At 32.2% G+C, this 271,984-nt stretch overlaps 7 protein-coding genes and 6 long non-coding RNA genes across 50 annotated transcripts; 7 read left to right on the top strand and 6 right to left on the bottom strand.

The window, feature by feature from the left end:
- Nucleotides 1-2,102: 2,102 nt before the first annotated feature.
- Nucleotides 2,103-8,059, bottom strand: LOC127725804 (uncharacterized). Its single transcript, XM_052233090.1, has 3 exons — nt 7,945-8,059; nt 6,436-6,552; nt 2,103-5,825 (listed from the first exon to the last, which is right to left on the bottom strand). The coding sequence occupies exons 1-3, from the start codon at nt 8,003-8,005 to the stop codon at nt 4,177-4,179; spliced, it is 1,827 nt and encodes a 608-aa protein (XP_052089050.1). The 5' UTR covers nt 8,006-8,059; the 3' UTR covers nt 2,103-4,176.
- Nucleotides 8,060-27,695: 19,636 nt separating this feature from the next.
- LOC127725803 (GTPase IMAP family member 9-like) lies at nt 27,696-32,599 on the bottom strand. Its single transcript, XM_052233089.1, has 3 exons — nt 32,147-32,599; nt 31,187-31,303; nt 27,696-28,820 (listed from the first exon to the last, which is right to left on the bottom strand). The coding sequence occupies exons 1-3, from the start codon at nt 32,298-32,300 to the stop codon at nt 27,757-27,759; spliced, it is 1,335 nt and encodes a 444-aa protein (XP_052089049.1). The 5' UTR covers nt 32,301-32,599; the 3' UTR covers nt 27,696-27,756.
- Nucleotides 32,600-45,741: 13,142 nt separating this feature from the next.
- Nucleotides 45,742-49,704, top strand: LOC127725802 (uncharacterized). The gene is made up of 3 exons (XR_007993198.1): nt 45,742-46,707; nt 48,386-49,123; nt 49,271-49,704. It is a non-coding gene; the product is annotated as an uncharacterized LOC127725802 (long non-coding RNA).
- Nucleotides 49,705-50,475: 771 nt separating this feature from the next.
- Nucleotides 50,476-51,601, top strand: LOC127725927 (uncharacterized). Its single transcript, XR_007993281.1, has 3 exons — nt 50,476-50,709; nt 51,229-51,310; nt 51,568-51,601. It is a non-coding gene; the product is annotated as an uncharacterized LOC127725927 (long non-coding RNA).
- A 20,360-nt stretch (nt 51,602-71,961) lies between these two features.
- Nucleotides 71,962-79,752, top strand: LOC127725801 (uncharacterized). 13 transcript variants are annotated; one of them, XR_007993196.1, is made up of 8 exons: nt 71,962-72,051; nt 77,698-77,912; nt 77,981-78,099; nt 78,168-78,235; nt 78,304-78,371; nt 78,576-78,643; nt 78,712-78,932; nt 79,069-79,317. It is a non-coding gene; the product is annotated as an uncharacterized LOC127725801 (long non-coding RNA). The 13 variants fall into 13 exon arrangements; XR_007993197.1 differs by adding an exon at nt 79,392-79,451 and having other exon boundaries at nt 71,964-72,051; nt 78,168-78,371; nt 79,069-79,119; XR_007993189.1 differs by adding an exon at nt 79,460-79,752 and having other exon boundaries at nt 71,966-72,051; nt 78,168-78,371; nt 79,069-79,187.
- A 1,239-nt stretch (nt 79,753-80,991) lies between these two features.
- Nucleotides 80,992-135,874, top strand: LOC127725800 (arrestin domain-containing protein 17-like). Of its 6 annotated transcripts, none has more exons than XM_052233087.1 (9): nt 80,992-81,111; nt 81,367-81,449; nt 103,121-103,253; nt 108,087-108,197; nt 112,352-112,578; nt 115,143-115,325; nt 131,231-131,413; nt 132,055-132,317; nt 132,754-135,874. In XM_052233087.1, the coding sequence occupies exons 3-8, from the start codon at nt 103,136-103,138 to the stop codon at nt 132,307-132,309; spliced, it is 1,077 nt and encodes a 358-aa protein (XP_052089047.1). In that variant the 5' UTR covers nt 80,992-81,111; nt 81,367-81,449; nt 103,121-103,135; the 3' UTR covers nt 132,310-132,317; nt 132,754-135,874. The 6 variants fall into 6 exon arrangements, 5 of the variants coding, with proteins under 5 accessions (XP_052089047.1, XP_052089048.1, XP_052089046.1 ...); XM_052233088.1 differs by lacking the exon at nt 80,992-81,111 and adding an exon at nt 81,122-81,181; XR_007993181.1 differs by lacking the exons at nt 80,992-81,111; nt 81,367-81,449 and adding an exon at nt 100,890-101,020 and having other exon boundaries at nt 132,754-134,908; nt 134,992-135,874.
- Nucleotides 135,875-136,800: 926 nt separating this feature from the next.
- On the bottom strand, nt 136,801-173,021 carry LOC127725799 (coiled-coil alpha-helical rod protein 1-like). 20 transcript variants are annotated; one of them, XR_007993170.1, is made up of 24 exons: nt 172,965-173,021; nt 165,785-165,932; nt 164,971-165,010; nt 164,343-164,591; nt 163,373-163,560; nt 162,001-162,136; nt 161,143-161,250; nt 160,585-160,637; nt 154,206-154,293; nt 152,943-153,053; nt 152,039-152,145; nt 151,215-151,327; nt 147,456-147,543; nt 146,645-146,763; nt 146,128-146,198; nt 145,828-145,945; nt 142,767-142,868; nt 139,787-139,949; nt 139,520-139,608; nt 139,253-139,341; nt 139,075-139,163; nt 138,808-138,985; nt 138,641-138,718; nt 137,874-138,012 (listed from the first exon to the last, which is right to left on the bottom strand). XR_007993170.1 is itself a non-coding variant. In XM_052233083.1 (20 exons), the coding sequence occupies exons 1-20, from the start codon at nt 173,014-173,016 to the stop codon at nt 137,240-137,242; spliced, it is 2,277 nt and encodes a 758-aa protein (XP_052089043.1). In that variant the 5' UTR covers nt 173,017-173,021; the 3' UTR covers nt 136,801-137,239. The 20 variants fall into 20 exon arrangements, 1 of the variants encoding a protein (XP_052089043.1); XR_007993171.1 differs by lacking the exon at nt 138,641-138,718 and adding an exon at nt 138,552-138,629; XR_007993160.1 differs by lacking the exon at nt 138,641-138,718 and having other exon boundaries at nt 138,730-138,896; nt 138,986-139,163.
- Nucleotides 173,022-174,491: 1,470 nt separating this feature from the next.
- On the top strand, nt 174,492-189,189 carry LOC127725797 (kynurenine formamidase-like). The gene is made up of 11 exons (XM_052233082.1): nt 174,492-174,522; nt 174,755-174,845; nt 175,696-175,800; nt 179,859-179,907; nt 180,837-180,922; nt 182,468-182,546; nt 183,061-183,164; nt 183,967-184,045; nt 185,917-186,052; nt 186,315-186,419; nt 186,936-189,189. Exons 1-11 carry the CDS (start codon nt 174,511-174,513, stop codon nt 187,005-187,007), a joined length of 918 nt encoding a protein of 305 aa, XP_052089042.1. The 5' UTR covers nt 174,492-174,510; the 3' UTR covers nt 187,008-189,189.
- On the bottom strand, nt 176,764-177,775 carry LOC127725798 (uncharacterized). Of its 2 annotated transcripts, none has more exons than XR_007993159.1 (3): nt 177,747-177,775; nt 176,910-177,029; nt 176,764-176,849 (listed from the first exon to the last, which is right to left on the bottom strand). It is a non-coding gene; the product is annotated as an uncharacterized LOC127725798 (long non-coding RNA). The 2 variants fall into 2 exon arrangements; XR_007993158.1 differs by lacking the exon at nt 177,747-177,775 and adding an exon at nt 177,210-177,280.
- Nucleotides 189,190-192,320: 3,131 nt separating the features above from the next.
- Nucleotides 192,321-205,740, bottom strand: LOC127725796 (uncharacterized). Its single transcript, XM_052233081.1, has 6 exons — nt 205,626-205,740; nt 203,909-204,202; nt 202,847-203,086; nt 202,127-202,348; nt 200,050-200,121; nt 192,321-195,886 (listed from the first exon to the last, which is right to left on the bottom strand). Exons 1-6 carry the CDS (start codon nt 205,681-205,683, stop codon nt 195,654-195,656), a joined length of 1,119 nt encoding a protein of 372 aa, XP_052089041.1. The 5' UTR covers nt 205,684-205,740; the 3' UTR covers nt 192,321-195,653.
- A 9,311-nt stretch (nt 205,741-215,051) lies between these two features.
- On the top strand, nt 215,052-216,060 carry LOC127725926 (uncharacterized). Its single transcript, XR_007993280.1, has 3 exons — nt 215,052-215,125; nt 215,334-215,600; nt 215,951-216,060. It is a non-coding gene; the product is annotated as an uncharacterized LOC127725926 (long non-coding RNA).
- A 10,220-nt stretch (nt 216,061-226,280) lies between these two features.
- Nucleotides 226,281-232,553, top strand: LOC127725925 (uncharacterized). The gene is made up of 3 exons (XR_007993279.1): nt 226,281-226,350; nt 229,144-229,431; nt 231,029-232,553. It is a non-coding gene; the product is annotated as an uncharacterized LOC127725925 (long non-coding RNA).
- A 6,009-nt stretch (nt 232,554-238,562) lies between these two features.
- Nucleotides 238,563-249,524, bottom strand: LOC127725795 (blood vessel epicardial substance-like). The gene is made up of 3 exons (XM_052233080.1): nt 249,473-249,524; nt 239,988-240,282; nt 238,563-238,735 (listed from the first exon to the last, which is right to left on the bottom strand). Exons 1-3 carry the CDS (start codon nt 249,506-249,508, stop codon nt 238,656-238,658), a joined length of 411 nt encoding a protein of 136 aa, XP_052089040.1. The 5' UTR covers nt 249,509-249,524; the 3' UTR covers nt 238,563-238,655.
- Nucleotides 249,525-271,984: the final 22,460 nt, after the last annotated feature.

Raw genomic sequence — 271,984 nt, 5'->3', positions numbered from 1 at the left:
TATATTAATCTTAAGATCTGTATACTTTTTGGTGATGATTCAAAATTTTGTTTAAGAGATATTGAGTATTTTGTTAAAAAAGGGGGAGGGATTTTTCACATGTCACGCCGTATCTCAAAAACAGTTTATGATTATTGCTTAAAACTTTACACACTTCTTAGTTATATTAACCTTAAGATCTGTATACTTTTTGGTGATGATTCAAATTTTTATTTTTGAGTTATTGAGTATTTTGTAAAAAAAGGGGGAGGGGTTTTTCACATGTCGCGCCGTATCTCAAAAACGATTTATGATTATTGCTTAAAATTTTACACACTTCTTAGTTATATTAATCTAAAGATCTGTATACTTTTTGGTTTTGATTCAAAATTTTATTTTTGAGTTATTGAGTTTTTTGTAAAAAAAAAAGGGGGGGGGGGTTTTCGCATGTCACGCCGTATGTCAGAAACTATTTATGCTTATTGCATAAAAATTCACACACAAGACGACGGGCGTATCATGCTCTCATGGCGCAGCTGTTTATTGGCCTTGGCGTTGTCACTTTCTCTTCGACTTAAGTGTTTCGGATGTGCTCTGGTGATATCTTCCGCTTCTCTCTTAACAAAACATGTTTCTACGCTCAAGAATGGGAATAAGACCATAAGCATTAATTTGAATAAGCTATATCTGGATTTTGTCTCTGTATTATTCTTAACTTCAAGTTTACGTATTTATATGAAATGTTGGTATGAACAAACTGAAAGAAATCATCTAACTACCAAGTCAAGAATAGAACAGAGTTTTTACGATATGATTTTCGAAAAAAGAAATGGAAGTCAAAAGAAGATGACACTGTGCGCATTTTTTAATATACTTTTTGATAATTTTGATCATAATTTTCATTAAATGTTTTTTTGAGGATATTATTATTTCCTTCTAGATTATAGCTAATAGTCAAAATGAAGATTATAGACACAATAGACAATATTTCATTAGCACGAACGCAATTATAACAATTGGTAAAGGTTCAATTTAGTACATTGTATAGAAATATATAATCAAAGTTCTGACGTGCTGTTTACTCGGATGAACACAAGAGCTGATGGTTGGCAAATAAATAAAAAAAAATGTTAAACCTCCACGTAGAGTACTAGCAGTTGCTTTTTCAAGTCAAATATCAAACATTTCATCCACATTTAAGACGTTAACATACTAGTATTTAACATGTAATCAATTGTCTAGGTCCTGTGGGCATAGAAAGTCGAAAGGGATAACAAAAAAAGTTAAATGTGTTTTGCACTGTCGGAAGACTGGATATTACATCTAACGAATGCATTTCAAACAAATGTGATTGATTGCGTTTAAAACAGGCGCCCTTCCCCAATACAAGACTGGAGAAGTTTATGTGACTATAATTCTAGACTCATGTGACTCTTACTTGTGTAAACAGTATGCGTTGGTTGCCCTTTTCCTTAAAACTTCACAGCGTAGATCGTTTTTGTTCTTTGATTAGTGTTTAATATGTCTAATTTACTCACTTTGTCATAATTAAGCCATGACCCCACCAATGCATAACGTATTAGATTCATGTAATTTCTACCGTGTATATAGTAGCAATTGTTTTATTTGTCTTTATGAATTGACTAAACGGAAGACGTTATCACAGAAGCATATTTGGTTTGCTTAGTTTAATCAGTAGTGGATCAAGGAACTATTTAAAAGGGGTTGTGGTTATATGTCAACGAGGGGAGGAGGAAGGAGCCAACACTTCTATTATGACAATAACCATTTCCGAGAATGTGAACGTTTAAATAGTGAGATCATGTTCCTGAAAATGGATTAGCACTGACGAACGTGTATTATATATTTACACTTATATCTTGATATGATAGTTTACACTTCTCAGGCATCATAATAATGTGACATGATCAGAGTATAAACCCTGCTTTGTACTGAACCGACACACTAAGCCTGATTCTTAACGTGCTTTTCAACAAAGAAACAGTCCACAGGTAGACATGTCAGCCTACGCGGACAAATTATTCTGACTCCGCGTCGCCCAGTCTATGCTCTTACTCCTAAATGTCGCGTGGATTTAAATTTAACAACACATAGCCTTATAATTCAAATTTGAATTCAAATTTTTATTGCCATATAAACTTTAAACAATAAGTTTGTGACAAATACAAAATAAGTATACAATACACGTATAGCTGAAATTCACAATCATTTAATTACTGTAAATAGAATCCCTTGTCCTCAGTTCTACTGACTTTTTAATGTAGGACCCCAATTTATTTACATATGATGGTGTTGATGGATTGAGCATTAAAATCACCTTTTCTTCATCAGTCAAATCTTGAACAGAAATTATCAAAAAAGCTGTTTCTCAGCTCCCTTTCTAATTCACAATCTAATAAAACATGTTTTTCATATTCTAATATGTTACATTTATGGCATAATCTCTGCTCTCTAGGAATATTATAATGTCTTCCTTTTTCTATATCTAAGTTATGATGATCACTTATTCTTAGTTTTGTTATTAATTTTCTATATGTAAAGTTTGGTGTTCTTAAATAGTCTTCAAAAAATAATTTTTGTTTAAGGTTCTTATATGAATAAAGTTTTATTACTTCTTTCATACATTTTTTTTTGCATCTTATTATGAATCAATTTTCAAAGTAGTTTTTAGAACTTGTTTTTATATAAGTTAAACTTTTAAATGAATTATTTATTTTTAGGTCTGAACTAGTCATGATCTTGTAGGATTTGTGTAATATCTTTATTAAGTTCACATAGGAATATTTTTACATAGGTAAACCTCACAATGATTACTTAAAAATACGGACGCACACATGTTAATGTCTTTGAAACAATTATTCTATCAGAACTATTGTACAAAACAAATACATTCAGTTCCATGTATTAATCCCATGTTAACCATAAAGATTTAGCGTTACCAGTTATCATGATCGGGCATATGTATACAATTCTTAAAATTCATCCGCGTACAATATGGGTACTTTGGTGACCCATGTATCTAGGTACCTGTTCGTTATTATGATCTTTATGATTTTTTACTTATGTATATTTCTCAAAACATAACATGTTGATTACAAATAAATGTTCTTAAAAAAATATTTTCATAAAATTTCATTGATAATATTAATATACATGAAGCGATAAAGAATTCCATTTTGCACTCGATAACGTCAGCGTATTTATATGTATACGTAGTAAGGCGTGTGTAAAGGAACACTCAGAAACTGCCATAGAATTACTTCGGATTCCCTCACGGTAATCCGAGTAAAAAATAACAATTGAAAATTACAACAACTAATAACCAATACTTTCTAATATTTACAATTATTAAAGGTTTTGTAAAACCTTATTTCTTACTCTCAACAATTCAAAAATGTTATGTGAACATATCTTTGATATTTTTAATGTGCCACTATTTAACAATCGTTTTGACTTATACTACCATTATGTATATTTCTAAAATTTGGGTAAAATTTAGACAATTTTGTCAAAAGGATTTCTCTTTCCTTAAGCCATTGTAATAGCTTATTGTATATTTTCCCCCTCAAAATGAAAAAAACCGCTATAAATTGCATGCGTCTGAAGCGCTTTTTCTGGATTACTTTCATCAGGAACACTCAAACCCCCAAAAATTTAAAAGCCAGGTCATCGTTTCATAAATACGTAGAATCTGACGGAGCTATTTGACCAAAAGCCAAATTCATCGAAGATCAACTTTGCTTGATGGAGTCAAACCATGACCTCCTTTCAAACTGTAACTTCACTTATATATATGTGCAAATCAGTCTGTGTAGACTAAATATCCTACACTTTTGAATGTCAAAATATTATAGAAAAACCTTAAAATACCATAGTAAAGTTTCTGTTAAAACTCATTTATGAAGTTTGCCTTTAAAATTTTCACTACTAAAATCAAGTATCATGTATAATCATTAAACAAATTAAATACTAGTAATTGCGACAAAAATTACGGAAACTCTACTGATCACATATGACTAGAAAAAGCTTAATATCAGGGTTTTGAAGTAAAATTAGTACATTTTTTAGTACCAAAGCATCATTAAAATTTACAATTTTATACAAGTCGTTCAATTTGGCTTTTTGTATTTTACTGTTTTAAAGAACGTTTATTTGTCGAAAACGGTTTTACATGTTTCACCAATTGATTTTGAATATTTTAGCGCAACCAGTTACTATTTTTTTTAATCCGCCAAGTAAATCAGAAAACGAATCTCCGCTTTCCTTTTCTACGTTATTTCTTTCGTTTGATCTTAATGCATCCGAAGACATCTTTTCATTGAATTTATCCTCCTTCTTTTTCATTTCTTCCTGTAATTCTTTTTCTTTCTTGTCTAGTTTTCTTTTCATTTTCTTCTTCGATTCATCGAGCTCCTTCTGCAGTTCGGCTTTTTCCAGGTCGGTAGCCATTTTTCGAGATATCAAGGCATCTTCAAGTTCACTTTTTTCATTCAGTTCTTGTTCAAGCGTTTCCAGGTATTTACATTCTACTTCATTTCTGACATCTTCAATCTCTTGTTTCTTCTGCATTTTCAACTTTTCCCTTTCAATCTGCATCCTTCTCTGCAATGTGATTTCAGCTTCTTGATACATTTCATTCGTATAACAGGAGCGGCCATTCTCACTACACATCGTTTCGACCATTTCAAAAAAATCATTAACCTGATCTTTCTTTGGTTGTCCAGTTGCGTCATTGTTGAAAGAAATATACCTATTACCGCATTGCTGAAGGATAGCTTTCAGTTCTTTTGGGACTGTTTCCACGTATCGATGAATTGACTGTTTCATCTTTGTGAGGTCATCCTTTCGAGTGAAAAGTACGATCATATATTTGAAAACGCCATTCCCAAAATGATTAACAAAATGCTTGACAGTATCTTGTTCTTCTTTTGTAAATCGACCGACACTGACAACAAGAACAACAGCATGCGGTCCTGGTGACGTCATTCCGATACATTTAATTATCTCCTTGGTAACATCTTCATTCGTCGCTTCCGTATCGAATAAACCAGGTGTATCAACTACTACAACTTTCTTTTCATTTCTAATAGATTCTCCTCGTTTACATTTTTCGGTTACCGAAGAACCCGAGGGCAGTGATCGAAACTGATCAACCCCTAAGATAGTGTTTCCAGTTGCACTTTTACCAGTCCCTGTTCGACCAATGAGTACAATACGAATTTCCCCATCTTCTTCAAATATATTGGCTTCTTCTTTTACTGCACTGGTCACTCTGTCAACAATACTGGCATCTTTATCACTTCTTATGGTTACTCCATTGGCTACATCTGTAGTTTCAACAACTCGACTGGCAACTTCATCTACTGCTTCATAAACTGTATCGGCTTTTTTATTCCTTGTGGTATGTGTTTCATAATTTGTATGTTTTAAAGATGCCTCAACGTCAATAGCACTAGTAAATTTTTCAACCACACTATCTATGTTATCCGTTTTAAAGGCTGTCTCATGTTTATATGTTTTTCCTGTTAATTCACTGGCTGCTTCGTCAACTGAACTGACTAGTTTATCGGTAACATCTTTAAACGTATTGGCTGTTTTATCAACTGTACTGACTAATATATCGGTAACACCTGTAAACATGTTCGCTGCTTCGTCAACTGTACTGACTACTTTATTGGTAACCTCTTTAAATGTATTTGCTGTTTTGTCAACTCTATCGACTACTTTATCGGTAACATCTTTGAAAGTATTGGCTGCTATGTCCACTGGACTGACTATGTCTAATACCTTCGTAGATGCATCATCAGCTTTACTAGATGAAGAATCTGAAAAAATTGTAACGCAAAGTATATCAGTATTGTACAATTTTCATATGTACTGGTACTTCTGCATTTATTCATCTATGTCTTTATTTTGTTTATCATTCGCAACGAAAGGGCAAGAGAAATGTTAAGAACGCATTTTACATCCTCCATTTTGAACATTTACACGTTTAGGTCATTCAAGATGATCAGTATAAATAGGGCTATCGTTTAAGACAATGTTGTGTTAAATATAAAATACAGGATTTTCAAAGGACTATTTTCCCATAGTTTAGGGTAAACATGGTTCATTCTTTTATAAGATGTTAACATGGTAATACTTGGATACTGCTACTGATGGATTGATTTTTTAATAATTGGATGAAAGCTGTTTCAGACTCTTCATTCGACGTCACAGGCTGTAATTTTACACACCAGAAGGGCGTTTCATCTACAAAAAATTCATCAGTGATGCTCGAATCAAAAAATTAAAAGGATACATTAAGTACGAAGTTGAAGAGCATTGAAGACTTAAAATATCTCTTATATGATGCTAGTTTTTCCCGAACCGCTGAATCTCTTTTCGTGTTCTATCACAACTGTTTAGACTGTCCTAGGGTTGGAAAACACTTACCATGACTTTTCAATGATGATTTTTCCACTTCTTCTTCACATTGAGAAGAAAATCGACATGACCGACATTTCTTCGAATTAGAATGGTTTGACGATGCACACCTAGTACACGACCAGTCTGTAATATTTAATATTGCTTCAGATTATTTATTTGTTTGTGAATAAAGATAAGATAAGACAAATTATTTTATTTCCAATAGAGGACTCATTATGGTAAAAACCAGTAAAATATGGTCAGCATATTAAACCAATATATATTCTATAGCACGACAATCTTTTAACAAACTTGATCAAAACAATAATCATAAAGAAAGACAAAAGATGCTGACAGATTTGTAATTTGTATGAATAATGAGATCTATGCCGCATTTTTGCGCCTGTCCCAAGTCAGGAACCTCTGGCCTTTGTTAGTCTTGTATGTTTTTTCTAATTTTGGTTCATTTATATGTTTCGGAGTTTAGTTTCACGTCCATTAGCTGAACTAGTATACATTATTGTTTAGGGGCCAGCTGAAGCCCGCCTCCGTGTGCGGGATTTTCTCGCTGTGTTGGTCGAGTTTTTGTCTCTTTGACGCATTCCCCGTTTTCATTCTCAATCTTATGGTATAAATCAAATACACAGAACAGTAACCCTAACGCAACGTTAAACCAGACAATGTCATCAGAGGTCAACAGATGGTCTTCATCCATCGTTCTGAGTCTATCTAAGTTCTGAACGAGTTAAACCGGGACTTCCAAAGACTTTTCAACCACAACATTCTTTTTAAAAGACACAAAATGTCCAGATTAAACAAATCACCTGACAAACGTTTTTTGTTATAAGTGTTCTAAGTCTAGGCAAAGATCACAATTGTTTGGCTTTTCAATTGTTTTGATTTGAACTCCGTTAATAAGTCTTTGTTATGCGATGGAGTTTTAAGGCTTACAAAACGGTATATGGGTTTTGCTCATTGTTGAAGTCTGTACGGAGACCCATAGTTGTTTACATCCTCGTCCTTTTGTCTCTGGCGAATAGTCGTCTTATTGACAATCATACCACATCTCCTCGTTTTATTTATGTAGATGACACTCGCCTCTGGCTTACCAAAAGCCTGGCAACATTTATGACTTTTGTAAACAAGCATATATATAAAAATGTGGTGTGCTTAAACTTGAACCTATATCGTAAGCCAATGATGTAACATTTATATTTTATTCTTTAACATTTACCTATCTTTGTGAAAGCAAGTAGGTTGTCAAAAGGAAGCTATGTTTAAGATATCTTATTTTAGAGACACGTGACAATATCACTTGAAATGTATGAATTTGGAAATCTAATCCTAACATCTTTTACTTTACCTTTATTTTTCATGGTAGTTGTGTGTTTATTTATGTACATATATCACTTTACGTGGGATTCTGATCCTCGTATGTTTTTTTGTGCATTTATTGTTAGATATACATTGTATCCAAAAACACTTGTCCACAAAGCACTGTTACGGTACAGAAAGCTAAAGATAAAGCAATAATACCTTTTATCAAAGGCGTAGAATGTCTTACTGCTGTACTTGATACATTTTTATAATTGCACATTTGACATCGCTTATGGCAAGGCTGATTGAAGAATGTGCATTGATGACAAGACCACTCTGTAGAAAAAACGGGTGAAATATAAATAAAATATATTCTTAATTTTCATAACAGATTGTAAGTTCTGACGTACTGTTTACTCGGATAAACCCCAAAATCTGATGGCTGGCAAATAAATAAAAAATGTTCTACCTGTATGTAGACTACTAGCAGTTACTTTTTCAAGCCAAATATCAAACATTTCAGTCCCATTTAAGACGTTTACATTCTATTATTTAAAATGTTATCAATTGTCTATGTTCCGTGGGCATACAGGGTCGAAAGGGATAACAAAAAAAGTTAGTTGTGTTTTGCACTGTCTGAAGACTTGATAATACATTTAATGAATGCATTTCGAGCAGATGTGACTGTGTTTAAAACAGGGACCCTTCCCCAATACAGGACTGGAGAAGTTTATGTGACTATTGCTTGTGTAAACAGTATGCGTTGGTTGCCCTTTTCCATAAAACTTCACAGCGTAGACCTTTTTTTGTTCTTTGATTAGTTTTAAATATTTCTAACTTACTCACTGTTTCTTAATTATGCCATGACCCCACCAATGCATAACATTTTAAATTCATGTAATGTCTACCATGTATATAGTAATATTTGTTTTATTTGTCTTTATGAAATGTTTAAACGGAAGAGGTAAATCACAGAAGCATATTTTGGTTTCCTTAGTTTAATCAGTAGTGGATCAAGGAACTATTAAAAAGGTGGTGTGGTTACATGTTAATTAGTGGAGGAGGAAGGAGCCAAACCTTTCTTTTATACTAGATATTAATATTTAAGATATGAGTAAGGAGATAATGAGTTAAAAATCAGCGGGTCAGCAACATAACATAAATGACTGACATACATAGACATCTATTGACTATTTGCGATATTGAAAATTCGAAGTCTATCGGAAATATCGTTTGATATGCTTGAAATCAGAAATTGAATTAAGTGCCTGCTAAATTTCAAGGGCGTTGGAGCAAGGGGCAGATTGAATATTACTTCAAGACTATTTGACTATAGAAAAGTTTTTTGCTTTCCACTTTTAGAGTCAATCCCCCCCCCCCCCCCCCAATACACAAATACATTTTCAGTCTAATCCATATAATGAAGCAGAAAACAGTTACCCACTACAGCGATCCCTAACACTTATTATATAGAAAATGCCCCCTCCCCAGAGTATAGACCTAGCATGTTATGACTCGAAAACCTAAAACTGTTTTTGGTGTTTAGCAAAGTGGGCTTTCTTTCTGGCAATATACAAAAGAAATATTGCCCAATGTCAGCAAATGAAAGCATTAAGAAATGCATCTAGTTTGACCATCCAAATGCATCGTTGTCATTCTTAAATTGTCTGCATGATAGTAACCATTTCCGAATGTGAGCGTTTAAATAGTGAGATCATGTACCTGGAAATGGATTAGCACTGATGAACGTGTATTAAATATTTACACTTATACCTTGATATAATAGTTTTCACTTTTCGGGCAACATAATAATGTGATATGATCAGAGTATAAACCCTGCTTTGCACTGAACCGACACACTAAGTCTGATTCTTAACGTGCTTTTCAACAAGGAAACAGTCCACAGGTAGACATGTCAGCCTTCGTGGACAAATAATTCTGACTCCGAGTCGACCAGTCTATGCTCTTACTCCTAAATCCCGCGTGTCTAGCGGTGAAGCAGCAAATACGTATTTCCAAGTCTTTGGTTTTACCCGGCCCGGGTTCGAACCCACAACTTTCCGCACTCGAGGGTAGCACGCTACAAAAAGACCACGAGGCGGTCAAAGAAAAATAAAATTAGAATCAAATTTGTAAACCTTGTGTTACCATTTGTTTTGTTACTAACTATAATGACCTTAATATCAACTAAAAACATTGAAATATTTTGAAAGTTTGTTTTGTTGACACCCCCTAAAAATTTATGGATCTGTCCCTGTTGATCCTTACCAGCATTTGACAAAAACAAAATAAGGAAAGGGATAGTATTTTACTTCTGTTTTCTTAACGTTTACTTGAAATTATTTTATTTATCTTATCAAACATTTCTTCTATAAAATGATAAGCAAGCTGTGTATTGGGCTCTGTGTATTGTGTATATCATACGCTAACAAATAGATATGTTTTTCAAATTATGTACAATCATGAGATGAGAGTATATATTGTTTCCGTAGTGTTATGTTGATAAACTAAGAGTAATCTCAGTGATAAATATCATTGAAACTAGTTGTGATATAATACAACTCTTGGAAACTGCATTTAGATTTAAAAACATATAGGCTTATAATTCAAATTCAAATTCAAATAAGTTTGTGACAAATACAAAATGTAAACTGAAATTCACATATATATACATAATAATTCAATTACAGTAAATAGTCCAGAGTCCCATGTCCTCAGTTCGAATGACTTTTTAATGTAGGACCCCAATTTATTTACTTGTGGTGGTGTTGATGGATTGAGCATAACAATCACCTTTTCTTCATCAAACAAATCGTGAACAGAAAAGTTTATTTCCAAATTATTAAAAAAAGTTGTTTCTCATCTTCCTATTTAATTCACAATCTATTAAAACATGTTTTTCATCTTCTAACATCTTACATTTAAGGCATAATCTCTGCTATCTAAGAATATTACAATGTCTGTCTATATATAAATTATTGTCACGAATTCTTAGTTATGTTATTAATTTTCTATGTTTCAAGTTTGGTATTCTTAAATAGTCTTCAAAAATAAAATTTTATTTAAGGTTCTTATATAAATAAAGTTCACTTTTTTTCATCCTTTTTTTTTTGGCATCTTAAAAATGAATCAAATTTTCAAAGTAGTTTTTATAACTTGTTTTTATATAACTATTCAATGAATTATTTATTTTTAAGTCTGAACTAGTCATGATCTTGTAGGATTTGTTTATATATTAATTAAGTTCACATAGGAATATTTTTACATAGGTAAACATCACAATGATTACTTAAAAATACGGACGCACAACTGGGACTATATTATGTCCCAGTGCACACATAATAATGTCTTTGAAACAATTATACTATAAGAAGTTCATATATTAATCCCCTCTTAACCATAATAGTTTAGCGTTACCAGTTATGTTCTTGATCGATCGATGATGTAACAAAACTAGTGATAGTATTCAACAGGTAGATAACTCTGTATAATTACGTCCGTCATATTGTTATTTACACGGAACATGCATAAAAAAAATGCATGCGCGTGCATTATGGGTACTTAGATGACCCATGTATGTAGGTACCAGTTCGTTATCGTGATATTCATGATTTTTTTATTGATATATATTTCTCAAAACAAAACATGTTGATTACAAATAAATGTTCTTAAAAAATATTTTCATGAAATTTCATTGATAATATTAATATATATGAAGCGATAAAGAATTCCATTTTGCACTCGATAATGTCAGCGTATTTACATGTATACGCAGTAATGCGTGTTTAAAAGCACACTCAGAAACTGCCATTATAGCATTACTTCGGATTCCCTCACGGTAATCCGAGTAAAAAGACTTTTATCAATTCATTATTGTCGAATGAAAAAATGTATACTTAAACATAGCATATCTTAGTTAATACATTAAACTAATCACAATGCCTCGCCAACTTGCCTGTCGGTTCCCTATCCATGGCCACACAGTCCCCTTTAGTTGGACCTTTACTATCCACCTTTTGAGTTTTACATACTTGACAATATATAGACTCGTCTTGATTGAGCAAACTACACACTTGACATATCCACATTGTCGTTTAATCTGTAACAAATGAACATATATTATGTGTTTACTGAATACACAATATTCAAATATCTTTTATTAAGCTTTTATGTAATTATCAATTTCAATTTTGCATTATATATGTCAAAATTTCATTCCAAGTCCATAACTTAAATATAAAAATAAGAAGATGTGGTATGATTGCCAATGAGACAACTATTTATCAGAGACCAAATTACATAAAAGTTAACAACTATAGGTCACCGTCCGGCCTTCAACAATGATAAAAAACAATACCGCATAGTCAGCTATAAAAGGGCCGAAATGACAAATGTAAAACAATGCAAACGAGAAAAACTCTTGCTGTATATCACGAAAAATAAATATGATATTAGTATACAGCAACAAACTACAACCACTGATATAAAGGCTCCTGGCTTGGGATAGGCACATACAGAATGTGGCGGGGTTAAACAAGTTTGTGGGCGCCCAGACGTCCCCCTAACCTGGGACATTGGTGTAACAGCACACCACATGAACAAACTATAAAAATCAGTTTAAAAGGGCTCAACTCATCAGATCGATACAAAGCAGAAAAAAGTAACAAAAACACAGTTCTCTTCTGAAAGTGTTGCTGTATCTGGACAATTTGAGATAATGACATCATTCTCGTTTTATTTAAACTAATTGCTCTTTGTATAACTAGAGAACAATTAAATAAATATTAATTTCTTCTATGTTAATTAGACATAGTTGCTCATCTCGATAACATACGTTTACTGCAAATGAGGAGATCAGTGGTAAAATTACACTAACATCGTGTCGAAGGAAGAAGCTTAAGGGTTTTGTGTATTAGATGTAGTTTCTTATATCTGAGGGGCATCATCCCCGAAGATATGAGACGACTGCATCTCATTTACTAAGTAATAAATAATTATTTTATCTTTTCTCTTTCTTAAAGTTAGCTTTGATAAAAAAAGGAATAGTGCATTATCTCAAATTTTCCAGATGCAGTAACACTTTCAAAAGATGTTTGTTTCGTACTTCTGCATTTGGAAAGAAATCTGCATTGCGTCTTTTTTTCTGTCATCAAATTGAAACTTTATCACTGCTTTTGTATGGCAATATAATTCCCTGCACTATCTTGTCTTTTTCTAGTTTTATTGCCAAAACCTTCTAACAATTCTATAGAAGATAAAAAGTATATTTGGCTTTCCAAACTTTTGACCTCGAGCGCAACTAATGAAAATTATTCCGAAAGCATGAGCCGTGTGCACAGAAATTGATACCATGCTGATACTTTTACAATCATGAGTATTTTTATACACCAGTTCGACAGAACCAGGGTATAAAGGAATCCTTATGTCTGTCCTTCCGTCCGGCAGTCCGTCTTATCCGTCTGTCACACTTTTGGTTTCCAGATGATACATAGAAACCGCTTTTTATAATTAAATGAAATTCTAAAGAAAAGTTTTGATCACTTAAGATTTTAGTCGTTTTCACTTTTACCGTTCCAGAGTTATAGTTCTTTATTGTTAGAATTGTTTAATTGCTTATGGTTTTCAGATGATAAATAGAGAACCGCTATTTGAAATTAATTGAAATTTGAATGGAATATTGTAGACCTCTAAACAAAACCATGATATCTAAGTTGCTGCGGATGCGGGTATCTGCAATCACTTTGATCACCTACCTAGTTATATTAGTATTTAGGATAAATATACGATGCTGATTTTTGAGCCCATTGCAGGCGTCTTTTGAATAACAACCAATACGCACATCAGATGCCAATTGTTTGGATGCGTTCACAAGCTCCAACACCTAAATTACCTTAAACGAACATCCAAAAGCATACCCAGTGGTAAAAGTTTACAAATGTTAATTTAAATACACATGACACGTGTTTAAATTGTAGAATAGCTGTAATCAGGTACGATCGAGATTAAACGTATAGGAAATCAGACATGCAAACGTTCAAGAACATTAAAACCTGCAGGACCTGAACAGTGCAGCCATCGCAATCTTATATCAACTTTGCCTAAGTGATCAACAATGTTACTTTTAGTACATGAACAATTGCAATCTAAAAACTGATATAAAGTCAAAATGTACATAAACCACTTAGATTATGGCAATACCTAAGCATTGGTTACTCTAGAGGTGGTTACCTTGTGGACAGACACGTAACCAACAATGGTACCGACTTGGTTCCCTTGGGGGCAGACAGGCAACCAGCAAGGGTACCGACGTGGTATTAAAGTTAAACATAAAACATATGATAGTGGTTTAAGTGTTTACGACAAGCATGTTTGGTGTAGAGGGCGTGACATCATAATAAGTCAGGCGTAATTTAAAGGCATCTTTGTAATGCGATGTATTTGATATTTTAAAAGTGACTGTTTAATTTGGGGTCACACAGCATAGTGCAACCGAAATTAAAACATGAAAAAGCTTTCTCTCTCTCTCTCTCTCTTTCTCTCTTTCTCTCTCTCTATCTCTCTCTCACACACACACACACACACACATTACTTTGGATTGTTTAAGTCATTGAGACATCTATATTGTCCAAGTACATTAACCATACATCCAAGCTATGCATTTTTCTTGGCAAGAACGATCTCTCTCTCTCTCTCTCTCTCTCTCTCTCACACACACACACACACACACACACACACACACACACACGCACACACACACATATTACTTACGATTATTTAAGTCAATAAGACATCTATATTGTCCAAGTATATTAACCATACATCCAAGCTATGTATTTTCTTGTCAAGAACGATAATTTATATTGAAATAAATGTATTGAAATTAATACAGTGTTTTAAAGGGAACTTTATATAAAATTCATTACGCTAACAATATATAATTTTCCTTAAAAATAGTTCGACTGTGAATAATTACGTATTTGTTGAGAAGGAAGGAAAATTACAAATTGTAAAGATTATTTTAGTTTTTAAGTGGCGATGTACGTGGTAACGTGACAATAGCCACTTCAAAAGAAGGAAATAAATATTTTAGTTGTTAGACATTTAAGGAAATAGAAAATTTCTTCGAAAACTTGTGACTTCTAACGTATTTGTTACAGATGTCACACACAAGTCATTTAAAATAACTATTCCGGTTAGCTATATTATAATCTTTGTTTAGCAATACAATATCATGATACCTGTAGTAAGATTTCGAACAATTGCAGACCGGAATATTTTACAGAGAGATTTTGTCAATTGACAAATAATAGAATATATACATTTTTCTTTGGTAAAAATATAGTTTGAAGACGAATCTTGACAAACCTACAAAAATTAATATTTGGAATTCATGTAAAGTCATCTATGAGGTGGACCAAATTTAAAAGAGACAACAGCTGTTTATGATATTGATAAAAATGAATCATAACTTAAAAATTAAATAAAAACAACATAATCATTTCTATACAGATTAAAAAGGGGAAGAATATACCAAGTGACAATAAAAACTAGACGTCGAAGAAAAAACAAACAACACCATGGTAAACTCAGGTACTGCGGAAGGGTAGGCAGTTCCTGCTCCACTAGTGATACCTATGGTTAAGTGTACTCAATAAACACCCAGACACTCTCATTCTCTTCTTAAATAAATACATGAACTTTCTGTATTTATGCAGGGTAGACAGTTCCTACTCCACTAGTGATACCTATGATTAATTGTACTCAATAAACACCCAGATACTCTCATTCTCTTCATAAATAAATACATGAACTTTCTGTATTTGGGCAGGGTAGGCAGTTCCTACTCCACTAGTGATACCTATGATTAAGTGTACCAAAAAAACAACCAGACACTCTCATTCTTTTCTTAAATAAATACATGAACTTTCTGTATTTATGCAGGGTAGACAGTTCCTACTCCACTAGTGATACCTATGATTAAGTGTACTCAATAAACACCCAGACACTCTCATTCTTTTCTTAAATAAATACATGAACTTTCTGTATTTGGGCAGGGTAGGCAGTTCCTATTCCACTAGTGATACCTATGATTAAGTGTACTCAATAAACACCCAGACACTCTCATTCTCTTCTTAAATAAATACATGAACTTTCTGTATTTGGGCAGGGTAGGCAGTTCCTACTCCACTAGTGATACATATGATTAAGTGTACTCAATAAACACCCAGACACTCTCATTCTCTTCTTAAATAAATACATGAACTTTCTGTATTTGGGCAGGGTAGGCAGTTCCCACTCCACTAGTGATACCTATGATTAAGTGTACTCAATAAACACCCAGACATTCTCATTATCTTCTTAAATAAATACATGAACGTTCTGTACTTGGGCAGGGTAGGCAGTTCCTACTCCACTAGTGATACCTATGATTAAGTGTGCTCAATAAACACCCAGACACTCTCATTCTCTTCTTAAATAAATACATGAACTTTCTGTACTTGGGCAGGGTAGGCAGTTCCTACTCCACTAGTGATAGCTATGATTAAGTATACCCAATTAACACCAGACACTTTCATTCTTTTCTTAGATGAACACATGGACTTTCTGTATTGGAATGGTAAATAATTATTTGAAGTAAGCTGCTTATGTTGAGAAAGGTCCAATTATTTTTTAAATATTGTGGCTGTGTTGATTGTATGTTTTCAATCTCGTGCCAACATTCTCGATATAAAAATGAAAGATATTCTGGTGATGTGAGTATATCCGATTGTCAAAAAAACAAAAAACAAACAGTGACGCTCATTAGTGGTAAAATGAATTGGTCTCTGAAATTTTAAAACTGAATTAGAGATGTGAAGTTGTAAAATATCTTTGATCAAAGACTAAGTCTTTAAGATATACATACAGAGAAGAGATGTGGCAGTAAAGAAAACCGTAAAATCTCATTAGAAAGGATATCGGTTAAAAAATTTAATCTCTATACTGACCATCACATGCAGTATTTTGATGGCTCTACTGGTATTAGTCATTTCAGTTTTTCATCATGTAGATGGTTCTACCTGTCCGATTATTTAAGTCACAACGTGTATAATTTAACATTGACCAGTCATTTCAGTTTAACACACTTGAGTAATTTTACTTTAACCGATCATTCCTAGGTAATTCTATGTTTATCGATCATTCAACACATAGTAGGCAATTCTATTTTTGCCGATCATTCCAGTATTTCAAAACCTAGGTAATTCTATTTTTGCCGATCATTCCAGTGTTTCAAAACTTAGGAAATTCTTCGTTTACCGATCATTTCCGTCTTTCATCACGCGCGTAACTTTATCTATATCCATCTTCCTCTTTGAAACGACTACCTGAACCGATCGTTTCAGGGTGTCTTCAAATTGTTTTTCTGCCTGGACTGATCACTTTAGCATTTTACCAATCTACCTTTGAAATGTTACCTTGAAAAAAAAATTGTCACACCGATCATTTCAAGATATCACAACTTTAGTAGTTCTATTCATAGCTGCCATTTAAGGTTTATGACCCCTTTTGTATGCCTGTGTATTACGAAATTTTCAAGATGCAATAAAATAAAAACAGCAAAATATTGAATGCATGAGACGCGCCATTTTGTTCATATAGCAAAGGGAAACGTCGTTCACAGCAATAATTTTTATTGTTTCATTGCATTTGATAGAAAATGTGAATTTTGTGGCAAATCAAGGCAAGATTTTAACAGAAAATCCACAGACTTTATTACAGAGATTTTCATAATAGCATTTTAAACATAGATTACTCACTTGTTTATTCATGTTTTGCTAACATTTATTATTTACAAAAAGTCCTCAACAACCTTTAAAATGAACAAAAAACCTGAGCCACTAAAGTCGAGAGCATCCTAGAGGTTGTGCTTGAATAAGTCAATATTTGTACTTGTTTTAACTAATATCTTTGTTTACATAAACTGTTAAATCAAAGATATGTCTCGCCGTTTTGTTATTTTGATAGTAAAATGCGAAAGTTGAAATTAAAAAAAGCAATACTTGAGCATGTAAGTTATGCAAAATATTCAAAGTCAATGAACCATGAATGAAGGTATAGGGCCAAACAATCTCCATGGAAATGAGGTGTGCCAATGCTTATACAACTGCATACCAAATATCATTCACCTACCACTAGTAGTTCCCCATAAATTGACCTAATCACAAACTAGTACATGTAACCTAAGCAAAAGTTTCAAAGTCAATAGACCATGACAGAGGGGCTGGGCTAAATATTCTCCATGGTAATGAGTTTTCTAATGTTAATACAACTGCATTCCAAATATCATGGACCTGCAACTGGTGGATCCCCATAAACTGACCTAATCACAAACTAATACATGTAAACTGAGCAAAAGTTTCAAAGTCAATAGATCACGACAGAGGGGGGTGGGCCAAATAATCTCCATGGAAATGAGATGTGCCAATGCTTATACATCTGCATACCAAATATCATTGACCTACTACAAGTGGTTCCTCCATAAACTGACATAATCACAAACTAATACATTGTTGACTTCGCCGTTGCTGCCGTCACCGACGCCAGAAACAGCATACCAATGTCTCGCTTTTTGACTCCCGTCAAGGCGAGACAAAAAGTTGTATTAGGGAAATCATTGCTAGCACTGCATGTAGTAATTCCCTGCCTATTAAGTACCCTAATGTCAAATATAAGAGTACAAAGGGAAAGATTGTGGATTTTTTTTAAATCATTGAAACAACAAAGACAAAAAGGCGGTGGGACATACGGCTGGTGAGACAACATCACAACACCAAATGTAAAAAAGGGACACCTAAACGTCAACAAACAGCCTTCAGTTTATATCATATGTCAATTTTTTTCAACAAATTTCGATTCTAGACAAGTTGATAGATTAAGGATGTTCGCTACTCTTGTTTTTGACTTTTTGTCAGATATTCGGAATTCTCTAGTTTTATCCATGTTAGTGCCAATAAAAATTTTGTCCGCTAACCCTCACTTTTCTTTTCATAATCTTATTATATATTGTTTAAAAAGCCATTTTTGAAAATCTTATATCATCCTTGATATTTTTTCCCAGTATTTGAAAGAAAAAAGGTGCCCATGTTAAATACATGAAAAATCTAGAGAGAAACATTTCCCTCCAAATTTTCAATGGCTTATATCTCGAAAACAAGCACACGGACCCTTCATTTTTTTCTGCTTTTTTAGTTCCTTTATGTATATACTACAAATTTATAACAGTCTTATAAAAAGCTTGTTATTTTTAAACAGAGTAGCGAACATCCTTAAGCAGAGATAAACACATCATCATCAAATTGTTTAAAGGATTAAAATGAATTATCTATAAACAGGACATTTCCTTTTCCATTGTTAATTTTCCTTTCCCTAATGTTGATGTATTTGTTGTATCTTCTTTTTGAATGACATTTACTGCGAATCTTATATTTCCAATCGGCTGTTGGTAGACGAAATAATTACGGTTGACATACATGGGGAGGCCTGCTACGAATTTATTCCGACAACAAAGATAGGCGTATTATACACCATTGTGTAGATAAATCAATTTAGATTTACGGCATAACAAGTTTTAGTGGGGTTGACAGCCTGGAAATCGAAATATAACAGAATTTCGCGACCGGGTGACATTTATAAAAAATGCGAGTTAAGTACCATGTGTTATATCAAGGTATATAGGAATTTTTTTTTTCAGAGACAAGTACCTGAGACTTAAACTTAATCGATTAATCGACCACTAATATGAAACATTGTAATTTTATAATAATAATATTAATATGATCCTCGTCTGTGTATTGTAGAATAAATTGTTTTTATTTTATTGTTTAAAAATCATTTCAGCAGTATCAAATACACCCGAACAGGTAACTGTAAATGATTATCTAGGCTTTTAAGATGGTCCCCGCTATATCCTGTAGTGGTATTGGTATTTAACATCAGCGCCACAATCGTATTGACTTTCCGAAAACGACTTTTATACTGGTTATATAGTTTTGGGGTTATACGCATGCTCTAAGTAGGGAGGGCGTATTTTTTCAATAGAAAAAAAAATGTAAAAGAACGGATTTGTAATACTCTTTTAGTCGGATGGTGAGTATTTGGGACTAAAAGTAGTGATGTTAGTGTGATAATTTATGACAATGATCTAAAATCAGGAGTATTCAGCATTATTTTGGTATGACATTATTTTGGTATGACATTACATTGAAGATTGTGTTTGTTTTCAAAACGTAAACTGTTCTCAACAGACTTGCAGGTATTTGCATACTAATGGTACGTGTGTAATTACATAAACAAAAATAAACATAAACATAAACATAAACAATCCATATGCTTGGTATATACAACACAGTTTGATACGTATTTCCTCTACAAATAACTGCGACTATTAATCTTTTACTTCACATAAGGTTCATGTAGACCCTTTGGCTAAAATGGCTGCATTTTCACCTCAAAATGTACTCCTTGCAAAAGATGATAAAATTAACAAACAGTTGAGTTTCACTTGATATGGTCCACTCGGGTACACACTTTAAATCACCAATTATTGTCAGGCATCTATTGTCCCTCTATTGTCTATGTCAATCAATACAGTTCAATTATTACCTGTGGGGAAATTCTCAAACCTCTTTCCCAACTTAGTTTATTTTGGCACCTTCTGTAAGAATGAAAAATGTGCACTGCAAAATCCAGTTAAGGTTTTAATTTTCTGAAACATAAAATGGATTTGAATTTCATTTATCTAGGGCATGCTATGCCTTAATACATAAATAATGCGATGTGGTTTTATTGCCAATTAGACAACTATCCACCAAAGTTCAAATGAAGTGGATGTAAGCAATTATAGGCAACCGTGCGGCCTTCAACAATGAGAAAATACCATATCGTATAGTCGGCTATAAAAGGCCCCGACATGAAAAATATGAAACAATTCAATTGAGAAAACTTACGGCCTTATTTATAACAAAATAATTTACGAAAAAAACAAATATGACAGACATGAACCAACGACAAACACTGAACTACAGACTCCTGACTTGGGGCAGGCACATAAAGAATGTGGCGGGGTTAAACATGTCTGTGAGCGCTCAACCCTCCCCTTACCTGGGACAGTGGTGTAACAGTACAACATAATAACAAACTATGAAAATCAGTTGAAAAAAAGACTTTAACTCATCAGATCGATACAAAGCAGAAAAACATCTAACAAAGTTTGGTTATTATGTTGAACACATTTATTCCATCGAACTTGAAATAAAGGATACAGCAGACATTATTAAGTCTCACTCTGTCTCATATCTTGAGAAACGTCTAGAAATTGACAATAATGGTCGGTTAAATCTCAAAGAGCATATTGGCAAAAGGTACTTGGTTGAAATTACAATAAACATCATTTAAGAAAAAAAAACCAAATAAATCCCCTAAAACTAGTTTTCACAATATTTATTAAGATAAATAAAAAAAAATAACGATATAATACACTTGAAATAAATATCTAGGAGTTAGAAACAAGCAAAATTGCTTTTACAAATCTGTCTCATAGTACACAAATAACACACTTATTGAGCAATACATAAATAAAAAATATTAGTATGATCTGCAATAAATATATGAATATGAAAAAGGTGAAAAATTCAATAGAAAAAAAATAAACATGAAATTTTGTAATGTATACAGTGTGAAATGTTTACATTCTAAATGTGCCTGTCCCAAGTAAGGAGTCTGTAGTTCAGTGGTTGTCGTTGGTTCATGTCTGTCATTTTTGTTTTTCGTAAATTGTTTAATTATAAATTAGGCCGTTCGTTTTCTCAATTGAATTGTTTCCTATTTTTCATGTGGGGCCCTCTATAGCCGACTATACGTTATGGGTTTTTATTCATTGGTGAAGGCCGTATGGTTTGCCTATAATTACTCGTATGAGTAAAGGAACAAGTCGACAAGAAGTGGAGCACAGCTGGTTCCCATGGGAATGCCGATTGTTTGTTGAAAACACGTCCTCTTAACGTAGCAATAACTTACACTTAAACCAAATTTGGTATTGGTACTATGTAGTAGATCTTATACTGTCTGTTAATTAAGTTTTCTAGACTTGGAACAATTTACAGGACATGTTGTAAACGAAAATTTTCTATTGTTTAAAGTGGCATTAGCTACGAGATATAAAAAAAAAATAAAATATGATTTTATTTTGTTCAATCATTAATGAAGGTGGATATAGTGAAATAATAATTTGCTTTTAGCAGCCAATTTGGTTCAATTTTGTGAAAATAAGCTAAGAAACATCGCTGATGAATTATTCACTTGCAAGTGAATAATTCGACGTCATTGAATCCGTATTCATGTGACCTTCAATGTAACCCCTAAGCTGAAGATGGGTTACGCATGTATTCAGCTATTAAAAGGAAAAGAATGTCAACATTGAAAGTGAAACAAAGATGAACCATTCGGTTGACTGATTCGATCCACAAACAAATCATTCTTATATAGGTAAAAACGATGACGGACTTTTTATCCTACAATATGAAATCAAACAGACCTAGAAAAATCCAATTGCACGTGGTCGCTACATGTGTCTGTTTATATTTATATTTATGTTTATATCGGGTCATATGACCGTCGACAGTCTTCGGAGGTCATTTCGATGATTAATTAGATGACGTCTAGACAAAAATACACGCGAAATGTTGATACATATTATCGAGTCCATGCATTGTATAGTGCCTAACAAGATTTTCTGAGGTAGACGAATCCGGCCTTAAAATGATTAAATTGACTTTTTTATGTACAAAAATAGACAGATCGGTCATATTTTGACTCTAATAACTCACTACTTTCATTTGGATTAAATTTGACTGATAACAGCTTAATGCCATTTTTCTGTTCAAACTCAAAAGCGTTTTACCTTGCGTAGACGTGCGTAAAATATATTTCCATGTTTTTCTTCAAAATGATATATTTTTCAAAAATGAAAACGCATGATCTGTCAAGTTTTTCAAAATTTTAATATTGTAAAAATTCACTGTATTACAAAAAAATTGTGAAAAAGTAAAAATTGCAAAATCAAACCTTTTCTACCGGTTTTGTTTCATTCATAAAAATATCATGAACTCGTCCAGTGTACAGTTTGATGGCCAACTGAACCACACGTGTTAGTAAAAAGAAATGCTAATTAACTAGTTTTCAGATATACAGAATACTAGTATAATTATACTTTAAAGGCATTCAGATTAAGAACGTCCAGCAAAGTTAAATTGTGAATTATTGACATAATTAAGTATGAAGGTCTGGATGGGGATCTTCATTTCTATATTCTTTAATTTTTAAGACAGTTTTTTTTCTTTACTGATGTTACCCATTATTCTCAAGACTGGCTGTAACATATACAGACTCTAGTTAAAGAACATTGGTTTTATTTTATTCATTAAAAAAATAATAATTCAAATTCGACTTTACCTTTTAGTACAATATTAGGACAGAAAACTAAAGACAAACCATAACTATAATTGTTAATCCACAAACAAGAGTAATTTTATAATTTCTTAAAGATTTTTTAACTTCAGATCTAGAGTTGTCACCCTTGTCTTCATAAACAATAATTATTTTTACGTAATAAAATTTCGTGTGCTTACAGAATACACAAGGACAAATTTGAACAGGTAAACAATTACAGGTGGTGAAACAATAATAACTTCATCCAATCGAATTGCGTAAGATTTATTAACAATGACCAGTCCATATCAAATTGAGTGTTAGCGGTAAATTGGGTAGGGAGAAAATGAGAGATTTTTTAATAAAATTTATTGTTAATACTAGAAAACATTCACCACCCAAACTTTTTGTTAGAAGTTCAAACAGCTATATGTCTGTATTGGCATCGTTTTTCGATCTCTCATTAGTGTATTTAAAGCAATAGAAAGTTTGGGCTTCAAAAGTCAACAAAACTATTGACTTTAAACAGAAAATTAACCTTCTTAAAGCGTTAATTTATTAACATATAGTACACGGATACATAGCAAAATCATTTTTGAAGATATTGCAAAATGATTCATTCTTATTTATTCAGCGGTATGGTCATGAAGTGCGTTAAAGTGAACCATGGTATAGCAAACATCGAATTCCCTCACAAAATGTTATCACACACTATAAATGTTTGTTTTAGACTATTTGTAATTTGGATATCTTTTTAGTATGTTATAAATCAAATATGAGAATTTGAGTCAAATCGGTGAGCATGAATTTGAGAGCTAACCTTTAAGGTTGTATATTGGCATATACATAGTATGATCTTTGGGGTTTTTTTTGTTTTTGTTTTTTGTTTTGTATTTTGATTCGTTTCGTCCGTTTCGTTTTGTATTTTGTGGTAATAGATATACCCTGCATTTCAGTATATCATATCCGAAATGGGACCTAGTGGATAAGAAATTTAATCGAGTTTCTATGGATAAGTAGAGTCCTCGCTATGTCTTCAGTCAGTCCTGGTTCTTCCAAACTCTCCGTGTACTTCTGTTTGCATGAACAGTAATTCTACTTTTTATGATTCATCCCCTTTTTCTTATTCATTTTAATTTCATATTCATTACTTTTCATCTAATGGTTTCATGGACATTGTGTTGATGTAGGCGTTTTGCTCTGGATGGCGTCAAACGCCAACAATTCATCGATATACTTTAGTATCATTTTATTCATATTCATACAACATATAGATATAAGAAGATATGGTATGAGTGCCAATGAGACAACTCTCCATCCAAGTTACAATTTGTAAAAGTAAACCATTATAGGTCAAAGTACGGTCTTCAACACGGAGCCTTGGCTCACACCGAACAGCAAGCTATAAAGGTCCCCAAAAATTACTAGTACTGTAATTAGATCATTAAATATTGTTTTTATTGGTACTTATATTGATTTTGTTATCAGTAAATTAAAAGCAAACTAAACATTATTGTTATATACATATACACATTCATGGATCTACAATCTGTCGATACCTGTATCTTGGCATTGCACAAGGTCATGTTTTTCTCTGACTGTTTATGACGTCTTTACACTAAATCCATTGGATGTTGGATGTGTTCGGATTGATAATTTAGTCTTAGATGCATGATTTTTTTTTATTAGTTGTTAGTGGCTTTTAACTAGCTGTCAGTAACTGCGAGTACTCTCAGATCTGAACTTAGTGTCTTTTATTTATTTGGATGTACAAGTACCCGGCCACGTCCACTTGTATTTGTAGTATTTGTAGTTTTATCCATCTGATGAGTTAAGCCTCTTTCAACTGATTTTTATAGTTCGTTCTTATGTTGTACTGTTACACCACTGTCCCAGGTTAGGGGAGGGTTGGGATCCCGCTAACATGTTTAACCTCGCCACATTCTGTATGTATGTGCCTGTTCCAAGTCAGGAGCCTGTAATTCAGTGGTTGTCGTTTGTTTATGTGTTACATATTTGTTTTTCGTTCATTTTTTGTACATAAATTAGGCCGTTAGTTTTCTCGTTTGAATTGTTTTACATTGTCATTTCGGGGCCTTTTATAGTTGACTGTGCGGTATGGGCTTTGCTCATTGTTGAAGGCCGTACGTTGACCTATAGTTGTTAATTTCTGTGTCATTTGGTCTCTTGTGGAGAGTTGTCTCATTGGCAATCATACCTCATCTTCTTTTTTATATTTATCTTTAGCAGCACTGTAATCATACACCCAGAATGATTGATTGGTCTGCGAAGATTAAAAGTAAAATATATTTCAGCTTGTCTGTTAAGTCATGTTATTTCGGATATTATTCATGACAGGTTATAATAAACTGTCAACGTCACAATCAACAGTAGACATATCTGTCTTATATGTCCGATATATTCAATTAAGAAAATGAAGATTTTCTGCAAATCTAATTATTATAATGAGATATTTATTTTGAGGAGTTTTATATTCATAAGTGAAAAAAAGCAGAAAATGTACAACCAAAAGGAAGTGCTTTCCCAACGGGACACACAAACTTACTTTAAATAAAGGGAAAAGATATCAAGTCAATGTCGTTTGTTTATGTGTTACATATTTGTTTTTCGTTCATTTTTTGTACATAAATTAGGCCGTTAGTTTTCTCGTTTGAATTGTTTTACATTGTCATTTCGGGGCCTTTTATAGCTGACTGTCAGGGCTGTAACTAACCTCTTTTAAAAGTGAGGCAATATATATTTCTGCCGAGAGGAGCGAGGCGGAAAAAATTTCGGCGAGGGGTCTGGTGCCGCTGAAGGCCCCCAGAAGCTCTGGAATAAATTACGCAAAATCGTGCATTCTGAGCGTTTCCTGGACTATCTCTTAAAGTGAAACGCAAGTTTTGTTTCAATTATTTTTTCAACAATATTCTGGTCTCAAAGCAAAATATATAGATTCAGTGTAAGACTTTAACCTTGTTGTACTTCCCTACAGTAGGGTATGAATGATTCGTTCAACATCCTCCAGCGACTTAAGAACAGGAATAAAAGCCCTCATTGATAGTTTGTATTTTTTTCTATGTATTGTGTCCGATTTTGTTCCATGCACATTTACTCCATATCCCTTTTCTATAAAAGGGCATGAACACGGCTTGATGCAAGTTTACGCCCTTCAATGTAAAAGGTCATATGGCAATACATTATTTTCCTTTTTAAATGATTTGATTCCGGGACATTGGTTTTCTCACTATAATTTTATCCATGTCAGCTTTTTAGTTTAACAGAAAGGAGAGCCAGTTTTGTATTCTTTAATATAAAGTTGAATTTTCCTTGAAAAAACAACCAATTTTTCTATGTGCGGTAGCTTCGTATCTTCTCAAAACATTTTCTCTAACAATATGTGGACATCGGTGGACATGTAACATTGCCAAACCACACAACCGTTCACCCGTCTTAACTGACCACTTCGACTATGCTATTTCGATACTTTTTTTTATTTTTTTATTATCAATGTTTCATAGTACATACCTTTTCATTGACTAACCAACACATTTTTTTACAATTTAAAGTAGTTTTTTTTTTAAATAGACAAAAGGTCCTTAAATAAAATAAAACTCAAGTTTAAAACAAAATTACTTATTTACAAATGAAATTCAACACTACAATAGTTATAAAGAAGGACAATCAATGAACAATTAAAAGACAAACCCGGGAACAGATAAGACACATAACGACAAACAATAAACACTGAAAACTAAAAATAAATGAGAAACATGAAAAAAAAATAATGGCGATGTCAGAGGGTGTCTGTGACAGAACTTGTTTCTTGCAAGGCACTTGCCGTGAAAACAATCTGATATGAAGACAAGCTTTAATGCGACTGTCATACAAGTGAGAGGTTTAGCTAGCTATAAAACCAGGTTTAATCTACCATTTTCTACATAAGGAAATGCCTGTACCAAGTCAGGAATATGACAGTTATTTTCTATTTGTTTGATGTGTTTGAGCTTTTGATTTTGCCATTTGATAAGGGACTTTCTGTTTTAAATTTTCCTTGGAGTTCGGTATTTTTGTTATTTTCCTTTAATCTAAACTTATTATTTTTTTTTAAATTTCCAATGTGAGGCATTTGCCTCATTTGCCTCAATGTAGTCACGGCCCTGACTGTGCGGTATGGGCTTTGCTCATTGTTGAATGCCGTACGGTGACCTATAGTTGTTAATTTCTGTGTCCATTTGGTCTCTTGTGGAGAGTTGTCTCATTGGCAATCATACCACATCTTCTTTTTTATAATGTAAATCCATTCAAACGGGAAAACCAACGGTCTGATCTATATAAAAAAACGAGAAACGAGAAACACTTATGAACCACATCAACAAACGACAACTACTGAACATCAGATTCCTGACTTAGGACAGGTGCAAACAAATGCAGCGGGTTTTTATGTATATATAAGCTTTGATATCTTGGAGTATACTGGGAGAAATGAAGTCAAGGATAACAAAGTAAGTACAACTTCTATTTAATCTGGATTTGAATTTTATTCATTTTGTGCTGTCAACCTATTTAAAAAAATAATTTGAAAAGTTTTTTACCAACATTAGCTAATCCTCCCATAAGATCAGAAAAAAAATCGCCTTTTTCGTTTTCAACGTTATTTCTTTGATTAGTTTTTAACGCATCTTCGGTCATTTTTTGTTTGAATTCATCTTCCTTTTTCTTTATTTGCTCCCGTAATTCCTTTTCCTTTTTCCCTAACTCCCGTTTCAGTTTTTGACCGGCTTCTTCAAGTTGTTTCTGTAGATTTAATTTGTCTTTCTCAGATTCTATTTTCTTGGATTTTAAGGCATTTTCCAATTTACTTTTCTCCTTTGCTTCGTGTTCAAGTTTTCTTTTGTATTTAAATTGTACTTCATTTCTTATCTTTTCTTTTTCTTTTTCCTTTTGCTCTTCCAATACTTCCCTTTCTATACGCATCCTCCTCTGTAGTGCGGATTCTGCTTCCTTGTATAATTCGTTTGTATAACAAGATCCGCCATTGTCATTGCACATCGACTCTACCATTTCATAAAAGTCCTCAACTTGCTCTGTTTTTGACTGTCCAACCGCGTCATTGTTAAACGCAATGAATCTATTTCCGCACTGACTCAGTATAGTTTTTAGTTCTTTCGGGACAGTTTTAACGTATTGGCCAATCGTTTGATTCGATTTTGAAAGGTCATCCTTTCTGGTGAAAAGTACAATCATATGGTCAAGAACACCTTCACCAAAATGGTCAACAAAATGTTTGACTGTATCTTGTTCTTCCTTAGTAAATCGACCAACACTAACAACAAGGACCATTGCGTGAGGTCCTGGTGACGTCATTCCGATACATTTAATTATCTCCCTGGTAACAGTTTCATTTGTGGCTCCCGTGTCGAATAAACCCGGTGTATCAACAACAACAACTTTTTTCCCTTTTCGTTTTGATTCTCCGCGTTTACATTTTTCTGTTACTGAAGAACCGGAAGTAAGGGATCGGAAATGATCGCGACCCAAAAGATTATTTCCTGTTGCACTTTTCCCAGTGCCTGTCCGTCCAATAAGTACTATTCGAGTTTCATCATCTTCTGTGCCGACTGGCGAGTCTACAAAAAGATGAAGTAGATTTTTGTAGTTGATTTTTATTAAGAATACTGCAATACGTATATCTCAACTTGTACGATTCGCTCGAGTATGTAACAACGTATTACATTTTAGCGAGAGAAATTTATGTATTATATTTATATCGATATCATAAACTAGTCAAAACATTTACTAAATTTTATCATCGGTATAAGGACATCATTCGTAAATACAACTCAACATGCAGCCATCTTATACGTTCGGTTATTTCACATCCAATCTTTTATGGTAATATTGTTTACAAAGCACAAAAATGTCAGTATTCACCTCAAAAGCTAACAAAACCTTTAAACAGGCTTATTAAGAAGGGATATAGTTACGATACTGTTGCCAGGTCATTAAAGATTGCATATTTTGGCTTTAATATTGATTCACTTATAGGGTCTTTGAATCGGAATTAAACATATTTATTCTAAAACCAGTTGTTGGCATGACACGGGTTATGTTCTTCTCATATATTTTATGATGGTATAATACTAAACCCCTAACAGGAGGGATTGTGCCTGATATTCATATGATGAAGACATAATCTTTCAATCAGTTTAATTGAGGTCTGGAGCTGGCATGTCAGTAACTGCTAGTAGTCTGTTGTTATTAATGTATTATTGTCATTTTGTTTACTTTCTTTTGTTTCCTATTCTGACATCGGACTCGGACTTCTCTTAAACTGAGTTATACTGTGCGTACTGTTTTGCGTTTGTTTTTTCTACATTGGCTAGAGGTATAGGGGGAGGGTTGAGATCTCAAAAAACATGGTTAACCCCGCCGCATTTTTGCGCCTGTCCCAAGTCAGGAGCCTCTGGCCTTTGTAAGTCTTGTATCATTTTTTATTTTAGTTTCTTGTGTATAATTTGGAGTATACTGAACTAGTATACATATTTGTTTAGGGGCCAGCTGAAGGACGCCTCCTGATGCGGGAGTTTCTCGCTGCATTGAAGACCCATTGGTGGACTTCGGCTGTTGTCTGCTCTATGGTCGGGTTGTTGTCTCTTTGACACATTCCCCATTCCCATTCTCAATTTTACATATAAAAATTTGAAAAAGTTAGATATTCTATTTCAGGCAAGGCCTTTGTTTTTATTGAAAATTCAGTACTATAATTGAAAACAGGTTTTAAATATGATTTGCTCTAGTACTTTGTTGAGTTTAATGCTCCCAACATCAATGGAATTATTTAGCAGTTTAAAAGGAATGACAACTATAAAAGTTGTAATTTATTCATGATAACCAGTTTTTGAGAACTATCAAACGACATTTGTAATGTCTTTATTGTATAACGGATGTCCTTTTTGGTTTGCTTTATTGGTTGGATGCTGTCACATTGACGTAAACCATTGAAAGTAATTTTATTTTGAAGTTAAAGTGTCTTCTGCAATAAATCAAGAATTTAGTTGTATCATGGGGACTTCATTGTTTTTATAACTTAACTGACTACTAGTACAACGAAATTGTGTAATGTAATTTACAATGATTAAAGTTTTTTATAATGTTTGAAATAATTGGTCCGATGAATGCGGTTGTCAATTTCCCGACTTCATACAGATACTCTTAAAAAGCAAAAATCAGCATGCACCGAGTTTCCATGGCAAAGTACATTCCACTTGAATAACAGTTTGCCCTTATTGAAACAGTTGACACAGAACACTACCGAAGCATCACGTTAAGACGGATCACTGTGATTAGCCCACATTCCAGGCAACCGTCAACAATTGTAAACTGTATTGAATACTACCTACAATATTCTGATTGGAGAATATAAATGGTATTATAAGAATTCAATGCTTCTTGTTTGTAATTACATTAGGTTGTAAAAGCGATGACCAAATATAAATAAGAAGATGTGGTATGAGTGCCAATGAGACAACTATCCATCCAAGTCACAATGTGTAAAAAGTAAACAATTATAGGTCAAAGTACTGCCTTCAACACGGAGCCTTGGCTCACACCGAACAGCAAGCTATAAAGGGCACCAAAAAGACTAGTGTAAAACAATTCAAACAGGAAAACCAACGGTCTAATCTATATAAAAAAAGAGAAACGAGAAACACTTATGAACCACACCAACAAACGACAATCACTGAACAACAGGCTCCTGATTTAGGACAGGTGCATAAAAGCACATTTTGTATGAAGCGCGACAGAGCTTCATATTCAAAATGTGCGCACGATCAACGCTTTTATAATAGCATAAAATTACAAAAAGAAAGCATTTACTTATTATATCAAGTTTTTAGTTTGTATGTGGAACTAGCATTGACATTTATTTTAATGCCATAGTTGTCCTGAATGCGATTTCTTTATTCCTACCTATACTCGAAATTACACTTACAAGTTTTGTTGCTATATCTTTTCTTCACTGGGTCACATCCTTCAGACGTTTTACGGCACGCTCCACATCTGTTACTCATTGTTTGGTTAATAAATGTACATTGAGGGCAAGTCCAATCTGTAATAGTTGAAAAATCGACGTTTACAAATATCTGAATATAAGTTATATTTAATACAGACCTTCGTCTTAGATAATTTTAAGGGATGTGATATATGCGACAATGAAACATCAATTTAAATTAATTTTAAGAATAACCAAAATATATCTAGACATGTGTTTATATACAATATTTCAAGAACTGAATTGTCCCGAACATATAAAAGTTCAGATAAAATTAAACGAAGACTATCAAATGAATGAATGAGTGAATATTTTAATACAGAAGAAAACATAATGCTATAGAAAAATAACATAACATATAATGTCTATAATGACAGTAAACAGAAAACAACACGATAAAGTCACAGCAAGCACAGAACTACAACTGTTATGCAACTATAATTTGTAATCTTAACTTCCATGCCGCATTAAGAAATTTACACAATTTTCGGTTAAGATCTTTGAGCTAGCTTGCAAAAGAAATACAAGCTTTCTATTATTTGGCCATGAACAATAATATCAAGGCATTAAACTGTAGCCTCAGAGATCTAAAGGCAGGACATACTAATACAAAATGATACTCGTTTTCTATACAAGTCATATAACAACATGTACATATCAAACACTATCAGATGTATTTTTCATATAACCGATACAAATATCACTGTAAGCATTGTCAAATTTTTCCTTTTAACTTTTAAATTCTTTTTTTAATAACTATTAAGTAAACTGTGTTCCTTCATATTTCATCTATATTCTACACATTTGTTCTTCTTATTTGTGTCAATGTTTAAAATATCATTATTGAATAATTTGATTTAAGGTGTCCGAATTAAATTAAAATAAATAATTGAAGTTTACTTTTCTTTTTGCACGATCCTGGTCTGCCTTCAGATTCGTTTCCACCACCAGAGGCGCCATAATCTTCGTTGCTCTTTAAACTCTTACACACCTTACACTTATTTCTCCAATGTTCATTCAAAAAGGTACACCCATCACACATCCACTGTGACATACTTCACCAATAAATGATTAATAACGGGTACTTTACTGTAATTAATACAAACAAATTTCGGGAAGTTTATTTTGTAGTTTGTCTAATCTATATATGTTTTCCTCATCAGTACTGGAGGCGTCTAATCTATATGCTTTTCCTCGTCAATACGGGATGCATGCATAAATCAAGTCCAAATGTAAGGAAGAATTCGAATTGTTAATACAGGTTTCATATCTTAATAGATAGATGGATTTTTCAAGTAGTTCTTCCTAACGTACATTTTAACTTCTTGATATATCTATAAATTGTTGTTAGTCATTCACGTTATAAGGAAAAAGGAAATTTTTATTTCTATATATATAAAAACAAGTAACGTCATTTCAAATTATGTACTTCCCCGTTTAAAGAAAGTATACCTAACTGAAATACGTAACTGAAACTTCGTCATGAAATGTAGAAGTCACTTGTATTTTGGTTTTTTTTTATTTTCATACGCCCGTCATACCATTATTCTTTAATCCGTCCGTCCGTCTGTCCTTTGTCAATGCAATGTACAAAAGATATAGAATGCTTTTAGACTAGAGGTTTAATTTTCAAAATATCATTTTTATTGAAAATTTGTTCTCGACCTCAGTCGTTCGTTATGCAAACATCATTCATTCATTCAATGATCTGTCTACTCAACAATCTCATATGTTTTATGTCGAATCGCAGTATGCGAGACATAGGTATTACAATCCGGCGGCAGCGACGTCATAAACTATTTGTTTAAAGCTTTATATTTCAGAAAGTAGAAGACCTGGATGCTTCATACCTTGTGTGCCGATACCTTATGTTACGAAGTTTCTGTCTGTCATATGTCCATTGTCTCTGACCTCATTTTCATGGTTCAGTGACTGCTTGAAAAAAATACAGTTTTTTGTTCGGTGAAATACTCACTTATTATGAGTAATAGGGTAACAATGTTTGGTATATTGATTTCTTACAACGTCTACATGTCCGTCAGGTAGGGTTCACCTGACCTCGACCTTATTCCATGGATCATTGATCAAGGTTAAAGTTACGTGGTTAAGTCAGTATCTCAGATACTATAAGCAATATGTCAACTATATTTGGTGTATGGAATGATTGTAAGGTGTATATGTCCGATTGACAAGTTTCATCTGACCTTGACCTCAATTGCATGGTTCATTGGACAATGTTTAGTTTTTGTTGTTTGTTTTATTTCTCCGATACTATAAGCACTAGGGCCACTATATTTGGTGTATGGAATGATTGTCAGGTTACATGCCCGTCTGGCAGGTTTTATCTGACCTCGACCTCATTTTCATGGTTCATTGGACAATTTTAAGTTTTTGTGGTTTGGTGTATTTCTCAGATATTGTAAGCAATAGTTCAATTATATGTAGTATATGGAACAATTGTGAGGTGTACGTGTCTGTCTGGCAGGGGTCATATGACCTTGACCGCATTATCATGGTTCATTGGTCAATGATAAGTTTTCGTAATTTTGTCAGTTTATCAGGTACTATAGGCAATAGGTCAACTATATTTGGTGTATGAAATGATTGGAAGGTGTACATGTCTGTCTGGTAGGGTTTATATGACCTTGACCTCATTTTCAATGTTCATTGGTCAATTTTAATATTTTGTGGTTTGATCTGTTTTTCATGTACTAGTACTATTAGCAATAGGACCATTATATTTGGTGTATGGAATGATTGTAAGATGTACATGTCCGTCTGGCATGGTTCATCTTACCTCGACCTCATTTTCATAGAACATTGACAATGTTAAGTTTATGTGATACTTGTAGACTGTAGTAAAACCTTCATATTAGACTTTCAACATGAATTAAATGATAAGTAAAACAGGCGAGACATTTCGACGTGTGTACTCTTGTCTATTATTTATATTGTTATTTAAACTCTATACATATTGTTTCGTGTGCACATATTTTATCACAAGCAGTTCTTTTTGTTGCTTTGTTTCCAAATGCTCATCTAGAGCATCAAAAACTCTTTGTTGTTTTACAACTTCTATACGTTTGGAGGACGTGTTTTTCAACAAACAATCGGCATGCCCATTGGAACCAACTGTGCTTCTCGTCTTGCCGACTTGTTCCTTTATTCATTTGAAGCTAGCTTCATAAAAAGAGCTTCTTAGGAAGCATTATCCTTTAATTTCACGTTCCGCTATATAGATGATGTTCTCTCAATAAATTATTCAAAGTTTGGTGACTGTGCAACGCATTTATCCCATCGAATTTTAAATATAGGATACAACAGATACAGTTAAGTCTGTCTCCTCATATCTAGAATCACATATAGAAAATGACTACGAGGGTTGATTGAGAACAAACTTTGCGACAACATAGATGATTTCAGCTTCCCAATTGTGAACTTTCCATTTCTTTGTAGCAACATTCCAGCATCGCCTGCATATGGAGTACATATCTCTTATTTGATACGATATTCCAGAGCTTGTATTTCCTATCACGATTTCCTTGATAGAGGTTTGCTGCTTACAAGGAAGCTATCAATCCAAGAGTTCCAAGTGCTGAAGTTGAATGCATCCTTTCATAAATTTTACGGACGCCATTACGAGAAAGTTGACTATTAGGGAATATATAACATAATAGATATATTTTCCGTGTCAACTTCACAAATAATACATGATGGTCTTGAGTTATGGATTATAAGTGCTGACATTATGTGTCTTTGTATTTACTTTTTGTTTTCTCTTTATTTGTCGTTGTACTATTATGTTCCTTTTGGTCGTATGGCTCTTGACGTGGCTAGGTATATGTGAATCCAGCTTGACGTGGCTAGGTATATGTGAATCCAGCTTGACGTGGCTAGGTATATGTGAATCCAGCTTGACGTGGCTAGGTATATGTGAATCCAGCTTTCGGGTTTTTGGCTATTGGCCTTCCTGGTGCCAGTGGTTAAGAGGTGAGATTCGGACGCATGACGTTTAATAGTGTTATTTTCTTTTGTATAACCCTTGTAATTATATTGTTCTTAAGTTGTACTTAAGAATGTTCGCTTCTCTTGTTTTTGAATATTTGTCAGATATCCTGAATCCTCTGGTTTTATCCATGTAGTGCCTTTAAAAATTTTGCCCTCTAATCCCTACATTTCTTTTCATAATTTTATAACAAAAAGTATGAAAGGCCATATTTGAAAATCTCATAAAATCCTTGTTTTTTTTTATCGTTTTTGAAAGAAAAAAGGTGCGAATGTTAAATGTATGAAAAATCTAGAGAGAATCATTTCCCGCCAAATGTTAAATGGCTTATATCTCGAAAACAAGGACACGGACCCTTCATTTTTTCTGCTTTTTCAGTTCTGTTATTTATATACTGTCAATTATTTATAACAGGCTTTTAAATAGCCTGTTATTTTGAAACAGAGTAGCAAACATCCTTAATCGGGAAGGTGTGTATATGTCATTATGTTTACTATACTGTACTATCAACCACAAAAACTTTGTTTTCTTTGTTAGATTTTATTGTAAGTTTGTTTGGATTTTTAAAGACATTTAAATGTGATAATACCGCATCTAAGCCTGATAAAGCCTGATAAATTAGCACCAGCTTCTTAAATAAAAAGCAAATTGACATCTGAAAACACCTCAAGTTGAATGTTGTTTTATTACAGTCATAGTGTATAACGGTTTTGCAATTTGAGCTGGCAAATCCAAAGTATAATCTAAAATACTTTACTGTTGTAGGTTTTGGCTATTTTCGGTTTGTGGAGATAACTTATCCAAGATATATAACTTTCTCTTTGAAGAAATGATATTTCTTATTCCCTTTAAGTTTCAGGACGTGCTTATTGATTCTAGTGAATGTTTTGATTAGACGTTAAAGATGATCTTCTTACATTGGCGAGCATATAATTATGTCGTCAAGATAAATCAGGAGTATCTAAAATACGAAATCATTCTGTTGCATTAACCTCTGAAATGTTGTGTGTTCTTTAACCAAATTAATGGTACGGATATAATACTATTATAAAACATAATCAAAACTAATAGTAATTCAGATATTATTGATATTTATCCATGGACGTCTTATAAAGTACCAAAAAAATGCTACGTTAATCTGGATTTTAATTTAACGAAGGAGAACGGTACCGAAGTTCCTGCCTAGCTGGTCCCTCCAGTTTACCAATAATGAAATTATTTTTTTTCACTTGATCCTGGTCGATTTACTAGGAAATTTTCTACTTCATTAATAAATTGCTCAATGGGATGTCCGTCCTCTTTCTGCCCAGAAAATGTGGTAAGGTTTCGTTCTCATGTGTGAAAACTACTAAGCCTCCACCACTGTTTCGTCCATGGCTCTGACTGTTGCAAGATTTTTGTTATCTTCATCAAGTTGTGTTTTCAATGCTTTCCTTTTTATGCTCACCTGGCCGAAAGGCTTATTCTTAATAATAGTAGTCTGCCCACGTTTCAGCTACATAGTCACTAAAGATCTTGTCATTATATCTCAGTATAGATGTCGACACATAGTTATGGTCCAGTTGATTTCTTTTTATGACTTATAGAATTATTTCTGGTCGGTTTCCCTAAGTTCCATTATGTTGGTATAACTATCGTGACGCTTAGATGCTTCAAGCTGTCTTTGAGCAGATATCAGTTCTTTTTTTCATTTGTTTCATCTCTATATAGTATTTGTTTTCTTTGCTTTTTTTGTCGCCCAGCTCCAGATTTATATTTCAGTGGGACAAGCTCTCTTGCTGTGTCAGTAACTATTTCGCACAGATTCTCTTGTCAGTACACAATAGGATGTAACAATATCTGTATTTAGAAGAAAATAGTCAATTTGTAAGGAGTCTTTCCCATTGAAGAAGATAAAATGTATCTTGTTTCTTACAATGTTTAGGTAAAGAGAGACTATGCTCATCAGCAAATAGTTTAAAGTCAATATATCTAGTAATTGTACTGTTACGGTGAAGCGAAGCATTCATATCTCCTCCAAGAATAACTGAATGAGAGTCAACATATTTGTGAATAATCTCTTAGAGCTAATCTAATATTGCTTGGTAATCATCTCTTCAATAGCCATTGCCCCTTGTTGGAAGGTATACACACAACAGAAGTCTTTTGCTAGTTTGAATAAAACCCAAATAATTCTATTTCCTCCATGAGGAATTTCTTTAACAATTGGTTGAAATGATTTTCTGTACATAATTGATACACCTGCATGGCCCCTACTTCTTTGAATCGGATTTTCATATTTATCATCAAATTGAAAAGCTTAAAATCCTCATGAATTCTATGTTTATCTCTAGAATGCACCCAGTGCTCACTAAGTTTATGTAGATATATTATATTGCTAAAAAAGACTTCAATGTTAAAAGATAAAATACGAAAATTATCAACAGATTTAACTTCATCTAACAAGTCCTGATCTGAGCTAGACATCTCTTCCCAATCGGTGGGGTGCATGCTCCGGGTGTTCGGATAGGATCGACTGTTGGGCTTGCAATTCTCGGTTCACTTGTGTATTTGCACTTAACGTCTTTTTGGGAGACATTGCTATACTTTGTATGTCCTTTTTCGTCCCCCTGGGTCGAGTGCGCGCGTCTAAACAAATTCTAGATTTTTAATTCTTTGTTCCAGAAACCAGACCTTTATATAATTTTGCTCAGCACTTTAATTAGATTGTGATTTTGCGCACTTTTACCCACTGAATAATCGTTTTGTGAGGATTCATTGGCAGTCTCTGTTTATGTACACGAAGAGAATGCTTCAAGTCTAATTTATCACTTTCTAGATTTTGATTTGATTTTTGGTGTTTTAATGCCACTTTTAAGCACCACTTTTGGGCTATTTCGTGGCGGCCAGTTTTTATTGGTGGAGGAAGCCGGAGTGCCCGGAGAAAACCACCGACCTTCGATAGGAAAACTGACAATCCTAGTCAATTAAGATTAGAGTCGAGTGCACCCGCACGAGCGGGGTTCGAACTCACAACCTCAGTGTTGACTGGCTAGTGATTACAGTAGTAACTACTTAGATCACTCGGTCACCGAGGCCCCTCACTTTCTAGAGTTATAATATATGATCTACTGTATGTTTTGGAGTTTAGTGTGACGTCCATTTTCACTGAACTAGCACACAATTTTATTTAGGGGCCAGCTGAGGACCACCTCCGGGTGCGGGATTTTCTCGCTGCATTGAAGACCCATTGGTGGCCTTCGGCTGTTGTCTGCTCTTTGGTCGGGTTGTTGTCTCTTTGACATATTCCCCATTTCCATTCTCAATTTTATTGTTGTCAATTCGTTTTGTTTAGAGATATCAGATTGTAATTTATAAATTGTAGAGTCTTTTGTCCTTAGTAGCTTTTCTTTCTTACTCGGGCAGTCTTTAAGATGCGCAATTTCTTGTTCATATAGATACTATTATATATTACCCTTGCCTCCAAAATTGGTCCGAGACCGTGCTTGTAAAGACATCTGATTGGCAACCGGGATTTTTAGTTCGTTTGGGCCTATTCCACTGTCATGATTATCACTTGAGTCAGTTCATACTATTGACTTTTGGTTAGAGACACTATGTTTTTGATAAAATTGCTGGCCTTTGTTTTAATATTTGATTTTCATTAGCAGTTCTAAATATGAGAGTCTTAGGTAAAGTTTGTTCCATAACATCATTCAAGCTTTGAGCTTTCCACATTAACACATGTATTTTGTTTACCAGAGTTAATAAGTTCAGCTTTTCCCAAATTAGTACCAAGATGGTTAAGACCATTTTAGCCATCAGAGTCATTTGCAACAGAGTTTTGTAAGCTCATATAGCTACGACATACATATTGTGCGGATTGATCAGATTCATTATATCGGTTGGTGATAGATGCTCGCAAGAGTAGTGAAGCCATTTATCACATATGACATGCCCTATTGCTTTTGATGAAAATTTACCCGGATCATGGCAGACAAGGCATATATTTGCAGGTGTCAGAAGCATCGTTATTGTCTATTTGGAGTACATTTTTAGAGTCCTTAGAATTGGTGCATTTATTATGTGCATGGACATCAGAGCTATCAAGAGTTTCTAGATATTGTTTACAAGAATGCTTGATTGTATTTCTTATACAAGTAAAGTCATCATTCTGTTCTAACACACTCATGATATCTTGTAATGTAGTTTTTATAAAGTCTATCATGTAATTTTGTTTGCCATTAATCAGGATCTTTGAACGTGAACAGTAAAAGTTCAGCACATATCGCTTAACAGATTTCACTTTAGCAGCCACAGAGTCATATATTACAGCACCTGTTTGATCTTTGATGCATGTGATATCTAATGTAAATTGTAAGTTGTATAACACATTGAAGTTGACAGTCTTAAATATTTCATATGCTGCAGCTGAGAATACCAAGACAAGATTACCAGGACTTATCTCTGGTGTGACGGAGAAAAGACGATTGGTGGTTCTCTGCGGGTATTACGACTTCCTCCTCTGGTTGTTACGATATATCCGTAAGGGACGTTAAGCATTGCAATCAACTGATAAACAAAAAACGGGATTAACTGAGGTTGTCCGGAAGGATAAGCAGTAATTTTATCACCCGACGAGTTGCAAGTAAAACTCACTTTATTTCGTGATGTCCTAATCGCGGAAAAGAGGCCGGGGTGTGGTAACTACATATATGTCAGTTATATCGGAGATTTGTCGAAAGTTAACGAATTTGGCCTTTGGCTGCTCTTACTATTAATTGCTATTAGAATTGTTTTTTATTTCAGGAATCAGCACAATGTCCAATTGGACGTACCAGTGGTGTACATTAGTAAATGAGAGTGATGATTCGTGTTATTGCCAAGCTTGTCACAATGTTAAGAGTGATGGAACTGAAGTATTAGGAAATAGTTGCAGCTTCACAGAGAAACAAATAAGCAGCAAGACAAATAAAACAGGTAGTTTGTCTTAACCTCGCAGTTTGAACATTTTGAATATCTATCGGAGTAATGTCGTAATCAACGGTGGTGTGGTAGAATCATTATTTATGTTTTGCAACATTACGAATAATATTTCCTGTTTCTTTATTCCGAAATTGCTCTGGCATAACTTTATGACCCTTAGAAACCGAAGGTGAACTCAGATGTTCATTTTATTGTCGAGCCTTCGACTTTAGTCGAAAAAGCGAGACATAGCGATCCTACATTCCGTCAGCGTCGTCGTCGTCGTCGTCGTCGTCGTCGTTGTCGTCGGCGGCGTCCACAAATATTCACTCTGTGGTTAAAGTTTTTGAAATTTTAATAACTTTCTTAAACTATCCTGGATTTCTACCAAACTTGGACAGAAGCTTGTTTATGATCATAAGATAGAATCCAGAAGTAAATTTTGTAAAAATAAAATTCCATTTTTTCCGTATTTTACTTATAAATGGACTTAGTTTTTCTGCCGGTAAATATTACATTCACTCTGTGGTTAAAGTTTTTAAAATTTTAATAACTTTCTTAAACTATCCTGGGTTTGTACCAAACTTGGACAGAAGCTTGTTTATGATCATAAGAGAGTATCTAGAAGTAAATTTTGTAAAAAAATAAATCCATTTTTTCCTTATTTTACTTTTAAATGGACTTAGATTTTCTGCCAGGAAACAACACATTCACTCTGTGGTTAAAGTTTTAAAATTTTAATAACTTTCTTATACTATTTTGGATTTGTACCAAACTTGGACAGAAGCTTGTTTATGATCAAATGCTAGTATCTAGAAGGAAATTTTGTTTTCTTCCAGTTAACATTACATTCAGTCTGCAGTTAAAGTTTTAAACAGTTATTTTAAATCATAAACTATCCTGGAATTTTACCAAACTTGGACAGAAGCTTCTTACAATCAAAAGATAGTATCAAGAGGAATATTTTTATTGATTTACTTCCTCATTTTTGTTGAGTCTGCGATTAACAGAAAAAGTAGGCGAGACACTGGGTTCCGCGGAACCCTTACGAATTTTATATTTTATATGTCATTTTAACAATACCAAACCACTTTCTCTTTAACTGTGTGCATTGGTAGAGTTAAGATAAATAACAGGGACTATATGGAAAAACTCCTTTTCGACGTGTAAGGACTCCTTTACGACATTGAAAAACTCCTTTACGACAAGGAAGAACTCCTTTACGACTAGAATAACTCCTTTGCGACATAGACTTCTTTACGACATGGAATGGTTCTTTTAAGACACGAAAAGACTCTTTTTACAACTGTGTGCTTTGGTAGAGTTAAGGTTAATAACAGGGACTATATGGAAGGACTCTTTTACGACATGGAAACACTCCTTTACGACATGGAAAAACTCTTTTGCAACACGGGATGACTCTTTTATGAAATGGAAGGACTCCTTTACGACATGGGAGGACTCATTTACATGGAATGATTCCTTCGCAACATGGAAGGACTCCTTTACGACTGTACATTATTTCTTGAAAGTTTTCATTAATTTTGTTCTTGTTCTTGTTGTTTTGTTTTTGTTACAGATTGGTCTTGTGCAAGATGTACATACAAAAACAAAAATTCCTACAAAAGATGTCATATGTGTGCCTTAGAGAGTTTTGCCTGCGAAAGTAACCATGACTCGAGTTATGATCGTTTTCCATCTGTAATACAAGGTAATAGTGCAGTTTAATATGTACGTATATACGTATGTACGTACATATAGTGAACAATGTAATGATTCCAATTCATACATGAATTAAACATGATGATCTTTCAGAGAAGACTTGTTCATTAGTGTGTCATAAGCAAATTAAATAACAGTGGTTCTAGAATAAACGTTAATTAACTAGAACATTGAGTTTTTTCAAATTATATTTAATGTGTACATTTATTGATTTTTGTTGATGAATAAAATAACCAAAACAAAAATAAAATTTGTGTTTTGGTACACGTCAATGAGACAGCAACTAAACAACACAATAAAACATAAAACCAAAAAAGTCACCAAAGATATCGGGCTAATATCTTAGTTGGCTATTATTGTCGTCTACACAAGACTCCGCAGTTTCGAACGAATAAAAAAATTAAAAGGCAAAATCAATAACGAAGAGTATTGAAAACTGAGAAAAATCAAAAATGTGTGCAAAATAGGACTCCGACCACATATTTCTCAGGGCAGTAACTAAAGCGTTTCAAATGATTTCATATTTTATGGACGCTATTGTATCTGCATCAAATTGAATGACTGTGAAGAGAGAACCCTTAGGGTTTCAAATTTGATATGAAAAATAAATTAAAATAAACGACCGCATCAATGATATTTCATGACAGTTCACGAGTTCTGAATGCTGGGCAGGTATTACCCTAAGGTACGAAAGGTATACAAGCAGTTATATCGACTAACTCGTTATACAAAATCACCCAAGCCTGATAATTCAGTACGCAAGTTGCAGGTTTAGTCACAAGACTGTTGATAATAAGTGGTACTCGAAACAGATAGAAGGTAAAGTCAATAACGAAGATGAATAACATAGACATCACATTTCGAATGATATGTGCTTAGTATTGTTAGTGACATCTACAAATGTATGCCTTGGGATAGAAAAACCTTAGTGTTTCGAATGACTTAAGATTGAATGAACCGTAAATGGTCAGAAAATGACCGCATCGTTTAATTTTCATGTAACCATGTAAGGTTTAGAAAAAAATAGCTACATGTATAGGCGTAGCAAAAGCTGCAAAGAAAACGAAGAAATATCTCAGCTTCTTTTGATTATGAATAGAAAAATTATGTCATATTATTGTAGCAAGAACTTGCTTCGAAGATACCTTTCGAAAATCCATCCTTATCCTATGCAAACAAAGTATAGACTATAGATTTAAATGGGACACTAGCGGGTCTTGTCTGTCATTTTAATGTACCCTTTCTGGTGCTTTAGAATCCTATGACATTTAAACAGATATGCAAATTTGTCTTTTATAATCCTTTATAATTGTAAAAAACTACAAGTTTTCTTTGATATGTTTCACCTGTTCGAGTTTCTCATGCACGTTTGCGTTGTTATAGGGCATTCTATTTCTTAAAATACAAGATAGAATGTATTACTCGCTTTCGTCTTTTTTTTTCTGATTTACTTAGAATAGGTTGACTCTTTTTAAAAGTGATTGACACAACTATAGCAGGATATGTTTTCTTTCAGCGAAATATCAATTTAAGACATCCCTGATAAGACGAATTTATGAACGTGTTTAATTGATTGTAGCCAGTAAATATGTTTAAAGAACTTCGTTGAGTTGTTCCCAGTTTTTTTTTTCACAGTGAATTACACCAAATAATAGAAAACCAGAGGCTGTCAGAGTGACCGCAAACCGGATTTTTTAACATTTATTTGTGTCCTGGCATTTTTCAATAACACAAGAACCACAACTCCTGAACGGTGAAAGTGAAAATCGTCAATATCAAACTTGACCTCCATTTTGTCATCAGTAACAACATATTAAATTTGAAAAGCTTTGGTTGAACGGTTTATGGGTTAATGCACGGATACGACTTTTCAATCTTTCAAGAACCATAACCCCTGAACGGTGAAAGTGAAAATCGTTAATATCGAACTTGACCTCTATTTTGTCATCAGTAACAACATAATAAGATTTGAAAAGCTTTGGTTGACTTGTTCAGGAGTTAAAGCACGGACACGACTGGAAACACCATTTTTCAATCTTTCAAGAACCATAAATCCTGAACGGTGAAAGTGAAAATCGTTAATATCGAACTTGACCTCTATTTTGTCATCAGTAACAACATAATAAAATTTGAAAAGCTTTGGTTGAACGGTTCATGAGTAAATGCACGGACACTGTTTGGCAGCCGCCCGCCCGCCCACCGTACATCCTAAAATCAATAACCGATTTTTCCGGTTAAAAATGTTAGCTGGTTTTACTTTTTAAGGATAACAATTCTTAAAGATCTTATAAACACATTGCATCATTCTTAAACCATGACAATATTCAACATCCGTGGTGTCAAACTTGAGAAATATAAGAAATTATGCATTTTTCGCATAATACTTTGTAGTTTCTTGACGAGCTATTGAATGCATGACCTATCAGCTATGATCCGTTCATATAAAGTGTCAGTCTACTTTTGACTCGTCTGTCTGGCGTTATAACCTGGAATAGACCTCAAGTACATCAGTAACCGAGAGCTTTTTCTTCAGGTAATTGGCTATGGAATTCGATATGTCTGGCAATTGGCTAATAGTGGATAATTGTCTCTTAGACCTTATAGCAATTTTAGAATCTGCGACACTTGGCATGATAATTTGCGATACTTTAACTATTGACGTCATTCAACACCATACAATTTCTCTTTTGCCGTCAAAATTTTACTAGAACCTTTCAGAAGTACAGTTATAGCGATACGGTGTATGGCAACTATAACACATTTCCTTATTTTTATATCGTCTAGATTTTCCGCTAACCGTCTTTCTAAATTTCGTACTACCCTTCCTTCTACGGTAAAAGATGGCTTTCTAAACATTGTGATGAGATAGACTTGATAAAAGGTGTTTCTTAAAAATTCGTAGGATCTACTACCAAATCTCCAATCACAATCATAAAACTTTGATTTTTTTTTCACACCGTACACTTTTATTACTTAATTGAAAGACTGCATTTTCTTATCAAACAGTGTTTTCCGTGGACACACAGTTTTGTCGAGCCTGCGACATTTATGTCGCGAAAGCGAGACATAGCGATCCTATATTCCGGCGTATGCGTCGGCAACGCGTCGGCGGCGTCAACTTTTAGGTTCAGTCTGTGGTTAAAGTTTTTTTTAGACAAATCTTCATGGAATTTTAGGAAATTTGGACAGAAGCTTCTTTATGACCAAAAGACAGTATCAAGAGCAAAATTTGAAAACATTTATTTTAATTTTTCCGTTTCTTCCTGATAAATTGACTTAGTTTTTTTTACAGTTAACATTCAGATTTAGTCTGAGGTTAAAGTTTTTCAGTCATCAATAACTCTGTCAAACCTTCATGGAATTTAAGGAAATTTGGACTAAAGCTTGTTTATCACCAAAAGACAGTATCCAGAGCAAAATTTGGAAAATATTTATTTTCATTTTCCGTATTTTACTGATAAATGGACTTAGTTGTTTTTACATTTAAAAAGTAGAAACAGTGTTAAGTTTTTCAGTCATCAATAACTTTAAATTTGTCAAACCTTCATGGAATTTTGGGAAATTTGGTCAGAAGCTTAGTTATGACCAAAATACAGTATTCAGAGCAAAATTTTGTAAATATATTTTCTCTCATTTTTGTCGAGCCTGCGACTTTTGTCGCAGAAAGCTCGACATAGGGATAGTGATCCGGCGGCGGCGGCGGCGTTAGCTAACTTCTTAAAAGCTTTATATTTTAGAGGGTGGAAGACCTGGATGCTTCATACTTTGTATATGGATGCCTCATGTTACGAAGTTTCCGTCAGTCACATGTCCAATGTCCTTGACCTCATTTTCATGGTTCAGTGACTACTTGAAAAAAAAGTTCAGATTTTTTGTAATGTTAAATTCTCTCTTATTATAAGTAATAGGATAACTATATTTGGTATGTGCGTACCTTGCAAGGTCCTCATGCCCGTCAGACAGTTTTCACTTGACCTCGACCTCATTTCATGGATCAGTGAACAAGGTTAAGTTTTCGTGGTCAAGTCCATATCTCAGATACTATAAGCAATAGGTCTAGTATATTCGGTGTATGGAAGGACTGTAAGGTGTACATGTCCAACTGGCAGGTGTCATCTGACCTTGACCTCGTTTTCATGGTTCAGTGGTTATAGTTAAGTTTTTGTGTTTTGGTCTGTTTTTCTTATACTGTATGCAATAGGTCTACTATATTTGGTGTATGGAAGGATTGTAAGGTGTGCATGTCTAGCTGGCAGGTGTCATCTGACCTTGACCTCATTTTCATGGTTCAGTGGTTATAGTTGAGTTTTTGTGTTTTGGTCTGTTTTTCTTATACTGTATGCAATAGGTCTACTATATTTGGTGTATGGAAGGATTGTAAGGTGTACATGTCTAGCTGGCAGGTGTCATCTGACCTTGACCTCATTTTCATGGTTCAGTGGTTATAGTTGAGTTTTTGTGTTTTGGTCTGTTTTTCTTATACTGTATGCAATAGGTCTACTATATTTGGTGTATGGAAGGATTGTAAGGTGTACATGTCTAGCTGGCAGGTGTCATCTGACCTTGACCTCATTTTCATGGTTCAGTGGTTATAGTTGAGTTTTTGTGTTTTGGTCTGTTTTTCTTATACTGTATGCAATAGGTCTACAATATTTGGTGTATGGAATGATTGTAAGGTGTACATGTCTAGCTGGCAGGTGTCATCTGACCTTGACCTCATTTTCATGGTTCAGTGGTCAAAGTTAAGTTTTTGAGTTTTGGTCTTTTTTTCTAATACTGCATGCAATAGGTCTACTAAATTTGCTGTATGGAATGATTGTAAGGTGTACATGTCTAGCTGGCAGGTGTCATCTGACCTTGACCTCATTTTCATGGTTCAGTGGTCAAAGTTAAGTTTTTGAGATTTGATCTTTTTTTCTAATACTATATGCAATAGTTCAACTACATTTAGTGTATGGAAATATTTTATGATCTATATGTCAGTCACGCAGGTTTTATTTGACCTTGACCTCATTTTCAAGGTTCATTGCTCAGTGTTAAGTTTTTGTGTTTTGGTCTGTTTTTCTTAAACTATAAGCAATAGGTCAACCATACTTGTTGTATGGAAGAATTGTTAGCTGTACATGCCTGCCTAGCATGGTTCATCTGACCTTGACCTCATTTTCATGGTTCATTGGTCAATGTTTAGTTTACTTGGTTAATGTGAAGTTTATGTGACAGTTGTATTAAAGCTTTATATTTAGGACTATCAACATAATATCAATGATTAGTAAAGAAGGCGAGACATTTCAGCGTGTGCACTCTTGTTAAATATTTAACGGATAGGTGGACTTAGTTTTTTGTCGAGCCTGCGACTTTTGTTGCAGAAAGCTCGACATAGGGATAGTGATCCGGCGGCGGCGGCGGCGGCTACGGCGGCGGCGGCGTTAGCTAACTTCTTAAAAGCTTTATATTTTAGAAGGTGTAAGACCTGGATGCTTCATACTTTGTATATGGATGCCTCATGTTACGAACTTTCCGTCAGTCCAATGTCCAATGTCCTTGACCTCATTTTCATGGTTCAGTGACTACTTGAAAAAAAAAGTTCAGATTTTTTGTAATGTTAAATTCTCTCTTATTATAAGTAATAGGATAACTATATTTAGTATGTGCGTACCTTGCAAGGTCCTCATGCCTGTCAGACAGTTTTCACTTGACCTCGACCTCATTTCATGGATCAGTGAACAAGGTTAAGTTTTGGTGGTCAAGTCCATATCTCAGATAATATAAGCAATAGGTCTAGTATATTCGGTGTATGGAAGGACTGTAAGGTGTACATGTCCAACTGGCAGGTGTCATCTGACCTTGACCTCATTTTCATGGTTCAGTGGTTATAGTTAAGTTTTTGTCGAGCCTGCGACTTTTGTCGCAGAAAGCTCGACATAGGGATAGCGATCCGGCGGTGGCGGCGGCGGCGGCGGCGGCGGCGGCGTTAGCTAACTTCTTAAAAGCTTTATATTTTAGAAGATGGAAGACCTGGATGCTTCATACTTTGTATATGGATGCCTCATGTTACGAAGTTTCCGTCAGTCACATGTCCAATGTCCTTGACCTCATTTTCATGGTTCAGTGACTACTTGAAAAAAAAGTTCAGATTTTTTGTAATGTTAAATTCTCTCTTATTATAAGTAATAGGATAACTATATTTGGTATGTGCGTACCTTGCAAGGTCCTCATGCCCGTCAGACAGTTTTCACTTGACCTCGACCTCATTTCATGGATCAGTGAACAAGGTTAAGTTTTCGTGGTCAAGTCCATATCTCAGATACTATAAGCAATAGGTCTAGTATATTCGGTGTATGGAAGGACTGTAAGGTGTACATGTCCAACTGGCAGGTGTCATCTGACCTTGACCTCATTTTCATGGTTCAGTGGTTATAGTTAAGTTTTTGTGTTTTGGTCTGTTTTTCTTATACTGTATGCAATAGGTCTACTATATTTGGTGTATGGAATGATTGTAAGGTGTACATGTCTAGCTGGCAGGTGTCATCTGACCTTGACCTCATTTTCATGGTTCAGTGGTCAAAGTTAAGTTTTTGAGTTTTGGTCTTTCTTTCTAATACTGCATGCAATAGGTCAGCTATATTTGGTGTATGGAATGATTGTAAGGTGTACATGTCTAGCTGGCAGGTGTCATCTTACCTTGACCTCATTTTCATGGTTCAGTGGTCAAAGTTAAAGTTTTTGAGTTTTGGTCTTTTTTTCTAATACTATATGCAATAGTTCAACTATATTTGGTGTATGGAAATATTTTATGATCTATATGTCAGTTACGCAGGTTTTATTTGACCTTGACCTCATTTTCAAGGTTCATTGCTCAGTGTTAAGTTTTTGTGTTTTCGTCTGTTTTTCTTAAACTATAAGCAATAGGTCAACTATATTTGTTGTAAGGAAGAATTGTTAGCTGTACATGCCTGCCTAGCATGGTTCATCTGACCTTGACCTCATTTTCATGGTTCATTGGTCAATGTTTAGTTTACTTGGTTAATGTTAAGTTTATGTGACAGTTGTAATAAAGCTTTATATTTAGGACTATCAACATAATATCAATGATTAGTAAAGAAGGCGAGACATTTCAGCGTGTGCACTCTTGTTGTGTTTTGGTCTGTTTTTCTTATACTGTATGCAATAGGTCTACTATATTTGGTGTATGGAATGATTGTAAGGTGTACATGTCTAGCTGGCAGGTGTCATCTGACCTTGACCTCATTTTCATGGTTCAGTGGTTATAGTTAAGTTTTTGTGTTTTGGTCCGTTTTTCTTATACTTTATGCCATAGGTCTACTATAGTTGGTGTACGGAATGATTGTAAGGTGTACATGTCCAACTGGCAGGTGTCATCTGACTTTGACCTTATTTTCATGGTTCAGTGGTCAAAGTTAAGTTTTTGAGTTTTGGTCTTTTTTCTTATACTATATGCAATAAGTCAACTATATTTGGTGTATGGAAATATTCTATGATGTACATGTCAGTCTCGCAGGTTTTATTTGACCTTGACCTCATTTTCACGGTTCATTGCTCAGTGTTAAGTTTATATGTTTCAGTCTGTTTTTCTTAAACTATAAGCAATAGGTCAGCTATATTTGTTGTATGGAAGGATTGTAATCTGTTCATGTCTGCCTGGCATGGTTCATCTGACTTTGACCTCATTTTCACGATTCATTGGTCAATGTTTAGTTTTCTTGGTTAAGTCTGTTTCTTAGAAACTATAAGCAATAGGTCAACTATATTTAGTGTATTGAATGATTATAAGGTGTACATGTATTTCTCGTTTGGTTTATATGACCTTGACTTCATTTTCTTGGATCATGTAAAGTTTATGTAATAGTTGTAGTAAAGCTTTCATTTAGGACTATCAACATAATATCAATGGTTAGTAAAGAAGGCGAGACATTTCAGTGTGTCCACTCTTGTTTTACATTTAACAAGTAAATACAGTCGGCAGCAGTGGGGTTAAAGTTTGTTACACATCAATTACTTTGTCAAACCTTCATAGAATTTTATGAAACTTTGACGGAAGCTTTTTGTCTCACCTTGACAGAGCCAAAAAGCGAGACATAGGTATGCTGTTTCCAGCGTCGACGGCGGCGGCGGCGGCGGCGGCGGCGGCGTCAACAATGTATTAGTTTGTGATTAGGTCTAGTTCATGGTGAACCACTAGTGGTAGGTCAATGATATTTTGTATGCAGTTGTATTAGCATTGGCACATCTCATTTCAATGGAAATTATTTGGCCCTGACCCTTTAGTCATGGTCTATTGACTTCGAAACTTTTGCTTAGTTTACATGTATTAGTTTGTGATTAGGTCAGTTTATGGGGAACCACTAGTGGTAGGCCAATGATACTTGGTACACTGTAAAAATTGTGCTAAGAAATTAAACGTGTTGCAAGACTTATGTGCTTAGGAAAGTGTTTAATATCTAAACATAAAAAAAAAAAATATTTTTTGGCTCTCAGCACTTCGCAATAAACATGTTTTGGCTCTCAGCACTTTTCAATAAACATGTTGATGTGCTAAACATGTTTAGCTACTTTGTCAAGTATATAAAGCTAAACGTGTTTAAATTCTAAGCACTTTCAATATTTAGACACTTTCCTAAACACGTTTAGAATTACAACACATTTAGGCCGAATACGGCATTCATATCACGTGCTAATTTTTGAGCGGGAAGAAGAAACAAAGAACCCGAAGTCAAAGGCCACGCCGTTTACTTCTGACCATAACTGACCGTAACTTGACTGTTTCAGAAAGGTAAGGAGTTATGATTATACTGTCTTTTATTTTGTACTGCCACTTTTAAATGATTATTGACAGTTATAAGCATTATTTACAAGTACACTACCGTATTGTCAATGCAGGAGAGAAAAGGGGGTACCATCCCACGAAACAAGTGCTTGTAAGAGCTTTAAGTGTTCAAACTATCTTGTGTATAGATGATAAGAGTTGTTTAATGTTCTATCATGCAAGTTTGCATTTATTTTTTTATTTATATATATTCTTGGAAAGGAGTTTGTGAGGATAATTTTCGTTCGTTACTCCTCGGCAGATTATAATGGAACATGAAGGGTAGCGGAATATGCAGAGTCTTATCAGGATGAGGTGCATCATTCGCAAATCCAGTTTCATATCGAGTTCATTGTTCTTGAGCACTTCCGATATGCACAATCAACATTTCCTCAAAATAAATAGAAAGATGCTTGTTTATTTCAATAGTTATAAGCGGTTGTGATTTTTTTTATAATTTTATTGATATGTATTGTTTTATTCTAGATGAGAGAAGTGCAGAGGAAATCATCATCTGTCTTGGCATGCTAAAAGAGGAGATAAAGAACAGTAGCAAATATGCTGCTAGGTAAGAATCAAAAGTGTATTTGATTTTAAAAATGCCAATATATATTTGATCAAATGAATAATATTAAGCATGAAAAGAAGTTTTATATTAAAAAATATCAATTGATTCATCAGAAAATTTATGTTTTTATACCACGGTCCTAATGTTGTTATCTGGATCTTAAATCATGCTTTTACTTTTTGGTGGTGTAGTTCGTATTCTTATATTTTTAGATTAATTCTACTTAGTTTCTTATCAATATTTTTTCTATATTTCAGGCCATTGACCAGCAGTTGGGTACCAAGAAAGGAGAAGCTCTTATTGACCTGTAAAATGAAAACAGGACATTTTCAAATTGTTTTGTTGTAGGGATGGGGTACAAGTAGAAGATTGATCAATATTATGTACATGTACCTTGATATGAATTTATTTTTGATTGTGTTCAATGATAAACTGGAAATAAATGATAACATAAATTCCTTTGTTTTATATGTTGTAATTTTGTTTTTAAAGCTAGAATTAGTATAATGATAATTTCATTCAAAAGTTCTAGACTGTTTTACGAATATTTGAAATGAAGAAAAAATGCAATAGTCGAATGACGTGAATTGAATTAAAGAAAAAACTCATTGAGATTGAAAAGGTATTGGTCACATTCAATTTGATATGGAAATTCCAGTTTCTTAGTTTGATGCATTGGCTCCTTTTTGTGATGGTATGAAAACCTGTTTTATTGAGAGCTATCATACGTTTTACAGTCAAGCCTTCCGGAATATTAGTTTAATTAGGGTCTAATGAAGTAACGGATTCTCCTTTATGGTCTAAACATGTTTACATTCAAAACACTTCACAGCTATACGTGTTTCCAGACAAAACACTTCTCAGCTAAACATGTTTCAAGATACAACAATTCACAGCTAAACATGTTTACAGTCTAAGCACTTTTTAGCTAACGTGTTTCTAGTCTAAACGCTTTACAGCTAAACATGTTTACATTCTAAGCACTTTATAGGTTGACACGTTTAGGCTGTTAGCACATTAAATATTAAACATGTTTAGATTTAACAAATGTCAAAAATCGGTTTCATAAATGTGTTTAGGAAAGTGTTTAGGCTCTAAACACATTTTTTAGAGTGTATGCAGTTGTATAAGCATTGGCATATCTTATTTCCATGGAGATTATTTGGCTCCGCCCCCCCCCCTCAGTCATGGTCTATTGACTTTGAAACATAAGCAACTCGACGGGTGCCACATGTGGAGCAGGATCTGCTTACCCTTCCGGAGCACCTGAGATCACCCCCAGTTTTTGGTGGGGTTCGTGTTGCTTAGTCTTTAGTTTTCTATGTTGTGTCATCTGTACTATTATTTGTCTGTTTGTCTTTTTATTTTTGGCCATGACGTTGTCAGTTTGTTTTCGATCTATGAGTTTGACTGTCCCTCTGGTATCTTTCATCCCTCTTTTGCTTAGTTTACATGTATTAGTTTGTGATTAGGTCAGTTCAAGGGGAACCATTAGTGGTAGGCCAATTTTAATTGGTATACTGTTGTATAAGCATTAGCACATCCCATTTCCATGGAGAATATTTGGCCCCGCCCCCTCAGTCATGGTCTACTGATTTTGAAACTTTTGCTTAGTTTACATATATTAGTTTGTAATTAAATCAGTTTAAGATGAACCGTTAATGTTAAGTCAATAATATTTAGTATGCAAATTTATTGGCATTTGCAAGTCTCATTTCCATGGAGATTATATAGCCCCACCCCCTCATCATGGTTCATTGACTTTGAAACTTTTACATAGTTTACAAGTTAGTGTTTGTGTTTAGGTTTGTTTAAAGGAAACAACTTATGATAAGTCAATGGTATTTGGTATGCAGTTGTATTAGCATTGGCAAATTTTATTTCCATAGAGATTGTTTAGCCATGTACCTTCAATCATGGTTTATTGACTTTGAATATTTGCATAACTTACATGTTGAAGTATTGCTATTTTAATGTCAACATTTGCATTATCAAGATTACAAAAAGGCGAGACATATCTCTGTGTTAACAGTTTATTTATGATTAAGAGATAATGTCTGAAGCAAAATTTTAAAAATGTATTTTTTTTCATTTTCAATATTTTTCTGATAGATGGACTTCGTTTTTTAAAGTTTTAAACATTTACAGACAGTCTGTGGGATTAAAAAATTTTGATATGATAAATTTGTTAACCTTCATGGATTGTTATGAAACTTGGACAGAATCTTATCTTCTAGACCATGACATAGCATCTAAAGAAAAAGCTTTATTTTTTGTAATCTGTATATTACTGATAAAGGACTCACTTTTTAATTCAACATTACACTTTTAGATTGACAGCAGCAATCGCAGGCGAGACACGGGGTTCCGCGAAACCCTTACGATTTTTTAAGAACCACACTGACTCCAAAAATAAATCTTCAAAATGCTGGATTTTTTTTTATTGATAACATAATTGTCGATTTAATATTTCAACAGTAGTCGGTATACTAAATTGAACATCCCTATTAGCCGACTTTTTTATTCACAAAAATCACGTTCAGATATAATGAGGATGCCCTGTCGCTCAATAGCCTATATATCATATACCCTGTGAACAACTAACGAACTTAGATGGTCTGATTCATATCTTGATCTCTTTCCTGACATTGACAGATTGAAATATATTACCAACGTTGCGATTTCAGTTTTACAGTTGTCAACTTCATATTATTTTTCAGTAGCAATTCTCCCTCTGATTCATCCTACAAACGGCGTTCACATATCACGATTGCAATACACTACGTGCGTGCACATTCAAATTGCACGAACTTCATTTGCAAAAACTTATCTAGCAGGGTTTTATGAAAACACGACTGAAATCTACACTAAATACGTCAACATCAAGAATTGGTTAACCGGTACAATGTATTTGTGTCTCAGCTACAATTGAGAAATATATATGCATATGATATATAGAAAGTGCCTAGAAAATCAACCTAACAATGTTAGAGTAGATGTGATTTTTACATCAAGATGACCTTGAGGTCATTCCGATGTATTGCTATCGCCTAGATTTCCATTATGTAAATTAGTTTTGGGTTTGTAACCGATCTATAAACATGATAAATATGCGCACATAAACGAATGCAAAATAACATTCCTTATCGTTTGATATAAATACATCTCTTCAATGAATACTGATGAAAATATTTTTGTTTACAACATAAATTAATAATATGAAAATGTTTTGTAGTTAGATATATATATATATAAGTAAAAAATCATTGATAATATCAATGCACACGTACCGAAAAATTGTGTTAAAGCATGCGGAAGAATATCTCAAAGAACGTTTTGAAGGACCGGTAACTCTGTAATTGTTTTTGCGGGAAAATATGAATGCCTACTCGTATCCAATCTTAGAAAAATCGAATTTTTACAGAAAAGTGTCCACCATGCACTTGCATTGCACTATTATTAGAAAAGTAGAATAGAATGATATACAAATGGATGCAAATCATATATGTATGTAACTGTTATTTTAATATAATATATAACAACAAATCAGTGTATACTGATTTGTATCACTACAATATAATACATGTAGTTATTACGGTGAAGTTGAATTTCCTGTCATTTATTCATCATCCACGCACGAACTTGTCTCAGAAAAAAAATATATCTCTGTACATTAACCTCAGTTTCAGGTAAAGAGATATGTTGTTTTTTTCTGAGACAAGTGCTTTTGACCATCCTCAAGAACTTGTGGTCATCCGATGTTCAGTACTTCAGTACTTTGATTTACTTCCTCCCCGACAGGGGCTGGAACCTGTAGTTTTCACTTCATACTTCTACGACAACACCGCCTAGCATATATATATATATTAATGCCTTGTCTGTCAATAGAAAGGGAAATCTGGCAGCTCAGAAAAATGTGTGCGGCCGCGTCATAAGTTTACAAGCAAAATGAGACTGCAGACAAAACTAATTACCGGCATTATCATATTCCTATTCATGGTTCAAGTATCTTGGAACTAAAGTGTACGTACTTACGATAAATCTTATGGTGTTTATATATCTCAAATTGTACGATTCGCTCGTGTATGTAACAACGTATTAGATTTTAGCGAGAGAAATTTATATATTACTGAAAAATTATTACACCAGGGTTTTCGATATCATAAACTAGTCAAAACATTTACTAAATTTTATCATCGGTATAAGGACATCATTCGTAAATATAACTCAACATGCAGACATCTTATACGTTCGGGTATTTCACATCCAATCTTTAATAGTAATATTCTTTACAAAGCACAAAAATGTCAGTATTCACCTCAAAAGCTAACAAAACCTTTAAACAGACTTATTAAGAAGGGATATAGTTACGATACTGTTGTCAGGTCATTAAAAATTGCATATTTTGGCTTTAATATTGATTCACTTATAGGGTCTTTGCATCGGAATTAAACATATTTATTCTAAAACCAGTTGTTGGCATGACACGGGTTATGTTCTTCTCATATATTTTATGACGGTATAATACTAAACCCCTAACAGGAGGGATTGTGCCTGATATTCATATGATAAAGACATAATCTTTCAATCAGTTTAATTGAGGTCTGGAGCTGGCATGTCAGTAACTGCTAGTAGCCTGTTGTTATTTATGTATTATTGTCATTTTGTTTATTTTCTTTTGTTTCCTATTCTGACATCGGACTCGGACTTCTCTTAAACTGAGTTTTACTGTGCGTACTGTTGTACGTTTGTTTTTTCTACATTGGCTAGAGGTATAGGGGGAGGGTTGAGATCTCAAAAAACATGTTTAACCCCGCCGCATTTTTGCGGCTGTCCCAAGTCAGGAGCCTCTGGCCTTTGTTAGTCTTGTATCATTTTTAATTTTAGTTTCTTTTGTATAATTTGGAGTTTAGTATGACGTCCATTATCACTGAACTAGTATACATATTTGTTTAGGGGCCAGCTGAAGGACGCCTCCGGGTGCGGGAGTTTCTCGCTGCATTGAAGACCCATTGGTGGCCTTCGGCTGTTGTCTGCTCTATGGTCGGGTTGTTGTCTCTTTGACACATTCCCCATTTCCATTCTTGATTTTATCAACAGATAATGATGCACATACACCACGAATGGATATTTTTCTTGTTGTACTATAACGTTCAACATCTACACACCATATAACCTGATATCTATACTGCAGATGCAATAAGTTACACCGATCAAAATCGCATTTCTACGATAGCAAAAACAATATTTGACTGATGGCAATCGGTAACATCTGCTGCAGTGATAGTCGTTAATAGGGTGTGATCTATATATATTCTTATATTTGTATGCCCCACAAGGGCTCCAAATTGGAAATAAATATGTTTAATGTTTATATATTTGGAAAATGGATTATAATTTAGCATATAAATCCAGTTCGCACGACATGTGTTTGAGAAGACTCTGAATCGGGTATGCTGAGACCCACAATTTTTGAAACCAAGAAGTCCTCAAATGTTTTGGACAAAAAATAAAAGTACTAAAACAAAACATCCACAGCAGTCTACGATCAAACTTGCTTCAGTGAATTGGAACCTTAGTTAAAGTCCCAGTTCTAGTATATTTACATAGTTTGAAAATTAAAAACTTTGCACCACAAGTGTATTATATAAATCGTGTCAGAATCAAAGCAGGCTTTCTTGATCTTGGGAATTTTGTTTGAATAATATCAGACAATATATATACTAAAACCATCGAATCAATTCATAAGCATGTTGAATTGCTTTTCTTAAACGAATGTTTTCTCAGTTGATGAAAGCGTTAATTATCCAAGTATTTCTTTAAGTGTAATATGTCAAAGTTGTTTTGACCCGGATCATTTCACCAAATGGGTCATGATTAAGTGTTAATAGCTTACAGTTTCGCAATAGTTAACTTCTGTTAAAGTAATTATATAATCCCCACTTCTTAACGTTACACGATTATCTGTTTTTCTTCATATCTTTAGCAGCAGCAGAAAGAAAATGGAAATACTTTTTTTCGATGGGGTCCTTTCTAACAGTGGATTTACATACTTTCGAATTTGAAATGACACTTAATAGTACAGGATGTTTAAAAATTTGATATTTAAATTTTCACCTGTATGATATTATTGCCTTATCAAGGTTTATTTACACATATTTTGGTCAATCGAATTGTTTGGCGCAAATTTCGTACTGTATCACAAAGAAAAAAGAAGCACGTTTTCGGGTAAGTGAACATTTTATTTATTTTACTTTATAGAAAACATCAATCTGCCTGATAATGAAATATAAATATATAGATCAAACTTCAAAAGGATGTCTATATTGATAATTGTAATGTCTGTCAATCTATATTTGAAGACGAAGACCAAAAGGCCAGGCAAAACTGATATACATTGGGTTTTGTTCCCCTCTTTTTCTTGTCTGGTTATTATGAATAAAGAAAATTACATTTGTTTAATATCAGAATGAAATTAATTGTAATTGCTTCGAACCTTAGACTGCTAGTATATGCACAGGATTATATTGGTTCAAGATCGAACGATTGATTGATTGTGTTTTGCTTCACGTCCAGTGGGAAGTATTTCATGCGTATATAGGACAAGAACAAGTTAACTTGAAGAATGAATCTTATCGGTAGGCTCTGAAACTGGATCGACAATGACGAAAGACGGAAATACCACAATAAAAATGAGGGTATGTTGAAAAGTGGAAAAATTGTTCCCCCTGCAGCAGGCCATTTATGGACTCTCAAAGAGTTATTGTCAGGATTTTTTTTAACTTTCAGAAAATGGAACACTTTCCATACACAAGGCACCTAATGGAATGTCCGCATTCTGACAAGAATTATGTAAGGTTCATAGAACGTGGCACTTCCCTTCTCTAGACATCAGATTTTTCGTCTTCATTCCGATCGCAGAGATGACTTCATCAGTATTCGTACGCCCCCGCAACACAGCCAAACGGACGCCTTTTAGCCAACATGAAATTATCACATATTTAACCTCCCAGACGGAAGAAATCAAATGGCACATATTTCTATGCGCAAGTCAACACTGTTCTTGACTAACATATCTTTTAAAGATACAGTCTAATATATACCCAACAATAAAATTATACGGATTTGCTTAAAAAGGAACGCTTAGAGCCAAACTATAGATATGAAATAATGAAGTAATATTGTGAAACAACAAATAAGAATTACCAACTTCTTGTGCTGAAAAAACTTGTACTGAATTTCAAGAAGATCTAGAGATGTTTACTGTTTTATATAAGAATAAAAATGTATTTCCGAGTGACTAATCTGTTACATGTAAGATTGGTAAGGATTTGTGAATTTACAAAGACATCGTTAGAAAATATTTTTTTTCTAGTAAAGAAGTAACATTGCAAAATATCAAAAGGCCATTCAGAAATACATCTTTCCGATCGAGTTATTATACTGAAAACTAATTCTGCTTTGAATTTTCCTTTGAGTTCGGTATTTTTATTATTTTACTGTTTTCTTTTGGAGGACAAGGCAAAAAACAAAAAAACAAAATGCACACACCTACAGCATAACAGTCTCAAGAAGTTAGTCAGTGGCCTCATTCATTTTCATTTTAATTGGAATTCTGATTTATGCTATTGAAATCCAGTGCAACTCAGAATTCGAATGTCTAATGTAATAGTAGAATTTGGGATATCCAGATTTGTACTTGGATGATTCTGGGTTGCACTACATTTCTAGTAGGATAATGTTTATTAATTTTAAGGAAATTCTTAACCAAAACCAAAACCTTATTGCATGGTACATTGGAAGTATTTTAGATATTGTCTATCATTAAAAAATTAATTCATGTATTTTAAAATATGTCTTTCAATGCAAAATTAAACAAACATTTTTTAATATGGTCTCAAAATTAATATTCATAAGATAATCTTGTTAATGTACGCAAAATCTGTTTCCCTAATTTCTGTTCATGTTGTAAAGTTAAAAGTATTTGCTTATCAAAATACCATAAGCAAAATATTAGCATATGTTATAATTATGAATAAAAGACGTTTATGTATTTAACATATTTTGTTTGTAAAATCAAATCAAATAGTATTGAATAGAGTGGCCTTTTATTATCATTTAATTTGTTTATCTATTTATAAAGTGCATCAGTAAAGATAACATTTTTTTTAAAACCCGGAATCATACTTACTTATGTTGTTAGTATTATTCTGGATCATACTAGACATTTAGAGTTTAAAGTGGTGAAGTTGAAAATTTTACGGACACCATCACGAGTTGGTTGATCGTTATGGAATATCTATTCCACCTGGGACTATTATACTAAGCAATATATTATGTCCAAGGTTTCACAGATGACGACAGATATGTTCCAATTGTCGTTATCACAATCACGCCCTCTTTTCCCCGAATGTGATCCACCAATAAGACTCATCACCGGGTTTATACTTACATGAGCAACGCGACGGGTGCCACATGTGGAGCAGGATCTGCTTACCCTTCCGCAGAACCTGATAGGATCACCCTGGTTTTGGGTGGGGTTCGTATTACTCAGTCTTTAGTTTTCTATGTTGTGTTTTGTGTACTGTTGTTTGTCTTCTGGTCTTTTTCTTTTTTTCGGCCATGACGTTGTCAGTTTATGTTCGACTTATGAGTTGGAATGTCCCTTTGGTATCTTTTGCGTCTCTTTTAGTACAATCCAGAATCATCTTCGTACAAATTTGGATATCCCAGTTCTACCAATAGATATTGGAATTCTGGATTTTAACTAGTTTGTAAGAATGATCTCTAATAATGGACATCTGATTCAAGAAATGAATGCTTCTTTTTGTAATTTTATTGGGGTGTAAAAGCGTTGACCGAAGCACATTTTGTATGAAGCACCCCAATAAAATTACAAAAAGAAGCATTCATTTCTTATAATTACATTTTTATGCTTATAAGACCATGAAAAAGAGTTTTAACAGTGCACTTTTATGTGGAAGCTGCACGTGTCATCACGAATGTAACATTTCATTTTGATATTTTGATATTTATAATTACATGACATGTATGTATGTTTCATTATAATACGTTATTTGATTGGCTAACAGCAATCTCGCGTCATTCTGAAATTAACCTTCATTTCAAAATGAAATGTAACATTCATGATGACACGAGCTCTCACAATATCGTGCACAGGTAAACAAAAGAAAAACTTGATAGAAATCGTGTTTTCATGATCCTCAGTAGCAAAACAATGTAATTATGAGTATTGAATGCTTCTTTTTGTAATTTTATAGGGTTGTAAAAAGCCGCGGTTGACCGTGTGCACATTTTTAGAATGAAGCGCTTCCGCGCTCCGCGCTTCATACAAAATGTACTTCGGTCAACGCTTTTACACCAATAAATTTACAAAAAGAAGCATTCAATTCAATTCTTAAATATGAAGGTTAATTTTTGAATGACGTTTAATTGTTGTTAGCCAATCAAACTAACGGATTATCGTGAAACATACATGTAATGTAATTATAACATCAATATCATTTGACTATTTTATTTTTTATGAGCTTTAAAAATGTTAAAACTGGAAAATTCAAGCAATAAAAAATGTACTATTAACTATATTGGTATATTCAATATTATTGACGAGCTAGTTGCACTATTCTCGGTATGTATACCTATAAAATAACAAAATATCATCAAAACAAAACAAAGTATCAAAGCAAAGAACACAAAAAGATGTTTACCTAACTATAAATATACGATATTTATTTAATAGCAGGGTGAAAACAGAATACCGCGGGAATTTTAAATAAGGGGAATTAATCCACCGGGCACTTTGTAAGACATGGAAGTGGTTAAATGGCCTTCGATTGCCACAATGATATTGGAGTGGTGGTGGTGTTAGTATTATAATGCACACATTATTGATATAAATGTGTTTTATATATACATCTACTGAAGTTCAGTCTGACCAGATATTTAACATCACTAAGTTCTATTATTACTCGTCATGATTCATGAAATCAGAGACATATAAAACATGTATTATATGTCTCTGATGAAATAGCATAATATATATATCTAAAGGCCTACGCTCGGAGACATATATATGATATAGTTGTTTAAAACTCCTATGGCAGGGGCGGATCCAGCCATTTATAAAAGGGGGGGGGGTCCAACTATATGTCCCCATTCAAAATTTTGCATTGATCGTAAAAAAAAGGGGGGTTCCAACCCCCCTCCTGGATCCGCCACTGTATAATGGGTGGAGAGTTGTCTCATTGACAATCATACCACATCTTCTTATTTGTGTATTAGTAAAGGCCTTTTTTGTCAAGAAATATATGATATGGAATGATTTTCTAATTAAAAAATATGAAAAGAGAGGGGTACTGAATGTTGGAGCTGCTCACCCCTACCACAATAATGGAAAGACAAAACAACTACTTGTAATTTTACACAAATTTGTTGGAATTTAGGAAAATATGGTAACACCAAACAAACACTTTTTAATTACCTAGTACATTTTTGTACAATCCTGATACAATAAAAATAAAAATTTTGCCTTATTCATTTTGAATTTAAAATCCCATTAAAATGCATTAACAATGAAATCATCTGACAGATCAGTTTATGCTGTAATTCCTCTTTTGATTGTATACACTTTAAGTTGCAGATATCATTTAAAAGTCAACAGAAAAAGATTTAGTACATGGTTAGTATCGACACTCCTAACCATATGTTTTACAAATTTTTCTGTTTTTGTTGCCAGATTTCTCTGAAAAACAGACACATCCAATTTTGTTTTGACATGCAGTTTAGATGAAGCATTTAATTAGAACAAAGTTATGTTTATGAAGTTAAGGTAATAAAATTAGTTCAGAATTAAAAATAAAACAGCTATGTTTAACTGTTGAACAAGAAAACATAGGGAAATAAGAACAAATAGTTGGAATGGACTATTTAAACAGGCAGTATTTGATAAAAAAAACTGGTGTTATCACCATCATGCATTTTAATCAATGCTGTTAGTTTTGTGATGTGATACACTGTTTGTTTACTGGGGGGGGGGGGGGGGGTGATACATTCTTTGCATTTAAACGTTTTCCCCAAAAATCAACTCGATGTCAATCAGTACTATAGAGTTATGCTCATAAAATTATTTTTTTAAAGGAAAGATTAAATTTTACACTGTAGCAGTGTTTTAAAGTTCCATTGAATTTTCCTAAGGGCACATAGTTGTGTACTTATTAAAGTTAAAGGAGCAATTTCCTGTTGATAAGTGGGGATTATTCTCTAAATTTTAATATTGATAAAAATTTTGTGATAACATTCCACAATTTTCAAATGACAGCATATAACTTCAATCTATTCACAAAATATGATGTATAGATTTAAAATACATGTACATCAATGTATATGTTTTGAAAAGAAACCCACCAATATCAGGCAAGTAAGGTAGTTCAAAAATATCCAGTTCAGAATTAAATTATGACAAAGATGCATTAGTTGCAACAGTTACATTAAAAAATACCTGACCACTGTTTTAGAAAGAGAACATGGATAAAACCCAAATTTAATAATTTGCTTTACATTTAAAGACCAAATGACGAGGATGCCAGAATTTGATTGTCCTTTTTGAGAATTGATACCTTTTAATCTATGAATATTCATGAAATTTGAATTAAATACTGATATGATTCCATTTATTTTTATGACCACGGTGGACATGGCAGATCATGCTTTTTACTTCAATCTTGTTTTTTCGGTAAATAATTGCAGTCATTAATCGGTTATAACTGGTGGAGCCAAAACAACAGACTCAACATACATATATTATATATATATTATATATATGTTAAAGAAATAACAAATGAAAAGTAATGCTTTGAAGTTCACTGAATATGCAACAAAATATCCTGTTTGATGATATGAGCATATTTGTGGCAATTATACAAGTTTACTTCAACCTTTTGAGGTGGTTTTCAAGCCTTTCAAAGTCTGAAAGTTATTTATTACTGCTTATAATCAATTATAGAATTTTACCATCGATTATTTAGAAAATTTGCGATTATAATCTATCTTTAGAACATTACTATTACTGACTGTAGGACCTTATGGAAAAGACCACTAGAAAATCTTCTCGAAAAATATTTTTTCATTTGTTGCTGTTTGCCGTAATTGGTTTCATTAACTGTTTTCAGTGTACATCAGGACTAACAGGCATAAAGATTTCGAACACAGTTGTTGTACTCAGGGCTCTTGGTCAAAAACTTTACTTAGTAACTCTGAGTACAAAATTTGTGCTCGAAACACCAAATCCAGTATTTTGAAAGGTTGAATTCTGTGTGTGAGTATGATCATTTTACTAAAAAATATTTATGACAGCAAGGCCATTTAATTGGTTTTCTCTTTATTTGTTACACATATTGTCAACTGGGGTCCCTTTACAGCTTCTAAACGGTTTTGCTCATCAATACAGTAGGCTCTCAGTCATAAAACTTTACTCAGTACTGGGAGAAAAAATTTGAGCTCGAAACACCAAATCCAATATTTTGACTGGTTGAATTCTAAGTCTGATCGAGTTCCATAATCGTACTTGAAATTTTTATGACCGCAAAGCCTGTAGTTGTTCACATCCTTTATCTTTGGTGGATAGTTGTATCTCTATTAATAATACCACATCTCCTTACTTTTATACATGTATCTACTCCAGCTGAATTATTATGATACATTTATGTGTTGTTTCAAATTAAGTGTGAACCTATAGTTTCATTTTAGTGGTAGTGGAGACTGTTAATTACCTGTAGATGACAGGTAATCAACCATTGATGGTTCTATTATAAACAGTTTGTTTTTTGTTTGAAATACTGCTGGACTTCGTTAAATTGTTATAGGAATTGTTTTGTATATATTCTGTTGTTAGAAATTTTTCGCAAACAATTTGCATCCATAAAACTTTATGATGATTGTTTTTCCAAACAAAAGTAATCATAAAGTAATTTATGAATGCTATAAATATCATATAAATATACATTTGTACTTCAAATAAAAAATGATGTGAATAAGTGATTGAAACTAGAAATAGATTTTGAGCCATTGATCACTGATCTGATTTTTGTCGAGCCTTCGACTTTAGTCGAAAAAGCGAGACATAGCGATCCTACATTCCGTCGGCGTCGGCGGCGTCCACAAATATTCACTCTGTGGTTAAAGTTTTTGAAATTTTAATAACTTTCTTAAACTATCCTGGATTTCTACCAAACTTGGACAGAAGCTTGTTTATGATCATAAGATATTATTCAGAAGTAAATTTTGTAAAAAAATAAATCCATTTTTTCCTTATTTTACTTTTAAATGGACTTAGATTTTCTGCCAGGAAACAACACATTCACTCTGTGGATAAAGTTTTTAAAATTTTAATAACTTTCTTATACTATTTTGGATTTGTACCAAACTTGGACAGAAGCTTGTTTATGATCAAAAGCTAGTATCTAGAAGAAAATTTTGTAAAAAAATAAATCTATTTGTTCCGTATTTTACTTTTAAATGGACTTAGATTTTCTGCCAGGAAACAACACATTCACTCTGTGGTTAAAGTTTTTAAAATTTTAATAACTTTCTTATACTATTTTGGATTTGTATCAAACTTGGACAGAAGCTTGTTTATGATCAAATGCTAGTATCTAGAAGGAAATTTTGTTTTCTTCCAGATAAAATTACATTCAGTCTGCAGTTAAAGTTTTTAAACATTTACTAGATTCATAAACTATCCTGGATTTTTGTCGAGCCTTCGACTTTTGTCGAAAAAGCGAGACATAGCGATCCTACATTCCGTCGGCGTCGTCGTCGGCGGCGGCGGCGTCCACAAATATTCACTCTGTGGTTAAAGTTTTTGAAATTTTAATAACTTTCTTAAACTATCCTGGATTTCTACCAAACTTGGACAGAAGCTTGTTTATGATCATAACATTATATTCAAAAGTAAATTTTGTAAAAAAAAAATTCCATTTTTTCCGTATTTTACTTATAAGTGGACTTAGTTTTTCTGCCAGTTAACATTACATTCACTCTGTGGTTAAAGTTTTTAAAATTTCAATATCTTTCTTAAACTATCCTAGATTTCTACCAAACTTGGAAAGAAGCTTGTTTATGATCATAAGATAGTATCCAGAAGTAAATTTTGTAAAAAAAAAATTCTATTTTTCCGTATTTTACTTATAAATGGACTTAGTTTTTCTGCCAGGAAACATTACATTCACTCTGTGGTTAAAGTTTTTGAAATTTTAATAACTTTCTTAAACTATCCTGGATTTATACCAAACTTGGAAAGAAGCTTGTGTATGTTCATAAGATAGTATCCAGAAGTAAATTTTGTAAAAAAAAAATTCCATTTTACCGTATTTTACTTATAAATGGACTTAGTTTTTCTGCCAGTTAACATTACATTCACTCTGTGGTTAAAGTTTTTAAAATTTTAACAACTTTCTTAAACTATCCTGGATTTGTACCACACTTGGACAGAAGCTTGTTTATGATCAAAAGCTAGTATCTAGAAGGAAATGTTGATAAAATTTTGTTCCATTTTTTCTGTATTTTACTTATAAATGGACTTAGTTTTTCTTCCAGTCAACATTACATACATTCTGCAGTTTAAGTTTTTAAAACATTTATTAGATTCATAAATTATCCTGGATTTTTACCAAACTTGGACAGAAGCTACTTACAATCAAAACATAGTAAAGAGGGGAATATTTTTATTAATTTTTTTCCTCATTTTTGTTGAGCCTGCGATTAACACCAAAAGTTGGCGAGACACTGGGTTCCGCGGAACCCTTACGAATTTTTACCAAACTTGGACTGAAGCTTCTTACAATCAAAAGATAGTATCAAGTGGAATATTTTTATTGATTTACTTCCTCATTTTTGTAGAGCCTGCGATTAACAGAAAAAGTAGGCGAGACACTGGGTTCTGCGGAACCCTTACGAATTTTTGTTTTTAAGAATTTTTCGTAATGAGATTCTCAACCTCGGCACAAAGAGATGTAAAGTTATAAAAAGTATTATTAGATATTCAAGCCTTTTATTTTGCTTACCAATTCATCATAAAGGTATCATCCTGAGTTTGCTATTTGATATTTTTAATAAGCAACCAATTAACATTCTAAAGAACCTTAAAAGTTCTAAGTATTTTTTAATTTATATAAAACTATTTTTCCACAGCATCTTTTAGGAAGCTTATTGATAGTATGGTTTGATCTATCAACTGGTTTTTAAATTAATTGAATTATGGATGACAAACAGAAATATATTATGAATGCATGGTATCAGTTGGCAGCAGAGAAAAGATTATTAGTAGCAAGAGTTATTTCCCTTTGAATAAACAATCTTTAAATTTGTTATTCTTATAAAATTGTATAAAGTAACAGTACTGCCAGCATTGTTTAGAAATAGCTCCAGAAAACTTCAACTTTTAACCTGCAATAATTTGTTAAATGAGTTCTGACTAGAGTCACTGACCACCTTTTGGTCAAGCCTTGTCAAAAATCCTTATTGTTTAAATCAGCCTACTATAGCAGATTAGATATAAATCTCTTGTCAATTTAAGTTACATAGATAAGTACTACAAACCATTCAATGTTAAAGCAACTTATTTATAGGAATCAGTTATTAGGGAAATATCACATCAAATCTTGTATGATTGTCACTTAGGATTTATCAGATCTACCATATAATTATTATTTCTCTTGGAACAATTTCTGTTCAACATTTGAGTTAACTATATATTCAAATGAATGTAGTAAGGAAATTATAAATAAGAAATTTAGATTTATTGTAGATATCTCGTGGCTTTGTATTTCTTTGTGTAAGTTTAAACATTAATATTTTCCCATTTTCTTACTTGAATGATTATTTCGGTAGCATAATATTGCATAAGATTTGTTTGAGCACAATGTGTTACTGCAACAAAACTAACCTTTAATCCCTGGATACCAAATATCCCTGGAAAATAAGGCCAATTTGCAAATTATGGCAAATTTTTAATTAAAAAAATTATGCTTTGTAATTTTTAGGACTTGCCCTCAAAGTTTGATATACTGGATTTTCCATTGAATTTATCTATAATCATTACAAGTAGATCAGGGATATAATGGCAATTGGGATTATAGTGTAATTTATTAGTTGTCAGTAAAACATTATCAGATCAAGAGATCAAACACTTTGATTTGCAGAAAACAATACCTTAGGGTTAAAACCTGAAAAATGTATATCCCTTATTGTTTTTAGTTCTAGATAAGATTTTAACCATTGAAAAGTAAAACTGATTATTTATAGGTATCATCTTTAACTACTGGCTATCTTATAAATTCAGAGTTCATGAAATCTTTTTTTTCCCTGGTGGTCCTTGAAGAAAATCTGCTGGTCCTCACTACTATCTATTGCAAAATACCCAAATTGTGTCTGTCCTTTGCAAAATTTTTAGTGGTCACATCCTTCAGACCACCACTTTTCATGAACTCTATACTGGGCAATACTACTGGTACCCATTGTGATGCAAAATATGACTGATTACAATCTTTAATAAATAGGCAATAATTAACCTGAATAATTCATTCCCTCCCTGTGATAGACTATCCCACTTGTGAGGACATGGTAATTCAAGCATGGAAATATTAATTAACTTCTGAATTATTTGGGTTAGGCAATACTGTAGGTGTCTCTTGATATGCAGGATATGACTTTTACCAACTTTAATTGGTGGTCAATACAATGGGTGTCCCTTGGTATGCTGAAAATAGCCCTTATATTAAACCGGGCTATTTTGCATTATCACATTGTATGTATGTCTTTTCATGCAAAAATAATTTTGTCACCCTTTTCTCACATTTAGATAAACAGAATAACTTTGGTCAGCAGCTTAACAGTGATGAGTTGTAACGTGTCAGCACTTTTTAGATCTATCAGACACCTACATCTTGTTTCCCAATACTTTGAATTTTTCATTATGTGTAAAAAACAATATTTTCGTCACAAATTTTCCCAATACTACCGAACGGAATGACTGCCTTTCTAATCTGCTTGACAGTGATGACTTGTTATGTGTAAGCCCTTTTCTGATCTATCAGACCAATTCTTCCTGTTTTCCTATACTTTGAAGTACAAGTGGGGGTATGCTTAGCACAACAATGCATCTAACTTCGTGTTAATGTCTGATACGATTCCAGGTTTGTTGTGGGAGTAGATATCACTTTAAAGATATATTTTTTAAGAACATTGTCTGTACTTTAAGTGTCAATCCTTATTTCCTGTATGTACAGTTTGTTATTTGCCTTTTATGTATTTTTTTTATTTTTGATGTCTGATTTTCAATTAAACTGTCTTTTGATTTTGGTATCTTAGTACTTGTAATTGATGCCCACACCTACCAAGAAAATCAAATAAATAGAAAATATTTGAATTAATGAATAATTAAAGCTGTCTTTTAGGACACAGAAATAGTTTCTTAGTTTATAAGCAGATAAAGTAAGTATTGTTACTAATGTATTTCTATTTTCATTTTTTTTAATATTTGCTTGATTTCACAATTATAGTGATATCAGCATTTTTGTACATGGCCTTCCTAACGTATGTCTGTTTATAGAAACACATCTTATGAACATGGAAATGGTATTTGTTTCCATGATCGTGGTATAAGTTTGGAAAATATAGAACATATTTCTGTTCTGTCTATGTTCTTAACATACTCTAATGAATGTTTTGGAAGGATGGGTTTTAATGTTGTTTTATTTTTGACATATTAAGGATGAATTCGTAAGAGATCTTACATCTTCAGAATGGGATATTTAGATTTGACTTTGTTATTGGAAAGTGTCACTTTGACAGTGAACCAAGTAAGATTTAATTATGAAGGAAGAATTTTAAAATTCATACACTTTATTTGGGACTGGGTGGTCTACAGTTATCACTAGGCTGTCAACACTTAGATTGTAAAGTTGGAACCTTGCTCTTGACAAGGTGTGTTGGACTATGATCTAATTGACAAGAATTGCTAGATTTTCTGTCAAAGGTTAGTGGGTCTCTCTGGTTACTCTGGCTGTAGCCACCAAATCAAAACTTGCCATCATGATATAACCAACAAACAAACTTTATTTTGCAAAATACAATGTTACAGTCATACCAAATTAATTTATGTATACTATTTTGTTTGCACCTGTCCTAAGTCAGGAACCTGATGTTCAGTAGTTGTCGTTTGTTGATGTGGTTCATAAGTGTTTCTCGTTTCTCGTTTTTTATATAGATGAGACCGTTGGTTTTCCTGTTTGAATGGTTTTACACTAGTCATTTTTGGGGCCCTTTATAGCTTGCTGTTCGGTGTGAGCCATTTGCTCTGTGTTGAAGGCCATACTTTGACCTATCCTAGAATGGTTTTCTTTTACAAATTGTGACTTGGATGGAGAGTTGTCTCATTGGCACTCATACCACATCTTCTTATATTTAATTTATTTATACGATAAAAAAAGATGTATACATTTTGCCTAGAGCTTGTATTACCGTCAGTGCCTTGTCTTGTATCAATAATAAAGGTTTTTTATTTTATTAAAACTATAAAAAAAGATCTCTCATCTAAAAAAAAAAATGAAAGAAATTATCACTTGCTATGCAGACATATATCCATAGAAAAACTAATCAATTTAAAATGCACAATGATACCAGGTTGTAATTGTTAAATTATTAATGTAGATGCAGAGCTGACTCCTTTAAGAAACTGATATTTTTCTGACTAACTTCTATTGGGTTTTTTGTTTGAAACTGATCTTTTATTTATTATAAAGTTATGATGAAGATTTGATGTTAATGTTTTTTATGTAGTGATAGCGGGATGCAGTCTTGGTTTTCAGAATTTGACATGTTTTTGTTTTACAGAATAATACTGTTTTATCTCAGATAGGATTAGTAGAATTTTCTTGAGATGCAATGTGTCAGCTCATGTGACATTTCAATACGTTAGTAATGGCCCTTGACCTAGTTGATGGTTTTTTGAATAAATATTGTTAACTTGTGTTTTTAAGCTTTATATTGAGAATAAAACATAAGGTGAATTATCATTACTTATGACTAAAGAAATGTGGTGTGTTATGATAATAATAGGATTGATAACATCATTGATGTTTATACAGCAACCCAACAACAAAGAGGACTGCATCCAAATGCCTAGAAATTCAAAATAGAATTTCAGCTTTGGCAGCAACCTTTCATGAGATTCCTCAATTGAAACAGGCACATGTGCAGATGCAGAATTCAATATAGATATGAAAATAAGAAGATGTGGTATGATAATGCCAATGAGACAACTCTCCAGTATGCTATTTAAAGATTCCCATAATTACTCAGATTTTTAATGAAAATAAGAAGATGTGGTATGATAATGCCAATGAGACAACTCTCCAGTATGCTATTTAAAGATTCCCATAATTACTCAGATTTTTAGTAGCATGTATGAAAACTTACACTGTGGCCAAAGTAAAGTACAAACTTAACAAACATTAGTTCAACTTGGTAAAATTTCAATAACTACTTCAGTTAAAAGTATTAAATTTGAAAGTCCAGAGGTTCTAACTATTGTATTATCATGGTTAAAGTAAAAGGAGATGTGTGGTAATTATCATGTATATATACATGAATGAAACAGCTACCCATCAATATATACGACCACAGAATCATGTTAGACCTTTTTAATCAGTCAAACTGTTAAATGATAATGTGTAAACATGGTAAACGTAGATTATGAACAACAAATCAAGTCCAACTGACTGTTCATAAACAATCAAGAATCATTAGATTGAAAGGTTCAAAACTTAATAAATCCATTAAATATGTTTGAAATCTTCTACAGCTCTGTCCAGTACAAAAGTTATGACTCCCTCTTTTTATTGAAAGCCAGACTGCACTTAATCTTAAGTCCATTTGTATCAAGTGAGTAAGTCCAGAAGAAAACAATTTATTTAAAACTTTATGGACATAAAAATCTATTTTTACAACAATGAACATGTTAATCCCTACTTATTTCACATGAAACAATGTATTGTTGTTTATGCTTTTTTCTTATACATTTGATTTATTGTTTATAGGTCAAGTTGAAGTAATCTGCCACCATCTGGCCATTATATATATGCTACTTTTTAAAGAAAAGTGAAGGACTTATATGAACGACTTTATTTTTCAAACATTGACACCAATCTATGATTGTTTTCACAAAAATCTTATGAGAAAAATACTTGTGCTAGTAACATGAATGAAGCTTTAAGTATAACTTACGATTTCTGGAACAAGCTTATATTATGACTGTACAACTTTTCTTTAATAAAGTTTGGATAAAACTATATATATTTCTTTTTTGGGGTCTTTCTTGAATGGAAACCAGTCTGTGTACCCCAATGTTATAGGTACCTTTAAATATATTTTGATATATGTATTTATTATTCATAATTATTTATTATTATAGATTCATCAGCCTGCCAAAAATGCATTGTCTTTAAATTCATATATTTGAAATTATTTGCATTAACAGTAAAAATCTATATAATTTTCTTTTAAAAATAATTAGAAGTTACTGAACAAAAAGAATCCTCTACTATTGGCCTGCAGACCACTTAGTAACTGTCTTAATGATGAATGTTTTTTAATTGTTTTTATTTTTATCAGGTACAGTTTGATGTTTCTGAAAAGACAGCAGTCAAGATCATTTGAAGATTATAGTAGGTATTACAGTAATGTTATAAGTAGACATGATCTAATTTCTACAACTGGGGCAGAGCCATGGAGAAAATAATATACATTTTTGTAAAGCAGTCATTCTATTATTTGCTTTGTGTGTTTTTTGCTGTGCATGTACTGAATTTGTGTCATGGATGGATACTGGGCATACCCATCGTTTGTTTTTCTATTATTCTATTTGAATTTTGTCCCATATAAAGGATGTCTTGAATTGAGACATAGGTGTTATTTTTCTGTAATAATGCTGTTGTTAACACTTAATGTTAAGTATTTGTCAATGAATATTTGTTCCTATTTAACAGAAGATCCTCTGATAACTTTAATTGTTATAAACAATGCTATATTATTGATACCCATTGGAACAAATATTCTATACTCTTTATTCTGTTAAGAACAAATACTGTAATAAGTCTTCGAGTGATAATAATATTCCATAAATATTTCTTCCAATTCGAACTTATATTATAAAAGATGTTCTGTTGCATGACACATTCAGAAAACCAAGTACTTATGAAAGACCATTGTTTTTTGGTATACTGAACTTCGCATTATTAGCATATTTGTAGCTGAAATGCATGCTGAATATGAGGCTCCACTGCCTGATACACTGTTAACATGAGACATTTTTATGCCCCACCTAAGGGCATAATGTTCTTCGGTCTGTGTGTTCGTTCGTTCGTCCGTCTGTTGTACCGTCTGTTTGTCCGTCCGTCCGTCTGTCCGTCCGTCTGTCCCGCTTCAGGTTAAAGTTTTTTGTCAAGGTAGTTTTTGAAGAAGTTGAAGTCCAATCAACTTGAAACTTAGTACACAAAAATTGTTCCCTACACAGCTACTTTTGCAAAGGTACTATTTCTGTACCAAAAATCTGTTGTACTGGAAATCTACTTTTAATATTCAGTACTTTTTTGTTACTTTAAAATTATTGTTATATTTAGGTACCTGTATTTTACAGTACATGATTTGTACTTGAAATTTAAGTACTGCAGATTTTTGGTTACACCGTTACATTTTCAGCATTTTGAAAGTTTGTCTATTTCAAATCTCTTAAAGTTATGATTTTCAAACATGGAAAATGGCGATCACTGTTAGTATCATTTAAGTACCAAAATTTTTAGTACAAATCAAGTACTGTAAAAAACAGGTACCTAAATATTACAATAATATTAAAGTAAAAAGATAGTACTAAATATTAAAAGTAAATTTCCAGTACTGCAGATTTTTAGTACAGAAATAGTACCTATGCAAAAGTAGCAGTGTATGATATGATCTTTCTAATTTTAATGCCAAATTAGAGTTTTGACCTCAATTTAACGGTCCACTGAACATAGAAAATGATAGTACGTGGGGCATCCGTGTACTACGGACACATTCTTGTTTAAAAATTAGACAGTTCAAGCATGATGTGATGAGAACTAGCCTCAAAGAGTCATAATGAATGGATAAATATGTTATTATAAAAGCTACAAAAAACAATTCTTATTTATAAGACAACATTTCATTTTGATGTCATGTTGTTCAACAAAAAAGTATTGGTCACACCATTATACCAAATATTAAGCCTTTGAACTTCAGTTGTTAAAATTATAGGTGACAGAGTAACACTTGGTGAAATAATTACATGACAATATTACTAAACATGATTGATTGTAATATGGATCTATGGTAAGAAAATGAGATATTTTATTTAAGCCTCTGGTCACGGAACATTTTCATACATCACTGTTCATTTTGAATATTGGCCAGTAGCAGTGTGATAGATGTTAATTTCAATGTAATCTACACCCTGTGATTTATTTCATCTCCAGGGTATATGCAGTACCATTCTATGAAAGTGATTTTTGTCATCGATCTTAATGGAAAAGTCCTGAAAATTAGTAAATCCCTGTAACCATTTATTACATGTTGTCAATAAGTTGATTAAAGCGTCAATGATTTAAATGGTACTGGTTGATTTTTGTATTTTATTTCTTTATATTTCTGTGAAAGAGCTAACTGGTTCATTGGGTTGTTTATCAGTGTTTTCTCAGGCTAACAGTATCGCTGATGGTGATTACTTACTTACTGGATATTGATAGATCTATTAGTGGTCACTCACAGGTAATCTGTAATCAATGATTGGCTAATAGAAAAATTTGACACAGTAGAGAAGCCAATTGTCTCCTAATTATGACATCAGATTTGTTTCTTATGAAGATGCTATTGGTGTTAGGATTAGTATGAAGAAGTAAATAATTGCTAAAAAAATTCTTCTTGTAAACTTATACCAGGTATAGTGAATTTTTATTGGTTCAATGTAAGAATATTTCTTCATATTATATGACATCTAGAGATTATACCAAGATGTCATTAAAAATAATTGTATATCCTGAATTTATCATGCTTTATCATATGACATTAGGGTAAATTGCTGAAACACCCCCTCCTGAATTATTAAAAACTATTATATTTGTGTGTTAACCATAATATCTTGGTCTAATGGTCTATTACCAATTACAGATTTGACAGTTATAACACGCCTTTAACACAAGTTGTTTCCCTTTGTCAATTGTAGACTGGTTCTTAACGGGACAAAATGGGCTGCTGTTACTCAAAGAATGATAAATTGAAAGTGTTATATAGTCATTTTAACCAATTTTTTAATGCAAATATAACTTGATATCAAATTTAAGCATAAAAAAGCATTAAATGTAATTCATGAAAGACTTAAAAGATTAAACACAGATTACTCAGATAAATTTGCTCTTTCTGCTAGCTCTTCATTGTCAATGTCAATGAAATTAATATGTCCCTCTTAATTTAGACAAATCCACAACTGACTATCTCATTGCAGGATTAATTACTGAATTAGCAAATAGACTATTAGATACTCACAATCAGGCTAACAACCTCCATAATATATACATACAAACTAGCCAATGCTAAGGACAATGTATTATGTGTGTCTTTGACATTAGGCTTTTGTTTACTTATCTTTCAAAAAACAGCATTTTGGGGGTTTGTATAAAAAAAATAAGATGTGGTTAATTGCCAATGAAACAACTCTCAACCAGAGACCAAATGATGTAAAAAGGTAAGCTATATATAGGTCACTGTATGGTGTACCATCTTCAACAATGAGCAAAACCTATGCTACATACTACATAACTTAGCTATAAAAGGCTCCTAAATGACAAATGCAAAACATTTCAAATGAGAAAACTAATAGCCTGATTTATGTGCAAAACAATAAATAAAAAACAAATATGATAGACAGCTACGAACGATATCCATTGAATTACAGGCTCCTGACTTTGAACAGGCACATAAAGAATGTGGTGGGCTTAAAAATGTTTGTGGGCACCCCAACCCTCCCCTAACCTGGGACAGTGGTGTAACAACACAACAGAAGAACATACCTATTAAATTCAGGACATTGACATTGACATTGATAAAGAAAAGACAAATTGAACAAAATGAAAATAAGGAGAGGTGGTATGATTGCTAATGAGACAACTATCCACCAAAATTCAATTGAAGTGGATGTAAGCAATTATAGGCAACCGTACAGCCTTCAACAATGAGAAAAACCCATACCGTATGGTCGGCTATAAAAGGCCCTGACATGAAAAATATGAAATAATTCAATCGAGGAAACTAAGGTTTTGTAAGATTTTTTTTAACCATTTCAGGCTTTTTATTATGCTAAAGTACAAGTCTATTTAGTCCATTTTTACATGTTTGTAATATTTGATGTTATTCATCAAAGATAATTCCCATAGGATAATTGCTATTGCTATTTAATAAGAAAAATTCGAACTGTGTGAGTCTTTCACTTGTGTGGAATGAATTTAGTCATAAAAAATAATAACTATTAATATGATAATTTTTATTAAAGTTACCAGAAAGAGCTTAATGCAGTCATGTTATAAGGTAAATTATTGTAAAAAAATGAGTCCTATTTTCCAGATCATTACTTCGTAAAATATGATAATTTTTATGTTAGCATGATGGTCATGTTTCAGATTATTGGATTCTTTTCATTGCAAGTTTCAAGGTTAAATGAACTTGGCGGAAAAAGACAAAATTGGTATGATATTAAAAAAAAAAACAAAATGAAAATATGAAAATTGTGTTAGCTATTCATGCGTTACCGTTATATAATATGTAAATAGAATAAATGGGTGAAAACTTAAAAGAACAGGAAATTCAATTGAAATTTGACAATTACACAGGTACCAATTTAAAGAGCAATAGACCATTTATGTCCATCCTCAATATGTTTGGTGGAAAACCTCATCTGTCATTAGACATGACCACCATATTCTGTCTCAGGATAACTGATTGCAGTGTTGTGATAAAGGTATCTCAAAGGTATTTAGATTTTCTAAGATGCTGAGGAGTTAGTTTGTTGGTTTCTAACAGTATCAGACATACTGAGTATGGTTATTTCATGGATTAAGTTGAGGGAAGTCAGTGTCCTGTGAAAGATTTCATAGATTTAGTTTAGAAGGGTCAATGTCCTTAAGAGAGTTCACGAAATTAGTTGAAGAGGGTCTAAGTTTCCTTTGAGTTCTTACTTCATTAAAACTGCATATAAGAGATTACTTGGCTATACTAAGAAATGAAGCACACTGTATTTTCTTGTTTTTAAAGTGCACCGTCATTTTATTACTTCACTTGTCAAAAGATTTAAAACCATTATTAATAAAAGAACCAGATTTATGTGGTAAAAGCATAATGTTTCAATTGACTGTGTTTTCCTGTAGTCTTAGAATTGTAATAAATCCTCGTTAAGCTGGAAGCAATATTTTGTGAGTGACAAATTATATCATTTTTTCCTCTGACTCCTTCAGGTTGTTGTGATATTATCAGTTTCTCTGTGTGTATTGGCTATTTATCTTGTTATTGGTGACAAAAGTCAATTATACTATGGAAATCATTGTTATATTGGAATTTTCAGCTTGTTTTGTCCTACTTTCCAAGCAATATTATTCTTATATTGATAATGTAGTAGACACTTTTGGCCCAGTTTTCTCTTTGTTCATTCTGTGATTAAGGTCTTTATATTCTTTCCTGTTTCTATAAATTAAAAAAGTGATTTCCAGGATGTGTTTGTTTTCCTCCTGTAAAACCATGTAAACTTTGATTGTTATAATGTTTTCTTCTGTTTTCGTGTTATAGATTGATGTCTAGCACATTGCTACTACATAAACATGACTGAACAACAATATCCTGACCATTGTAAGAAATGAAGTCATTAAAAAAATCTTGCTATTTCATCTTGATATTTCACATTCCCCTCAGCAGCTGCATATATATTTCAATTCATTTAAAAACTGTTATTATTGAATGTTAATGAAATAAAATTATTTTCAGTAAAATGACATACTTTGCCCTTATCTTGAACAACTCAAGTATAAAATAGCAATGAAAAAGACAAACTTGTTAACTCCCAATTAATATGGAATCAAGCATCTGGAATAATTTACAGTAATATGGTTTACAATTTATTTTACATCTCTGATCAAGGATGTACATATATTTATAAAATTACTGTTTTCCCCAAAATTTATTAAAATATAAAACACAGGATATTTAACAAAGTTGAAGAATACCGGTAATCTAATTCAATCTTCAACATTTTGCAGGGGTAGTATACATGATGACCTGTTGACGCTGGTAAGTGACAGTATATATGGCATCTACATGACAGCATAAAGGCAGAAACTGCCTTTAAAAATTTATGTGAATATTTTAAATTGTTATGCCCTGTCTAAGATAGAAGGGGAGATTAGGTTTTCCAGTCTGTGTGTCTGTCACATGTAAGTTGTTAGGATCTGTCTAAGGTAGAAGGGGAGAATAGGTTTTACAGTCTGTGTTTCTGTCACATGTGAGTTGTTAGGACCTGTCTAAGATAGAAGGGGATATTAGGTTTTACAGTCTGTGTGTCTGTCACATGTAAGTTGTTAGGACCTGTCTAAGGTAGAAGGGGAGACTAGGTTTTACAGTCTGTGTGTCTGTCACATGTAAGTTGTTAGGATCTGTCTAAGGTAGAAGGGGAGACTAGGTTTTACAGTCTGTGTTTCTGTCACATTTAAGTTGTAAGGACCTGTCTAAGGTAGAAGGGGAGAATAGGTTTTACAGTCTGTGTGTCTGTCACATGTAAGTTGTTAGGATCTGTCTAAGGTAGGAGGGGAGACTAGGTTTTACAGTCTGTGTGTCTGTCACATGTAAGTTGTTAGGACCTGTCTAAGGTAGAAGGGGAGACTAGGTTTTACAGTCTGTGTTTCTGTCACATGTAAGTTGTTAGGACCTGTCTAAGGTAGAAGGGAAGACTAGGTTTTACAGTCTGTGTGTCTGTCACATGTAAGTTGTTATGACCTGTCTAAGGTAGAAGGGAAGACTAGGTTTTACAGTCTGTGTGTCTGTCACATGTAAGTTGTTAGGATCTGTCTAAGGTAGAAGGGGAGAATAGGTTTTACAGTCTGTGTTTTTGTCACATTTAAGTTGTAAGGACCTGTCTAAGGTAGAAGGGGAGAATAGGTTTTACAGTCTGTGTGTCTGTCACATGTAAGTTGTTAGGATCTGTCTAAGGTAGGAGGGGAGACTAGGTTTTACAGTCTGTGTGTCTGTCACATGTAAGTTGTAAGGACCTGTCTAAGGTAGAAGGGGAGACTAGGTTTTACAGTCTGTGTTTCTGTCACATGTAAGTTGTTAGGACCTGTCTAAGGTAGAAGGGAAGACTAGGTTTTACAGTCTGTGTGTCTGTCACATGTAAGTTGTTAGGACCTGTCTAAGGTAGAAGGGAAGACTAGGTTTTACAGTCTGTGTGTCTGTCACATGTAAGTTGTTAGGATCTGTCTAAGGTAGAAGGGGAGAATAGGTTTTACAGTCTGTGTTTCTGTCACATTTAAGTTGTAAGGACCTGTCTAAGGTAGAAGGGGAGAATAGGTTTTACAGTCTGTGTGTCTGTCACATGTAAGTTGTTAGGATCTGTCTAAGGTAGGAGGGGAGACTAGGTTTTACAGTCTGTGTGTCTGTCACATGTAAGTTGTTAGGACCTGTCTAAGGTAGAAGGGGAGACTAGGTTTTACAGTCTGTGTTTCTGTCACATGTAAGTTGTTAGGACCTGTCTAAGGTAGAAGGGAAGACTAGGTTTTACAGTCTGTGTGTCTGTCACATGTAAGTTGTTAGGACCTGTCTAAGGCAGAAGGGGAGACTAGGTTTTACAGTCTGTGTGTCTGTCACATGTAAGTTGTTAGGATCTGTCTAAGGCAGAAGGGGAGACTAGGTTTTACAGTCTGTGTGTCTGTCACATGTAAGTTGTTAGGATCTGTCTAAGGTAGAAGGGGAGAATAGGTTTTACAGTCTGTGTTTCTGTCACATGTAAGTTGTTAGTACCTGTCTAAGGTAGAAGGGGAGACTAGGTTTTACAGTCTGTGTTTCTGTCACATGTAAGTTGTTAGGACCAGGTTTTCCAGTCTGTGTGTCTGTCACCACATTAATTTTTATGCCCCATCTAAGTTTTGAAGAATTTAACCTTGAAGTTATGGTCACATCAACTTGAAACTTAATGAGATCGCATGTTCATTATGATGTGAACTTTTTTAAATATATGCCATTTAAGGGTTTGGAAAATTTTGCTGTTCACTAAATATGGAATTGTGGTAGTGCAGGCAGAGCATAGTGTCCAATGGACAAAATCTTTTGTTTTTTATCACATAGAAATTATCTTATTTTGTATTGTTGGTTTATTTTATTCTCTTTTGTTAGTTCTGATGATATTGTTGAATTACATATATACTTTTCAAAAGAAATTTGAAGTGACCTTCACACAATGTGTGGCACAGTGTACCTAGATAAATAGAGAAATTAACGGAAAAGGTTAATGTTTGATCCAATAGTTAACAGATGTCAAATGTCAAACCTAAAGAACAGTCCATGAGGAAGAATACTTAATCAGTACAGTTGGTGACAGTCATTATTTTGTGTTCAGTAAAGAATGCCGACATTTATAGAAGAAATATATGTGAATTAAAACCTTGAGTAATGACGTAAAGACTATTAAATATTCAATTGTTGCTGTCAGAGGGGGAAAATTACTACTGTAGCCTAAGTGCTATATGATATTTATAGTACTGTTTACCTTATAACTTTATTATGAAATTTGTTGAAGAAAGTCGATTTTTCTTTAGATTTAATTGAGCACACTGGTTAGAGTCTGTATTGAAAAAACAGAAGATGAAATCTTCAAATAAGTTCAAAATTCATTGAGAAATGAAATCAAATAATAACTTAACAAAAAAGGATCAGTTTAGATTTTTTTGTGGACATTCTGTCATTCAAGACATAATTGTTTAGCTGGACTAAAAAAAATAGCTGTTTCCTGAAAGAAGAAAAAAAGAAGTATTTTCTGTCAATAAATGCTGCTTGATTTACATCTGAGACAAAATTCTTTAGTAATTAATAGATTTTCATGTAGTCAATTAGAAATAATTTGGGTTGAAAGTATAGATTATAAAACACATGATAGTAATCTACATCTTTTGCTCATAAACGCTAAATGCTGAATGCTTGGCAGAAAAACAGCAATTCCAGGGTGAAAATTTTGGTTTGACCTGGACAGAGTTCTACCATAATTCTCAAAGTCACTGACTGAAATTGAACAGTCTTTTACATTACATGACTGAGATAGTACATGCAGAATGTGCTTGATTCAATGCTCATAACAATTGACTTCAAATTAAACTTAATTGAGTGGGTAAGATAGGTCTAAAGAATTGTAAATTCTTAAGGTATATAGTTAAATTTCAACTATAATTATATATATCTTCATTTTCAATTTCAAACTTTTCTTTTCAATTTAAATGTCTTTGATCTTGTCAGCGTGAATAATTATAACCTAACTAATATATCTTGCATAACAAAGTGTGACAAAAGAAGAATAACTATGTCATATTTATTATCTATTTATTATTATTATGTTAGTATTATAGCATGTGTTGTTATGATAGGTATTGTTTACGTGTATGACCTAACGTGTATTCATTTCCAGTGAACAAGTAAGCATTCAAATAATTATAATGATTTATAGCGGACAACTTTGCAGTTTTTATCTTAATTAGAAAACAGGTTAATGTTTATAATCTAAATTTATCAAGTTTTTTATATCCTAGTTTATTTTGAAAATTTAATGGGTTAAGAAATACAAAACTTAATTAGAAATATCTATATATATATATATTTTTCAGATGGGAAGTAAAAATTTGATGGGTTAAGAAATATGACACTTATAAATATGTATGTTTTTTTTTCAGTTGGGAATTAAAAATTTGATGGGTTAACAGTAAACTTGACAACTCTTTGTCTTGGAATAATTTTGTTTCTGTCGGAAAAACAGGTAAGAAATTTTATCATGCATTAAGATTTTATTATTATCCCCTGCCCCCTTTCCTTTTTTTTAAACACAGGTATAGGATTTATTGTACTTACATGAATCTTGGTACATTGTGAAATCCTTATGTGAAGATGAGCATATATATACCTTTTTAGTTTATTGAGTTTTTCCAGTTTTACCCTTTCCTTGAGCAGTTAAGACTTTTCTAATACTATTACTATAATTATTTCAATACAAAAACTTTATTTTTAAATACATATTGCCCTTAAGATGCTTTGACTTTATAAGGTCCAAGCTAAAATCATAGTAACCTTGCTGAAGTGAATAATGTTCTATACAGCAAGTCTGAAACACATCAAACAAAACATATCTATTTTGAAGAAAACTTGCAAACTGCTCTGTGCATATTGTATGACTATGTAGATAATGTGATGTCAAGGCTCTGTCCCTCTTAAATAACTACCTGTTTATAATTTTAGTTTTATCTTATACAGTCATAGATGGAAATCATAAAGTAGAGGTACAGATTTGGTCAAGTACAACCTTTAGGAGCACTGACCTTTGTAGGCCTCAGACAATTAAGCTTTAAATACAGGTCAAGACTTTCAATGTTATCACATTTACACTTTAAGGTCTATAATGGTCTATACAGTTGTGCAGAATGAAAAATAGCAAAATTGGGAAAGGCTTGCAGCGTGCATTTAAAGATATATTTTTAAAATGATATAAAATTTTAGCATAAAACAGAACCTTTTCATCATACAAGTTCCCCAGAAAGGCTATAGTTTAGGCTTGATCTGCGCTGAACAAACTGTTTCTCAGAAATGAGTTTGGTAGGCTTTGCAAGGTTACTACATACCATGAAATAAATATAGAGCTTTAATGATATAGACACATCAACCTTTAAAGGGTTAGTATCCTATGAATTGTTATAATTTTGTGAAATTTAAGAAACAAGGGGGTTTTGTTGCTGATAACTTTACCTTTCTTTTGAGGCCCATTATATTTCGATGCTTTGTCTGTAAGACTGTCTGCCTGTGGTGAAAATTAATTTATATAAAAATCAGGGGGGGGGGGAGGAGTCAAGTACCATAGCAAGAAGATGCCCAGAGAACTTTCAGTAGAGCTGTACTTTACTGTAAACCAATATATTGGTGAGGAATTTATTTTTCGCAGCATTCCTAAGTAGTTGGATAACACTAATATAAACATGTTGTTGTTAGTATGTCAAATTTGGATCTTCTCTTACATGAACAAATGAACAAATTAGAAATCTAATATAAATCGGTGTGAAATTGCCTGAAAAGGGCTAAACACAAAACAAGTTTACATAAAGTATATGGATTGGTGTTTTTATACCACAAAGAGATCTGTAAAAATTACTGCAGTGATATAGAAATTTCATCATCTGTTGCAATAATACAAAATGAATACGTACGTAGCCCAGATGATAAATCATTATAAATATATATATGTTATAGAAAATGATAATAGATTTGATCCTGATTATCATTGCTACAAGCTATTCATATCTTTTTTTTTGTATATATCTGCCATTTGTTGCAACCTGTTGTACAAAAATCTGATAGAAATGTACATTATGAATTACATTTTAAATATTAATGGCCAATAATAAGTTATTTTATGCCTTAAGCACTGAAAAACTTAATGATATATTGTAATAATGGGATACCCAGTATAATTATAGGATCAAAGTTGGCTGAATGCAAAGTTACATACATCATATTACATGTACATCTGTCCTTTCAGTGTAGTCTACTAATTAAACATTTAGTGATTTAATTGTTTGCTATAAATTTCCTGACGTATATATATTCGAAACTTTGTACTAAGCATTTTCCTTAAAACCATGAGTGAAACAGATTCTAACACCTTTACCACAGCGACAACAATAGGTATCCACTCTCAATAGTTTAGATTTTAAATTTTAAAATACTATTTCATTTTAAAGTTTGAAAATTTAACTATCTCAAGAAGATTAGTATCTTAATAATCAATAGTTAAGTGTTGTAGAAGGTCGATGTCAGATATATTGTGGTATGGAAATGCCTTTAAAATAAAACACCCTACAGCTGTAATATTGCATAGGCTATTAAATTTCACTTCCGTAAGGCGAAGTATATGTAAAGGGTCGTATTTTGAGATATAAAAGTTTGAAGGGAATAATCACATGTTTCACCATCTTTTAAGTAAATTCTATACATTTAAAGATCTGTCCACAACTTTTTAATTGATGCATCTCTGGAAGTATAAATACTACATTTATCATTTTTTTCAATGTACAGTTAATTTTCAATGAGTTTCTAAATGCATTCAAAGTTTCATAAAAGGCTGAAACACTGCCAAATCCTGTATACATGTATTTCCTTCTCTTTTGGGGAGTCATAGCCCTTAATAACACCTTTTGGATGATATGAGTTTATTCAGGTTTTATTGTAATATTTCTTTGATAAGGGATGGGATGTGGTATACTATGTTATGTGACTTATGGCAAAGGTACTTTACTGTATTATTAACAGGGAATGTGATGTGGTAAACCACCGGATTTATGGTACCAAAACCTCCAACTTCAGGTTTACTTCACCCTTGGGGAGTTATAGGCTTTTTCATTAATGAAAGACAGGGTTCACCCACAAACGCCTTCAATAATGAAGGTCCACCAATTCCTGTACATTATAATTAACATATAATACAGATACATAAGGTACTTGGACTGTTTAAACATAAAAAGGTGAAATTTTGACTGAAAGGAAATTGAATTAAAAATAGATAGAACTTCACAAGACATACTAAGAGCTCTCTGAAGCCAAACATGTGATCAATGTAGCTGTAACAGAAAGTGTTTAGTAATTTATAAGTTTGGTGAATACATGTACCAGAATTGAACTTACCATTATTAATAATTCAGACAACAGTTGGTCTTAACAATTTGTATCGATCACCTTACAAGGTATGTCAAGTATGCTTATGTAGCATTCTTATAGAAAAAAAAACATGTTACAGATATTTAATGAATATTTTTTTTAGATTATTTGTAAAACATTTTCTAAGTAACAATTGCGAAAAAGCTTTTGCAATAAGACATCTTTGATTATCATTATAAATAGCTTTCTTAGGTTAATAGGTTATTTTTATTTTTATCTTGAAAGTTTCAATTTGAACAGCATTAGGTTATTTTTATATTAATGTTCAATTTGTATGAAAGAAAATTAAATTATGAATTAATGAAGAAGTGACCTCTTGCATTACACTGTTGAACATATATATGGTTTCTGAACAGTGTCATAAGAGTGGTCATTTCTATTCTACATTTATCAGTTGTTATAGAACTGCTCAGGTAAATCCAATGGTAAAGTCACCTGAAACATAAGCTGTTGGCTTACTTGAGCAAAACTGACTTCTGTAGTCAACAGTTGTTTAAATAGCTCTAGTCTAGAAGAAATCGAAATTTAACAGATCTGTTGCAAGAAAAGTATTTCATGGTTTAAAAAAATATCCTTATTTTAATTACTGCGTAAAATTGTTGTTGGGTTTTTTCAGGCAGTAGGTGATGCCCGATAGTTTTGTCATAAAGTGAAAAATATTGTATATAGATATAAGGAGATGTGGGGTGTATATCAATTAGACTGCAACCCAACAAACAATTGATCAACATCTAGATGCCAACATATTGTCCTCAACAATAGACACAGGACAGGTGTATGTAAAATAAGGCAACCTCTTCATTGCCAAAATTTTTGATAAGTTCTACATTAGTACATAATGATCTGTCATCAACACCGAAATCTCTAAATAACAAAAAGAGATTAAGATATGACACAAGACTACCAATGACAAGATTCCTGGTCGGGAACAGTTACAAATACATGTGACAGGGTCAAACTATAAACAACAAGAGCAGTAGTAGACTAAGAACACCTAGCCAACATTACAGTATCCCAAGTTACAAATTATAGCACAGTAAGTAACATTGATATATACTGAGGAAAATAGTTTGACAATAATTGGTAGATAAAATAATTACTGGTCTATTTATGTCTAACACAAGCTATACTCAAAATATATCTCTCTCCCATGAGAAAAAGATGAAGATAGAATGCTTTGATGGATAAATGGTTTATAAATGATTTAATTCTTGGTTACTTAAATATTTAATCTTTTTATTTTATAATTTACAAAGAAAGAAATGTGCAGAAACTTTTGCTAATTTTATATAAAAAGACACTGTAATTTGTAATTTACACATTTTCCCATAAAAATTATGGATGACGCATAATGTTACAAAACAAAAAAGCAAAAAAATTAGATTGACTTTCATTGATTTTTAGCTTGCCTTAAGCCAAACAGGACATTTGAGCCATTACCATCACTTTATGTCTGTCATCTATCCATTACCTTCAACTTTATAAAAAATCTTCTCCTCTAAAACTACTGGGTCTAATAATAACCAAACTTTTCCGGAATGTTTGGACACTCTTTTTGGAGTTATTGTCTCTGAAATGTTCATTTTTGTCTAGCCTGCGACTTTTGTCGCAGAAAGCTCGACATAGGGATAGTGATCCGGCGGCAGCGTTAACTAACTTCTTAAAAAGCTTTATATTTTAGAAGGTGGAAGACCTGGATGCTTCATACTTTGTATATAGATGCCTTATGTTATGAAGTTTCCGTCTGTCACATATCCATTGTCCTTGACCTCATTTTCATGGTTCAGTCACTACTTGAAAAAAAAGTTAAGATTTTTTGTAATGTTAAGTTCTCTTTTATTATGAGTAATAGGATAACAATATTTGGTATGTGCGTACCTTGCAAGGCCCTCATGCCTGTCAGACAGTTTTTACTTGACCTCGACCTCATTTCATGGATCAGTGAACAAGGTTAAGTTTTGGTGGCCAAGTCCATATCTCGGATGCTATAAGCAATAGGTCTAGTATATTTGGTCTATGGAAGGATTGTAAGGTGTACATGTCCAACTGGCAGGTGTCATCTGACCTTGACCTCATTTTCATGGTTCAGTGGTTATAGTTAAGTTTTTGTGTTTGGTCTGTTTTTCTTATGCTGTATGCAATAGGTCTACTATATTTGGTGTATGGAATGATTGTAAGGTGTACATGTCCTTTTGGCAGGTGTCATCTGACCTTGACCTCATTTTCATGGTTTAGTGGTCAAAGTTAAGTTTTTGAGTTTTGGTCTTTTTTCTAATACTATATGCAATAGGTCAACTATATTTGGTGTATCGAAATATTTTATGTCAGTCTCACAGGTTTTATTTGACCTTAACCTCATTTTCACGGTTCATTGCTCAGTGTTAAGTTTTTGTGTTTTGGTCTGTTTTTCTTAAACTATAAGTAATAGGTCAACTATATTTGTTGTATGGAAGGATTGTAAGCTGTACATGTCTGCCTGGCATGGTTAATCTGACCTTGAACTCATTTTCATGGTTCATTGGTCAATGTTTAGTTTTCTTGGTTTAAGTCTGTTTCTTAGAAACTATATAAGCAATAGGTCAACTATATTTAGTGTATTGAATGATTGTAAGGTGTACATGTATTTCTCGTTTGGTTTAAATGACCTTGACCTCATTTTCTTGGATCATGTTAAGTTTATGTGATAGTTGTAGTAAAGCTTTATATTTAGGACTATCAACATAATATCAATGGTTAGTAAAGAAGGCGAGACATTTCAGCATGTGCACTCTTGTTAGCAAAATTTACTGTTTTATTTTATCATCTTGAAAACTATTATAGATTAAAAGAAACTGTAAAAAACTAAAATAATCAGCAAAAATGATCTATAAATTAGTAAAAAAAACCTCAATTTTAACCCATTATTTTAAGTCTCTGTCTGCAACAAAAGTTGAAGAATGTGAGACACAGGGATGCTAAAAAGCAAAAGCCTTTTGCATAAAGCTTTATATTGCAGACGTCCATTGTCCTTGACCTTAATTTCATGGTTCAGTGACTGCTTTAAAAATGTATAGGCTTTTTTAGCTTGTGAAATTCTTGCTTATTATGAGTAGTGTCATATATACTTGAAATTAATATTGTAAGTTTTTTTAACTACGTTTTCAAAGCTTTATTTAGTATGAATAGAATATTAAACTACATATGGTTAAACCTGGCACTTGGTAGTATATATTATGTTTGTCAGATATTAAGTTTGACATGTGAAGATTAGATAAGGTATATTTATCAAAGATATTTTGGATTGAACTGGAACAATACTTCAATGTCAGATTGTACTTAGTCTGTAATATGAACTTTGCATTATAAAAAACAAATTAAACTGTAAAAGGAAGTCTCAGTGCACGAGTCTAAATTTGATGAGAAGGATTGGTGACCTTCTTAAGAAATTATAAATAGTCTTTAAAGGATTTAAGTACAATCATTCCAACATTCAAGACAAGAGAATCGTGTTTTTTACTGATCAAATTAGTTGAGATGGTCTTTATAGTTAAGGATTGAAACTTTTAAGCCAAGATATGATCTTTTTCTCAGTAACTTCCAAGTCAAGGCTTCTTTATATTTTATACAGAGATTTAAGGATGTCTCGCTACTCTTGTTTTTGACTTTTTGTCAGATATCCAGAATCCTCTAGTTTTATCAATGTTAGTGACAATAAAAGTTTTGCCCCCTAACCCTAACCCTTACTTTTCTTTTCATAATTTTATTATATATTATTTAAAAAGCCATTTTTGAAAATCTTATATAATCCTTGTTATTTTTTCATAGTTTTTGAAAGAAAAAAGGTGCCAATGTTAAATATATGAAAAATCTAGAGAGAAACAGTTCCTGCCAAATTTTCAATGGCTTATATCTCGAAAACAAGCACACATACCATTCATTTTTTTCTGCTTTTTTAGTTCCTTTATTTATATACTATCAATGTATAACAGTCTTTAAAAAAGCTTGTTATTTTGAAACAGAGTAGCGAAAATCCTTAATATTTTGTATGTAAGTTATTAAACCATTTTCTGAACTACTTTCTTTTGTCTGTTTCTACATTGTTTTAGTATACATAAATATATGTCCCTTTACTCAAAAGCAAGAGTGTGGGTATACATTATTTAGGCAAAAAATATAATTGTTTTTCCTGCCTCCCTCCCGTCCCTAAATGTTCATGCCTGTAACCCTAAAACTACAGAAATAAATTCAGTTGACAGTTTGGTTATACCTCAAGTATCATCAAAAAGGGGTCAAAATATTTACGAAAATTAAAAATTTGATTAGAATACAATGTAATTTAGAGAAAGCAATTGTATGCTTAGTGGTTTTATTTGCATATATTCTTTTTAAGATCCTTATTATGATAGAAAGTTTGTCAAAAAAGAAAATCAATATAACAACATTTTTAAAATTTTCTATTACATGCTTTAGAACTTGCTATATTTGATGTTTTACAAAATAATATGGCATTTTCTTCTCCTTTTGAAAGACTCGCTTGACAATCAATTTGCTGTTTGCCTATCACAACACGTTAAAGCCTCAAGAGTCAATACAGAATTGTAATTATACTACAAATTCTTATAGAGAAAATTCTTATACCAAATCTGTAGGCATTGATTTCTTTTCACAGTCATCTTCATGTAATATTGTTTGATTTTAAAACCATTTCAAGCAACTAGCTATGTCCATTTATGATTCCCAGGTGGTGAAAAAGGTGAGAAGAAAAGTGGTCTTCTGATCTTTCTTATATGAATGTTTAATACAATACATTGCCCTGGGATGTTTGTAGCAATCAGGATTTACTAATTTGACATTTGTGCATTGTATGATTAGGTTTTTCTTTCCTCTTCTATTAGTACAATGACGATTTATCGAGTGGCTGGAGAACTTAATCGTTCCATGATTTTCTTTGAGCTTTGAATGAAATATATTCACGGTAAGGATTTTTGTTATTTGACCTTTATATGTTAAGCCATTTATTTGCATTTTGTAATATTGTCAAATTGAATTCAAGTATAAATATATATATTAAAAGAAAATTGGTGTGAATGAGAGAAAAAATTGAATAGAATAGCAGGCTTTAAAATAATTTTATGTTTACTTCAATCACCATGTAATTTTGTAAATGCAAATATTGAATAAGATTCCATAGGAAAATGATTAATATTTTTTAAGTATATTGTATTGATACCAACATCAGATATGTCAAGTAGAAATGTTTTGTTAAAATTCATATTCTGTTAAATTGATAGTTAAAGAAAATTGAAGAGAATGAGAAGTGATTGATATTGTGCTGGTAACAAACAGTATACAACAAGCGTAAATGTAACAGCTATTATGATATATATAAAAACCTGCATATCAATGAATAAAATAACATTTTAAGTTTACAATCTGCTGTCGTATTGATGTTTATTCAATATCTCTTTATATTTAAATCTAAGAAAAATTCTGAACGTTTAATTGATGTAATGAACCGTTAGACAAAAAAGGAAGAGATCAAAAGACTTAGAATCATGTTTGATATACCAGTAGTTATTTGAATTTCTAGGGCATGGTATGAGGAAATTTTTCTTGTCTTGATGCAATATTTCTATACATTTTGTTTTGGTTTCACTATATTATTGGATATAAGTTAACATTATATTGACTCAACAAAAAACTTTTGATATTAATAGCTTAATAAACAGTAGAAAGATGCAATTATGAATTTATGGTGTAAATATGCATATATATAGGACAAATTGAAGATCTCTGCCCCTAAGGGTTGACTGTGGTCTAGAAATTGGATCAGCCCTGGACTGATCTATCTGACAGTAAAACTAATGTTAAAAGAGGTACACCCATTGTGCTTTGTAAGATGCATAAAAAATAATCTAACAGTCATCAGTAAACAGGAGTCAGGAATTTTTGTTAGGGAACATACTTCTGAAAATACTGTTGACTTGGCTAAAACATAGACAGCGCTTGAACTATTTTCTTTAAATGGTCAGAAATTTTAGGTAGGAAAATTAAGTTGGCTTGATTTTCTTGAAAGATCAGAAATTTTAGGTAGGATGTACATAAGTTGGCTTGATTTTCTTGAAAGATATATATTAATCAAATTTATATTGAAACAGAATGGTTAGACTTATACCCAAACAGTACAATTTTCATGGCTTCCTGTTGTTTGAACTTGGTGTTGTAAACAGGCCTTAGTGACAGAAAGGCTTTTTATTTTTTTTTTTTAATTTAATTTTTAATGTACTAAAAGTTGATTGGATCTTTTAAAGTAAAGTTATCTAGCCCATTTCTGAATTATTCTGTTAACTCAGTCTCTTACTTTCAAATCATCAGTAATTAATATTTTTTTTTAAATTATCTCAGATCTTTTGCAAGGCAAAAGTACCACTTCTACAAGTACTAGCTAGCTCTCTTTTTAAATATTTATTTCTGAACTAGCACATAAATGAAAGGAAAATGATCCATTGATGGTTGCTTAATGCCACTTATTAAGGCATTGAGGAAAGGAAAATGTTGATTGCTTCCTTTGTATAATAAGAATAAAATGACTGCATTTTTTTATATCTAAGCTATTAGAACTTGTTGATAGCTATTTTTAACCTCATACTAGATATTCATCAGTATATGATCTAGATAACAAAAGATGATGTGATAAATATAGCTGCCTCTTTATGAATGGTGGGTGACTGACCAGGCAGTTAATACCTTCATGGTCAGTAGCCATGCTGAGTAAACTGTCCTGCCATTCATTCTTACCAAATAGTAATCAACAAGTTGATCATTTTCTCCTTCTGTCTTTCCATGACATGAAATGTCTATTGCTATTTGAATAAGATGATTAGGGCGGCAGGAAGTTACTTGCTATGAAATTAGACTAGATTTAATTCAGGTATCAAAATACAGTTTTTCCCCAGTCATTCAGAGATTGATAGACAATTTACATTTTAATGCAACATTTTTTGTAATGTTCATTATGCTGAAGGTTCGATTAGCCTGTGGTAAAGGTTTTTTAGACATCAATAACTTTACCAATCCTTCATGGAATTTTTAAGAATTTGGACAGAAGCTTGTGTATGGCCAAAAGAAACTATCATGCAGGGCAAAACTTGAAAATATTTATTTTCGTTTTTCTGTTTTTTTACTGATAAATGGACTTAGTTTTTTTACAGTTATTTAGATACAGTCTAATGTTCCAAGTTTTCCGAACGTTATTTAGATACAGTCTAATGTTCCAAGTTTTCCGACCATCAAAAATTTCAAACCTTCATGGAATTTAGGTAAATTGGAAGAAATAGCATCTGAAGAAAAAGTTTAATTTAGAAAAAAAAAATATTTTACTACTAAAAGGACTCACTTTTTACAGACAAAATTACTTGTTTAAGTCTGACAGCAGCAATAGCAGGCGAGATGCAGCGTTTCTTCAAACCCCAACACAAATTTTTGATTTGATGGTTGCAAATATCTATTGACAGTGTCGCTAGTAACCCTCAAATTGCCAATTGATGCTTGCAAATCTTCAAATGCAATATTGTTATCACCTAAATTCATTACTGACCATAAAATCATTTGGTTAGATTCTTTATCTTCAAGATCTATAGTATTATATATTCTTGAGAAGACAATGGTATGAAAGACTTTAAATCATATGTCAGAGATCATGTTTTATTTCTGTCAAGTGATAGATGGACTTAGCAGTGATTTAAAAAGCCCACTCATTCATTCTTTGAAGTAAGATTAGACCCTCTTTTTACATTATTCCTTACAGATAAAATTGGTCCTCTTTGTCTAGTATTACAGCAAGGTCATAAATGGATCATAAGTTTCCATTTCAACAGAATATCTTCAACAGCTTCATCTCTGTTTTAGATGGTACATTATGAAAGGGTAATCTTGTAAACATATTTTCATAAAACATCTTGTGAATTTTTTGTACAAGTATCGTCACTTGTTGCCGACATGAATTACATTTTTTGATGCAGTATATATAGTCACTGATGCAAATTAATATTTAGACAAATTGATGTATCTGTCTTTGTTGACCACATGACCAAGGAAATGACCATAGTGTAATATAGTATCACAAATCATGCAACTTGACCATACTGATTTATCTCCTCAAATAATACAACTTGACCGCACTGATTTATCTCCTCAAATAATACAACTTGACCACACTGATTTATCGCCACAAATTATACAAATTAACCTCACCAATTTTTCTTTTTTATTTTTTGAAGCAGTATGTACCAGTAATGGGGAAATAATGGCATAATGTCTATATTTGCAACCGACGTGTTACAGTAAAGTACAAATATTATCATCAATTTCAATACAGTAGGTTATCTTAAACAAGTTGAATGCCCCCACACTATGGACCACAATGGCGAGAAACACAGAGGTGTCCGATAAATAATAGCTTCACCTATATTGTTTTGTCTAAATGCGAACCATTTTACAGGTGTTTAATTTCCGTTGATTAGCTGGTGTGTTTAGTTTGATAAGTTATCGGTAACAAGCATTATTTATACAAAGAGAAGGAAGATAGTTTAGCTGTCAGCACTTAAGAATGGGAGTGGATTGATGTTTGTTATAAGAAAGGAGTCAAAAGTTGTTAATAATTCATGATAGAACATTATAGTAATGTTACATGACTAAGCATGGGGTAACAAACTAATTAGATCAGTTTTAAGGCATGAACCTTTTTGAAATGACCTAAGCTCTGATATATTTTTTGAACTAGATTGTTACCAGGGCAAGCACAATAAGGTTACATAAATGACATCAAAACAAATTATTATTTTTTTAAATGAATAGGTTGATAATTAAGTGTGGTCAACATACAATATAGATTAAGTACAAGTATATAGTCATTTACATCTGAGTACAACATTAAGGCTTTTATCAACTGACTTTTTAGCAATTTCCATCATACTGACCTTTGTTGGTCCCTTCGTTAAGTCCGATCATTTGACTTCATTTCTGTAAACAAAATGCAGGAACATATTGGACAGACAAACTGAACAGACTATTTATGAATGTCATGAATTTTTGTTTGACTGTACTTGAAACTTCTCAGTTGTAGAAGTTCCAGGTTTAAAGATACATTTGTTTGTACCTTTCATTGTCCAATTAAACCAGTGGGTTATACTTTACAAGACATTTTTTTAACTTCTTGTTATTTATTTGTCATACTTCAATGCTCTTGTCAACACTTTTGCAATGGATATTGACTTATTTTCAGTATGTAGTTATGGAATAAGGATTTATTATATTATTCTTTTCCAAAAGAGTAACTTTTTTGTGTTATTCATGATTTTTTTAAATAGAAAATAGGTTCCAAGTTTCCAACTCTCTCTCGTACTTAACATGCATGAACTATTTTCCACTGGACATTAAACAAAATTGGATTTATTTGCCTACTATAAACCCTCTTTTGTTTTAACACATGTTTTTATACATCATTGACTAAAATGTCTTCAAAAGCACATTGAACACAAGTTGACTTTGATAAACTTAGTCCTTTTACCTTAATAAAATGGGATGTCACTGTGTACTTATTTTTTAATGCCAGCCGTGTAACCTGGAAGACTGCACAGTGCAATTTCATGAGAGCAAATTAAGTCTTTCAACCTTGACTTTATTTAATGCTTTAAACTTCTATCCCACACAAGATTTAATTGATTTTATTCAATCTTTTTTTAGGATTATGCATTTAAAAGATTAAATTTAGGATTTTTTAAACAATTATGTAATAATTTCTTTTATTGTCAAATAATTATTATGTTGCATAACGTGATTGACATATTTTTAAGGGACAATTCAACTTTTAGAAATTTGTTATGAATTAATGATAAATGTTATTGATATTTTTTGGAATAATGGAATATTTTAGAATTGTTTTGGAATTCTTGAAAACCTTCCAGCTACCATTTATATTGATGCACATTTCACCAATTTTAATTAAAAAAATTAACATCTTGTTAGATAAATCTCGGACTAATACATTCTATATTAGTCCCAGGATAAATTGATAAAAATTGGCATGGTTTTTTATGCCCCCTCCATAGGCAATGGGCATTAAGTGTTACCCTTGACCATCCATCAGTCTGTCTGTCCGTCTTTCTCTCCGTCCCATTTTTGTTTCCGCACTTTAACTTAAGTTATCCTCATCCACTCATACATAATGCTAAGAACCAAAACTCGCACTCAGTTCAAATTTGAGCAGTGAGTCACTTTAAATGTTCTAGAGTTATGCCCCATTATAACTTGAAAAAGGTTTTCATTTCCGCACTCTTACTTAAGGTTTACTCATCCAAATTTTATAAAACTCATACACAATGGTAAGAACCACAACACGCAGTCAGAGTCTGAATTTGGGTTGTGAGTTACTTTAGTGACTGTTCTAGAGTTATGCCCCTTTTTAACTTGGAAAATTGTAAAGCTTGAAGGGGGGTATTTGTGTCCTCAGACACATTCTACTTTTATATTTGTAAATTATTCCCCAGATGCATCCATTTTTTTTGCAAAATTCTGCTTTTAATTTGTAATTTTTCTTTGTTTATTAGACAGTCAGTTAAACAATGCAGATAGAAAATGGAAAAATTTGACATACATATATATATCTGAAATGAATATAGATTTAACCAATTCTCTATTTTTAAATAACCAGAAGAATTGTGTCTTCTATTAATTATTCAAAAAACTTTACTTTAAATAAATCCTAATTTTGACTTGGAGTTAACAATTGCTGTGTTGCATATGTCAACATAGGTCATATAGTGTTTTATATCTTAAAAATCATGATAGTATACTGATTTGTACAGTTTGTTCTTATGTTGTACTGTTACACCACTGTCCCAGGTTAAGGGGAGGGTTGAGCCCCCAGCTCGTCCACAAACATGTTTAACGCTGCCACATTCTGTATGTTCCTGTAATTCAGTGGTTGTTGTTTGTAGCTGTATTTCATATTTGTTTTTAGTTAATTGTTTTGTACATACATCAGGCCATTAGCTTTCTCGTTTGAAATGTTTTACATTTGTCATTTAGAGGACTTTTATAGCTTACTATGTGGGAAGGGTTTTTCTCATTGTTGAAGGCAGTAAAGTGACCTATAGTTGTTAACTTCTATGTCATTTGGTCTCTGGTTAATAATTGTTTCATTTGAAATCATACAGATTTGGTCTCTGGTGGAGAGTTGTCTCAATCGCAATCATACCACGTCTTTTTATTTTTATATTGGTAATCTGAACTTATATAGCATTTTTCTCTGTAAGTTCAATAAAAATATTATATTTATTAGAAATCATGACAAAACTTATGTACATGGTATAATTAAATTCAAGAAAATTATCGTTATCATTATTTATTACGACAGCTAATCTTTATGGTACTTTGAAATTTTTTCTAAAGAAGGATGGGGGAAAAATAGGGACATTAATATACTAGTAGACAAATTAATATCGCCATTTACATCTGTTTAATATAACATTATAGTGTTAATTAATGGTTTGTTCAAATATTGTCATACATTGATGATAGTTTGGTAAGTTCTAGTTCTATCTTGTCTCAGCAAGGACAAAATATGTTCTTTGTTTCTGTCATTGTGTATATTCTGTATACTATATTGATTGATTGATTGATTGTTGGTTGCTTAACATCCATATATATATACTATATTGAATATATAATTATATGCCAATGAGTTTTCCTATGCAAACAAATACAAGATAACAATGTCAGTAGGCAATTTCCTAGATTTTTATGAAAACTGGTATGCAACTAGAGCACTATGACCTGCATAGGAATATCAAACACTTGGTATATGTAAATATAATACTGAGATAAAGCAAAATAAAATAATAAAAAAGTTCACATGTATAGAATACTTATAAATATGAGGGTCTGGACTCTGGATGGATTTTACAGAATTAAGAATAATGAGCAAAAAGCGCAGAAAGAAGGGCAATAGAAATACAGAATAGAGAAAAATAATTCAAACAAAAAGAATAGAGGATAATGGTGTGTTAAAATTAAAAAAAAAAAGAAATGAAGGAATTTAACCATCCAACCAGACCCTCAAATTTGGTAAAAAGGTTCAGTAGTTTGGACTCTAAATTGCTATTTCTGGAATTACTGTGCTAAGAATTCTATTTAAGATTGATAGGTTATTGTTTCTAAAATAATTGACTTGTTTAACATAGTATATAGGAGAGCATTAAGTTTTCCAGTCTGGGCATCCTGTTCTTCTGTTTATCTGTTCATCAGTTCTGTATTAGTTCAATTTTTGATCAAAGTAGTTAAATACCATGAAGTTATGGTTCAGTATCAACCTGAAACTTACACATGCAACCTACACATGTTCATTTAAATGTGAATGTTTTGAAACATATGCCAAATTGGGCTCCAGTAAGGTACCCCATTTGATCACAAGGTCACGTTTCAAATTTCCTCAGGTCACTATATCACTTTTAATCAAATTTCACAAGATTTTTAAAGGTCATAGTTCCTTTTCAATGAGATGTCAGGTCGCAGGGTTGCAAAGTCCTCCCCCCCCCCCCCCCCCCCCGCCAAAGGTCACAGGTCTGTTTGACAATGTTGGAGCCATTAGGTTTTGCCGTTCACTGAACTTGGAAATGTGATAGTGCAGGCAGGGCATTGTGTCTAATCAACCAACATATTCATCCTTTGTTTAAACATACACATGTATTTATGTTCATTTAGATTCATTTTCAGGAGTAATAGTTGTCTACGGATACTCCATCTTACAGAATCCTTAAATGGAAAAAACAATAAAGCAAGTGAAGGGGACTTTAACTGATGATAAAGGAAATGGGTCAGCTCCCTCCCCTGGCTACCTTGATACGTATACCCCATCAGACAGAAAAGCATCTGATATGAATAATAATATTTAGATTTTCTCCTAATTTTCAGAGTTTATATCACTATACAGCACACCACCTGTTGATTGAATGCTATATAAAAACAATCATGTTACCTTAAGGATAACTTCTTGCTGTTGTATATTGACGAGAGATCAATAGATTCAATAACAAACTCTCAGGTGTTTACAGGTAAAAGAAAGTAAAGGATTATTCTAATTTAACTTTCTGTGTGGGAATTAATGAATGAATGAATGAACCAATATCAGAAGCCACATTGAATGTAAGCAGTTTGATGGAATTTTTAAAATGAGGTATTATTTCAACGAGGTAATTATTCAATTTAATTATTAAAGTAATATTCACATTTTGAACCTAGGATCTTTAATTTAACTTAAGTCTAATTGAATTTTTCTTATTAATTAATTAGTTATGATTAATTGGAGCTTTAAATTTAATATTGATCATATGAAATTGTGTGCGAAGTGGAGTAGAAATTTTCCCATTAAACAAGCTGAGCTCCGTCAGGAGAAGCTACAGAAATGGCTTTATTTGCAGTTTAATTGCATTATAGAGTTGATTAGATTTAAAGCATTTTTATTCCTGCGAGATTCAGATAGTAAATTAACACCAGCGAAGTGTTGAAGTGAAATCAGTGGAATGTAAATTTGTTTGTGTGATAGATACATGCTTTTTATGTACTGATTGTAAGTTTAAAGAAGCATTGATGGCTTTGTTAGAATACAAAAGGTGTGCAGTCTTGGAAAATGTAAAGAAAAATATACATTCAGCACTTTTTTTCTAGTTATCTGAGGTTTTTGAGGTAATATCACTATCTTACATATGACAATACTATTTTCGAAAAAAATAACACAACTTTTAAATAGTCATATGTTCATTTGTTTTTTGGCAAGTTGAAGTTAGTTGCCAAAAGGAAGGTTTAATGTTATAAATATTTTGTGAAATTATGTATTTTGTTGCTGTAAGTTCATGACTTTAAGTTTATAAGGTGGGACAGGGATTAAATAGACCTATGAAATCTAAATATGGGAATTGTCTCTATCATTAAATTTCAGGTTAAAATTTTAAAATTCTACTTGAATGAAGACTGAATCAGGCATAATTCTTTACCCAGTTGATAGTAAAGTGTTATTTCCCTGCAATGTTGCTGGTCATTATTATCTCATGGTCAATAAAACCTATGATTCCCTAATAGGACAATTCTGTGCATTGAAGACTTACATTCAAGTTCAGATAGTAATTTGCAATTAATTATACCCCGCTTTAAAAAAGTGGGGGTTATACTGTTATACCTCTGTCCATCCGTCCATCCGTCCCATGAATATTTTTCGTCGCATCTTTCTCATGAACTACTTCATAAGGATTTCTGAAATTTGGTTTCAGGGTTTATATAAGTCAGCTATACCGTGTGATGCATTTTCAGATTCCTGGGGGGCAGGGGTATCATCAGTGAGCAGTAGCTCGCAGTTTACTTGTTTCAGTTGAGTTTTAAAAAAAAGAGTTTTTAAAAAGAAATTTCATATTTTCAGTAATATCTGTTATCACTTTTTATGAATAATATTAAATCTTAGTTGTTCATCAATGAGACAATAACCCAACAATACAAATTGTGTTGAAGTCATTGCAGTCTTCAATTTACCATTAAATTAATTAAGACAGAAATCTACTTCAAACGATTGGGGTATGAACAATATTATGTTGAAGTCCCGACAGTCATCTATCTATAAACATTGAATGAAGAGTGATCTACTTCAAAAGAATTGTTTACATTTAGTTTCCACTTTCCATTGAATTATATCACTACCGGGGTACTTGAATACTGAAGTTGTCACTTGTATATATATTAACCAAGTTATCAACAAATTTCTATTTTCCCTATCAGCTGTTCTGTGGTCTATTTCATATAAATTGAATAATAATAGAATGTAAGGTTTGATATTATTTACACAAATTCTTAATAATTATTAAATGTTTCCTATTGTTGAGGTATAAAGCCATTACCCAGTAAGGACACAAAATCATTGAAGTGAATATTGTATGTATCGTAGTTTTCTGACCTTATAAGTTCAGTTATTAGTGTAGCACCGAGATAGATAGTCATGGAACTAAATAGACACAAGACTGTCAAGGTTTGTTTACAGATAGATATCTGACAGGTCACTTATTTTACTAGAACTTAATGGTGTACTTTCTTTAATTTCTAATTTTGATCTTAAAAATTACATATAGAGTATATAAGATATTGTTTATATTAAAAAAATATAACATGATTAAATTTGCTTCCAATAAATATCTCAAAACATTTTGATTTCTTTCTGTAACTCTACCAATTAGTTAAATTTTTAACCATACAAGATATTTGCATGTCCTTTAACTAGTTTGAAGTGATTACAATTTTAATACTCCTAGGATGGATTTTAAATACATAGAACAAATGAAAGGAAAGGAATTTTGGTAAGGGCAATAGCCATAGTTGTATATTAAGGGTGAAAAAGTGTGTCATTGTGACATTAATTTTGACTTCCCTCTTTTGTCATGTTTGATTCATTGAAAAAAATATATATATTTTGTATTTTTCATTAAATACTGTGGATGTATTATTCGTGGGATACCAATTTTTTTAGATTTCGTATAGGTGAAACACGAATTTAAATATTCAACAAAGTGCAAATTTTCTCAAGGCTTGAATGCAGATTTTGGCAAAACCACAAAATCAAATATCCATGCAAAAACAATTTTTCCTCAATCCACGAAAATAAATGAATCCACAGTAATTAGATTTCATCACTGTGCATTTTTTTCACTGAAAAATACAGGGATTAAACAAATGTACTCATTTCTAATGTGTATTGCTAGGTAAAAAATCAATGTTCATACATACTGGTCATTAATGGCAAAATCCATTCCAAAGATAATTATAGTACAATTTGTGATCTACTGTTTGAAGTCCTGACTCAGGTACAAGCACTTTGCAATTGAAAGTAGGGGGATAAATCATAAATCGGGTTTGTTTTATTTCATAAAATCTTGAAATAGTTGTATATTAAGACAAATACCTACAAATATAATGATTTATTTGTATTAAACTTATAAGACAGAGACCTTATAAAGTTCTAAACACAGCTCTGGTATTGATTAAAGATTCTCTCGTGTCATTTAAGGACTGATGACCTTTTGTAAAATTTCCCTTGCTCTTACAGAATAAAAAGGAAATTGAAAAATAAATCTGTTACATAATTTTCATTCCAGTTTGATAAAAGAACTCTCAGTTGTGCAATTTACATTCAGATAAACCAATATAGGAGAAAATTTACGCTATAACCTTTATCAACATTCATCCTAACATTCACGACTAAATAGTGAACATCCAGTTCTCGGCTTTATCGTATGTATCTTATGTCGGAATTGACATTATAACTGCGTTAACGATGGTAGTAAAATAAACTTTAAATGCGTCAATTAATCAATTAACATAGTAATCTATTTTTTATTTATCTAGTGCTATTATTTGCCTTTATTGGTTTCCCCATATAGAAATATGCAACATATATAGAGAGGTTTCCGTCAATAAATAACACGCTGAGAAGGGTTTAAAATACAGTGACGTAAATTAATTTTACTGTTTACATGCAATATTTGGAATCATTGAATGACGGAATTTCACATTTTGAACATGGAATTAGTAGCTGTCATGCATTTTGATGAAATGGTAAAGTACACTTCTGAGTACAAAATAATTTCCATTGTCAATTATATTTGCCAATTTTGATGGTTGAATTATGATTTGAAAACTTTTACTATTTAATTTTTGCATACACAGAATGAGTATATTTAATATAAAGGAAATTTTCATGACATTTAATATGAATTTCTATTTTTTTTTTTGTGTTTGTGTTAGGTTTTGAGAAATAGTTTTGTTCAACTGAAAATTTGTGTTTCATTGAAGGATTGAATTCTTTGTTTGCTTGAGCCATCAACTAAACCTTACAGGTATAGTGGATAATATTACTCCCGCTAGTATTTGAAAAAAGATTGACTACAATATTGTACTAATATTTTGTCTACTAAAAACTCTCCTTCTTATTCTATCTATTTTTTGGCTTAGTATATTTATCAAAACTACCAAATAGTACTTACAAAATATTATGTCAAATTTGAATTAGGTGTTGTATTGATATATAGTTTCGGTAAGTGAAATGATGATTATGTAAAACAGTTTTTGGAATTATTAATTAACTGATTACGCACTGAGAAATGTGTGATAATTCAAAAAAGTATTTTTTTAAAACGGACAATCTTTACATCCTTGTCCTTTGGTATTTGGTAAATAGTTGTCTCATTGCCAATCATACCACATGTCCTTCCGTTATTTTTGATGTTTGCCAATAAAAAATATTTCTTGTTTAATTCAGACAGAAAACTAATACAATTTGTTTGAAAATTGATTCAAAATATGTACAACAAATTAAAATTTTGAAAAATAATATTACATGCTTTAAGGTGTTCTGTTTCTGTATTCATTTCATTAATTTTTTAGTATTTTGACATTGTTTTATGAGCTACCGGACCCCTTTTCAATACATTTTGAGTGCATATACTATAATTTTTCTTTGTATTATGCAAAGGTGAATACATGAAATTTTAAAAATTGATGAATATTTGATTCCAAATCATATAAAAGCATTGTGTATCACTAAGTAACATAACACACATGAATTTTACATTGTGTAATGATGAAGAATGAAAGTATCCAATGGTTAAATTATTCTTTATGTCTAATCAGTATGAGGAAATTATATTTCCTTTTGAACTAACTTGGATGTTCTTCATTGGTACATGCAAAACATGTCTTTTTATTTATATGAAAACTTCGTGCATTATTGGGCATCTTGTAGTAAATTGTATTAATTTGGAAAAAAATGATTCTAGATTGTAAGACATGATGGATTTAATTGTAATTAATATACCCCCACTCGAATGAGTGTTTTCGAATTTGTCAGACACCTACTTCCTTTTTCTGATGACTTTAATTACTAGTGGGTATCCCCTTTAATTTTGATTACTAGTGGGTATCCCCTATACTTTAATTACTAGTGGGGTATCCCCTATACTTTAATTACTAGTGGGGTATCCCCTATACTTTTAATTACTAGTGGGGTATCCCCTTTACTTTTAATTACTAGTGGGGTATCCCCTATACTTTTAATTACTAGTGGGGTATCCCCTATACTTTAATTACTAGTGGGATATCCCCTATACTTTTAATTACTAGTGGGGTATCCCCTTTACTTTTAATTACTAGTGGGGTATCCCCTATACTTTTAATTACTAGTGGAGTATCCCCTAAACTTTTAATTATTAGTGGGGTATCCCCTATACTTTAATTACTAGTGGGGTATCCCCTTTACTTTTAATTACTAGTGGGGTATCCCCTATACTTTTAATTACTAGTGGAGTATCCCCTCAACTTTTAATTATTAGTGGGGTATCCCCTATACTTTAATTACTAGTGGGGTATCCCCTATACTTTAATTACTAGTGGGGTATCCCCTATACTTTTAATTACTAGTGGGGTATCCCCTATACTTAGTAGGACAGAGCAACTTCTTGTTTGTATTTTAAAAAAGCAAATACTCAGATTATATCATATATAATTATTGTTTATGAAAAGCATGATCTAAACAGTAGCTGGGAATAGTTACGGTTGTAACATTTTGAAAGTTTGATTCTTTCAGATTTATAAATTTGTTATGTCCCCCACATATCTCCACAGAAACAATGCTAATAATATTTGTTTTATCTTTTTCAGGAACCAGTAGGTGACATGGAACAGCTAGAGAAGTTCCAAATTATATTCAACAATCCACTGGCCACATATCATGCTGGCGATACTGTGTTTGGGTATGGATGGATTGTCCTGAAGAATTCCATGTTTGTCCAAAGTAAGTACAACGCTGGATATGGTGATCATAATCAGATGTTAATTTACTTAAAATGACTCAGAATTATACAGATTTAATACACCATTTTAACTCATGATCATCATATTAACTTTAATCATATTCATATTGTATCTATGTGTGAATGCAATTAAAGTTTGTAATTAAATGAATGTCCAACATAAAACAAAGTTAATTTGCCACATGTTGTGAAATTATAGCCGATGAATTTTTTATATACCATTGGAAAGTACTTTTATTGAAGAATATCTGAATTCCATGGCTTGTTGAACAGGGTAAAAAAATCCCTTGAAATCAAGCAAAGCTAAAGTATGGACATAACTCATATAGAAATCTGGAACTATTCCATGATGACTTTTACAACTAAACTGTAATTTCAGAAATTTTTGCAATGTTTTTATCATTTCGACAATTGCAATAGGATGGTTGTTGCAAACAATAAAAATTTGCATTTTAGATATTATTTAAGGAAAATTTCCTGAAATCCCAATAAAATGACACTAATAGTATTAAATCTTGTATTTGTGTCCATTGTTCAAAAATCGGAATAATCATTGCATACAAACATTTCTGCATTTACAGTTATTAAACCAGTTCTTCCATGAAAATGCAAGTCTGGGCCAATAGGCTGGCCTCTAGCTGAATTTTGGACACTGTTCTGGAAAACTGAGTACTAAAATAAATCGAAAATTTGTATTTAGTTTGGAACTTAATTTTGTAGGTTTAAATCAATCATAAAATCCATGAGAATTGACACAACAAACATAATGACAAACTTGAAATTATCATTAATCCTGCTAATCTATAAGAACTCAATAAAATTTTGTTCTATATAGGGTATTGAGTTTTACAATATTTCGAACCACAATTTCTGCAAAAATGTGTTGGTCCTGAAAAAATAGTTATAAATCACTGCAGCCTAATTTGACAGGAATGGAGTGATACAGATAACATTGTGTTAACAGATATTGCCAATTAAGACCTACAGGTTAAAATACTATTTATCTTGGCATTACCTTGTGACCTTCAGAAGAGGCTAGTCTCTCGTCTGTGAAACAAGTCTCATTTTCAAGGATAGCCAATCTATTGAACTATTGGACAAATCTCCATTCATCAGAGAAAATTAATACTGACCAGTTAATGAAGAATGGACATTTGTTTGGGTTCAAATGACTTACAGATAAATATTGTAGATATTGGTTATCTTTCAATACTGTCTATACCATTTATGTACAAAAAAGTCAGCTGTATGATGGCTAAATTACAAACATTTGTAATTTCTTTTTTGCTCCAAGCTATTTTAAAATTTTACACTTTCAGTTGGGGTCAAATTGTAGGTTGTACAGGATGCTGTCAGTTACAGTGATTTTTCATCTTTTGTAATGAATTTTCCATTATTTTTTAATTTGAATTTCTGACCATATATGTAAAATACATGCATATTTATAAATGCATTTAATTGAATTTTATTCTACTTTCCTATTATTGTTAATACCATATTTGGAAAGAACTAAGTTGAAATATAAAAAAAAACTTTCTTGAATTCATCAGGCTGAGATTTTGGAATTTTTTTTTCACTTTGATACTTATTCATATACATAAAATGCAGGTGATGAAATATATAAGTTTGAGCACTGGGTTAATCTTGATGCAGGAATTTTGACTTTTCTCAACTGCATAAATATTGCTTTAGATTGGAACCTTATTTTGCAATGACTTAGATGTCTCTGGATTATGTGTAATCTTTATTTTATGTTACACTACTAGAGATGTAATGTAAATATCATGAGAGGTCATGAAGTCAAAAGAGTATTTCAAGTGATATGGGCTAGTTAACGCTGTAGTATCTTGGTTTTTTAAAAAAACAACAGTAATTTTTAAGCAAAGATATCTAGTGCCAATCACAAGCCCATTACTCATAAATTTAAGATATACCATCATATTAAAAGGTTAAATGAAGTAGCTGTAACAAAGAGAGTTCTCATAGGCGGATCCAGGGGGGGGCCCTGGGGGCATGGGCCCCCCCTTTCGTGGGAAAAATTTGGTTGATTATATAGGGAATCACTGAAGCATGACTGGAGCGGGCCCCCCCCCCCCCCCCCCCCCATAGGTCAGTCAGCGGGCCCCCCCCTTATGAAAAGTTCTGGATCCGCCACTGGTTCTGTAAATTTTCTTTGTATAATGATATTGATAAGGTATATATGCCAATATAAAAAGTACTGGTGTTTAGGGTTTCATTATTAACAGTTTTCGTTATTGGATCATATACTCAAGGTGAAAAAAAGTATACCTGCCTATATATAACTTTTGTAACCTTATTTTTCCTAAGGAGAAAACCCTAGCACATATATTCTTTTGTCTTGCCTTAGTAATAATTTTGTCTCATGAAGAGGTTTATTTCTTTAAAGAAGTCATGAGAATGTTTAACTTGTTTGATCTTCCTAAATGATTCAAAATTATAAGGGCTTAATGTCCATCATTGATAGTACTTAGCAGGCTAATTGTCAATTTTCTTAATCATGAATGTGATTTCTGAGACCATTTTTTAAAACATAGCTGCTTTACAAGTTAAGACTCATTTAAAAGAATTATATAAACACTTATACCAAATTGATAAAAAAAATCTTCTTATATTCTATTACTTGCTAACTGTGATATAATTGGGTCAAATTACACTCAGAATCATGTTAATGCATTTTAGATGAGAATAGTGGTTCTGTAACAAAAATTAAGTTTACACTTAGATTCTAAACACGATTTCATTGGCACTGCAAACCTTATATACTGTGAATGCTTTAAAAGTGAACATTTTCTTATTGTTATCTCAAAATATAAACAAAAGTTAATGATAAAAGTTTGAGTTGAATAAATCAAATAAAAATAATGGCCAATTAACAGAGGTTGGTAGGGTATATACAGATCCACCTTACAAACTTTATCTACATAGAATCTCTTGTTTTGTTCAAATACATGTGATCACTTTTTTGTTCAATTAATGTGATCATTGTTATAAAAAAAATGATTGAAGTTTTTAAATCGAACTTTCTTAATCACTTGTGATAAAATTTGGTATAATTGAAAAGGTTCTTAAAAGATGTTTTTTTTTATGTCATTGGGTTGCTGTTTCATTGACATATTCCACACATCTCCTTTAAGGCTTTTATTCCTCCTTTATAAGAAACAGATGCATTCTAGATATCCTAGTATAAAGCAGTAGGCATACAGAAAAATTGCATTGGCCTTTCTTAGTAATTAGTATAGGGACAGTACAAGCAGGATGTAGTTAATGCCATACCCTGTGTTTAAAAAAACCAGACTTTAAGGAAAGAATTGCCAGCAAAATCATTCCAATTGCCCTAAAAACACACTGCTGGTGAGCTGTACTTTATGTTTAATTGTATCATAAACTCCTATTTGTTTGCTAGAATAATTAACATCATTTTACTTTATTGAAAATTAACTTTGCAGAAATAGGTAAAAATATGAAAGTAAAATTATTGCTGTGCACCTGATAAAGCAGCAGTATGTCTAACACAGTAAAATGATCACAGCGGGAAAGTGCAGGTGCTGAACCGACCTCCTGTCGGCCATTGTTAGATCTAGATCCAAAACCAGAGAAGATGAAACGATGTTGATGCTCAACATTCAGTACATAGACGTGATCTCGTGATCGCAATAAATCACAATTAGTCTAACTACTGCAAATAAAAAAATATGTCTTGTTATAATTTGATGAAACTTGTTTAACAAGGATATCTTTCAGTTAATACCTCTTTTTCCTTCTTTTGAAGCATGGTATTAACAGACAGTCATCAAGTTTTTTCTGCGTTGATTATTCAGCTGTATAAACTTATGTGGCAGTTGTATTCTTTTGAAATAAATCAATTTCAAAAGAGAATAGATTTATACTTTTGTAAATGTACATGGCTGATCTGGTGAATAAACTTGGAAAAAAGCTTCACTCAACATCAGTTCTGTTTTTCTTCATAGTGATTGATTTTGTAGGTAAATTGTTAATTGAATTTTCAGGTTAAAAGCTGTAAAACCTGATAAAAAATATTGTTTTTGGGTTAGTATTCCATTTTTACTGCCAATATCCGATATGTGTCAATATTTCTATAATAGATTCCAGAAATATCAGCCTTCAAAACAGCTACTTTTGATAATTGAGGAAATGTTTTACAATGTGTTTTTTTTCCAATTGATAAAAAAAATATCAGTTATTAGGTCAGTTATTTTTTTATAAAAGTACATTTGTAATTAAACAAATAAGATATCAGGATTAAAAAATTTTTTTTTCCTTTTTTTGAGTGAGAAATCAAATATTTCCATCAGAAAAAGAAACAAAAACATCAACATAACTAGTATTGTTGTGATGAAAAAATAATTAATTGGTTGAAAATTATAAGGATTAAGCACATTTTTTCTAGAGTTATTGACAGTGTAAACTGGGCAAATTAACTTACAAACTGAATAAAAGTTCAAAGGACTTTTATGTAAAATTTGTTACTAAGCAGCCAAGTTTACACATTAAAAATGAGATTATTATCCTTAATTTTTTTAACCCAAACACTTTAAACTTTTTCATTTAAATTTCATTTTTTTTTAACTCAGGATTCCATTCATGTGTATTGTGCATGAATGTATCACAATGAAATGCCATAGTGTTTAGGTACATAGGTGGAATGAAAAATGGGTTTTGTACTGTAATTTAATTAAGAACCTCTAAAATGTCTGTTCTCTGGGGTTTTTTTTGTGTTTCAGGTATGCTGCCTCATTGACATCTCTTTTTATTTATATTTTTTTTAATTTCAGCTGTATGTTTAGAAGCAATAGGTGAAGCAAAGGTAGAATGGATGACATCCAGTGACATCCAGGCTTCAGATGAAGAAGTATTTAACTACACAACTGTCCTTCCTATTAAAGGTAAACACTTTATACAATGGTCAAGAACAAGGCTTTGTTATCTGTTCAACAGAGGAATAATAGTAGTGGAGAAAGACCACTTAAGGACTATATTGTTGGATTATTATTGTAAATGACTAGAATTTGGGGAATTTGAATTTAGCTATCTTTAGTATAATGTGCCTTGATATTAATCACAAACTTTGCTTTATATAAAAATATGTTTGAATTGAAGTGTTATACAGCTTACAGTTTGTTGCTTTTGCAATATTCTGCTATAAAATTTCAAGACTTTCTATTTTTGAGAGCAGCTAGCTGGTTATAAATAGTTTAAAGACAACAGGCGACAGAAAACGAAAGATGAGCAACACTAACCCCTTTAAAAACTAACAATTGACTCTCATGCTCCAGAGGAGTAGACTGTTCCTTCTCCATTTAAGTACTAGGTAACTTCTTAATGTTCATAGCCTCATTTGAAACAAGAGTGATATAACTATTGTTACCATTGGTATTCATCATCCAGATGTTCTCTGAACCTAATTTATAAAATGATAAATTAGTCAAATTAATCTGAAAGATACATTGTTATTTACCATAAACATTAAATCTGATTTAAGTCTTGTAGAATATTTTTCAAATGGCCATATATGTTGCATTCTTCAGTGCAAATTACCTCTCTGAATTTTCCTGGAACCAGAAAGTTTGTCCTTCCTTAATGCTGAAGAAAACTTAATATTTTTCACAATCTAGATCATTGACACTATACTGAAGAAAAAAATAGTTAAATAATGGTGGAATTTCCAAAAGAGATGAAATTACTCGGAAAATCAATAGAAGAGAAATTAAAACTTGGTCAAAATTGAATAATATTTCAAATGTGAAGGTTTGTCCAGGAATTTCCAAGAAAATTTGCGGTCATTTTATGTTCTGTCTGCAGTAAAACTTGATTTGGCTAATTATACAACTTACAAATACAGTATTTATTATTCAATTCCTGTCACCTCCAGGCAGATATAGAAAATAAACCTGTCCTCTTAATTAAAACATCAAAACGATGTTCACTTGCCAATAACATAAAACAATAATAATTCAGCTTGAAATAAAACAGAATTCTAATGTTTTGTTTAAAAATGAGGGTAATATAATATCTAGATGTAAAAGGTTGTGAGTCATTGCTTGTATTTAATGACCAGTCTAAAAGTAAACTCAGGTATCCAATATAAGTTAAAAAGATATGTTAAAAAGCCTCCAAATTTCCTAAACTGGCCCGCCATTCCATCTAAAGCTTCGCACCGAAGTGTTGCAATAAGTGAACACAACAGGGGTCCAGTTTACAAACTTCCTTACAATGGCATGAAGGACTTGAACATAAAATGTTGGAGAATATAAGTTGAGTGATGGTGTACAGTTAGTCTTTTGTACAGGTATTCTTTCCTTCTGGAAGAGATAGATTGGTGTGAAAGTCTTCCCTAAGATATCATTTATAATGGAATAAACAAACTGCTATGATTACAATAAGTGCATTTCTTGTACCAGAAAACCTAAACGCTGGGATGAAATCACCTTACAACATAAGCCTCTCAAATTTCAGAGGTTCTGTATTTCATAACTACATGGCATTAAACTTTCTCTTATGATTCTTCATAATTATTACTATTAATATGAAACATGTAATAGCAAACCATATTGCTTTGAATTCAAAATCTTTAAAAGAATACATTAAATATTGTTAAAATAAAACCTATCCTTTATGAAAATATTATTTCTTAGTATATTAAAACCAAACACTTTATAACAGGGTGAGTAAATAGAGTTAGATTTATAAATGTCTTCAGTTTGATCAGGTAGTTATCATTATAAACTGTCAGATATTACTGAACCATGTAAAATACTGCTATCAAGATTCAACAGCAATGATTGGCACTATATTGGGATTTGACCAAAGTCTGGGGATATTTATTTCATATCTTTACACTTCATTTAAATTGGTTTAGGATTTAATTTGATCTGATCATAAAAATTTAATTGTTTTGATTTGTGATATCTCGCTAATGCTTTGAACCATGTAAATTCTTTCATTTTGTATTTTGATAATTGGAATACATGTTTTAAAGGTTGTGATAGTATAGGTTTGTTGCACATGGCACTCCTGGAGTGGAAAATCATTGAGATGTTGACACCCTTAGACTGGCAAACTTAAAATGCTGTGAATATTAAGATATACTGGATCTATAAGACTTGAAAAATAATGTTTTTATAAGGAAATAGATTTATTGCTTCTTTTCCAAAAAGAAATTTTGAATTAAAACTTATGTGGCATTTTCAATTTGGAACATTACAATGCAATGAATTTAATCATATGTTAGTATTGAAAAGAACATTGTGAGACAAACATTTGTCTTTTTAACTTTGTTAAGGTGGTACCAAACACCTTGACTGAAATTAATTTGGCTCGTTTAATTTTCATAAAATTTTGACAAAATATTTGCTTTGACCCTTTGACAAAAATATAAAAATTTCAAAAAACTTGAACCACACACGACTTTATCGGAAACATTTCATTGGATATATAGCAGTTTGACAAACACTAATTTTGTTCATTGAGAAGCTTAATATTTCCTTAACTATAGAACGTGATTAAAACGTTCAGCTGATTTTTACAGAGTTATCTCCCTGTAGTGTTATGTACCAGCTTAACATGTATTGTGAGCATCCGTGTCACATTTCCTTCTTTATGGTCAAGATTAAGATTTCTAGTCTGAACTGGTAGACACATTAGAACTATAGGATAGTCCATTTTGATGTTTCATGACTGATCATGGAAACAAGTTATTATATTCATCAAAGATTGTCTTCCTTTATCAGATAAACTTCAAAAATACTGATGGCAATAGAAAGAAGACAGTTTGATAATTAGATCATATACTCAGTCAAAATTGATTTAAAAAAAGTAGGATAGGCAAATTGAAGAAAATGATAAAGTAAAAACTGTTTTTTAGCGATATGTTGGTGTTGCAAGCACTGCAAAAAAAAACTGCAAGAATAATTTTGAAAGATATAAAGCTATATCAATTACAAAGTCCTAGTAATATTTTCAGTGTAGAGTGAATTTATTTCTAGATCAGTCCACCCTCTATTTGTAGTCATATTATATGATGATGTACCATTCAAAGACTAGCAAAATCAAGTTCACTTCGGCATTTTTTTATGAAGAAAAGAATAAAACATCCAAGCATAGTTATAAACATAAGCCTCAAATAATCAAAAGTAAGCACAGTTTTTATACATAGACTTATAAAAAGAAATATAAAGCTTGTACTAAAATAAAGAAGATATTCTAAAAAATTCCTGAATTTATTCTTGATGAGAAAAGTAACATGTACTCTTAATTATTAATTTAATTTGGAAAAATGCTTACTTAATTAATATTTTGGCTCACCAAGAATCAGAAATATTGGAAATTAAACCTCAGTTTTGTAATACTGTGGATGGCATTAAGTACAAGCTAATAATTCTAAATCAAACTGGCTCTAGGGGTCATTTCAGTATTCAGTAATATGAGTGTTTGTTATGTGATGAAGACTTTACTGTGAATTTCTATCCAGCTTCAAGGGAAGCACTTCAAAGTCTGCCAATAGTTGCAATAAATATACATTATTTCCTGCCATTAGTTATCTAACAAATGTCTTGATCTGCCCCATGTCATCTAAGTGTTTGCTTTTGTATATGTAACAATTAATTTGATGCAAATTATGACAGTCTTTGTTAGACTTCTTTGGGCATCATGTTTTAGTTTTGTTGATATTACCCACATCTGTGTAAGGTTTCAATGTACAGGTGTGTGTGTTATCTATACAGGCAAAGAATTCCACTCAAAACGATGCTAGCGGTCATCTTGAACTTGCATTGAGGTAGAGCTTTTGCTTTTGCATTGAAAGCCTCACTGAGAGTTTGCAATTTGACAGTTACAACAATATAAACACTGCTCCTTTGCATGATAAGATTTTTTGTCAGGAATTAGTTTATATATAATTTTTTTTTGAGCAGAGAAGGATTATGAGATGGTCCGGTTCTACTTCCACTTTTACATTTAATGTCCGTTTTCCATGAGAGAAGGATACAACAGAGGTTCCTGTTCTTTGACTTTCATTTGACTTTTAATGTTTATTTTTCAGGTGAGAAGGATACATCCGATGGTGCTGTTTTACACTCAGGTTCACATTATTTTCCATTTGAATTCACACTACCACAGAAAGCACCATCATCATTTAAAGGAAAACATGGAAGATTGCGATATTTTGCAAGAATGACAATTTGTACCCCAGGAGGACCCCATCCAACAAGAACAAGCAAGTTTGCTGTGATTGGCTGCTTAGATCTGAACAATGAACCTGATGCTGCTGTAAGTAGTAGATAAGTGATATGTCCAAGTTTTTTACCTTTTTTGATGAAATAAAAGCAGTTTTTATGGATGCATGGTTATTTCCCAAATATTTTTCAAGCGTCTCTACATCCAATTATGTCTTTGCTTCTCCTTTAAGTTGTTTTGTTGATTGTCTTAAGGACATACGATACAGTTTTGATCCCACGGTGATTTTCTTACGAAAATTTGCATACAAGCTATTTTTCACCTAGTCAATTCAAATATGTAATAAAAAAATATACCTTCATGTGCTACTTTAAGAGATAAATGGCGTCGAAATTTTAGACATTTACTCAAAATTTGGGTTTTTTGAACATTTCTACCCTTTTGATAGACATACCTAACGTTTTTGTTTCAAAATATAAACAAAAGCAGATTTTTGAAAAAAACATTTGGGAAATCTTTAAATAAGTATGCCCTAAATTTGTATAAAAATTCTTTTGAAATAATTAATTTTTATCAAAGTTTTATGATTTAAGAAAAAAACGGCATTATTTGTTGTATATTTATCTAATTTAAAAAAGTTTCATCTGTGACTTTTTCATAAAAATTGGTACAAATAATCTTCATACTTAATCAAACCTAATGTCATTTTAAAAAAGAGGGGTCCATGAACTCGTTTTCAAGTTAAATCAGTCTGATTGATAAAAATCAGTCGAAAAATGCATCTTTACCCGATATGTCACAGTTTTACGTCGCAAAAATAACATTTTACGTTAGCAACATCATAACCTCCTCTGTAACTGTATTGTATGCCCTTAAACAAGCAAGCATGTGTATCATATATAAACTATCTTTCAAATAGTAATCTGTATATCATGGGTCAAATGTCTATAGAACATCCATTCCCTATCAGGTATATTCATCTTAGATGAGCAAGTCAGGAGACAAGGGTTGAACAGTCTTATAAATCCAACAAAAATACAAAAATTCTTATAAGGAAGATTGTTTTGTTGTAAAAATTTCAAAGAAATTAATAAGGGGAAAAAAAATGTTTGCACATATTCCAACAGTCCAATTTTCATTATAAGAAAAATTTCATCTTTGCAAAATTCAGATGATAAGAGAAAAGGTAAAATATAAGATTTATTGTTAAACTTCATATAATAATTTGACAAAACTTGCTGATAACACCACTGAATTTACTCTGTAACATGACAAACCTATGCAACTGGTAAAGTTTAAGGCCTGGCAGCACTAAATGTCTTAGATTTAAATGCATTTTGAGTTTAAAAAATAAAAATAAAAATATATTTTGACATTCATATTTTTTCATCAGTGCTGAAGATGGTAAAATAAACAAGACATGGCCACTTAGTTACTATTGATGTGCAGATATCTATTTTTCCTCTATTTATTTTCTATATCGATCAATACAATACAAACATGTATTACATGTGGCGAACATCTCAAAGATTTTACCCAATTTAGCTTATTTTTACACCTTCTATAGCAACAGAAAAAAAAATGGCAATCAAATTCAATTTTAATACACTGAATCTGGATTTGTGGAGCAGCCATATGGTTGCTCAGCACTTTAAAATAAAAACGTTGTTTTGAGAAAAATTTTAATGCAGTGTTAGGAATAATAAAAGTGCAATGCATTCAAAAATCTAAAATATCTTATTAGTTTTATACCTCACGAAAAGCCCTAATTTTATTAACTTCCTGATTTTTGCAAGCATTAACATTAATTCATGTAGATTTTAAGACTATTTTTTTTATTGAAGTGAACTTCAATCTGTGGTATAAGTTTCTTTTGAGATAATGCAGGTCTGACATCGTTTTTTCAATACACTGATTTCAGAACATTGTATTACAACAATCAATACGTTGGGAATGTAGTGTCAACATTAGAAATTAACTTGTTCACAATATCGGAATTCCAGCGAGCCACAAGTTTTAACAATCTGTTACATTGTAAAATGTGTGTTCAGTAAAGCAATTAATTTGCTATTTCTTAATATTCCATTAAGGTCATGTTAGCAAAAGCTCTATTTGTTGTCAAAAAGACCTTTATAATTATGTTTAATTCTTATTTAATTGTATTGTAATGTTTTACTAGTGTTAGGTGTTTTATTTGGAATCAATATACAGTATTCGAGGATTATTGTAAAGAGTTAGTTTTTGCTACAGTAGCAACATATCAACTGTGTTTTGATCAGCCAGGTGTCTCTTGTGTTTTTTTGCTGCCTCATTCACATTATACCCCACATCCCTTTTCTCATATTTAGTTAGATGTAAACCAAAAATAGAAATGTAAAGTCACAAAGCAACCAACCACAAAGACCACCACAAAAAAAAATACCCCCAAAAATAATAATAATAAATGAAATAACAAATATACAGCTAACTGGAAAGTTTTATTTATATTGCAAACATCAACTCTTATGTGAAAGCAGAAAAATTAATTAAAAATTGCCATGGAAAATACAACTCAACCTGAACGCTGTCAATATAAAAGTTCTTTAAATGGAAATATTTCATATAATTGTACCCATGTAAGGATTGGATTATGACCAATTGTGTTTGTATAACTTCAGTACCCAGTAGAGAATGATACATTTGAAACAGTTGGATCATTTTGTTGTATTGCTGGTACAGTAACAGCTTCCATTAGATTGGAGAAGAAAGGCTTTGCTCTCAGAGATGCCATACCAGTGTACGCAGAAATAAAAAACCTCAGCACAAGACGAATATCACACACACATGTTTCATTAATACAGGTGAGTGCAGGTGATTTAGTGATGCCATTGGAGTGAAAAACATCTTGACTGAATATGCATAATTTATAAATGATTATTAAAAGGAATTTTTACCTGACATATGCATGATTAGATTAACATGCACTTTAAATTCTATCACATTCTGAACACTATCTGAATTCATGCATGAAAATAAGCATACAAGCTGAATCCAACCACATCCAACCACAATGATAAACATATAAGCTGAATCTAACCACAAATGATAAACATACAAGTTGAATCCAACCACAATGATAAACATACAAGCTGAATCCCACCATAATGATAAACATACAAGCTGAATCTAACCACAAATGATAAACATATAAGCTGAATCTAACCACAAATGATAAACATATAAGCTGAATCTAACCACAAATGATAAACATACAAGCTGAATCTAACCACAAATGATAAACATGCAAGCTGAATCCAACCACAATGATGAACATGCAAGCTGAATCCAACCACAATGATTAACATATAAGCTGAATCTAACCACAATGATTACCTACAAGCTGAATCTAACCACAATGCTAAACATACAAGCTGAATCTAACCACAATGATAAACATGCAAGCTGAATCCAACCACAATGATAAACATGCAAGCTCAATCCAACTATACAATAATAAACAAATCCAACCACAGTGATAAACATACAAGCTACTTCCAACCACAATGATAAGCATGCAAGCTGAATCCAACCACAAGGATAAACATACAAGCTACTTCCAACTACAATGATAAACATGCAAACTGAATACAACTACGAAACATGCAAGCTAAATCCAACTACGATGATAAACATGCAAGCTAAATCCAACTACGATGATAAACATGCAAGCTAAAGCTAAATCCAACTACGATGATAAACATGCAAGCTAAATCCAACTACGATGATAAACATGCAAGCTAAATCCAACTACGATGATAAACATGCAAGCTAAATCCAACTACGATGATAAACATGCAAGCTAAATCCAACTACGATGATAAGCATGCAAGCTAAATCCAACTATGATGATAAGCATGCAAGCTAAATCCAACTACAATGATAAACATGCAAGCTAAATCCTACTACGAAACATGCAAGCTAAATCCAACTACGATGATAAATATGCAATCTGAATCCAACTACGATGATAAACATGCAATCTGAATCCAACTACAATGAAAGAATGAATGATTTATGAATGAATACTTAATTGCAGAAAGCATCACATATGCTATGGCACTAAAAACATATTTACAACATGAAAAATGATAAACAACAGAGAGCAATACATAAAATACATAATAAGATATCAAATTAAGAAATAATTGACTGTGCAGATATTATGAAATTACACAATTGCTTTGAAAGTAAAACAGAAGTTAAGTTAAATAAATATACTGTTATTTAGTAGTGTTTGGCCAAGAACAATAACATTTTGGCAAATGATAAACATGCAGATGGAATCCAACTACAATAATAAATATGCAAGCTTAGTCCAGCTACAATGTCAATGATAAACATGCAAGCTGATCTAATCTCAATAATGAAAGGATTGCATTGATATCTGAATGTATGAGCATCCTTATGTCAACTGTAATAAAAGTAATCATCTTTGAAAGTTTCTTTTTATATCATTTATAACTTTCTTGACTCAGGATGATAAAAGTTTAACAATTTGTTAAGACACCTGTCTATTGTTGTATGTTTGACCTGTAGATGTTTTTTTTTTTAATTTTTTTTGTTTGTCATTTGGTTGCTGTCTCATATACCTGATGCAATAAAACAGATCAACAACACACATGATTAACAAACATGCATTATTATAATCATTAAATGATGTGGCTAGCTGTTAAACCAATTGGATAGATAAAAAAACACAGCTCCAACTTAGATAGTACTAAAAAATAACTTTATCAAAGAATTGTCAGTCTTACTGAAACAAGTTCAATGTACCTGATATACAAACCCTGCTTACATATGCTGTTCTCAGTCAGGAAGAAGGGGGGATGTTTCTGGAAGATCAACCAGTAACATGCGGATTCAAAGCAACAGTAAATGTCTATAGTTTCATTCCTTTCATAAACAGTAATCAAATCTTGATTTTAATGTGAAGTTGTCACTAGTCTATACACTCCATATTCTTTTTCCCAAATCAAATCAAAGCTAACCGATTGTATTTCATTGACTAATTATTTTCAACAAATTCGAAAAAACACAATGGCCAAAATTGAAAATGAATTAATACTTTACATTGGAATTCAATGTTGTATTAGTGAATTTTTTAATATAATTTCCTATTGATAGGGCTGATGTCCTGACAAGTTCTGTAAGATATTGACCTTGATATAATACCCAAAAGATTTGGAATATTGATCATCTAGGAGCAATCCAATTGTAAATGCATGTAATTCCAAAATTACGTAACAAAGGTTGATAAGTTTAATCTTATTCCATCAAATAACTATTCTAGTTTTCTCTGTACAACTGTGGTAATTTATTATTTTACAATACAAATCCAATTTTCCTTCAGGTTGCACTGAATTTCTTTGATTTTGTTCTTTTTTCTAAATATTTTTTTTTTGTTGATACATTTATAGTGCTTCCTTAATGAATTTTCGGAAACTGGAATAGTTTTTGAGTTGTTTGTCCAACCATTAACATTAAATTGTTTGGATACTGTAAGAGAATGTACCTAATTGAATCTCAGAAGTCAAAGGTCAAGCACTGTGGATTCATAAATCATAGTGGGTACCAATTTTCGTGGATTGAGGGAAATTTGTATTTTCATGGATATTTGATTTCGTGGTTTTGCAGAAGTCTACATACAAGTCTATTGAAAAATTATACTTCTTTGAACATTTTAGTTTGGGATCCACGTTTATCCATGAAATCCACGAAAATTGGTATTCAACGAATAATAATGAATCCACAGTATTCACATCCTCTTTTAAGTGTAATGTACAGCATTACACATGTGATTGAATTAATTGGTATATGGTCATCATTTAAGAACTGAAAGACTCAATTAAATTGAGACTGACAGAAGTTATTATATGTGAGAACTCAGTAGACTAAATGGTTGAAAAATTACAATCAAATCTTATATTATATTAAATAAAACTCTTTTATTTTCTGATTAAATGTAAATGTCAAGGTCAGAATTCTTGATCAGCTGTCAATCTTTATTATTTGTCAGTGTGTTTCTTTTTTGGATCTTCTGAATATGCATGAAATATTTTCCACTGGACATTAAGCAAACATCAATCAATCTTTTTTGGATGAATCGCTTGTTGACTGATGGCTCAGTCATATTTGGTGTCAAATATACCTCAGCCATGGACTGTTTTCTGCTCTTTAGTCGGGTTGTTGTCTCTTTGACACATTCCTGTTTCAATTCTCTGTTCTATTCAGGAAGTCATGTTAACTTTTGATGAATTAATTTAGGCATAATTCATACCACTAACTTGTATAGGATAGTTGACTCCTCTATGTCTCAGATTCAATGATAAGATCATATTTCATGTTACTGTGAGAATTATATAAGCATCATTAGTGAAGTAATTGCTGGTACATACATGCTATATAGTTTTATATTTTTGCAAATTGAACATAGCAGTTGACAATACCGGTAACATAGAGAGCTAAATGTTACACATGTATTTCTTGAATATGTTAGTATTTTCATTGAATGCAGTTTTTCTGTTAAAACAGAAACAAGAATGTTACAAATTGACTGTATCCCCCACAGTAAAACTATAACAACCTTTAATTACAATTAAGTATGAACATTATTTTGGCAACAGTTGGGAAGGTTTTTTTATGTAATTCATAGTATTGCAGTATTGATTCCTGTAGTTTTCTACCAGAAGACCTTTATTGGTTATACTCAGTAAACCTAAAGCACTACTACTCTGTGAACCTACAGAAGCCACAGCACTAAGGTTTAATACACTATAAAACTGTAATCAAATATACAGCCATGTGTCTCAGTTTATAAACGGTCTGCATTACCATGTTGATATGTATAAATAACAGTAATATTCTAATAAAATGAAGTGATTTAGAGCTTGACATGTGGTATGGACAATTGTTGATCATCGATGTATAGACATGTGGTATGGACACTTGTTGATCATCGATGTATAGACATGTGGTATGGACACTTGTTGATCATCGATGTATAGACATGTGGTATGGACACTTGTTGATCATCGATGTATAGACATGTGGTATGGACACTTGTTGATCATTGATGTATAGACATGTAGTATGGACACTTGTTGATCATCGATGTATAGACATGTGGTATGGACACTTGTTGATCATCGATGTATAGACATGTGGTATGGACACTTGTTGATCATTGATGTATAGACATGTAGTATGGACACTTGTTGATCATCGATGTATAGACATGTGGTATAGACACTTGTTGATCATCGATGTATAGACATGTGGTATGGACACTTGTTGATCATCGATGTATAGACATGTGGTATAGACACTTGTTGATCATCGATGTATAGACATGTCTTTTTGAGAGTTTATCATGTGTTGTCTTATTGATTAATAGTAACCCCACATCTCCTTTTATTAGCATGTGTAAGTCCCTGAGTTTGAAATTTCTCACCCCCACCCCCCGCGATATACTTGCCTGTTTAGTCATTTCAATGCCAATTTATTTGGTCTACTCATTCTTTCACTCTGAATCTACCATTTGATAATGTTCTCTTATATCAAAAATTCACAAATATATGTTGTTGTAGCATTTTTTTTATACAAAATATTTGCTATTGTTGACAAGGTATTGTTTGTCCCCCGCGTAACACATTGCGGGGGACATGGAAATAACGGGCGTGTGTCTGTCCGGTCTTGTTAGCGCTCTCACGGGTACAATTCTTGCTAGATTTTTTTCAAACTTATACTATAGGTTAATATCAGCAATATCTCGAACAATTTCTATAATGGTGGACGATCGCCTTTTTTTAAAAGAGTTATGCCCCCTGGAAATATAAAATATGTGCAACACGGGGGACATTGGAACTCTGCTCTTTTATTTAATTCTGAATATACTATATTGATTGCTGTTGTTTATTTGAATGTTTTTTACCCATGAATATGCATGTAATGTTTCCTAATTTTGAATAGATTTTTTAATGAATTTTGAAGGATCAAACTAAAATGCTTTTCAACAGGTGTAAATATAACATGCATAATAAAGGATCTTAACATTTTGTTTGATCCTAATACATGTTAAAATTGCTTCTGTTCATAGCATTTTGTTTTGATCCAGATTATGCCTCTACTATTTGCCACTGTTAAAGGAGGAATAGTTTTATATTGTTGAATAATACATGTATAGACATTCCTGTTTCCATTCATTGAATTATTCTACCATATTTTTGAAAGTGGATTTAATATACAAAGTCATCACTTTTGAATAAAACTTATAGAGGTTAAAAGGAAGGGATGTTTTAACTCACAGTTCTAAATAATTCATAATTACATTTAGATCATCAGTGCACAAAAGCTTTGAATATTGATGTGGTAATTAATTTCTGTTGAGTTGTTTTCTATGTCATCTATGTCTTAATGCACCCAAGAGATAGCAAGTGGAGCGTATTCACTAGCTATGCTAAACTTAGGCATGCATACATTTATTTGCTTAATTTTATTTTAATAAATAACAGAAATGGTACTAAATATTTTAAATTAAAGAAAAATCTTCATTTAAAAGTTAATTGATACGTCTCCATATTGCTTCTATCATTGAAATTAGAAGTAAACAGGATTAAAGAGAGATAAAATAATAGATGATTTCAATTAACATCATTGATTGGTGTTTTAAAGGTAGATGTTAATTTCATACAACACCTGGAAAACGTACTGAAGATCAAAGGTTCAATATGTCAGTTTTGAAGAAGGCTGATTGCTGTTGATAGCAGTATAACATCTATAGATGTTAAATCCATTTAAGCAGGATTGGTTATTTATGCTTGGTTTCAGGACATTGAGAAGTGCTTTGTATATCTACTGATCCTGAAATTCAACACATTCACAAAGAAATTATATTTTCTTAACTATGTATATAAAAAACTTCCTTATTTCAATCAGATAGTTTTACTCAGATTTGCACTATTTACTACCTAACCTGCAGGTGATAATTGCATTTTAAGATACAGTTTATAATATTTTATCTAAAAGATTCAGATAAAGAACTGTGCCTTTCAAAATTAAGTTTTATGTAAGCTAGTGAGTGTAGTAACCGTTGATCCCTTAGTTGGAGAAAAAAATGATGACAGTGTTGACATCCTTCAAGTAAAAATGTATGTGCAGTGTTGTTGTTTGCAAGTGAATGACATGCTGGTTTATTGAAGTTAGTTTTGTATTTATAGAAGAGTCATACTATAGTATTTATTTACTTGTTTTTTTACTCTTGCTTTATGACAGTATTACAAGATAGATCTTGCATTGGATTATGTTAGTGCTTAGTTTAACTAAATTACAGTTTTTTAATTAGCACCAATCAAATTAAAATTAAATCCTTTTATTGCTCCCATTCTGATATGTTGTCTAATATCAGTACAGGGGAAATTAAAGGATCTAATTTTATTTAAATTGTATTAGCACTCTTCTACATTCAGCGTTCACTAATCATATAACATTTTAACCAAGTCTTTCACTTTTATTGTGATTCAGGTTTTTTTTTGCCTTATTATTTTAATGCATTTTATAAAATTTCATTAATAAAATTATTTTGAATTCTGTTTACATGCTCTAGAAATGATTGGTAAAAGTTTTAAGGATGTACACCTCTGTCGTCTGAAGAGCCAAAAATGTCTAGAATTAAACTTGTTTTCTTAACCTGATTTTTGGGTTTATATGACTGTTAGAAAGTAATTGATGAAGAAAAAATTACATGGTGGTGCACTTCTTTTTGGCTACGGTCTTTTGAAAGTAACCGATTTTTAATGATTTTCCTATTTTTCATCTATTTCTACCCACTTTTGGGCTATTATCATAAAAAAATCAGTTTCACAATTAAACTTTTTTTATACTTTCACTAAAGATGAAGTGTACCTATCTGAATAAATTTAACTTAAAAAAACTATAGGTTGGTGTTAATATTAGAAAGTTTTATTAAAATGTGTTGCTTTTTCGTGTCAAATTGACCATGTTGTCAATTTTGTCAATTTGGGATTTTTCTCTTTTTTTAGAACAAAAAGCATATTGTTTCAACTTCTTTGTTGTAAATGATTGAAAAAATACATATCTAAGAATTTTCAAAAGAAAAAATCATTTCTTTTGTACTCCTCACCCATTTTCTCAACATTATGGATAATGACACTGACCGAATTGGTTATAAAATTTGAAAATTTTATTACTCAAAAACTACTTATTGTAAGTACACATTTTTTTCACAGAGTTTAGTTTGATTATAATATTTTTTGAATTCATTAATATTTTCCAACTGTATCACATGTTTTTGAAATAATTCCCCATCGAGATTTCGACGAGACTGAAACCTCAGAAGAATACATCCTTAAGTGTAATTTTTTTCTCTGGAAAAATACAAACTATTTTTTAAGTTGAAACATTCTGACATTCTACATTATTAATAATGCTTGTTCAGAAATGGGCTGAAAAATTTAAGTTTTGGAGTTCCAACCCAAAAATGACTGAAAATACATTTCTTAGTCATAGTTTTTCACAGATCTGCCATACTTTATAAAAATAATTTCTGGTAAAAATTCTGAAATAAAATGAGTTTGTGATTTGTTCTCTGTCTTATACACAGGTGGTAAAAAGCTTCTGTAATACTTATCAATCTAATGTTTATGACAGAAAGTTCATATATAAACTATTATCAATAATACTGTGTCACTAAGGTATATCTATAACTTGTATCTTTGTCAAATCTGTTGGTTAAGTGATGAAGGGTGCCAATCAAGGTTATTATATCTCTTTCTTAGGTAATCTGTCATTCTATTATTAAAACTATAAGTTTTAGACTTTGGTTCAAATACAGATGCACTCTGGTTTGAGGCATGGCAATGTTATATTATTTTGCTAATGATTATGTCCGGATGTTTACTGAATATCTACTCTGTAATGTTTCCGTCTGTTTCTTCACAAAAATTTCAAATAGCATCTTTGCATAGAGCAAATTTTTATAAAGCATCTTTTATTTTAAAATTAGAGCATCAGGTTAATTCAAGATTTAGTACAACTTCTTACAGATATTTCAATATTTTATAGGATCATGGTAAAACATTATAGTACACAGATACATGTACCTGGCCTCCCCTTTCACAAAAAGTTGTATGACTTATGACCAGTCATCAACCTCAACAAATTATGCAAACTGTTTTGTTGATTGTATGTCATTATATATAACAGCCTTTCATCATACTCTGGACTGATTCTGAAATGCTCTATATTACAAGTGAAACATTTGAAATTTGCACAATGGTTCCTCATTTGGAGAAAATAAACCATCTATCATTGTGAGAACTCAATGAGAATTAACCTAATCTGATGAGTTAAGCCTTTTTTAACTAATTTTTATAGTTTGTTCTTATGTTGTACTGTTACACCACTGTCCTAGGTTAGGGGAAGGGTTGGGCGCCCGCTAACATGTTTAACCCTGCCACATTCTGTATGTGCCTGTCCCAAGTCAGGAGCCTGTAATTCAGTGGTTGTTGTTTGTTTCTGTGTATCATATTTGTTTTGCGTTCATTATTTTGTACATATATTAGGCCGTAAGATTTCTCCTTTGAATTGTTTTACATTTGTCATTTCGGGGCCTTTTATAGCTGACTATGCGGTATGGGTTTTGCTCATTGTTGAAGTACAGTGACCTATAGTTGTTAATTTTTGTGTCATTTGGTCTCTTGTGGAGAGTTGTCTCATTGGCAATTATACCACATCCTCTTATTTTTATATCAGTTGTCATTATATAGTCATCTCTAGTAGAAACTTCAGGGCTTGCCTCTAACTTCCAACAGAACTTAGAACAATTGTTTCTCAAGCAGAGAAAATGAATTTTTTATGTCATTGTGAGAATTTGGTGTTTATGACAGATTTTTAATAATCTGTTGAATTAATTCACAACTTTGTAACTTAGGGACAAATAAAGCTAAGTGCAACATTGTATAGACACCTGTTGACAACTGTATGTTGAATTCTGAATATCTTTGGTTTTTTTTTTGTTGTTGGGTTGTTGTCTAATGTATACAAATACCCTTTCATTTGTATCTTTTTTACAGATAAACTGCCTACAAAAAGAAGACTTTAATTTCTTTACCGGACTAAAAATCACCATTTGAAAAAACATTATAGCTACTAGTTATTGGCAAATCTATAACAATATTTGACATGACGATTTACAAAAGAGAATATGTAAATATTAACCCTGTATACAAATTACATGCTTTATTGAATGAGAAAGTTAAACAGGCTAATGACCCATGTTTTGATGCATTTAGTACTCAAATTGCATTCTATGATGCATTATGATGGTTTATTACAACATCAATTCATCTGTTCAGCATCATCTACGTCAGAATCAAGTAAGAGGAGGTCCTTTGTAGTAGAGTTATATTATTCATGAACTGTTAGCGCCAGTTTCATGACAAATGAAATGTTTTTTTACCATCTATTTGTTATATATGTAAATAAGTGTATGGGATTTGACACAAAGTATGAGAAGAGTATTTGGGACTGTGGACTTGCGTCATTATGTTATCTTGTGGTTGGAGATATTATTGATGTTGACAGAAGTTGAACTTTTGTAGTGTTTTTGATTAGGGTTTAATAGGTTCACATTTATTCTTGTTCCAAATTATATTTACCAAATTTTCTTGTTAATGTTATGACAGACCTGCATGGTATAATTGCCTGTGAGACAACATAATCAGCCAGAGACCAAAGAAGAGGTTGTGATCAACTATGGGTCACCTTACGGCCTTCAACAATGAGAAAAACCCATATTGTATAGTACGATATAGAAAAATAAAAATTTATCAAATTAAAACTTTTTTGCTAAAAACAAATATGACAGAAAGCAACCTACAACTGTTTCCACTATATTGTAACATTTTTTTAATTTACTTGAATGTAAATATATAGATGAGAACATTGAATAAAACATGGCATGGTATATTATAATTGGCAATCATTTGAAATCTTAGACCCAGGTAATATTTCCTATCATCTTGCTGTCCAAAGATCTCCACAAGACCCAGAAATGTTACTCTCAGGTCTCAGGTTTTCACAGTCTTTAATTCTTTCTAGTGATTCATTCTTTTGTATCCTAGTTCATTGCAACCAGAGAAAGAGACAGGATTTCTCATGACAAAAATTTATTAACCTGAAATAACTTTAATTGGGTAATTATTTCAAAAGATGTAATGTAGATGAGCGTAGAGAAATAGGACCATTTTGTATATTTTCATCTAGTACACATGCACTTGAAATGCATTAGGAAAAACTGCTCTTTTCAATTTAAACTTTTGATGCCTGAGGTTAAACAATCTTGCATGAAATCTTTGAAAACTTTGTTGAGGACAGTTCTATCCTACATATTGCTGGAGTAAAAGTTTCTAGTGAATAACAGATTGTGTTTGGCATTCCTATGAGTTTTTGTATTGTTTGTTTCTACATGATATCTTCCTGAAATAATAGATAAACAGTAATATTGGCTGAGATAAGAGCTATCTATCTGTAATCACTAATTCTCCATGTTGTTTTCTCTATGCTAATGATTTTTTAGCATGAGATGGAAGGAACATTCTCATGTCAAATAGTTATTTGTAGTTTTCTGATAAAATGTTTATTTGCATATAAAAGCTCCAAGACAGCATTTCTGTACTGTTTACTTATTCTGTAAATTGGGTTGATTTCATTAATAAGTTCTTTGAGTTTGATTAAACCATTTAGCAAAATAATAAAGATGTAATAGTTCTACATTTCATTTATAAGATAAAAATTCAAAAGATATTCAATGAAAGATAATTCAGTTATCTTTTTGTTTTTTTCACCACACGGAGAAATGGTTTATTTAAAAAAAAAATCAGATATGTATATCAAGCAGACAGCAACCCTTTAACTACTCCGAGATTATTCTAACGTCCCATTAGGCCCTAAACAAGTACTTAAAACAGGCTGTCAGATGTCAGAGCAATCTGAGACTATCCTATGACAAAATCAACCAAAAGACATCTACTTTCATTTATTAATTATAAAAACACAAAGAAAGTAATATTCTGCAAAGCACTTGTCCTTTTCTGCAAGTTTTTTGTCATAAACAACAGATATTATGAAATCAATGAGCAGTTATAAAACAATTTATGATGCATTAGTTTTAGTAATTAAACCTGCAGCATTATAAGAAAAAGGTGGTTAAATTTGTGTGATGGAACTTTGGGAACTACAGCTAGAGATTAACTAAGCTTAATACAAATTAGTATGTTACTATCACAGTCGGATTCTAATGTGGTTAAAATGCTGAAATTGAATTGCATGCACTTAGGTATAAAGCAGGAGCACTAAGCTTTCATTTATTAACCATACTTGACATTAAGTCATTGCGTTTCTTAAATAGAATATATAATATCCTGGGGCTTATTCATTACTTCATCTAACCAAGCAGTGAAATTGATGATATAAAAAGGAAATCATGCAGCAAAATTAATTGTGTAATATTTCATACTTAACTAAATCATAAGCTTAGAAATGTCATCAGACTGAGGAAAGCTTGTGTAATAGGATTTATTTTTGATCTAACCTATTTTATCCATTATGTGATGCATATTTAGTATGAATTACGGCAAAATTACACTTGAGTAAGATGTGTGGTAAACTTACAGAAATGGCAGGTACCCTTTAGATATGTTAGAGTCCAAAGAAAAAGATTTAATTGTCAATAACTACCGGGGTAATTCTTTTTCGTTGGTTTCTCGTGGGCAGCAGCTTTATTAGATTATTCAGTTGCTTAAACAAGAAATTCAAGCAGTTCTGAAACAAATAAAGATGACTGAAATGAATAGATAATTTATTTGTTTTTTTCTTATGTGTGTGTGTATGTTTGTTTGATTATTTTGTAACTCTTTGTTATATTTTGTGAGGGCCTCAGGGAAGATTAGTTTTATAGCTTACACGGCCGAACAATGTTACCCGCTTTTAATAAATAAAGAATTATTATTATTATTATTGTGGTCATATTTAAGTTGAACACACATTTTAATTGATTTCAACGGCTAAATGTTTCAATAGATTTAAATATGGTTACATTGACCGATACTCACATCTCATACCTCTTTGACATATGTATACTAAAATCATATTCATGAAATATTTTCCTATACAATGATAATTTTCCCATATCTGCAGTACTTGTAAACCAGCTAAAATCACTTTAAGTTATTGCCTCAACAATAAGAGGATATTTACACTTGAGTTTTAACATCCTATAATTATCAGGAATTGGGACACTTCTCTTAAACCGTTATAAAATATTACAATATTTGCCAAAGACTTAAACACAAATCTCGTTTAATATCAGTTTAGGGTTTTATTAGTTATTTTAAGAGAAGAAAACAATGTTATATTTCTTCCTTTTTGTTCAGAATTGTATAATGATTGGACACTTAGACAATTCATTAAAAGAAAGATTGAATCTTGTAGCTTATAAAAAATACAAGGAAATGTAATTTCCCATAAGTGAGCCTTCATCTGCTACAGGAAAATAGACCTTGAAAAATCTTATTGCCACATCAAAATTGTCAATAACAAGAAAAACAACTGACTGAAAACTAATCTTAAATGTTAACAACTTGGTTATTGTAAAATATTTGTTGTTCAAGCACTAATTTTTGTTTACATTTTGATGTTAAATTTCTCAATGATTGCAGATTTAACTAACTATTTTTGTTCAATCAAAATGAAGCTATTTAGAAGCATTATAAGCGGTTGAGTTAAGTGGAAATAAGTATAATATATCAAACAAGACAGCCGTTCTAAAATAGAAGTGGCAACATCCTTATATGTGTAAGTCATTTGAAATGGGAAAAAAAGTATTGTGAATATCCAGCCCCAAAAAATTTTGATTATTCTTAACCAAAATATTCAAAGTTTAGAACCTTGATAGAATTTATAGGTTCACCTGGGATCAAACATGTTTGTCTAGTACATTCAACAAAATATAAAACGTATATTATTCCCTTTTACAATACACAGTAACAGTTCTGCCAACTGTTAATAATGCAAATGCGTGAGATTTGGCCAAAATCGTAAAGATCAAAGAGAAAAAACAATAGATCAAAGGAAAATGCCGCAAATAAGCATGAAAATGCGTGAGTCTCACCCTAAATGCGTGAGACTTGGCAGCCCTGCAGTAACTTGTTGCATTTACTAATGCATATTCCTACAGTAAATGGGGTCCTGGGTGGCAGAGTGGTCTAAGTAATATATCTACAATGATCACGTATTAATACCCTGTCAATAATGAGGTTGCGAGTTCTAACCCACTCACATCAAAGTGTGTTTGACTCTGATCTCTGATAAATATAAATAAGAAGATGTGGTATGAGTGTCAATGAGATAACTCTCCATCCAAGTCACAATGTATAAAAAGTTAACAATTATAGGTCAAAGTACGGCCTTCAACACGCATCCTTGGCTCCCACGGAACAGCAAGCTATAAAGGGCCCCAAAATGACTAGTGTAAAACAATTCAAACAGGGGAAAACTAACAGTCTAATCTATATAAAACAAGAAAACGAGAAACACTTATAAACCACACCAACAAATGACAACCACTGAACAACAGGCTCCTGACTTAGGACAGGTGCATCAAAGATGCAGTGGGTTTAAACGTTTTAACAGGTGCCAACCTTCACCCTAACCTGAGATAGTAGTGAAACATTACAACATAAAAAGACACACTATCAAATATCAATTGAAAGATTGCCAGTTTTCAGTAAACGTTGTGGTTCTATAAGGGTACTTCTGCTTCCTCCGCCAATGAAAGGTGGCTACCATAATATAGCTTAGAGTGCTGAAAGTGGCATTCAACACCAACAATCCATCAATCAATCCCACAGTAATGCAAAACTGGCTTGAAGCCAAATAACAGTTTTCCTTTTTGCTCACCATTAGATGAAAAGTACAAATACAGTTAGTAAGTGTAAATTCATGCTTTACATGTTAAAATAAATCTTTCTTTCATCTTTTTTTTGTAATTATGAAGCCATTTGATGTATAATTTTTCCAAACTTTCACCATGAAAATGAGATTTAAATTTGTACTTAATACTTTGGGTACTGGTACATGTCGTACATCATAAGTTTTAAAATTTTAGTTTGAAAAGAACTTTGTGTGCTAAAGGAGACTTGAATACTGACAATTCACCATATACTTTGGATATATATTGTATGATGTATGCACTGAGAAATTAAGTTTCTGTTTTTATACATTAATACTTGGAACTTTTAAAAATTGTTACATCCCCAGATTTTAAAATTGATTTTACTAGATGGTGAGATAAGATTTTGAATAGAAATAGCTTCCTGCATTATCATTTGATAGCCAGTATCTCATGTGGAACAATCAAGTGTATGTGTACCAACACTTTCAGTCATCATGAATCAGTTGACTGAGTACTATTTGTGAAACATTTGTAAACTGGAGATATATATTGGATTAGTATCGAAGAAAAAAGTACATTCCTAGGGATAAGATTATTAAGGGAATTCATGTAGACTATAAAATGGATTTTTTTTCTCAGAATGAAAGTATTAACCTATAAAGTGTATATAATTGGAGCCTAATCACTCCATAGCATGTTTTTCTGAAAAGATAATGGTACTGGTCAATTCTTATTTTGCATTTATTGTGTTTTAATAGTATGGTAATTAGGTAACTGTTAAATGTTCACAACTGATGTATGTATCTATGTATCTTCCGATATAAAAATAAGGTGAAATGGTTAGTGGTGTAAATTCTTTTCCGTAAAATCAATGCACATGCATGAGCCAATTTTAATTTAAAATAGTTATCACAGAAAATTGTTAGTTATAGTGATATTTAAGGATGTTCGCTCCTCTTGTTTTTGATTTTTTGTCAGATATTCGGAATCCTCTGGTTTTGTCCATGTTTTTACATTAAGAAATTTTGTTCACTAACCCCTACTTTTCTTTTCATAATTTTATTACATATAGTTTAAAAAGCCATATTTGAAAATCTTATAAAATCCTTGTTATTTTTTCAATGTTTTTGAAAGAAAAAAGGTGCCAATGTTAAATGTATGAAAAATCTAGAGAGAATCATTTCCCACCAAATTTTCAATGGCTTATATCTCGAAAACAAGCACGCGGAGTCACGGACCCTTCATTTTTTTCTGCTTTTTTAGTTCCTTCATTTGTATACTGTCAATTTATGACAGTTTTTCAAAAAGCTTGTTATTTTGAAACAGGCCGAGTAGCGAACATCCCTAATATGAAAAAAAGAAGATGTGGGTATACATCAATAAGACAGCAACCCAATAACCAAAAAAAAAAAAATTTGAGTGTAACAGAAAATCTTCAACCATAGAAAGGTGTCAACAAGTCGAGCTGTAAGTGTTTTGTTTAGTCCAGATTGAAAACAACAATAAAGGTACTGTTCCAATAGTACAAGGTTATAATAGACCAATCTAAAGTTGTTTTTTATGAATGAGTAACCCTGAGTTAAAACAAAGTAAATGAAATCATTGAGAGATCAGTTCTTACTGTGACATAATAACATAAGCATTGTGACATAGGAAATATACAGGAAAATGAAGGAATTTCAAAGTCATCTACATATAGCGTTTTTAATCATAAAGAAATTTTATAATTCATTACAGAATGTGACATATTATTCATACAGAGGAAGATTTTCTGAGTCCACGACTTTAGTAACAGTGAGGAAGGGTAGTATTGTACCGCGAGGTAAACAGACATGGCAACGAGAACTAATCAGCATTCCTACAGCTCCACCATCACATCTGAGAGGGTGTAAAATTATAGATGTCCAATATAGTATAGAGGTAACCACTATAAGCCATTTACAATATCCTCTTAAACGAGCATGCTACATTTTAGTAATTTGTAATTATGTATGAATTCCCTACCAGACTTAATTGACTTTTTAAGATGTTTGTACATTAAAAAGCCATTCAAACTATTTGTAAAACATTACATCTGCAATCAATTTCATCATTTTTGTAGGTATAATTCATTCTAAAAATTTAAGCCTTTCAATAATACTATTGTTGTGTAGTTTTTTGAGAGTGAGAGTTATTAGGAAGAGGGGGACAAAACTAATCTTCTTTGAAATTGTGAGTGAAATTTCTTATGAACATTCAGTTGTTGCTTTCATCATCTTTGACATTATCATTATTATCCAATTTATATTTTACATGAAAATAAAGGGTAGGTGTACAAAGGTAAAAATAAGAAACACCTGGAATTAACGATGTATCAAAAGCCTTCATGATGTCTTTCTTCTATATGATGAAAAAACCATAAATCAAGAACAAGAGAGACATCATAAGGCTGCAGGAGTTATCTCCCATTGTGTGTATTCTGCCTATTTCTTACTTACGGTTGATAATCATTACATAAGTGCAAGCAGTACATGTAATTTGGTATGTATATTTGTATTAATTGCGCGTTAATTTTATTTTAGCTGTGTATCAAGCCATCAGGATTTGCCAGGAAAGTGAAACTCCCTGTAGACATTTTAATAGGAACTGTTCCATTATCAGACACTACAATAAAAAAATCGTCGTATCATCCGTTGCCATCTAATGTAGAGGAAAAGAGTATTCCTTACCCTTTCTTTGAAAATCCGTCAGATAAAGTATATCTTACAGATATGGGATATTTACAACACATGTTACCCACAGCACCACCGTGGGAGGAAGATGCAGATATCCCCTGACCAACAAGGTAATTGTAAAAAAGTTGTATTTATGTCTCCTCCATTAAATGCATCTCATCCGGCTTTTAGATAATAAAGAAACTAAGGTTTCAACTCCCTCAGACAAAGTTGACCTTAGATGTATTTGGCTATTTTTTTAGGTCAGCTCTTCAACTGTTTCGGTTCTTATACATCCTTGACTTTCAAATATGCGGCTTTGAGCGTTCCTGATGAAGGTAAATCCAGAAAATCACTTTGGATGCATGAAATTTATAACCTGCTGTTTTCTTATTTATTAGCACACCCCAACCCAAGGGGTAAAGGGGGGATTCAGACCCCCCTCCCCTCCCCTCCCCTCCCCCGACCTCAACTCTGTAGATTTGTTACAGATTTTAAGACATCACATATCTACAGAATTTACATGTGAAATTATATACTCACACAATCTTTTAATTTTCATTTCAGATATATAAACATTTCGACTTGACAAATGTCTCATTACTACAGAAGAAAAATCCATGTCATTAAAAGCATGTCATTGTGAGGAAGGATTGACACAGAACTAATGGTCCAATACTAACACATCATAGTACTTTGTCGTGGGATTGTACATCAAAGAATACAGAATCACGATTTGTTTTGATTACAATCTCTGTGTTCATGTATCTTGGTTCACTACATACATATTTCATATTAAGCTTTTGTCATTGCAAGTTTTTTTCTGCAATAAATAGCAAAAACTTTATTTTACAGACTGTGTTTCAGAGACTTGGACTCTAAAAAGTTTCCATTTATAATGTAATGTAATGAAATGATAGATAATGAAACGTTTTCCATAGTGTGTATATAAAACTGTGTTGGGCAATATTTTGTGTAGTACATGTACAAGTACGGATGGATAAACATGTATTTCTATGTAGTTTTAGTCCAATGATTTTCAAAATTCTTGACACTTAATTAATAATAATAAATAAGAATGGCATTTCCACTCAAGACTAGAATGGCATATTTTTTTTACCATTGTACCAATTATCTTAAAAGCTTTAATGTTTGTTTTATATATGAACTCAGTTGTGCTACTTGAAATTAAAAAAAAACTTTATTTGAAAGAAATGATGAATATGTGTTCATGTAGTGAAGTATACTAGATTAATCAGGTTATTTTATTCTTCTTCAAAACTAAATCACCATCAGGATTATGGGTAATTCAATTGTTCTTACCTCAAAAGGGAAAAGAACATGGCATCATTTAATGAATATCTATTGTTTGTGACATGTAAAACAAGCACAAAAGTTTTGGTATATTTTTTTTCTGTATATTCTCAGAATTGCATAAACTAAAGTGTTAGCTGACTAAAAATAAAGGTCATACTGTTTTGTCAACAGCCAGTTTTTTTTGTTAAAGAAATTTGGTAGTTTTTACTATTAAAACTCTTGTTAAATATTTTATGCAGCAGAAGTGTTTCTATGATACGGTTACAGACAGGCCTTGTCAAGAGCTATCCAAATTGTCTGAAATAAACGTTCTTTAAAGTTACAGAAAGCCCTGCTGTAAATATTAAAACTGTTTAATGTAAATAGTTGTTTTTGTTGGAGTTAATTCTTGTTAATTTTATGTTGTAAATTATCAATGAAGTTCAAATCAGCTGTGATATAATGCCAAATATAGTAACTAATGTAGTTGTCATGTGATCGTCACATGGTCTTCTTTTGAAGCATAATATATAAGTGCTTATGTGTTCAGTCAGTTTTGTTTTGTATGTTTAGTTGTAAAATGAACGTTTCTTTTGTTGAAAGATAAGTTTTCCATATAAAAGTATATTTTATGTCTTTAAAACTTGAAAAATCTTCAGTTTCGAATTTTATTTGTTATTTTAATTACTAGTAATGTAACTTTTAAATCTAAAAGTGAAATTTCATTCATCAATCTCTTTTAACATATCAATAATCCATAATTAAGAGCTATTAAGATTTAGCTGGTTTAGATTGAATTGGTTTAATTGTTTGTAATACATTGATAATGAATGCCATGTATGCGTAGTTATAAGTGACCTTTTAGGTCTTGCAGCTACTTCTACCAACTAATATACATTCTTCAAATAATGTCTAAATAGAATATTGACTGCTTATTATGTAGATGTTATATATCTGTAAATGTTTATTTCTGTAAACAGCAGGTTATTTTTAAATGGTATTACAAATTTTAACAAATATTTTATTAGACTAAACAATTTTATTCCTTTTTTTTTTTACTTTAAGTGCATGTAAAATATCTGGATGCATAGATATTTATGCCAGAAATTGAGGATGAATCTGAATGTGTTAATAACTCTTTTTATTAACAGTTTGAAAAGTGGAAAACTCTTACAGTTATCTCAGTTTCTTCAATTAATTAGATATTAAGAACCGACTTAGTTGTAATGAACGTTTTTGCCGATGTATTTTTGCTTTTAAAACAATCTTCATTCACTTAATAGTGAAAAGCCTAAGCAACTTTACAGTATACATATACTTTTAAAGATAATGTGCGTGTAAATGTAAACAAATCAGTCCTACAATAAACGGTTAATATAACTGGAATGAGAAGTCTATTGTTTTGATGAAGCTCAGCATTAGGATTGTTTACTTCAAGAATAATCTAATATGAAATAAACAATGATGTACAAGAATTCTATTGTTTTGATGAAGGACAGCATTACGAAGCTTTATTTCAAGAATAATCTAATATGAAATATACAATGATGTACAAATTACAACGAAATTACAATGTATCATAGATTTATGATAAGTAGCTTAACAAGTTGAAAATATCTATTAAATGGAGGGTACTTTAGTGTTCAAGTTAGACACGTGTATGTCATATTTGACCAAGGATCTCCAGTAAAATTGTTCTATAAAATATCAATAACATAATACCACCAGGCTTCATTAGAAAAATAATAATAAATTGGGTATCCAAGAACCAGATTTAAAATATAATGACTTTCACTTGTTGAAAATAGCCTGCTGCTATATATATAGTACTGCTTGTATAAAGTACTAGCAAATGTTTTATGTAACAACTAGTCCATGTGTCTTCCATATATAGTTGACAAATCAAAAGAAACAGAGAACTGGAAATGTTTACACCAGAAAATACTGGTTTTCAATGTCATAACTTTACAAGAGTCCTGGAAAGTTTTAAAACCTTTATAGTTGGAATATGATTATAAACCTACAAAACCTTATTGTATTTGTCAAACAATTTTCTGTATAAAACTAATATCAAGAATTGGTCATAAATAATTTACGTAACATAATGTGAAATATTCTAGTGTTCGGAATAGTGTTAGAACTGGTGTCTGTATATTGATAGTTTTAATGCCAGTTTTATTCAGTGTAAGCCTACATATCTCATCATATACATTACATGACACATTAATCTGTTAGTTTCATCCTGACAGGTTATTCATCCCATTAAATTCTTGTTTTATTCAAGAACCATAACTCTTGAGTTGTTAATATTATGTCTGTTTCATTGTATGTCATTACTTGTAATGCAATATGATATGTTCAGATATGGTCAAATAAAATAATTTATATTGTATTCTGTTATTTTTAAGTATTTATACTGCCTCTGGATCAGATGAAAAAATAAGGCAGAAGATACAAATGGGGACATTCAAAACGCATAGGTTTAGAGAAACTCACAATGCCATGGCTAAAAAATGAAAAAAATGATATAGGACGAACAAAATCATCAAACACCACTGTAACAATCAACTGATCAATGTAAAAGCAACCAAAAACCTAAGGATAAACTTGAGTGCTGCAGAAGGTAAATATCTCCTGCTCCACTGGTGGTTACTGTCATGTTGCACATTGCAAGTATACACTGGGTGATGTTGTAAATGAGAAAAAGAGTACACAATTGTTTCTGCAAGTAGGACATTACCATCTCACCACAGACATTTCATAACAGTTTACCAAATTATGCTGGCATTTTAAAAGTTTTTGAAGAGATATCTTCAGCTTTGCCATTTAAAACCCTTTATTCAATAGTCTAAAAAAAGAATCCTTCATGGTGGTGTAGGGTGAGCAGGCATAGAAAATAGTGTACCTAATATGTGCATCAACTCCTACAGTTTTTAACCCTCGTCTCTGAAACGTCACAGAAAGGTTGCACACTTGATGAAGGTGTGTACCTGCTATTATGGAATTGTTTGATCATTTTTTCAACTTCAATTATGGAGTTGTTATAAAGATTTTTTCCCATTGAAACTTCCAAAACAAATGAAATTCAATCCATGATGTGACGTTATTTTAATTTTGAGTTTACAAACTTTTGTAATTATAATCCATAGTCCTTTAGATTCTGAAACGGAAAAATGTAACTTCTTACTTGTTAAGATCTAGATGACATACAAGTACCTACTCCTGATAACCATAAAAACATTTCTAGCAAAATCAAATTAGCCCTGTATCCAGTAGGCTTTCCTAATAAACATTGGTTACCCACACTAAAAAGATAGATACAATTATTCAATTATTTTTAATAAGATACAAAAATAAATAAGATATCACAAAACTTAACAGTCAGGATTTTGTAAAAAATAATCCATGAACAAAGCATTGAATTACAAACACCAACTGTTACTTCCAAGGTCATACAAAGTCAATGTGACAAGTATAAGAATGTCAGATGTTACTTTGAATAAATAAATTGAACATTTTTGGCCTTAGTCTTAGTCTATGTTGAAACTCCCATCTACAAACATGACTGGCAGTATTTTACATGTAACTCCGTATCAAGAGCTAAATCAGATATATTTTTTTGACTGTTCTATATCAGTTCAACATAACTAGAAACTATTAACAGCTTCAGCTTCTCTCACTTTATGATTATGAATGAATAACAAGTATAGCTGTATAGTTATAAGACTAGTGCTATCATGGTCAACATTAATATTTCTCAGTCATCTTCTTCATCAGAACTAGATATATCATCCTTCATCACAGCAGATGTAAGCGACTTCAGATCTTCTAACACTGAGGTAATTGGTTCATCTGAAGAAAAAAAACATCTCTTCAGTGATTTAATTAAAAAAAATAATGATTTCATTAACAGATAAGCTGCATTTTTGTTTATATTTCATTGAAACATTAATTTGTAAATTGAAATACACCAATTGATATTTGCTAAATAATAAATCTACTATAGAATTATTTGATTAAAAGTATTTTATCTTTTTTTTTATTTTTAAATGTTATCAAGAAATTTGCCATCCCCCAAGATCACATAAACTTCAATACCTTTAACAGGGGGAGATAACTCTGGTTATTTCATTTTTCAAAAATTTTATTTTTTATATTTTCATCAAAAATTGTCATCCTAAAATAGCACACACATATACAATGTTTAGAAGATTTTTGGGGTTGTTTGTTTTGTTTTTTGGAAGACAAGATTTTTAAAATCCCATAGTTTGCAATGACTGCAATGACGCAACGCAACGCCTTACGCAGGGGACAATAATCTGACATTTAAATATTGAAAAAAAGATAAATGATAATTCTAAAGTATTTGGACAAATTCCTTTCAACCATACCTTTAACAGGTGGAGATAACTCTAGTTTACTTGGTAGTGATATTTCTGGTTCTTGAGATTCTGCTGATTCATCAAACTGGACTGGTTCCCCTCTGGCATTCTTAACTCTCCCTATTAATCCTTCTTGCCTTAATGTAGCCTGAAAACATGCAAGTACAAATTTTACTTTGAAATATTCAATAACTAGAAAATTTGCTCTTCATATATTTTTACTTTTTCATAAATATATCTTAAAAATATAAAATTAAATCATACTACTGTCCGTGTTACTTTTGTAAATGTGTTATTCTGATATTAATCATAAAAATGTTTATCAGTTATACAGGTATTGTATTACTTTTCTAATATTTGCATTTTGGGGGGTTTGCAGGGAAACAGTTGTTGATATCTACATTTAGTTTCATTTCAAATTGTTATAAATTTATAAATTTTAGTGGAAATATTAAATAAATATGTACAATTGTTATCATCTCTTCCAAGTGAATTTGAATCTTGATCAGACTTTCAAGTCCTTAAAAAAAACCATCAAGAGGCTTTAACATCAAAGTATAGGCATCAGGTCTTTAGGTAGACCAGGGCAGCCTCAGTCTGACTCAACAGGTTGAAATCTTTTTAATAACATTTGTTTGCCCCCTCCCCTCTTTGGTTTCATGATTCCAATCTCTACCTTCTACTTACCATCATAAGATTTCTCTCCGACTCCACAGTCTGTAGTCTCTGTTCTCCCCTCTTTGGTTTCATGATTCCAATCTCTACCTGATACTTACCATCATAAGATTTCTCTCCGACTCCACAGTCTGTAGTCTCTGTTCTCCCCTCTTTGGTTTCATGATTCCAATCTCTACCTTCTACTAACCATCATAAGATTTCTCTCAGACTCCACAGTCTGTAGTCTCTGTTCTCCCCTCTTTGGTTTCATGATTCCCATCTCTACCTTATACTTACCATCATAAGATTTCTCTCCGACTCCACAGTCTGTAGTCTCTGTTCTCCCCTCTTTGGTTTCATGATTCCAATCTCTACCTTATACTTACCATCATAAGATTTCTCTCCGACTCCACAGTCTGTAGTCTCTGTTCTCCCCTCTTTGGTTTCATGATTCCAATCTCTACCTGATACTTACCATCATAAGATTTCTCTCCGACTCCACAGTCTGTAGTCTCTGTTCTCCCCTCTTTGGTTTCATGATTCCAATCTCTACCTTATACTTACCATCATAAGATTTCTCTCCGACTCCACAGTCTGTAGTCTCTGTTCTCCCCTCTTTGGTTTCATGATTCCAATCTCTACCTTATACTTACCATCATAAGATTTCTCTCCGACTCCATAGTCTGTAGTCTCTGTTCTCCCCTCTTTGGTTTCATGATTCCAATCTCTACCTGATACTTACCATCATAAGATTTCTCTCTGACTCCACAGTCTGTAGTCTCTGTTCTCCCCTCTTTGGTTTCATGATTCCAATCTCTACCTGATACTTACCATCATAAGATTTCTCTCTGACTCCACAGTCTGTAGTATCTGTTCTCCCCTCTTTGGTTTCATGATTCCAATCTCTACCTGATACTTACCATCATAAGATTTCTCTCCGACTCCACAGTCTGTAGTCTCTGTTCTCCCCTCTTTGGTTTCATGATTCCAATCTCTACCTTATACTTACCATCATAAGATTTCTCTCAGACTCCACAGTCTGTAGTCTCTGTTCTCCCCTCTTTGGTTTCATGATTCCCATCTCTACCTGATACTTACCATCATAAGATTTCTCTCCGACTCCACAGTCTGTAGTCTCTGTTCTCCCCTCTTTGGTTTCATGATTCCAATCTCTACCTGATACTTACCATCATAAGATTTCTCTCCGACTCCACAGTCTGTAGTCTCTGTTCTCCCCTCTTTGGTTTCATGATTCCAATCTCTACCTTCTACTTACCATCATAAGATTTCTCTCCGACTCCACAGTCTGTAGTCTCTGTTGTATCCCTTCTATTTGTCTTGTATAATGCTGCTCTACTGTGTTTAAATGTTCTGTGGCTCTTTCTTTCTCTCTTGCTGTCTGTCTCTCCAGCTGCCTCAGTGATACAACTGCAGAAAGTTATTTTAGATTTAAATATTCAAAACAACAAACTGTGAAGGATATAAAATTACTTTTTGGTGGAGTGACTGAATGAAAGGTAAGGATTTAATTTTATGATTCAATGACTGGAGAGGAAGAGAAAAAGAATAACTGATTTGGCAAAAATAATATATGTCTGTTTCCTGTCTACAGAACTACCCTAAGTTTGATCAGAGACCGTCAAAGGTTTTATTGCCTTTCCAAGAATACCGTATAGCGGGTTATTTTCGTGTGTGTAAAATTTCGCAATATAGGGGCAACAAAGTATACAAAAAATTTTGGCGGTTTTTATTTTGGCGGATTCTTTAATCCCAATTAAATATTTTAGCGGATACTAAAATGGTTGCAGTTAAAAAGTTGTAAAAATTGACAAACAAGTGTCTATTGTTATGGTTAAATGATTGTTTTACGTGCATGAAGTCTTATTTATTCAATGGCGTAGTTACGTTGAGGCAACCGAGGCAGTTGCCTTGGTGGGAAAAAAAAAACTTTTATAATCTTATTCTTCAGTTTAAACAATTTCGACCTGAAGCAACAGACTCGCTTCTAAACGCTTATTATAAACCGACTTGTATAATACTATCATACAGCTTGTTGTCGGTATTCATTTGTAGACGGATAGTTGGTATCCTTTGCGAATTCAAGACTTATTGAAACATTTCCCTTCCCTTATTGGAAATCCCCTTTGCGGTGGTTTTCAGTAATCTAAATATGTCTGAGTCAAAGAAATCCGACACAATTGAAGCTTACAGATTTATTTAACCCTACTCCAAGCAAAATCAGTAGAATAGATCCTGATGATGATCGAACTCACGAGACTTCTCCGATCGAATCACTTGCCCATTTTGGTAAAACATTCAAATTATTAATTTTGTGTGATGATATTGAAATTTCTAGTAAATGAGGGTCTGGATGAGGTAAATAGACTTGCAATAAATGTAAAGTTAAAAGAATAGAACTTTAGAATGGTGCCAAAATATAAAAGGAAAATAAAATTATGGGCAAAAAGAATTAGAAATGAATGTTCAAACCCTCATATAACCGGCAGTATGTCAAGGATAAAGACATTGACCGAAACCTTGTATTGGACAAGTTTGACGCTAGTGGAAATAGAAGAATTGGTGCTTTGCACCTGTAGAGGATTTTTAGTATCAAAATTTAAAACATATTACAGAATTCAACTTTCATAAATAAATTTAAAGCACACATGATTATGGTATTTTAAAACACTAGTATTCAATATCTCTTACAAACAAAGAGAAAGGAAAAAAAGTAACATCGGAGCTTGACATATTGTAAATACTTGTAGCTATTGTTAAAACATATTAGCATTATTATGTTGAATAAAGTAAAACAACTGCTATTACTTTAATTTTTTTTTTCGTTTTTCAAATGGTAAAACCTCTATAGCTTATGGGGGGCTGTGCCCCCCAGACCCCTGCCTCGGTAATATCAGAGGGCAAGCTACGCCGCTATTATTGATTATATTTTGATATTTTTCAAAGGTGTACAAACTTCTTGTAAATGTAACGGTTGGTTAGTTACGAAATTGACCAGACCTTCGATGTACTAATTAGATTATAAAATTATCATGAGTGACTTGCAACTCTTATATAATTTGACACTAATCAATAAGGATAAAAAACCTGACAAAGTACCTTACACTCTTATATTATTAATTATTGTATTATGTAACCAATTAACAATTAACACCTGATAGCCAGTGAACAATGGCCTTTTGCATTTATGTTGTTTAAATTAACATAAACCATAATTGATCCGACAAACGAGAAAAATAGATAGTTTACAAAACGCTTTAGTTATTAGAAAGTACCGAATGTATGAATTTAATTTTGCGATTTCCCCTTACCCACCAAAATAAGCGTAAAAAATAAACACCCCGCGAAAATAACCCGCTATACGGTATTACTCAAGAAATAGTGTTACTTTTGTGTTGTTTGAGTAGATAAACAATCCTATTTCCTCTAAATGTCAATGTCAAATTTGTAATAAGATTGACCATAATAAAGTAAAAAGAATATTTGAAATTACAAATGTGCCATTGTACATGTGCGAAATTACTGTGAATACACAAAAAATAACAACAAAAGCAATCAACACTTTTTTTTAAGGCTGGAGACAGGAAAAAGACATATATATAAATCTTTTTTGGGTTTTACATTTCTTCAAGATTGAAAGCCTTCTTGCAAATGTAAATGCTTCTTTATTATTACTGTAGCAACTGCAGATGTAAAATCTGACATGGTGTAAAATACACTTATGAGTTTGTGTCAAACTAAATAGTAATTACAGATGATATAAAACCAATTATCACAATGTTTTTTTTTAATTTTTATTAATTTATAGACTCTAACTAATACTGTTAAGTTATTCAGATTAATAAGTAAGTATTATTTTTAAAATAAATAGTGGAAAATATAATAGTTTTTTTTAAGACAAGTATGTTGACTGTGATGGAGGGAGGTTGACAATAGAAAAGGAGGGAAGTTGACTGTTATGGAGGGGGGTTAAAATAGGAAAAGAGGTATGTTTGATTAGGCAAAAATTTTACCTTATCCCTTCATGAAATATCAATTTTAACATCCTTTTTTTATTGAACATGGCTGTGTCCACACAACCAAATGAGTGGCTCCTCAGCATAATCTTATTTCAAACAGAAAAAATTCAGATAACATTTCTATACAATAGACAACCCTGTGTTCTGAATTGTTCACTAATTGACCTATACTTTTGTACACAACAGAGTCATTTTGTTATTAACCTACCAGCTTTTGTATGTTCTCTTTTGGCATCATTGAGTTGTCTGTCTAAATCTGCCAGTTGTTCTGCAAACTCTTGTTCTATAATAGTCTTCTGCTCTTCTATCACTAAAACATTCAAGTTACATGTAGCATTTATAACTATTGTGCTGAAAAATTATTTTCATCTAAAACAATTTAAGCAAATGTTTTTACAAGGTCTACTGTATAACAAGAAATGATTGTAACAGGATGCTGTTACGAAGTCTCCCAAACGAAGCTCCCATAATTCGTAATTCCCAGGGTCGCCTGTCATTAGGCAACGTCCAGTGAAAATTGGTTTGGTCCAGTAAAGTTATATGCATTAGTGATGCCTGGGTACTAACCTTGTATATCATTCAAATCATCTTGGCATGACAAACCAGAATATATATGGTTTAGGGGTGGGGATCTTGACCATTTACAAGATACTAGAACATTGGGGGTGGGGGGAACCCCTGGAGACTGACCCTATATGTCATTCAAATGTTCGTTACATGACGAACAGGAATATATATAATTTAGGGGTGGGGATCTCAACCATTTACAAGATATTAGAACATTGGGGGTGGGGGGAAACCCCTGGGGACTGACCGTATACGTCATTCAAATGTTCGAGACATGACAAATAGGAATATATATGGTTTAGGGGTGGGGATCTCAACCATTTACAAGATATTAGAACTTTCTCAAATGGCAGGGGGTCGGGATGACCCCTGAGGACTAACCCTGTATATCATTCAAACCATCTTAGCATGACAAACCAGAATATATATGGTTTAGGGGTGGGGATCTTGACCACTTACAAGATATTAGAACTTTCTTAAATGGCAGGGGGTGGGGGTGACCTCTGGGGACTAACCCTGTATTTCATTTGATGTGCTTTATCATGACAAACCAGAATATATATGGTTTAGGGGTGGGGATCTTGACCACTTAGAAGATATTAGAACTTTCTTAAATGGCATGGGGTGGGGGTGACCCCTGGGGACTAACCCTGTATTACATTTGATGTGCTTTATCATGACAAACCAGAATGTATATGGTTTAGGGGTGGGGATCTGGACCATTTACAAGATATTAGAACTTTCTCAAATGGCAGGGGGTCGGGATGACCCCTGGGGACTAACCCTGTATATCATTCAAACCATCTTAGCATGACAAACTAAAATATATATGGTTTAGGGGTGGGGATCTTGACCACTTACAAGATATTAGAACTTTCTTAAATGGCAGGGGGTGGGGGTGACCCCTGGGGACTAACCCTGTATTTCATTTAATGGGCTTTATCATTTAGAACATTTTCAATTAAAAAGATTGTGTCTATCACAAACGGTTTTCAATGTATAATCATTTGAAAATTTAAAAAAATAAAATCCCATAGGGTTCTATAGTAAAACCCTCTTTTCTTTTTGCCCCTCAAACTACCCCTTTATAAACCCCATTGCACAAACAAAACCCTGATTGCACCACTAGACATGTTAGTCTAACATATTGTGAAACCCTAAGCTAATCTGACAAGCGGTTTTGAAGAACGGGTGCGGACAAGTTCAAATTTAAATGCGGCGGAAGAAGAAGAAGAAGAAGAAGAAGAATAAGAAGAGAGACTTAATAAAACAATTTCACCAAAAACAAACTACTTATACATTGAAAACAAATGTTATGGCAGGACTACTGAAGTAGCTCTTTTTTCATTAAGAATTAAAAGGAATAAATATGAAGTAAATCATCAGGAAAAATCATGTCCTATCACACCTACTCCTTAATATAATCTGATCTTAATTAACTTGACATTTTGGATTCTAAAAGATTGCAGGTAATTTAATAGTTTGTACACCGAAGGGAAAATAAAGTTATACTATTGGTTGAATGATAATTGTTTAGGACATCATTAACCAATGTTTGGTGGTATACTTTTATCAAACAGAATGCATAAGGTTTTGAAGGGGTGAATTATAAATATCCTATTTAATACAAAATAAAACTTGGTATCAATCTATAACAGAACAAGTATTATAACTCAAGGATAAAAGGCAGATTGAGATTGACACCCTAAGGACCAGGGATAAAATTTCACTTCATGTCAGGCAAAATCAAATTAACTCATTGTGGAATTTTTGGAGACTAAAATTTATATTCAAAATATCAAAGATATCGAAGATTCAAACTTACAAAAACACATTCTCATTTACATAATAAGTATATTCACATAAACAATCAAATATAAAACTCAAATTTCAAGTACCATTTTCCTTACTAAATCTGAAGGTCATTGGGATCTTGAATGTTTTTTTTTACTATGGATGGTTCCTCAAATGAGAAAGGAGTTTCTTGGTTACAATATCATCAAAGGAATGATAAGTTTGAAAGACCATTGATAATCTGTTTATCTCAATTTCCTAGGCTATTTTTCAATGACGTCATGCATTCTCTTTCTACTCTACTGAGAAAAACCCATATCATTAGAGTATCCTGAGATAGATAATTATCATACAGAAAGATCAAAGTATATTGGGAGAAAATAGCCATAATTATAATTACCTTGGTCTGATGTGACCTGATTTTTTGAATTATAATTACCTTGGTCTATTGTGACCTGATGTTTGGAATTATAATTACCTTGGGCTGATGTGACCTGATGTTTGGAATTATAATTACCTTGGTCTGATGTGACCTGATGTTTGGAATTATAATTACCTTGGTCTGATGTGACCTGATGTTTGGAATTATAATTACCTTGGTCTGATGTGACCTGATGTTTGGAATTATAATTACCTTGGTCTGATGTGACCTGATGTTTGGAATTATAATTACCTTGGTCTGATGTGACCTGATGTTTGGAATTATAATTACCTTGGTCTGATGTGACCTGATGTTTTGGAATTATAATTACCTTGGTCTGATGTGACCTGATGTTTGGAATTATAATTACCTTGGTCTGATGTGACCTGATGTTTGGAATGATAATTCCCTTGGTCTGATGTGACCTGATGTTTGGGATTATAATTACCTTGGTCTGATGTGACCTGATGTTTGGAATGATAATTACCTTGGTCTGATGTGACCTGACATTTTCCCAGTTCTATTTTCAGGTTATCTATCTGTTCATTAGCATCCTCTAACTCAATATTTAATCTATCAACTTCTTCTGTTAATTTGTTACATTGCTGCGAAAAAATAGCAAAAATACTTTGTGAAAAAAATATAGTTAGGTTAATTAACTTGCTCTTGTATTATGTAGTTTTGACTGAATAATTATGATGCTTTTGGTAAAATTACATTATTATTTAATATGAATTTTACTAGATTAATTAAAAAATCTCAATATATTGTCAGTAAATAATAGTACCTGTGATTTTCCTTGAAGATCCATTTCTAATTCTTCTATTGTTTCTCTCAAATTTTTTATTTCTTCATCCTCTGAAACATTTGATGATAATTGTATGTTATATTTCTTTAATGAATAACTTATTACTATGAATTAATAAGCACATAATGGTTTCATTTCTGTCTGAGGTACATTTTCTGAAAACATATACCTTTACATATAAAATCAATTTCAAAAGTAAATGTATGAATCTGAAGTAGTTTTAGATTCTATATCTTTGAAAATGTATTGTTAGGAAGATTGTAAGTCATGAATATTTATGAGGAATCTATATGATAAATTTTTTTAATTATGTAGTAATTTCAAGACCAAATGACCATGTAATAATCTTAATCATTTATATCGATTTAATAAGTGTTATAGTTTAAGTTAAGTCTGGTAATATTTTGTTTGCATATGGTTCTTGCACCACCTCTCTAAAGCAATGCAAAGTTACATTTAAACTTCCAAACTGACAATAAGAATTTCTGTAACTTACTTTGAACAGATGCAGCTGTATGCCTTTCTGCCCATGTCTCAGAATCTTGTTTTAGTTGTGACACAACTCGGTCTCTCTCCTCTGTAACTCTTTCTAACTCTCTTCTTAAAATTGATGAACTGCAATATAATTTTATGGACATTATCTATATACTGTACAACCAACCTGTGTCAACATCAGACAGAGACTGATGCTTGAAGTATTAAAGGGATCCAATAAATGAAAGTTCCTTTATGGCTATGATACTTGTCAGCTATATTAAGTATATTTAAACTGCAAATATTTTGTATTAAAAAATTACCCATTGTGTATATTTATTATTTTTATTGGTAACAGTAAGTATTGGTCTATCTACAGACAGCATACTCTGGACTAGTTTTAATCATTTTTCCCTTTAAATAAAATCTACAGACTATAAAATTGAGAATGGAAATGGGGAATGTGTCAAAGAGACAACAACCTGACCATAGAGCAGACAACAGCAAGAAACTCCCGCACCCGGAGGCGTCCTTCAGCTGGCCCTTAAACAAATATGTATACTAGTTCAGTGATAATGGACGTCATACTAAACTCCAAATTATACACAAGAAACTAAAATTAAAAATGATACAAGACTAACAAAGGCCAGAGGCTCCTGACTTGGGACAGGTGCAAAAATGCGTATAGTTTAGACTGGTTTAACATTTGCATTATAATGTACTCATTTAGTCCATTTGTGGACAACTGGTTTAAATTATCTGTTTACATGAATTACTCATTCAGTCTATCTACAATGTACAATTTAAACTTGTTTTATATTTATAAGACTTACTCATCCTGTACATCTGTTAACTGTAAAAGTGGTTCTGTTTTGTCTTCTGTCTGTAACTGGGACATTGCTTTCTTTCTTGCAAACAAACCTTAGAGAAAAAGTTTTTACTTATTACCCTACATCACCAAAAATTTTACTGTTTTCATTTTATAGTATATTTTAATGTACCAATTTGTCCATGAAGAGCAATTTTAGTTTGTTAGTGTCTACCCAATTAATTATTTAGTCTGTGCTATGTTTTTTATTGCCCCTTTATATAATCTTCCTAGTTTTTCAAATTAAATTATTTTCACAATAGTGGAATTAACAAAATAATCTAAAGGTGCTTTAAAGATCGATCAAATTAAAAAATATTTATATACCTTTTCTATAATATGCATATTAACAGAGTGATCTTTTACTTTTGAAAATCACAAATCATATTAATAAATGTCTTTGCATACTAATATGTAGGCATGCTAATAGTCTTCAAATTGTGGCAAAATGCAGCATTTTCCAGCAAAAAATTAATGAATATTACTTTCAATTTTAGCAGGAAAGAGATGCAATATGCCTTTCATATTAGTTTTTGCGTTTGAATGCAGATTATGGTAAAAGGGTAAAGCATGAGTGATTTGTATAACATGTTTAATGAAACTTAACATATACAACTGACTTATTTCAAAATGTGTAAATTCATCTAATTATAAAGTAATTACATAAAAAATCAACATAATATAACAAAAGTGATAAATTTTATTTAAAAAAATTCAAAAATGGTCCAATGAAATTTACTGCATTTTAACTTGTATTATATTGTAATAATGTTTTTTTTTCTTCTTTTAAAAATAATTTCAAATTTGTAGAATAGTTGATACACTTTTTACTTGACTTGTCATAGTGAGCTTGTGATAATCAATTCCAATGATTTGTTTACAGGTAAAAGAGGTATGAACAGTGTCAAAGTCACAGTGACCTAATTACCTGTTTATAACAGGTCTATAGAATTCCATTTAAATAAATCAACACCTATCACAGTGACAGAATTCATAAAATTAGACAGTTTAGTAAGAATTAATTCATGTCGTCATATATTTAATTTGTAGGTCCAGCTGTGACAAAAACTTAACAAATTATCTTTATTCTTTTCACTGATAGGACCCCCACAAGAATGGTTAGCACATCATAAAAATTGTCAAACATATACATTTATATAAATAGAAGTAATAATAATTACAATGTTATAAAAAATAAGTTTTTCACAGAAAACATCTGCTGTACTGTTGAGATACATGTGATTATTGTGATAAACTCTAAGATATTTTTTACACCATGACAATAGAGAGAGCATTTCCAGCTTTTAAACTTTCTTTTGATCTACGTGGGACAATCAACAGAAAATCTAACAAATACAATGTTGCTGACCAGGAAAAGATGAATAGAACAAACATATATAAGTATGATCAAAACTGGACTTATAAAAGGAAAACATCTACACCAATTAGACACAGACTGCCTGATCTGAATAAGAAGAAAGGAATTTATTTAGCAAGTAAGCTGAAACACCTTAACTCTAAAATTCCAATATTTAGAAAAGAAAAAAGAAGTCATGTACGAAAAAGTGTGATGCACGATTTTCATGAGAATATAGACAATAGACTAGCAGAAAAAACATTTCTACCTGTACAAACAATGATGGACTGTTCTGTGATTCCTACAAATGATTATAACAGAATTTCAGTAAATCCAATGACAAATTACTTATTTCCTGGAAAAATTGTGAAACATGTGTCAATGCAGATGACCATATGGACAAATCAATTAAATCGCTTGAAGAGAAAGACAGAAAGACTGAGGGAAAAAGATGCTGAACTGAAAAAGAAGTATGAAGAAATGAAACAAAGAGCAAAGCGTGTTCTGTCTGATGATGAAGAAAACAGTAATACTGATGTATCTCCAACAAAACGAGCTAGACTTGAGGAGGTTACAAAAGATTTACAAAACTGTAAAATTAGGTCAAAAGTGTCTCGGAAACCTTCAAGAATTCCAAGACCAAGAAACAATTTATTTTCCTATTCCAAGGCTAGAACATTGTTTGATAAATATACAACAAAAGACAAAATGTCAGTTGGAAAGGAATCTAATGTAAGTTTTAATACTTCTTGTTCAGATTTTATATTTTCTTTCATGAAGAATGGCAAAAGATGTACATTTTGTTAACTCCTATGTTATGTTTTTATTATTTATATAATTATATTGTTATTTTGTTTGTTATGTTTTGAATTCTTAACGCAGTAAAATTATAAGAAAAAAACTGTTTTATTTTTGTCTGTAATGATCTGTATAAATAGTTGTCATATTTTAGTCATTTTATTTGACTATTAAGATATCTTAAGGATATAAGTGCCACTTGTTTTCATTATTTTTTTTCAAGATAGGATTGTACCACATATATATCTTTATAATCTCTAAGTCGGAAATATACATGATCATCCTTATTCATGGCTCCATTGGCATTCCATATTTTAAGAGATCGACATTTTAGTAATGTTTTCTAAATTCATGCATGTCCCCTCAAAACTATGGCTATTTTATTCTTATGTTCATCAATTTCAAGTGCAATTTGATAATTGAAATCTGAGAAAATTGGCATTGAACTAGCTTTCAGTATTTGTAAGGTTTTTTTTGGGCCGGTAACTCCTAAAGTTATTGTAATCTGATGATTACTGTCCATAGAAAAAGTCCATCAATAATAAGTTCTTGTATAACTAAATTTATAAAAAGAGTTATACTAAAGTTGATATTATTCCACTTTCAAATGTTTGAGGATAGCTTAAATACCTCAAAGCTACCTTAGTCCTGCATGATTCAGCATGTACCTAAGCCAAGTATCTGATGACAAGTATAAATTAAAGCAGATGTGGGGTATGAATTAGTGAGATACTAGTAGCAAAGAGTAAAGGGCAATCAGAGGTCAAAATAAGTGATGGTCATTCTTTTGCTATCTGTTCTTTTTTAACTTTTTGCTCATGCAGTTTACTTGCTGTTTCTTTTCAATTGTGTCCCAGTTTGTTTAGCTTTATCCTTATTTAAATGTCCATTACTTTGTTGGAGGATGTTAACATTAAGATGTTGACTTTCTTTCTAAAAGAGAGGCAAAAGATACCAAAGAGATGTTCAAACTCAAAAGTCGAAAACAAACTGACAACGCCATGGCAAAAAATGAAACAAACAAAGACAAACAACAGCACATAGAACACAACATAGATGACTAAAGACTGAGCGACACCAACCCAACAAAAACTAAGTGTTATTTGGTGGAAAGCTATCTCATAGCCAATATCTTAGTATTCTTAAACACAATGGGACAGTAATCCTAAAATGTTGAAGACATCTTTACATGCATATGTTTACCAGCAGTTTAGAAACATTTCTTGTGATACAGATGAAGTTGTAGATCATTTAGATTTTATACATTTCAATTCAAATTCCCTTTTCTACACTCAGCAAACTGAGATATCACAGTTTACACCTTTAAAACTTCAGAATGGACTTATTTCTTTACCCTTCCTGCTTTGCAAAGTAGTTGTCAAAATCCATTTATATATTTTAACCTCCAACTCCAATTTGAACAGTCAAGGCAAAAGAAGTAGTTGGTATCAAGCAATATCGGGTAAATTTAGATAACCAAAAAAGGGAATGTAGCTGAACTCAAACTTCTTAGTACTTTTTTATTGTGTAGATTGCCTTAATAAGTCTACTACCAATATCAAGTACTACCTTGCAACATTTCAACACGACCACTGGCAAAACTAATTCTCTGACCGTAGGTTTTCATGGTATTGAACACTGTATTAAGTACACTATAGGATTCTTCCAGTTTTCCACAAACACTGAAATAAAAAAATTCTATTCTTAAAAGATAGATTAGGAAAAGCATAAAATAATTTTGTCATGAGGAATTCCAGAAACTCTCACAGATATCAATAAACTGTTTCAAAAGAGAAGAAAATATGAAGTTAAGGACAAAACATAAAAGAGAATGATCTTATATGTTGCTCTTGCTAATTGAAATTAGAATTGTGAATGAACTTATAAAAGGATACCCCTATCCAATAATAGTTTTAGTATATAGAAGAACATGCATGAATTATCTCCCCTTTAACTTATTGAACCTGGACATCCTTAGGTAGTATAAAGATTTAAGATTAATCAATATCTGTCTAGCTGTTTAGGAAGAGTTATGCTGGAGATACACAGACAGACAGATGAACAGGGTGATTCCTATATATCCCCTCTCCCCCCAAAAAACACTATGTTTACAGGGAGTATGTTAGGATTCCCAATATAACGGTTTATTCATTCATATAATGATACAGTTGTTGGGTCTTTATGTTGTTATGTCATATATAGAGAGGTAAGCTATTGAACAAAATTAACACAAATCAGAGCATCCCCTCTAAATCCTACATAAATTATTAAACATACATAATGTACACAAAATTCAGTGTCATAACTTTATATCAAAATAATGTTTAAAACAAAATATATCAGAATTAACTTAAATTTTGAAAAAAAAAACAAAAAAAATAAAAAATCCAAACCTTTTACAGAACTGTTGTAATTGTTCTGCTGACTGTCTGTTCTCTATCAATCTGTCATCTAACAATAATGCCATCTGCTGGGCTTGTATCACCTCATGTTGTAATTTCTAAACCAAAATAAACTTTTTCAATTACAAATAAAACACTTTTTCACAGTAAATGTATTACAGGCATTTATTCTTTACACTGTGTGATTTTTATATTTCAAACAGATCTATAGTAACTGAAGTCTTGTCAGTACACATATCTTAAGTAATATTGGCCTTTTAATTTGTTTACCTAAATTAATCCCCTTTAAGTTATCATATTTCGCAAAGATGAATTGCACTTACCATATTGACTCTTATTTAGTTGAAATTGCATGGAACATAGCCTCTACATCTTTTTCATTATCATTTACTTTCATGTATGGCTGATGTAAACATAAGAAGATGTGGTATGATTGGCAACTATATATCTATCCACCAGAGACCAAATGATGTAAGCATCTATAGGTCACCCCACTTCCTTCAACAATGAACAAACCCATACTGTAAAGTAAGCTATAAAAGCCCCAGGCATGACAAAATTTAAAACAATTCAAACAGGAAACCTAACACCCTGATTCATTTAAAAAACAAATATGATAGACAGCAACCAATGACAACCACTGAATTACAGGCTTCTGACTTGGGACAGGAAGATAATAGAATGTGGTAGGCTTAAAAGTTTGAATTGGATGGAGAGTTGTCTCATTGGCACTCATACCACATCTTCTTATATCTATCAAAAGTCTTTATGAATGCTGAACCCTTCCCCTAACCTTGGAAAGTGCTGTACCGGCTCAATATAAAAACAAACGGTAAAAATCAGTTAAAAAAGACTTGAGTCAGTTTAAGCATGAGTCATAAAATCTAGACTTTACCTTATTATTGTTGACTTCCATGTCTAGTTGAGCCTGTTTATCAGACATAGCATGAGACAAAACATTCATTTGGTTGTTTGCTGATACTAATCTGTTCTCTAAATCACCAACCTTAAACAAAGGAATAAATTCAATTTTCATTAGAAATATCATTTACCTGAAGATGCTATAAAATCTTATTAGAGGGGAAGAAGGGGTCTCATCCCAAATTCCTGAGAAAATATACGACAATCCCTGAATTTTGGTGAGAATAAAGTCCCCGTTCCCACATCATTCCCGATGAATTAACTGGTTATTCCTGAATTAAACAGCTCAATCCAGACGTCCTGCAAAAGGTCCTTCTGCCCTTTATATTAACATATTTTCTTCTGTTTTCACAAAATTTTACTTTGAAAAAGTTGGGTCTTCAAACTTCTAAAACTAAGGTTAATCATTATTACTAGTTGAATGTTAAGAAAGCTGAAAGCCAATTCAAACTGAATTTCACATCAAAGTGAGGTATGCGTTAATTTGCAGTATTTCGGATATTCATGAAAATTATATTCATAGATGAATATTCAAAGTGTAATATTCCATCATGAAAATTATTGTTACAAAATTATACGATTCCCAAGATTTTTATGGTACAAGTATTACAAAAATGTAAAAATAAACAAGCATTCTGTGAGTATTGCATGGCAATACATAGTCCCCTACCAGTTACAAATTCATTGTAATGGAACGAAATTCTAACTTGATTTATAACTTGTCATGGTGTAAACTACATAAAAATATCAAGTCAAAATCTTCAAGCATGACAAAAAAGGTGTTGAAAACTGATTATTTAGGTGAATTTTCTATGTCCAAAGACCATATCTTTGCACAAAATTATCAGACTGGAACAAAATTCCAACTTGATCTGTAACTTGTCATGATAAAACTATATACTAATTATCAAATCAATATCTTCAAGAATGACAAACAAACCTACCACTAAATTCTTCAAACAATTTACCAAAGAAAAGGAAAAAAAATCCAAAATGTCATTTTGTCTTTTAAAAGTCTTTTAAAAAATGAGTTATTTCCCTTTGAACAGAAATCTACTAATTAATAAGTATTTCATCAAAAATTTAATACTAGGGAAAGGGCTTTAACTGAACAAAGAGAAAAGCTAAAATCGTGAAAATTGAACTTGACCTGTAACTTGTCATGATAAATCAATAAACCAAATATCAAATCAATATCTTCAAGCACAAAGAAAAAATGTCTGGAAAAAAGAATTACCTTTCCTTTCCAGTTTTGTTCATCCTTATGTTTTATAATAGCAGCAGATTTTTGTTGAACCATTAATGCAAATACTTTTTCCCTCCACCTATTTATAACAAAGAAAAGTATTTATTATTCTGTGTCACAACTTTCAATATTCTTTATTACTGGAAACAGTCAAATAGTGTTTATTAGTAAGATATTATATGAAGGGCATATTGAACAAGAGTACATGAGTCCTTACTAACAGATTACATTTACAGTAAACTTTATATTTGGCAAGAAGAATATTATGTATCACAAGACAGGTACTTCAATACTGATTTTACTGTAAATCTCACTCTAATTCATAATTTCCTTTCCATTGGGTTGTCAGCAAAATTAGTAGCAAGTCTGTGCAATAGAATATGTGTGATTTTTAATAATATTCATTATACCTACCAGTGAAAAATGACATTTATTTAATTAGAATATAATTCACGTAAACTAGTTCTCATCGCAAACATCTAGGTGATCTAGAAATAAAAACATCCCTAGGATGTCCGATCACCCTACCTGTGTTACACACCCCAATACAGGTAAATATACAGGTATTCTAATCAGTTTTAATTTTTGCGAGCTAGCGAACAGATGTTCTCGTCGCTGCAAAGTTTTCAACAAAATTAGTAATTTAGTTTTTTTCTATTGAAGACTTCTTTAAATAACATAGTATTATTACTATATCGTTAAATTTGAAAATTTAAAATTATTTGAGTATGGATTCCGATCTCGAGATGCACGAGAATTCGGAAGTAAACAAAGATGCGCCATCTTTACCTGCAAATGAGAAAAAAGATGGTTCAATGTCCAGAAATGACAAGAATGGTAAAGCTAAGAAAAAACCTTCTAAGTCGACGGTATTACAACAAGAGCATGACCAAAAGCTAAAAGGTTTGCAAGACAATTTTGATAATAAGTTTGAGACTTTATTTAACATGATGCAATCGTTGGCCAATGTTAGAGGGGCTAATAACGATAATGTAGTTCAGAATAGGGATACACAAGGTATGCCCATATCTGAAACTAATGCAGATTCAAGGGGTCAGAATAGAGATACGCAAGGTTTGCTCAGATCTGACACCCCTAGACCCATTATTCCGCTAGTTTCGAATCTAGACGAGGATTTGGGTTCTCCTAGAGTGTCTAGGAACACAGATTTCGACGCAAGGTCGGAAATATCTATACATGTTAACCCTATAGAAAGGGATATACTCGGAGATATTCGCTCTGATAATGAGTCAGACAATGAGAGCGAAGCTAGAGTTGAACAGTCAACAGGTAGTGTTGCTAGAAAAGGTGAAAGGTTTATGAAACATGTACAGTTAAAATCTGTTTCAAATGAAGTAAACAAAGATAGTGAGTTAAGCTCAGATACTAGACATAATGTTTTGTCAGAATTGTTAAGTGAGGATTTTGCCTCAAACAATGATAAAGGTAGTGTTGGTTTGATTATGGATCAAGCACAAGTCAATATTTTGGAAAATTCCTGCTTATAGAGAGGAATACAGGAGTTGTTTTCCTGTACATGATAGTGCTATAGAGTTCTTGCAGGTTCCTAGTTTGGACGACTTGCTAGAGCCAATGATGAGAAAGAACCATGGGCCAAAGGCAGTAAAGTCGTGGGATACTGGCCATAGGCAATTGCATACACAGCCTTTAAAACAAATAGAGAAGCTTTCTTTTCAAGGGCAAATGGCGTCTCGTATGAATGTGATTTCTGGCATGTATATGCAACAGACAATGGGTACACTGCTTGGGAAGCTTGAAAATTCTCCGTCTTTAGAACACGAGGAGAAAGAATCATGTTGCCAAATTGTTAAAGATTTGTTTGCAATGTCTACAAAGTCTTTAGACCAGTCAGGTAGGACTGGTGCATTTTTTCATTTAGTCCGACGTAAGGCTGCATCATATGATTCAGGTCTTGTGACTTTGTCTGATATTAAAGACAAAACACAATATTTGCCTTTATCAGGTGAAGGTGTTTTTGGGAATGGTCTTAAGTCATGCCTTGAAAAGCGCAAGGAACAAAAGGATCAGTTGAATGATTTATTACCTGAATTAGGTCAGGGTAGGAAAAGAAGGGCAGATTTTGACCGAGATTGGCAAAATAAGAATCCCAAGTTCAATGTTGAGCAAAATGCTGTTAATGCCAGTAAGACTCGAGGCTCCAATAACAATAGGTTCAATGTGCCTAAAACATCAAATAGTGGGAGACAGCCACAAAGAGACAATCAAGGCTATAAGGGTCCTGCTAAAGAGTCAAATAGGGACAAGACCAACAAGACTGGTCAGAGTAGCTGGGGGTATTTTCGGATCCCCAGAAAGAACAACAGTTGACTCAAAGGTAGGTTCAAGTTTGATGATGTGTACAGAGATTCCGGTAGGGGGGCGGCTAAAATATTTTCTTCAAAATTGGAAAATGATAACAACAGATCAGTGGGTACTTTCAATAATAGAGGAAGGTTACAAATTGGAATTTCTTCAAAGACCTGCATGGACAGGCATCAAGAAAACAATAATATCTCACAAAAACACAGATATATTTTTGGCAGAAATAAATTCTTTATTAGAAAAGGATGCTATAGAAAAAGTGAATTTTCCGGAATCTCTCACAGGTTTTTACAGTACACTATTTCTGGTGCCAAAGAAAAACGGGAAAATGAGACCCGTGACAAATTTAAAACCATTAAATGCACATCTAAAGAAAGTCCATTTCAAGATGGACACAATGAGCAAAGTCATAAATCTAGTGAAACCAAAAGATTGGGCAATTTCAATAGATCTGAGCGATGCATATTTCCATGTACCAATATTTCAGAAACATCGTCCGTACATGAGGTTTTGCATAGCAAATCAATGTTATCAATGGAAAGCAATGTGCTTCGGCCCTACATGTGCTCCTCGAATTTTTACAAAACTGGTGTCAGTGGTAGCTGCATATCTGAGAACTCAAAATATCAGAATGTCAGTATATTTAGACGATTGGTTGATAGTCAATCAGGACCAGCAGCAATTAGTTCAGGATCGCCTGAAATGTCTCAATCTGTTGGTTTCACTAGGCTTTATAATAAACACAGACAAATCAAGCCTAGTTCCAAGTCAAGTGATAACATATTTAGGGGGACTTTTTCATTTAGACAAGGGCTTAGTTTATCCAACAATGGAAAGGATAGAGAAGTTACAGATATTACTAGAAAAAATGCTTTTAGGTCAGAATTTGGCTCTAGATTTTTTGAAAGTTTTGGGGATGATGGCATCATGCATCGAGTTGATTCCCAATGCTCGTCTGTTTATGAGACCCATTCAACTTCATTTGTTAAGTTTTTGGAGGCCAGTCAGCAAAAATATGTTGGCACATGTTCCATTGACACAACATCTGAAATACCATCTTTTATGGTGAAAAAATTCAGCCAACACGCTGAAAGGCCGATATTTGCAATTGCCGAAAATCAATGTGACCATAACGACAGATGCTTCAATGACAGGTTATGGGGGTCATATTGGAAAACAGATTTTTCAGGGAGTTTGGAATTCGGAACAGAAGCTTTTGCACATAAATTGTTTGGAAATGAAAGCTGTAATTTTGACAGTTCAGCATTTTCTGAAAATTTTGAAGGGAAAATGTGTTCTGATAAGGAGCGACAACACAAGCGTAGTACAATACATAAATCGTCAAGGGGGGACGAAGTCCCCAAATTTATGTTACTTGACTTGGGAGCTATGGCAGATAGCAATTCAAAACAATATAGTCTTGAAAGCAGCCCACATTATGGGCAAGAAGAATGTTTTAGCGGATCATTTGAGTCGGGAAAAGGTTTGTCTGACAGAATGGTCTCTGAACAAGTCTATAGTGCAGCAGATTTTTCAGATATGGGGAACCCCATTGATAGATTTGTTTGCATCATGGGAAAATCGCCAGACAGAAATATTTTGCACTTGGATTCCTCATCCCAATGCTTTGGCCTTGGATGCTCTGACAATTCCTTGGGAGAACATGTACGCGTATGTGTTTCCCCCAATTTGTCTGATTCCAAGGATATTGCAATATATGAGGCAGTTCCACTGTCAGATAATTTTGATTGCGCCCCAGTGGCCAAGGAGACACTGGTACACGGAGATCTTGCAGTTACTGATAGCTTGTCCAATAAGACTACCAGTAATGGACAATTTGTTGTCTCAGGCCAAAATGAAAATTTTTCATCCAAATCCAGAAATATTAAATCTGACAGCATGGCTTCTTTCGACAGACGTTTTAAAACAGAGGGATTTTCTCAATCAGCAAGAACATTGCTCTCAGCTTCATGGCGAGATGGTACAAAAAAGGACTATTCCTCAAAATTCGAAAAGTTTAATAGCTGGTGTGGTGAGAGACAAATTGATCCATATTCAGCAAATTTAAATCAGGTTGCTGATTTTTTGGCTTATTTATTTCAGTCTGGTTTGCAATATAGGACAATAGCAGGTTATAGATCTATGTTATCTGCAGTGTTACCTCCAGTGCAAAATTTTCCTGTCGGCCAACACCCTAACATAGTAAGGATTATTAAAGGTGTATTTAATTCTAGACCACCAAAGGTAAAAATTCTACCTGAATGGAACTTAGAATTGTTATTACAGGCTCTTGAAAAGAAACCATTTGAGCCTATGCAGGAAGCTGATTTAAAGCATGTAACTTTAAAAACAGTGTTTTTAGTTGCCATAACTACATTCAGAAGATGTAGTGATTTGCAAAGTCTCCATATTGATGACAAGTCAATGAGAGTTCAGTGTAAGGGTATTACTTTTGTAAGACATGGCTTAGCCAAGCAAGATCGACAAAAGCATTTTGGAGAAAAATTATTTGTTCCAAGTTTTCCAGAGAAAACTTTGATAGATCCAAAAAGAGCTCTTTCAGTTTATTTGGATAAAACTAAAAATTTTCGGAAAAAGTTAAGTGAATCAGAAAGAATTAAAACTTTTTCTGGGAATAAATGAACCACACAAACCAGTGTCAACCGCAACTATTTCAAGTTGGATTGTTCAGGCTATTAGAATAGCTTATGATGATGACAATATGAAAGTAAATGCACATTCAACACGTGCTATAGCTCCAAGTTGGGCTTTGTACAAAGGGGCTTCTTTGAAATCAATTTTAGATTCTGCCGACTGGGCAGTTGAATCAACTTTCGCAAAGTTTTATTTGCGAGATTTTGATGCTACTAAAGTTTTAGAATAGGATGTAAGCATACAAATTCATTTATTTGTATGGTACTTTGTTTGTTTATTGCAGTATAACATGTAGCTGTATATAGATGTAAATAGTGGGTTTTTTGTTATGGTGATAGTATTTTATCCTGTTCGATAGAAATTTTGTTTGTGGAGTTTTTCTTGTAGAGAAGGAAATTCATCCTCCACCGTTGAATGAATTCAACACTGCTTTTAAATCAGTGAGTATATTCTAATTAAATAAATGTCATTTTTCACTGGTAGGTATAATGAATATTATTAAAAATGGAACAATTTGTTCCCAAGTTGAGATTTTTAATAATAGAGTTATACCTACCAGTGAAGGGGCCACCACCATCCCCTAGATGAATTTCTAGATATGTGTATATTGAAGGAACACGACAAAAATCAAAACTGATTAGAATACCTGTATATTTACCTGTATTGGGGTGTGTAACACAGGTTGGGTGATCGGACATCCTAGGGATGTTTTTATTTCTAGATCACCTAGATGTTTGCGATGAGAACTAGTTTACGTGAATTATATTCTAATTAAATAAATGTCATTTTTCACTGGTAGGTATAACTCTATTATTAAAAATCTCAACTTGGGAACAAATTGTTCCAATTGTTTATATTTATTTTGTATAAACATTTTTGAACCTTTTCTACACATGACATAGATGCCTTTTTCCATTTTTTTTTAAACTGAAATTTGTTTCATTTGAAATTTTCAAACTTTAATTATCAAACTTTTATATGAATATTAATAGTCAGTAATAACAAACAAAGATGATATAACACATGCTGATTTAATCAAAACAGAGATTGGTTATGAAGTTTGATGTCTCTACTGAAGAGCAAATATATAATATTGATCTAAAAAAGAAAATCTAAATTTATTTAGAAGTTCTGACAACAATAATGATCTCTACCTACAGTAAATTCAGAAATTTATGCGTGCATTTATTATTGCGATTTTGTCAATTTAGAATAAAATGCGATTCTAATTTTTGTGATATTGAGAAAAATACTGTTTTAATTCATATAAAAAATTTCAAAATGCAAGTTTAAATTATTGCAATTGTAACCATGTCACATTTTTCACAATAATAAAAACATTGCAATAATTTCTGAATTTACAGTATCATACCTGGTCAATAATAAATTCTCCTGTTTGTTCTTGTCTGTTTTATCTTGTGAAACCTAAAAGTAGACCAAATCATTACTACTTGTTTGAAAATTTCACAGTATCTTCTCATGTTTTTTATACAAAAATATATGTGTGTGTTTCTAATAATATTAATTCAAAACAACTATGTCAATTACATTGTTTAAAAGCAATCAGACACACCAAATTTATATTTTGTTATTTCATTTACCAACAACAGAAAGATTTCTGAAAAATCAAAAACATGATAAAAATATAAATGACCCATAATACTAATATTGTAGATACATGTATGTTTCAGACAATGAATTTCATTTCAATCCTTTTCCATGGATTGAAAAAATGTACTTGCGCTATAGAAATTTCTTTGTTTGAAAGTAATGTATAACCTCTTAGACAGAAAGAAAATTCAAAGTTCAGTTGTTTCTGTTGATATTCAGTAACTTGTAAAAGTACATTCCCTGAATAACATGTATATAAATAAATAAAAGAGAAGTCAGAATATATTCAAGCAACAAAAACATAACATTCTATTCCTACCCTTGATATTTCAGCTTCCTGTGTCCGTAGAATTTCATTCAAAGAGGAAAATCTTATGTTTAACAGCTGTAAATTTGACTGTATATTTTCTTTATCTACTTCTAATATCTACAAAATATGATACAGAACAGACATCAGATTTGTCTTTATCCATTCTGAAGAGTTATTGAAGAATGCAAGTGCATCTTTTTTCCCTTTTTGTGGTTCCCCTAATTCTGTTTAAATTTTTTTTTTAATTACATGTTAAATAAATTTCTGTGTTCTATAATGAAAAAGAACAATGACATCTCTTTGTGCTGTTCTATGTAACATGACCTTACTTTCAATTCAAAAGTGACTTTTCTCATTTCTTGACAAATAAACATGTACATGCAACTTTCAATAAAAAATATAGTTCTGATATAGTTTTTTTTTTAAACAAGTACTGTCTTGCAGTAAAGCAATCATTGTTGTAAGTCTTTCCTCTCACAATTCTAATGAAGTTTATCATTTTACCTCATTAATCATGCAACCATATTTTAGTATATATTAACTATTTCACTACAGATGGCAGCACTTGTAGGATTAGTTTACCTTAATACACATGTACCAGATATTCAATTTTGCTTACAGTTGAAAACCTGACAGCAATTTTTAGATAAAGAATAGGAATACAAAGTTTCTTCATTTATATTTTTTTTTCATCATGTATGATTTAATCTCTGCTGTGTAGCTCAAGTGAAAATCTACTTTTTCTTAAATAAAAAAAATCTTCAAAATATTCATACACAAAGTTTCAATTTAGAAGATCTTGGCTATAAGAATATTTCAAAGCATATAAAGATACTGATTTAATCAATTGTAACAAAGATTATTCACCTGCAGTTTGTTTTCTAATGTCTCTTTCTCCTTTCTCCACACTTCAGCAGGTTTTGGACCTTTTTCAGTATCACCAATATAATTCTTTAACTGCACAATCTGTTTATTTTGATTTTCTATATTATATGTAAAAGTTCTGAAAAATGAATTAAATACTCAATTACCCAGTAGCACAGAATTTGGTGGAATTTTACTAAAGTTATTATGAGAAACCAAAAATGGGATATTTCAGCTTTATCCAGGTCCTTTCTCTAGAAGGACAATACTTAAATTGTCCAAATTCAAACTGGGTCTGTGTTTAGTGGTCCTTAATAATATCTAAATTTCAAATGATTTGGTGGAGGCTTACTCAAAGTAGCATCTGAAAAAAAAAACCTAAGTATGTACAAAAAAATCATTGTATGGTCATATGACAATAAAAGTATATTGCCCCATTGCCTATCACAAGGGAATAAAAAAGAAGACAAAGATTATATTTTACTTTTTCTTAAATTATGAGATTTTCACTCAATTGCAATGGCCTAGCTAACAAAATTAACGAAGATTCCTGAATTTATCATTGTAATTTTAAATACAATGAAAGAACCTTAGTGAGCGCGCTCACATACCCCACGTCCCCACATTGTCATTGGAGAAATAAAATAAGTGTAAGAAAAAAAATTGTATCAGAAAAAAAAATTGAATCATAATTTCCTGTCAATATGCACATCTACATAGTATGTCTTTATTATAATCTACACAGTTTCAGGAAATTCTGTTGTGTGGTTTGAGAGGAGTTGAGATGACAAACTGTTGCAGTAGTACATTAAAGTAAATAAGTTCAAAGAGGTGTAACTCCTAGAAAAAGAATTGAATCGTAATTTCCTGTCGATATGCACAACTACATAGTATGTCCTTATTATCTAAAAAGGTTTCGTGAAATTCTGTTGTGTGGTTTGAGAGGAGTTGCGATGACAAGAAACAGGACTGACGGACAGACGGACGGACGGGTCAAAAACATTATACCCTCCGCAACTCGTTGCTTGGGGTATAATAAAAGTAAAAGTGACACATTTGTCAAACATTTTCCTATCAAGTGATAAAAACTATACAATATTACTAAGAGATACATGTCCTCTACTGGTCCCAGCTATATCTAGAGATGAAATTTCTTGTTAAATCACATCAACAAATGTTGGGTTTTTTTGCTTGTTTGTTTCAAATATGAAACAGTATCAGTCATTAAACACCTTAAACAATCTGTTGTTTCACATATTGTCAGCCTGGGGTCTTTTTAGAACTTACATATTGGTTTTAGTTTTGTACATTGTTGAAAGGCATATATACCTGTAGATCAATAATCTTCACAAAATATATGATCAGTATATCTTACTTAATTTCTAACTGTAATCTGGAAGTATTTTCTGACGCCTCTTCTCTTTCTTTCTCCAGCTCTGACTCCAGCTGTCTGATTCTATCTTTAGATCTTGTAGATACAGATGATAACTGATCTTCTAATGTTTGAATCTGATTATATAAAGTTTCTACCTCTCTTTGGTGTTCTGAACTCAGCCTATCAACCTGTAGTCATATAAAATAGTTAATCACTATATCCCATTAAAAAATGATTGGACTCAATATATTGTTTCTAATATCCAGAATGGTGCATGGCAAAGTGATGAATAGAGGTAACCTTACCTCCAATTTGTTAAATTTCTCATTAAATTGTGCACATTGAACAGAAAGAAGCATACGAAAAAAAAAAGATTTATACATGAAGATTGCGAAATTAGCCACTTTTTGCATTTCAATATTTGTATTTTTATGCATGGAATGAAAAAAATGGGTCATGTTAAATTGAAAGGACCTGGTTTTGTAAATGTGTTTGACATCTGCTTCCATCATCATTAATGCACTTGATGAATTTAAGATACAGAGCAGTGAAAATTTAAAATTTAAGGATAGTTGAGTGATTGTACATACAGACCAACAACATAAACAAAGTTAAGTCTTTCTATAAGTTGATACTAGTCCTAGTTTGTATGATTTAATAGAAAAATGGTTCATAAAATGTGTCCGAGGCGAGCAGATGTACTATATTTATATTTTCTATCTTTCCTGCCTTGTGTAAAATAAGAAAAGAAGGGCAACCTATATCAACTACTGTAATTATGATATTGTATAGATAATAGCAATAACATATTCAATATAAAGTAGAAATAAGTTAAAATACTAAAGAATATTTACAGACAAAAAATTAATTAAAAATTAGAAAAAGGGGGCCGTGCCCCAAGTGCCTGTGGTCATTTTCATATGAACACCATATCAAAATACTAAATATAACAAATTTACCAATGCTATACCTGTGAATCATATCTATCTTCCCGTGACTTTAGGTCAGCCTCTAAGATAGCTATTGTCTGCATATTCTTCCTCTCACTGGCTGTTGTTTGTCTTTCTATCTCAGTTATCTCCTCCTTACGAACACATTTCAGTTGTCTTATTTCATTTCTTAGCTCAGCTATTTCTGATGCCTGCTTAGTTATAAGTTCATCAATGTATTTTCTGTCTTCTTTAACATTGTACCTGCATTCCTCTCGTGGACTTTTGGCCTGAAATAAATTTCCATGTACACAGTTTATTCAGTTTCCAATCAACTTTGTGCACCTACTTTTATGTACTACACTAAAAGTTTGTGTAAATTAAACTAAGGGTATTTTTCTAAAAAAAATATAAATGTTTAGTATTCTTAAGTAAATTCATAAACCTTTTTTCTAAATAATGCATTAAAATATTTATGATTAATATAGAAAGTCCAGCACAATTATTGTGTTGCCTGGATGTTATGTGTTGGTAAAATAATAGAAAAAAGTGAAAAAATACTCTTTGAGCTGGAAAAGCACTTCTCAAATTTCTTGAATGTAAGCTACACATTTGGATTGCTTGATCAGTATATAAAACATAATAAGTGAAACTTGTATCTTAACTTACAACTGGTGTGGGAACAAATATTGGCTTATTTTGTTCTTCCCTGAAAAAGACAAAAAATAATATGTCAATATCCGGTATTGAATATATAAAAGTTTATATTGTTTACTTTCGTTTTCAAAGTACACAAAATTGTATGAATCAATTGTTGATTAATGCTGTCTTAATACTGACATTGATTTTCAGTTTAATATTAAATAAAATGATTTGCAAATCACTGGTATCATTTCTTTAAATGTTTATATGCAGAATGCATTTAATTCATAAAGGCTGTACAGTTTCCTATATAAAAATAAGAAGATGTGGTACGATTGCCAATGAGACAACTCTCCACAAGAGACCAAATGACACAGAAATTAACAACTTAGATCACTGTATAATTGCTTACATCCACTTCATTTGAACTTGGGTGGATAGTTGTCTCATTGGCAATCATACCACATCTCCTTTTTTTAATTTTAATACCAATGTATAAGAAAAAACATCCAATGATATATATGTAGATAGAGATTAACCGTTTGTATTATGAAGTATAAATGTATTTATTTTGATGGCATTTAATTTCCACATATTGTTGTCTTAATAGGTACATTGTACATGTTGTTCAGCCTGTTCATAGGTATTTTATTTTTCAGCACAGCATAATGTTCACAATGTTAAGGATTGAAGTACTTTTGACAGCTGTGTATTTACTTTTTTTATATAAATGTTTTCATTACTTGCTATTGTTACTTTGTATTTATTTTACAATTACAATATTGAAAATGTACATCTCTGCAGTTTTAATCAATTATATGAATATTCAATTAAACTCTACCTTAATTTTTGGTTTTCAAGTTTTAAGTTCATGACATCAGTTGTTGCCCTAGCTAGCTCTTTCCAAGCATCGTCTTTTCCTATGTCTTGGAAGGCTGATGGTGGTAATAAATCTATCTTTTCTTTCTGTCCATTCATTATTTTTTGTACTGGAAAACAAAAGAATCCTTCTTACACACTGAATATACTTTTTTAGTGTTAATTTGTTAAATTTTGTGAACACTTGACATTTGAAATAACATTTTATCATGTTTATCATTGCTTCATAAAATTGAATAATTTAATTCAGACTTAGTTACAAAATGTATTTAATATGCTTCTTCTTAAAAATTGATTGAATTTGGTATCCCTTAAAAGATAAACTGATTCTACACACAGATTTGGCAATTATCTATAGGTCCCTTCTGGTCATGTAGCTCTTCACTTGTTTCACTGTGAGTGTGACTTTGAGATGAAGAACAGCAATAAAAGCACTGTTCCTTTGCTTTTTGTGTGTTTTTTGCTGTGCATGTACTAATTTTAAGTCATAGATGGATACCCCATATCCTTTGTTTTTCTATTAAGTACTTTTTCCTCAAGTCTTTAACGGATAGTTGTCTCATTGGCTATCACACCCAATTTCCTTATAATATTAGCAAAATCTCTGTCATGTTTGGTTTCATTCTGTTTAATGGTTCTGAACAAGTTGAACACTTAGACATACAACAGATACCGACTAAGTGCAAAAGCTTACATGGCCTTCAGCAAGGTGAACTTATAAGACTAGATGACAACAAAAGTCAACAAAATACTAAAAAGTTAAAGATTGGGTAACAAGATTTCTTCCAAAAACAGGGCGAGATTAGCCTAGGTGCTCGGAAAGGTAAGTATTAACTGTTTTACTAGTATCAAACCTTGTGCTCATGGCAAAGTGATGTCATAATAGGTCATATTAATATCTAGGAAAGATGTACGTACATCAGGTGAAAACTATTGCTTGGTGAGTCCCAGGACATTTTTCAAGTTCATAAGGGGAGTCTATTTAATCTTTAGGTAATTATCCCCCTTATCAGTGCCAATCATTGCTCTAAAAACACACAATTCAAAAATCTTTCCATTTCTTTTCTTGAAATTTGAGACATATGTATTTTATATTTATCAATTAAATATCTGCATAGGTATATAAAACCCTAAATACCATTTATACTTTTTTTTTAAATAGGGGAAATGAACACAGGGAAAATTGATCTATTGCAATATTTTCATGATTTATGAGTGATTTCCCCCCTTAGAGGAGTTGATCTGAATTTTGAAATTCTTTGTTGTATAAACTGAACACCTCAAAACAAGAATTCAAATGAGTTGAAATGGTATTTAAGTACGTACATACTAATTCAAACAATATAAAATTACATTAAAAACATTTATGACAATGGAAGAGGAGCATAAGCCTACATGGAGATTTTGAGAAAGTTGGCAGGTATGGTCATGATGGTACAACAATCTCCCGAGAACTCCCCAAAACTCAATATGAACTAGAGAACCAATAGATACTATCTGAAAAACTCTTTCTTATATAGTATTTTACTGTTTTTACAGATAACAAAGACTAATATTTTTAGATATATGTCATTTTTACTCAATAAATGTATAATTCAACATCAGGAATTCAATATGTGTGTTTTGTATACAACTTCCTCGTAAAACAATATATCGGACGTATTTATTCGAAAAGTTAATAACTCTATCTAAATAAAAATTGAAAAAGAAATGACGTATTAGCTAGTATATAGATTCTTTAACAATTGAAATTTGAAAAGTAAATACATTATTTGGAAAACTTTAATAAAAAAAAATGATTATTCATAAGTACTTTTCATACCTATATTTAGATACGGTTGAGTTACCAGTATCAAGATACAATTACATCCGTCATATTGTTATACAAGGAACTTGCATACAAGAAATACACATACCGGTCAACCTATGAACATGAAAATGCAGGTCATGACCTGCATTGAAGAAGAAAATCTCAGGTCATGACGCGTACAAACTTTTTTTCAGTTGAATTTAAGTATTTAGGGGACATTTCTTTATAATTGAAAAGTTTCCAAAATATGTTCACATAGTTAAGTACTAACTGGAAATAATTTAAAACTTTAATTTTATTTTTTCATTGCATAATAAGCCATTGATATATTAATGTGTTATACTTTGTCATTTCAAGCCAAGCCATACCCCATCTTCTTGTTTCATTCATAGTTTTATATCAATTCTCAAGCCACTTGTTTTAAAGTATGTATCATAATGGCAAAGTTCGAAAGGAACTCTAGAGTAGATAGGATTGACATGGTCATATATAACACCTGTTAAGATTGATTATAGCTTTCCCGACATTAGAACTCGAGGAGCCCTGGATTTCAGCAGAGTTCCTTGAGGTCGAATCAATATCCCGGATGACGTCATTCCAATCAAATTTGAATGTCAGCATATTCAGAGTAGGGGCCTTGTACTTCCGGTAATCAAGAGACCGTACTCTACAAAATTGTTTACTGTTCATATGAAACTCTTGTCAGGACTCAGGTTCTTTTGATCTTGGCCAATGTGAAGGCTGTCAAAGATTTGTTGATATTGAAATATAATAAAAAAAAAATAAACATTTAAAGCTCATGAAGGAAGTAGAGATAAAAAAAAAATTTTCAAAATAATTTTTTAATTGTTCTAAGGTCATGAAGCGAAAGTAGAAAAATAAAAAAAAGTAATATTCTGATATGTATATTTGCATTCAATTTCTTTGAGATTTAATCTTTTTACAAAAATAAACATAAAATTAAGGAGTAGATCATGTAGATTGTGAAGGTGGAAAAAAAGGGGAAGTAACTCAAATTTATTGTCAAACAACTTTGAAATAGACAAATTATTTATGACCTTAAGCTAAGGTAATTGGTATTAATTAACAGTGTGTTTGACACCAAAGCTGTCAAGTGAAGTCATGCACTTAATGGGTCACTTAATTTGACAGTTAACACAGCTAGCATTGCTAGTTGAACTTCCTGTCCAGGAAAAATTACGAATTTGTCGGTATTTCAAAGAAAATCACCTATGAAATCAGTCTAAAGGCTCAAGAATCCAGGTGAAAACGGGTCATTTTCTGAATTCCCGGGTTATTTAACGACCCAGCGGGTATTCAAAAAATCATGTGTAACTGTATGGGGTGAAATTTTCAGGTATCACCCATAGGATACGAGTAAGTTGACAGGTATGCACACAAATCAAATTCCTGAAGTTAAATTGTACACTTATTGAGTAGAAATTACACATATATCTCTAATTTATAGTCTTATTTTCAATAAAAGCAGTATTGCACCAAATAAATAGAGTTTTTCAGTAATATCTATTTGTTCTCAGGTTAATTTTGAGTATTGGGTGTTCTCAGAATATTGTTGTACTCGGTATAGCTAGAGTCGATCTTGGTAATTTCGTACAGACGGGTAATTACCGTACATATTGCATTTTGCTTGTTTTTCTGATAAAATTGAGAAATAAAGTGTGTTTTAATATTATTATATGTATAACCTTGTATGTTCACGTTTTTACGATTTTCTATCATAGAATATGTACACATTTGCCGTTTGTCGGAAAGTTTTGTTCGCTGGCGTTTTAAGAAGATGATCTCGTCCAAAAAGTCACCAGATTTGTGTAAATTTTAAGTTTTGTTAATTTAAAGTAAGAACTTTCTATTTTAATCGAAATTTAGAAAACTGATGGAAACTGAATACCAGATATAGTTTTTAATTGACAGATACTTTTCCGTGAAGTATAAGTGCAATAATTTCCAATAAAACAGACTAGAAGTGGGTGTACGGTATTACCCTACAGGATATTTTAAATACAAATGGAAGGAGTCTAATATCGTACACGTCAGCTCTTAAATATGTTAATGTTCATTAAGTGATATAAATTTTGACTTAGCTTTGCTTATATCAATGATTTTTGTTAAATAATCAAATTAATTGCAAAATAAAATAAACAGAAAAAAAAATGCATAAAACAACATCAATTCTATATGAGAAGAAAGAGGTCAAGATATATTAATTTTGATTCTATGAACCACCAGTCCGCTGCCAATTGATTTATAGAGATAGACGACGACGTGTTTGCAAACTATTCCTCCTTAATTGCGAGGGTCCTCTGTGCCCCAGTGGTCTAAGTAGTCAGTCATCTCATATATCCCTAGCCAGTCAACACTAAGGTTGTGACTTCAAACCCCGCACATGCTTGGTAAGTGTGTTCGAATATTAGTTGACTTGGACTGTCAGTTTTCCTCCCGAACAAGAAAACATAAAAAAAATACCACAAAAAGTTGTCAAACAGCTATGAAAGATGTTAAATATAGACGTTATTAAGAAATGTTCCATGAGAATTGCTGCTGGAACAATTGAAGATGATGCTTTAATTCAGGAAGACCAACCGACTTATAATTAGTAATCAAAGTGATGGAAATCACTCATGGAAAGATTGGAAGAGAGTTTGAATAATTTCAAACCATGTTTAGGTATGGTGTGGACAAAACAGAACATTAATAAAGCACTATTGCTGACAATTGCATTAACCGCAGGTCTTTAGAAGGAAAAGCAATTTTACAGAAGATAAAATGAGCTAAATGTGAATCAAATTGAATTTCGTTTAAACTGCAGTTTATATCTTAACCAAATATTGGTCCCGGTTACATGTTCAAAAAAAAATTGTGAATCAAAGATTCTTCTAATATTAAGTTTACCAATTATCCTGGTAAGACATAGGACTGACAGATAGACTTGAAGCTAAGAATTGTATTGTGTTAAAAAATAATCTAAAAAGGTTGTTTTGGGGCATTTTGTAAGTTGAAACATAGGTATACTATTTTTCTCCTCTGAGAATTGCTTATTGATTTTGAAAACAATTATCATAATTATATGACATTGAAGATTAAAAGTTGTAGAGTGTATTTTAATCAATTTACAATTTAAATATCTTTCGGCAAAGGGCATTGAAAATGTACTTTTTCAACATAAACAAATTAAAAAACTTATTTGTTGAAATGTGGATTCTTTCTTGATTGCAAAAATATATTTACACTTCTTATATTCAAATGACTTAAATTGTTAACAGACATTTGATGGAGAATAAACTAAGGAAAAAATGGTTTGTTCTTATTAAGAGTTTTATAAATGAAATAACTGTTTCAAGCCAATCACTTATAAAAAACTAAGCGAACTAACCTAAATTGTTAATTACAGATGATTATTGCAGATTTATCAAATAAATCATAGGCCTTACTTGAATACCTTTTATATATTTATATTTAGATTTCATTTTATTTTTTTGCAAAAAAGATCTTGTTAATCCTTAATTAATCATTTGTCTTTCAGACAAAATTTACAGAATCACTTTTGTAGTGTAGATCAAAAGTAATAGGCAATGAATAAATCTATCATCTCTATATATCAAACATATCTAATATATGCATTTGTGTATTCAATTATGAGGTCAAATATTTGTGTATTGAGATGCTTATTGAAGGGTCTGTATAATTATGTAAGACTGAGGTTGATTACTTATTTAGTAATGTGGTCAATATGATTGGCATTTAAGGAGGTGGGGCATTGTAATTAAGGCCCCACCTTGTCTCTGATTGTTTGGTGATCATGACAGTTGTCAATCATACTAGTATTGTATCATTACTCAATTACCTAATCAAAATGATAAAAAAGCCTGCACATCAACACACCATAAAGACATACATACTTGAATGAACTGCTCCAAAACTATACCCCAATTTTTCACATTTTACATGTGCATATGTGCACAGACATAAGAACTATAGGGAACTATATTTCAGTGCATTTTATAGATTTAGTAGCTAACCTGTGCTTAGTTACTTGTTGTTAGGGAGGCCGGTGCCTTAGGAAAGATTTAGAACAAGTTCCAATCTTTCCAAAAACTGCTGCAGCCTCTCAGCTTACAATACGGGACTAATTTGTAAAGACCAGTTTGCTCAGAGTTAGAATTCTTTTCTGAATAGATTGACATGTCTTTCTTCGGACTGAACTAGAACGATAAAAACCGGATGAAGGTATCTGTCTATATAATACAAATCAGGGTCTATATTCATATCGCTTATCAAACTTAAGTCATGCATATCACATATATCGTCAAGTTCTCGTCCTGATGTCCATGTATTATTTGCAACTAAACGTTACTGTGTGTGTGTGTGTGTGTAAAACGTTACTGTCTGAAACACAAGTCCATTATAGTCATATCTAAATTCGTGCTAATAATTGAAGCTTTAATACAAACACAAATCTTAAGACACTTGCTTTTTAGTCCTTCTTTTGCAACTTTTGCATCTATACTCAATTTTGCCAATTTATAATCAAAATAGCAGTTAATTGAGATATCTTTTGACTGTTTATTATGTTGTATTCTGTGATCAAATATACTGCCAGAATCTACATCACGACATGAAGCTTTGATACTGTGAATTTAAGTAAAGATTGAAAGACTTGAAGATGATCCTGGTAATAAATTTACTAGTCCAAATTATTTCCAAATAGCAATCCTATTTTGAATTTAATCAATGTACGGAATTACACATCAAGGTGTACGGAAATACACAACAACCGTACGATATTAGCCACAGTGACTTTTCTGTTTTCGATATGCTCATTCTCGGTATTTTACGTTGAATGGCAAGGAAAAAGTCAAATATCAATACTATCTACGAATGATCTAGTTACCGGTTTCCTTCTAAAATATTGTAGTATCAAACAGGGAACCAAATGAGATTCATTTCGGACCAAAAGTGTACGGAATTACCCGGACCGACTCTATATAAACAGATAAATTTACTAACTTTAATTAGCAAAATGAATATGTGCCTTGTGACACAATCAATCAGCAACAAAATTTTCAAGTATTTATCTACAAGTAAACAGATAATAAAATATCTTTTGAATTTTTACATACACAAATATTATAAATATTTGCATTTATGATCATTTTACATTTATGACAGGTCCAAACATGACTTTGATATATAAAAAAAGTAAATCTGAGTTAATGCCTGCATGTTTGTTCATTAAATATAAATGACTACAATAACCAATATTTAAAATAAGTATTGAATGGTTTGTTTTAACTGTAACAGCCAATTTTGCTACCTGGTGGCTTAACTGAAAGAAAATGTGACGGGGTGTTCAAATTCTCCGCCATACTTGAATGCGATAATGCGGTTTAAAACAAAATAAATTTTAAGATTAAAAGATATGATTAACTATCTAATGAATTAATTGAATAAATAAATTAAATACTTTCAATCAACAATTTAATTCTATAGACTTTCCAGCGAAAGAAACAATCGCTGATAAGCCAGGGATACGAAACTACGATTTTTAATTCTCTGGACTTTACATTCGTGTATATCACCTTCGAACTTTTCGGATCTCATCTTTATCCAACTCTGAAAGATTTTACACTTTACAGTCATCTCCAACAGCTAAGGTGCTAGTGACAAATTATAATGCATTGACCATGTATCAAAAGTCTAAATTTGATCGTATCTTTGGGATTAGTGAGTCTAAAGGAGCTGTCTTTTGATAGTGCAGAATTTTCCAAAATTAGAGGGTGTAAAATAAAATTTCATTTCTCTGATGGTTATAGTTTAATGAATCTGTTCTATATATAGTTATGTGCATTTGCCTGATAATGGCTTTGGATTCTCATTGTATATATTTAGCGTTATTCCCAATGTATTAAAACTCTGCCCCTGACAATAAGGCAGGTGTAATCTGCGAAAGTCTCGGGATGAAGTACTTTTTATTCCAATGCAGTTGGTAATAGTTTGTCCCAATTGATCTCATGATGCTAAACTATGGTAACAGCATGGATGTTGTCTGTTCTGTTCTTTGATTGGTTGAACATGTCATTGTTCAATGTTGATGTTTTAGCATAATTTTGTGATGTACGGCAGGTGATTATAAGTTTTAACTATAGATACATGTATATCTGAGATAAAAACTATCTTTCAACAATGGTACTATTAAAATAATCTTGATAAATAGCTTTTTTACTACAGAGGTCGTAAACATTCAGACCATTTAACAAGATATGTGCACGCTACATAAAAAAGATTTATTTGCAGACTGAAAGTGAAATGTCACATCTTTAAAATGAAAACAGTCAGATAAACATGAAGGTATTGAAATGGCCATTGCCCAATGAAAAATTATTTCCAAACTTGCATGTTTTCAATTTGTCAATGTTTATTTGTTCTGCCTAACAGAACTTGAACAACAGAAAACCAGGTAAATGTCATGCTGGATTGTTGTCTAATTGATAAATATTCCAAATCTCCTTTTAATCATAATCTAATAATAATTAAAAAGCTAATTAGTTAAAAAACAGTTTCAAATTTTAAAGGAGGTTTTGCTCTTAAAAAAAACAGATAGATGTTGAAATCAAATTTACAGTTCTGAATAATACCAATTAAGTTAAATTAAGATCAACAAAATATAGTCATTTAGATCTAGTTTTTCCACTAAATAGTTATTTTGATTTCAACAGCCAATGATTTTAGAAGAAGCCATTCTGCTTTTTTATCAATATGGACAATTTGCATGACCAATCAAATGACGATGGCTATAAATTAATATTGTCCATTTTATTTTGTAGGAAATCACAAAGACCATGAAGACTGCAAGATTAAAAATGAATAATGAGGTAAGAGTAAAAGTAATAGAATGGATTGCTTAAGCTTTTACTTTTTTTTTTTTCACAACCACCTGCTCTTATTTAAAAAATAAGAGTAAAACACATTTTTATATTATCAAAACCAATCATAAATCCAGTGGCAAATATTACAATTATATCAAGATGAATTGATTGGCAAAAAATTAATGGCAGTATTCTCCACCAATATTATTATAAGTAGATGGTCATCTGCTAATTTCAGGAATTAGAAAAACAGTATAGCCCATCAAAATGGACACATAGATGTTCACCAGATGAAGTTGTTAAACAACATATAATGATCGTTGCTGAAGGTAAGATCTTACTTTTGTATAGGACTGTGAAAAAAATAAAGAACTCATAATTTGTCACAAATTATCTCATTATTCATGAAGCCAAACTTGATCCATGGACATTTTACAAACAAATTTAATATTAACCGATCTACCATGCTTTTTATAATTCCCAATACCTGAATACCAGCGGCGATCATACATCTCATAATATTCCTGATGCAACTTGAAGCAGTACCTCCGAGCAAAGTCAGTTGAACATGTCGACCATTAAAACTATTACTTTGCAGTAATTTATGAGTGTTGTTGTCTTTAATGTTGATAAATTATTTCAAAAACGATGAATGCTTTAATCAGAATTGTTGAGGTTAATCAATTTTACTCAGGTGCCTTTTTTTTTTCGTCTGAGGAATTTATCAAAAAAATTAAGAAGAGGAAGATCATTGTTAAACATGTTAAACTGACTACAACCACACTGGACTACAGCCTCCTGCCTTGGGACAGGTACATAAAAAATGTAAAAAAAATTGATCTCTTAACCCTCCCATAACAATAATAAACTGGGGCAATGGTATAACAACACAACATTAGAAAAAAAAAAGTAAAAAAAAGTTAAAAAGGGCATGCTCCAAAATTTCTATCTCCAGATTTCAAGTTGATAACCATTTTTATGCTCCATTTTTCTCTACATTTAAATATTGGCTGGTATTTTTTTTTTATCTTATATTCTTCTTCTTCTTCTGTATGTGCAACTTGTTATAAGATTTACTAGTAATAGATTTTGTGGTGATTTGTTCTCATGTTCATTGCTCAATAAAACATGATACATATAAATAATTAAAGAACATTATGTTTTCTTTACCTAAAATAGAAAGTGAGAAAGCGAAGTCAGAAATAGAGTGTCAGATAGATAGAATCTATGGTGATACAGAAAGACAGAAATTAGATATCTTTGGTGCTGACACACTTCCTGGGGGTAAGTTACTATAAATAATTATCAAATGTACATTTTTTTCTTTTTATAATTATTTTTACAATTTATATTTTAAAACCAGATTAGTTACTTTTCATACTTGTGAGATGTCATTACATGACTAATTAAGTTTTGAAGGGACTAGTGGTCTGGAGTACCCTTGTGCCCATATCTGTATCTGCATCTACCTCCACAGCCAGTTTTAAGATACTGATAGACATACAACCATAGTTATACTATACCACATGATAGTGTGCTAGTCCTGTTATAAACCTTGTCATACAACCATAGTTATATCATACCACATGATAGTGTGCCAGTCCTGTTACAAACCTTGTCATACAACCATAGTTATACCATACCACATGATAGTGTGCCAGTCCTGTTACAAACCTTGTCATACAACCATAGTTATACCATACGACATGATAGTGTGCCAGTCCTGTTACAAACCTTGTCATACAACCTTAGTTATACCATACCACATGATAGTGTGCCAGTCCTGTTACAAACCTTGTTATACATCCATAGTTATACCATACCACATGATAGTGTGCCAGTCCTGTTACAAACCTTGTCATACAACCATAGTTATACCATACCACATGATAGTGTGCTAGTCCTGTTACAAACCTTGTTATACATCCATAGTTATACCATACCACATGATAGTGTGCCAGTCCTGTTACAAACCTTGTCATACAACCATAGTTATACCATACCACATGATAGTGTGCTAGTCCTGTTACAAACCTTGTTATACATCCATAGTTATACCATACCACATGATAGTGTGCCAGTCCTGTTACAAACCTTGTCATACAACCATAGTTATACCATACCACATGATAGTGTGCTAGTCCTGTTACAAACCTTGTTATACATCCATAGTTATACCATACCACATGATAGTGTGCCAGTCCTGTTACAAACCTTGTCATACAACCATAGTTATACCATACCACATGATAATGTGCCAGTCCTGTTACAAACCTGTTATACAACCATAGTTATACCATACCACATGATAGTGTGCCAGTCCTGTTACAAACCTTGTCATTCAACCATAGTTATACCATACCACATGATAGTGTGCTAGTCCTGTTACAAACCTTGTCATACAACCATAGTTATACCATACCACATGATAGTGTGCCAGTCCTGTTACAAACCTTGTCATACAACCATAGTTATACCATACCACATGATAGTGTGCCAGTCCTGTTACAAACCTTGTCATTCAACCATAGTTATACCATACCACATGATAGTGTGCTAGTCCTGTTACAAACCTTGTTATACATCCATAGTTATACCATACCACATGATAGTGTGCCAGTCCTGTTACAAACCTTGTCATACAACCATAGTTATACCATACCACATGATAATGTGCCAGTCCTGTTACAAACCTGTTATACAACCATAGTTATACCATACCACATGATAGTGTGCCAGTCCTGTTACAAACCTTGTCATTCAACCATAGTTATACCATACCACATGATAGTGTGCTAGTCCTGTTACAAACCTTGTTATACATCCATAGTTATACCATACCACATGATAGTGTGCCAGTCCTGTTACAAACCTTGTCATACAACCATAGTTATACCATACCACATGATAGTGTGCCAGTCCTGTTACAAACCTGTTATACAACCATAGTTATACCATACCACATGATAATGTGCCAGTCCTGTTACAAACCTTGTCATACAACCATAGTTATACTATACCACATGATAGTGTGCCAGTCCTGTTACAAACCTTGTTATACATCCATAGTTATACCATACCACATGTAATGTGCCAGTCCTGTTACAAACCTTGTTATACATCCATAGTTATACCATACCACATGATAGTGTGCCAGTCCTGTTACAAACCTTGTCATACAACTATAGTTATACCATACCACATGATAGTGTGCTAGTCCTGTTACAAACCTTGTCATACAACCATAGTTATACCATACCACATGTAATGTGCCAGTCCTGTTACAAACCTTGTTATACATCCATAGTTATACCATACCACATGATAGTGTGCCAGTCCTGTTACAAACCTTGTCATTCAACCATAGTTATACCATACCACATGTAATGTGCCAGTCCTGTTACAAACCTTGTTATACATCCATAGTTATACCATACCACATGATAGTGTGCCAGTCCTGTTACAAACCTTGTCATACAACCATAGTTATACCATACCACATGATAATGTGCCAGTCCTGTTACAAACCTTGTTATACATCCATAGTTATACCATACCACATGATAGTGTGCCAGTCCTGTTACAAACCTTGTCATACAACCATAGTTATACCATACCACATGATAGTGTGCCAGTCCTGTTACAAACCTTGTCATACAACCATAGTTATACCATACCACATGATAGTGTGCTAGTCCTGTTACAAACCTTGTTATACATCCATAGTTATACCATACCACATGATAGTGTGCCAGTCCTGTTACAAACCTTGTCATACAACCATAGTTATACCATACCACATGATAGTGTGCAAGTCCTGTTACAAACCTTGTCATTCAACCATAGTTATACCATACCACATGATAGTGTGCCAGTCCTGTTACAAACCATGTCATACAACCATAGTTATACCATACCACATGATAGTGTGCCAGTCCTGTTACAAACCTTGTCATACAACCATAATTATACCATACCACATGATAGTGTGCCAGTCCTGTTACAAACCTTGTCAGTGGTTGTCTGTAGTTATATACTGTAAACAGGCAAATTTTAAAGGCAGTAATATTTTCGCAGTAAGAATTGAAACAAGAAAATAAAATGACCTCAAAAGTTTTAAGGAAAATCTATTCATAAGATGAAGACCATACATGTACATATATGAATAGGATATGTAGAGGACCACTGTATAACACCTATTTTACAGATGACAGATAAATACCTCAAATCATAACTGTATTTCTAAATGAAAAGCTATTTTAGAGAACATAACTTTAACTCAAGTTAATAATATTAACATGGAAGACATCTCAAGCATGCAGACATTATGGACATTGTTTTTTAAACAACACTCCTTATGAATATGTAAATGACACCTGTCAATCAGTTTTAGAATTATTATTTCATTGTATCTGCCACACATCTGATCTAAAGATGGATTAATGAATCCTGACAGCATTGTATTCACTCTTAATTAGGTCTTCTTTTCTGTTTATTGTGTATGTATTTTTACAAGCAAACATGACATAACTTTTAATCTACTTTAATAACATTAATGAACCAACAAAAAAGATTTCTAATTGATTTTATCACTTGATTTACGATACATGTAAACCTGTTTACTTTCTAAATCATTTATGAAAATATTTATATAGGCCACGGGGATATCTCTAGTTCAAAACGGTGCAAATTTAGATAATGTTAATAAATCCCAAAAAAAGATGGCGTAAAAATTTCTCTGTTTATAGTATTCATCATGTTTTTATACCCCCGCTTTAAAAAAGTTGGGGTATACTGTTTTACCTCTGTCTGTCTGTCTGTCCGTACGTCCGTCCCATGAATATCTTTCGTCGCATCTTTCTCTGGAACTACATCATAAGGATTTCTGAAATTTGGTTTCAGGGTTTATATAAGTCAGCTATACCGTGTGATGTGTTTTCAGATTCATCACTCAACAACTTCCGTTTACCGAACACTTACATATTTTTACACTATTTAAATTATCCAGTTGTGGCGGGGGTATCATCAGTGAGCAGTAGCTCGCAGTTTCACTTGTTATTTTTGTCATTTGGGGAATTGATGGCTCATATCTCGTGTTTTTTGTAAAATTTATCCATTACTTTTCAGGGGGACTCTGACAGAGCTCTATTATTGAAACCAATATTTAGTTCTTTAAATGTCAAAGATTTATTAACAATTAAATAACAAATAGGGGTGGTGTACCTTATAAAATTCCCCAAGTGTACTACCAATTCCGTAGCAAAATGAATTGCTATTTTGTCAATTCATTATATATTTCTGATTATTATAAAGATTTGCACTAAGTCTTGAATATTTTGCAGATGCTCCTATATTTTTATATATACATGGTGGATATTGGCAGATGATGGAGTAAGTTGCTATTCACTAAGCTACCTCCCTGCTAATAAGTTACAGTAACAGTATTAAGACTGAAACCAGAAATAATACATAGAAAAACCTACAGCTCCATGCAGAGGTTTTCTTTAAAGCAACAGATATTGAACCAGAGAATGGTATATGTTTAAAATGGAGGAGATGTGGTATGGTAGCCAATGAGACAAGGATGTAAACAACCTTATACAGGTCACCATATAGCCTTCAGTAATGAGGAAACCCATACTGTATAACAGGTCGCCATATAGCCTTCAGTAATGAGGAAACCCATACTATAACAGGTCACCATATAGCCTTTAGTAATGAGGAAACCCATACTGTATAACAGGCTTTAAAACACTCCTGAATAGCAAAAAAAATATCCGAAAGGGACAATTAACATCCTGATTTGTGTAAATAACATTTGATAGGAGAAAAACAACCCTTGCAGACCTCAAATTAAAAACAACCACTGGACTACAGGCTCCTGTCTTGGAACAGGTACATAAAGAATGCGGCAGGGTTAAACATTTTTGTGGGTGCTCAATCAACCGTCCTCTTCCCCTAGCTGGGATAGATGTGAAACTGCACAATATTAGAACATACTAAAAAAATCAATTGAAAAGGACTTGACTCAAAAACAAGTAACAAAATGACTTTACTGTTATATAACAGCTGAACCGTTACTCCCTGTACTTGTAATTTACAACTTTGTAGCATGTGTTTTAAGGTATAAGGTGACTTTAAATCATAAAGTCTATTATAAATGATAACAGAAATTAGAGGTCAAGTAAAATATCTGTATAATAAGTTTAAAGGCAACATGATTGATCTCAAGATATCTGTAAATCATAGGATTTGTCAATTACTTTTAACATGCAAAGAATTATGCACAGGTTGTAAACAATAATGTTTTCTTGTTTAAGTCGAGAAATTTCAAGTTTTATGGTACGTCCAATCTGTAAGGCGGGAGCTGTAGTAGTTGTTATTGGATATGACCTAGCACCAAAAGGTAGGTTAAAAATAAAAAAACATTTATTATTCCAATGCTTTAAAATTTATACTATTGATATGGGGGTAATGACAAAAATATTAAATTAAGTATTTTTTAAATTGCTTTATTCAACTGCTAGCTTTATTTCACATTTTAATCAAAATAAATCTGTAAGGTTTAGAGCAGCATTCTGTAATTTACTAAAAGTTTTATATCCATTTCCTGAGCCAGCCAAAATGGAATATTATAGTAGTAATTAATGGGTGCTTTCATAATGGCCCTGTAATGTGTCCAAGGTCTGTTATAATGGTCGAGGGTGCCTGTAATAGCACAGGGCAACACCGAGGGACATTACAGCCTCTGAGGCCATTATTACTGACTGAGGACAAATAACAGGGTCAATTTGAAAACACCCATTTCTTAACACTTTTATCAACCAAACGGTCAATGTGTAATATTTAACCAAGCCAAATCAATTTTTTTTTTTTTTAGAAATTGTATATAATTATACCAAATGCATATTAAAAAGAAACTTTTAAAGTGATGTGATGAAATAACATGTAAATATAAATGTAGTTTTATTGTTGTCCTATTCAAAGCAATTTATGGCATACAAAATACAAGATTTCATTCTGGATTTTTAAAACTAAAATTAAATAAATTGATAGACATCATGGAATGTATTGTGTAATTATTAACTTGACAATTGGGTCAAATATGTCATTATTCTTTGGAACTTTCAATTTCTTGATGTTTCTTTTCCCCAGAAATGTATTTGAATTGATAACAACTGAAAATCTGTTATAGCCCTGATTATTCATAATGGCCCCATGTTATTCATAATGGCCCTTTATTAATGCCCTGTTAGTCTGTAATAGACCGGTTTCGCTTTTATTAATAAAGGGGCTGTTTCATGCATAATGCACTAAACTGGTTAATACATGTAGTATTATGTCATCTATATGAGAGCAGAAAACAGTAGAAACCATTATTTCAGTTTTAAACTCCCATCATTGCTTAAGAAGGAATTTTTGGCCAGAATTAAAATGTTTCAAGATATTTTATAATGATTTATAAAAATTGTGTTTAGGAAGATTGTTATATATAGATTCTTACATTGATACCAGTGGATTATCGGATTTATCCAATCGAGATAGTTAAATTATCAATTTTAAAGTCTGAGCCATGGCGAGGACTTTAAAATTTATAATTTAACTATCGAGATTGGATAAATCCGATAATTCACAAGTAACTATGTAAGAATCTGTTTCTCTAATAATTAAAAAATACATTTTCATTTTTGGTTAAACCAAAACCCCCTTCGAGTGCCTTCCACATTTCACAAAGTTGTCAATTTCATTAACACCTGTTAGCATATTTTGAGCTGATAAAGGTTATGACCCTTGAATTCATCCAATCATCTTCTGAGATCACCGGCAACCACACGTTGATTAAATTTTTTTTATACAATGAGTGCAGAAAGGTATAAATTGTCAAAGTATTAGAGAAATAAGGTTTCATTGCAGGGTTCAATATAATTTTCATCATACATATTTCTTTCAGTGTCCATTTCAGAAATAGTCAACCAGTGTAAAAAAGCTTTGTCATATGTATTTAACTTAGCTTCACATAGAGGGTCCAGGTATGTAATAAAATAAGAAATTTACTTACTTTCATTACAATAGACGCTATGCATTTTATTTATACAGTCAAACTATCTAAACCAAATCCAGCATGAACTGTAAACCTTTACTGACCAGAACAATAAATACCAGTATTCTTTAGAAAATAGAATCTGAAGAATGAACATATGTATAATCAGATGAGAATCCAATACTGAAGGGACTAAAGGTGTAGTTATGACAGTATCCATTGTAGCTGCCTTATTGTTGAAACATTTGTAGAATAAGAGTTGTCATAATAAAGAGTTTTATGTGGGCACAAACCATATCCTTTCGATATAAGCTTATGTTCTTACTGATCAGAATGTTCATATATCAATAATAGGATATGGGGGCATATACATCAATAGGTAAAGAACACTACACACAGATAAAAAAACTCGTGTGAGTTGATTCAATAATGTCTTTGTATTTCCTTTGATAAACACAAAAATATTTAAACATAATATTACCATACCTAATTTGTTTTTACAGTGGAGTTTACATTGGTGGACATTCTGCCGGAGGGCATTTAGCAGCTATGATGCTATCTGTTGATTGGATGTCTGAGAGTATGCAGTCTAATTCAATGATAAAAGGTAGGCTGTAATTGGATGTCTGAAAGTATGCAATCTAACTCGCTGATAAAATTTAGGCTGTGATTGGATGTCTGAAAGCAGTCTAAATCACTGATAAAAGATAGGCTGTGATTGGATGTCTGAAAGTATACAGTCTAACTCACTGATAAAGGTAGGCTGTGATTGGATGTCTGAAAGTATGCAGTCTAACTCACTGATAAAAGGTAGGCTGTGATTGGATGCCTGAAAGTATGCAATCTAACTCACTGATAAAATTTAGGCTGTGATTGGATGTCTGAAAGTATGCAGTGATTTGATATCTAAGTGTATGAAGTCTGACTCCATGATAGCCTGAGTTGATTTGATCCTTCATGGACCTTATCAGAAGCAGAAAGATGGATAAAAGATGCACACTTTTTCAATGGTGTCTTGAAGTTATTAGTTCTGTATAATTTAAGTCTTCATTGTGGATCATTATCAACTTGGTAATGTATTCTTTCTTAATTCATCTTTAAATTGTTTACTTTAAAAGCAACATCTCAACCAAGATTTAGCAGTACTAAGACAATTAAACAATGTTATATGGTACACAGATTTTGTCTGTCTACTGTCTACATGATAGTTAGAGCCTTGTTAGGGACACATGCCTCAAGTAATGTTTGTTCTCATCTATTTGCCAACATTGAATTTAAGAGCTGAATGAAACAAATTCTTAACCAAATCCTTTTGTTATAAAAAAGTGAGTCAAAAATAATTTTAAGCACTAACAGTTTAATTGTTGAATATTGAATTTTATTTAGATTAAGACTACTTTATTTTATAGGTGCATTATTAGTGAGTGGTATATATGACCTTCAACCTTTAGTAAATACATCTGTAAATAATCCTCTCAAAATGACACAGTAAGTTATTTAATCTGTATAACTGTATATAAATGATATGCATGTAAAGGAAGCAAGGGTCAATTGAATTCTTCCGATGAACATATCTTCACTAAACTATAAAAGCATGCTGAAAATGAAGACTTCATAAGACATTTACTTGATATATAGTATTTGGCAAACATTAAAAATGTTTCAATTGTCTTAGAGAAGAAAATATATGAATCAGTAAAAAATGGATAAAAGATTCAAGTTGCCTGGTTGCACAGAATGTTTCTGAAACAATGAAGAATTATCTATAATGAACATTTAGATATATGGAAATAACAAATGTCAAAACATGGGAAATAAATCCATAAACATTTCCTTAATGGGAGGTGCTTAACTTCAATGAGTATGTAAACTTTTTGTGAAGTTTTATGGGGTGTTAGTCCAAAGAAATTGGCAGGATGAGGAAATTCTGCTGTAAAATGTATTATATCCCAAGTTTGGAAAAAGTTCATCAAGACATTCCATAAAAGCAGCTAGACAACTTCAATATAAATATAAATATGCAGTGTTCAACCCAGGTCATTGAACATTCTATGAAGTATTGCCCATATATTTAAGTTGTCACAAACTTCAGAGATATTTCAGAAAAAATAAAAGGAAAAGCATTGGTAGGCACATTGTTTAAAACTCACTCTTCATGCATGTTTGGAAAAGAAATTTGGATGTTAACTGTCGGCAGTGAAAGAGGGTCTTCAGAAATACTGTGAAACTGTTTACTTGCATAGTGGTATTAACACATATGTGGATTCTAAAAAACTCTAAAGAACTTCTGGATAATTTCAAATCTCGATCTTTCTCTGTAATTAATTCTATCAAAACCTTTGATTTTTCAACCCCGTAAACCACCATTCCCCATGTGAAATTAAAAAAATTGTCTAAAAGAAATAATCCACAATGCTTTTCATTATAAAAATGGTAGCATACACTATAAATTTATTACTTTGGGATATCATAACGGCAAATTTTGTTAATAGTGAAAAAAAGGTAAAACATGCTACACAGAGGAACAAGTGATCAGTATGCTGGAGTTTCTTATTGACAAGTATTTGTTGAATTTGGAAGTTGACTTATTCAGCAAATTGTCGGCATTCCTATGGGAACGAACTGTGCGCCTCTCCTTGCTGACCTCTTCTTATTTTCATATGAGTCGGAGTTCCTTCAGACACTTGTCAAAAACAAGAAGATCAAAGAAGCCAGATCATTTAATTTCACATTCAGATATATTGATGATGTTCTTTCCATTAACAATCCAAACTTTTCTGATTGGGTTCCAATAATATATCCTCCAGAACTAGAAATTAAAGAAGCAACAAACATGGCTTCCTCCCCCTCATTTTTGGACTTATACCTCGAATTTGACATAAGGGGTCATCTCAGTACCAGAATCTATGACAAACGAGACGATTTTAATTTTGAAATTATCAATTTCCCCCACCTTAGTAGCAATATACCAACTTCACCTGCATATGAGATATACATTTCCCAACTCATTCGGTATTCAAGAGCTTGCAGCTGCTACTCAGACTTTATAAAAAGTCACCAGTGTTTGAGCAGAAGGTTGATGAACCAGGGTTATGCCAAAGAACGTCTCATCCTTTTTCTAAAAAAGTTCATAGGAAGATACCAAGACCTTGCTGATTAATATTCCGTATCAACTTCACAAAAAATACATGATGGTCTTCAAGTATAGATTCTAGGTACTGACGTTGTTTATCATCTTATTTACGTGTTATAGCGTTCTTTTATTTGTCTTTGTAAATTATTAACCTTTACTGTTTAGTCCATTTTTGGTAATATAGAATAGAATTTGGATCAGTGTAGCAATTATATCTATTATGCAGGGAAACAGCTTGGGAAAACAGCCCATTGAAACATTTAGACGCAATAAAGAAAACAAGTTCTCATAGGCACATTATTGTAGCTGTGGGGCAGCATGACTCACCAGAGTTCAGACGTCAAAGTCAAGAATTCCAACAGGTTTGTATACACACATTCTCTTAAAACTTGCAGAATAGGATCTTTTGATTACCTCAAAGTAGCCTACAAAAAATGTATATAATTTATTTGTACTTAGTACTAAAAAATAAAGGAAAACTTGATAAACCTTTTTTTCACAACCTTTTAGAACCATGATGATCAATTTGGAAAAGAAAAATGTAAAAAAACAAAAGGATTGTAGTCAACTCAAATAAAATATAAAGTTATGATGATTATACATTAATTTTTGTATGGTTTGTAGAAATTAAAAGATGGTGGTTTATCATCCCAATATGTTGATGTTGCTGATACAGATCATTTTAATGTGGTAGAAAATCTACAGAATGAAGATTATGAATTATTCAAAGTAAGTGAAAATATATACCATAAGGAATATTACTTTTTATATACTAATAAAAAAGAGATATGGGGTATATATCAATGAGACAGCAATCTAACAAAACTATATGGCTAAACAAGATTAATTTTTAGTACAGAAAGAAAAAATCATCTGTATTTATATATATATTTTAAACATATTCAATCCAGTGATTTTTTCTCGTTGTAAAGTATTCTTTACATGTCTGTCAATCTTTTTTTCAATGTGTTGTTGCCTGAACAAAGTCTTCAATTCTTGTTAAAACCACTTTCAAGTTTAATGATGGGTTTATTTCATCTAACCCTTTTCACTTTGATAATCAGAAAAAGTGAAATGTGAAACTTTTTTTCTTTTTTGGGGGACAACTGATAAAAAAAAATCACAAAATTATTTCCTTGTCATTTTAAATTTAAAAAAAATATACCAGTGTATTTTTCCAAGTTCTTATGGACTGTTTTTTTTTTTAACAAAATACATGTATATAGTAAATATAACTGTTTTTAGGAACTGATAAAGATGATGAAGTTGAATATTAATGATGTAGTTGATGATATGGCCAAGACATCATGTAACTGAAACATTTATAGACACAGTATAGATATTATCAGGATATGAACATTCAATGGTTGTTATAAGTACCTTATGTATTGTTAATTCTTTCACTGTAATTAGTACACATTTTTGTACATTTAGAATTGAGAATGGAAACAGGTAATGTGATTCATATACTTTTGTGTTCAAAACAAAAGCATATTATTTTGTATAAAAGTGCTACATATTTGGTACTGTAGTCAGATTTAATTTTTATGGCAGTTTTGAATCAAGATTTCTGGTGGTTTATATACTATTGTTATATTTGAATTTTTATATTACATAAAGAATGTTATGCATAATTGTGATCTTTGAGATTGTTCAGAATGATTATAATTCACTTACAGATGAAGTCTTCCATTATATATTGTATTACATGTATAGTTTGAATTAAGAATTTGTATGAAAGCTTAATGTATGACTGTTATAGCTGAGATTGACAGCCAACTGATTATGTTAGTTAAATGTTCAAGTTATAGAAAAATAATTGATAATTTGTGTTTACAATATTACTTATGTTAATTGGACCAATACCAGATATTTATAAGATGTGTATTACAAAAATAAGACTTAGTAGTCATAATTTGGCTATAACATGTGGCCATTACTCTGCAATTTTTAGAAGAAGAGACTCTGTCTTTTTGTAATGATGACATTGAAGATGAGATACATTTCATTTTGAAATGTCCTACATATCAAGGTTATAGATCTTATTTCATTAAATTTTATTATTGGAGAAAGCCTTCAATGTATAAATATATACAATTAATGAATTCAAATGATTAGAGAGAGCCATGTTGTTAGGTAAATTTATATTTAAAGCACAGATCTGACATATTCTAATATGTTTCACAATACCTTCTGCTATTCTATATATACTATGAGTATTTTATATTGTATGCCTATAGTTGATATGACTTTGGTTAATAAAAGTAAATATTTTTTATCATAAAAAACCCATCATGATCTTCATTTTCTAACTATTCACTGTTATGAGTGTTAATAACAAAGAAAAACTGAAAACTTGTGGGTAATTTGTTTAGGCTGATTACATCACTGAATTGATGAGACCCTATTCTAGATGGGATCTGTTTCTGATTTTAAAAAAAATAGTGGAAAACTATGTATGAAATGTTGGTATTTATTTATTCATATTTGGTGCAAAGTGGTTATAAACAACCAGATGTTATATTACAGAATGCTTCTTTACTTGTTCTTTTTTATATATATATATATATATTGATTTTTGTTTATGCCTTGATAATCATGTTTTTTTCTTATACATTAATCATAGAACAGTATATCTAATATACAATTTATTTTTTAAACCAATAATTATGTAATTGTTGCCACAGAGTGTTTTTTGTTGTTGTTGGTATTCATCAAATGATCACATGTAGAGTAGATATCATTATCTCCCCCATTTGAATTTTATATATAAGTATGCTCCCATTTAGATACTGAACAGAAGGAAATTTCTCTACCCAATTAAATTGAATTACTGCAGAACTTTTTGGAAGGTAATTTTCCTTTCATTTTACTTTAAATATGTCTATAGAAAACAATGCACAAAAATGAAGACTATAGAAAACAATGCACAAAAATGAAGTCTATAAAAAACACTTATATGGAAAATGTTTCTATGTCCAGTAAATATTTTCTTTTCACAATTTCAAAGTGTTTGCTCTGATAATACATGTAGCTTCATATTACACATCTTTCATTGAGTAAGATATATTTTAGAATGCTTAAACATTCCATATATATATTGTTAAAATATACTTTTTCACTCATTTGGTCTTTTGGAAAATGTTGTTTGTGCTGTTTTTAGACCCCTCTACCAAGAAATTTGTTTTGCATGCACAAGTATAAAAATTGTGGTTTTTATCCAACGCAATCATAGGTTTGAACGTTGTTTTCAATTTTTAGACTTGTATATACATATATATATATATATAAATATTCAACCATTTCCACATTTAGCTTGTTAATTGTATATTTTACAAGTCTGTAAAACAGCATTAAATCTATAACTTGCATTTAATGTGGCTCATATATTAGCCACTGGGCATGTATAAAGAATGATAATATATAATGAGAGCTTTTATACTTAATAATTAATAGAATACCTAAAAGTTACAAAAAACTGAATAAATATAAAAATATAGATTCAGAGTCATTCATTGTATTCACTTTAATGTGACATACTAGTTTTCCAACATAAATGGCTGTTTACGTAGGATGTATCACTGGTGAAAAATATTGTACCGTTTCTCACATACATTGTAGATCAGGATCATAATGAATAAATGGAGACATGGTATATACCAATAAGACAGCAGCTCAACAGCAAAAAATAACCAAAAAAATATTCAGAGGTCAACATACAGTCTTCAACAATAAACAAGCATCCTTTAAATATGTCAAGCTCTAGATCATCCCAAGTTTACATATGTTGTGAATAACAGAAACAATCAAAGATCTGTCATAAACACAGATAGCTTAATTTCATTAATGGAATGAATTATTTTGAATAACTTGCACTATGATAGCACAAAAAGTGGTACATGTACACCCCAAACTACAAGACTAACCAGTGATTTGTTGTCTAACAGTCCTATATGTTAGACAAAGCATCTAGTTTCCTTGTAACAAACTAATATTCACACCCAAACTTACAAAATTTTAAGCTTAGTTACTAGTAACTGATCAGATCTCTTTTGCATTTTATGAAAAGCCCTTTAATAAGGTTTCCTCTGGTTATTGAGGACTGTTTGCTGGACAGGCATTCCAGCTGTTTCCGAGCAATAACTTGTGAAACTTTGAACCAATGATTTTCAAATTTTAATATGTTATTGATAATAAAATGGAGGTCAAGTTTGATATTGACGATTTTTCTTTTCCCATTCAGGAGTTATAGTCCTTGATTGATTGGAAAATGGCAATCAATGATCAAGGTTGAAGTTACGTGAGTAGGTCTGTTTCTCAGATACTATATGTGGGATATGGGTTGATAATTGTCTCATTGGCAATCATACCACATCTCCTTATTTTTATATGGAATGATTGTAAGAGGAACATGTCATTCTGGCAGATTTCATCTGACCTTGACCTCATTTTCATGGATCTTTAAAAATGTTAAGTTTATCTGATACTTGTAGTAAAACCTTTATCTCTAAGACTTTCAACATAGAATCAATGCTCAGTGAAACAGACGAGACATTTCAGCGTGTGCACTCTTTGTTATATTTTAATATGTCACTGAAAAAAAAATGAAGTTTGAAATTGACAACTTTCACTATTGCCTTTCAGGAGTTATGGCCCTTAATTGCTTTTACTATGACCCATATAAACGGAACAACAAACTTGCACACGCTGAAATGTCTCGCCTTCTTTTCTAACCATTGATTTTATGTTGATAGTCCTAAATATAAAGCTGTACTACAAGTAACACATAAGCTTAACATGATCCAAGAAAATGAGGTCAAGGTCCGATAAACCAAACGAGAAATACATGTACACCTTACAATCATTCAATAAACCAAACATAGTTGACCTATTACTTATAGTTTCTAAGAAACAGTCTTAACCAAGAAAACTTAACATTGACCAATGAACCATGAAAATGAGGTCAAGGTCAGATGAACCATGCCAGACAGACAAGTACACCTTACAATCAATTTATGCATTAAATATAGTTGACCTATTGCTTATAGTATCTAAGAAACAAACTTAACCATGAAAACTTAACATTGACCAATGAACCATGAAAATGAGGTCAAGGTCAGATGAACCCTGCCAGACAGACATATACACCTTACAATCCTTCCATACAACAAATATAGTTGATCTATTGCTTATAGTTGAAGAAAAACAGACCAAAACACAAAAACTTAACACTGAGAAATGAACCGTGAAAATGAGGTCAAGGTCAAATAAAACCTGCGAGACTGACATGTACATCATAAAATATTTCAATACACCAAATATAGTTGACCTATTGCATATAGTATTAGAAAAAAAGACCAAAACTCAAAAACTTAACTTTGACCACTGAACCATGAAAATGAGGTCAAGGTCAGATGACACTTACCAGTTGGACATGTACACCTTACAATCATTCCATATACCAAATATAGTAGACCTACTGCTTATAGTATCTGATATATGGACTTGACCACGAAAATTTAACCTTGTTCACTGATCCATGAAATGAGGTCGAGGTCAAATGAAAATTGTCTGAGGGGCATGAGGACCCTGCAAGGTACGCATATACTAAATATAGTTATCCTATTACTCATAATAAGAAAGAAATTAACATTACAAAAAATGTTGACTTTTTTTCAAGTAGTCACTGAACCATGAAAATGAGGTCAAGGACAATGGACATATGACAGACGGAAACTTCGTAACATAAGGGATCTATATACAAAGTATGACGCAACCAGGTCTTCTAGCTTCTAAAATACAAAGCTTTTAAGAAGTTAGCTAACGCCGCCGCCGCCAGATCACTATCCCTATGTCGAGCTTTCTGCGACAAAAGTTGCAGGCTCGACAAAAACCCAGTATGACGTTATTTGATAGGATTATTCCCCTTTTCTATATCTACCATCTGTACAAGTATAATTTTAAACCAACTAAGTAAAATCAAGTTACATTCTGGAAACACATTTTTTTTACAAAATATTTTATTTTTGGTAACAATGACCTTGACCTTTGACCTTATGACTCCAAAATCAATAGGCTTCATTCCCTTCCCTATATCGTTCAACCTTGAACTATTGACTCTCAAATCCATCAGCTTCTCCCCTTACCTATGTCTTCCATTTATGTAAGTCTGTTCCAATGAAGGATGGGGAACTCAAGTTACCATGCAGATACATGTTTCAGACACACAGATGGAGGGAAGGACATTAAGATGGATGGATTTTTTATCAAAAAAGATGTGGGATAATACAGCAAACTAACAACACAAATTACTAAAAGACATCCAGAGGTCATTACTTTTAAAAAGTTTCAAATACATGTATTTGAAGATATTAAGTATGTCAACTTTAATTTATATTTGATACTTGAGGTATAGATACATACTTGTGGTATAGTAATCTCAGACACTTGTAATTTGACTTTTGTATCATAAACTTTTAATATAATATTCAGAAATATTCCATTATGCAGGTGAGAACTTACATTCCTTTTTCTTATAAGAATGACATCACAAGTCATTGAGATTGGCTAGAAATTTACTTTTCCACCATTCATTTAATTCCAATACCATTTAAACAAAGAACAAATTGGTCATATCAAAATGTTTTATTATTATAAATTACTAACACAGATAACATTAAAAAAGAATAAAAAAAAATTGATGTGTATCTATTAATACAATGCACATATTTATCTTTAGTGTAACAGTACAACCTTGATTGAATTTAATACATTTACCTTCATTTTTGGTTTTATTTATAAAGTTTATTACAATGACAGTACATAGATTAGATTAAACTTGTCATAAGGAAAAAGTACATTTTGCTGCATTTTTGGTCTTGTAAATTCACCAAAATAAATGAAATTGTAAGATACTATTATTCAACACATTTTCCATCAAACAGAGGAATGAAGTAAATGTAAATATAAGCTTTGGAGCGATGCCAAAGTTCAGCTGTGACTTAAATAAAATGAGGTCAGACCAAATATTTGCAGTTTCTAGCCAAAATTATCTATGTTCAGGAATATTTTTGCCTAATTTGAATTATACTTTAATAACATTCTTTTATCTATTAGTAGATGTAAGTACTTCTTTATAGATAAATTCCATAGAAGTCAAATAATATTAACCAACCAAACCATAACATTATTATACAAATACAAACATAAAAACATAAAATACTTTCCAAATATTGTAGAATATATTTATATATATAAAACAAACAGTGTTTTGGTTTTTTTATACAACTAAACATGTTTTATAGACTGTAAATCACTATATACATTATAATTCATATTTTCAAAGACATGAAATTAAAACAGGCTTTATAGGAAATATCAGACAGTCATCTACACATAATTAAAACAAAATTATCTAAAAATTAAAATATATCCTCCTTCGACCTAACATTTTAAGATTTCATTTGATTCAAATATATAATAAATTGTTTATATTTTTATACCATATTTTTTAACATTCAGAATTGATTAAAAGAGGGTGGTAATGAGGGTACCTTCATGACGAATAACGGGAACAAATCTTGCCAAATGACGTTAATGGTAATTTTTGGTGCATGACGATAAAATGAAGACTTTCTTCAAGACGATAAAAAAATCGACAGATTTTGACGAATCACGTTATTTTTTTCCCAAAAATAATGGTAACGATAATTATTTGAGACCTCTGACAAATCACGATATGGATATGTTGACGAATCACGGTTTATTAAATGTTAACCAATTTGACGCTAACGGTAGCCGAATATGACCGTTTGACGCCTGACGGTAAAGGGCATTCATACCCTCTTAAAAGGGAGGTATGCAACACTTCAAGCATACCAGTATTTACAACCAAAACCATATGCATATTTACCAATGGTCAATTCCATTTGATTTTATTTATTATATTGGATAGAGATTTTCTCCTGATCAAACTGACCTGTTAGTCTTGTAAAATAATACTTGAAAACTTTATATTAAAACTGAAAGAAAGCATATTCAGTTTATGCTAATTCTTAACCTCAGAAACTAACAAATCAACAAATCTCACTTCAATAAACTTTTTTTGCATAGATGAAGGTATCTGTTTACAATTAACTGAATACTATTGACAATGTTCATATATCATCAGCTTTTGAAAGCTCCCATTTCAAATTACCTCCCCTGACTTAACCTCCAAACCCCTTACCAGTGTCAAAATTTTCCAAATCAGCAGGTAAAGACTTTTAATATTTTTCTACATTGCTGATGTTGCAGTTCCACTTCATAAGAATATAAACAAATATATATTATACAAATACATGATAGAATATACATGACAAACTATGTACAGATTTAAAGTGAAATATGATGTGGACCTTCTATCTACAAAAAATTGCACCAATATATCCATGAATTGTTAGCAAGTCATGTTGAAGATAGTACAAAAGTTCACATCACTTTTGTTTGCTGAGATGAAAGATGTACAAATCTCAACAACAAAAAATTGATTCAAATAAAATTACAATCAACATTTTTTTTAATACAATTAAAACATTCTTAAATCTTAATTAGACTTGTTTTGGTTTGCAATTTAAAAATGTTCTCAGATAGGTAAAAGTATATAAATATATAATCTTTAATTCAGTAAATTAATGAGATTTTACATATAATTTAGGAATGATATTATAAGAATGGAATGTGTGATATTGTAAATACAGATTGTACATCTGATTGTCAATACAAACTGAAATATTATTTTAGGGTCCTGGACTCATCAATTTCTAAACACAAATCCCAAGCTGCATTATGGTTATATGAACTGAGTCTAAAAACCATTTATCATTACATTTCAAAATTTTTGAAATTATTGATCGTAATCTAAATTTTCTCACATTATGTTCTATCCAGACTTAATTGACAAGTTAAGGCTTTGGTTATGTGTTACATTGATGTTTTTTTCAGAGCTGTGGACTAGCAGTCACCAAAAAGAATGAGTCCCACCATGATTTTTTTAGTGAGAACCCTGTTCTTTTCCTTGTATACAGAAAGCAAAATGTCTGCAAGGATAAATGTTATGTGTTAAAATTCATATACATATTTAAACAAGTAAGAAATGATCATTGCATGAGGTTAATTGCAAAATATTCCATAGTCATTACATCTGCTAAGAGTAAAGCGATCTTCTTTTTGGAGACTGTTATGGGGAGATATTTAATTTTTAGTGATTTTAAGGGGTAATTTGCAATGTGTTTAGTATGTAGGTACAGATTCTGATATAAACATACATGATCTATGAATTTAAACAAATATTTTAAGAGAAAGTGCACACATTATTAAACATCTCTTTGATATGTAAAAATATTGTATGTAAATATATAAAAGACATGCTTTAAGATAGCTATATACAAAAAAAAACACAGAGGCATGACCAGCATTAAATTGAAATTAAAAAAACAGCATAACATTATGATCCTGTTTCATTCAACTGCAATTAATATGGCACAAAAATACAATACCTGAAGAATTATTATTGTAAAAGGCAAAGTAAATACAAATGTAACATTTTATAATAATTGGAATTACATATGTAATTAATAAATTACTCAAAACTTGTCACTTTAAATATTTAGATATAAGAAGATGTGGTATGAGTGCCAATGAGACAACTCTCCATCCAAGTCACAGTTTGTAAAAGTGAACCATTATAGGTCAAAGTACGGCCTTCAACACAGAGCCTTGGCTCACACCGAACAGCAAGCTATAAAGGGCCCTAAAAATGACTAGTGTAAAACCATTCAAACAGGAAAACCAACGGTCTAATCTATTGACTAAATATATTTTTTAAAAATCTTGTTTTAACTTTCAAATTCATTTTATCTTTTTTAACTGACTACAATTCTGAAAGAAATTGTATGAGCAAAATAATCAATTATGTATCTACATTTACAGTTTCACCTTCTTTTTGAAATTGTTTGTTAATTTCCTTTTCAACGATTCCCAAAAGCTATTAACACTGTCATATATAATAAAAAAAGATGATACAACTAATGAAAACACCATAACAAAAGGACTAAACAATGTCTTGGCTGCACTGTTACAGTTATTTGTGTTACAGAAACAGTAATTCACAGTTCTCTGAAAACTGTTAACAAACTGTTTACATCCAATGTAACGATCTGAAAAATAAAGAATACAGAACTATTAATAAAAATAAATTTACATATACATGACATTTAGAACTTAAATAAGGCAAAGGTATTATAATTTGTTGCTTTACCTGACCCTATTTTCTGATTTTCCAAAAAAAAAAAAAACAAACATTTCATGCTTTTTTATTCCCACCGATAATACATTATCCCTGAAAAAAAAAAAAATATCTGCTTAGTAGCAATTTTATGAAATTAAATGCATTATTTTAGCATGGTAAAAACAGAAATGATTACAGATTGAGTTCTAAAATATAAAAATCGAAAATTAATCCTTAGTTTGTGTTTTTAAAAATAGACAATCATAACTGACCTTGAAATGTTGTTTGCGCAATAAAATTTGCAGAACGAAACCTACGTTACAAACCCATTAACAGTGTTCCAGCTAGGATTTCAAAAGGGCAGGGTGCCAATCCTGAAAAAGGGCATTTAACGCGTGATATGATAATATGAAAAGGGCATGTTTTAATAAAGATTATATTCAAACATTGTTTGTTCATTGAATCACTGGTTATATATATACAAGAATAACATCATTAGCCCAGAGAAAAACTATCTTTCTACTTTTTAGGCTGAAAACTTATCAAGCAGCTTGTCACACAAGTTTTAAATCATTGCTTGGCACAGTTAAGCTTTATATGCAGTATTTTTTGAAAAATGTCCTGCTTCATTCTGTTTCTATGGTCTGACACACTTTACAAGTTTCACCTTTCTACCTTTTCTGTGCTTAATGGCAATACAGCACAAAACAGCTGTAAATGCACAATGTTAGGATATAGTGAACAGTGAAAATTTGGATTGAATATAAAAAATACAGAAAAAGATGACCAAGGCACCCTACCAACCCTGCTACTAAGACCCTCTTTAACTTTTCCCATAACTCAAAACACCTAAACATATAAATTCTAAAGCCAGAAGTATGAAGACATATTTTATAATATCTTAGTAGGTAACTAAATGCTAGGAAAAAATAAGATTGAGTTATCTTTCTTTATTTGGGTGTGCTCCTTCTTTGGAGGATAATAAACAGTACGTAGAAGATGTAAATACGATCAACAATATGGCGGCCGATTTTGTTATTTTCGTATAAAAAATGAAGGCAGTCAATGAAAAATACGTCTTAATTTGCTATTTATTTCACGGAAAACAATAAGAGCAATGTTTTAACGAGTTGATTATGGTTTTCGACTTTCTGTCAATTATGTTTTCTCCATAAAACTACGGTAAACATTGCTAATTGTGCCCACGTTGTATGAACATTTCTTCAAGTTCAAAGACAAATGCTGACTGACCGATTCTATTTGAATGAATTAATGTTGATGATCATTAAATGACCCATCCGATAAACAGATTACCTATAACAACAGATTATGACACCTGTTGTAACCGTTGATTAGCTTGGGGTCGTAAACAAAGTCATATACTTGTCGCCAGGTATATTTTCGTAATTGGCTGATTATATCAATACGAACAAAATAATATACCAATCGATCTTCAAAAAAGGCAGGGCGCCCTGCAAACTGTAAAAAGGGCACAAGGCAGCACTCGGGAAAGGGCGGGCGGACCGCCCTGTGAAAACGACCTAGCTGGAACATTGTCATTACAAAAAGTTCATTTTCCTTTTTTGTCATAATTCCGTTAGATTTTTCATCTCGTTAAAGACGTAAAGTTAAAAGTATGAGATATCCACAAACAATTTGGAATTTTCTTGTTTCATAGTTTGAAAAAAAATGTTTGTCCATTTGGATATCAAAAACGGGATTGCCTGCCAAAGCATGAAACTGATATCCTCGTCTTTGGGATGGATGAGTCTACTTTGTTTTTGACATGGATGGTAAAGTGTTATTTTCGTGCGGCGTGTTTGCAATTTTTATTTTATGTGTTTTTGATCTTTAAGCTCATTATTCACCATATCTACTGAAAGTTGATAAAAAGCAACATGTAGTTGTTTTCTCCTGTTTGTGAAATGACCATTTATTTTCCTGTTTGTCCTTTTACAAAATTATTACGTGGCAAGAATTTTATGTTTAAAACAGCTGAGCAATAATATTTAAAAATAAAATTTAAGATATGATGACTAAATAGCATACCAAAAATATTATAAGTGAGCTGAAATATTTATTTATTTTGAACATATTTATGTCTTGTAAGATATTTTTTCTTTTTTTTCGACAATCTACCGATTTTTTCATATAAAAAATCTGTAAACCAACAATTAAAAAACCATGGCCTAAGAAAAGTGGCGGATGGTACCAAAGAGGGAATCCAAATTCATAAGTAGAAGAGACACTGACAAAATCATGGCAAAAAATAAAATGATGAAAAGACAAACAGTCTAAAAAAAAATACATCAGAAACAAGACTGAGCAACACTAACACCAGCAAAACGGGGGTGATATCAGGTGCTTCAAAAGGCTAAGCATATCCTACTCCACATGTGGCACCTGTAGTGTTGCTCATGGGAAGTACAAATTTGGTGTTAAGTCTTATCTGGTGTACTCATAAACTACAAATGTAGTTAATTAATCGTGTCTAATCCAGAAAATTTAGTGTTTTTTAAAGCAGGAAAGGGAGGGTTACAACCATTCAAAGGCGGAAGAGCTTAAATGCTAATTTATGATCAAGTATTCTGCATTTTAGAAGTCCATTTGATCCTCAGCTGGATATTATTTGTCCAGTCCACAACATTGATACTACAGACTTTGATTTAAGTTATCCAAAATTTCAACTAAAAATGTTCTTAAACAAATAAATGGCTTTATTTACCACATGATTATCTTCATGAATGAATCTAAACAAGAGTGCACGCTGAAATGTCTGCTTTACTGACCATTGATTTTATAATGAAAGTCTTAAAGATAAACGTTTTACTGCAAGTATCACATAAACATTTTTTTTCACAATGAGGTCAAGGTCAGATATATCCTGTCAGACATGTACACCTTATAATTATTCCATACATCAAATATAGTTGACCTTTTCCTTATGGTAATTGAAAACTGACCAAAACACAAAAACTTAACATTGACCAATAAACCATGAAAATGATGTCAAGGTCAGATGATACCTGCAAGACAGACATGTACACCTTACAATTATTCCATACACCAAAAATCCAAATATAGTTTACCTATTGCTTATAGTACTTAAAAAAACAGAAAATCTTTCATTGAACAATGAACCATGAAAATCAGGTCAAGGTCAGATGAAACCTGCCAGACTGACATGTACCCCTTACTATCATTCCATACACCACATACACCACATATAGTTGACCTACTGCTTATAGTATCTGAGAAATGGACCTTATCACATAATTTTAATCTTGACCACTGATTCATGAAATGAGATTGAGATCAAGTGAACCCTGTCTGACGAACATGTAGACATTGCAAGGAACCCATTTACTAAATATATGTATCCTATTACTCATAATAAGTGAGAAATTCTCATGACAAAAAAAACTTAAATTTGTTTTCAAGCAGTCACTGAACCATGAAAATGAGGTGAAGGACAATGGACATATGACAGACAAAAACTTCGTAACATAAGGTATCTTCATACAAGGTATGAAGTATCAAGGTCTTCTTCCTTCTGATATTTAAAGCTTTATACAAATAGTTTACACCGCCGAATAGTAATCCCTTTCTCGCATACTGCAACTTTCATCGCAGGCAAAACAAAAATCTCAAAAATAGTGAGTGCCAAGGATATCTAATATATTTGTTTTACTGGTTTTAAGTACCATACTAAATTATCAACAACAAGGTAACCAGTTAAGAGCACATCCACCAGTTTCAGGGGAGACAAAAAAGTATGGCTTTGTCATCCAGATGTCTAATGTCAGGTGAAAATGATTTGTCACAACAAATTAAAACATTTGTTATTTTGTAGAGTCCCATACTAATTTAGGGCATTATGGTGTTGCTCTTGGGTGATACTTTTTTAGGGTTCTATACATGAGAACTTACTTAATTTGCCGGGTAGTATTTTGATGAAACATGTTTGTAGGGAAAAAATAAACTTAAAATTTATTCCATATGCACAATGATATTTGTGATTTTTTATAGTCATAGAGTACTATTTTTTGTTCTTTTAATCAAAAAACAATTCCCCTTTCACAGTATTCTTACCTGCTTCATAAACTTCTAATGTATATATGTAGTCTGACTGTGTAAAACATTTTCTTGAAGCAGAACTAAATGCTGTAAAAAAGATAAATGATTTCATTATTTTAGGTGTTGAATGATATTTCTGTTCAAAAGATGTATGCTATGCATTATACTCTATTTATGATAAACTTTACAAGTCCAATACAAATGTAGTTCATAAGAAAGAGTCTGCATGACCACTCACTGTGCTAATTGATTGCCTTATAAAAATAAGATGTGGTATGATTGCCAATGAGACAACTCTCCACAAGAGACCAAATGACACAGAAATTAACAACTATAGGTCACCGTACGGCCTTCAACAATGAGTAAAACCCATACCACATAGTCAGCTACAAAAATGTATAAAAGGCCCCAAAATGACAAATGAAAAACAATTCAAACGAGAAAACTGACAGCCTGATTTATGTACAAAACAATGAACGAAAAAAACAAATATGATCTACAGCAACAAACGACAACCACTGAATTACAGGCTCCTGACTTGGGACTGGCACATACAGAATGTGGCAGGGTTAAACTAGTTTGAAGGTGCGCCAACCCTCCCCCTAACCAGGGACAGTGGTGTAACAGTACAACATAAGAACAAACTATAAAAATCAGTTTAAAAGGGCTCAACTCATCAGATCGAAACAAAGCAGAAATACATCTAACAAAAACACAGAGTGGACGTGGCAGGCGACTTGTACATCCCCACAACAAAAAGACACTAAGTACAGATCTGAGAGCACTCACAGTTACTGACAGCTAGTTCAAGGCAATTAACAACTAATAAAAAAAAATCATGCATCCAACACTAAAATATCAATCAGTACACTGCATCCAACATCCAATGGATTTTAACCTAATTATTAATAAGTTCTTTTGAAAATTGTAGCACAGCAAATTATCTGCTAAGCATAGGGGGAGAGTTGGTGCTTCCAAACATGTTTAACCCTGCACCAGTCTTAATGTGCCTGTCCCAAGTCAGGAGCCTGTAATTCAGTGGTTGTTGTTTGTTACTGTATATCATATTTGTTTTTCGTTTGTTTTGTTCATAAATCAGGCTGTTGGTTTTCACATTTGAATTGTTTTACATTTTGTTAAGTCAGGGCCTACCATACCTTGCTATAATGAACTATGAGTTTTACTCATTGTTGAAAGCAGTACAGCAATCTATAGTTGCTAACATAATTTGGTCTCTGGTGGAGTAGTCTCATTGGCAATCATACCATTATTCTATATGGATGAATGGCTTTTTAATGTCCTAAGGTAAATATTGCATGCATATTCAGGACGAGAACCAGTTAATGTAATATGAATACAAATATTGCATTGTACAAGGCTGAAACACTGTGCTTGTAACATGTTAGTTCACAATGAAATATTAGCAGGCAGACATTTCAGCCTTACAGGACATATTATTCTGACTGTGGGCTACCAGACTTTCCTCCTAATACTTAATGCTGTGTTTTTCGCAGAGAAGCAACAAATACCAATTTTCAATAGGAAGAAATATTTGAATTTATAACCACAATAGTCCCATAATTCAAAACTGAAAACCAGTTTTTAAAGTCTTCATTATGCACAGCTAACTTGTATTTACATCATATACATAATTATATTTTTTGAAGTTGAAGGAGTATTATTGAGTACTGGTTAACTAAAAACTGATAATTTTGTTTCGGAATTTTGACAGAAATAACATGCATTTGACATACCTAGCATATGTCACTAAAAAAAATAAATAAGAAATTTGAATTTACAAAGAAAATCTATTTAAATTTTCGTAATGGTTACTCACTATGTTAATTCAGCCAAATTATGACTTTAAACTGCTGTTTTCTTACTTGTTCTATTAATCTAACAAGTAATATTTATATACCTGAAATTTTTATACATGCCTTTTAATTTACAATACTATTATGTATGTTTTATTAATTTATGTTATGATGTGCTCTTATAGTTTCTATATCTGATTGATTTCATAAAAGAAAACAAATACAAATTAAACTTTCCATTCTCCAGATCTATAACCTGGTAAATTAGAAGTACTTACCATCGTCCCAGGCTTTGACACACATATAACATCCACTTTTGGTACCAATACCAGAAGCCTCAGCATCAAATGGTTCTTTGTTACAGGTATTACAGGTGTAACAAGACACGCCCCCTGTTTCCTTGTCATACTCATTCCCACCCCCTGGGATAATACCACCAGGGATCACATCTTGTTCATCCCACTTGTTCTGGAATTCATTAAATGTTCCATCATTCCAGCCTAGAAAATATAACAATGAATAAAAAAGAAATATACATTTGTATGTTTCATATAAAATCAGCAAACAGATGTTTATTACTTGTGATGTTTTATAGCAACAGCACAAATTGTAATCCGAAATCAAAATTTTTAGATATGGAGTTTCTGTATTTTTAAAAATTACCCTTTCAATCAGAAAACCAAAAAATCACATATGAATTTAACTGTTTCATGAGTAATAATATGTTTTGTACAACTAAAATAATGCAAGTAGAATGGTTTTACTGAAAATTTTCATGTTTCAAAAGAAAAGAAATATTCCATTTTAGTAGCAAGACTGTCATTTGGGTCTGGTGGATAGTTGTCATCTCATATTTGGCAGTCATACCACACCTCAAATTATATATTAACAGAGTTAACTTATTATTCTAGCGATGATGTTAACTGTAGCTTATATACAACTCTGCACTTCCTACTCCCCATATTACTACAAATCTAAAATTGAATTAAAATTGATACCTCCTGGATTTACTCCTTCTGGATACAGATTATTAGGGTTTGAATAATAAATCTGAGTAATTCTCAACAGGAAACCAGCTTTATTGTCCCTTCTGTTGTCTGTTACAAACTGAATTGTCAGTTCATTCTGAGTAGTTCTAAAGGAACGAAGATTGGCAAGGTCACCATCCAGATACATAGAGCCACAAATACCAGAGGCTGGTACCTTTGGTAATAGTCTAGCATTATCTACTCTTGGTCCTGTAAATAACAATGTAAAACAATCATTTAGAAAGTTGTAAATGTCTATTTTAATCTTCATTCATTAATGCCTTTTTTGTGAAAAAGTCAGCATTGGTGAAGTTAGTTCAATGATGCAAGAACAGTTTGTTTTTATTTTTTGTATATATCCTTTCAGTTTGAAAGTACCTAAAGTAGTTCAATAACATAAAATTTACTTCAGTAGTTTGTGACTTATTGCTTAGAGGATATTGCACACGGATTTAGACTTTTCAAGTACTACCTTGAAACTATACTTTTTAAGTACATGTATTTGTTTATTGAATTTATTCCAGTTTTAATGGAACCAGCTAGTCATGTGTACATATTTGTACATACATTTATATGTGACCATTGCTTCAAAATCTTGAATCCTGTTAAATAACATTTATATCTAATTAGCTATCTCTCTTTTCATTCATTATATAATTTTGTGTGAAAATTTTAGTGTACACTGAATAGTTGTCTGCTAATATTAATAAGGACAGGGGTGAGTGGTGTTTTTGACAAAAGCCCTACACTGACATTATAAGGACAAGATATCACAGTATGTACATGTACAATGTCGAATGATACAATACTGTAGCTTACACAATCAGCAAAGTGAAGTGTAAAACGAAAATAATTTAAGCCGTATATTAAGATATATTATGGAAAAAAAGGGGTATCATATCCTGGAAATCCCCCCTAACCCATAAGGACCCACAAATGCATGTAGACTAGTGGACTTCAAAGTGTTGTGAGTAGTTTGACCAAAGAACCACCACACACCATTTTAAAAGAGGTACATGTAGATTAACTCACCATTGAAAAGTTTCAAAAAATCATAACATTTCGTAGGATATCCAGCGGAATCAAACTCCCCATGAGAGTCAACATCTAAGCTTGTTAATAAGACCTCTATCTGATGACTTGGTTTAGCCTTTATGTATACAATACAGTTCTGTCCATCTTTGTAGTAATTATTCCCTGACTGTGATTGGACAGTGTCATAATCATCCTGTGCAAAGCTGTACTTTGTTTTATAGTATTGAGTATTCCGGCAGTAATCTTCTGAACAAACTGAGCAGTAATCATTAGACTGTACAACTATGCTACCTAAAACAGATATAAAACAATTAGTTCAAAATGAAAAACAAACTGTAAAATAAGAAAAAGATTAAAATCTTAAGTACACTGAACAGTTGTCTAAGTCAAAGACAGTCATTTATTAGTTAACAAATCAACCAATTAATTACTATTTATATCCTATGTTTTTAAGAGGTCACAGCTACAGGTTTATTGTAGTTTTATGATTAATACACTTGTCGAGTGATGATCGATGCACAAAAATATCTGTAATATTCAATTCACTCTCATTTACCATGTTTACACAATATCTTAATAAACAGTGACATAAGTTGCTACAAATAATGTAAAACACTTTATTTTGTTATGTTACAAAATGTATGTTATTTTTGAACTACCCCATACTATAAGGATTAATTTATTATTTTTGGTATCAACTTCTATGGTTGGAGGAAAAATTTCTGTTCATAGGATACCATGCAGAGGTCCTCAGTTCATGCATCACATTTCTACATTTGCTCCTTCCAATTAAAGTACTTAATTAAACGTATAATTATTTGTACTTGGTCGAGTAGTTAAATTAGAGGTATACTAATGTTGTCTTTATTTCTGCCTTAACCTAAAAAATCATTGAAAACTTAACTCGCCAACAATTATCAACAAATATAAATATATCAAATTCAAAATTGTTAAAAGTAAACTTAATTAATGTGCAAATTGCAGCAATGAAAGATTATCTATCTCATGTTAAAATAATAAAATTATCTTATAATACATATATTTCTGTATAGCATTTCCGGTCTAAATAACAAAAAAACCTTAACAATTCATATTCTTGCCCAATAATATTGATCTTTTAAAACTGATGTATAATGAGTAAGGCAAATACAGGAATCGGTGTGAAATGACCTGGATTAACTGGCCCCAACCTAATAATAATGCATGGCCCGCAGCCCCCTCCCCAACAACATCTGTTTTTAATTATTCCAGGAACATATATATTGTTAGATATACTGTTCCCAGATTATTCTTATTCATTAATTTTTTTAGGTAATTTTATATGAAATCTTTGACAAATGCTTTGGCTAAGTCCATGATGATGTCAGGTTGAGAGTTTAGAGACTGCTTGTTCAAAACACAGTAAATGTGTTTCACAGGATCTAAAGTGACTAAATTTTGATGGGGATCTTATACTAAATTATGATTTATTTTCTAGGTGGTTAAGTACAAAAAATGTAGGTGTTTCGTTATAACGTGTTCTTTTGATATACAATTGAAACAATTGAGAGAGATTGGTCTGAAGCTGACTGCAAAATTTTTCTCCTTTTTTGTATGCTGGTGCCACATTTGATGTCTGTTGACTGTCTTTCGCCAACTTCAACTTCAGGATTTGAGGTTTTTTATTTCCAAACTTTGGTAGACTAGCTGTTAAATGTTTTAGTGAAATTATTACCTTCTGAAATTTGAATTAATGACAGTAAAATCAAAATGTAAACAAATCTGATTTCCATTTTGAAACAGGAAATACAACAGAATGCACAGGTAAACACAGGTAAAACTTCACCTGGGCACTGGTTTACTGTTCTGGACTTCGTTCACCACGAGGGAAAGTTGTACAGGAACCCAGACATAGATAAATTTGTTCTGGTTTACTGTTTTGAACTTTTTCTTATCCCTTAGCTCTATACTATACTTATAAAAAATGTATGACCCGCATTTAAAACAATACTAAATAAAGAAATGTATAACAGGATAATTACCAAAAATGTTAGGCAGTACAACATATCATATTTTTTAAAAACATATCAAATATAAAGAAAATGATAAATTTCTCAGCAAAGACGATGTCATGGTAATCTCAGTTCTCAGCGATCCTATTTTTACAAAAAGATAACTAAAATGTTCAACATTTTTTTTTCCTTTTTAATATAGCCAGATATATATATAATACAACTGTATTATATGTCTCTGATCAGATGTATTATATGTGTCTGCTCTGATGTAGTTGAAGACATAGGCGAAAAACACAGGCATGCACTTGTCTCTGAAAAATAATTACCGGCTATATAATTTAGTGTTATATTAAAGTATATCGAGGTATTTTTTTCAGAGACAAGTGCCTGTGTGGTGACAAAACAAGAATTGAAATAGACAAAATCATCTAAGAACAACAAAAACAAAAGAAATTAAAACTGAATTCATTGAATTTAATTAAAACCCGTAACCTGCCCTTATAGGGGGGGGGGGGGGGGGTTATAGAACTGAAATGTTTGCCGCAAATTTGCAGCAGACTTGTTGCAAGTTTGCGGCAAACAAAAAGTTTGCAGGAAAACAGAAAACAGTGTTTGCAGATTTTTGCCGCTCAGCTGCAAACTTTCTGCAAACATTGCAGCTTTTTTTTCGGAAGCTTGCGGCAAGTTTGCAGAAACATCAATGTTTGCAGAACTAGAAGATTGTAAGAAAGTTAAGATAATAAAGAATGTTTGCCGCAAGATTGTAGAAATCTTTGACCATTCTATATGTTTGCCGCAAGATTGCAGAAAATTTTTACCATTCTATGTTTGCCAGAATTACACAATTGACTGGGCATGCCTAGTTGGCACTTCCTGGAAGCTAACAATTTGAAATTGTGGGCTAGGTCATGTTGAAAATTTGTGTTTGAGTAATGTTATATAAAAGAGATCAAGGTGGCATTTTGGTTCAATAATAAAGGATATTCAATTTGTAATTTTGTAAGTACAAATTATTCACAGAACTGTTGATTTAATAACATAATTAATGTCACCATCATACATAATTAAGTTAACAACTATGTGTCTGAAATACTCTAGCTATTATAAGTTTGAATTTTGTAACTGATTAAATGTATACTGTTTAATAAAGTTCATTTCAATTTTGTAATGCAATTATTACCTAGCTTTATGCTCACTACACATTTGAGATTTATCCTTTTTTATTTCTTAATACAATACCGGTATATGATATCATTTGAAAATGACCCCCGTCCCCTTTTTCAAAAATGAAATGCATGTATGTATTTCCTTAAATCTCAGATAAGTTTGCAAGTATTCTTTCAATGACTGTTTGTATACAGGCAGGAAGTTCTTTTTTAAAATGTTGATGTGTAATTTGAAAGAGATAAATTGAATGTGTCTCAGACACACGTGACTTTGGTATATGTGTAGTTCCTGCAAGTTTGCCGCAAGTTTGCAGCAAATCTAATTTGCATAATTATGTTTGCTGCAAGCTTGCCGCAACCTTCATTTGCATGGTAAAATGGTTGCGGCAATGTTTGCTGCTAGTTTGCTGCAAATGTTTGCCACAAGGCTTATTTTTCGGTAAGGGTGAGACTACTATAATACATAGTATAGTAGACTCAGCCGTAACCGAAGAATTTGCGAGTAAACAAATAAATTAATAAATTATATATAAGAACAACTGCAGGATATGTTACTTTCAACAGGGACTTTCTATACAGTCCCTGCTTTCGCCAACATTTTATAAATGGCACAACCAGTAACATCATATCCTTTTAAAAATGATTAAAGCTGTCCAGGTTTCCTCACTGTATTAGAAGAATGATATCTATAGACAACGGAAAGTATAGACCTGCAAGTGTGTTATCTGTGTATTTCCAAAATTTACCAAGGAGCAAAACACGATCAATTAGTGAAATTTTTAAATAAACCTCTACTTTTAGCACTATTTAGCTCTGGTTTTGGTTGCCAAGCAGTACTTTTAAAGATAAAAGATAGGAACAAAAGCTCAGGACGACAACAAATGTGTTGCTGCAATTCGATGGATCTATTTAATGCATTTGATTGTTTAATACACGATTTACTTTTACCAGAAAGAAATATATCTCTGCTTTTACTAAAATTGAAAGCATATGGTCTGTCAAAAAACTCTATAAAATTATTACAAACTTATCTAGAAAACAGAAAGACGTATCAAAATTGGAAATTCTAACAGTGAATGGGATCAGATGTTTAAAGATCTATCATAAGGGTATATACTTGGACCTGTTCTTTTCAATCACTTCATAAATGACATATTTATTTTTATACAAAATGCAAAATTTATAATGATGCTGATGATGACACTGTATCATATAGTGATTATGACATGGATAAAGTTGTTCATATCTTAGAAACTGACAGTGCTTCGGTACTGGCATGATTCATAACATACCTTTCTTAAATTTTAGAAATTATTAAGAAAATAAGATCCCAACACCCTCAGGCAAAGAAGAAGAGGTCAAATTGCGCGAAAATTTGTGAAAACAATATTGTTTCACTAACTCCCAACTATTTGTATTCCAACCATGTTTATCCAGGGAAAAATAAAGAATGACTGTTTCCTTTGGATTTCTTTTGTAATAATCCAATTTGATTTTCCTTTAAGCTGTCTTCTTTCTTTGTTCATCCTCATTTAGAGTTTTCTCTTATTACATTTTTGTGCGTACTTGATCACGACCTAAAATTGGGTTTTGTTTACATGTATCTCGTAGACAGCAACACAACAACATGTCTTGTAGTTTACTACAAGTTAGGGCTCGGCAATAAGTTCATTCTTTTGAATCTATTTGGATGCAATTTGAATTTTATTCCCATAATGAAAAAAATTAAGTTGACGGAAAACGCTAACTAACAATTCCTTGTCAAATCTTATCAAAATAGAACTATATCAACTGGTTGAAGTTACTAGAGTGATCGGACTGCATATATATATATATACGTCACTTTGATAATAGGTGTTCATAATTGGTTAATATTTTATCATATATTTCATTTTCCCATATCCCTTGAAGTGTAAACTTCCACATTCCCTTATTCAATTCTCTACAGTGATGGTACATTTAAAGGATGTGTTTTTTTCTTGTTTCAATGTCAATTTACCGACTGGACACAATATGATAAGAAACAAGAAACGGAAGTTATATCAAGTGATATGCTTTTAATGAACTTTAAGTTATATATTGCATATATATGGAGATTTGTCTTATAATTTCTCCAGAAAGAATTTTCATATCCATCTTGTCTTTTGGATAATTATAGTTTACCAAATAAATTAAATACAATGGTAAATGTTATACATTATTTGTAAATTTCAACATCTGCTCATCTTGAATTGAATATTGATTCTTTGATTAACACTTTTGGAAAAAACAAATGAGCAGAAACCGCTCTTTGAAAAAAAAATGAAATGTTAATTTTTGTTTTCTAAATTTGTGCACTCGTTTACTTTGACTAAACGGTGATTTCTTTTGATTTAGAAATAAAACGGTTTATAAAATTATATTAGTATAAAGCCGTATGAAATTACCGGTAGTAATAAACATACAATGTCATCATGCAAAACCCCTGCAACATCTGGTACAGAACTCATATTCGTTTCGTTCAATACTACGTGACACATCAAGACACTGATTACAACAACTCAATTATTCAATTACTAGATGTCATCTTTCAACAAAATACACATTTCAAGCTCAATGTCATTATCTATTTTATTCACCGTGGGTTTTTCAGTAGAAGCGCCAAAATAATAGTGCTACATATAGTTTTCCTTCCAAAATTACCACTGTACCAGCTGGGGCCTACTAAGCAACCAAAGTTTTATGTTTTACTTGTTTTGCTTTCGCCATTAGATTTTCTAAGGGTTTCTGGTAGAAAAACAAATACAATTTTACTTTCAGAATTTTTTTCAAAATAGGAAATTCCAGATTGTATGCGACATTTGAACTTTAAGTTTGTTTAAAATAAATACATTGCTTATAGATTTTTAGTTTGGTGTAGATTAAATATTTTGAGCAAGAATATTTTCATGTGTAAAAAAGGCATCAAATTGTATGCATGCTTAGTTTATTCCTAATACCATTAACCTTTTACCAATCTAAATGTAGTAATAGATTTCCTCTGCACTTCAAATATTTGTTTATTTCTATCTCCATCAAAGAATGAAAAAGCGATTCTGCACATCCATAAAACTAAATAGTCTGTTTTGATAGCAACCCTTGTATCTCCTTAACCTATGGAAAATAAAAACATTTATAATTGGTTACATTGGGATATTACAGGATAAATCTCGCTCTTATCACATTTATACAGACTAGTAAGGTTGTTTACTTATTTACAGTCATAAATATCGACATAAGTAATCCTGTCAGACAAAATAAAATACATAGACAAGTAAGGATGTTGAAAATTTGGTTATCGTTGTTATCGTTTCTTATTTTACTTAGTCTTAATTGTGGTATGTATTGAATTAATGTTAATTTGAATACATTTCAGTTTCTCTAAGGACATATTATATGTAATTAAAATTTAAATGCTTTAAATGAACTTAGATATAAATTTAGAGGAATATTGTACACATTAAACCTTTAAGGAAATGCTGATTTCTTCAAATACTCGCAGAAAGAAAATGCAAAATTCAATAACATCAATCACTGACAAAAAACGTTGTTGGGTAAACTAAATTTGCGACAGTAAAACCGTTTAACGTATGCCATGCTTTAAGTATATGTAAGAGAATTATAATCCCTTTCTTCACGATTAAGTACGAGCGTTAGCTAGTACTTATTATGAAGAAAGGGATTATCATTTACTTACAAACTTAGATTATTGTAAAGTGTTCAAGGCTCAAAAGGCTCTCTTGATTGGTTTTAATTGAGAATTTGTTTCATTGTCAGTGCAATGTTTTTAATTAATGCATGGCTTCCTTTTTAGGCATTTCATTTATGGATTAGTCCTAGTGATGTAAGGACTTACTTATAATTTGGGAAATTTTAATAAATTGTGTTTAAGACATTAGATAACACATCTACAATGTAGAAGTTTTCTAATTGTGAATATGAATGTAAGTTATATATATATAATATCAAAGTGAGAAATCATCTTTTTGTTTATTTACAGTTCAATTCAATATATTCAAAATCCGAGTTACAACTCGATTGTATTCCACAGACAATTCTATTTCAGCTCTTTACACAGAAAAATTAATAACTAAAATTTAAATGTTCAAATAAAATGCTTTTTATAGAAAATTCCAAAGTCAATTTAATTTTCTGTTGTGTGAGTATATTGAAAATGATTATATACTAACTGTGGATACAGTAATCTGAGTTTTGAGTATTGGTAAGCTTATTAGCCAACGATATAGGTAAAATTTAAGTTTAAAAGTGTTTTTTATTCTTTTTCTTCTTTTTGGCATTGGTTTGATATTTCTTAATTTTTTTGTAATTGTGAAGTTCTAAATATTCACATAATAACATTATAAACGGTATCAATTTTACTGCACCAGTAAACTTTAAACGTTTTTTTATTTTTTTGTTTGTTTGTTTCAAAATTCAACTTTCAATTATTTTTTATTAATAATCCGTTCAAGCTAATAAATGTGCTTCGGGGCAGTTGTAACTCATCTACGGAAACTCTTTGTTCTCTGTTCTACTGTAAATATTATAATAGGATAACCCCATACTAAGAACATGATTTACGTTAATTCCTCACAATATAAAGAACATCAAATCCTACAATTCCATTGGTCGAGAGTACTTTGCTATATTGTAAATCCAATAGAGTTATCTCCTAATTATTACCCTTTTCCAGTGAAATCAAATCCACTGAAGAAAAAAGAAACATCACTGACATCGTCACTGAGAAGAGAAAGGCGATGGGGCGCCGACTTGTTTGGAAGAGGATGCAGTTGTGACTTCCACGTACATTGTCGTAATGACGCTGAATGTCGCCATCATGCTGTAGATTCTCATGAGATTTATAGATGTGTCTATTCCAACTGCTGCGGAACAAAATGTGTGCACCATCACATTCACGTGCCTCACACTAGTAAAGAGGTTGGCAATGCGATTTAATTGAGTAGTAAGTTTTGTTACTAATGTCTAACAAAGTCCAGTTTGCTGTACTCGAATTTTCTTTTTTCAGGTTTGACCTTCGCCTGGAACACTCATAGCTATAAATATCAGCAAGATTACGATTGGGATGTACACAAGAGTCTGATTGTTTTTTTATTTATTTTCCATCAAATATGAACATGGTATTGACGAAATGAAATTATACTTTATGTAAAGCCGATTTAGTATTATATAAACACATACGACATCGTCTTCAAAATCTTGCGCATTCACAAAGCTATGCAAAGTTACCAGATAATGGACAAAGTTGTGAATAAATCTAGGATAAAGAATGGTTTGTCATGTTTGTTGTTGCCTAAACGAAATTGATATCTAGATGTTGAGGCTAAAAAAGGGTTTTTTTGTAAGTCTTCTGCAACCAGTGCCCAAACTGATAAACTACATTGTGATCAATTGATTGATTGATTGGTGTTTAATGCCACTTTCAGCACTATTGACTATGCCGTGGCGGCTAGTTTGTATTGATGGAGGAAGCCGGAGTGCTCGGAGTGAAACACCGACCTTCAGTAGGAAAACTTACAATCCTAGTCAATTAAGATTGGAGTCGAACGCGCTTGCTACATCAGCGTTGACAGGCTAGTATACAGTAGTTGAACTACTTAGACCACTCGGCCACCGAGGCCCTTAACTACATTTGTATCGGCGTATTAATCATACATGATCATGTGTATATTTAAAAATGTACATAACATACATTTTTTAATTTTTAGATAAAAGATGCAGAACTGAGAACTGATGTGTTAGTAGAACATTCATGTGCATAATATTAAATAAGTTAAATTTTAGTGATTAGTGATTGTATGTTTTGACTTTAAATAAATTAAGAAGAATCTTATTAATGATATATAATTATATATATAAACAAGTCTAAATTGAAAACAACGTTCAAACCTATGATTGCGTTGGATAAAAACCACAATCTTTATACGCGTGCATGCAAAACAAATTTCTTGGTAGAGGGGTCTAATTACAGCACAAACAACAGTTTCCAAAAGACCAAAAAAGTGAAAAAGTATATTTTAACAAAACGCATTTGACTAACAGGTCGAACAACGGATGTTCTTAAACTTTGCTGACTGCCATGGCGATTACCAAATAAACGTATTACCAGATGTAACAAAATGGATCCTAATTATTAATTTAATACCAAACAGAAAACAATAAACTTGAGGAAAAGATGGAATACCGTAAACATGAGGTGCACAAATTGGTACACCATACCCGGATTTCGAAAATTAATGTCTCTTCAGTGATGTTAGGAATCGAAACGGTATTTGGAAGGCCATATAATTTACCTCAATTTAGGATAGACTCTTGAATTTTGAAGAGTCGAAATAGGATAAACGGATCATATAAACCTGAAGGCAAATATAATACAAGCCCAAACGAAAAAATATTAACACGTCTAAATTGAAAACAACGTTCAAACCTATGATTGCGTTGGATAAAAACCGCATATATCTCCGACTGGGCGAATGGTCTGAAATTGCACCAACTAGCCAAATCCACCCCCCCCCCCAAAAAAAACCCGCCAAGATTAGACGAATTAAATGCCCTTCGATCTATTTAGACCTGACGCCATATTGATTATTGTTTACCTTGAGTGCAGTGGCAAATAGTTTCATGTATATTCAGGACAAAATCAAATCGGAAAACAAATCAGTTAGGCGGTTTTCTTTTTGTAATTGGAGAGCATGTTGGGTTTGGGCAATTGTTGCCTTGAAACGGGCCACCTACAGACCACTTCAAGAGTTGTTGAAAAGTTTCTTAATTACAGAGACCGTGGCACACTCCTAACACCGGACATTGGAGATAATAACGTTCCTATTCCGGCCATGGGTAGTTGCGTATTTACTCATCGACAAATAAGCAAAACCTTCGACTCATGGCATTGGTTTTACTGCCGGCCTGGAGAAATACCTCTTGCTTGCTGTCAGCCTGTTGAAACTCTGAGACGCTCCTGATAAATGTAACAAGGGACCGATACGAGAAAATGCGATCTGCTGTATATAGACGTCATTATTTATTCTGATACAATGCAAAACGCAGAGACATTCTAATTGCAATATACCAGTACATTATAAATTCCTGAAAGTGGAATCATCAAGTAGGAATAAATGTGATGGAGAGTTCGTAATCATAATACCATTAACGTTTTATCAATCTGTATGTAGTTAAAGTTATGAAATACCACGTTTTAATATAAAATCATGCAAGTGAAATCATCGAATAGGTAATGGAGAGTTTGTATTCATATAATACCATTACGTTTTATCAAACTGTATGTTGTTAAAGAATTTGTGAAATAACACTTTTATTATAAATTCCTGAAAGTGGAAGCCGATCGAGAAGGAACAAAACTTGATGTAGAGTTCGTTTTAATAATGCCATTAACTTTTAAACAATCTGTATGTTGTTACAGATTTTGTGGAATACCACGTTTTAATATAAAATCATGAAAGTGGAATCATCGAGTACGAACCAAATATAATGGAGAGTTCGTATTTATTATACCTTTAACGTTTAATCAATCTGAATGTAGTTAAAGATTACTAGTATGTGAAATACCACTTTCATTATAAATTCCTGAAAGTTGAATCATCGTGTAGGAACAAAATGTAATGCACAGTTCGTATTCATATTACCATTAACCTTTGTCAATCTAAGTATAGTTACTGTAATGGATTTCCTCTGCACTTCAATTATTTGTTAATTTCTTTCTCTATCAAAGGATGAAAAAGCGATTCTGCACATCCATAAGACTAAATAGTCTGTTTTGATAGCAACCCTTGTATCCCCTTAACCTACGGAAAATAAAAACATTTATAATTGGTTACATTGGGTGTATAGGATAAATCTTGCTCTTATCACATTTATACAGACTAGTAAGGTTGTTTACTTATTTACATTTATATACATCGATATAAGTAATCCTGTCAGACAAAATAATATACATACACATGTAAGGATGTTGAAAATTTGGTTGTTATCGTTTCTTATTTTACTTATTCTTAATAGTGGTATGTATTTAAAAAGTTTTACTCTGAATTCAGTTTCTTTACAGACATATTAATATATGAAATGACAAATTACTTGCTTCGAAAAACTTAGATAAGTGAGAGGAATACTGAATACATTGAAAATTAAATTTAGACAGTGAAACCTACGTTTTATGTAGGTCATGTTTAGAATAATGTTATCTCCTTACCATTGCTTTATTTTCCCCAGTTTTATCAAATCCACTGAAGAAAAAGGAAACAGCACTGAGAACGTCACTAAGAAGAGACAAGCGATGGAGCGACGACATGTTTGGAAAAGGATGTAGATGTACCTTCCACATACATTGCCATAGTGACGAGGGATGTCGCCATCACGCCATCGGTTCACATGAGATTTATAGATGTGTATATTCCTGCTGCGGAACAAGATGTGTGCATCATCACGTTCATGTCGTTCACAACAGCAAAGAGGTTGGCGCCCCGGTGTAATTGAGAAGTAAGTAATGTTTTTAATTTCAAACAAAGTATTCACGACATTAAAATTAACTTAACTTTATGTAAAAATTTGGATTTATCCAACTTGAAACATACGTAATCGTCTTCAAAATCTTGTCCATACACAAATTCATGAACAGTAACTATTTAAGGACCAATATGAGAATAAATCCAGAATAAACTATGGATTGCCGCGTTTGTTGTTGTCTGATCAAATTTGATAACAAGATATTTTGGGGTTTAAGTATTTTTGTAAGCCTACTGCAATTAGTCATGATACGACATTTTGTATCGGCGTATTTAATTACACATGACTATGCGTATACATATCTACTTTTATTTAATTTGTAGATAAAAGATACAGAATTGGCGTTTTAGAAGATCATTCATGGACATAAAATGAAATAAGACTACATAGTTAGTGTTTTTTTTTTTTTTTTAATAAATGAGGGAGAATTCGATCAGTGAAATATATATATATGTCTCCGGCTTGGCAAATAGTCTGAAACTGCACCAAATAGCTTATGCCCCGAAATCGTGTCAATTACAGCTCACGTTTAATTAGATTTACAAATCAGTCTAGATAAGACAAATACTCTTAGATGTATAGCTTAGATTCGACAAGTTACTTTTTCGCCTCCCTTATTAATTGATTATTGTTTCCCTCACACCCAGTAGCAAATGTTTCATGCATATTCAGGAATAGGCCAAACAAAAAAAATCAGTTAGGTTTAGCTTTTGCTATGCGTGTCGAAATGGCCGCGGAATTTCGAATGTCACTGAGAAATGGAAAGTATGTTGGGTATGGACAATTGTTATGTTGAGATAGGCCACCTATCAAGAGTTGTTGAAAAGGTTCTTTAATGTACAGAGACAGTGGCACACTCCCCACACTGGGCATCGGATTTAACGGCCCCATTCAGTCCAGGTAGCAGCGTATTTAATAATCGACAAATACACCCACCTCCTACCCAGGAATAGGTTTTACTGTCGGCCTGGATAATTATCTCTTGCTAACTGTCTGAGTGTTTATGATGTTGAACACTCGTAATTGGCCAAATAAACTCTGAAACGCTCCTGATCAATCTTATCACATGAGCGATACGAAAAAATAAGTCTGTATCTACATCTACATCGTACGTTGAACTGTCAATCTTGACCAATACTCAACGCTTCCGGTTGTCGCAAGAAAAAGAGTAATTTTATAAAATAAAACCAAAAATATATAAAGCAAGGAATGATAGGAAATAATAATTGCCAGTATTTTATCAGTGCCGCAGGCTTTACTTGGGTTGCATTTGTTTAATAACTTTTTAACGCCTCCTGTTGTAACTTTAATCTCTGGCATTGGTGGATATTTTTTACCTGTTGGTATTGGTATGTCCTTGTTATCTTCCTTAGTACAGACTGATTGGTACTGTCTGTCCAAGATGTTAGCTTCGTCTATTGCGATATTGATAATCTTCCGTTGTCTTTTAGAGGGACAATCCTTGTGTTGTCCTTTTTTAATGATTTGATATAACCCCAAAAGCGTTTCTGTTTGCTGGGTTGGTCATGATGTTCATCTCCTACTTCTATGATGTTATTTATACAGTTCCAGTAGGAGTTACGCTCTGTCTTTTGTGCCATTTTTTTGCTGTCTTTGTATTTCCTTAAATCAGATGCTTGTTTTGATTTCTTCTTTCGGTTGTATAATTTGTTTCTCCTTCTTATTCCGGCTTTAACTTTTTTTATCTATCCATGGTTATCTGGTCTTGTTCCCTCTGATTGTGTTTTTGGTATATACTTCTCTATTAGTTTTATAAGACTTGTTTTGAATTTTGTCCAGATTATTTCCACTAAGAACGTTCTACTGTACTGCGTAATTATCAACACTTAGAGACATTCCAATTGCAATATACTATAGTACACATATAATCCAAATACTGCCGATTTCAATGTTAAAATTTTTATGTTTTACTTTGGCATAAATAATAAGCTACTTTTCAAATTATTAAAGTTCTATTTCACAAACGCACACGAGGGGCCTCGGTGGCCGAGTGGCCTAAGTAGTCGAACTACTGTATCACTAGCCAGTCGACACTGAGGTTGTGAGTTCGAATCCCGCACGGGGCAGGTGCACTCGACTCCAATCTTAATCAGTGACTAGGATTGTCAGTTTTCCTACCGAAGGTCGGTGGTTCTCTCCGGACAATCCGGCTTCCTACACCAATAAAAACTGACCGCCACGAAATAGCACAATAGTGTTGAAAGTGGCGTTAATCAATCACAAACACACACGTACATGTATGGTCACAATAAATCCAGAGAACAATTAACTGTAAAAACTAATATATAAACCAAATACGGACTGTATTCCGCAATACGCAAAACCCAATAACTTGTTAAGGAGAGATAAACATATGTTAACTTAACCAAACGTCTTGACCTTACCAAACTGACCTATAACACCCCCCCCCCCCCCGAGCAAATAAAAAAACCCAGTTTGTTTTTAATGGTCAAGGCGCTTTGGTCATTTAAAAAAAATCAAAAATCCAATACTTTCATAAACAAGCATGCCTAATTACGTCTTCAATCTATTATACAATCTACTATCAAATGTATGCATACATGCTTTACTCAAAAATCACTATCTACTGCACATTCAACTATAAAATTGGTATACAGAGCAAACTTTTATAAATGATGGCACCAGCAGAGAACTTGGCTCTTATTAAATGAAAATACAACTAAAGCAACACATTGATCAGATACACTGCCTCTACAAATATAACCATAAAAAATAGGTTTGTTTCTGGTATTGTTCACCAAATCCGTCATTACAAATGACAACACTGTTGCTCATGAAAATGCAGTATTTTTCTCTTTAATTGCTTTTTTAAATGCAATTATTTGCTGTTTACCAAACTTAATAAAATACTATTCATTTAAAAGCAAACTCACTGTCCTTTCCTCGATCTTGATATCTATATCATTAACGGGAAGCTTAATACAAAAATTTATGATAAAAGAGATGATTTTTCATTTCCTATCGTTAATTATCCATTTTTAGATGGTGACGTTCCCTTGTCACCATCTTATGGTGTTTATATATCTCAACTTGTACGATTCGCTCGTGTATATATGTAACAACGTATTAGATTTTAGCGAGAGAAATTGATGTATTACTGAAAAATTATTACACCAGGGTTTTCGATATCATAAACTAGTCAAAACATTTACTAAATTTTATCATCGGTATAAGGACATCATTCGTAAATATAACTCAACATGCAGACATCTTATACGTTCGGGTATTTCACATCCAATCTTTTATGGTAATATTCTTTACAAAGCACAAAAATGTCAGTATTCACCTCAAAAGCTAACAAAACCTTTAAACAGACTTATCAAGAAGGGATATAGTTACGATACTGATGTCAGGTCATTAAAGATTGCATATTTTGGCTTTAATATTGATTCACTTATAGGGTCTTTGCATCGGAATTAAACATATTTATTCTAAAACCAGTTGTTGGCATGACACGGGTTATGTTCTTCTCATATATTTTATGATGGTATAATACTAAACCCCTAACAGGAGGGATTGTGCCTGATATTCATATGATGAAGACATAATCTTTCAATCAGTTTAATTGAGGTCTGGAGCTGGCATGTCAGTAACTGCTAGTAGTCTGTTGTTATTTATGTATTATTGTCATTTTGTTTATTTTCTTTTGTTTCCTATTCTGACATCGGACTCGGACTTCTCTTAAACTGAGTTTTACTGTGCGTACTGTTGTACGTTTGTTTTTTCCACATTGGCTAGAGGTATAGGGGGAGGGTTGAGATATCAAAAACATGTTTAACCCCGCCGCATTTTTGCGCCTGTCCCAAATCAGGAGCCTCTGGCCTTTGTTAGTCTTGTATCATTTTTAATTTTAGTTTCTTGTGTATAATTTGGCGTTTAGTATGACGTCCATTATCACTGAACTAGTATACATATTTGTTTAGGGGCCAGCTGAAGGACGCCTCCGAGTGCGGGAGTTTCTCGCTGCATTGAAGACCCATTGGTGGCCTTCGGCTGTTGTCTGCTCTATGGTCGGGTTGTTGTCTCTTTGACACATTCCCCATTTCCATTCTCAATTTTATCTAAAATATAATTTAACATTCAGCAAAATGAATTACTGAAATTAGAAACTTTTCTGCTTAATTTACTTTACTACTCTCAAATTGTAAGACTGAAAAATATACAATCAAGAATAAAATTTCAACAAAAAATTCAATAACAATTACTTGAAAAAAAAATCCTTTGAAAACTGCTATCAAAACATAAATAAAAATTCTCTTGATATTTTGTATCAAATAAACACTTATTACAGATTAATAATAAAACAAATCTATTCAGATCAAAACGTACATCTTTCCGCCAAACTGACATCCATTGCACTGTCAAGTACTTTCTCACAACAATTTTTCACTTTCTATATATCAAAATGATAGACGTATATATACACATTAAACATAAAATTACTTTTAGACATATTACACCAAAATATTGTTCTTTTAAGAAAACAGACGGAAATACAATCATTTCCCGAATAGTCCAATATTTAATATTTAGTTCTTCAAATGTTTCCAGAATGTTCTACCCTTCACAAAATTAACATCTGTGTAATACGATAAAAAAAAATACATTTACCACTTTTTAGTATTCATGACAAACAAATCAATATTGTCATAAAACACAAATAAACAATGTATTCATAAACATCACTAGTCTACACATGGCGGTGGCTTTGACTGGACAATCTGTTGTGTATGCGAATTTAACTGGTATCCATGAGTTATTTTGTGCTGGTTCACCTTAAATTGCACACAATATTCTGTTTCCATTTCTTTTACTTTGAGATAATATTCGCTTCACTTTATAATAAGCGTCTGACTGTGTTGTAACTTCATCGGAAGAGTTTGTATCAGAAGATGAACTTTGAAAACGTACAGGACGTGTGTGATTTCGTGTAAAACGAAGCACAATCGGTTGAGTCTGTTGAGATTGTAAGGGTGAGATATATTCTGTCTCACTGTCTGAAGTATGATAATCTGGTTCACGATTAATTTTGGATGTGTGCACTTCTGAGTAAAAGTAGACTGACGGTTCGGGTGCACGAACATATGCTACTTAGTCTCTATTTAGATAAGCATCATTTTTTTAAACTTTTCCGGTAGACGGCTCTCTAAGATTCACAAAGTGAGGTGACTTAATAGGGTGCACAATAAAGGGTCCACTATATTTTGGTTGAAACTTGCGGCCTGGCCCGTTCGGGTCTTTAAGCATATAAACATAGTCTCCAACAATTAACTGCAACGGGTTTGTCTTTTTATTGTAGCGATCCATCATCAATTCTCCTGATCTGATCGTTGTGCATTTGTTTGAATCTCCTCCCTAATTATATCAATCTTTTTGGCCGGTTTTTCTACATAGTCACGATAATCGTTAGGTAAAGATGAGAAATCGGTTTGATGTGACAAACAACGCGGAAATTTACGTCTTGCACCGTATATGTTCTCAAAAGGCGAATATTTTGTAGAGGAATTTACTGATGCATTCATTGAAAATGTCACGACAGGTAGCACACTGTCCCATCCCATTGTGTTCCTTTTTGAATGTACGGATTAAGTCTATCGGCTAATTTTCGATGAGTTCTCACTAGTTTCATTAATCAAACAGGAACTTTCTGTCACTTTCAACGGTTTTAAAATGTTATCATTGCCTAAGTTGTTCAGTATTAAACATTGATCTTCATGAACATATTCGGTTTTGATATTTTCTATGTTCTGTGTAATGTCGGAAATGCAGTCATATCCGTCGGAAATTATTTCACGTTTTGGTCGCAACTTCGGTTTCAAAAGAGAAGTTGTATCTTTACATGGAGAATCGAAAAATTCAAATTTAATATTTCTAGCTTCATCCTTGGTCTGTTCAATTGGGATATATGTAGGCATTGTAAATTTGCAGAAATAAAATCATTTTCGCTAAATTTTGGCGAAATATATTAATCTTCGGTATCGGCTGTATAACCCGCATCAAGATCGGTTTCTTCTATTTCGAAGTCGACAAAGTTTAAGTTTTGTGTATTGTTCTCGACGGGAATCGAAATACTAATTTGTTCTGCCGTTTCCTGAACATACGGAAAAAAGAGGTCATCTTCCGCCTGACTTGAATTCTCACCGGACACATCACTATCAATGCAACGAGATAAGCATCCACTACTTGCATTTGCGCAGCTGGCTTGTAACGAATTTCGAAATTATATTGTTGTAATATTGCAAGCCAACGATCATATATCGCTCCTTTCAGTTGCTTTTCAATTAACGGTCGCAATGCCTTGTGGTCACACTCAACGATGAATTTATTGCCTCTTAGGTAACTTGAACAGTCAGTGATGCTGGTAACGACTCCCAATAACTCAAGTTTGGTTGGACCGTAAGACCTTTGCCAATGATTTTAAGCTTTTGAGCCAAAAAGGACGACTGTGTTTTTTTAAAAGTTTGTACTTTCATTAGGATGTTTTTGGTACAACATATAACCAATCCCTTTTGAAGATGAATCAACAGCCAAATAAAATGGGAGGTTGAATTGAGGAAAAGCTAAGATTTCCGAGTTGAGCAAACGGGTGTTAAGTTCATTTAATGCCGTTTCTTGTTCTTTATTCCATTGAAATAAGGCGCTTTTTCGCAATAATTTTGTCCGTATTAGAGTTATTTCTCTGTAGTTCGGAATAAATTTTCGTAACCATCATCAAATAAACCTAAACCTCTGCGGACTCTTTCAAATTGCGAGGTGACGGATATGTTTGTAAAGCTTGGACACGATCTGGGGCGGTTTTTTTTCCTTCTGCCGAAATGTGTACATGACTCCACTGCAAATTGACACTTTTTCGGATTCAGTATAAGACCAGCACTCCTAAAACGATCAAAAACATCATTAGGTCGTTCTTAAAATATCTCAGAACAGATTAATACATCGTCCAAATAGCAAAGACAAGACCTAAACGTTAACCCGGACACTGAGCTAAGTCCCATGGGTAATCGATTAAATTTATATGTCCCGAAACATCTATTGAAGGCCTTATATTTCGAACATGTAGGGTCTATTTTCATTTGGAAAAATCCGGAACTCATATCAATGGATGTTATTTTGGTATTCTTTGAGAAAAAGATCTGTAAGGTCTTGTAAATCAGGTATATTATATGAAAAGATTTGACACTGAGAGTTTAAATATCTGAAGTCGCAGCAAAAACGAAATTGCGAAAGACTAGAGTCCTGGTCATATGGTGGTCCATGTTTCGTTCCATGTACACGCTTAGTAACTAATACAATAGGACTTGTTATTGGTAAATCCTTATCTGGAAACACAGGAGAAATTATTCCTTGCTCAAGCAAATTATCAAAACGATAAGGTTTCTGATACTTCGGTTTGGCATAAGGTTTCAGTAGTATTTTATGTTTAACTAAATCTGTAAATCCTAAAGAAGGATCTTTCTTTGTCAAAAAAATGTCTTTATTGTTGTACAAAAACTTGTGTAAATTGTTAAGTTACAATTTGTCCAGATCAGACTTTTGAAGCAGAAAATTTGCAATAAAATCCGTGATTGCACTGTCAAATTTACGGTTATTGTCAGATTGAATAGTAGAATCAAGCTTAACCGAGTCACTAATGTTTTGTTTACGGATATAGTTTACACCATTCTATCATTCATTAAATTCACGTTCTTAGCGTGAAAGTCTACCTTTTGACACAGAAACTACTCTAATCCTCGAGATTAAATATATCTAGTTACTAGACGTACACATTCCATGTTTTCCATAATAAATATTTGACTGAACTATTCCCCATATAATTGTCTCTGTATTTGGTAAAATCGTTGTTCTTTTAGTACAATACACATTTACCGTTTTTGGAGCAGCTAACATTTCGCTAAAATCAATCAACATTTTATTTGCAATTAAATAAATTATTCCCAAATTTATAGGATGTGATTACATTTTCAAAATATAAGTAAAACCACGATAATTGCCTCTTGAAATATTCATTTGTATGAAAGCCGTACCAACAACTTCAATCTGTTGAGTGTTAGCTAAAACGATAGACTCACGAACATCTGCATTAAAATCTAAATTCTTACTATACGGTAACGAATTGTAAAGTTGTTCTGAAATAATGTTCACTGAACTTCCTGTATCAATCAATGCAGAAACTTTCAAAGAATCAAAACTAACAGTCAGATATAAAATTTTCGAGTCTGAAGAAATAAAGGGATCAGTTACAGTCATTTTCGGACGATGTCATTACATCATTTTCATTAGTACATGTATTTTCAACACAAACATGATTATTTACATTCATACATTTATTTACACGAGATCGAAATCTTCTCCGAATCCTTGAAGCACTTATAGATTGTCTCCTAGGAGAGCGTGCTGTGTCACCCCCAAGAGGAGAGAGTTTCCCTTCTGAAATTGACGGTTGTCTACATATTTGACACTGCAGCGTTGTTGTTACATTATTTTGAACTGTTTGTTCGAAAATAATACACTGCAAAGCACATGTCCATTTTGAGTACATAACTGGCATATGTTTTGAGGATAGAGATTTCCCGTGCCGTTCCAATTACAATTTCTTTTGAAATGTCCTGTTCCATTACATTTATAGCAGGGCAAATTTCGGCGTGGTGCGCTTGGATATGTGTTTCGAGAAAACTATTGATCCCCTGGTGGTTTTACATTGATGTATATTTGATTTTGTGTTTTTATGTCGTTCATGAGCACGGTCAGATGATTCCTTTGATGTTTTAAACTAGACATTTCCGATTGTATTGTTGAAATATCTCGTGCAGCGGCTACATTATTGTCACATTCCCTGTATTTATACGATTCGCCGGTTTTCGCTATTGTCAAAGCGTCTCATGCATCGTTAGGTTTACTTACGCGGACATAATGCAAGTTAATCAGGAAATCCATCAACAAATTTCGACATAACTTCATGTTAAGGTTTGGAAAGCAATTCTGCTTTTTCTACAAGCTGACAATAAAAATCTTCAATTTCTTGTCAGGGGTTCAATTTCAAATTATTGAATAAATAATTTTCAATAACAACGGATGGATTTTCCCAGTTAAATTTAACATATTTAGCGATAAAACGATCTTTAATTGTGTCCCAGTATAAACCAGAAGTTAGTCCGTTGTACCATGTTAGCGCTGGGCCCTGGAGACGAGGGATGAAATGCAGATAACATTTTTGCATCATCAAGCTCATGTAGTGTAGAGAATTATTCAAACTCTTTTAAAAATTTGATGCCATTGTCTTTGGGATATCCTGAAAACTTTTTACAGGAGGCTAATTCAGTATCCATATTATTTTTCTTTGATGGTTTTCTTTTGAGAGGTTGATCGTTAATAGAATTAGCTACATCATCGAAGGCAGGCAAATAATTAAGATTTCCGGAATCATGGTTTATCGATGTTTTACCCGTCAGGTATTTGTTAACAAAGGTGTAGGCTAGCCTGAATAGTAATTTCTTGATACGAGGGATTCGTGTACAAGTCATCCTCTTTTCCACTGTATTTAAACTTATCATCACCCAACATCGAAATACGTACATTTATCAATAGAAAGTCTACCAATGCATTTTCAGAGGGAGACAACTTTTCGAATGGAAAGGCAATCCTTTCCACGTGTCCGACCGCATGGTCGTCTACCTGCTGGCGATAACTTCACATGATCGTGCTTAAATGTTGTTTGTTTTAAGTATATATCAAATGAAAATCCACAGTGTATGTGCTTACTTAAAAACCGAGTGCTCTATCGTTTTATGCTTTACTTTGGCATACATAATAAACTACTTTTCAAGTTAATAAAGTTCTATTTCACAAACGCATGTATATGTATGGTCACAATAAATCCAGAGAACAAAAACTAATACATAAACCAAATACGGACTGTATTCCGCAATAACTAGTTAAGGATAGATAACTCTCTTAAACATACGCTAACTTAACCCCCGGGAGGCCACTTCGATACTTAATTGATAGGGGTGCCGCTGGGGTTCTGTTAACCAACCCTTTTCATATAATTTAGATTTTAAAAATGTATACCTTTTCATATATTGCGTAGGTAAAAATGTTACCTTTTCCCATATTGTTTGGTTTTCATGTGGTGTGCAATGTAGGAGTGGAATACCAAAGTGTCAAAAGAGAGAAACACCAACAAAAAAAATGACAGACGAAGAAGTTATGGGAACTTTATTGACCTTATCATATATTTCTGATAGTTTTCCCGACCTATCCACATATTTTGAAGCTTGAAAAGGTGACCTATTCCAGCGGCACGTCGTATCACCTTGTATATAGGAAATGAACTTGAATTTCCAAAATCCATCATAAATGAGCACAAAATGACTAGTTTTAAAAACATTTTTATCGTATGATAAAACTTTGGTCTACAACATACCTGTCACAAATAGGAATTACATCATAACCCAAACAAACCACCAAACATCCCGAATACTCATTGATAAAATGTCAATTTCATGTACTTGTATTAACAATAATATTATGTGTCAAGATATTTCTTATCTAACGTAAAACATGTGATGTTCAATTTTTTTTTTTAACAAAATCAAGTTATCCAGAGAAAGAGAGAAAATGGTTTCGCCTGCTGTTTGGATATTATTTCTGCTAGAGTTTCTGTTGTTTTCAAGTTCAGGCGGTATGTATTCATTTGTAAAGCACTTGAAGAGAATTTTTTCATTAAATAGATAGATTTATATTATACCACTACATCGCGAGACTTGCTGAGCATTTTAATTATTCAAATTCAACTATCGAAACATGATTGATTGATTGATTGATTGTTATTTGTGTAACGTTCAGTGGCAAATATTACATGTTCAGGACGAGAACAAATTAACAATAAGCACAATAGGTAGGTCCTGAAATAGAGCATGTCCGGTATGAAGGTCGGGGAAATTTGGAGTGGAAAATGATGGTATACTAGATAGGAACAGAAATTTTACCTTGTAACTGGTCATCTACGGACCCCTCAAAGAGAGGTTGCAAAGGTTTTTAACGTGCAGAGAGCGCAGCACACTCTCTACTTGAGGCACTGGATTCAAGGTCCCCATTCTGACCGGACGTGGCTGCGTACATGTACATCCTACACAGCCAAACAGATGCACCACTTTGGCAAGGGTTTTACTGCCGGTCGGAGGAATAACTAAGTGACCATATTTGTATTCACCAGTCACCCTTTGGGGGCTAACGAAACATCGTATCGGACGAGATACGGTGGCGAATTCTGTTTCTGTTTCTTAGTTTTGATTTATGTTTCTCTAATTTTTAGACAAAGTTTATCGTTCCATGTTCATATTAAATGATCTTCAAAACGATTGTGTTCGTTCTTTTATAGATCTATATATGACGTATTCAGAAATTATCACATTTTTCGGGTTGTCGAACTGAGATCAAGCGAACAAAACGTATTTTGTTATAAATATTGCAGTATAAAGGAAAGCAGACAGGCAATTGTGTTGAAGAGAGCTTTCAATCTGTAGCGATAAAAAAAAATCTAATGGTCTCCTAAATCAAATCGACTAAGCAAACATACAAATGTACAATATTAAACACCAATTGTTCACAGAAAAATTCAGGGTATTTCCACTTTTGAATTCCCATTTGTTGATACTTACAGTTCAAATAACTTTAATAAAAATGCAGAAAAGACTTTTTACAAATCAAGGGAGAACACAGTAACTTTCGGTCGAAGAGGCACTTCCGGTTTGAAGAGTCACTATCGGTGACTGAAGATAAACTATTTCATACACTGATTCCAAAAATATATAGTGTGTACTACTTTTATGTGATATACGAAAAATAATAAGATACGGTCAGTTTTAAAACGTCATTACCGGTTTTTCTCACTGATTCACACACGATTTGGTTTGTATGCACTTTTGCTCGAAGTATCGAGCTTAAAATACTAACTGACAGTTTATGAAAGCTAGTTGAAAACCGAATTTAAATAAAAAATTTTTCATAGGTTAAAATATCAATCAGTACACACCCAAGATATTTAGTGTAAAGACATCATTAATAATCTGAGAAATATATGACCTTATGCAAACCCAAAATGTTAGTATCGACAGGATGTAGGACTATAAGTGTTCATAATTGTAAATCATTACATAATTAATCATGTTTTAATTTTTTAACATCAAATCAATATTTGTACCAATAAAGAAAATATTCAAAGATCATACTACAATGTTAAATTGTTAACCTCCAAGAATAAGTTTATTCAAAGGATTAATAAACTTACATTGATCGTACCTAAGTTGTACAGGCTTTTAAACAACATAACTCGCTAAAAACTAGGATATGCTATCCCGTTTGTAATAAAGTTTTTACAAGAGCACACAAACTTTCAAACCATTTTTTTGTATCTAAATTATTCAAGTATTTTGTGGTAACGGAATCCATATCATTATAATTGACTAGTTAACATGATAGATTACTTTGTTTGAATTATAAAATCACCGTCCAAAACGAATTACAAAAGGGAACGAAAAATCATCTCATCGTACTTTTTGACATAGATTTTTCCTTGTGAATCTGAAATATCTAAATTTAGAAATGAAAAATTATTGTTGTTCATACTAGATTTAATCAGTTCCATTGAGTACATTTCCGCAATACAATTGGAGAATTCTTTATTATTTAAAGTAAAAATGTCATCAAAGTAACGATAAGTGTTATTATTAAATTTTCAAACAGATGGAATTGACACAGAATTTTTACTGAGTTTGGCCATACAAATACAAGAACCAGTCTGTTATTTAAAGGTGCAATTGGTGGCCAGAGGAATACCTACAACCTGTTGATAATAGCTATTGCCGTAACTTACAGTTTATTTTCGACTTGTAATTTTGAATGTCCCTTTGGTATCCTTTGCCTCTCTTTTACATATGTATGTTGTCAAGGAGAAAATTTACAGTTTTAATCATCTCATCACAGTTCTTAAAAATATATCTAGCATAAATTGGCTTTATATCAAATAAATTTGCAACAGGGTGTTTTTTAAAGAACCATTTAATTGAAAAAGAGAACTTTTGTTTGATAAGATTGTGTGGAAGTAATGTTACACATTGTCAAAAGTAACAACTGTTAACCGAATTAAAAGGAACGTCAAAAAGAACGTAATTCATCGTAAACATACAAAGTTTAAACACTCCATAAATGATAAATTCAATTATTTTTATATACTTTACTACAAAAGAAGTATAACATTGTCTTTTCTGGTAGATGTTTACATCTATTGATCAGTCATATTACTAAATACACTCCCAAAATAAATAACAGAATATCAGAACAGCATTGTTGTTGTTCAATAGTAAATCGTTCCGTTGGATTTCCTCATTGTATTGGCTCTTCCGCATTTATCCGTAGTTTTATTGCTGTTGTTGTTGATGTCGTCGTTTTAAAACGTTATTTTGTTGTATTACAGTCTTCTCCAAACCTACAAAGAATGGCAAATTACATCCTGTTTGGGGACACCAACCAATTCTTCCTGCACCGGTCCATGGTTGGTCACAAGAGCAGGTCACTATTGTTCCTAAATGGGGAGATGACATGTTTGGACAAGGATGTAAATGTAGTTTTCATCTGTCATGTCACAATGATGCGACGTGTCATCATCACGGACCTGATTACCGTTGTGTTTATATGTGTTGTGGAACAAGATGTGTTTTGCAGGTTGACTAGACAATGTTTAGGTACTGGTTACAACCTTACTGTAAGTACTGGTATGAACATACGGATATTGTGATATTAAGCTTTGCTGTTACAAAATTTTTGGAAGTATATATCTCCCTCATGCAAAGCTCTGATTTCTTGTCGGCTTTGGCTATACTTTTTTAAAAGATAAAAATTTAATACACTTCAAAAAATGATTATTCAATTATTTGTATATGCTTTATTAAAAAAAGAGGTATGACATTATCCTTTCTGGTAAATTTTAAAAAGAAAACTTTGGATTTTCAAATATGTTGGCCTCGATCATCACTGAAGATACATTTATTGTCGAAATGCGCATCTGGTGCAGAAAATTTGTACCGTTAATGTTATTAAAGAAAAAAACAAACCGCTCCCCGATTATCTATTTCAGTATCAAAATACGAAAGTTGATATCTTTCAACATTTCATCACTCATGATTTTCGTCAAAGAAAATTAAAATTAATTATAAAACTTAGATAGAGCAAATTGTTACACGAGAAAAAAAATTCAACCAAGCGAAACCGAAGAGCTACATGATCTGCTCTCAGACTATCGCCCTCTTAGCTATGTGTAATTTTATTTAATATACTGAAATTTCTGTTATTGTTGTCTTTTTAATTTACTATTTTTGTTCTGACACCTTTTTGATGATTAAAATGAGGGGTTAAGATTTTAAAGAGTTGCCCACTGATCCAAGTTAGGGTAAAATGTTATCTGGTATTGACCTATCAAAACTGGCATTTAAACACGAAGAATAATAAATCTGGGTTATCGCAATCACACACAGAAAGAACATTTATTGTATGTTTAAATCTGTTTTTGTTAGACATTTAGCAATCTCCCTTAAACAAGATATTGTTCCTAACTATTGATATACCTTCTTGTGAAACATTTACGTTATTTTATTTAACGCCATTTTGTCCAAGGTTATAGTTGTCTTTTTGACATTGTTTTACATCCCCCCTTTTTTATTTAATATTGTATTTATATTGTGTTATAGATCAAATTTATTCGTTCAGTGTATGTTTACTTGTTTTTGTTAATATGTCTTTTTGATTGAGTTAAGACATTTCATTTGGCATTCTATAGTTTGTCTTTCTATGTTGTAATGTTACACTACTATTTCAGGTTAGGGTGAAGGTTGGCGCCTGTTAAAACGTTTAAACCCACTGCATTTGTTTGCACCTGTTCTAAGTCAGGAACCTGTTTCAGTGGTTGTCGTTTGTTGATGTGGTTTTTAAGTGTTTCTCGTTTCTCGTTTTTTTTTTTATATAGATTAGACCGTTGGTTTTCCTGTTTGAATTGTTTTACACTAGTCATTTTGGGGTCCTTTATAGCTTGCTGTTCGGTGTGAGCCAAGGCTCCGTGGTGAAGGCCGTACTTTGACCTATAATTGCTTACTTTTTACAAATTGTGACTTGGACGGAGAGTTGTCTCATTGGCACTCATATCGTATCTTCTTATTTCTATATATAAGCATGCAACATAACTTTTACCGTTTAATTGGATGTATTATCATGATATTTATTACTTTTGTATTACTTTGTACTTAGTATTTTGTGTGACACTATTTTTACTGCACTATAAGAGTTTTTTCTCATTTTATCCTTTTCAGATAATAATAAGACAGAGAAAACCAAGATGTCACAAGAATTACGTAGAAAACAAAGGCTGATAGTTTTCCATGCTTTAATCTAATAAATTAAAAAAAAGCTTTAGACAGACATATGTGTGATTACAAATTGTAAATAGATTTTTCATCGTGAAAATCCAGATTTCCTATGCTATTCAGCTTAGGGAAGTTTCCATATTCTCAATATATTCAAGTCAAATTTATGTATTGTGCATTGGTTGATGCTAACTAAATCATTGAGTCAACATGTGCGTGGTATATACATTGTACCATCTAACTGTTCGTTAATCTGATGAAGTTGTCTTTCCTTCACTGTTGGTAAAATTGACATTACAATTATAACAATGACTGGAAGTTAAACAGACAATCACAATTAAGATTTATCATTATTTGTAATGAGACATAACATGGGAATATGGAAATTGACTAGCTTCTCCGGCTCCTAATACCTCACTACACTCTTCAGAAAATACCGAATGAACAAATTAACACAATATCACGTCAACACTAAAAGAACATATATCATACACTAAATACGAGAGAAAAAATTGCAATTGAGAAGAATAATTGAAATAAAAATGTTGATACATAATGTTAAAAGGATAAATCTCAATACTATTTATCTGATATCAATCAGCTTGAAAGTTGCAAGAAGTTCTTCAATACTCCGACAAAGAAAATTAACGCATCACCATGACCACAAAGACTATAAACTATATTATGTGAATAATTTCATACCTAGGAATTGCGTAAAAATAACAGGTACTCAACGTTTGGAACAATGAATATCTATTAAAGAAATGAAGTCTTTCACATGTCTGTTAAAGGAGGTACAATATCCCCAATATGCCCCATACTTCTAGCTTGAATTTCAAATTTTGATTTAATTAACACTAGTTACACTGAGGCGATGTTGTCAATACAATACCAAGATAGGAAATAGATCCATTTCAAATATAACGCATTAGTGTTTTTATGACGTCAACATTAGCAGAAATACCATCTTTCCCCAACAATTTCGTAGAAAACACGGATGGTGAAACATTGGGTGTTAGGAACTGAAACTTATAGCGCATGTGTCGACAACAAGATCTTGTAACATTATGTTATAACAAGTAAAATATCTGACTTACATGCAGGATTTTAGTTTGTCGAATCCTGCGCTCTATGTTTCCTTGGCCTAAATCAAAAAGTGGGAGAAAATGTCAAGGGCAACCAAACACCATTAGTCTTTTCTTGAATAATAAAACACCATGTCTAAATAGAAACTTTCTTTGTTTTGCCTATTTTGTGCGTAAATGGCAATGATTTAGAATTCAAAGAAATCGTCAAAATTCGTTTTATTTCACTTTCTTAATGCACCAATATTTCATCTTGAAATATCTCACTTAATATAGGGTCAGACTACTTCACATACTGCTTTTCACGAGCATTTATTTTGATTTTTTTCCTGTTATACATACAATTATAGTCCGCACATTTCTTAATTATTTGTGTTAATAATGCATTAATGGTTCTTATACCGAATAAAATCTCATTATCATTTTGTTGTTGTTGTTGTTGTTGTTTGTATGTTGTCTATTTGTTTGTTATGATCATAACCATAATGGTATGAAACCCTATTTTTTTAATCCAAAGTGCCTGCTGTGAGTATTTTCAAAAGTTTTGAATCAAATTCAGTTCAAAGTACAATTAGAAGGTCTTTCCATTAGATCATTAATGAGCTAGACTCAAGCTAGCCGCCAAAATTGAAGGATGGACTGGAACTTTGGCATTAATTTGTAAAGACCCCATTCCTCTATCAAAATTCCAGAACCATATTCAAAAATCTATACTATACGTAATCGGGAAAAATAAATCCACAATTGAATGAGTCGGCAAATATTATCTCTGATAATCTTGAACAATAATATCTGGGATATATAACATGAAAAGGGCCAAGTGATTGACAACAATTTTAAACATTTTACATTCCTCCCCAAATGAGAGTTTGCTAATTGAAGTGTGAAGAAATCATTTCTTCAAATCAAAGTAAATTGGTGAAATTAAAATTGCATTTAGCTTTCTATTACAAATATAACAAAAAGATATCTTTATTTAGAAACATATTTTCTTGAATTTTCTCGTTATTGATGCATATTGTAGTTTTCCACAGAATTTAAATTAAAAAAAAAATTGAATTTCGACATTTGCTTTTATTGATGCAATTTAAGTTGGAGTTTAACATTTTCCCAAGCAAAGCCAATTAATCGCAAAATAACATTTCGTAGACATCTCCTCTTTATGTTTTTTTTTTCTGAATTTTCCAGGAAATGACTTTCATTTGAATACAGCTAAATTGCTTTCTTTGCAAACTTGTAGTAAAATGACACTACGATTGTGATTTATAATGTTCTGCTTAAATACAGAATTAAATTCCCAAGATATAACTTCTGAAGTGGCTAACATTGGCGATTAACTGTTGCATAATACTGTAATGGATAATAATGGTCTGTTGACCAATTCTGTTCTCAATCTTTAATTGCTATGGTATGCAGACATATCTTATACCTTAATTTTAGTTTAGGTCACATTGAAAAACGGAATATGGAAATCAAGTAAGGTACCGACCATTCATTTTTTGTGGGAACATGTCTTTTTTCTGTTTTTTTTTTTATATATATAAATTGTTCGATTCAAAATTTCTTGATAAAAAATCAATTGTTTTAGAGGGGAAGTGAAAAAAAATAATTGTTTGTCTTTATTGAAAATTAGTTAAACAGAATTAAAACAACATTTATTTAATAAAAAAGGAAAAAAAAAACTTGTTCCTGTATGGTCGTTGTTTTATTGATTGGCAGTAAAGAGGAATATTCTCCAAAAACACAACAACACAACAACAACAACAAAAAAAGAGACGAAAAAAGAGCAACAGAGATTAGAGATACTATGCAGTGAACTATCTTTTCATCTGGTTTTTAAAGAACTGATTGTTCAATAAAGCCTCAGTCATACATTCAGGTTTTTTAACTGCTGCCGTCCTTAATAGGACCATTCTCGATTAAAATAGTAAAAAGTATAATAAAAGTCCTGTAATTCGTTGCTGAAATTATTAAAAGTTTCAAAAACATTTATTTGATCACGACAACAATCATATGCATTGTTCAAGAAGCGATCCAGCCGTTTCCTGTCGAATTCTTCCCGATTATCCCGATCCAGCCGTTTCCTGTCGAATTCGTTCCGATTATCCCGATCCAGCCGTTTCCTGTCGAATTCGTCCCGATTATCCCGATCCAGCCGTTTCCTGTCGAATTCGTCCCGATTATTCCGATCCAGCCGTTTCCTGTCGAATTCGTCCCGATTATCCCAATCCGATCGTTTCCTGTCAATTCGTCCCGATTATCCCATTCTCCATCCGATTCTTATCCAATTTGTATCTTTTGCATGTTTAAAAAAAACGTCCGAATCTGTTCCGACAGCATTCCGGATTCTCCCTAATGCGATCCCTCAGATACCAGAAAGTAACCAGACAGATCTGGACGCAATCTGGACTCACAAATATGTTTAACCCCGCTACATTCTTTAGGAGCTTGTCCCAAGTCAGGAGCCTGTTGTTCAGTGGGTACCTGTAAAGTGCGAAACGAAATAGAAACGGAACGGAACAAAACAAAACGAAACGAAATACAGCAAAACGAAACGAAATGAAACGAAACAAATATTTTTTTTTACAATTTCAACTTAAATGTCACCGCTCAATGTCTTTATATGTACCAATATAGGGAAAGACAGTATGAACTGATATATATGGGTCCGCTAGGATGACAAATTTTGTCCTGCATTTTTTTGTAGTTGTAATCTCTGTCCTGCCTTTTTATTTTTCACTCTATTCGGTCCTGCCTTTTTTTTATTAGTTTATCCTGACTTTTTTTACATAAATTGCCATCCTGCCTTTTTTTTATTACTCAAAACTCCTGTCCTGCCTTTTTTTCAAATTTCATCCTAGCCCCCCATAAAAATCAAATGGTAGCTCCCTTATTTGTTGTCGTGAACATGAAATATTTGCTCCCGGACTGACGTTCAGCCGCGACTCACCCATATCGAACGAAAGCATCAATAATAGATCATTGTTTACGCTTTTATTCGCTGTCAGGTCTAGGTATGGATGTGTAAACTTATGTTGGTTACGAGTGATGGCTGTCTTCTCGGGTGAACTGGGAGGGTTGGGGGATAACTACAGTTTGTTTATGTGAGGAAATTCTGGGCATTTTTGTGAGTTTCAAGAAATTTCGGGTTGGCATTGGTCTTTCGGGTCTGCAATGGTATTGAAAGCAGATTTCGCTTAGCCTTTTTGTCAGAATGTCAGATTTCGGGTACGTGTTTTGTAATTCTATGCAAATTCCCTTTTGTCACATGTTTGTCTTAGTAAAATTTTATTTGATTTGTGTCAAGTTAAATTCGGATAATTTAGGGTATGATCTATTTATTTTCTTGATACTTAAGGCTTAAATTAAATATTCAAATGCTGGATAATTTCTGATCTTTTTAGGGAACTCAATCGAATTATTTCGGGTCGGGTTTTACAATTTCAATCAATTATTGATTTGAGTACGCTATGGATGCTATCCTCAGTGAGATCAACTTTCCCGCTATGCACGCGATAATTAGCAGAATTTGCCAAAATTCCGAAAAATAAAGCCCATTGCAGTGGATTTATCTTAGGTTTAAATCTCCTTACCTCCGGCGAGTGTGCGTACACTTAGTAATCTTACTGTATATAGCTATAATACAGTCTGCTGGTGAAGGAAAATGCGGTTTAGGAACATTTCAGTAGCCATAATCAACATTGTGTAACCATTTAACTGCATATTTGTCTTTGGTCTTAAAAGAATGGTTACATTTCAATGAAATTTTGTGTTGCGTTTCCGTCATTCATAGTTTTCTCAGTAATCACATATTATACAATATAAATAAGATGTGGCATGAGTGCAAATGAGACAACTCTCCATCCAAGTACAAGTTTTGATATCTTAATTTGAATAAAAACGAAAAAACAGCATTTAAACAAACATCTATTATAATTTAGAGGATGAAAATTACTGACCCATTGATATTTGACCTCAGTGAAATTCAGTGTATGCCATTAATATTATTTAAATATAAAAAGGGACCCATTCCAGCGGCACGTCTGTGTATACCTTCATTTAGTCATAGAACCAATCTAGATTGAGACCCACTTGCGTGTCCTCAATATCCCATTTCTGAAATATAGTCCTATTTATATTATTTATCTCAGGTGTACCACCCCTTTTTCTTTCTAGGGTAATATTTTACCGTAAAAACTTTTATCATTCAAAACGACGTGTGAAAAGTTAACACTTAGGCAGTAAGCACCGGTATGTACGACCCCCCCCCCCCCCCCCCCCCCCCCCGAAAATAAACGTTCGGCCCTCTGCCGGTTTCATTTGATTTGTTCCAACTAAAACAATGAAATTCAGATGCACAAATATTGTATTATAAGACATTTGGCAGAGATTTAAGTTAAAATTATAAAATAAATATTTATTTCGTTCCATTTCGTTTCGTTTTGCGCTATTTCGTTTCGTTTCGTTTCGTTTCGTTTTGTTTTGTTCCGTTCCGTTTCTATTTCGTTTTGCACTTTACAGGTACCCTTGTTTTCAGTGGTTGTCTTTGGTTCATGTCTGTCGTATTTATGTTTTGTAAATTATTTTATTGTGATTTAAGCCGTAGGATTTCTCGTTTGAATTGTTTCACATTTTTCATGTCGGAGCCTATACGTTATGAGTTCTTCTCATTGTTGAAGGCCGCTCGTTGGCCTATAATTGCTTACATCCTTTTCATTTAAACTTTGATTGATAGTTGTCGCGTTGGCAATCATACCAGAACTCCTAGTTCAATCGACAAGAAACGGATATGAAAAGTTTCTGCAGATCATTCCCGTTCCACAGAATACCGTCCCGACACCGTCCAAACAACGCAGGACATTGTTACGATTTTGATCCGATACAGCAGAATCTATTACGACATAGTCACAATTGTAATCCGGCTAGACAAAATCGGCTGAGTTTCCCGAATGTTACGGGACGCATCTACTTACCGTTGACAGTGCTTTGTCGACCTCTTTGAACTATTCCCAATCCGTAGGACATTCATTGAGTATAGTAATCAGACTTGTTCACTCTTCGTGTCGTAGTGGTGTCCGATTTGTTTTCACGTCATTTATACATCATTTCACTGAACTTTCAGCTATACCTCAGTTGTATATTTTTTGTGTACAGTTGTACCTTTTTTGTGTACAGTTGTATATTTTTTGTGTACAGTTGTACCTTTTTTTGTGTAAAGTTGTATATTTTTTGTGTATAGTTGTACCTTTTTTGATGTACAGTTGTAAATTTTTTTGTGTACAGTTGTACCTTTTTAACCAATTGTTCCGAAAAAAAAACGTGGATATTGTTATTTCTATCGGTATTGAAGTAAAACAAAAACTTGTCAGATAATCTGCACACTATAGCAAATTGACTTCAATGAATCTTTTATACACAAATCAATTGTTACCGGAATGATTTTTCATAGTATTTATGCATTACTTTTTTTAAATACATGTGGCCTTCGTATGATTTAGAAATTATAAGAGAGATTTGTTCACCTGCAAGCACGTACAATGTTTTATATCAAATCTTACTAACAATGCTTCCAGTCACATTGTTTCTTTCTAAAGGGACGGTAGTTAAGTGTGGGGATTGGAGCTTGAACTATTTTTGATTGTGCTTGTCCCTTCACAATGCTATGCCTTGTGATATATCTTTGAAAAGCATGCTGCTCTAAAGAATTCAAAATTAGCATTTCAAAACACTGCCAAAATACTAAAGATTTCAGTACCTGCTCGAGGGACTCTTTTATAGATAATGAAAGATATGTTTGTACGTTTTAGGATGATGAGGGATTGGTGTTCAATGTTCAGCGGCAAACATTTCACGCATATCAGAACGATAATGTTATGTACAGTTTTCTGCTATGGTAATCTTTAGAATATACGTTTGCCTTTTATGCTATATTCAGAAAAGACGAGCCGAGGGTCATCAAGAAGATTGTATCAACATATAATCGGAAGGACTGAAAACAGAACGATAACAAACAGCACTGCCAGCTGAAGGCAATTTCCAATCAAATTTAAATATTTCACCAACTTTACCAACAGATACGTTAATTTTGTAAAGTATAATTAGTTAAGACGACGGAATTGTTTTGGGGGAGGAACAAATACTTGAACACTTCTTTATGGTCAACTGTTATTAATCAATACCGTAAAATCTGTGAAGCTACGAAACCAAATTTGGTGGAATATTACTTTGAGAAAGGAGCTACTTTGTCAGAAATTGTGCTGTATAAAAAAAGTCACATTTCACACAAATATATATATTGAACAGAAAAATGAATAACACATCTTCTCGTTTTCAGTACGGTACGAATACCTTAATGCTAATTAATTGTAAAGATTTCTTAAGTAAATAAACAAAAGTATGTTGAGCATCTTATGTTTATTATACACCATGTTCTTTGGTCAATCTTTGGTACCTATGATATAACAAAAGTATGTATAGTATCACTCCACTTATACTTGACTTTCAAAAGTTTCAACAGGGTAATGTGTTACTGTCTCTTCAGCACTGGAATTATGATTGATGTTCCAACCTGAAATGTAAGTCATAAAGAAAAAAATACACATACAATTGTTTGCATTGCTCTCCATACTTTACAGACACGAACTTTTCAAGTTTACATCATAAATTGAATTTAACACAAAAAAACTAAAAAAATCCCGGAGGTTTTCGAAATATTATAATAACAATCCGACCATTTTGAGTGTTTAATTTTTAATTTTTGCTTATTTGCAGGTAGGGCTTTTGGTGATCTGAAATCAAAAGCAAACACAAAAAATTTTGTATTTGAAAATCACGAAATTATGATTTGTATAAGATCATTTAAACTGAAATCTTAATAAAATTGAGAATGGAAATGGGGAATATGTCAAAGAGACAACAACCCGACCAACGAGTAGACAAAAGCCGAAGGCCACCAATGGGTCTTCAATGCAACGAGAAAATCCCGCACCCGGAGGTGGTCCTCAGCTGGCCCCTTAATAAAATTGTGTGCTAGTTCAGTGAAAATAGACGTCACACTAAACTCCAAAACATATAAATGAACTAAAATCAAAAAAACATACTAGACTAACAAAGGCCAGAGTCTCCTGACTAGGGACAGGCGCAAAAATGCGGCGGGGTTAAACATGTTTTCTGAGATCTCAACCCTCCCCCTATACCTCTAGTCAATGTAGAATAAAGAAACACATAGTAATACGTACAGTAAAACTCAGTTTAAAAGAAGTCCGAGTCCGATGTCAGAATAGGTAACAAAAGAATCTAAGCAAAATGAAAATGATACATAAATGAACAAAGGACTACTAGAAGTTACTGACATGCCAGCTCCAGACCTCAATTAAACTGATTGAAAGATTATGTCTTCGTCATATTAAAATCAATAATGTATGCACTTGATCATACTTTAGTTCAAAATAAAGATATTCTATATTGATCAAATTTTTTGGAAAAGTGTCATTAAAACATGACATTTAACTATACGGCATATAAAGCCCGATAGGTTTTGAAAACTTGATTTAACGAAAAACAAATAGAAAATTGTCAAATCAACAATTACTATTTTTTAAATGCATTTTGGAACATATACAATTTCTAGGCTTCATAGAACTGTGAATAGTACTAAACAGCATTAAGCATGTTCTAAATTTGAAACAAACGAGATGTGGGGTAAATGTCCATTAGCAACAACAACAAACTATATTTTAATCGTAGTGAAAGGGGAATTTTTTTTTTATCATTACCATTACAATAAATAAATGACAGTTACGTTAATTTTCAATATTCACCTTTCAGGTCTACTCCAAAACAATTCAATTTATATACCGGTAATGCAACTGAAGAGTTTTGTTTTACAAGGGCACTTCTCAGATTGACCATAGATGACTGACGACTTGGCAATGCTTGCATATAGTCTGGATTATTTAATAACAATTCTTGGATTTGATAAAGCTTGTTGCTAATGTCCTTTCCAACCACGTTGTAAAACACATTTGAGATAAATGGATCGGTATCTAGATATGTCTTAAGTTTTATGACAGACATTGTCAGAAGAAAGCTGTCTTCAGATGCTACAATAGACACCTGAAATAATAAATCATCGTTTGTTTTAACATCAGTAAATGCCTTTGCATGTAGTTTAAATATCAGTGCTATTACCAGGAACTACAAAACCCATAATTAAGTCAGGTAAAGAGAGTTGACATATGAGATATATGACAGAAAAGAGTTAAGCATATAATCATGATTTAAGATCAGACTATATGGTCTTAGCAAACTTCTGTTATTTTTAAAACTCCATATGTCTATAAAAACAGGGAGAAAATACAAAGGGAAGTGTTTGCTTCTTGTTTAGATAATTTTACCGACTGTGTCCTTTTCCCGATTGTGACCTTTTGACGGAGTGGGAATTGACATGGCGGGTGATGCACGCATAGCAGGAGACGCCTATCCTGTCGACGCACTTGGTCTCGCCCCTTTAAGAGTTTGTGCGATTCCCTGAGTTTTTGTTAGTTACATTGATATGTCGTAGATTTATGAGATTTGAACATTGGTAAACTATTGTCGCCTTAATTTAGACAATGGCCGAGTAGAGCTTGACAAGTTGACGTGTTGAAGGCCGTACCTTGACCTATACTGGTTTACTTTTATAAATTGTAACTTGGATGGAGAGTTGTCTCATTGGCACTCATACCACATCTTCCTATATCTTTTTGTCTTTTGATGTAGACTGTATGTTTACTCTTCATATATAAATAAGAAGATGTGGTATGAGTGCCAATGAGACAACTCTCGATCCAAGTCACCATGTATACAAAATTAACAATTATAGGTCAAAGTACGGCCTTCAACACGGAGCCTAATCAAATTATTAGGTCATTAATAAAATAGTCTGCATAGTTAACATAATTATCATTATACCATAAATTCATTTAAAGAGTGTAAAAAGCGTACAAATACAGTAAAACATAAGTTCTTTAGAGATTTTAACATCTAGATGCCAAAAATATTTTGATGGGATTAATATACACTAGCATACACTACCAGAATACTTCTAAATAGCATTCACAACTGTCAGCATTAATAATCTTATGTTTTGATGTGAAACAGGCTGTTTCGAATTTAAAATAAGACATATCAATTTGTGTTTACTTTATACTTAGACTGTTTCAACTTCATAAGCCGACGCACTTTAAAATTGTTGACTTATAAATACTAGTCTTATAAATAGTCAGAGTATTCATTTAAATTTTCCGTCTTATTTATTGGAGCTGGGTTATATTAGATAACTAATCAAACTTCTACGCGACAAAAAAGGAATAAAACCGCCTAGGAAAGAAATAGAAAATTGATTTTCACACTTAAGGTGCTTTGTGCAGAGGGAAAGGAAACTGATCTGTGTGTCAAGTGACTTAAACTGACAGATTGTAGTTAGTTTCCGTTCTAATCTGAATCCCTGCTAGTGTTTGATGGCCATTGGTTCACGAACTATTTTGAATATAAGAATAAGAAGTGATATGATTGCCGATGAAACAAATATCCACCAGAGACCAAATAACCTAGATCTAAGCAATTATAGGTCACCATACGGCCTTTAACAATGTGCAAAACTAATAAAGTAAAGTAAGCTATATGACTATATGTAAAACAATTCGAACGAGAAAACCAAAGGCCTGATTTATGTTCAAAACAAAAAACCAAAAACGAATATGATAACAACCAATGACAACCACTGAATGTCATGCTTCTGACTTAGGACAGGCACATATTGAATGTCACGGGGTAAGACATATTAGCTAGTACTCACCACTCACCTTAACCTGGGACAGAGGTGTAGCAGCACACCAAGAGTATAAACTGTAAAAACAGTTGACTTATCAAATCGACAAATAGCACAAAAAACAACAAACAAAAGACCAAAGACGAACAGTATCGAGAGTACCTGCAGTTCTGAAAGCTAGTTCAAAGCCAATTACAACCCTTTGATGCATCTTATTGGATTTCCAAACTAAAATATCAATCAGTGCACATCCAATGTATTTTAAGTGTAAAGACGTCATAAACAGTCTAATAAAAACACGACCCTGTGTAATGGCTAAATATAAGAATTGACATTGCAGGATGTTTGACCGTAAGTTTTCATTACTGGATATGAATGATATTTTATATATTAATTCAAAGGATCGATAGATTAACATGGATCGTATCTAAATTAACGGGCTCTATAAACATAATCAACGTAAAAACGAAGATGTGATATCCCGTTTGAAATAAGTATTTTACAGATAAAGCCAAATTTCAAAATAACAATAAAATTGAGAATGGAAATGGGGAATGTTGTCAAAGAGACAACAACCCGGCCAAAGAGCAGATAAAAGCCGAAGGCCACCAATGGGTCTTCAACGCAACGAGAAAATCCCGCACCCGGAGGTGGTCCTCAGCTGGCCTCTAAATAAAAATGTGTACTGGTTCAGTGAAAATGGACGTCATACTAAACCCCAAAACATATAAATGAACTAAAATTATAAAGCATACAAGACATAACAAAGGCCAGAGGCTCCTGACTTGGGACAGGCACAAAAATGCGGCGGGGTTAAGCATGTTTTGTGAGATCTCAACCCTCCCCCTTTACCTCTAGCCAATGTAGAATAAAGAAACACACAGCGATACGCACAGTAAAACTCAGTTTAAAAGAAGTTCGAGTCCGATGTCAGAATAGGTAACAAAAGAAACTAAGCAAAATGACAATGATACATAAATTAACAAAGGACTACTAGCAGTTACTGACATGCCAGCTCCAGACCTCAATTAAACTGATTGAAAGATTATGTCTTCATCATATGAAAATCAAGTACAAGCCTTTAAATGAATGTTTTGAATTGATAGTATATAAATAACTGAACTAAAAAAGCCGAAAAAAACTATAGGTCCGTGTCCTTGCTTTTGAGATATATTTAATTGAACATTTGACTAGAAATGATTCTCTCTATAGTTTTCATGCATTTAACATTGGCACCTATTTCTTTCAAAAACTATGAAAAAATAACAAGGATTTTATAAGAGTTTCAAAAATGGTTTTTAAAACTATATGTAAAAAAATTATGAAAAGAAAAGTAGGGATTAGCGGGCAAATTTTTCTTTGGCACTACATGGATAAAACTAGGGGATTCCGAATATCTGACCAAAAAAGTAAAAAAATAGAGTAGCGTACATCCTTAAGTCTTCTCTTGCTGCCATTACCTAGTAGATATCATTGATTGGTTTATAGTTACTACCAGTAATGTGTATGTCCTATTTTCACTGTTGCGGAAACGTGTACCTGTTTCCATTTCCCATCTATTTTATGTTTTTTGTTTTGTTTTTCTCCAAGAGATAAAAAAATAGTTGATTACTATTTTAAAAAAACTTCATTTTTTCCTCCCATAAAATAAAAAAATCACGTGAAAATCTGCGTATTTAATATATGACATTATGTGATAAAAAATGAAAAAGAAAAAAAGAAAAAAACCTTTAAAAATACGTTTTTATCAACAGCGGAATAACAGGTTTGAATTTTCCTGAGGTTTACAATAAAATATGTTTTATTTGTTTCTAACAGGTTATATGCTGACAATGGATGATTACAAAACAAATGCATAGCTTGTGAATATGCTGATCAGGATAAACTTCAGAAACTTGTTATGCCTGCGAATATTTTCACGTGTCGAGCAAAACAAGTGTTCTATATAAGAAGATGTGGTATGAGTGCCAATGAGACAACTCTCCATTCAAGTCACAATGTGCAAAAAGTAAACAATTATAGATCAAAGTACGGTTTCAACACGGAGTCTCGGCTCACACCGAACAGCAAGCTATAAAGTGCCCCAAAATGACTTGTATAAAACAATTCAAACAGGAAAACCAACGGTCTAATCTATATAAAAAACGAGAAACGAGAAACACTTATGAACCACACCAACAAACGACAACCACTGAACAACAGGCTCCTGACTTAAGACAGGTGCATACAATTGCAGCGGGTTTAAACGTTTTAACAGGCGCCAACCTTCACCCTAACCTGAAACAGTAGTGTAACATTACAACATAAAAAGACACACAATAGAATATCAATTGAAATGGCTTAACTCGATCAAAAAGACATATAAACAAAAACAAGTAAACATACACTGAACGAATAAGTTTGAACTATGACACAATATAAATACAATATTAATAAAAAAGATGTAGAACAATGTCAAAAAGACAACTTTAACCTGGGACAAAATGGCGTTAAATAAAGTAACGTACAATGGTAAATTTAAATATAATAATTTTGTTGTTAGGAGTACGGAAACATTTTTTTACAAAATAAATAAATTTGTTGTTCTCAGTACGAGTACAGAAGTGAAAATTTATCACTTATCAAAGGTGGTACATATCAAAAATAGTGAGACGAGATATAACACAAATAAGTAAACATTGAATAACAGAAATGCCTTACAAATTGTGTCAACAGGTCAAATTAACACGAAAGTACGATTTGAGAGTACTATTATGCATGATTTAAGATTAATGCTTCGAACGATATCAGTTTTAGAATTTTGTACTTTTTGTGAAACCCACTTTATGGCGAACAATGTTTTATCACTAAAATGAAGAAATAATGCTGAAATGGACACATGGGAAAGTAATTGCTATAAACTTTTCACAATGAGTTAATCATTAAACCCATTTAGGTTTGTAGAAAGCTGCTTATTTTATTGTCACTCATAAAATTCTTTCGTGTAAAAGTATCTGATACAAAATGAATTTTGAATTTAACTTGTCAGCTCATTTAACTCAATAAAAGAATTCAATTTATATAATGACATATTAGTTAAGCAATTCAATTAAAACACTTAAAAAAAAACTAGAGAACCAATAACCAGACAAAACGAGCATTTTTTTCCTGAAGAATTTAACAAGTATAGCTCTCTATATGTTAGGTATAATATTAATATTATCATTTAACATACGAGTCATCTACACACTAAGTAAGTTTCTGTATCAAATTCTTCGTTCGGACCAGACAGTTTGGAAAGCCAAATAAGTTTTTGATGCGAAAGAGGATAAACGTGTTCGGATACCCTCTGGACGAAATGCTTTGAAATACGGGCTCATACAACATTGATGACAAAAATTACAAAAGCAAGAACAGTGTACTAGTAAGAAGGTTAGAATAAATTTCAATTGAAGTTGATGGTAAGAATAGTCCTCTGAAATTAAGTATTTAAGGTATTGAACACAAGATAGTGCCTTGCTGAACTGTAATTGCTGTATGGAATCTCTACCAATGAACATCCACGCATTTTATAGTTTAGGTACGACGTGATTTCATATCAGAGCATTAACCTTATTTTAAGTTACTGCGCATTTTCTTCGAAACGATATTGGTTGTTGACGTTTTGCTTGTACTTGTGTTGCGTTTTTGTTCATGATCAATTTTACTAGTATAACAGATTAATTATGAACGTTTTCTCCGTACTGATTTTTATAGTATGTCCTTTAATGTACTTTTTTTGTAGACCACTGATCGACAGAAAAAAATTGAGATTTCAATTAACTAATTTAACACTGGCCCATACTCATGGTTGGCTTTTGTTGTATTTTTTTTTTCATTTAGGAAAAGGTATTGTTTGCAGTCTTTTTCATAGTCCCTCATAAATTATTTTAAACTGTTCTTGATTTGGGGCAATTTAGATCTTGCCATAATGTATTACACTTGTCTATGGTTTGAACAGAAACCAATAGATATATCTTGAGGTCAAAGAAGGGTCATCAATATTAGAAAATATATGACTGGAGTATATCAGCAGCAACTGTTGCATGATAGTGCTTCGGTGATTCATGTAATAACATTCACGATGGCAATTTTACTTTAAAAGAAGCGCATTCGACAATTTTGTCTCCTCAGTGATGCACGAATATAATATTTGAAAATACAAAACTTTATACAAAATTTGAAAAGCTATTATAACCAAACTTGATCAAAAATATAGCGACACCCAGACAAGTCATCAGAGCTTTGCATGACGACGATACATTCCTTAATTTAAGAAGATTTTCTAAATTTGATAAGAATAAAATTCAATCAAACAAGCATTACATATGCATTAACTCGGTGAATTTGTTTTCAAAATAAAATTACTAGGGATTGGTTTGATTATATTGTTTAATGCAGCATTCAAATTATTCAATGCTTCTTTTAATCAAATTAGGGGGAAAGGCATACACTGACATTTTGTTTTTACATCAATTTATTTAAAATGTACCAATCAGCGGAATTATATAAAGGCACATTACAATATGTTTGTTGGGCGAAATCAAAGTTTTTTAAATAGATCACGCAGGATAGATGACATTACGTGCTACATGTATGATCGTTTCTAGAGTAAACAACTGTCCATCTAAAGTCTTAATATGACTGTATGAAAAAAACATGATAGGAATCCAAAGCGCACAACAAGTTTTTTTTCTGGAATAACTTCTTTAGGTACCCTTGTAAAATCAAAAGGTTGAAAAGGTAAAAAGTATTAAACATTTGGGGACATAACAATCCCAATCAGCCAAATAAAACAGTCAAAATCAATTTGGAGGTTATGACACAATAACATACGTTTATGATCTGTACATTTATAAGCACAAAGAACCATTTAATTGGCGCCATGTCTTTTGCTACAGAGCGGATAGTACCATGGGGGCGGACTTATAGGACATCTAGTTTGTTACTCTTGTTCTGGAACTAAGTTGATATTGAATTGTTAATTATTGATATCTGGTATGAAAGGAAAAGAACATCCGCAAACTGTCATGCCTTCCAAATTGTCATTCAAATATCAAAAAGTGTGAAAATAGTATACAAGAAGACGAGGAACAACTTTTTTTACATACTATAATAAGAACACAGATTCTTTTCATACGGAAAGATGAAGGAAGTCGGGATGTACGTAATCAGGTGACAGGTGGATAATTTTATTATCATAACAATAACTATTAATAGACATTCTATGAAAATGTTAATTTCAACTTAGAAAACTTAGGGCACTTTTGTATTTTTTAAAAAGGATTGTCATTTTTCAATTCTAACTTTCAAATTGAGAACTATTTATTTACCTTTTAAGACCCTTTTTGATTGTCATCGTGAAATGATTTTGTACTAAATTTGTTTCTTTTTTTACCCTTTTTGATTGTCATCGTGAAATGATTTTGTACTAAACTTGTTTCTTTTTTGACACTTTAAGATCTTGTATTTACAAATCAAGTACGATCATCTATTAACATACGACCTACACGATGGTACTCCAATTGATGCGATTGACATACGACCTACACGATGGTACTCCAAATGATGCGATTGACATACGACCTACACGATGGTACTCCAAATGAAGCGATTGCTTCCAATAGAATTATACTACTGCTGGTGGTATGTTGTACTCCGAAAACACAGAAGTTCTTTACAGCTTTTTCAAAAAGGGTAAATTTCCTTAGGTATATACACATACTTTATTATCTCGCAATTTAGAGGAAAAATACCGATGAGAGTTCAAAGACGTCTTCCACTCAGTCTTGTTTAAAAAAAACAACAAATGTAGACTCTAAAGTCATTAAAAAATAATTGCATCAGCCGATAACAAATGTAGGACGAAAAGAATAAATAACAAATAACTTTTTATGAAGAAATACGATTTTAAAGGAAAACTAATTGCTATATAAATTTATACATTTCTAAACCTATCTAGTTACGGCAGAAAGTTACTATTTGATTGTCAAGCATAGAAGATGAATTATATTAGTGTACAGTCATTGCACTTTATGTTATTACGGTCCATATTTAGAATAGACCCATTTTAAGTGTGAACTTCTGATCATTTATCATGAAAGAATGATCATTTATCTTGACAGAGTAACAAATATAAAGTATGTACAACATTAAATTTTCGCAGCAAAAGGACGTTCTAAATGGTTTGAAAACGACAAGGAAATTCGAATATGACATTTCCACGGAACAAATAAGCTCATTGAAGTAAACTCTTTCATTGTAAAAAGTCATTTACTTTAGTATAAATGAAATCAGATATTGTTATTGTAGTTGTACAAGACAACGACAATTAAGAAATGTAACAATGTCATTTCTCCAGTCTTTGCCGTTTCCAAAAAAATGTAATAAAGTTTTTCTTCGTAAGAAAAAATAATCACGATTTGACTATGAAAATACAAATAAAGGTTATTTTTATCCTAAAGAAGTTCGATCAAATTATTTCAGTAGATATATTATAGTCTTCGTTTTTTTCTGTACTAACAAATAAATCCGTGTTTCATATTTATGGGTAAAACTAGTTTCATGAGCTTCATTGCTTTTCATTCAAACTATATTGTTTTATCAATAGTCTAATGATGTCTAGAATCAGTTAAATATTCACCAAACATTAGTTTCCAATTAAAAGTCTTTTTTCAAAGACAGACTGTAGGATTATTAAAACTGATGACTTCATCTTTAGTTCATTGTAAATAGCCTTCCTTTTAGTATAAATACATTTTAAATGAAAGGAGATAAATTGATGTTGTTATTCTGTTAAAACTATTTTTACCTGAACACGTTATAGTTTCCTTCATGTCTTAATAGTTTCATAATTTACTTTATTTTTATTTTAAAACGTACTCTTTGAGCGTTCCTGATGAAAGTGAATCCAGAAAAGCTCTTTGGACGCGAAGTGTTTATTTCTATCGTACATTACATTTATCACATCGCGAAACACGACATACTGTGAAGATTATACCTTTGACGTACCACTATTTTTTTTAATGTCGTACCCTGGGTAACCCTTCTTCGCACCACAGTTGCTGGTTACATAACAAGCCATATCATAGGTCATGCTACCTGTTCTGTATTGCAACATCCAAATATAACCTACTGTGGAAGCTGATACCTACTATGCACCACAACTGCATGCCATAGTATACTATGACAGATGTAGCCTGTTCTTTAACTATGCCAAAGTAGCAACAATATTACCTTCTATGTATCACAACATCAAACCATGCCACAATTTTAGAGATGATAACTGTTTTGTATGACAACTATCAACCATCTTATACTATAGGCGGTGTTAACTGTTCTGTATCGTTAACATTCAACCATACCGTACTGTAGACGATGTTACATGTTGTGTATCAACGGCCATCCACATTATACTATAGGCGATGTTAACTGTTCTGCATCGTTAACATTCAACCGAATCTATGGCAATCTTACCTGGTATGTTTCTTCGGTCTCATAGTTACCAAACATATCATATTCAGGGGAATCTATGGCAATCTTACCTGGTATGTTTCTTCGGTCTCATAGTTACCAAACATATCATATTCAGGGGAATCTATGAATTGATTAGGTTCTATGGAATGTAGAAACATATTTTGATACATCACTTTCAACCTGAAATTTAAAACAAATAAAGTAAATATGAAACTTAAAACTTCACGCTAAAACTAAAAGGTATGCATTAGACTCTACATATACGAATTGTCTGACTCTGATATTTAATAGTTCGTTTCTATGAATGTTGCATTGTTGTTTGTTTTTTGTTGCACTTCTGTGTTCTGTTATTTCGTTGTTTTCCTCTTATAGTTGATGTGTTTCCCTCGGTTTTAGTTTGTAACCCGGATTTGTTTTCTCTCAATCGATTTATGAATTTTGAACAGCGGTATACTACTGTTGCCTTTATTTATCTGAATCAGTCGTTGCTCATTGTAAAAAGATACGAGAAGGAGAATCATAATTTATAAGTTTAATAGAGACCGACAAAATTAAGACAGAACGAAAAATTACAAATAGACAAACACCAGTATACAAAACACTGCATAAAACACTGACGACTGAGTAGTGGAGAATATGCAAATTACAAGTAGAAGAAACCTAACAACTTAGTATGTAAACTTCAATTCATTGTTACAGAATCTAATCAGTCTTGGTAATATTGTGGTACAATAAAATTAAACATAGTCCTTAAGATTCTAATACGGAGAATTTCAGACAAAAATATACAAACGAAAGAAAGCAAAAGGGCCAATACAGGTGTATCTAACAAGAAAAAATGTATACAATCGCTTAAATTTAAGATTCAGGCGACAATAATTTCTTTTTCTTTAACGGAGAGGTTGGTGGTGGTTTTCTTCTGCAGTGTAGGCATTGCATAATTTACTTTTTTTACTGGATTGGTTTATGTATTGTGATTTTTACCGTATCATCTAGTGTTGAATTAACCTGTCAACTGAGAAATTTACGTGAGGAATTTATTTTGGAACCGCAAAAATGTTATATGCTTACATTTGATCTTAGATAAAGATCAGATACAGCTACAATATAAACGCAAATTGAATCTATTGAGCAAGTTTGGCCTGAAAAATAGTAACTTTAAAGCTCATCCAAAATATATCACTTTGAAATTATATGAACATGATTGAGTCCTCACAAAACTATTTCATTCCGAAATGCATTCATAGATATAACCCAAGTGAAGTTTCTAATAATTGGTTGATGACTGCCGTCATGAGTTATCCCCGTTATTTATTATTTTTTTTCCATTTATAAGTACATTATTAGGATTTTCCAAGGGATTTTTAAAGCCTTAGCTGAATTTAAACATATTTCTGTAAATCGCAAAACCCTGGACGATTACGAGATATTTCTGATATTGACGTACTCTGGTTAAACAAATGTCAAGACGACAGAAAGCGATGGCTGACGATGTAGAAAACACTGAACAAATATAATATGGCAGTCTGTTGCCTGTTATCTTTTGTAAAGATTGGTTTATTTATTTCTGCTGTGATAATAATTGAAATCGCCCAGTTTCAATGATTATATTACAATTGTAAAGTCATCGTTCATAACAAAATAGAAACAAATTAATATAAAACATTTAAAAGCATTACCGCTTCAGACATACACTTTGTAAATAATCAGACATCCATGCAATTTTATTTGATTGTCTACAGGTAAAGGTTCCCTTGAGTTGCAATAACGTGTACAATTTGTTTCTCAAGGGCATTTGGCCGTTACAATGGCTCCCCATGGTTTCATTGTTCCAGGAAAGAGACACAGTGTAATTTTGAATAGTGATCAGGGAAGGTAAATCCTCAGTTATGGGCTCTGGATCAGTCAATCTGGCAGCTTATATAAATGCCATTGATTATTGATCACACTCGTACGCAACCTTTTTATACAAAAGAGCTGTAAAAGATCAACACGTGAATTGTTGAAATGCCTTTTGACAAACCTGACTACTTTCATATTTATAGATTAATTCATTTCGGTGCATTCCGTTTGCGCGCAGCGTTTTATCGCATTTCCGCGCATTCATCTTACAGATAAAACAGATACTTTAGGCTGACACAGATAAAATATTCTTATTTTTAATTTTCTATTTATCTTTTTACAGTTTTTATCCTGCCTTTGCAATTCTTTACGGAGAATCGCGATGAAATATCCATTGACTTAAGTGTTCTATCGGTACGAAAAGTAAATCCATGGTACATTACGATCCCCCCCACCCCGTTTTTGAAAGTTTGTTCAAATTTACCTTTAGGCATTGCATAAAATAGTGAATGACAACTACTGAACAGTCTTAACAAAAACTGAACATATCCTTATTGGCTGCCAGCGAATCGTCTAAAAAAGTACTGACTTTACTTTAGTGGAAAGGTCTAAACATTGACTGAAAGATTAAACATGAACTAATAATTCATTGTTCAGTCTTTTAAGAGCTGTTCAGATCAAAATGACAGTTTCAGACCAAAATTGGCTTCCTAGTGATATTTTTGTTTGGAGCGGAAACATCAAGTTAGGGTGAAGATAATCATGGGTAATAATAATGGCGCTTTCTATGGGAAGTTACTGAAACGACTCTTGAAAAACGAAATTGACGTAATATTGATACCAAGAAAAGGAAAATGTATTATTATAAAAAGTGAAAACAGAAATGAAAAATGCATTATAAATTGTAAGAAAAATGCAATATATCATAATGCTTAATTGCTGCTTCTACAATAAACAATAATCATCTGTTTTATCGAATCTCACAGATCCGTCATCCATTTATCGTTTTTGCTCTACTTTTACTTAAGAAAATGCATTTTACTATCTGCTTAATCTAAACATTTATTTCAAATACTTATCATCTTTTCAAAATATTCAAATTGTTTTGATAAGACCGTTGTCAATGGGGATGAAATGCTTATCTGACGTACTATATCATAAGCTATGTGTATTTGATGAGCTTTTACAACTACTTGGTAGATACTGCTGCTGATGTACGGTTCCCACACTTATTTATCACCTCCAAGTAGTCAGTACTACTATATTGACAATAAATAACACTGATGACGTCATTTGCTGTAAATTAACTGTCCACACAATATTAAAATCATTTGAAACAATAACGGTTTTCAACCCCAATGCATAGATGGCCGTAGCCCAATTTGGCACAAGAGAGGCGGAAGATACCAAAGGGATAATTAAAGAACTGGCAATGCCATGGCAAAAAATGAAATACCACCAAAGGACAAAAAACAGTTTACAAAACACATACAACACAGAAAACTAAAGACTGAGCAACACCAGGCGACTAACCGGGGATAAGCCCACAACTTTTTTTTTGAGGTTTTCTAGTTCGTTATTATTTGGCCTTCCAACTGCTATGATGTCAGCGCCACTGATGAGTCATGTAGACGAAACGTGTGTTAGACGTACTTAATTAGTCCTGCATCTTTCAACGAGTTTTTACAATTTCATAATATAATGTTTTCCTTTAGATTATTTATATGTTCAAAATAATGCAGAACAGGAACGCTATGCTTTTGTTCGTTCGTTGTGATTATTTATTCATAAAAGAGCGTTGAACGTTATTTTCTCTCAACATTATATTAAGCAATAAAAGTACAAGTCTGAAAGATCTATATTTATCCCTTAACCTAATTTAATTAACGATAAAGCCTTACAAGATACAACACATTATATTTTCCATTATATTTTATCAATATAATGTATAAACCATAATACAATCAAAACTAGCCAGACGTATGCCACACACTAATATATAGTTCAAAATATTTACATAATCTTGTAGCATTAGAGAACAGATACTTTAAAAATAGCAGCATAAGATATCAATCTATTCAGATAAGAATATGATAACAAATTTCAAAAAACCCAGAAATGTGAGATAAATGTGAATAAAATTCAATTGGTAACAGAGTAAATAAATAAATGATATTTACTTTCGGGGAAGGTGTGTGGAGTGTGCGTGTGTCGGGTTGGTGGGTTTGGGGGTTAGTGGGAGAAGTGGTGGAGAACTAAAATCATTTCCAATTTCGAGGGTTAAAACAAAACTGTTTTTAAATGTTTAAATAGAAAAAAGTGAAGAAATCGGAACAAAAATAGAAATGTTGGTTGGACGATTCGAATTGCCATGAAAATCTGGCGTAAAACCATATATTAACAACGACCTACGTATCATTTTCCATCGACTTGAATGAGGAATTGTGAGACGCATATATAAGAGAGAGGTGAAGGATACCCAAGGGACATTCAAACTCATAAGTCGAAAACAAACTGACAACGCCATGGCTATAACAGAAAAAGACAAACAGACAAACAACAGTACACAAAACACAACATAGAAAACTTAAAACTGAGCAAAACGAACAACGCCTAAAACTGGGGGTGATCTCAGGCGCTCCGGAAGGGTAAGCAGATCCTGCTCTACATGTGGCACCCGTCGTGTTGCTTATGTTAATACAAACCCAGTAATAAAACTAATTCGGTCGGTCACATTCGGGGAAAAGGGGGCGGGGTTGTAGTTACGACAATTGGAACATATCTAAATTATTTAAAACTTTATAACGTTGTCTTAAAAGCATAAAAACAATCATCAAAAAACAACAAGAGTAAAATTACAGTTTGTTTATTTCGTATAGTCTCTCAGTTTTGCAGACAGGTCGGCTTCGTTTCTTAACACCTTACTGTTTAAAAGGTAAACAAGAAATTCAAGATAACACTTAACAAAAACAAATCAAACCACAACATTGAAAAAAGGATGTCATAGAACTTACCTGCCTTTTAGCAAAATAGAAAGCTTATTTCCACATTTAGTTCTTCCTTCTGTGGCATAATATGTGCCTTTAGTCAACAAATAAGTATCTCCAATGTGTGTTAATGCTTTGAATCGTTTTCTATCTACGTTTAAAGGCTTAAACATTTTTTGATAAAGCTCCTTAGTAAAGTGTCCTAGCCTTGTTGGACACATTTGATAACCTAGGTACATCACATGTGCAAAATTGACAAGAAGAAACCCAAGATTCCATGCTAACACATCAGGCATACACACGAACACGCCAGCCCAAAGTCCGAAAAATAAATATCCAAAACTAATAACAAGTCGCAGAAAAAAAGCATGGTGCTTAAAACTGCTAGGTGTCAGGAATGAAATAATTAGGCAAAAATTAGCCAACTGGAATAATGCATGCTGGGCGTCTTGCCAATCGCTACACGAAAAAGTACCCACATACGTTCCTCCGACGGACAGGTTTGTACAGTTCGACGTATTATTGTTCATACTGTATGAGCCATTGTATTGAAAGTTCTGCTGTTGTGAAATAGTGGTGTTGTGTATCTGCATTTGACGTTTTAGGCGTGTAGGAATAGTTGACAAATCTTCGGGTTGTTGACCGGTAACATTTTCTGCACTGGTGAAATTCGTTGCCATGGAAAATTATCTGTTCGTCAAATCTAGATCATATCATTATCACGTCAAGTTGCAATTCTGAAGATAAAATAATAACATTTCATACTGATCATATAAAACATTGATTGTTGTCCTTGAAATGATACTCAGATAATGTAAAATGCTAGTCCGATATGATTTTAATAACTCTAAATCAAACATTGAGACTAACAAACTGTACAGTTGATTCTGACATGCTATTGGACACAGTAATCAAGAACAATGTAATTTATATTCAAATCTCAAGTGACTTTTACATAAAACGGTTATCACAGTCTCCTCAAACTGATTTTTTTATCATTAGAGATTTTTTTACGGAATTAATCGATTTTGGAATGTTAATTGTATTATTTCTGTCGTAGGAAATCAAATCACAAGTGTCACAGCAATAAGGCTTTGGGAACATGATTGAGTTATTATTTTATACAATAAACTTGTAAAACCATGTCGGTTTGTAAAGATATCATTGATGAACAAGTATTCCTTGAAAAAGACGGGTGCTTTAAAACAATAGGAGTGGAATTTTGTAAATAGCTCAGAAAAAAACTCAGCTGCATAAAGCAAAGTCAGGAAAACTTTCAAAATAGCTTAGAAAACATCGGATGCATAATGAATAAACTTTTTAGCTCATAACAAATTATGTACATAAAACAAAAGTAGTTAAACTTTTTGAATAGCGTTTAAAACAACGGGTGCATAAAACAAAGAGAGTGAACATTTTCAAATAGCTCAGAAAACAACGGTCGTATAAAGCAAAGAGAGTTAAACTTATTAAAAGGCTTTGAAAACAACGGGTATATAAAATAACGGGAGTTAAATTATTAGTTAGCTTTGAAAACAACGGGTTCATAACACAAAGTCAGTTTAACTTTTTAAAAAACTTACAAAACAACGGGTGTATAACACAAATGGAATTAGTTTTGAAAAAGCTGGTGCATAGAATAAAGAGAGTGGAACTTTTCAATTAGTTCATAAAACAAAGGGAGTAAAACAGTTAGAAAACAGTGGATGCATAAAACAAAGGGAGTTGAAAATTTAAACACCTTTGAAAAGAACAGGTACATCAATCAGAGGTGGTGTAACTTTTTAAATAGCGTTGAAAACAATGGGTGCATAAAGAAAGAAACTTTTCGAAAAGCGAAACTTTTCAAATAGTCTAGGAAACTACGGCGCCTAAAACAAAGTGTGAAACCTAATATATGAGTTTGAATACAACGGGTGCATAACAAAAGAGAGTAAAACTTTTTTGATGAGTTAAGCACTTTTCAACTAATTGTTCTTATATTGTGCTATAACACCACTGTCACAGGTTTGGGGAGGGTTGGGTGTCCGCAAACATGTTTAAATCACCACATTTTGTATACAGTCAGAAGCATGTAATTCAGTGGTTGTCGTTTGTTGCTGTATATCATATTTGTTTTTGTCTATTGTTTTGTACATGAATCAGGCTGTCATTGTAAATCATACCACATATTCTTATTTCTATATTGCAAATAACGGGTGAATTAGATTAAGATAGTGGCATTTCGTATGAAGCACAGAAAAATCATGGGTGCATGAAACAAAGAGGCAAATGTTTTATGCATATTCAGGATATATTTTTATAAGATTTGTCTGCTAAAGTTGCAATATAATATATATATATATCAACACAAAAAGGAAAAGACAACGACAACAATTATCCTAAAATCTTTGTCTCCATGAATATGCGGATAAGGATTACGTTTAAACCCGCTGCATTTTATGCACCTGTCCAAAGCCAGGAGCCTGTTGTTCAGTGGTTGTCGTTAGTTGGTGTGGTTCATAGGTTTTTCTATAATCTCGTTTTGTATATAGATAAGACTGTTGGTTTCCTGTTTGAATTGTTTTACACTAGTCATTTTGGGGCCCTTTATAGCTTACTGTTCGGTGTGAGCCAAGCCTCCGTGTTGAAGGCCGTACTTTGACCTATAATTGTTAACTTTTTATACATTATGACTTGGATGGAGAGTTGTCTCATTGGCACTCATACCACATCTTCTTATTTATACTAATGTAAATAAGCAAGTTAAAACTTTAGACCGTCGTTTTTGTCATATAGCTCTTCAACTGTTTCGGTACTTATACATCCCTCGGATTTCAAATGTTTGGCTTTGAGCGTTCCTGATGAAGGTAAATCCAGAAAAGCACTTCGGACGCATGAAATTATTAAACGTGTTGTTTTCAATTTTTTACTATATAGAACAGGAGTATTAACAAAGACAGGGAAAGAGGGAACGAGGAATTATCAATCCCAAACACGGGCAAGGTGTTTAGTTGTTATCCTTTATTTCAGTCAGTTTAATACCAATGGGTACCATTGCACCTTTACATTATCTTTTCCCTTTCCTAAACAAAATATAGGTATCATTTGCAACAGGAATCGGTTGAAACATTAACATTAAATTCGTGTATGTCGGGGATTACTGTTATTATTCTAAAATTCTTCTACTTTCCTAGTTCTGCTTATCTAAACGACATTTGACTGATGGGTTATCTGCAGTAATGAGTTCAATTGGAAAATAGTATTGAGTAATAAGACGAATTAATTTTAGGGAACGTCTTGAACATGTAGTCATTTGTGAGGGTTTTGATCTGTGATAAAGACCACACTGTATATGATAGGCAGAACACAAAATAAAAGCGCGGTTTCTCTGGTTTTATCAATTAAGTTGTGTCATAAATAAATACACCATATGATCTTTTGTTCTCCGTTTGGATAAGGATTGTTGATGTGATGTTTCTAATTCCCCCGCCCTCTAAATATCTGGTCACAGTATAAAAATAAGGAGATGTAGTATGATTGCGAATGAGACAACTATCCACCAAAGATCAAATGAAGTGGATTTTAGCAATTATAGGCAACCGTACGGCCTTCAACAATGAGAAAAAACAATAAGTAGTTTACCTATGATCGAATCTCGTAAATCCATTAAAAACATACTGAGAGAATCGTATGGACGCCAAAACTGAAGGGCGAGACTTGTGTGTCGACATGGTAAGAGTATCCTGCTATTCATGCCAATCCACACGCAGTCAAAATGTCACAATAGGGAATACAACAAAATCAGTAAATTTATAGATAAGACAACTCTTCTTGTACCTGAAAATTTAAGACCGCGAAAACATTTTTCTAGAGAGTTGAGACACAGGCTTTTCGTATCGGCCAACCAATTCGTGATGGTGACCGTAAAACTTATTTAGTGTCAATTTCAGTAACTTTTCCTCATGAAAGGGTAGTTTTATGTAAAAAAATAATTTCTTTTATTCACTTTTTGCTGTATTACATTTTGACATAACAAGTGTAAATGTCAGATAGAAACTTTTTTGTCACGCCGGAAGAGGATTCTAAAGTCTTTAATTCGTTCACTTAAAATACAAGAAAGCTAAAAGCTAAAAGTACTGTAGCGGTTTAAATGTTATAGAAACGGAAGCAACCTATGAAATTGTAAATGTATATAGATAAATGATACTAGGAAACTGAAATAAAATGAGCAAACATAGAATTGTTGTAATAATAATAAATTATCCTCCATATAATTTGCACTTAAGTAAAAATTGTGATTCAAGTTTTTACTATTATTGATACATGGTTTGTCTAGACAAAGCAGTGAAAATTCGTTTCAATTAGTGATTTAGATACATTATGTTTTCAAATTGAACGTACTTAAATGGATATCTTCAAATTACTGTAAACTTAACTATTTGTTTACGTTTTCATCGGTTGATAAAGTTCCAAATTGTTTTCCCTGGTATACAAGTAAAATTAAGACTTCAAAAGAATAAAGATTTATTATCGTTTTCATAACAGTGTGCACGAGACAATTTCTTAGCGCGCTCAGGTCATCAATTGAATGGGTCAGATTAGGTGAACGTTCGTCTGTAACGCCCACTTATCACGTCGTACTTATTATAGACATTTAAACTGTGGGGTCGGCAAAGGTTCTCAACGCCTAGTATATGTAAGAGAATGATAATCCCTTTCTTCATGAATAAGTACGAGCGTTAGCGAGTACTTATCATGAAGTAAGGGATTATCATTCTCTTACAAACTTAGAATATTGTAAAGTGCTCAAGGCTCAAATGATCTATTCAAGAATTAGTTTCATTGTCAGTGCAATGTTTATAATTGATGCATGACTTCCTTTTTCGGCATGTCATTTATGGATAAGTTTTAGTGATGTGAGGACTTTCTTATCATTTGGGAAATATTTTTTTAAAAAATGCGTTATAGATATTAGGTGACACAACAGTAGAAAGAAAAGGTAGGGATTGTATGTTTCCTGATTATGAGTATGAAGGTAAATTATGTAATATTTTAGTGAGGAATTATTCTGTTTTATTTACAGTTTAAATCAATTAATACATTAGAGTTACAACTAAATTTTATTTCACAGCCAATAATTTGGTCCGGCTTTTTACATCAAATACTGTTTCATTATGTCAGGGAAATGCTCAAAAATAATACCCTTAAAAGTTTTTAATATGTTTAAAATTTAATTCCTGTTTTTTTATCGGAATAATTGTATTGGAAATAACTATTCTCCCCAACCGCTGATCAAGTAATCAAAGTTTTGGAAAGCTAAAGATTTAGGTTATTTTTTATCTGAAAGATTTTATTCCTTTTTTTTTTGGCATTGCTTTGGTATTGTTTAATTTTATAGTAATTTGAAGTTATTAATATTTTCATAATAAAATTCACGGTACCAATTTTACTGCACCAGTAAACTTCGACTTATTTTGAGATTTTCGTTTGTTTCACAATTCAACTTTTAGTCAGTTTCAATCACTGTGTGATAAATCCTTTCAATCTGATAAATGTGCTTCGGGGCAGTTGTAACTCATTTATAGAAACTCCTTGTTTTGAACTGTAAATAGACCAAAATAATAGGATAATCCCTTACTAAGAACATGATTTACATTCATTCTTCACAATTAAGAGGCATCCAATTCTACAATTTCATTGGTCGAGAGTACTTTGCTATATTCTAAATTCAAACAATTCGAAAAACTAAACTAATACAGGAACTAAACCATGCGTTTTGATTAATATTGAATACTTAAACATTCTTTACTGGCGTGTTTGTTATAAAACATTTTTTTATGAAACCGCACGTTCTTTAACAATAAAAATTAATTTAACTGGCTTTAAAAGTTATAATGTATGTGTTGGCTATTATCTTTTTTGGACGTCAAAGCGATTTAACAATTGCGGTTGTCTAATTTTTTCACTTATTATCAGGTTTTTAACTTTTATCTTGTTTAAAAATTTATTTAACAACGAATGCATGAACAACTTTCAATAGTTGTGCAATTACAAAACATAGGCAACATATCCTTCTGTACCGTCTTTTTCGTACATGCAAGATATTGGAGAGTAAAAAGCTATTTGGACCAAGCCTTATGAAATTTTACTTTTACTTTATGAAATAGGTGAATTGTATAGTTTTGTGTTTTGTGTATATAGGAATCTGGAACTTTTCTGCTAACTACTATACTTGTGAAAAACCCTTGGCAACAGAAACGTATTCATCATTATGCACCGACTGTTCTTTCTTTTCTGAATGTGAGTGTGTGTGTGTGTGTGTGTATTATTTGGGGGGATTTTTTTTCTCATGCATATGTATGAACATTACTTTTTAATTCTCAAGTGTCCCTAATTTTGAATGTAAATAAATTATTTTTTTTCTCCTTTATTCTGAAACAAAGTATTTTTTTGCCTTTCCAAATTTTGTTAGAATCAATTTATTTTGAAAAAAAAAATAACCCCAACTTACACACACACACACACACACAATAATGGACGTCAGTTTATATATCAACTTCGTCCTCTTTAAGATCGCAATGAAAATATGTATATATATATTGTGCACTGTAGTTCGTATACCTGTATTACGTTTTTCTTTTGTTAATGAAGTTGCCCGCCTTTCTTGGAGTAATTATTTTTTAATGACTTTTTAGGGGGCGGGGGGTCTTATTTTGATTTTAATTTATTCATTCATTTTCATTTTTTGTTTTTGATTTACAACATCTTTTCAAAGACCACATTGTGGCTGCGAGATTAAGTTCAACCATGAAAGCTCTGTTCCTTTTCTTTCTGCTGTTGTTAGTTTAACTCAGGTATTTTGTGTCATGAATGGTATTAATGTCATCTCGTATGTTTTCAAATATGAAGAAAGGGGGATCCAGTTGTGTTTTATACGTCAATGAGACACAAACAAACGACAAAAAAAAACCGGGCAACATTCATTCTTCAGCAATAGAATACGTTACAAGAAAAAAGGTTTTGTATGTAAAAGACTCAAATTAGTGAGATACAAGAGTGATATATCGACGACTACTGCAATTTAATTTATGACTATAACTGTCTTCGGTCAAAGAGACAAAAAGGATCACACACACGTGTAACGGTTTCCCCTTTACATAAAACATTATGTAAACAGAAAAGTCTTTTAGTTAATTAGTTATACATAAGATATAAACATAAATAGAGGCAATTGAGTTTTGTAGTACTTGAATATCCAAGGCAAACTGATTGATCATATGAGTTCTCTATATGTCTGAATGTATGTGAAAAATATCAAGTAAAAAAAAAGAAAATGATTTTTTTTGCATTGTCCGGAACTCTTTTCACAAACAAATTCTATGAATTGAATAAATGGTATGTTACTCTTAAATGATCACAACGTGGGAGTATTTTGCTTCTTACGATAATTGAATTAACTTGATTTTTTTTACAATGAAAATCGAAATGTGTAAATGTATTTTTCGATTATTCATGATATTAGCTCTGAATATTTATTATTCTCTAAAATGAAATCTGTTATGTTTACTGTTATGAAGAATATTTAATACAAATAATGTTTTGTGAAAAGAAAGTCAGCTATAAAAGGGCCACGACATTATGAGAAATGATAAGCAAATCTAGAGAAAACTAACGACCTGAATTTTGCTAAAAACTATAAACGGAAACAAAATATGGAAGACAACAAACAACGAAAACCATTTAATTATATGTTTGTAAGCGTTAAAAAAGAAAGATGTAAGTATTCCGGGTAAAAGCAAAGGTTCAGACATTATCAGTTTTGAAAACATCATGAAACATCCCATGACCTCCCACATTTTAAGAAAAACTTCATGGCAAATATTTGTTAACAGAAAACATATTGACGCTGTATGATTAATTTGAAAGTAAACTTAAATGCATTTTATTGTATAAGACAAATAGATTTGGCAAAAATCATACAATATTCAGATATGTGCGCTCCAAAAACTCTACTCATGTAGTAGCGTTTTGAATAGATGTTCAATTTAACAACAATGAATTAACAGAAAGTTCCAAAATTCATGTTTCTGGATGACATAACTTCAAAGAAAACTGATGTACAGTGCAATATTAATCATTGCTGTCTATGAACTGCAGACATGCAAATGTGATGTAAAAAAGACTTTATTTAGTAATCAGGGTAAAAGCCTTGCATAATTTGTTTAATGATCGATAATTTTATAGTAATGAGTTTTATAAATCGCGTATTACATAATTCTTTGCATAAAAAGAAAAGAAACAGCAATGCACCTCATCAACTTGTGTAAAATTTCTTTGACAACTTTTTTCGATATCTGACAATAAATATTGAACAATAGAAAATTTAAGATATTTGATCTCACATTTATGACTTATATAACTCTTATATACAGTGTCTGAACAGAGAGTTGATGAACCAGGGTTATGTCAAAGCACGTCTCGTCCTTTTTCTCAAACAGTTCATCGGAAGACACCAAGAACTTGTTGATAAATATTCAATATCAACTTCACAAATAATACATGATGGTCTTGAAGTATAGATTCTAGGTACTGAAGTTGTTTATAATCTTAATTACGTGTTACTATGTTCTTTTTATTTGTCTTTGTATATTTTTAACCTTTACTGTTTAGTTAATCTTGATATACTTTTTCGTAGCTCGGTATTTATACATCCCGTCATTGTGTTATTGTGCTATGGTCATTTTTTGTATTCTTGTCCTTCATTTTTGCTTATGTACTTTGTCTATAGAGTGTCTATATGCTATTTTGGTTTCTTTGTTGGAATAGTTATTTGCTTATATAGTGATTAAGATTATAACACAATGTTGACTGCTGTACCCCTATTTTTGACATTTTTACCTATTATGTCTGTTTGTTTTGTTCACACTTTGTTGTCAATATAATGGATTTTTATGCGACTGTCATTGATGTGAGAGGTTTAGCTAGCTATAAAACAAAGTTTAATCCACCATTTTCTACACAAGGAAATGTCTTTACCAAGTCAGGAATATGATAGTTGTTTTTCATTCGTTTGATGTGTTTGAGCTTTTGATTTTGCCATTTTGAATTTTCCTTGGAGTTCGGTATTTTTGTTATTTTACTTTTATCTTATATGATTTTTTTTTACTACAATAATTACTGCTGAGCCAGTTTAGATAAATCTCAATTAAATTTATTTGACTAATAAATTGTACTCAACATACTAAATTGTACTTGATCATTATCTCAACTTGTCAGAGTTGTATTAGACACAATTGAAGTCTGAATCATTCTTGACCGCGTCGAGAAATAAGATCAGTACATTTTTTTTTAATTATTAGTAAGCTCCGAATTCGGTCAACTATTTTTAAAACTGTCGAGTACAATTCAAAATCGTGTACAGTATTGTTAAGACTCGGTAGAATATAGTTCAAATTAGAATCGAGAACAGTTCATTTTCGAATCGAGCTCAGTTCAAATTCGAGTCGAGGAAAGTCTAACTTTGAGGCACGAGGAAACTACCCAAAGCACTTCAATTAGTTGATTAAGAACTTTAAAAGTGTCACTCAATATTGTCCTTTGATTTTGGGAAAAAGACTCGTTGCACAATCTGCAAGTGGAAATTGTTTATTTACATTTTCTACAGTTACACTTTATCATATTAACCACACGGTTTGATTGCATGCAGTCAGTTACAACTTAATCCAATGGAAATAATTATCTGCTCAGCTCTTCATAAAATTGCATTAAATTGGCTTTGTGACGTCAAAAACGTTAACCCGGCCTAAACAACTTTGACCCGCACATATCACCGACGTCATAATGTATTAACCGACATTGATAAGTTTGACCCGAACGTTTCAAGTCATCATCCTCCGGTTTGCTGGTGAAACAATAACACTTGTTTCTATCATGCAAAATAAACAAATACAATCCGATAAATCGATTATCAGATATTCATCATATTTATATTGTAAAATATCAGATGTTCGACACAATATGAGCCTTTTTGAAATTGTTCGCTGTGCTCAATCGACAAAAAGCTTCATATTGTGACTCGCAGCTGATATTTTACAATATCAATATGCAGACAACCTGATTATCGGTACTTATCTCGTGGATCCGAAATTCTGTTATAAAATGTGAATGTTGGAAATTTCTATACCACTAAAAATATGTGACTTACTGTTTTTCAAACTATTTCATGTTCATTTCTACGGATCATTTAAGGATTGCAATAACTCTGAAATTTTTAAATGTTAAATCTTCTTGGGCCTAAAACATATATTTAACTCTCAAAATCCTTGTAGTTATCTTACATATTTGACTATTTCTACCTCTATGAAGATGTCGGTTTAAAAAGCTTTCAGTCTGGTGATATATTCATTAGTTGCAAATATTATGATTACAGTCTACTAGATATAGACTATAATGGTAATTAGAATTAAAATATTAATAATATTTACAAGATCGCTTGCATCGTATAATATGCAATGAAAACATTTTCTATGAATTTAAAAAAAATGTTGGAATAAATCCATATATTATATATATCAAGAGTTTTGAATTATACTATCAGTAGAATCAGGACACGAAGCCAAGAACATATTACATAATAGCGTTTTATATTCTGTAAACGTCAATATAAATACTTACTACATGTCCCACAATTAATAAGACTGCTGTGAAACTTATCACCGATAGCAATACTCATTTTCTTTTGCAGATTGTAGGAAATTACATACACAAGGAAAATACTATGGCATTATGCATTTTTGACGCAATATCTGTCCATTGTCATAGAAAAGCTAGCTCACATTGACATTTTATAGATGGCACAATAATGAGGTCTAGTGTTCAATTTCATATCTTCGTAATACGGTACACTCAACAGTTGTGTTCCTCAAAATTTGACCTTTTTCCTATTAAAAGAAAGGTAATTTAAAGGAATGAAGTGATATTTTTTGTCGTTAATTTTCAACTTTAAAAAACAGTAAAAACTGCATTCATCGTGGCAGTTTGCTGGCACGAAAATTGCTTTTCCTGTAATATCCGACATCCTAAACTTAATTTGAATACAGGTATAGATTTGTATGACTCTGAATATTTATGGGTAACTTGACGTGTTGTATGCCGATAGAGTTTGCATGTTTACTTATGCCACAAGTTGACATAAGAAACCGCCTAAAGGATATTCAGTTGAATTTCACGATTATCTAAGATTTTTAAGTTTGTCGATCAATCTTATTGTCTTTTCCTAAGACAGAAATCAAGATTGTTTACATGTTGTCCTGAAATCAATTTGCTTTTTGATTTTCATTTTTAACATATACAATTATATGGTTTGAAATAAACAGGATATTTATCACTTCAACAATGTGAAGACAAAAAAAAAAAACAACTTAAAGCTTGAAGAAACTTACAGCAAAAAAATATCATTATAATTAAATTTAAAGGGCTCGACCGTTATATCACGTTATCAGAGGAAGGCAAGACTTGCAACAGTTCATGCATAGGTCAATGTTACTCGCATGTCTTATTTCGATTAGACGGCATATAGATTTAAACACTCCTCACAAAATTTCTGAATGCACGAACTGCAAGGAAGTAACAGAATATATCTAAGATTTGATCACTCATTGGAAGGTTCATGATGCCTGATTAGAAAGGGCGTTGAAAACGAGGTATTGGGATTGGAAAAAAGAAAAATGCTTTAGCCACCCGTAATATCAAAATGCCTACGCATCTGAAACAGAAACTGAAAATTTATTATTCAACCATACATATACAGGATTATTTCATCCACCAGCAGACCCATCTTTGTATCGTCAGCATTTATCACAGACAGTCGAGGAAGAGGCAGCATACCTGGTATGTCTTATCTCAATACATCAATGAAATAGGTACATCTTTTATGGTTTAATTTTAATATAGCTCTATAATAATTTAATGCCTCTGTTTTGTAATTTTTTTTGAGTCATAAAAGCGTTGATCGTGCACACAATATAAACATGACATATCCTAGCTCCATACAGAGTGTGCTCCAGTCAGCTCTTTTACATCTCAATCCAATAACTAAAAGAAGCTTCAATTGTAAAAAAATAATATTTTACGATATCTTATAGATGAAGCAATTACTTAAAACAATTTCTCCACATGACTAAGATACTGTTTAACTATGCCAAAGAAAGGGAATCATATGAAAAATCCTCCCAAATGATATATTGCTTACGCTACATATGGTCATGACAGCCAATGACTACATATGGCCATAATGGCCCATTTTTGTCATTTATTGTTTTGTAATTTTTTAACTTTACGGCTTTTAAAAAATGTTTGAAAATACAAAAGATAATAGGCTTACATTTGTGTACGCTAGACGCACGTTTTGCTAAAATACTCACTAGTGACGCTTGAATCAAGATAAAGGACCAAGTAAAGTACAAATTGAAGAGCTTTGAAGTCCTAAATTCAAAAAGGTTTTGCCAAAATACAGTTTAGGTGATCTATTTAATATAACATATTGCAAGTTAAATATCTTTTCTGTCATCGAAAAACAATACACTTAGGAATACAAGTAATCAAACGGATTTTAAAAACATCATATAATTCTTACAATATAATGCATTTGTAATATTACTTAAAGGTTTTAACTCGACATTAAGATCTGGTAAAACATCTCTTACGCATTGTTGATTATCCATTAAACATGCGTAGTTTGTATTTTGATTCTGAACATCTCATAGCATATATCCAATATCAGTTACAGTCTAACAACTTATATAATCAGCATGAAATTACATAATAGATTTAATCACCACGCAGCATCTTAAGTACGTTCAATTTAAAAACAATGGTTTAAACGAATAAAATCAATTCAAATAAAACGATTGAAATATATACAGTTCTAAAACTTTTTTTCTATATTTCCTCTACTTATAATCAAAGTATTTGACTTGTTTTTCAGTTTTCGATGAGTTAATATCTTTGATGAGTTTTCACTATGTCAAAACGTTCAGTGTGGAAAACGGTCTGTTGACCGGGACAACAGATCAATGCCTCATTAAAATACCGTATCTCAATAGTGATTATTGACTAGTGTTATGTTTGATTTTTCTTTCATTTCAGATCTGATTAGGTCCCAAGTCAGGTACCAAAAAACAAAACATACTTGTTCATTTTCCTTCAACAAAATTTCTATCAATTTTACTAGTGTTCTTCCTTGATTAATACCGGTATTTCATTCAGCGAACACATACTATTGTTTTTAACTTTCGAATTAAAAGGACGAACTGCCACATAGGACGAACATATGATCTGTTGATCAACGTTAACGGTTTGATTTAATCTTACTATGTACTTTATTATATCTAGATAAAATGAATTGCATTTGAATAGAATAGAATTAGTGCTTGGACGGATAATCAGAACTCTCATCGATGTTGAGAAAAAAAAAAGATAAGTCTTTCAAATATGATTTTCTATATCTGCTTTACAGTGAGTATCTTGGTTTACTTTAAGTGTAAAAGTCTTAAACTCATTTTGGAAAGCTGTTATGAACTGACTGTTTTTGTATTGACCCTGGTAAAAAAATTCGATCAGTTGCATTAATTTTTAAAACATTTGTTTTGTTAGATTTCAGCCTCTATAATGGAAACCAAAAAAACAGGAGCGAAAAACTGTTGATATTTAGGCGGTATCACACAGACTAATTAAAGATACAAAGATAGACTTATGTACGAACGATGCGCGTTTCGTCTTTATAAGACTCATCATTGGCCTTCGAATAAAAACAGATGGAAGCCATTTCAAATACGCAGTACAAGATCATTTCATGCCGAAAAGCTACGAAATGTTGTGCCAAATTCAGTTTAGTCAATATTTGCCTTGGGTAGTACAAACCCTAGTGTTTAAAACACTTCATCATTTTATAAACAGTAAATTTACAGGAAATGAACATATCGATGATATGTCATGACACCACAAAAGTGCTATCTACTCGGCTTGTGATAATATGATAATATCCTCTGAACAAATACCAATAAGGGCATCAGTCAAGGCCAAATAAAATACGAATTTGTAGAGCATTAAATGCTGAAAATTCCGAAAAGTTGTTCCAAATTTGGCTAAGGTAATTATGAAATAGCTTAGTTTATTAAATAACACATCACTTTATAAAAAGTTCATTTGCAGACAAAAAAGCATCTCATTATCACATTTGAGACAACTCGGCTGGTGATGACACCCTCGGGGACGAAACTTCAACCAACAAGGGCATCAATCGAGTCTATGTAAAACTCACCAACGATACCAGGTTTACAATTAGGTACGCCAGACACGTGTTGCGGCTACAGCAGAATCAACAGTGGCACTCGGATCCAACTAGTTTGAAGGCCAAATCAAATACGAATTTGAAGAGCATAACAACAACTTGCACATCGGAAAGGTTCTGCCAAATACCGCAAAAACAATCATTCCCTTGGTAGAAAAAAACTTAGTATTTCGAATAATTTAACATTCTAGATGTCTTGAATATTCTCAATCAGGTACGCTCGTGATCATAAGATTAGTTATCATAAAAAAGTTAAGAGCATCAAATTCCAAAGGGCATAATAAGAAAATTTAACGATTATTTAAGGTCTACTTAGCCTAGTTGAGTTGCAACATCAGATTAAGGACAATGTCATAACATATAAAGAAAATTTAAGATTAAAATACATCATTTCAATCAAACCAACAATGATGAATTACACATTTTAATTCAATGACTTTAAAATTGATGAGTTTGATATGTTTTTGTTTCTTTCGATATTGAACTTTATAAAGCTAGTGTTCTACTTGATGTTGAATCATCATCTATTTCAAAGATAAGAATTAGAAATTCATGTACTGCAACCACAGAATCTGATAAATGTTACAATCGTTATAATCAGACCTGATAAAAGAACAGAAACTCGTTTAATGCTGATTTATTACAATGCATGTTCGAATGTCGTGAAATATACTTCTTGATTGAGAAATGATGTGAATAACAATTGTATCCTCAAGGTACTGCAGTTTGATTTGATAAATCCATACAAGTACATGTAATCGCATTTGTCAAAAACAACCAATAAACTTAGTTGTAATATACAACGATAATCATTTTTTTTAAGAATCACAATATTCTATTGGGTTGGATGTTTCTTTTCAGAATTAATTTACACGTTAAAATCAAAATAAAATTTGTTTTTGTATATATACAAAAAGACAACATGAGCTAGAAATAATTAAAGTCTGACTGAAACTCTCCTGGTAACATCCTACTTTTAAATAGAACAGCTAAATCATAACTAACATAACAAAAGAAACAGGCACAACTCATTTGTAGACAATTTTTAGCTTTGTTAGTTTCATTGCTCTTTCATACAAGAGCTCTGAATTGATCATGTATCCTCTTGTTTTATGGTCTATAACAGTTAGTTCATCTTCGTGTTGAAGTTACCATGCCTTATCGACAGAAAGAACCCTTTGAAAGGTCTTGTACCAAATTGTACTCATAAAATATTGATTGATTAGTTATTTGTCTCACGTCTTATGTGTGACATTGCATGCATCTTCAACTGCTCTTTTTGTGAAAAAAATTTTAAGAAAAAAATAAAGGTCAAAGTCATAAACATTTCAGTATAAATTACGATCAATTTGGTCACTGGTGACATATTTTATAAGGAGAGCACAAATACATGAAATAACACAGAACATCTTAATTATAAAGTGGTGACTACAACTTTACGACAAAAAGCTTGGCCTAACAGCCTCCATGGACTATCGTATCAAGTGGGAGATGTTACTCCACATATGTCTGCCTCATATGAAGAAAGAAAAAAAAACGGCGAGAAGACAGTTATTTTCTATTGGAAATAGTTAAGAAACACACATCTAGGAATCGTACTAATATAGTGTCATTAAGCTACTTGAGGATGTCAGTTTCAGAGAAATAATTGTTTCATTCGTTGTTTTCCTAAAGTAAGATCTGTCTAATTATTTTTGTCCTTGCACTGTTTAATATTTCTCATTCAAGACAAGTCATTGTTAACATACTATTGTAGAAGAAAAACATATTAAGTAACAATATACAATGCACTGCCATTTCTTCCATTTCTATATTAAGATTTAACTAAGAATGTCTACAAAGAGTATTAAAATGGATTGTATTGTTTACTATAAAAGTTCCTTTGTTCTTGGGTGATATTTGCCCTGGTTCTTTTCCTTTCGTATTAAATTACATATTCGAAAGTATGTAATTAAAATTTCGTTACTGCAATTTGTTTTGCTTAAGTCAACAACACACAACACTGTGTTATTCCTTATAAAAATTACACTCATAATTTATCGTGCATTTTAGATCACTATATCTTTGTATGCCTGTAATTTATTTTACGGCCATAACCACCTTTAAAAAAAATTAAAACAAATATTTTTTTTTATTAATAATGGATAGGCAAATTGCCTCTTTAATTAAATAAATTTCTCAAATGTAGGAAGAAATATTTCACCGATGTTGAAATCTCATTAATCGATCTAAAAGACTAATCAAGAAAACAAACAAAAACTGCGGAATCGAAAGAACTCCAAAGGGAGCGAGACTGGATGTGTTGACAAGGTAAGTGTCTCCTCTGATGAATGCATTACACGCCATATGAATGAAATAATTCAACATCTCAGATAAATAATGTATGACACCAAGTCCAATGGAATGTTAATAAAATCATCATAGATGATACCAGGATTACAATTTCGTCCGTCGGACGCGCGTTTCGTCTACAAAAGACTCATCAGTGACGCTCGAATAAAAAAAAAAAAAATTGAAAGTTGAAGAGCATTGAGGACCCAAAATTCCGAAATTTTTTGCCAAATAAAGCAAAGGTAATCTGTTCATGGGGTACACAATCCTTAGTATTTTGAAATCATCCGTTTACAGACTTAATGGTTGTAAAGACCGGGCTTATGATTTGTTACACCAGCAGCGCGTTTTGTCTACAAAAGACTCACCAATAACACTCGAATAAAAACAGAAAGGAGGTCAAAACAATAACGACATTGAAAGAACTGAAAAACAAAAAAATGAAAAAATTATACCAAACCTGACTTAGGCAGTCTATGAATTGGGAAGACAAACCTGAGGGTTTCTGAAAACTCTTTTTTGATATGACAGGAAGTTAAATGATAAATAAAGAAAATATACGTTTATTTTGAATACAAGTACATGTATATTGTGATAGTCATATTTTCATGGAGAACTAATTTTCAAGATGTTTGGGGATAACCCTTTTTTCAATTTTGTATTACAACCAAGCATAATATATGAAAATGCAGTTGAACCACAAGTCATCAAGTGAATCAATTGCACTGTAGCATATGATCGAGTTCTCTCATGGTATTATCTTGATATTGATACATATGAAATTTTCAAATAACAGAAGATAAAAAAAATATCAAATTCTAAAGGTAATCTCCATGCCTAATCAACAGGTATATGTATCCTTTGCTTGTTTGGTGTCTAATTTGTGTGTTACTTTAGTTTTATTTCAGTTCAGCATTTAATACCTTCGGACATTCAGTAATTGGGTTTGAGAACCGCTGATTATAACTTAACTTAAGTGTGTTTGTGGTGCATTGAATTAGCTGCGATACAGATTTTTTT

This window comes from Mytilus californianus, unplaced genomic scaffold, assembly GCF_021869535.1.
Source record: "Mytilus californianus isolate M0D057914Y unplaced genomic scaffold, xbMytCali1.0.p SCAF_15, whole genome shotgun sequence".
Taxonomy (NCBI): domain Eukaryota; kingdom Metazoa; phylum Mollusca; class Bivalvia; order Mytilida; family Mytilidae; genus Mytilus; species Mytilus californianus.
This window is presented reverse-complemented; position numbering and strand designations above follow the sequence as displayed.

What these genes read in the sequence shown, in the direction of transcription:
- LOC127725804 (XM_052233090.1), bottom strand. Translation starts at nt 8,005, where the DNA reads ATGTGCAATTATAAAAATGTATCAAGTACAGCAGTAAGACATTCTACG. An exon ending in TTCTACGCCTTTGATAAAAG is followed by an intron (nt 6,553 to 7,944) that starts GTATTATTGCTT and finishes TAAATATTACAG; the next exon opens with ACTGGTCGTGTACTAGGTGT. An exon ending in ATCATCATTGAAAAGTCATG is followed by an intron (nt 5,826 to 6,435) that starts GTAAGTGTTTTC and finishes CAATTTTTTCAG; the next exon opens with ATTCTTCATCTAGTAAAGCT.
- LOC127725797 (XM_052233082.1), top strand. An exon ending in TATAATGATCGTTGCTGAAG is followed by an intron (nt 174,846 to 175,695) that starts GTAAGATCTTAC and finishes TACCTAAAATAG; the next exon opens with AAAGTGAGAAAGCGAAGTCA. An exon ending in GTCTAATTCAATGATAAAAG is followed by an intron (nt 183,165 to 183,966) that starts GTAGGCTGTAAT and finishes TTTATTTTATAG; the next exon opens with GTGCATTATTAGTGAGTGGT.
- LOC127725795 (XM_052233080.1), bottom strand. Translation starts at nt 249,508, where the DNA reads ATGTTTGGTAACTATGAGACCGAAGAAACATACCAG. An exon ending in AGACCGAAGAAACATACCAG is followed by an intron (nt 240,283 to 249,472) that starts GTAAGATTGCCA and finishes TTATTATTTCAG; the next exon opens with GTGTCTATTGTAGCATCTGA. An exon ending in TTTTGGAGTAGACCTGAAAG is followed by an intron (nt 238,736 to 239,987) that starts GTGAATATTGAA and finishes CTTACATTTCAG; the next exon opens with GTTGGAACATCAATCATAAT.
- LOC127725800 (XM_052233084.1), top strand. Translation starts at nt 100,961, where the DNA reads ATGACGGAATTTCACATTTTGAACATGGAATTAGTAGCTGTCATGCAT. An exon ending in GAATTCCATGTTTGTCCAAA is followed by an intron (nt 103,254 to 108,086) that starts GTAAGTACAACG and finishes TTTTAATTTCAG; the next exon opens with CTGTATGTTTAGAAGCAATA. An exon ending in CACATGTTTCATTAATACAG is followed by an intron (nt 115,326 to 131,230) that starts GTGAGTGCAGGT and finishes AATTCATTACAG; the next exon opens with AATGTGACATATTATTCATA.
- LOC127725796 (XM_052233081.1), bottom strand. Translation starts at nt 205,683, where the DNA reads ATGGAAATCAGATTTGTTTACATTTTGATTTTACTGTCATTAATTCAA. An exon ending in TTTTTTGAAACTTTTCAATG is followed by an intron (nt 203,087 to 203,908) that starts GTGAGTTAATCT and finishes TGTTATTTACAG; the next exon opens with GACCAAGAGTAGATAATGCT. An exon ending in ATTAGAAGTTTATGAAGCAG is followed by an intron (nt 195,887 to 200,049) that starts GTAAGAATACTG and finishes TTTATTTTTCAG; the next exon opens with ATCGTTACATTGGATGTAAA.
- LOC127725799 (XM_052233083.1), bottom strand. Translation starts at nt 173,016, where the DNA reads ATGGCGGAGAATTTGAACACCCCGTCACATTTTCTTTCAGTTAAGCCA. An exon ending in ATCTTCAAGGAAAATCACAG is followed by an intron (nt 145,946 to 146,127) that starts GTACTATTATTT and finishes ATTTTTTCGCAG; the next exon opens with CAATGTAACAAATTAACAGA. An exon ending in GTTATCTCCACCTGTTAAAG is followed by an intron (nt 137,335 to 137,873) that starts GTATGGTTGAAA and finishes TTTTTTCTTCAG; the next exon opens with ATGAACCAATTACCTCAGTG.
- LOC127725803 (XM_052233089.1), bottom strand. Translation starts at nt 32,300, where the DNA reads ATGTCACAGTGGATGTGTGATGGGTGTACCTTTTTGAATGAACATTGG. An exon ending in AGGATCGTGCAAAAAGAAAA is followed by an intron (nt 31,304 to 32,146) that starts GTAAACTTCAAT and finishes CAACTATTACAG; the next exon opens with ATTGGACTTGCCCTCAATGT. An exon ending in AAGATATAGCAACAAAACTT is followed by an intron (nt 28,821 to 31,186) that starts GTAAGTGTAATT and finishes ATCTTTTTGTAG; the next exon opens with ACTCGCCAGTCGGCACAGAA.